Raw genomic sequence first — 259,104 nt, 5'->3', positions numbered from 1 at the left:
AAGTTTAAGATCATATTGAGATTTGATGAGGAGAGAGAAATTTTTTCAGTGAGTCCAGTGAAATTGATTTCTGTGTTAAAAAACTATGCAGGTACCAATGTGGAAAAATAATAAACGTGATGAGATGTCTAACAGGGTCAGAATGGGGAGAGAGCAGGTCGTCAATGAAAAAATATTTATGTAGGGCTCTTTATATCTGTGCTATGGTTGTATTGCTGATGGTTCAGCAGCTAAAACATTGTTAAAAGGTTGGAGATTGCGGAAGCTCAAGCTTTGAGACCCAATTGGGACTGCTTTCCCTCCAAACACTGAACATTGGGTCTGGTTTGAGTAGATTTGACCTTTGTTCAAAGTAGAATAAGACTAATCAGTAGGTGTGTTTGTGTCTGTCTAGATCAAGCTCAGCTGAAAGAGAAGAAAAAGCAGAAAAAAAGAGACGGAAAGGCAGCATAAAAAAAGACAGTCCCTCAGCCGGCAAGACTCCCACTGTCAGGAAGATACCTGTACGAGAACGACTCTTTGGGAAACCGGTGGTAAGGTTTCACGTTGAATAGATTTTAGAAGCTAATAAGATATGTATTCTTTTATAATCGTGGACAATCAAAATGTATGACTTTTCTCTTTACTCTACAGGAAACAAAATCTGTTTCAAAAACAGATAAAAGAGGAAACAGCTCCATCTCAAAGGAGAGGTAAGTGAAAGCCTCTCCCTGCCATCACTAACCTGAAAAAAAGAATGTCAGATATTTCTGTGCACGCTGTGTCTTACATTAACATTTACGGGTTTACGTCAGTAAAATGTTTTGTAAATGGTTAGCACAATGGAGTAAGTTCTTCATAACATTTTTCAGCAGGGTTGTATGGGCTGGTGGGGTTTACAGTTTCCAATTTTACATAGTCAGGCTTTGCGCTCAGTGTGTCACAAATGTATAAAATTGTTGATTTGTCCTTTTAAAAAGAGATTTTATCAACACCCACACCTTTGTTCACAGTAGAATAAAAAAAATAAGCAGGTGTGTTTGTTTCTGTCAGCAGTGATGACTCGACACGTATTCAAGCAACTGCATCAACAGCAACTGAAGAAAACACAAAACTATTTGAGAAGACACAGGAGGACCACATCCTAAAAGACAGTCCCTCAGTTGTCAAGACTGCTGCTGAAGAGCCAATCAGGAGGATCCCTTCAGATGAATATCCCTTTGAGAAACCGGTGGTAAGGTTTCACGTTGAATAGATTTTAGAAGTTAATAAGATATGTATTCTTTTATAATCGTGGACAAACAAAATGTATGACTTTTCTTTTGACTCTACAGGAAACAAAAACTGTTTCGGAAACAGACAACATAGAACCAAGCTCCATCTCAAAGGAGAGGTAAGTGAAAGCCTCTCTCTGCCATCACTAGCCATAAAAAAAGAATGTCAGATATTTCTGTGCACCCTGTGTCTTACATTAACATTTACGGGTTTACGTCAGTAAAATGTTTTGTAAATGGTTAGCACGATGGAGTAAGTTCTTCATCACATTTTTCAGCAGGGTTGTATGGTCTGGTGGGGTTTACTGTTTCCAAATCGACATAGTCAGGCTTTGCGCTCAGTGTGTCACAAATTGTATAAAATTGTTGATTTGTCCTTTTAAAAAGAGATTTTATCAACAGCCAGAACTTTGTTCACAGTAGAAAAAAAAAATAAGCAGGTGTGTTTGTTTCTGTCAGCAGTGATGACTCGACACGTACTCAAGCAACTGCAACAACAGCAACTGAAGAAAACACAAAACTATTTGAGAAGACACAGGAGGACCACATCCTAAAAGACAGGCCCTCAGTTGTCAAGACTGCTGCTGAAGAGCCAATCAGGAGGATCCCTTCAGATGAATATCCCTTTGAGAAACCGGTGGTAAGGTTTCACGTTGAATAGATTTTAGAAGTTAATAAGATATGTATTCTTTTATAATCGTGGACAAACAAAATGTATGACTTTTCTTTTTACTCTACAGGAAACTAAAACTGTTTCGGAAACAGACAACAGAGAACCAAGCTCCATCTCAAAGGAGAGGTAAGTGAAAGCCTCTCCCTGCCATCACTACCCATAAAAAAAGAATGTCAGATATTTCTGTGCACGCTGTGTCTTACATTAACATTTAAGGGTTTACGTCAGTAAAATGTTTTGTAAATGGTTAGCACAATGGAATAAGTTCTTCATCACATTTTTCAGCAGGGTTGTATGGCCTGGTGGGGTTTACTGTTTCCAATTCGACATAGTCAGGCTTTGCGCTCAGTGTGTCACAAATTGTATCAAATTGTTGATTTATCCTTTTTAAAAGAGATTTTATCAACAGCCACAACTTTGTTCACAGTAGAATAAAAAATAAGCAGGTCTGTTTGTTTCTGTCAACAGTGATGACTCGACACATATTCCAGCAACTGCAACGACAGCAGCTGAAGAAAACGAAAAACTATTTGAGAAGACACAGGAGGACCACATCCTAAAAGACAGTCCCTCAGTTGCCAAGACTGCCGCTGAAGAGCCAATCCGGAAGATTGCTTCACAAGAACAAATCTTTGTGAAACCGGTGGTAAGGTTTCACATTGAATAGATTCGAGAAGTTAATAAGATATGTATTCTTTTATAATGTTGGACAATGAAAATTTATGGAAATTGTTTTTACTCTACAGGAAACAAAAACTGTTTCGGAAACGGACAACAGAGAACCAGGCTCCAGCTCAAAGGAGAGGTAAGTGAAAGCCTCTCCCTGCCATCACTACCCATAAAAAAAGAATGTCAGATATTTCTGTGCACGCTGTGTCTTACATTAACATTTACGGGTTTACGTCAGTAAAATGTTTTATAAATGGTTAGCACAATGGAATAAGTTCTTCATCACATTTTTCAGCAGGGTTGTATGGCCTGGTGGGGTTTACTGTTTCCAATTTGACATAGTCAGGCTTTGCGCTCAGTGTGTTATAAAATGTATGAATTAGTTGATTTATCCTTTTAAAAAGAGATTTTATCAACAGCCATAACTTTGTTCACAGTAGAATAAAAAAAATAAGCAGGTGTGTTTGTTTCTGTCAGCAGTGATGACTCGACACATATTCCAGCAACTGCAACAACAGCAACTGAAGAAAACGAAAAACTATTTGAGAAGACACAGGAGGACCACATCCTAAAAGACAGTCCCTCAGTTGCCAAGACTGCCGCTGAAGAGCCAATCCGGAAGATTGCTTCACAAGAACAAATCTTTGTGAAACCGGTGGTAAGGTTTCACATTGAATAGATTCGAGAAGTTAATAAGATATGTATTGTTTTATAATCGTGGACAAACAAAATGTATGACTTTTCTTTTTACTCTACAGGAAACAAAAACTTTTTCGGAAACGGATAACAGAGGAAACAGCTCCATCTCAAAGGAGAGGTAAGTGAAAGCCTCTCCCTGCCATCACTACCCTGAAAAAAGAATGTCAGATATTTCTGTGCACCCTGTGTCTTACATTAATATTTACGGGTTTACGTCAGTAAAATGTTTTGTAAATGGTTAGCACAATGGAATAAGTTCTTCATCACATTTTTCAGCAGGGTTGTATGGGCTGGTGGGATTTACTGTTTCCAATTCGACATAGTCAGGCTTTGCGCTCAGTGTGTCACAAATTGTATAAATTTGTTGATTTATCCTTTTAAAAAGAGATTTTATCAACAGCCACAACTTTGTTCACAGTAGAATAAGACTAATCAGTAGTTGTGTTTGTGTCTGTCAGCAGAGGTGACTCCATACATATTCCAGCAACTGCAACAAGTGCAGCTGGAAAAAATAGAAAGCGATACAAGAAGAGACGGGAAGCCAGGATCCCAAAAGACAGTCCCTCAAGCACGAAGACTACCACTGAAGACCCAATCAGGAAGATAGCTTCAGATGAAAATCTCTTTAAGAAACCGGTGGTAAGGTTTCACATTAAATAGATTCGAGAAGTTAATAAGATATGTATTCTTTTATAATGTTGGACAATGAAAATGTATGGAATTTGTTTTTAATCTACAGGAAACAAAAACTGTTACGGAAATAGATAACAGAGAACCAGGCTCCATCTCAAAGGAGAGGTAAGTGAAAGCCTCTCCCTGCCATCACTACCCTGAAAAAAGAATGTCAGATATTTCTGTGCACGCTGTGTCTTACACTAAAATTACGGGTTTATGTCAGTAAAATAGTTTATAAAAGGTAAGAGTAACAAAGTCAACACTTGTATACTTGAACTGAGTGAGATTATTTAAGATCAATACAAAAAAACTTCAATTCTTTTTAAATATATATGTTTCTAGTTTTTAAGTCAATTTACATTTTAATTTGAGGTACATTTTATTCTTGTGATGTGAAGGAGTAAGTGCCTCATCACATTTTTCAGCAGGGTTGTATGGGCTGGTGGGGTTTTCGGTTTCCAATTCGACATAGTCAGGCTTTGCGCTCAGTGTGTTATAAAATGTATACATTTTTACAACTTTTACAATTCTTTTAAAAAGAGATTTTATCAGCCATAACTTTGTTCACAGTAGAATAAAAAAAATAAGCAGGTGTGTTTGTGTCTGTCACCAGAGGTGACTCCATAGATATTCCAGCAGCTGTAGCAACAGCAGCCGGAAAAAAAAAAAAGCGATGTAAGAAGAGACGGAGAGACCGGATCCCAATAGACAGTTCCTCAAGCACGAAGACTACCATTGAACAGCCAATCCGAAAAATAGCTTCACTAGAACAACTCTTTAGGAAACCGGTGGTAAGGTTTCACATTGAATAGATTCGAGAAGTTAATAAGATATGTATTTGTTTATAATGTTGGACAATTAAAATGCATGAAATTTGTTTTTACTCTACAGGAAACAAAAACTGTTAAATTTCTGAAAGAAGTCAACATAGGAAAAAGCTCTTTCTCAAACGAGAGGTAAGTGAAAACCTCTCCCTACCACCACTACCAAAAAAAACGAATGTCACGTTGTGTCTTACATTAACACAGGTTTATATCTCAGTGAAATACTTTATAAAAGGTTAGCATAACAAAGACAACACATGTACATTTCCACTGACTGAGACTTTCCTTTAATTTTTAAATCAATAAGAAAAAAGATACAATTCTTTCATCAAAAATAATCACCAGGTTTGTTTGTGTCTGTCAGGAGAAATGACTCCATGAATATTCCAGCAACTGCTAAATTCTTAGCTGGAAATACAAATGAGAGAAATATGGGGGAAACGGAGTGCAGACCTTACAGCATTATGAAGGTAAGTCTCACACAGAGTTCTACAGCTTCACATAAACCACACATTCAGTGGTCTGTACATGTACATCATAAAACAAGTGTGTAACTGTAATACTGAACCATGAGACTTTCTATTTCCTCCGACAGAATGACTTTGGAAATTACCAAAATAAGCCAGAGCCGAGTACCTCTCAGAAACCTAACGAGTAAGAGACTCATTACACTTCACTGTCAGCATGTGTCAGGACAAGGCCAATATATTTCACAGTTTTCAAGTTCATATTGAGAGGCAGTGGTCTAGTGGCAGAAATTTGGACCATGGGCAGAGAAGGTCTCTGGTTTGTCTCTGGTTCGACTCCACGGAGAGACAACAAAAGACGAACCTGGATTGATCTGTCCAAAAATCCAAGAGTCTCCCTACCATGTCTAGTGCCCCTGAGCAAGGCACCTTACTCCCCCAACATCTGCTCCCCACAGCTGCCCCATATATCTTCCTCAACTTGCGTCACCCATTCCAACAGCAGATCCATGAATGGCTGGAATTGCTGTCACTCTCTATTTTAAGTGCAGGTTTTGGCATCCTATTGGATAGTTAAGCCTAAATTAGGCATAACTAAATCACATTGTGTCCTTGAGTCTTGCCACTGGTGAAATGCGCAAAAGAGTTGAAGTTGGTGTGTCTCTGTCTGGCACATCTGAGATTAGATATGAAAGACCCTCAACATAGATGCTACATTGCATTGTTGGTTGGCCCTTTATCTTTAACCTAACCTATACTGCTTAAAGAGAGAAGGGGGGATCTGTTGAATTAAGGCACTATTCTCCTGTACAGATATGATGTGTAATATACAATATAAATTAATATATAGTGGCAAATACAGTAATGTGTGAGGATATTCAAAAGTTCCTCAAAAGGGGTCACTTGAAAATAAATGCTACACTCATGTCGTGTTGACTGTCATGTCTGTGTCGCCTTCTAACTAGCCTTTACTTCTTGAGTGGGTCTCCTTCCTCTGAGAGATCTGATCTTGGGTGAGTTAATCTGCATAAACATACACATACAAGGAACTAAAACAGCTGCTTCAATTGTAGAAATACTTAGCACTAGCTGTTTTCACTGTTTAAGGGATTTTCGTAAATTCAAGTTATTTTGCCAAACATCTTCGTCCTTGACAGGTTTCCAAACCCCGCTCAGATCTGTTATATGAACTCCAGCCTCCAGAGTCTACTCACACTGACAGAGTTCATCAGAGACATCAGCCATCAGGAAGATGCGTGGAAGATGGTCCCCGAGGCCGCAGTTCTCATGTACTGCAACAGCACACAATCACACTGATGCTAACACAAACACAGAGGTCTTACATGTCAGAGGTAACAGCAGAGGTTTCCTGTTTTTTTTCAACCTCTGCAGGGCATTCATGAGCATCGTGAGGTGTCATCACTCCCCTGATCGACAACAGAAACTCAACGCTCTCTATACCTTCAAAAGGGAACTGGCTAGGAGGTTTCCAGAATTTTCAGACATGGAGCAGAAGGTTTGTTTGCTAATTTGATGGTGTGTCTGGTGTCTTCTTCGTCCTGATTTTATACTCTGTGCATTGAACCCTCTGCATTTCTCCGTCTGCAGGATGCTCATGAATTTCTGATGTCCTTTCTGGAAAATATCGAAGGGTTGAAACCGGTGATGATAGAATTGTCCAACCAGACGGAAACACTCTACAAATGCCCTGTCGATGTACACCTGTCCTTCAAGATGCAAAACACCAGGACCTGCATGAGGTAAATCCACACGGAGAAAAAACACATGTATTTTATTCTTGTTTATGTGTGACTATAAATGTATCTGGTCATGACCTTTGCGTCTGTAATTTTATGAACGTTGTTCCTTTATATTGCAGATGTGGACACAGTTCTAGGACAGAGGAGAATTTCAACAACCTGTCTCTAAACCTGGTGCCTCAAGAATCAGTTCAGGACATGCTGGACAATTACCTGCTAGTGAGTCACGTCTCTCTCTCTCTCTCTCTCTCTCTCTCTCTCTCTCTCTCTCTCTCTCTCTCTCTCTCTCACAGTATCACTGATAACATATCATCTCTGTATTCTTTTTCAGGAGACAGATACTGAGTACAAGTGTGTCTGTGGTGGCACAAATTCCACCCAGCAGTACAGCTTCAAAACCTTGCCCAGGTAACTGGCATCACATCCACCACAGTCAGACCACAAAAGAGACTTTCCTTAATCAAACATCAAGGTTGCTTGATATTTTTCACAGAACATTTCCTCACCACGAAAAAATCAATTTTCAGACTCTCACTTATTTTGTTGTCCATCACAATAAAAATCAAGTGATGATTACTTTTAGTTTCCTTGTAAGGTAGTGTACAACCGATTTAACTTTTTCATGAAGAATGAGGTTTAATGTAAAATCTATCTATTAAAAGTATTTTGATAATCAAATTAAGAGTAATTCAGTGATACAAATTATTAAATTAACTTTCTTCTATTTCTTGGCTGCAGAGTTTTGATCCTGCACGTCATGCGTTTTTGCTACACTTCGTCCTGGTCCCTGAAGAAACTACACAACACTGTCAATATTAGTAGGGAGCTGTTAGTCTCATCCCATCAGGTAAGAAAGACCTCACCTCACTTCAAGTACAGTGTCAACATTTGGTAAGTGAGTTCTGTTGTTTTATGTGAGTGACTGTAACTTCCAGTTGTTAAATTTGTTCCTTCTCAGGGTACTGGCTGGTACAGTGTGGTGAGTCTCATCAGCCACATTGGATGCAGTGCAACATCAGGTTAGTTATCACACAGTGAGTGTCACACTGTCCCATTCTGTAGTCCTCTATCAGGTACCCGGGTATATTATAGATACATGCGGTCAAACAGTGGTAGAAACATATATTTTGTCCTTTTTTTGTTGTAAATTACGATATTTTAATGAAGTTGCTGCGTTTTTTTACATCTGTAATTTTCCTGGAGCTTACCAGTTGATTTTTACGATAATTATTTCAAATTTTTACTTCACCAATGTGGGTTTTCCAACAATTTTTCTGATAGAATATCAGAAAAATGTATACAAAATTCATACAAAATGAAAACTCTTTATTATTAGAGGTGTAACAATTCTCCTCTCTCAGTACGAGAATGTGAATGTTTGTTTTGCTGTATGGTCCTGGTCTCAAAATTGTTACAGCCTTATCCCAATACATCAGTTACCTTTCATAACCTCAACACATCAAAGCACCTTTTGTAACAATGATTTGTCTCTTTTAAGGACACTATGTTAGTGCGGGAGTCCAGCGAGGAGCAGTTGAAGATGATGCCACTGACTCCTGGCTCACATATGATGACAGTTATGTCACAAATGTATCAGGGGAATCGGTTTGTAGCATTTATAAAAAAAATGCTTACGTCCTCTTCTACAAGAGACGGGTAAGTTGAAGTATTTTTTTATTTTTCTTAATAATAATGGTGATAATAGAAAGTGATACACAAACTAGACAAGAAACACAGAACTATGTACACACAGACATAACATAATGCAGGTAAAGTGATGTGTATGATAACCTTGCAAAATAAGGGTTTCTTGAGTAGGGATGAAATAGGGTGTGTGGGTGCAACATCAACAATAAATAAAATAATAATGATAAAAACAAAATAACATATAATAGTAAAGACATGCATATACCCTATAATATAGTTTAATATATAACATGAAGTATAATCAAAAACATCCTGATAATTAATATGTATCTCTTCAGGACTGACGCCAGGTACCTGACCTGGCAAATGGCTCTCCCCCACCTGCTCCACCAGCACCACTGTCACGGAGAACAAGAAAGGTCCGGCAGAGTTCTGCGGCTCGGAAGGGCGGTCAGGAGCCAAGCACGGGAGCTCCTCAGGCGGGTGGCCCGAAGACCGGACAGGGGCAGAGGGCAAGAGCTCCGACCTCATTCCCGGACGTGGGGCAAGAACTGGAGCTGGCACCGCAAGGATATCCGACGCGGGAACCAGAGTGGCGTCTGCCAGGACCCTCCGGTGTGGGACAGGGACTGGAGCAGGGACTGGAGCAGGGAGCGGAGCTGGCACCGCGAAGACCTCCGACGCGGGAACCAGAGTGGCGTCTGCCGGGACCCTCCGGCACTGGACAGGGACTGGAGCAGACGCCGCTGTGAGGACCACTGACGTCGGAGAACGAGAGACATCAGCTGGCAGCCTCTGGAGCGGAGCAGGGACTGGAGCTGGCACCGCGAGGACCTCCGACGCCGGAACACAGGGGACGTCAGCCAGGAGCTTCCGGCCAGAGATGGGCAGTATTTTCTATTACTTGTATTTGAAATACGTATTTCATTACTTTTAAGTATTTTGTAATTTGTATTTGATAGGGCCGATAAAAAAATATAACGTAATTTGTAACAAAATACTTTAGAGTGGAGTAATTTTGTAATTAAAATACTCAAAATACTTTCTCCACGAATCAAAAATCAGTTCACGAGTTCACCCGTTCTTCAAAATGCGCTGGCTACCACCACGATTGTCAGGAGAAAGGAGACGAATCCACCAGCTTATTGTCCACTCAGCTGAAGATCTTGGCCTGGTGGCAGAGAGTGAAACGGCTTCCTCCATTAAGGTGAGTCATTTAAGATACATTTATTGTCCCACACACATGCACACACACACGACATGCAAGGGGGGACATTTTTTTCTGCTATGACCACCTGGTGTACACAGGAGGACACACAGTGCAGTGGGCAGCCATGCATGGCGCCCCGGGGAGCAGGTGTTAGGGGAGTAAGATGCCAATGATGAGGAAGATGACTTCTTTGCTTTCTCAGCTGAAGAAACTTAAGTCCAGGAAAGACAGGAGATCACACGCCACAGCAAAGCGGAGTTAGAGACCTTTCGTTTTCTGGAGGACACCTGAAAAGACCTTCTTTCTCTTCAGCAGTAACCACTCATCAAGCTCCTTTTTTTTCTATTTAACACAACCCTCACCTCTTCAGCTCCGGTAGAGAGGCTGTTCTCATTTGCAGGAATAATATTCCATCCGCACAGGAGGCAGTTAACACCAGAAATATTTGAGAAGTTAGTTGTTTTTGAAGGCAACTAAATTGGCTACTCAGTGGTTGGGTCTCAAGAACCAAAATGGAAGGATTATTATGTCATAAAGATGTCAGTGTGAACCTGTATGAGACACTTAACACTGTAATACATGGGCGGCTGTGGCTGAGGGGTAGAGTGGTCATCCTACAACCTGAAGGTCGGCAGTTCGATCCCCAGTCTGACCCATCTGCACGTCGAAGTGTCCTTGGGCAAGATGCTGAACCTCGAATGCCCCCCCATAGAATAAATAAGTGCTGCAAATAGATGCACTGTATGAATGTGTGTGTGAATGGGTGAATGTAGAACTGTACTGTAAAGCGCTTTGAGTGGTCATCAAGACTAGAAAAGCGCTATATAAATACAAAGCCATTTAACTTTTACCATTTAATATAGAACTATGGCCTGCCATGCCAATGTAAGAGAGAAATAGGCTACCATGCCCCTGGCCAATGTTCAGTAAAAGTATGTAGGCTACTGACTTGTTAAGTTACTTGTTCACTTTTGATTTACCATTTATTATTATTTATTTTTCAGTGCAGAACTTGATGTACAGTTATTTAGGCTCTTTACCTGTGTACAACTGGTTTTAAGTTTATATTTTGCTTTTATAGTATACAGAGGCCTAATGTGTTTTGCTATTCATGTGTGATGAATATTTTCTTGTTGATACAAAGCCAGAGTTTATGGGCTGTTCCATTAAAAAAGAATGTCCATACATAATCAGTCAAGTTGTTGTCTTTATATAGCTTTGCATAGTTACACTGACATTCTGTGTGTGGGGTTCACCAGAACTTTGTATACATTATATAGCCCAAACCTGAATGCTCTGCTATACCAAATTGTGAGAAAACTGAAAATCCAGAAAAAGTATTTCCTATATTTGAAAATACATGCATTGTATTTTGTTACATTTTCTGGCACTAGTATTTTATGTTAATACATTTATTTGAGGCGTAATTTGTATCAAAATACATTTTTATGTATTTTTGCCCATCTCTGCTTCCGGCGCAGGGCAGGGACTGGAGCAGACGCCGCTCTGAGGACCACTGACGTCGGAGAACGAGAGACATCAGTTGGGGGCCTCCGGTGCTGAGCAGGGACTGGAGCCGACGCCACTGTGAGGATCTCTGACGTCGGAGAATGAGAGACGTCAGCTGGGGGCCTCCGGCGCAGAGCAGGGACTGAAGCAGGCACCTCGAGGATCTCCGACGCTCTCTGGAGGTGGACAAGAACTGGCTTCCACTCAGTCGGGGGTGGCTGTGAGTTGGCTTCTGAAGAGTGAGGCTTCGGGGTCCTCCCAGAGCCAGGCGGGTTCCCTCGAAAGGGTTTGAGCGTCCCCACTCCAGCTCCGACATCAAATAATAAACTCTTAAAAAACGAACCTCTGCTGGGTCCATAGTTTTGGTCGGTTCGTTCTGTCACGGTTTGAGGAAGGAGATGGACCCAGGATGCAGAGGTTACAAACAAAAAAGGTATTTCATATAAAAAGGAGTCTTAAAACAAGACAAACACAAAACAGGAACACTAACAAGTAACACTGGCGACAAGGCGCACGGAGAACAAGGAAGCTCCGGACGGGAAAGCTGGTCGAGACAGCAGGACAAGACACACCATATCTCACGACGTGTAGAAACGAGTAAGAGAACAACAAACGAACCGACAAAGGGCTTGGGGAACACAGAGGCTTAAATAGAAACAGAGAAGGCTGGGGTAACTAGCCACAGGTGCAACACATGAGGACTGGGAAAGACAATCACCTAGACAGGAAGTGACACACCTGAGAAGCTGGAAACAACACACAAGGAAGGCGAGACTACAAAATAAAACAGGAAACAGAACACACAAGGAGACAGAAATTACCAAACTAAAATGACAGGATGTCACAACCACAGCGATGAGCCCAACTAGAGGATAAGCGGTGTGGGTCAGCGAGTCCCCCCTTCGCCTTTGCTACTTGTTCATTTGTATTATACACTTTTGGGGGGATCTTGCGGTGAGCCATGTCCAGGAGACGTCAGTCTATGCAGATCTTTATGCAGCTCCGTGCTTTTGACTACTCCCAGACCGCTTAGGAGAGGTCATTCTGTCACAAATTAAGCTTTTTGTGAGTGTTCTGATGATAAATACAATTTTGAATAAAATATATTTAGTTCTTTATGTATTTCTCTATTATTTGTGTATTCCTCCTTTGCCAATCCCAACCCTTGCCACGCCGTCTCCAGAATCCTACGGCTCTCCACCAGGGGGAACAGGCAGAGAGCCGCTGCCCAGCCAGCGCAGCTTGGTTATACACCCCCTCGCTACTATCGACTATTATTAAATATTCTATACATAGCAACAAATCTCTATATTGATTAAATAATATCAATAAAGAAAATGGAGAGGAGCAGCAAAAGATATCAAAACAAAAAGATATCAAAGATAAATATATATAAAATATATACTTTTACATATCTAAACACCCATAAATATACAATTAGGCAACTGCTTTCATTCATGCGTTCGTATCCCAACACATGGACACACATACCTAAGTTATAGAATGAAAGAAAAGAAGAAAAGGTTTATATTTATGGGTGTGTTTGAGTGTTTGTGCATTTCTATCTATAGTTGTGAGGGTAAATTTTGGTACAATACCATCATTGTGAGGACATTTTGAGGGCATTTTGGATGGTCCTCATAAATTCAAGAGCGCTGTTTGGATGTTAAGACTTGGCATAACATTTTGTTATGGGGGTATGAGGATGCATTATGTCTTCTAGTGTCCTCACAACTATAGAGAGATGTGTGTGAGTGATGGGATGTGTCATCGGTGTGTGTATCCAGGTTGATTTGTGTGCTTTTTCATGTGATATGTGTTTGGGTATGTGAGTGGCACTAGCTCACCCCCATCAAGGCCAAAAATAGGGACCATCTTTACATAAAGTCATATTGTTGATATTGTGGGAGGTGATTTTTTCCATAGATATGTATTCTGAGGTTGGTGTCGTGGGTGATAATTATTGAGTTTTTTGATTTCCAGATTTTTTAAGAATTGTTTTCGTTTCTGTATTAACTGAGCTCTTATACTGGATTTTGCAGGTTTCTAACACCTTGTAGTTAACTCAGATTCAGTACAATCAGGTCACACTGTCTTTGCTGCGTCATTACATCGATTAGAGGGAAAAACAATCCACTATTCCCATGTCGAGCTGCAGGATCGATGTGATGCTGATGACGGACACACAGCCCCTGCACACACTTGTACTTCTGCTGTCATTGGCATAAAGAGTTTAAGTGCTGGAGCAATTGTTTAGTTAATTGGCAAAATTCCCGAACTATTCTCTGGTTTCAGTTTCTGAAACATGAAACATTGAGTTGACATTATTAAAGACCTTATGCCAAGGAAAGGCTGGACCAAAGTTCATATCTTTTTTACATTGTTTACATTTGATCAGGTTAGTTTTGGTTTCACATTAGAATTCATCCTGTCGTCCTCCCCATTTTTCTGAGATGGCCGCCCACACTGAGTCCGGTTCTAGAGGATTCTTTCAGTTAATGAGGGAGTTTTTCTCTCCCTTTAGCCACCAAAATGCTGCTCATTGTGAAAACTGTTGAGTTAAGGTCTTGACCTTCTATGTAAAGTGCCTTGAGATAATGTTTATTAAGATTTGGTGCTATACAATACAAATTCAATTGAATTGAATCATCACCTATATTGGCTGCATCTACTATAATAATATAATAATAATAATAACTGGTCACAGATGTGGGTCTGGCGTCATAGTGTCGTCTTTTATTCATCTTTAAATGGAAAAAAAATGAATGACACAGTTCATTTTGGTAATTATGTTATAATATCGTCATGGTAATACTCCCAGTAGCAGTACTCAAAGTAACTTCTGCTTCATTTTCTTCTTCTGTTGTTTAATGCTCTCTGAACTTCTTACATTTGGACTAAAAGTCTGAATCACACTGCAAATGTTTGATCCGGACGCAGACTACCTTTCATGGTCGGACACGATTTTGGTCCATTGTTCCTGACTGTGGTCTGAGGCTCCTCTCACACATTGGTTCAGAATAAACTCAAAAGTCCAACGTGTGTGTGAAAGCAACCTGAGAAAAGAGGAAAGTTATCAGCAGAACATGATCCTTTGTTGGCTCCCCAAAATATTCCTTAAATCTTATTCGAACCAAATAATAAAAAACCCTCTGAGGAAGTGAGGACGGGCAGAAATGTCCTCAATTTTCAAAAAATTTCCTGTGCTCGGTGTTAAAGTAGAGTTTGGTCCTTAGGAGAATAGATTAACAAGAGAGAACATATATCAGAGAGTGTGCACCCGTCCGAATTCATTTCATACGTTGAGCTTTTCATTTTCAGACCCTGTGCAGTGACTTCACGCCACTGCTCAGTCCGTCCCTGTGATCCTGTCTACTAACAGCCGACGAGAGTGGAGCATAAACAGGACTGTTGTGTTTGGAGTAAACACACTGGTTTGTCTCTGCAGCCAGTGCCAAAGTGGGAGAGCTTTTACCTGCGGTGGAAGTTGGGGAGCAGAGATGAGAGTCGCTGCCAAAATCGTTCTGTGATGCTCCAAACCTCAAAAAGCTTGCTCCTATTTTACGGATTGACTGATTTCACAACTGGGATGCAGGAAAAACTGTGCACAGCAAGACTGTAATCCTACGTATTCAGAGCTTCAGTGCCCACATGCAGCTCTGATCTCACAGTCCTCATGAACATGACGAAAAAAAGAAGAAGAAAGAAAGAATCAGGTTTTAGGCAGCAGGTACACAGAGGCATAATGGCTCATTTAAAAGATACAAAACAACTGAGTTTGGAAAGGAGGTGTGAAGAGTGAAGTTTAATTAGTAATGGAAATGATAAAGGGGGGGGGGGGGGGGTATGATTTGGCTTCACTATGGGGAGCTGTCAAGTCGTACATCTTAATATACAGTCTATGGCATAGATATAGTATACTGGTTGATAGCATAGAGTCTATGCTATCAACCAGTACAAAGAACAAGCCAGGTTTTTTAGATTTTCTCTCATGTCTACTCAGATATCGTACAGTCTCTCAGACAAGGGAAGTAGAGAAGTACATGTTTCCTGTTTGGAGATCAGCTGTAGTTTGTTTTCCTGAAGCAATCACTCCTGTAAAATTAGATCATTATGAAAACTTAGAAGTATTCTAGTGGCCAATTGCATAACTATATCTTCTGGCATCAAATAATTAAATAAAACCAAAAGTTATCTCAAACATTAAATCAAGAACCTACATCAGTGTGATAGGAACTAAAATGACAGAGAGAACATTGCTTGGTGTAAACTTTGACTTTTCAGTTTGGCTGATGTAGCATTTGCTAACACGGAGGAGGACAGACCTATATTACAGCCCGCCACCAGGGGGCAATCGAGAAGATTTTGGCTTTTCTTTTGGAAGCAGTTTATCTTTACTGTTGATGGAGTCAACAAACTGCTATGAATAATCCTTCTGTCCTTGAAGAATGATTGTGATTAAAATGAGCTCGTAATCTGTTGTTGTCTGTGGTGTCATGGTTTGAGTTTCGAGGGCACAGACGAGAGGAAACTTCTCCAGCCTCTCACAGCTGCTGAGAGCAATTGTCAGTTAATGGAACACAATGGCTTTGATGCCGGTAGTGTTTCACTGACATTGCACGAAAAGGCATCAAACAGGCACAAGGACGGGGAAATTACTTAAAAGCCTCCCTGAGCATGTTGCGAATGCTTGGCCTGCACCCCATTTCCAATTACTTTGTCACTTTCTCATTTTTTTTCTGAATCTTTAATACCCATGTTCATCCTTTTTTGTTGTTTAAGCACTTTTAAGCTCCCATGCTTCAGACGCAGGCATAAACTCAAACTGTGTTGTAAAAATCGCAGCCCCGGGCTGCATAAATGATTCATGTCGGACAACTTGTTACCATCTTAGATCTGCAAAGCAAATGGGAGTGTAAATGGCCTCTTCTGTGTGCACTAGATGCATTAACCCTGCCACAAGGAGAGTGGCGGCAGGGGTCCATATCACAGCTCAAGCCTGCCATGGCAGTGGGTTGAACTTAAATCAAAGGAGTATTTCCAGAGTAAACGGATACAGTGTGTTTGTAGAGCTAAGTGGCAGATGGTATAAAGTCAGCATTAAGCCTTTTATTCATACAACATCAAGCACAGTGTAAACCTAAAGGGACACAATGCCAGATCCCTTCTCCATTACCTTATCAACAAATGCATGTGTGTACAGCTGTGTGCACGGGGAGGCTCAGACCGCAACAGTTAATTACGCATCACTCCTGTAGGGGGAGCCTACACTCGGGCTCCCCCCTGGTTTATTTCTCTTTACCGTACAAGTTTATTAGTCTTTTCCTTTTTTTTTTTTTCTTCCGGTTGGTCTGCACTGGTGTCAGTTGGTGAGCTAGTTGTCTCTTACAACTAGCTGCTCGTTCCGGCCCTGGTTGTTAGTCTGTGAGAGCAGGTCGTAATAATCCAGCACACTACTACAAAATGATGTAGTGCCGTTCCAGGTCTCCAGGGAGCACTGTTGCGATTTTCTTCCTAAATTTGTGCCTATCAAAATTATTTTGAAGACAACCTAGTATTGCTTCAATGTATTAGTATGAGAGTGTAATGGAAGCTCCTTCACACGATAACATCCGTGAGCTGCAGGAGGAGCAGCAAGGTTACGTTACCTCGCCTCACACTCAGCGGTACCCATCCCGTGTCCCCATCAATATCCTCCTGTCGTCAGCACTTCTATTTATGACATTGTCATCAATATCCCCTCCACTCAGCGAGGTTTCCAGCTTTTACAACCGTCGTCGGCTAAGTAGATTGAGTAAAATGGAAATGGCTCTCTCATGCTCTGTGCTGCACAAATACCATGAACTTCGATGTTCCTCAAATGAGCCTCTTGGAAACAGACCCACAATTTGCAGCAGTGAATTTAATGGCTGAACGTTGGTGCTCGGTTCTGTCTGAGAAGAAGGCAATTCAACATTCTTTGGTCTCACCTCGCTGTTTTATTAGCAGGAGACCAGGGGAGGGGGGGGGGGGGGGACTGAACAATGGGAGCACTGGGACTTTTCCTGGTGGCCTGATGGTCTTATTGGCCTTAACCTAAAAACTTGACCAGAAATAATATAGAAAGTCGGGAATGAGGTGAAGGACCTTTTAGGTGACACAGAAATTCCCCTCACTCTTGTTCATGGTGACCCCCACTGTCTGTATGTCGAGTCTTAGAAGGTTTTACTTTAAAACCTTTGAGAAATCAAGGTACAATTTACCACTTTTTCACAATGGCACCCAAAACATGCCCATTTTAAGTATAATTTTCAAAGACTCCATGGGAGATTAAAATTGGTACTTTTTCATCATGGCACCCATAAGTGGTAGCCGTTACATCAAGTAATTTTTGGTTTGTCGCAAAATTAGAGGATATTGTGCTTTGGGGGAAAAGGGTCTCTTGGAAAGGAGTCTGATTCGCGGCCTGAATTATTGTCCCAGTCCGCCCCCAGACGAGACCCTCCATCACTGCCGATTCTGTCTCTCCCACTCATACGTCTCTGTCAGTGGAATTTAACCTGTGACACCATTAACCCGTCCTTTCCTCCTACAAGTGCATGTAAGGAGAGCAGCCCAGCATCTCCTTCAGCAACATTACATTGACATTTCTAGGTTGTTGCCATTCGTGTCATGTAAAACTGAAGTAATCTCATCATCCTTGTAACAGGTTAAAAGTTGAAATTGTACATTTCTTATTAAAATATAAAAATCTCTAATTTGTCATAAAACATGATCCTGAATTGTGGAAATCTATGAAAATGTTGAATAAGTGCAGAGACACATTCCTGGATCTACTTCTTATCTGCATCCTCGCCTAAATTTAAAAGGGTTTTCTTGAGTCAAAGCCTCGTCCTTCCAGTTTCAGTTCAATGGTTTTTCCTTAATCTTGCAAACAAATAAACCAACAAATAAACCAGAAGCCAGACGAGTGAAAACAAGGCCCCCCTGGTGCAGGTAACTCAGGTGTAGTGTCTTTGTGTCTGGTTGTTTTGTTGGTCTGTGAATAAAACATCATCAGTATCAGATCAGCCTGATTTTGTTCGACATTGCTCTGCACTCTGGTTGCTTTTCAACTCCTTTCATTTAGCTTCCAATTCGCAGGCTGTGCCCAGAACTCGCTAACAAACAGACAGAAGCACCGGCCAGTGGATTGATGCTATAAGCTGATGGGTCACATCAAACCATTGCTCTGTTCTCTCATGGCGCAGCAGGATGGAGAGCTGTGATGACGGAGGACACAGTCTCGACTCCTGCAGACGACGACAGGCTGTCCTGGCTGCGGCTTCAGACAGCGTGTGATCTGCCCATCCTGCGTCTTTGTGCGAGAACACCAACCCAGTCTCATCAGAAAATGTTCAATGGCAACGTTGGTCCACTTGGACCGACGTTACCATCTCACAATCTGGCCTCTCAGATTGTGAGATGGTAACATTTAGTCCTCCCATTGTTTTGCATTGGCGTGTTCTCACGTCACGTGACTCTCAAGCTCCCGTCTGCGGAGAGGAAAACATGGCGGAGATTCCTTGTTTTTTCAGATAAAAATATAATTTTGTAACTTAGTTTGGGCATAAAAATACATTCTGACACCATTTCTAGCGAGAAATGTGGTCTTTGCTTCCACAGTCTTCAGCCAGTTCATGCTTATGATAAATATTTTAATAGTTATCACGCATGTTTTTATCGTTGCTATGATGGTTGCCATGGCACCACGGGCGCAGCTTGGTGTTTAAATCACAGTCCCTGCGTGGTGTCCTTCAGTGATCGTGAATGTTATTCATGTTATATAATAGTAATATTTGAGGCTAGATTACATCTCTAATGAGAAGGATCATGCGAGTCTGTTTATACCGAGGCCGGCCCGAGTGCGCGACCGGCCCGAGTCCGCGAGCCGAGCGGCCCGAGCGGCCCGAGCGCGCGAGCGGCCCGAGCGCGCGAGCGGACATGACGTGTGGCTGTCGTAAAAACCCTATTTGTAAACAACCAGCCCTTTAACTCGGGGCTGCGTCATAAACACGGCGCGCTTGGAAGACCACGATGTCATCTTCCTTCTGTCAGGTAAGTAGTTTATTGTTTTTAAAGATCGTTACGATCTAGGTTTACAGTCCGAGTGCGGAGAGAGTCCGTCAATCCACACTATGGACGCTGTTCATCAGCTAATACGCCATTGTTAGCCACATGCTTCAGCCCACGGTAGCCTGTGCTACCTGGGAGGTGAATACATGGTTGTTGAAAGCAGTTCAAGACGCTTAGCTCATCATTGAGGGACGCTACAATATAAATATAAACATGAATTTGATTTATGAATGCTTTAGATTAATAAGGAGTGTATTTGTCTACCATTACTCCACAATATCAGGTCAATTTGGTTTAATGTATAGTATGCACTATGACAATAATGTTTCCATGTTATGGAGTTGCGATTCATTTTATAAAACAATTGCTATGTTCTGTTTTTTAATCAAGGAGGATCCAAGTGAAGCTACAGGAGTTTCATTAACGTCAACAACTTGGACCGAACGGTTTGTTTTGCTTGATGAAGAGCAGGAAGGGCAGCCTGGAGAGAAAGAGAAGCCGGGTTGAGCCCACTACCATCATCCACGTACCACGAGGAAGATGAGGGAGAGAAATGATCCTACCATTAAAGAGGTACTTTTAAGTTACATACCAGAAAAAACATTTTATATAATTTGCCAAATATACATTTTTATTAAATCCCCAAAGTACACTTGCTGAAATACAAGTTAATATCACACTGAAAGAATTTTGATCAATCATGCTTCCCTGCTGTGATTGTTTAACTAGGAAAACAACTTTTTCCACAGGAAGGCAAGTAAATTTAAGGAATACATGTGCAAAGTTTTCCTCTGTTATGTATAATGATGACCCCCATCAAACATAATGTTAGCAATATTTACACCTTTTAATTTATACTGTTTATTTCTGTCTACATGTGTGAATTTGCCTTCATTAGTTTCAGAAAAGAGCGATGATGTATCGGTCAGTGGGCGGCAGCACGAGACTCCGCAAACTAGTCTGTAAGCAAAGCAGACGAAGGCATCGAGGTTGCGGCCTGCCATCATTGTTATTTTGCTTAAGGGACTGAATATGTTTCATGTAGAAATATTAGCATTTCCCTTATATCTACCAAAACTGCTTGTTTCACAGACTGCAGTTTTGTTTTGATCCGATGTGGTGTGCAAATACAACCGTATCTGCAATGGGTTGTGGGGCATTAACATTTGTAACTCTAATTTTGTTTTGACAGACTGTGAAAAGAACGTTGAGAACATCACCACTCTACAGGAAGACACAGTCCAGTAATGGGTGTCAGAAGTTCAGTAGTGAACGACAGGTACTGTGGAAAAATATGTGTCATTGTTGTACAATGTCCTTTGACTCTGTTTAAACAAGGTTAACACAAAAAGGTTTGATTGTAAACTGATATCGGTATGAATTCATGTTATTCTCCTCGTCAAAAGAAACAAACAATCCAAATTACCTGCAGAAAGCCCTTGATGGACGCTTCAGCTGCATCGTCAGACTGGTGAGACAGCAAGATGCCAACTTTAATGCCAATTTATTTGTGTAACATTCTGTGACCAAATGTATAGATAACTTTTTGTAGATTGTAAAAATAGATAACCCATTTATTACAAAAAAACTACACTAGAATTACCGCACTGCGTTGTATGACTCCGCTAACCAGAGCAGTGTCCGTCTACATATTTCTACATATTTTCTCTCATATAAATGACACTGTATCTCTTGAAAACTGAAACCATAAGATGAGGTCAGTGTGGCCTTGACCTTTTTACTTTAAGACAAATACAAAGGTAGACAATCCGAAAACATGCAGTTATGCCTCCGGCGACTCGCTATTGCAGAGGCATTAAAACCGTAGTGTAGTAGATTGGATTTTATTGGTGTTACATTGGACATCTTGTATGGGTACACCAAAAAATATATTTGGTTTCACATTCTAGATGGCAATAAGCAGAGTCATCAACTCAGGAAAAATATTTCTGTAGAAAAGAAAGCCTTGTATGTGTGTATGTATACATACACACAAACGCACAATTGAGACGTTTTTGTCTTTTATCATATATTCTCAGGAAGGACTGATGCATTTACTGAGACGGGTCGTGAGGGCCTACTCTGCGTGCTCAGAGTTCAAGCCCAGCAGGCTGCAGCGGGCCTGACATATTCTGGAACAGCAGCACAGTCTTTGGATGACTCCTCTGAAGATGAAAACATGGCGAGGTACTTCTCCACTGATGAAGAACTGTGAGGGCTGTGATTAGCTACACTCTCTTGCTACAATGCTACTCATGCTACTCCCTGGCAGCCTTAGGAAGGCATTAGCTTGCTGTGTGGTAGCTGTTAGCTTCAGCATTTTTAGTTTTTAGTGGCCTGTCTGACGTTTATGTTAAAAAAAAATCAGAGGGAACCATCTTCATAATTTAACACTATGGTTTGTTTGTGTCCTTCAGTTCTTCTCAAGAGAAGCAGTACAGGTGTGCCTCAGCTCCACGGTCCCTCCTGCAGCCTCCGCTCCTGATGCTAACCTCATGTCTCCATCACACCAAGCAGCAGACCTGGATTGACAGACCTTTCTCCAGAGCTGCCCCCTCCCTCTGAAACCCCCCTCTCCAAAACACTATTTGTGTAGTTTTTAAAGTATTTTTTGCATGAGAATTGTTGATCATAACATTTCCAGCAGATGCCTTAATATAATGTTTGTGCACAATAAATGACATTGATCATAACATAATGGTATTTCCTTGCACTTCTACACCATGATATTGTCAGATAAGATGCTGATTACATTAAAGCAGTGAATGCTCTGCTTTAAGCAACATAAACACACAATGATTCAATGGATCTGAAGTAGAATGGGCACATTACATTCTGTAGAGAATGCCTCAGTTATGGAAGTCAGAAAATAACTTTCTTTATCTGAGGTTCCAGCCATTTATAGTCACAGCAAAGCACACAGGTCTGGTTGTCTAAGTGGCGCCCATATCATATTGTTTAAGATGTGTAACATCAAGTTTGTGTTTCAGTGCAAAATTAGTCATTAGTCAAGAGTTCACCATCTTGTTTACACTAAAATTAGGTGACCCAGATGTTTCACAATGCAATCTGATAAGGTCTTATGAGAAACATTCTTAACATTAAAGAAATCAACACAGAGGATAGCAATATCTGTTTGACTTTAATCAGTAGCTGGTAATCGGCAGCCTGACTTATTCAAACACATTAATACTACAATGAATGAGGCAGGGCCTTCTATCAGAAATCAACTATATCGTCACGTTATGTTTCTCTTGAGCACATGGAAATTACCTTCAGCTTCCACTTACTGTCACCTGAACCATACTGTTATTTCTGTATCTACAGTGACTTTTAGGAAAACATATACTAGAGGGCAATGTATAAACATTAATACATCTTATTTATATAGAGCTTTTCAAGAAGTGCAAGTACTAAACTGAGGGAAAGCTAATACAAACAATATATATATATCTTATTTCCATGTGCCAGGACAGCCTCACACTTGGATATAAACCAATTTTAGAATACATTTGCTTATACTGGAGATCTTTTAAATTAATGTCCCAGAAATGATTTCTGATGGAAAACCCCTGCCTTATTCATTGTAGTATTAATGTGTTTGAATAAGTCAGGCCGCTGATTATCAGCTACGGATTAAAGTCAAACAGATATTGCTATCCTCTGTGTTGATTTCTTTAATGTTAAGAATGTTTCTCATAAGACCTTATCAGATTGCATTGTGAAACATCTGGGTCACCTAATTTTAGTGTAAAGAAGAAGGTGAACTCTTGACTAATGACTAATTTTGCACTGAAACACAAACTTGATGTTACACATCTTAAACAATATGATATGGGCGCCACTTAGACAACCAGACCTGTGTGCTTTGCTGTGACTATAAATGACTGGAACCTCAGATAAAGAAAGTTATTTTCTGACTTCCATAACTGAGGCATTCTCTACAGAATGTAATGTGCCCATTCTACTTCAGATCCATTGAATCATTGTGTGTTTATGTTGCTTAAAGCAGAGCATTCACTGCTTTAATGTAATCAGCATCTTATCTGACAATATCATGGTGTAGAAGTGCAAGGAAATACCATTATGTTATGATCAATGTCATTTATTGTGCACAAACATTATATTAAGGCATCTGCTGGAAATGTTATGATCAACAATTCTCATGCAAAAAATACTTTAAAAACTACACAAATAGTGTTTTGGAGAGGGGGGTTTCAGAGGGAGGGGGCAGCTCTGGAGAAAGGTCTGTCAATCCAGGTCTGCTGCTTGGTGTGATGGAGACATGAGGTTAGCATCAGGAGCGGAGGCTGCAGGAGGGACCGTGGAGCTGAGGCACACCTGTACTGCTTCTCTTGAGAAGAACTGAAGGACACAAACAAACCATAGTGTTAAATTATGAAGATGGTTCCCTCTGATTTTTTTTTAACATAAACGTCAGACAGGCCACTAAAAACTAAAAATGCTGAAGCTAACAGCTACCACACAGCAAGCTAATGCCTTCCTAAGGCTGCCAGGGAGTAGCATGAGTAGCATTGTAGCAAGAGAGTGTAGCTAATCACAGCCCTCACAGTTCTTCATCAGTGGAGAAGTACCTCGCCATGTTTTCATCTTCAGAGGAGTCATCCAAAGACTGTGCTGCTGTTCCAGAATATGTCAGGCCCGCTGCAGCCTGCTGGGCTTGAACTCTGAGCACGCAGAGTAGGCCCTCACGACCCGTCTCAGTAAATGCATCAGTCCTTCCTGAGAATATATGATAAAAGACAAAAACGTCTCAATTGTGCGTTTGTGTGTATGTATACATACACACATACAAGGCTTTCTTTTCTACAGAAATATTTTTCCTGAGTTGATGACTCTGCTTATTGCCATCTAGAATGTGAAACCAAATATATTTTTTGGTGTACCCATACAAGATGTCCAATGTAACACCAATAAAATCCAATCTACTACACTACGGTTTTAATGCCTCTGCAATAGCGAGTCGCCGGAGGCATAACTGCATGTTTTCGGATTGTCTACCTTTGTATTTGTCTTAAAGTAAAAAGGTCAAGGCCACACTGACCTCATCTTATGGTTTCAGTTTTCAAGAGATACAGTGTCATTTATATGAGAGAAAATATGTAGAAATATGTAGACGGACACTGCTCTGGTTAGCGGAGTCATACAACGCAGTGCGGTAATTCTAGTGTAGTTTTTTTGTAATAAATGGGTTATCTATTTTTACAATCTACAAAAAGTTATCTATACATTTGGTCACAGAATGTTACACAAATAAATTGGCATTAAAGTTGGCATCTTGCTGTCTCACCAGTCTGACGATGCAGCTGAAGCGTCCATCAAGGGCTTTCTGCAGGTAATTTGGATTGTTTGTTTCTTTTGACGAGGAGAATAACATGAATTCATACCGATATCAGTTTACAATCAAACCTTTTTGTGTTAACCTTGTTTAAACAGAGTCAAAGGACATTGTACAACAATGACACATATTTTTCCACAGTACCTGTCGTTCACTACTGAACTTCTGACACCCATTACTGGACTGTGTCTTCCTGTAGAGTGGTGATGTTCTCAACGTTCTTTTCACAGTCTGTCAAAACAAAATTAGAGTTACAAATGTTAATGCCCCACAACCCATTGCAGATACGGTTGTATTTGCACACCACATCGGATCAAAACAAAACTGCAGTCTGTGAAACAAGCAGTTTTGGTAGATATAAGGGAAATGCTAATATTTCTACATGAAACATATTCAGTCCCTTAAGCAAAATAACAATGATGGCAGGCCGCAACCTCGATGCCTTCGTCTGCTTTGCTTACAGACTAGTTTGCGGAGTCTCGTGCTGCCGCCCACTGACCGATACATCATCGCTCTTTTCTGAAACTAATGAAGGCAAATTCACACATGTAGACAGAAATAAACAGTATAAATTAAAAGGTGTAAATATTGCTAACATTATGTTTGATGGGGGTCATCATTATACATAACAGAGGAAAACTTTGCACATGTATTCCTTAAATTTACTTGCCTTCCTGTGGAAAAAGTTGTTTTCCTAGTTAAACAATCACAGCAGGGAAGCATGATTGATCAAAATTCTTTCAGTGTGATATTAACTTGTATTTCAGCAAGTGTACTTTGGGGATTTAATAAAAATGTATATTTGGCAAATTATATAAAATGTTTTTTCTGGTATGTAACTTAAAAGTACCTCTTTAATGGTAGGATCATTTCTCTCCCTCATCTTCCTCGTGGTACGTGGATGATGGTAGTGGGCTCAACCCGGCTTCTCTTTCTCTCCAGGCTGCCCTTCCTGCTCTTCATCAAGCAAAACAAACCGTTCGGTCCAAGTTGTTGACGTTAATGAAACTCCTGTAGCTTCACTTGGATCCTCCTTGATTAAAAAACAGAACATAGCAATTGTTTTATAAAATGAATCGCAACTCCATAACATGGAAACATTATTGTCATAGTGCATACTATACATTAAACCAAATTGACCTGATATTGTGGAGTAATGGTAGACAAATACACTCCTTATTAATCTAAAGCATTCATAAATCAAATTCATGTTTATATTTATATTGTAGCGTCCCTCAATGATGAGCTAAGCGTCTTGAACTGCTTTCAACAACCATGTATTCACCTCCCAGGTAGCACAGGCTACCGTGGGCTGAAGCATGTGGCTAACAATGGCGTATTAGCTGATGAACAGCGTCCATAGTGTGGATTGACGGACTCTCTCCGCACTCGGACTGTAAACCTAGATCGTAACGATCTTTAAAAACAATAAACTACTTACCTGACAGAAGGAAGATGACATCGTGGTCTTCCAAGCGCGCCGTGTTTATGACGCAGCCCCGAGTTAAAGGGCTGGTTGTTTACAAATAGGGTTTTTACGACAGCCACACGTCATGTCCGCTCGCGCGCTCGGGCCGCTCGCGCGCTCGGGCCGCTCGGGCCGCTCGGCTCGCGGACTCGGGCCGGTCGCGCACTCGGGCCGGCCTCGGTATAAACAGACTCGCATGATCCTTCTCATTAGAGATGTAATCTAGCCTCAAATATTACTATTATATAACATGAATAACATTCACGATCACTGAAGGACACCACGCAGGGACTGTGATTTAAACACCAAGCTGCGCCCGTGGTGCCATGGCAACCATCATAGCAACGATAAAAACATGCGTGATAACTATTAAAATATTTATCATAAGCATGAACTGGCTGAAGACTGTGGAAGCAAAGATCACATTTCTCGCTAGAAATGGTGTCAGAATGTATTTTTATGCCCAAACTAAGTTACAAAATTATATTTTTATCTGAAAAAACAAGGAATCTCCGCCATGTTTTCCTCTCCGCAGACGGGAGCTTGAGAGTCACGTGACGTGAGAACACGCCAATGCAAAACAATGGGAGGACTAAATGTTACCATCTCACAATCTGAGAGGCCAGATTGTGAGATGGTAACGTCGGTCCAAGTGGACCAACGTTGCCATTGAACATTTTCTGATGAGACTGGGTTGAGAACACAGACACGTCTGTCTGCCGGCCGCCTCCTGGGACGCCGCACACCACACATCAAACACCCATGCGGCTGCTCACTCTGTAAACATGACAACACCAGATAAACATCAGATGGCCACATTATGAAGCTGTGATCTGTGCTGGGTGATCTGTGGTTCTGATTCCTCGGACCAGTGCGGCGGCGGCTGTCACACACATGGATTCTTTCTGGAGACGAATCACTGAGGTGATAATGTCTTTGTCGTTGGTTAATACATCATCACTCAATGCTTTGGATTAGAAACAACCCATTAATGAGAGCACACCTACAGGTTGTCAGGAACTTTGTGCCTGTCAAACAACAACAGTCACATCATATGTCTCTAGTGTTTCTTAGGTCGGAACAATATGGCAAAAATTATATAATATCAATAATTATAATTTTCAGCTTCATGTGCTTTACATTTTTCACTATACAGTTTTACCATTGATTCCTGTGTTTTTCTATAACTATTCTGTTGTTGTCTAGTGACTGTGTGTGTGTGTGTGTGTGTGTGTGTGTGTGTTTGTGTGTGTTTGTGTGTTGTTGCATGGCCGTACTGATGACAATCATATAGCGATCATCATTGGAATTGATTTCTATGCTACTGTATCTCATTATACCTTTAGTTGTAATTGTTATTTGTTTACAGCGCTATGTCTATTTTTTTATTTTGCATCGTTAACATTGACTCAAACGTCCACAGGAAATGAAAAAATATGTTTGTAACCTGTTTACAATTTATTTATTTCCATGGCAGAAAATCAGTTTTCCACAGTGTTCCTCTGTCTGGCAGTCTCTATTGAATCAGCTGACTATTTGATAGGATGAATAACACACAATGGCAATCATCAAATTCGAATTTGCTTCTTAAATGTGCTTTTCAGACAAAAACCTATTAAAGTAAATAGCTTATTACTAATCAAATTAGCATAGAAATCCTTTAATAGTTCAAAAAGCCTGTTTTAATTAATTAACGATGCCTTGGTAAAACTTTGCACCGTACTTTCTTTTAAAATGGCTAAATTATATATAATAAATAAAATTCTAGTCTTTCATCCTCTTAAATGTGAACACATTTGCAAACACTGTTTTTCAGCTGTCTGAAAGATAATTCATGATGATGTGATTGTGACTGTCACTGCTGCTCAGTTAGTGGAGGATGTTTTTTTCCACACAGATCTTCTCATTCATTTCACTGATCATTGTAAACACAAAGCTGCTGTTTTTCTTTGACTTCTCCGGGTTGTTCTCTTTCCTCTCTGTCACAAAGAGGGTGAATCATTCCATCCAGGCAGGGTCCTTCCCACTCCCCCCGATGCCGTGTCTCTCCTGGACTTCGACCATTTTCATCCGAGCAGGCTTCCGCTCCCGTCCTCCTCCTGGAGACCTCCTCCTGGCCACCAGCCAGAGAGCCGATCACCGCAGCTGTCCGTCAGCAGAATACCAACTGATTAATGCTTTCACTGCGACCATTAATAAAACTGCCAGGAGGCGGCTCTTTCTAATTGAGAGGTACAGCTCGGCCTGCACTGGACCAATGAGAAGGACATATACAGTATGGATAAGTGTGTGTTTTAGAGGATGAAGAGTAAGCTGCTCTTGCCTCTGACACTCGATGATATAGTTGCCCCAGTAGAATACAAACAGTACACTCTTATTTATGTGAGGGGCTGAAGACTGAGTGTACACAGAATGTTTTATGATTTCATTGAGTGGCTTTTTCCTGTCCTGCGTGAGAGCGGCTGTTCTCCAGCTTCGATCCTGATTTTCTGCACCGCAGCAGAATCCTCGTGGTGTTGTGACAAAGTGCCAGTGTCTGGGCCACTGGCACCGGCAGTGATCCACGGGCACTCTGCTGGACACACCCTGACTACTTGGCTCTTTCCTCTAATCCATCTCCCCTCTTCTCAAACGGAAAAGTATTCCAGCGCTGCAATCATTCGTTTTGGGGATGAAGAGAGGGGAGGCCCTTTAGTGACATGCTAGAAATACACAATTGTAGCTAAGGTCGCTTCTTTTTCTTAGTTTTTGCCTCTCTTAGAATATATAGTGCCCTCGGCACCAGGTTCCACGTCAGTGCTAACTTTTTCCGTGTCTTGTCAACTTCGATCCAGAGGGTGCAGCCGCCTCCACAGGCTTCCTGCCCAGACACACAACATACAACAGGGCGGGAAGAACCAGATCTGTTGAGGACTATCATAATTTTGCATGCTCTATCACCACAAAGAGACTTTTCAGCAAGATCAAATGTAAGTTTAGTCTCTTCACGGTTTGTGTTGATACGCTGTTGGAACACAAACTTAACCAATTCTCGAGTGCTCTATCTGCATATGACTGCCAATAAACTGTTAGAGCCCTGGGTTTTTTGACTTCAAGTTGTCACAAGCAAGGGAAATTGGTGACAACTAGGTGGTGTATGGGTGGTTATGATGAAGCAATGACTAAAGCAGAGAAGTTGTGTTTCCCTCTGTACTTTCTATATCGTCATGGGATCATTTGATTGAATGACAACAGCGTAGGTTTGATTAAGAAGACTGAAGGATAAATCACTGAAATCTAAGTTCACCACACACGTCAAGTTAACAGCACATTTTCATCCAACGTCTTCAGGTTTGAGCTTAAAGCTGTAACTGGATGATAAACATCTCTTTTTTTTCTCAAAGAAAAGTGTTAATAGTTATGTTTAATTCCTTAAGACGAGGTATAGCTGCTTTCAGACATGAACTGATAAATGTTCCAGTGGGCCGGGATGGGAACGTGCCAGCCCTTTGGTCAAATGTAAAGAGGAGCGGTATACCTAGAAGACGACCACCTGGAATGAATAGATTCGAGAGTTTGTCAATGTGCTGTAAACAAAAGCATGGGTCTTCCGCAGTACAATTTACGTCCTGCTTCCTGATGCCACCCCTCGCCTGAATGTAATTTTCCAGTGTTGTGAACGCGTCTGACGCTCACACTCTGGAAAATGCCTGGTCCTGATTTGGCAGCCCATTTTCCTGAGTTCCTTTCTGAAAACTTCTGTCTGTATCTGTAGAGATAAAATGCCGCGAATGTCCTCCTCCAAACTGTAAATCTGATTAATCCCACTGTCCATATGCTGTGTGTGTTGGCATCAAGGTTTATTATCCTTTATAATGTACAATATACAAAAATATAGGGTACCAAAAAATTCACAGTGTCTAAAAGGCAGTGATTACAGTCTACATGACAGGTCTAACAGTACACCTGGTAAGTTGCATAGAAGGGCACAGAGCCTCACATCGCAGGGGGCAGAGTTCAATACTGACCAATCAGATGACTGGCTTTCGCACCGGGCCAATAGAGCCAAAGTCTGGATCAAAAACACTTCCTCAGGATATCCGCACTGTGTGTCCACATTTCATGATCGGTGCTGCGCCGACTTATTCTCAGCCCGGAGCACGTGGTCATTTGATGTTTGAGCAGCTGGGAAAGGTCAAAAAGCCGAAGGCAGGCGGTCACATCTCCGAACTCTGTCCCCAAACAAACCTCATGGTTGGTGTGTACTTAGCTGCTGCACTTTTTTTTTTAAACAACTATAAGGCTTTCTTAAACAAACAGTGTTAGCTATACAATATACAGATACATTTACATGGTCCTCTTCATGGTCATTAAATGGGCTGCAGAAGGCTGTCGCTCATATATACAGATAGAGCTCTCATTTCGTGCATGTACAGTAGCAGAAGTGAGAAGCATTTTCTGGGTTAGCATTCATCGATCAGGCAATAATAATAAAATATAGCTGTGAAAATGCCCCTTTATAAACCAAGCATTAACTATAAATAGAGTCCATTTAACCTCCAGCAGGAACCAGAGGAGGGATGCTTTAACTTACAACGATTAACATCTGGTAGGTGAAGTATAGAAAAACCAGGAGAACGCCCGGAGTGTCAGTGACAGGATGTGGAAAAACAAATGCCGTTGCCAGACCTCCTCATATATCATCATGTGTATGAAAGCATTTACATTGTACAAAATACAGTAACTTTCCTCATTCGGGCAAACGGACACGCAGAGAGTACATGTGTTTGCATGTACGCACATCTACACACACATGCACTCGTTTTGATCTTCACACAGGCAAACTTCTACACAAGCATCTTTTTTTTCTCTGAGAGTACTTGGGCCATGTTAGAGAAACATGTTGGAGATTTCTAGAATAAAGTAATATTGTGAGAAAAAAGCCGTAATTTAACAAGAATGATGATGTCATTTTATGTGAATGAAGTTGTAGTGAGAGACGAGAATCGAGGCATAATCTTACGGCAACAGTAAAAAAATGTTTTATTATATTCTTTGTGAAACTTATACTAAAATATAACTCAACAAAATGCCCCACATTCCATATTTCAACGCAGAAAAAAGACAGATCTTGCCCCTGTAATATGAGACAGCCTAAAATTCTTACTTTAGCCTCTTTACTAATATAAGAAGCTTAATTTTTGAAATCTCAGAAATTGTATTTATCTCTAACATGGCCATTATAACTCACCATTCAAATAGACGTTTAGTTACAATCATTCATTTTCTTGTAAAAATCGTTAATGTTTATTTTCTTTGTGTTTCAGGAACTGAAGATGCAATGGTTACAGAGCTGCGGAAAAACCAAGTAAAGAAGAAGGATGTGTTCATTCAGTGAAGTGAAATTAGAGAAACAACAATTAATCAGCTATATCTTAATTAACAAAATATTTCCTCCTATGCTACGGCTCATCTGAGCATAAAACAATTATCTTAAAAAACAAACATTAAAAAAAAGAAGTGCCAGACTACTAGCTTATTCTACCATCATAAAAAACCCCAGTCCAGTTGTTCAGCGCACTGGTCATATTTGATATGACCACTGAGCTATTTAGCACTCAGTAGAATCGACGCATCCGATGGAGAATCGATTGGATAATCAATCATTTCTCTTTCAGAAGTCTGTATTGTTCTTGGGAGAAAAACAGAAGCGGTGGAAAGAAAAACTGATTTCGCCCCTGCCGTCTGTTGCATACGTGGCGTTTCCCGAAGATTTATGTACAGTACAACCCCCCCCCCCCCCCCCCCCGCTTCAATGCTGCAAATAAATGTCCTTGCTCCTCAAAAGGCTTTGATCATGAGCAGATTTAAACGATTATTTCCAACCGGTAACTCCTCCAAGCCGCCATCCAAAAACTTCACTCAGAAGTTCTTATCTTTTCTTTCGAATAGAATAGCAACAATGGAGGGCGTGCATATCCCCCTCCGCACAACCGGGCTGATATTGATCTCTAATTTATTTCATCATCGACTTCATTGTTGTTCTCCCGCTCCTCGCTGTGTGGCAAGGACATTACGATATGCGCTGTTTATTCTCAGTAACTGCTTTTGTTGTCGAGGGACTCAAAGTTCATTACAGGCTTAAAATGGCTGCAACGGAGAGGAGAGAAACGGTGACCCAGATCCAGGGAAATGGATTTTTTTTTTTTCTTCTTTTTTTTATGCTCTTTTCAATTCTGTAATTGTGAATGCTCGACTCAGCACCTGTGCTGATGTGCCCTTTGTCCATAATAATCTCAATAAAGCCGCAACTCGCCCTGCTGGTCTTTTCCACTGGATCCTCTCATGAAGACGATGCTCTGGGTTGACACTGCTATGTAGAGTCAGGCCTTTGAGATAACACACACCATGCTGGCTGCATTGTTGTCCAAACCCACATCTCCTGATGGAAAGTTCCAGAAACGCCCTTGAAAACACAAACCCTGCCATGCAGAAGACACGGCGAGGAGCAGGGGCGATGGTGAACAGAGGAACCCGGCTCTGAGAAACATTTCAGTTCATGTCAGTTCAGCTATTTCACCATGGCGTTTTGGCGGTGTCCGTTTTGAGTCTGCGGCAGAGGGGGGGCTGGAGAGGTGGTTCTGGGGCGTGTCTCAGCTGTTGTTACTGTTGTTGTAGGTTCTGCACGGCGAAGGGGAAGAGTTGGGCTGGTAGTCGAACTTGCCGAGCGCCGTCGGGTAGTAGGTGGTGGTGTAGACGTTCGTCTGCTGGAGGGGCGTCGGGTAGAAGTTGGATCGTTCATCTGGCAGAAGGTTGTTTTTATTCAGTGTCTGGAAAGAGAGAAGTGAAAAATAAGGAGTTTCAACGTTCCACTCGTACAGAATCACACGTTCTACGAAGAAAGTAATGATAATTTTTCTGACAGGATGCACATGTGTACTTAATTTTGTCACGTCTTATTAGCACACAGGAAAATATAGTGCAACCATTCTTCTTTGGACACCTGAGTTGTTTCCCCTTTATGCTAAGCTAAGCTATCTGTCTGCTGACTGTAGCTTCATATTAAATTACAGACCATGAAAATAACAGGGATCTTCTCATGTGACTTTCGGCATGAAAGCAAATGAAAATATTCCCAAAAATGTAAAGATTTTTTCTTCTTTAAGATAAGTGAAGAAAACTGTTGAAGAAATAAAACACTGTTTTTATGCAAATCAACTTAATGTCAGGTGTTTTCTAGTACCTGCTTTTTTTCATTTTATGAATAGAGACTAAAACTTCTAGTAAAACTTGTAACAGCTGGATTATATAGTTCAAGTTTAAATAAGAAATGATTTCTATGGTTATGCTGCGAGTGTATTTATAACCCAAGCAAACCATTTGAACAAATTTAATTTAGTTCACGTCAAGTATACTCAATGCACTAATAGATGAGTTGAAAGGAATTCACTGGTCTACAATCCATCGCAATTCCTGAGTCTTAGTAAAGCTGAACACAGTGAGACAGTTTCCAGGTGCAGCATTAGTCTAATGTAATCCGAGTGAACTGCTCTGGGGACCGAGGCAGTGAGATAATCAGGTTCGAGTCGGTGAAATACAGAATGCTGGGCATCATAAATTGGCCTGGAGGAGGGGAACCTGCTGGAATATCAGCGCTGCGGCCGTGCACGGTGACATCGGCTGAACGTCCAGCACCGTCTGGCTGCCCTCGCTGGTCATTAAAGCTAATGAGTTCAGGCTCTCAACGTCACGGCAGCTGTCAGCACTGTGTCCGCGCAGCGACAACAATAGCGGCGAGGACAATAAATGTCGGGAAGCCGACAATCACAAACAGCGATGGGTCATTGTGATTAGGTACCGTGTTCCTGTTCTTAGACACGGCCACAGTGGTGGGAGGAGCTGAGATGAATTCCTGCGGACACTCGTTGGCTGATGTCCTGTTGATCGGCACTTTCTGGCGTGTGACCCAACTTCCAAACATAAACACAGTTAAGTCTGAGCTGTAATGGATTCGTTTTTAATGTGTCTGAAAGAGCTGTCAAAATGTCTGTTTGTAAAACCAAATATTGGGGATCAATAGAGTTTCCTATCTTAATCATTTCAAACTGCTCTGTGATCACTCAGCGGCACCGCGGAGGACGACGTGTGTTTTCAAGGCAAGATAGATGCAGCTGCTGATTCTGGATCACGTAAAGGAATATAAACAAATAAAATGATGAGAAAAACAGCAATGAGACAGCAAATGGATGGTGTCGGATCAACTAGATTGTAATTAAAAACTTGGAGGGAAAAACTATTTGATGGTGACAAAGATCAAACTGAACCATTCAAAGTTTTAAGTTTAGTTACCAACAGCTGTTTATCACAGGCAGACTTCGGAGCACTTAGCAGAAACAGTAACTTGACGCAGCAGATGGTTTGTTTCACAGATGATTTTGCACAGATCCATCTGGGAAGGCTTCATCGGAACATCTTTAGAAAAGGGCAGGCACTTTTAAAGAATAATTGGCAGACAATTGGAGGAACCATCTGTCTATCACGGCCTATTATGGATGAGGAAGCCAATCAGAGGACGAGCAAAACTTCTCAAGATTAAAGAACTTTGTTGTCATTGTGCAAACACGATGAAAAACTAGGTTAAATGTAACCTTCAAATAAAATTGTGCCTTTTAATAAAGACTTACAAAGTAAAATATACACATTTTGTAAACCAACTATATAATAAAAAGACAAAAATAAGAAATAGAAGTGCAGAATGTAAAATGAATTTCAATAGTATATAAGTAAGCACAAGTCAAGGTAACCAGAATGCAAAGAGCAGTAGCAGTGATTGGTATAGAAAATAAATATAATTCATATAAATAGTTTAAAGGTGACATGATGAGAAGGAAAGCCATCGAGAAAAGCCAACAGTGCAGGGGCGGAGCCAGGGGCAGGGCCAGAGGGGGTGGTTGGAATATGCAATTGTGGCCCCTGATTTACCCAAAATCCTGAAAATACTTCTTCTGATAAAATATTCTCCAGCTCTAATTTAGCTGGTGCAACAGCAATGCCCATGCTAACTTGTACCCTTGCTGTTAAGGAACAGTCTCTTCTCGCTGTAGCTGCCAGTGGATCCTGCCTCGCGCTGTTTTGACTACAGGCGAATGACTTGAAATCTGGCAAGATGGATTCTATGGGTTCTCACTTGCAAGGTTACATGGACGGGGAAATCAATCATGTCCCTGAGTTAATCAACAATCAGTTAGAGAGCAAACAATGCAAAGTGCAGAGAAAAGGACACAAAGCTGCAGTAAAAGTCTACGAGCCTCTGGTGAAAGTACTTTTCTTGACTGGTTGTAAATGTGAGTGCACAGCAGAGCGATAGCAGTGGGAGGTGGAAGGACGGCTAATGCTTAAGAAAGTTAATGGGGCCCATTAATAAGGACTTGGTTTGTGGGCTGCAGGTAGAAAAAGGCTTAAAGCCGATAGGTTCTGAATATGAGCAAGGAGGAATAGAAATGAACAGTAATTCATCTTCTGCGGTTTGCGCTCAATTGAGATAAATGCATGCATAAATGCTCTAAATAAAACATGAACCACATTCAGTGCCCTTGAATTTCAAAAATGTTACATCGGGTGTGTGAGAGTAACACCAGGTATACGACATACTACCTCTATCCGTGTGAAATATTAAAAAAACTCGTACCTTGAACTCCATGGGCGTGTACTTCTCATTCTTTGGCGTGGTGTTGCCCTTGTAGTTGAGGTGGTTGGGGGTGGTAGGGTGGATGACCGCAGACTCCTGCGAGGGCTTATGGAAACGCTGACAGTAGACGTAGATCAAGAAGGACAGCAGCCCCGCCCCCAGGAAACAGGACACGCCGGTCGCGATGAGGTGGATGGAGGTGAACGCTGGGAAATTAAGGATATAAATAAAAAGATCAGCATACATTATTTCCTCTTTGGAACTATGGTCTCCAGTGGTTCCGACACAACTGGTCTACCAGAACTTGTCGAACCTGAGCAGAAGTCTTTATAGGATTATTCATAGTTAATATCAGTACAGTAGCATATTCAATATAAAGATGGACGATATGACGACTCCCATAAGGGAAGCCAAACCATCTTGATCGCCCCCTGGTGGCTACCTCCTCCATACGAAAACTTAAAAGGTCAAGGCACACGTTGAGAAAAGGTTTCTCAGAGGTGGTTTCTGTCTTTTTAGTTATCACACTGATGATTGTTCAAATGTTTTTGATTAGTTTGGATTTAATTAGATATTTAATGATATAAATGGGCAGAGAGGTCATGATTGACAGCAGAGGCCGACTCACGATTTGTCGAGCATGTGTAGGGGCTGGACCACGATGCAGCGACTCCACTCTATCAGGGATATTTTAGCTTCATTTCTATATAAATGGTAGGAAGTGGCAATGCATCCTCCATCTTTATTCAGTGTCTATGGTTTTCTCCAACAAAACCTAATTTTACATTTGGTTGTTAAAAGTAAACGTGCTCATGTGCAGTGTGTGTTCGAGGGGGATAAGCTCTGTCAGAAAAGACCTTGTTGACTCTTGGATTCTGTCATAGCTCCCCCTAGAGGAGAGGCTCTTGTGCTTATTTAACTGTATAACACTGCTGTAGAGACGGTCAGCTCTTTGTGTCTCACACTGAACTGAGCTTATGAACAGGTTGTGTGGCTGCGTGAGGAGAAGACGCTCTAAGAGACCCTGCTGAGCTCCATTTTTCTTTCTTCTATTGATGGAATTCAAAACTGACTTCTGCATACTTACCTCTAAAAAAAGGAGGTTATGTTTTCACCCTTTTCCATGTATTTTCTGGTTTGTTTGTTTGTAAGCAAAGTAATACAAAAACAACAAAACGGATTTCCATTCAACTTGAATCAGGAAAGAACCCATTTCATTTTGGTGTGGATCCAGGGGAAGAATTAAGATGTTATTTTGTAGCATTTTTTTTCATTTTCTTAGGTGATACTTATTGGCTCTCGATGAGAAAAAAACAAAACCTTTTGGGTAAATTTTATGAGTGCCATATTTAAGTCTCACATTTTGCCCACAATCCAATTTGTTTAGTCCCTCTTTTGTGTTGATATCTGCCTTTTCAGGGACAGATATGTGAACTGAAAAGAAGGTTTTATGCGAGTCAGACACACGGAGCCAGAATGCTGTCTTGTGAATGTCCTCATTTGCTGTTATACAATAGTTTCGACAACTCAAGAATGTTCCAGGTACAACACGGGGCGGCATCCTTCCGAGACTGCATTTGAAGACTAATTGCATCACAGCGGCGCGACTAGACTGTCCCATTTTGAAGGCTCCTTTAAATGCGTCCTTTCATCTCTGAGAAACAAAGGCTCCATTCCAAGCCCGACCAATCCCAGGATTCATTGAGCTTCAGTGACAAACTGTCGGTTGCCAGGCAACAGCAATAATGGCCGGACGAGCCGGTGACGCCGATCACCCAGAGCCTCCGTAGGCCAGAGCGTCTCATTTTGGTTCGGCCTTGGTGTTTTACCAGGTCCATGAAGACTCGCTTAATTTTTTAATCATCCTCCTGATCAGCTGTTAGAATTTAGCACAGCCTGAACACACGCATGAAGATGCACATATAATGTATGGAAACTCACATCATGGGCAGACATCTGTGGAAACAGATACAGGGACAGGAACAGAAACAAAGCGAAGGCAGCTGAGAATCCACTTACCTCCACACTGTTGGTCCTTATCAAAACCAGATGCAGGGAGAATGACTGCAGAGAGGAGAGGAACACAGGGTCAGACACACACCTGCATGCACAGACACACATGCACACACACACACACACACATGCACTCTCCATGGAAAAACAGCCTTCAGAACACAGCAACCACCAACTGTAACACCAGGGGAGTTAACAAATGGAAAAACAAAAACAGGGAATGAGAAATTGAGATGTTGCTTTTAATGTTCCGCAGAGATTTTTTTTTTTGCTACGCTGAATTTAAAACGTTCTCCGGTGAGAGCGAGAGAACAGCTCTGCCCCGTCGCAGCGACCCTCTCTAGATGCCGTAAGAGACACTTGACGGCAAGACAATTATTTACAGCGCAACACATCCTGTCCACTGCCGAGGAGGAAACAAGGAGGGGAGCGGGGAGGGATGACGTGTGTGTGTGTGTGAACACTTTTAATTACGGGGCCACATCCCTTGATACATTTTTTGGCCTTATTTCCCAGCTTCCTCGCACCCGCCTCCCCTCCGCCAGTGACCTTAACATAATCCATCCATCGCCTCATTGAAATTTGCACTGAAATTTGATGTGATTTGGTGTTGTGACAAGCCATTAATATTAATCGCCTTCGTCTGGACTCATTAGGGATTCCGTGTGGGGACGGGCTGACTGCGGCAGGCCATGAAAGATCATTCCAGGAGAAACTTTTTCGGAGATCGTCATCTGCCACACGGTGAGCTGAGGCCGACGGGGTCACCTGCCGACTTGTTGGATTCGCATGGACTTCATGGTTAATTACCAGAGGCGGATGAGTTTAGTGCACGGGGAGGATGTCGGCCCCGTACACACAGATGAGGCATATGGATGGATGTGAATGCAGAAGGTGAGGCTGATGACAGTGATGACATTGAACGACTGTGATACTGTGACAATGACGGATGGGCAAAGTTAAACTTAGGATTGATTTGAGGATATTTCTTAGTAACTTTTAAACCTCAGCATTCCAGCCTGGCGTTTGCCATCTGGGCCCGGAGGCTCTGGAGTTTAAACCTGCCGGCATTTTACCTGTTTTTAAATCATTGCCTCAGACACTTTTTTACAAAAAAGCCTTTTGAAGTGTTGTAGAAATAGAGTTTAACTGTTATTTTTATTATAATAAAAAGGTACCGCCAACAAAGTTTGGACTGGTGGAGGATTCCAGGACTGAGGACTTAATCTAAAAGTCACCCCCAATTTGTTTACTACTTGTACTAATTTCTTTGCATGGTTAAGAAATTGCAGTTAAAAAAATAAAAATAGTTATTACACAATAAATTGACAAGTTGATCTTAGACGTGGATGACAAATCTGTAGCATTTATTTCAGTGTAGTTAAATTATGTTTGTTTTTTTGTCCTAATCATAACATCGTTCTTGTCTTATGTGATGACAACGGATATTAAAAACTAACAATTGATTGGTTAAGTTTGTGTTTGGTCACGAGTGCATACATTTTGAGTCTCTTGGTCAGACAAACGTAAAGATGTCGTTTTGGGCTTTGGGAACTTGGGACTGATAATTTAACTGGCTTGAAAACAGGTATATTATGAATTCAATTATTAATTTAAGGTTTTCAAACTGACAACTCTGATTAATGTTTGTGTGTGTTTTTTTCAACTACTTCATTTATTTGTCAACCATTCCTTGTCCCGGTGACACTGAATAAAACATGACATGTAGATTAATTAGAGATATAATTGAGCACTTTCATGTTTGTTGACAAGATAGTAAGTGTGAAATAGGGAGAGAGAGTGAGAGATTCACAAGTCACAACCAAACCGACCCGAAAGCTCAACTCAAGCCTCCATACACAAGGTACCAAGAAAATGTAAGAGGTCAAGCACAGTGTGTTCAATCTCTTTCCAAATTAAAAATCTAATTTATTTGAATGTGTCATAGAGGGGAAGTGATGACCTGAAAGTTACGGAAGCAAATGTGGGACCAGAGGAGTGAGACAGCAATGCTCATCCCTCAAACAACTTCCCTGCTCCAGTGGAGCCGCGCAGTAGGTGCAGGTGCAGGCACCATCCAGGTGTGAATGTGTGAACCTGTGCGTGATCAGGGTGTTCTAGTAAAACACAGGCTGTCTCTCAGGGAAAATATCCAGAATAAATTTCGAAAAAAAGTCAAACCAGAAGCATGACTTAGAAAGGGAAAAACTTGTATCTATCCACAGTTGCAAAAGTTTCACACAGGTCGACTCCTCGAAACTTTAGGTGCCAACCTGCTGTGATGGAGGCTGCTCGGGCACAGCGTGTATCTGAGAACTGACTGACTCACCAGGTATTTCATTGCAGTCTCTGCGCTGCGTGCTGTTCCCCACACACGGGGTGTTGCCCTGAGCGCCACACACCCGATTCCTCATCTGCAAGCCTGAATCATCACACGCCGACCACAGCGACCAGGCCATCCAGCCACCTAAACACAGAAAGAGACAACAATCAACACAACCCCAGACAACTAACACAGGCCACGTAGAACTCATGAGGCCTGGAAAGCAGCGCGGCCACCCAGGTCGTCGCCAGCCGCGGCCAGCGACCTTCCCGGCCAGCCGAAGAGCCCAGACACACCGAAGAGTGTTTGTGATGTAAACAGATTGGAAGAGTGAACCCGTGGAGAGTTTGTTTAGTGCATAGCGGAGATGTTTGTCCTCTGAGCCAAGCTTTAGACTTGTTTCCCCCGCAGCAGGCAACCGAGCAGTAAACAAAGGCGGCGACCCAAGAGGAAAGAGAAAACTCCCAACGCTCGGCTCCTCCCTTTGAACCAGGCACTTGGAGCCTTCTGTCACCCTGTGTCTCAGAGCACCGGAGTGAAGGGAGCGATGAAAGGCTGATGAGAAAGCTGGTTTGTTATTCAGGGTGCTCTCGAGTGTACAGTTTTGGCAGCCAGGGCCCGAGTCGAGGCCTCTTTTACCTTTCCTGTCAGTCTGGTGCTCAGCCACCGGCTGCTCAGTCGCCACCATCTGCTCCCTTCTTGCACCATCTAGACGCACAAAACACACGGACCACCTGAAACATTTTTAATGACCCTTGGTCGTTACAGCCCTCGTGAATTGCTTCATTTATTCCCGTTTATTTTTGTCACCCGGACGACCTGAGTATTCTCTCTGTTGAGTCAGAGGCAACGCCATCGGGCCTAAGGCTCCTCATTAGTATTCTGGCCCGACAGCGCTTCCTGCTGTCCTACATTAATGGTGGACACTTCAATCAAATGACCTACGACAGGGGCATCAAATATACCTGTGACTGACAGCAACGCTTGCTGCTAATTACTCATGCAGAGGGGGAAGCGGCACCAGCAGGACCCCGGTAGATGACTGATGCCGTTCCTGTCAATAACGCACGCACAAGGAGACAGATCCGGGCTGGAGGGGTTGTTAGCGGACAGTCGATAGGCGCAGGCCAAAAGAGATGTGTTGGTCAAACTGGAAAACATTATCCTGATGAAGGAGGATGATTAGCATCTCGACAAAGGCAGGAGAAAAAAGACAGAAAGCCATTTACCTTTCTTTGTCTGTAATTACCAGGGAGGCCGACTATAAGAGTTACTCTCCCCGTGAATGGCAGGAGGGGGGATTCAAAATGAAAAGCAGCCGAGGAAAACGATGGTTAAGGGGAAACTACTATTTAATCCAGGCAGAAATCACACACACACGGACGCACGCACACGCACGCACGCAGACACACAGGACCATTTTTGTTTTACCGCTAAGTGACTAAAGACAGAGGCTGAAAATCACATTGTGGGGACAGAACACCGAAGCTTTGATATTAAACCTGAGAAACAGAATGAGGCTGAACTGTCATTATGAGTTCTGATACTCAGATCTCTCATGAATATTTCAGTGTCCTTGTGAGAGCAGAATAAGATGAGAGGGGGAACATGGAGGAGGCTGTTATACATCTAATATCTCATCTTCACATGATGAGACTTCCAAATAACCAAACCTCTAAATCAGTTGAAAAAAACCTGAGCATCAGATTTATTTCAACCCAACTGGGGTCTCTTACGGTATTTGGTTTTGTGTGCATTGTTTACCTGTGTAATGACAATTTAATCAAGTTATTAAGCTGTTCATACAAACGGCTAAAATAAACTTTCTTGCTCAGTTTTTCCATCCAGGTTTTACAAGATCAACCTCTGAGATTTCGGTCTCTGCTCCAATCAAAGTAGATTAAATGTTAATTGAAAAAACTAATTTAAGAAAACATTTCTGTCACACTGTATACTCCTCATGTCAATCACTAATCAACCTTTTTATTCAACTCTGCTCTCTACTGTAATTATAAAACTGCCCTCATGAAGCTACAGCAGACAATTTACAAACACTACCACATAAATACATTAACTGTGCTACATTCGTACATGTACACTGGATTCATGTTTATTATTATTGTCTGTACTGTACGTGTTATTGTTGTTATTGTGTTATTATGTCTTTCCGTCAAGCTTTTTCCTTCTGTCTACATTGTGCTGGTTGCAGCTTTCCGAGAGAGAATCGAGGATCAGTTGTATTAATCAGTTGATGTTATTGACAACGTTTGGGTTGCTTACCTGCACTTTCAGATGCTCTTTTTGATAGATTCATGTTTGTTTAACACAACAACCCAATTTGAACCTTTTACACAGAGGTTGCCAGGTGCCTAGAGCTCCAGGTGCACAGTGGGAAAGACACGGCGGGAGGACATTTGTTCAGGCAGCATGACTCTGTTGATCTTTTCATATATCTAAAAGCTGTTCTATTCATTAGGAGAAGATGAAAGAAGCAATTTAGTGAAGGAGGACAACACACGAGATGACGCAGTGTGGGAGATGATTGGCTGCCTGGAGGCGTGATGAAAGGACCTTGAACAATGGTGGCACGGCGGAGTGAGACACTGCGAGTGTGTGACCTTACCATCACAGGTGTGTGTGTTGCAGAGGGCCTCTTCGGTGTGTAGTCCGATGCAGATGTCCCCTCCGTTGGTGGCCGCAGGGCTGTTGCAGGAGCGTGTTCGCTGGTAGTGACCGCCGCCGCAACCCACTGAGCACAGGGACCAGGACGACCAGCAGGACCATGCACCTTTCACTGTAACACACACACACACATTCTCGATAAGATGCAGAATAATCCCAACTATCCCAGTTGTTGAGGCTGATGTTCTTCTCAGTGGCGTACTCCCCCCGGAAAATCCCTGTCTTCAGTAAGCCTGGATTAATCCGGGCTCAGTTTGAATGTCAATGACTCTACACTCGACTGCTGTGACGCTTGTCTTCCTGCAGACTTGACGAGACTCCAAAGAATGAAAGAAACATGCAACTCTGTTTGATCTATATAATCCACGAGCGGTGAAAATAAATAGATGCAGCAACTGGGAGCTCTAATATCTTTAATATGTGAATATTTGGGCGATTGAAGAGACCTGTAACACTGAAGTTTAATGGCCAGTATTAACAGAGGGCAATGACTCTGTAATACTTGAACCTGCTCCATAACCAGTTCTGCTAGCTTCCTTTTGTTTGTGTTTATTTGCACCGGCTAAATGTTTCCCAAGGCTGTGAGTTAAAATGTGTTATGACCATGTTGCACCACCATGGCACCTTTTGTGTGTTTAGACCTTGTTAGGTCCTACAGCCTCTTCATTCACAGCTTTTTACCTGCACCAAGGAGGTTATGTCTTTGGCCCTGTTTGCTCACTTGTCAGCAGGATTACAGCAAGACTACTGAAAGGATTTCTATGAAACTAAGGGGAGGGAGTGAGACTTTGAGCAAGAAACAACTCAAATTTTGGTGTAGAACCGGTCAAAAGAAGGATCCAGGAATTGATATTATTATTATTTTTTACAAATTAGGCACATTTAGGGCACTGGTATGTTTGAGTGTTAGAAATGTTGAGCAGTTTGATTGAGTTTAAGGGGACTGTTGGGCCTTGGTGAAGGTATGCGCTCTATTCTGTTTTATTCTATGTTGTTTGTGTTTATTTATGTGCTCCAGGGGCCATTTGCACAACCTGAACATTCCGCAGGGCGGTGATTGAAGACCCTTATGCAGATTGTATACCCGTTGCACCACCCGGGCACCGTTAATGAATTTTAATTACTGATTTACATCTTTCAGAGGTCCCACAGCCTGTTCACACACAGAGGTCTTTCTCATTTATTAATGTGAAAATTGATACACATTAATTAGACAAAATAAATATCACTATAATGAATGTTCTGTTCTAGTATGTTCTCTGCTTTTGTATTAAAAAATCCACTTTCATCTTTTGCTCTGTTGCTGATTATGTTCTTCTTTGTCTCCTGCCTGACTGCGGCATTTATCCTGTCCCTCCATGGGGACCGTTGATGTGTCATGTGACTTAATCAGAGGAGCCGACTAATTGACTGGCTGGTTGACTGGCTGGTGTCCGTCTGACTGACGGAGAGAGGCGGTGTTGCCAGGTAACGTCACAGTGCTGCAGAAAACTCCATTAGCTGAGTGGATTAGTGGGACCCAGAGTGAAGTCTGTGACCAGCACTCTGCCTGACTGACTCTAACCGCCTGTTTACCTGGCTGACTAGCTGAGTGTCGGATTCATTGAGTTACCGACCGGCTCACTGGTTACCTGACTGACAAACTGCTTCTATTAGTCTCTCACTATGTTCCTGGGGCTGTTTTCATGAAGTGAATAAGTCTGAAGTTGAAAGTAGGAAAGAAGTCATTTCTTACCTTAATGTGTTTATTCAGCTGATCACAAGCAGACATTTTAATTTTGATTTGAGTCAGAAGAAGTTTGAGGTTTAAAAATTACTGAAAAATTTTAATTAAAAACAATTGGCTTATAAAACAAATTAGACTCAACTTGGACTGAAAAGATTCATTATCTCAATTTATCTTGAATGGTTTGAGAGTTTATCTAGACTGACGTTAGACTTTACCTTGATTTGTCAGCACTTTCTAAATGACTTGACCTTGACTTGGACTGACATAAGACTTGAATTGTTAGTTCAACACCTTGATCACTGAGTGGCCACCACCAAATCAACTCTGGGTACCCGGTCATCTCTTTTCAAACCATCCAACAACGAGCCTTCATTGCACGCCCCAACTTCCTGCTCCATTCCACATCATCAACACCACAAGGGTTTAGAGAGGGAGCCTCCTCTTTCACATCCAAATTCATAGGACTGCTTCCATATTATTCTACTTCCTGTTGAGGTCTAAGAACCAAAGTTTATACCTCCTATTCCCCATAAATTTGACTTGTGTTCTTTCGAGAGGCTTTTTAATTGTCATCTCTGACTTTAAGTTTGCTGACGGGTAAGTAAACTTGCAAAGGCTTTGAAAACACTTAATACTTGGATTTCTCTCAAATGACGTAAGACAGGACTTTAATCTACGCGGAAAACACACATTGTTAAAAACTGAATTAATAATATCTGCTGTTGTCTGCAGGGGACACTCCTGTTCATTTGACATCACACCACAAACTCAGCTTTCAGAAAACAGACTTAACTTTAAAGGCTGTTTTTTTAGGTCACTTGTAATGAAACTCATTATTGAATTCTGGTAACTTGTGACTGACTCAATGACATCACGCCCCTCTCTCTCTCTTCCCCCACACACACTCCAACGGTTATACTTCATTCTCCTCAGCTCCTCAGTATTCCCTCCATCATTCTGTGTAATCTCATTGTCAATTACTATTTCACACTCATTCTCTCTTTTGTCTCTGGCCTTGTCCTTCTCTCCGTCTACCAGGACAGAGACGGTGAGAGCGGCTGACACTCGAGGCAGCAGGATTCGTAATTGGCTACCTCACAGCCGAGTAACCGAGGCCGTCTCGTCTGGGCTCCTAGAGGCTACATGTGTCGGCTGCTGAGCGAACCACTAACAACAACTGACATTTAGAGACACATCAGGAATTTGATCAGATTTGCATCATCAATCATGAATTTATTCGATATCGTACATGACTATTCAAAGTGAGAGGTTAAAAGGAGTTCCACCCTTTTTCGAGTGTGTGTGTGGTCAGTCTGATTCAATATGTGTGTTCCATCAATGCAGCAACCTGTGGTCAGCAGAGTTCAAGGTCAGCTGATCATGGTCTGATGAGTGGTTTGAAATAGATAATTTAATTTGTCGGAGGACTCTCGCTGGACTGCTGCAGCTTCTGGTAACCATTAGCTAATGAAGCTAATGATCCACTCCCTCCCCCTCCCACTGGCTCTATTTCTGCCTCAGTGTGCACGTCCTCCCTTCATGAACCAATAAAATACTCACTCACCAGGACACGCCTGGACATTACAGTCCTGATACTCCACAGGTGAGCCACGACACGCAACTGGGGCACTTTTCCCTTCTGGTCCAGCACAGGATCGCCGACGGGTGCGGTAGCCTTTGGCGCAGCTCTGAGAGCAGCTCGACCAGGACTCCCAGGATGACCAGCCGGCACCTGCCACCCTCACCACTGGTATTTTCAGGAGCTCCTCGACGAGGGCTGGTGGGAAGAGAACGGATGAAAAGCAAAACAAAAGGATCCAGATTAGATCACAGAAAAATATACAGTGCTTGTAGAGTAAAGGCCCAAAATCATACAGCTGGCACCAAACACAAGTGTCTTTGTTTCTCAGACACAACAATCTGTCTTTAAACTTAAAATAAATGATAGTTACTGATATGAAAATGCATATATTGCTATAATTCTTGCCATATTGCCCAGCCCTATTTTCTCTTGAAAAGTCACCTCTACAATGTCAGTCTGCCAAGGTGCAATCACAACTGGCTTATAAAGGCAATGGGAGATTGCAGTCTGATTGGTTTAGTGCATGTTCTCCCCAAACACAGCCACGATTCATTCAGTCTTAAGTACAAACTTCTTGAACCATGTGCCTGTTGCAGTGACCTTTCCCTTCCAATGTTAAACCAGTAGAAGCAGATCTAGGATAAAAGCCCAGAGAGTTTAAAGATTTTAAAAGGAAACATATGAAGCATGCAGATTCTTTTGAGTGTCAGTCACACACTGAATACGACTTTGCCAGAAGGCAAATTTCTCTTTCTGTCCGTCCCACAAACCCGGTCTGAGTCTCTCATGTGGGTTGTTTCATCTGATTATCAGTCAATGCGGCGCCCCCAGGAGTCTGACAGGGGGCGACAGGTAATCGGTTCAGGAGAGGGGGACATGGAAAAGCCTCCAGTGGAGAGCAGTGGACTATGACCCCATGTAGCTCTCACAATGTTCGTGCACCGGGCTCCTTCTCTTACAACATTTAGGGAAGATAACAGGCGGCCTCTAGATCCTGCTGGGAGGACTCTTTGCACGCCACTGCCTTCACTGCACATATTCTTTTGTATCAACTCCCCAAATAGTTTAAGCAAACGTCACACAGAATTCATATTATTGTTATTCATTCTCAACTAAATTAATTCGGGCAGCTGCGTCTAGGGGGGATGTTGAAGGTTTGAAGTTGAACTGACTGTGTCATCAAGTGACTTTTTCACTTTAATGGTAAGTTTATTTATAGTGCAGCGCCCCCCCCCCAAGGAGTCTGTGCGCAGGTTACAGAATACATAAAAACATCAGACACACACAGTTGCAACTTGAACACACAATCATGACTAATACAATAATACATTTGATAACTGAGACAGGTAAAGTAGAGTTCATTGAAGGTAAATTAGTGAGGTTTACGAGTCATCAGGTAGTTTTGAAGGCCAATGAAACTGGGGGGGGGGGCATCAAAACGGAGCCGCTGAACTTACTGTCCGTCTCGCAGGCCGCTGTCCCGTCGTTGGGACAGAACCGCGTCTCCACCTTCCTGCGTCCGATCTGCAGCTCGTGAGGATCGGACAGGTGAGCTCGGCACATGTAGCGCATCCTCTGCTCCTGACGCGCTCCGCCCTGTGTTACGTTGACAGGCATCCAGGGCGTCCAGGGTGTGTTCCTCTTGACCTCCGGACATGCCTCTAGATTACAGGCCTTGTATTCCTGGATTGAGACGAGATAACAATTTCTACAACCGAGCTACAGCAGCAGCATGTTCATGTCAAAATATGTCAGGGGGCACGTATACAGATTCTTAGTTTGTAAGCTGGTTGTGTATCTGTGTGTGTTTGTCCTACCAGTGCACATCCTGGGCAGCTGTTGCCATTCTCACACGTGCGGACCCTGGAGTGGACACCTCCCCCGCACTCGGTGCTGCACTTGGTCCAGGATCCCCACGGTGACCAGAAGATGGGCTGAGGACAGGGCACCCCTTCATTACAGAACCTGCGGAGATGGCAGCAGTGGGGGAGTTTAAGAGGATTGGTTGGGACAAAATGACAGTATCAGTGAGAGCTGCAGACCTGAGACTAAACCCAGCACAACCATCATAGTGGATCATAGTAATAAGGGGCAGATCAATAAGTGGTTTTGGAAGGCACTGACGTCCTGCAGATGATGGCAGCAGATGAGAAAAGACATATTAAGGTTCAATGTTGTTACTATTTAAGCTGTTGGATGTGAAAATTGACTGTAAAAGGTTTAATTTTTAATTAAAACACAGAATTAGTTTGATCTTTACTGCATCAACCCATCATCTTGATAATGTGACTGCTGGATGATAATTTTGACCATGTTTGCATAAAAGTCAAAGATGATTATATCATTATAAGTGAGCCGGTTTAAGTAAAACAGGGTATTGTTTTCGCCCCTGTGTGTGTATGTCCAAAATAACTCAAGGACATTACTTTTGAGGGCTTCTTCAGATTATTAACTTTTGGAGATGATTGGTCAAAGTCAACAATTTGTAAAAAAACATATTATTGCAAGATATCTTTGCAAACAATAGGGCTAGAGAGACGATCAGAAATGATCTGACATCATATGATAAGTGACATCATGAAGGAGTCAGGAAACGACCTCATGCATCATTCAAACAGGTCTTTTTGTTAAGTAGCTCTGCATCCTAATCTTAAAACAGGACCTAAAAGTTTACATAGATCCCCCAAAATGTATGAGCAATTATGTCATCATAACATCACAGTGAAGTCAATCAATGTAATAATGTATTAACTTTTGCAACTCATAACATTAGAGACATGATCTACAGTTTTATTCAGAATATCCCATAATTTGTCATCATATAGAATAAATGATGAGGCAGGTATCCTCACCGCTCGTCCCTGCTCGGCCCCACACACACCCGGCCGCCATGTCGGGGTGAAGGGTTGTTACATGAACGCTGCCGCAGCTCGAAGCCTGTGCCACAGGTCGTGCTGCACTGTCCCCATGACGACCAGGGCGTCCAGCCTCCGTTTCTGTGGAAACAGGCATGTATATAAAGACAGGTAGTGACCCTACTGACCACCTGTGTCCCAGGGGTTCACTGACCTGTATAATTTTCACTTGTGGCTGGAGAATTACTCTCTCACAGAGTGTTCTCTTATGCTCATAGGACATAATGATAAAACTATTTTCGGGTTTCGTCTGTGATTCTGGAAACAGAAATGCAAACACACAGGGAGCCCGATCTGAATAGGAAACATTCATTCAATTTGCTTAAGTGCTTTGTTCCTGGGTAGTAGTACTCATGATTTAATTGCCACTTTCTGCTAAAGCACAATTCAATTTCGACACCAAGGATTAAATCTGGCGCAGCCATCCGCTGGGCAGAAAGTGTCTAATCTCTCTGTCTGGGCTGCCCTCACTGTAACACTCACTGGTCACTTCCCCCTGCAGACAGAGGTGCTGAGGTGTCACCTACATATTCTAATAAGATTCACAGTCATTATATTTCTCATGTTCGGGCAGGATGGAGATAGTGGCCTGAGGTGGCTGCTTCAAAATCAGTTTGGAAATTGCTGCTACAATGGCAGAGTTTAAGAAAAGATGTTGGAGTCAATCTGGTTCTGGACTAAACTCTTATACAAATGCTCAATACGCTGAATCACAGCCGCACTGTCCAGTTCACTCGACGCAAGAAGAATGCGCCCCATTTTTTATGCATTATACAAGATTGTATTATTAAACAGTATCTTTGCTATTTACTAGCAAGTACTGTTAATCCAAAGCACAGTTTTAGAAAAAGCGTATTTTTTCAGGTAAATAAATGCAATAAAAACACAATGAAGTTAAAAAATATAACAAATATAATGAAATGAACAACAAATAATTACACACGTTAAAACAGGTTAAGTACATTTACATTGCAGTAATCAATTCAATGATGAAAAAAAGCAGCAAAACTAGTTAATCTGCACATTAACCAAAAACAGCTTCACTGTGTTTTATACCACAGTTTCCGAAAGAATTAAAGGATTTATCGGGTTCATATTCTTCAAGCATATCAAGAATTAATTTTGTCCAGAGGCTGCTGAGTAATTTATAGACTAGTGACAGCACTTACAGGCAATTCTGTATCAATAAGGGAGACATTGTAAAGTGTTAAGAGAGGGACTGAATGAATTACACATCTTATATCGTGTTTTTAGGTTTGTCATTTTAGGGTGACAGGACAAGAGGCTGTTGTAATACATCGTGATAAAAGTCAGATTCAGATGTCACCTTGATGTGAGATGTGGGATGATTAAAATATCAAGATTTCTATCTTTAATTCTAATGTGTCTGCAAGCAAGATGGGAAGTCAGGTCTTTTCACCTCAATTATTCAAAGGGAGCAAATACAAAAATAGAGAGATATCTTTGATTTTTTTCCTATTGATTAAAAACGTCACCTAACCTGCATTATGATGGATAATACATTAGTATCTGTTAAATTGCAGTGATTATAGTTGTATGTGGTCCATGATAGGACAGGTGATCCACAGTCATTTAAACCTTTACTATAACTTATTATGAAAATTATTATTTTAGTGCTGATGATAGTTGTTATTGTTAGAATATGATCGTTCTCTATACCTCGAACAGTTGGCGACTTCGATGGTGGGGCCCTCACAGTTTTTGCCTCCACATCGAGGGGCGGGGCTGTCACAGGATCTGGAACGACACAAACAGGAACTGACTCCATCCACGCCATCGTCGTTGTTGCAGGGTTGCCACGGCGCCCAGGGTCCGAAGCCCCCATTGGTGGTTTGATTCCGCAGCTGGAAAAAACAACAATAAGTCATGAGGAGCAAACATCAGTTAGACTTATTTAACCAATGTTCATTGGATGTAGATACATTTATTGAGATTCATCCATCCATCCTGATGAAAACAGCTGTGACGCTGTGTTTCCACCGTTCTTAAGTAAAATGCTGCAGCGACGTGATTCTTACCGGACAGACAGTGATGTTCTGCTTCCACTGGCTCATGTTGGAGCTGTCCTCCAGCGTGGTGCATCTCCGCTGCCTGAAGTCCCAGCCACAGTAGGGATCCCTCGCATCCAAGCACAGCCTGCGGGGGACAGGAGAGGAGGAAGAGGGAGGAGGAGTGTGGTGTCAGCAAACTGAGAAGTTGTTCAAAAAGACAATCGTACACAACGCTGTGAATGTACCGGACCTGAAAAAGGAGAGACATGTATACCCTAAAATAGCAGAAAGATTAAACTAAAAACATATCTCAGCCCTGTTGTCGTATTAAGCTCACACATATTTTGGCACCGTGACCTTGGATCACCCCTCTTTCAGATTTTGAGCATTATTCAGTGCAGTAGAGGATGGAGCTGTAGTGGCGAGTTCCGGCCGGTACACGTATGCAACCAATCGTGAGTCATGGCTGCCAAACATGACGTTGGACCATGTTTTTATTTCATAACTAAAGAAAACCGAACTCATCCGAAAAACACTTGATCAAACATCAGTGTGACAAGAATCTTTGAAAACGTGTACTTTGACTGTTTTGTTTGGTTCATGTCCCGCTCACTGACATGGAGGAGACAGCCTAAACTGCATCCAACCCCTGGGCATTGATCCAGACATTTTGGATTCACTTTTTGCGGAGCTGGCACGTCGTCCATCTTGACTGTGACTATGTTGACTTTGCATTCAGGGTGAGGATGAGACTCAGGTTCATCTGTCTCATGAACAACAGCACACACGCTGCGTCACACAAACTGGGATTGAATGTTTGCAAGCTCCTCCAGTAAAACTGAGGCTTATTAACGGCTAATTAAATCTAAAGCTGTTAATGAGGACACTAAGTTGCCAGAGCTGATGTGGACACCTCAGGAACGCAGGATGAGAGGCGTTTGAATAACTCCTCTCTTTGTCTCCCTCTTTCTTACTCTCTCCTCTCCTTCATCATAGCGTCGCAACTTCCCTTCCTCCATTCTCTCCATTCAGCTTGTTGTTTTTATTTTTCTCCTCTGCTGGCACCGACGTTCGTGGTATATTTGAAGAGCCCTGCAGTGTTTAGCCTGGAGGATGAGGAATCTCAGAGTGTTGTTACAGCTCTCCGTGCCACGTCTGAGGCTCCACAGCGAACCATGAGGTCGGCTTGGATCCAACGGACATTACTGCTTAGCCAGCACATCAGAGGTGACCCCACAGACTGAGGGCGAGCAGGCGCAGGCGAGGCACAGAGAGGAAGAGAGGGAGATTGAAAGATCTGTGGCACAGCTGGAGGACGCCCACTTCCTTCAAGAGCGAGATGTATTCCCTGCTAACCTTCCTCCGTGTCATTTTAATAAAGTGACACCATTACAGCGACGCCGGATGCAATCTCCGATACAGATGAAACAATAATCATAATGAGGTCGGCCACAAATTCACAGTTCAGTGATCCTAATAGTCCATTTAAAAAGGGCGCAGGGAAGAGCGTGTTGCCATTTTGGCTCAAGGTCGAGCATATTGTGTCTGTGAAGGCTTTGATGCGTGGCTATGCATCGTCATCGTGGCCGTAGAGTTCTCATTTGGTTTTCTGATTACTAACACACCCTCTTACACACACACAAGCACAAACTCTATTACAGGGATCAGCTAAGCAGAACAATTTATAAGTGCGTCGTTCAAGGATGGAATAAATAATGTTGTATAAAAGGGGAAGATTTGAAGCCTAATTAGTTTTGGGTAAAGAGCGCTGCGAGGCAGGCCGGGGGGCGTCTGACCTCAGGGAACTCACATTTAGTCCTGGATTCACCCTGTGACTCACAGACGCAGAGGAAAATACGAGTCAAAACATTAAAAAGCTCAATCAACAACAACTCAATTGCCGTGTATCCTGTAAGAAGAGATAAACTGCATTAGCTGGATGGAAATTCTGAAAATTGGTTACAGGGATGTATAATTAAGGGGTAACATCTTAAATGCCGGATAAAAGGAAAACTCATTTATTACCACGTGTATGAGCTGATCATAGCAGATTTATATACAAGGTAAAACCTGAATTTTTTGTGTAAGCCTCCTTAGTTTCCACTTGAGGCAAATGTTGTAGCTAACTTTATACACTTTATATTTTGGAAAGCGATGTGCTTTTACCTTAGAGGCAACAGTCTGTCAAGGTCCTACTTGTTTACATTGTTCCACAAGGACAACCCAGGTCTGTTAGAAAAACGTTTGGAAAAACTTGACTACCCTGCAAAGAGTCCTGACCTCAGAACTACAAAACCTTAGACAAACCTCACAAATTCTGCTGTTGTCGGATGGGAGCAAATCTCCACAACCAGGATCAAGAATCAGTCGTCAAGCCTTGAACCAGAAGCACAGAGGCTGTTTAGCACTTCCAAAGTTTACATCTTTTTCTAGTATATTCATGGACACACAGGTGCAAGAGAAGAGTGGGCGTCCCGCCTCAGAGGCTGCGTCCTTTGGAGCTTAAAATGAGACGGTCTGATGTAAAGAAGAGTCATTCTTTGTGACACCAGCTTGTTGTGCATAATTACAGTCATTCACGTTTTTCACGTCTTCTTCATACAAAAGAGGTCGTATGCACACTGTTAAGCTCCCCATAAATATTAGTCTCTAGTAAAGACGGCACACCAGGGGAGAGACGCACCAGAGAATCATAAATCTTTTTCAAATTGAACAGGTGATGATTTGACTTGATTGCCGTCTCTCCTGTAAAATACAGTTCTCTGCGGCAGCTCCTGCAGATCGAAACGCTGCCTTGTTAAATGACAGAATAAAATTATTATTGGGAGCTTTACAGCGTGTGGACCTGCTCGTCTGTAAATCTTGTATTAAACTGGATGTTGTGACATATATAGGATGCATAGTAAATTCGAGGTTACATGGATTTGGAACAGCGCACACTCCTGTCTGATCTCATCCTTCACCCTAGTTTGTTTAATTAATGAGAATTTACTTTCGGAGAAGGGGGCGTTTTAGATCTTACCCTGACCTTTCTGCAGCTGCATAAAACATCAGCCAAATCCTCCTGATGCCTTTTTCTGTTAAAACATAGCTCCTTAAAAGTCAATTAGAAGCACTGTGGGTGGACAGAGGGCCGTGAGATGGGAATAGAAAAGCTCATTTCTAAAACAGGCGGTGCAGATGGCTGTCAGCCGAATCTGCAGATACACTGGAATTTAAGAGTGTGTGTAAATGGTTAATGGTTTTCTATTGATATAGCGCTTTTCTAGTCTTGATGACCACTTAAAGCGCTTTACAATAAAGTTTTACACTCACCAATTCACACTCACATTCATACAGTGCATCTATCATTGTTCTATGGGGGGGCCATTCGGGGTTCAGCCTCTTGCCCAAGGACACTTCTGCATGCAGACGGGGAAGACTGGGGATCGAACGGCCGACCTTCAGGTTGGAGGACGGCCGCTCTACCCCTCAGCCACAGCCGTGTGTGTGAGCAAGTGTGTGTGTGTGTGTGTGTGTGTGTGTGTGCTTGTGTGTGTGTGTGTGTGTGTGCATGTGTTCTGAATACCTGCTCATTGCAGTACACTGTAAACGCTTTTCTTTCTGCTGTGCGTGTGCCACAGTTTGTGAGAGCATCGCTTGGACAAGTCTACAGGGCACCGGCGGATATTTAATTCAGCAGCGTGCGTGCCCGGCAGCACACTATATCAAAACAGAGAGGCCACGGAACATGGCCTGTTAAATTTTAAACAGACTGAGCAGCAAAACCCAGCAGCCCATATAACAATATGTCTGGACGATTGGCACCGGAACATAAATCTGCTCCTTTCTCTCTGTGGGTGTGTAATTGACATTTTAAATCATTTGTGAATGCTGTTAAAACCAGTGTCTCCTTTTATTATAGGGCTTTTAACAACTAGACATAAAAACAACAGTTCCCCTTGCCTTTAATGACAGGCCGTCAGTGTGTAATTGCAAATATGATCACCAAAACTGATAAATTATGGATTGGAATCCGCCGTTATTAAGTGTAGCGCTGAAACTCTGGGAGTGTGTCAGTAAAGGCTGTCTGGAGGGTCTGTCTTATTTAAACATATGTGCACGCTCCTGCCTCTCCACACAAGCGACGTCTTTTTTCTCCCCACTCTCAGGAGACGACCACTGACAGCCTCCCACTCCCCAGCCTCTCTCTGTGGGAGAGAGAGTCTGTCCCTGGAATTTTTTTCTTTTTTTCACCTCTCCACGAATGTGCTGGGCTGAGCCGGCCATTTAGGAAGTCCGCTCATGATGAATTGGAAGCACAGCGAACTCCTGCTAGCACTCAGCCCTAATACATCCAATTAGACCCAGTTGGAGCCAGGCTGAAGACTGATGGTACCCGGTCAAAAAAACAAAAGTGAGACGGCTGGCTGCCAGAAAGTCCCTGCTGTCCCCGATGCACGATTTTAGTCCCTGGTGAATAAAAAGAAGCTGCAACATCACGGAGAAACAAGCTGATGCTGAGACAAGCTATAAGACAGAGGAAGAGAGAGTAAAAGGAAATGCTTCATAAGTACATAAGAAGGTGATGTGATAGAGGACAGAATGACATGGATGAAAAGATCAACCATTTCCATTTATCTGACTTCTTTTCATTTCATCCTAGTGATGTTTTCACTGGTGTGTTTCATCTACATTTTATGAATTGTTTTCCCAATTCTAGAATGGAACCTTTCTAGTTAAATACTTTATATGTGCATCAGAGCAAGTTGTTCAGGTAAGAACCAATTAAAATAATAGAGCGGATCCTTTTTTTACATTGCGAGATAAGACTTTTTTTTATGGGATTAATTTCTGGATCTTTACAAAACAAGTCATACAGGGCACTATATCTACTGGTGTGTACAAACACCATTGCCTAGATATTTTAAATACATATTGGCCAATATATCCAAATCAGAACTGTTGTACTTCCGTATCAGTATTTGCCCCAAAAATCCCTGTCAGTCGGGCTCGAGTATAATATATTGATATGATAATGCATGAAAATGTTACTTTGGTCAAGTTGAATTTATCTTAGCACATGATAAAAAGGTCAGATCTTTTGGGAGCCCTTGAGAGAAGTGGTACTTCTGTCTTATACAAATAATCGTTCCTGAAACGCTGACACCAATTTGCACATAAGAGTACAACGGCCGACTGTTTGATATAGGTCTGTCATAAACTTACATCATCATCAGCTTACAACATCACAGTTTCAAAGATCATTAGCTAAAACTCTAGAAACTGCTGCCACTCTTGTTGAGGGTTAAGGGCAGAGAATGTCGCACCTTGCTAAGCCCTGTGAGACAAATTGTGATTTGAAAGTATGGGCTATACATATAACATTTAAATGATTGATTGATTGAGGGACTGATCGTAATTTCATCCAACGACAGCAACAATCAATGACAGCTACAATTACAACCTCATCCTGGGGCCATTTCTACATTTCTCTTCAATATGAGGCTTATTCTCCAAGTTTAGCAAATCAAGGTATTTTGCTGGATCCAAAGTGTAACTGGCTTTTAAAGCCACTTGCTTGTTTTAGATTTACATCGTTCTCCCTGAAAAGGACAGAGAGTATTTTGACTTTGTCAGTATCAGGGAATTTGAAAGGTGGCGAGCTGGTGGCTTACATAACGCCAGTCGAAATCAAGGCTCAAAGAAAGGGTAGACAGAAACTGTGTATGAGAGAGAGCAGGAGAAATGATTATCCTGAACTGCAGCCAGAACAAAGCCTTTAATAAAAGCAACAGTGTTGTGGAGCAGTAATAAATACGTCCACTGTGTGAACACCATTGCTCTGCCTCCCTCAGCCCTTGGCTGGTGAAGTGATCCTCTGATTGGTCATAGAGGCTTAGCTGCTGTGAACTCCAGAGGCCTGCTGGCAGGCTGGCAGCCTCCGCCAACAGTAAATTGGGTTTGCAGGAGACTGACCTGTAAGTTCCCCTCATACAGGGAAGTTCACACCTCTGTACAGGGTCCTATAGGAGGTGATGCTGAGGAATGAGGAAGTCTCACATATGCTGGTTTTAACAAGCAGCCATGAGCCCACACACTCACAGACTGTAGCAGAGATGCTAATGGTCAGTGGTTTTCCTCTATGGCCACTTGGTTTCCTAATGTTTTAAACTCCTGCTGCAGGCGGGCTGAGCTGCCTCGCCCTCACAGCTGCTGCCAGGTCAATGTTGGCCACAAACAACCATACACATGCAATCACACACAAACACAGCCAAAGCCCCTCAGGCAGAAATGTAACCAACACCAAATTCCACCTCTTAATTATAAAATGTAATGTTTATGGAAGCGTAAGTGTGAGCAGTGATTCGGCTGCAGCAACAGAGTCACTACAAAAACTACCTGATTTGTACAATTTCCTTCACCTCAACATTATCCTCATTATTTCTTCAGCGTTTCCTCCTTTGCTGCATTTTTGGTCTTTTCTGTTTCCAGATTCTCTCTCATCGAGCTCCCTCTCACGCTATTTGCGCTCTCTCCTCATGTCCACATGCATGAAAAAAATATTCGGGAATCATTACGTTGAACACTTTCCTTGTCCGACACCTTCGGTTTCGACAGATGTGTTAACAAATTCATCAAGAGTCAAGAGAGTCCGTGAATAAAGGTGCAGACACTCAATGCACCTCAAAGCTAGTTTTGAAAACCACCATCTAATATTAAATAAAGAGGAGCGTGATGAGAAACCCAAATCAGCAGTAAGACTGTGAGAGTTGTTTTTATATCTCAAGACATCTACTTAACTTTGACGACTCAAAACCAAAATGTTGCCATAATGTTACAGTTTGCTATGGTCTAACGCTACATGCATTTCACTATGCTTTTATTTTTAAACTGAAACGATCTCTGTCCTCACCAGCATTTTGGCTCTGTATCTATTTTAATCCTCGTTCATATCAACATGCCTAAAAACACATATTGACTACACAGGTATATATGCAATGCACTGGTAGCCAAGGTTGACGCTGTCTGTTTTCTTTTTGAAAGGGTCATGTGAATAGAGGCTTACAAATCAGTAATGGGTACGTTGTGACTGAAGTGACCCCCATCAGCAAGTGATAGTGAGGGTCTACGTTTACATTTTCCAAACATTTACGTTTCAGCCAGATCAGACTAAAACGTGGCCCTGCAATATTGAAACTAAAATGGGACCAGTATTGTTTTAGTCGCGGTGTGGACACGGGGCACGCTCACGAGTTAAAGTGTGTAAAAACAAAAACGTAGCAGTCTGGATGTAGCCCAAGTCTATAGCGCCAAGACGCCATCCACACTCAGGTTGCTGCTTTTCAGTCATAAGTCATAACGCCATGTCGGTCTACCTGGTCTGCATGAAATCAAACGGGTTTCTCTCCTAAGCAGCAAAGAACGAGCAAAACCAGAAATCGACTCTGCTTTCAAAGTTGGCTTTGTGGAGCACTGAACAGTTTCATCCATCGTCTACTTGGCAGCGTGGACAACAATCCTTCCTTCAGCGTAAGGGGGTAAGAATAGCCCTGATGGATGCAACATTGCGACAAAGCTAGCACGCTGCTGCAGCCCAGATAAATCACTGCACTAACAGAGCAAGATAGAGAGATAAGGGCTGGATGGAGGACGGAGTGGTGCTGTTAGCCAGAGGTGCCAATTGGCCAGGTCAAATATAATTACCACAAATAGAGGACAAACACACACAGGCTAGGGTTGTGCGCACACACACACATGTACACAAGCTACAGCATTTCTCTGCGAGTTATCGCTAAAAGGCTACAAATCACAGGCCGTTGAAAGGGTTTCCCAGCGTAATAGAAAAAGCACTTCAGTTAAAGATGTCGACGTAAATGCTGCTCTACTCTCAGGGTTGCGGGGCTCGCCATAGTCGCTAATAAGGATCAATAACAAAGGAAAAAGTAAACATTAAACGCACTTACACATAATTGACTTGTGAGTCTGCAACAACGGTACAAGCATCCAAAGCCACATGTGTTTTCGTGGCCAAAGCTGAAAAGTAAGATTCAGCATTTTGACTCTGATTCTGAGTGTTTTCAAACTGCAAACATGTCAATTTACATACACAAAGCAAGTATTACAACCACAGATCATCCATTATTCTGTTACTAGAGGAGATAAGTTCTTTATCCATACATCATGTCCCGCCTTCGCTGCAACGCCCACCACATTACTGCATGTGACGGTGAAAAGCAGCATGTGTGGCTGCAGATGAGAGGCTGTCGGCCACGAAATCACTGGAGTGTATTCAGCTGTTATCAGTGCGCGCGGGGATGTCAATGTGACGACCACACAAGACGCAGGGGAGACGAAACAAAAAAAAAGGCTCATTCAGACAGCAGCACAATGACGGGGAGTGTGTTCAGGCAGAGTGGAACGGCAGGTGGGTCTTTTTCACGGCGTCTGAATGGTGAACACCCAGAGAGATGGATGGATGGAGAGAGTGATAAAGACAGAAGTTTGTTAGAAAGTAGAAGCAGAGTTTTGTGGGAATGATGATGCAGACAAAGTAAAGTTACTGTAAACGTGTCTTTACACCACAACACAGTCATGTGCCGCATTACCCAATTCCTAGAGGATATACTGTGCCAATTGTTTTGGATGAAAGAAAATGTATTTTGAGCAACTTAGCTTTGTGACGATGTTTAAATATAAGATAAATTATTAATCTTGCAGTTGAATATTCTTTTATATCATCCATAGGCAGGAACAGATACTTTCCAGCACCCTCAGTTCCAGTTCCACTCTTGTCCCTGATCAGATTCGATGGAGTGATTAACCTTAATCTCTGGAATCACTGTCTGTTGTAGGAATATGTGCATGTGGCAGCCGGTCAGGATAGTACACCAGAGTTAAATGATCAGCCTCCACCTTGCAAGATTTGTGGTTGGACAAAACAAGCAACTTTTAACACATCGCCTTTACTTACATAGACATATCTCCATTGCTAAGCAATGCATCAACTATAGGGCAACATAGAGCAATCTCGCATGGTCCGCCACTTTATCCAGTCATCTCATCCCAGAGGTTCTGCAGTAGCTGTAACATCATATAGAAACTTACAGCAGCCAACTTGGAACAAGTCTCTGCTCAAAAAGTTCTGCCATTGCTGAAATGTCTTCTTCATGACTAATGATCCTGGCTACACTGCCACCTAAGATTTGCGGTAGTACTGCTCCTTTTCGTGTGTCTTATCTGTTTCATCCGAATTCGTAAGCTTTCAGAAGACGTGCACGAATATGGAAAAAATTTAAATAGAGTACAGACAGAGGGTTTCATCCAACCCTAAATGAGCCATTTGGATCTGGACGATTTGTAGATGTGACTCAGGGGGTAGAGAGGGTCGTACACTTCGATCCTTGGATCAACCAGTCGGCATGACAAAGTGTACTTTGAGACTGAACCCCAGATTGTCTATGGCTATATGTTAATGGATATCCATGCAGTTTGTGATAAAGGAAGCACAGTATTGAATTGCGTTGTAAGAAATGTGTGTGTGAATGTGAAAATGCTTTGTGTGGTCGTTAAGACAAGAAAAGCTCAATATAAATAGAGTCAATTTACTATATTCGACTAATGAACACGCTAACTGTTAAAGAAAATAGCTCCAGTCACATTCACAAGCATCATTTAACTTCCATTTTCTCTCTTGATTCCATCAGTCGACCTCATCCCATCTGCCCTTTCCGACTCGCTCCCAGACATGTCCCTCCGCCAAAACCTTGGGTGTCTTGCTGACAGACAGGTTGACATCTGTCGTGTCCCCTTGCTCACTTTGCGTTTGGTCGCTGTGCATTTCAAAGATTGTAAGAGAGAGCGAGACGCAGAGGTGAGCAGAACATTGCAAACTGGATTAAGGACGAGCGCATTCTACCTCACACCCCCCCCTGCCCCTTCTCTGTTGTGCCCTTGCAGCGCACTCTTATCATTTCGCCACACTGGCTCTTAAATAGGACTCTGGCTGTTCACTCTCTGCATCTGTATTTCTCTTGGCTTTTCTCTCTCTTCCTGTACTTGTCTGTGTCTCTCTCATCTCACATATTTCACCCACATCTTATTAAATGCACTTGATGTCTGTAAATGTGTACGTGTGTGTGTGTGTGTGTGTGTGTGTGTGTGTGTGTGTGTGTCTGGTTTTAGTAGAAATAGCAAGCTGACTCATCAGGCAGCGCGCATATGAGAACTCGTCCAAGCACCAACCCACGCATAGATCACACCGATTGGACTGCCCGCCATACACACACACACACATGCATGCACTCAACGGAAAAAAGCAGGGAGCCATTTGTATGCTAAAATGAAGTCAACTTTGAAGAAGTGAGGTGGCCGGCGGAGGATCCTGATTGAAAGCGCTGATGAGATACAGAAGGTTGGACAAACAGCCAGTTAGCTTTTCTCCCCTCACTCACCCTTGAGACGGGAGATTTTCACATGAATATCACTGAAGCTGCAGATTGCAGAGTAACCCCCCTCCCCAGCCGCCCGCCTCGCTTTCTCTCTCTGTGTCTTTGTCCCTCTCTTTCTCACAAACATACCTTCAGAGAAACTTTCCTGGAAGTTTAATTCACACACACACACACACAAACGCACACCTCTTGTTCTTCCTCTGAAACAAAAGCCAGGGCAGTACTTTCTCTGTATTATGCAGAACTTAATTAGTCTGGGGAAAAGAAAACAGCACAACAAATTAATTTCCTCTGGTGAGCAGATGCCGCCACAGTCATTCGTCTGCTTCCATAAGGACTTTAATGATTATAGGCGAGGTCTTCCAGACATTAATTCAAGTTGAGGACAGATAAATTACCTGCAATAGAGGACCAACCATGTTGAAATGAACAAGACACAGAAACGAACAATTGGAAATACTCAGCATATACTGTGTATATCCCCTGTTGTATATTCTATGTTACTGCAGAAAGCACGACAACTATACTGTGCTTTCCGTATTCAGAAATTGAAGACTGCTGTCCCTCTTGCGGCTCTGCACTATTTGACTTCAGAAAGGTAACAAAACATCGGATCCCAAACGAGCTGAGGAAGCTGCTTAACTAGAGGAAGGTCTACGGGTACAGGAGCAGAGGCTGCCTGAAGATCCTGACGTGGGAAACTGAAGGGAGTTAGTTGCTGGACAAAGAAGGAAAACAATCTCCTGCAGATCACAGGTCTCAAGGCTTAGAAGAATCGGGCTTGGTGAAACCTGGATTCAGTCGGGGAGAGGAAGATGCTGACACTGTTCTATGGCCCTGAGTTGTGACCAAAAGAATAAGATAACGGATACAAGGGGACGAAAAAAGTTTCCTGCGTAGGGTGTGAAGACTCAAACTAAGAGAGAGCTCAGACATCACGATGGAGCTCACAGGAGAGATGCTGCTCCGTCACATTGAATGGAGCTAGTTGTTGTGGTCTTGGTGTCTGATTAGGATTCCTGCTACATGCACCGTCCTTAGGAGGTTTCTTGATTCTTTTCAACTATGGACGAGAGTCTGGAGTGGACCCGAAAACTCACTAGAGGGCTTAAATATCCGACCTGGACTGGGAATATCTCGGAAATCCCCAGGGGGAGCTGGAAAACATATCTGGGAACCGGAGTGTGTGGACCATCTTGCATAAACTGCTGCCATGGTGACCAACCCAGGATAATAGTCAAAATTGACAGATGGATTTTCACAATTGATAAAGTGTTTGTATGGATTATCTATTATTTAATCCAATATGGAGGAAGGATTTTATGCTGTACTTACATCTCAGTTTTGTAGGTGGAGCACCTCTCCAGTGGAATCTTCAGGACTCGGTTGTTTAATCCGACAAAGAGCGACCTGTCACTGTGCAGGATCTGCAGGCTAAAGATTGGTTCTCGTACCCCTGGTGGGAGGAGCTCCATCTCCTCCAGGTAACAGCCTTGCAGGTTCTTGTTGGGCGTAGCCAGCGCCTTCAGGATGGTGCCATATTCTGATTCGACAAGAAGCATGATAAGATATCAGAGAGATTTCGAAATATACACATTTAGTCAGAGGCGTGGTCCTCTTTGCTCGTCTACACACCCGTGCTGATGTATATAACATGGTAGAGCGTGTCCATGCCCTGGACGATGTCCACCACCAGGTTGGAGAAGCGAACGTCATCCTGCATCACCAGCGGATCAACAGACTCCGGCTGGACCACGTCGTTCATCAGGTAGAGCCTCTGGGCGTCCTGCAGGCTGCGTTCGGTCAAACCCTCGTTGGGACCCTCATCATTTATGGTACCACACTGGGGAGAAGATTGGGAGAGGAGGGTGGGATGTCAGAGAAGAATGTGAAAATGTTGGATGGATACAGGAGAGAAGTAAAAGAATAATGGAGAAGCCCCTCACACACCTGTCTTTGCACTTTGAATACTACATCAAGGCTTGTTCTTTGTTACTATTCTCAGTAAGTGCGACTCTTTCTAAACTCCTCTCTGATTGTGATTTGAACACAACCACACAGCAGCATAATCAGACGCTGCAGACAAAACAAATATGAAACAGAACCCCTCTGAAAATCTCTGTATTTTACACTGTATTTTAAATTTTTTTTAATTTATTTTCAATTTTGTATTATGTTATATGTCAAAAACGCCCACTTGTTTGCATTCTGCAGACATTTTGCTGCTGTATTCTCACATGGTATAATTCGACCATTCTGCAGAGTTTTCATTAGGGGCTGGCAGGAAAGATCAGTTTGTACTGATCTTGAACTGTGCAAAGACAAACCGTGAATGATAAACTCACCTGGAAGTTGTGGATGGGGTTGGGCGTGGGGAGCCAGGTGGAGCGAGGGTTTTCCTGGGAGCGGAAGGGTCCGTTGAATGCCTGCGTTATGGCGCTCAGGTTGAAGGCGCACACTGCGGATGCTGCAATACTGTTGCTATATAGTGAGAGATAGATAACGGGGCAGAGTGGGGAGGAAGGACGGGTAGAGATGAGAGGAGAAGACAAGAAGGCAAAACATAAAGATGTTATTTCAACAGTAATGTCGGATGTGAATGAGAAGCCGTATCAGAGTAACAGAGCTTTTTTGTAATGTGTTGTGTTCCATCCTCTTAATGGAAGTGCTGTAGCTTCAACCTGCACCGAACAGGAGCTACTTGGCAGACTGGCTTTGGCTGCAGGGTAAACTATGCTATCAGCGCTGCACAGTTAATGGGGACAATATAGGAGGCTGTTGCAAAGATTATGACACCACATACCACACACACACACACACACACACACACACACACACACACACACACACACACACACACACACACACACACACACACACACACACACACACACACACACACACACACACACACACACACACACACACACACACACACACACACACACACACAGAGACAGAGAAGTGTTACATACAAGAGCTTAACTGCCAGTGTGTGCAAAGTTATTATCGCGACGCTCTCTCGCCCTAATGTGCAGCGATGTAATGAGTGTCTTAACTTCCTGCTATACTGCTAACTGCTTTTTTCTCTCTCTTCCATATACACCCAACGCTTCACTCAAACAGCTCAGTGCCTTGACACGGGCTGGGAGATAAAAAAAATAAAGCTGATAAAACACGGGTTGCAGATAGTGAGCGATACCATTTTGTGCAGAGAGCGAAGACGAGGCAGAAAAAAAAAAAAACTCACGTTGCTTTACCATGAACTGTTTTGGTAGTTGGGGTAATGTATTAATCAGTGAAAGCTAACAGCGGACAAAGCTGAGAAAGAAAAGGCTGACTAAAATGATCCCAAAGGTTTGGTCAAATGTTTTTAATGAGGACTAAATACTTGGTTGTCAAACCTAAAGCTGATTTAAAACGATTTTTATGACAAAGACACTAATCTCTGAGCTTGGCAGACCACACCGTTAATTCACAATGACGACAGAGACAGCTACTTACTTTGAATCAAATTAAAGATAAAGCTAGAATTTCAGTCAAGCTGCACAAAATTTCACACACTTCATATATCAAAGAAATCAGTGCCCTAAATATGCTGTAGTTGATCATCAAGATCCAATAATTATTCCCTGTGAAAATATGGTGAAAATGTTGAAAATGCTATAATAAAGAAAGTGAAAACAAATTCCTGGATTTGCACCAATATTTAATGGGCTCCTCCATCACACGTAACACATCCTTCCACCGAGATTTGTGGCATATATTTTAGTGTATTTGTGCAATCTTGCTGACAACCAAACTGACCAATGGAAAGGACAAAAAAAATGGTTGGAGGTAAAAGTTTTAATTTGAAAGATCTCCACTTTATATGATTTTAAATGACGGCTGATTTGTGGACCGTTCACTCTTGACATTTGGGTGAAACATACAGTGAGAAAGTCTAATTAATCTGATCTTTAACACACATCCACGTTAAGGTTGTTCTGATTCCAGCATCATGTGTATGACCTCTGTTCTGCTATGACAGAACAAAGTGTCCCATCCCTAACATTAACTGGATTTCTAACATTTCATTTCAGCTTAACAGAAATAAATTAAGAATTGTGGCATTCAAAAATCTTCATTTTCACCAGGAAGATAATTCTCTAACCTGAGAAATGTGCGGCGGTCCTCATTTGGTTTTGAATACCGGTTTCCCCAAGAGATCCAGTTCAGGATTGTGAGGAAACAAACGTGCTGTCGTTACCTCAGAGTGGCAAAGGGCTGATCAGCACCAAATGAGCTCTGGCTAAACAATGAGGGAAACCAGAACAGGTCGGTCCGCTGAGGGACTCGCAGGCTGTTGAGCCGAACAGCCTCCAGCAAAAGAGTGTGTGAAGCAGAGTGAGCACTCTGGTAAAAAAAAAAAAAAAAAATGAAGGAAGGAAACCACAAATAAGCTGCAATAACTGAGCAGCAGCCGCAACAGCTTCATACACTCACAGTCGGACATAATAGGAAGTTAAACTGCTGGTTTGTGGTCGAACTGCAGCTTCAGCTCTGCCACAGAAACCCTGAGGTGTCCGCTTCATTTGAGATTTCTACTCGCTGCACACGATGACAAGAGAACCGAGTGTAAGCGAGCACTAAGACGAATACAGTCACTAATGGATGCAACACATATGTTTCGAGTCTGTTTTAACGTGAGTGAAAGCTGTTTGACATCTGCTGTGCTGTTTGCTGGTGGAGCTGAGTGAGCCCGGCGCACCACGATAATCACTTTCCTTTTAAGGGGAAGGATCACTGCTTGTCCTCTCAGACACTTCTTGATATCCTCTCGTTTAACAGAATTCATCCCAATCCGCCTCTCAGTCATTCCCTCCTTGTGTTGGTTTCTAATTTGTTCAATTTGTTTTTAGCAAATCTTGATATCCCGCGTTGCCTGGGATTTCTGAGATGCAAGCTCTGGCTGTGCATGTCGCTGTGAGAGAGAGAGAGAATCAGCAGGATACTCCGTCTCTGTTCTGTGATGCACTCAACAGAAACACCTGCTCCCACTTTCCCTGCTTCTTCCCTCTTCACTGGAGGAATCAGTGTGTACAGAGGTATCCCTCCAGGTTCTCCAAACAGCATACACTGAGATGTAAGTATACATAGGGATAAAGTTAAGGTTTTTAAAGGTACTTGTAACTGTACTTGTATTACATTTAAATGAAAATGTACCTTTTCTTGAACCACACTTATTACATAGCTCTAGATATTGTTAATGATCCAAGTATTTCCTGTCATAAATTTATTGAGTATAATAATTCCAACAGGCCTGCAGATCGTTATTCCCAGATCACGACTGGTAACAGGAAACATCCTGGATGTCTTTTATATCACTTCTTGGTTTTGTTTTGTTTTAAATCAGAAATCTTCTACAAATGTTTGAGATATTTTGTGTACCTTATTATTCTGCTGTTTAATAAAATGTTCATCTTTTGTGCTTTCAATTCTGTTACTTTTATTTCTCTACATTTTTTGTTTTTGCTAAGCACTTTATAACTTTGTTAACAAATGTGCCATGAGTTTGCTATTATGTAAAAACCAAATTGGACATAGGAAATACAAATTGCTAGTGCTTTAAGTGCACAAGTATTGTTATTCTGTATTTTTCTTTTCATTGTATTAGGTATTTCTATAGGTACATGTTACTGCTCCATTGTTGTACAAATACTCTTAATAATATGAATAGATAACATGGGCCTTATGAAAACACTTGACACTGAGTCATACCGATATACTACACAGTCACACACTGCTCTTTCTTCAAGACTTATGGAAAATACGAAATAGACATTAATACCAATCTTATTATGCATATCATGTAATGAAAACATGTTTCCCCTTCATCAGATACTTCACTGCAGATGCCAAGATTGTTTTCCACATAAATGAGTTGGATGGATATTTAGTTTAGCACCAAAATACACATTTATGTCTCATTCAGCTTGGATGTTAGGCTCTCTGCCAACCACATTCCTTGCAGATCAGCCAATCGCTGAGTCTGGTCTGATAACCTGACATGTTTTTAACCAGACAAGACAGATATGATTTATATATTATTGAGCAATTTATGTACAAAATATGTTCTTTTGTTACATTTTATCTAAAGTTATTTCTAAGATGTTATGCATCCAACTGTATTGTTAACCTCCCTTCCAAACCACTTTGGTCAACATTTATTTTTAATGTGCTACATAAATAAACCACTTTGACTAGAACAAAATGTGCATAATAAGCAGTTCATTGGAGAACAGTGGGTCCAGCTGAAACCTCAGGTTTAAGGCTAATGCACCTAACCTCATTTAATGTGGGGGAGAACAAGGGAACGGCTAAAACTACAATAGGCAAATGTTTCAACTTCAGTGAATACCTGCATCGCAGCAGAAAAGGAAAATGGCCCACTCAGCAGAGCTGCACGGCTGCAGAGATTGAAACGCGGCAGCCGGGATTATCCATACATATTTTTATACAGCACAACAATACGCCAGCAAAAGCATTAGCTTTGGCCCAAAACAGTCACATTTAGAGTCAGCCTGAGTCAGCAACACCTCCACTGAACAAGAAAAAGCACAGGTACAACAACTTCCACAAACTCCGGGTGTTAGATTTCAGCTATCACAAGCACAGTATAATGATATGAAGGCTTTGTTTATGATTTGAGACAATTTTAATGAGCTGTATTTTTTTTACCTTAGTCTGACATGACCTGTTTTCACAATATTTTCAATTAAATGGAAATCAGGCCTGAAGATATTGAAACTAAAGAAAACTAAAGAACTAAAGAAAATCTGCAGGAGGAATGATATATAAAAAAAAAACAGGTCCAATAACAGCAGATTCTGTAAAACAGTATTAAGATCAGGCCGTGTCTACCACTGCGGACCTGCAGTTCATTTCAAGGTAGATTTGATGCCAGTGAGTTGATATGATAGGTTGTGTATCTGAAATATTGTACAGTTGCTACCCAGTTTATAATTCATCACCTCCGTCAAATCTGATTTGAACTTGGAGTCAGTCACATATTTTCCATGGAGAGGAAGGATTTCAGGATCCTGTGTTCTGTGCATTTCCGGCTGCACATGTCTCACATCCCAGTGGATTTCTATTGCAAAACCTTTGACTATAAAGAATAATTAAGGTCCTTAATCTGGCTGCACCGGATGAAGTATGACAAAGTCTGATGGCTTAGGCAACCCTTTTTGTTCATAAAACAACAAATGTCTGCCAGGAGAGACTGTTCAAGAATATGCTGCATTCTCCCACATATGAACAACATCTCTAGCAGAGTGTTGCAGTTTGTTTGCAAACTACAAACCAAGTCTTTTCCACATCCATAATCCTGCTGCTGAAGCTCTGATTAGTCTGTTGTTTCTGCAGCCGGAGAAAACATCAGAGACGTATAGACAGTGCAGACATCTGGAGCATGTGTAAAGATTACCTTTTTATCGTGCTTTTGCAAGTTTGTAAATTGAAAATAGGTTTTACATGTTTCAGCAGTTAAACTGGATGTCTTCACAATAAAATGCATCCATCCATCATCTATATGTTGCGCATAGTTTGAGGGTTACAGGGGGAGCTGGAGCCAATCCCTGACATAGGGGGAGAGGCGGGGTAAACCCTGGACAGGTCACCAGTCCATCGCAAGGCGCACAGAGTCAAACAATCACATTAACACGTTTGGTCGATATAGAGTCTCAAATGGATCTAACCAAAGTCTGCATGTCTTTTGACAAATCCATCCACGATCCGGAGAAACAAACTCCACACAGAGAGACCCTGTGTAGCCGTCACATTTAAACCTATGCAGCTCTAATCTCATACAGTAAACCAGCAAATTCTCACATTTCAGATGGAACCAGCAAATGTATTCGTCTCATAAATGACTGAAATGAAACTAATCATACTTGTGTATTGTCAAATACTTTTTCCTCGATCTTCTAATGATTAAATGCACCATTTCTTTCAGCCTCCTCATCCCTGCTCAGACTCTCAGATGTGAGACCCTCTAATTAAGTGGAGGGGGTGTCACTGATGTCACCTAGGAATAGATAAGGTGGTTCATAATTAGTTAGCGATGGCAAGTTACAGCTCAGCAGGAGAATGTCTCGGCTGCTCTGAGCAAATGTTAGACGGACTCTGCCAAGAAGGGCTCAGAGTTAATTAAAAGACATGGCCGTGCATTGAGCTCTAAAATGTCCACATTCTGACAGAATACTAAAAGCCTCCACTTTATACCCGCTCCACTCGACAGGCTCGGGTGAAAGTCTCAGCAGAGTCATTCCCTTCACTTCTATCAACTCCTCATCTGATGTTGGCCTTCAGTTACAGAATGAGCCATTAATATTATTGCAGCCTCACGCATGACAATCAGCTCACCAACTATGAGATAAACTCTGCAAGTGAAAATAGTTGAGCTTTATAAAACCTGAGGTTTCATGAGGTTTCTAAAGCTTCCACTATAAAGTGTATCTACACCATTGGCTGTCTCTGAAATGTCATGAGAGCGCAATGCTGAGAGGTGGGGGTAAGACACACATGTATTAAGTAGAGAACTTCTCGACTCTGGAGGCCAAGACCTCCATTGTTCTGACCATTGTTCTGACCTGTTCAACCGGTCATGGTCTTGGAATCTCCAGAGGCAATATTCCTGTTGAAAAGTGTGTGTGAGAGACAGCTAGGGTCAGGAGGAGATGGGGGACGTCTCTGAATGGCAGATGATGTGATGGGTATACTTTCCAGACATAGGTGACCTACACTCAATACTGTGCCTGAACGCACCATGTGCAGACAAACGCTGAGAGGAACAAAGCTGCGGATTTCGATCCACAGCTTTGGTTGCAGTATGGGCCTTTTTTTTTTTTTTTTAAATGCGCCCATTGACAGGTTCCTAGGTACATTTTTATGAAGTGCAATACTAAACCAAGGGAGAACTTCTTAAATCATTTGGAAAGCAAAACTTCTCACCTTTCTTTCTCATCCAACCCAAAAATATCAAATGTACTATTAAGTAAAGTAGAAAGCAGTGAAAACATAGTTACAGATACTCGTAAAAGGTTTTTAACAACTTACAAGATACTCAATAGTCATTTGCGGAACAAGATGGGAAACATCAAGACAGTCGGAGGGGAGACCTGGAACAGATCGACAGCAAACTGAGCAGGTACTTCGTTCCAACTCTTCCTGTTGTGTTTTACGGCCCAAAATTCCTTGGAGCAGCTGTTCAATTTAGCCCAGGCAGATAGCGACAGTGTTTGTGGTGATTGCATTAACATATCCAACCCCGATGAGGGAGGAGGTTTTAGAGGCAGGTTCAATGAGTTGCTTCAGAAAAGGAAAGCCAAGGAAGGAGGAGACAAAGGACAATGAACAAAAGCTCGGGGCTTGCTGATTCATCTCATCACCTCCTCTCATTTCCTTCTTCTGTCTATCTCCATCTCGCTCTCCTTTCTTATTCCTCTGGCCTTTTCTTTTGTCTCTCTCCGCCATATACCCATTCTCTCTATCTATCAAAAAAGACGAGTGCAGGCTGAGAAGAAAGCAGCCGCGTGGTAGCGAATCCCAGCAGCTTAACAGGTGAGAGAGCAGAGGGCGAGAGGCAAGATTCAGCTTCTGTCTCCTGACACAACACAGAAGTGCACTCTGTAGAGCAAATTAGACTGAGGCACAACCCACGATTTTCTATGCAAACATACTATCCTCTTTACAGGGGTTTTTGTTGGGGCTTATTTTAAAAACTCTAGCTGCTTGTTATAAAAATCTAAGTTAATTTTATTTAGATCTCTGTTCACTTTGTTCCCCCATGCATTGACTAACAACTAATATCAGTGTAGCGGAGTGCTTGGACCTGCTATAAATCACCACGTGGGCCTATCCCACCCATTTATCGTCCCCATAGGTGACAACGTTGCCGGCAACAAAGTGGTCTAGGTATGGAGAAACAATACAACAAGAATTGGGAAAAAGGAAATCACTTAGAGACTGGACATGACAAGTTGTAAGGAATGAAAGTAAATAGTTATAGTAGTATTTTAATTCTTATACATTAATGATTTAACACTGGGCTAGTTTTGGAATCTGCAGCTGCTCATTTGTCTCGTGAGACTTGGCAACAGTGAACACCACACAACCCCAACAGGAACTAAGAATTTTATGTCTAAACCGCACTCGAGCCTGATCTTTTCCCCAAACACTGTAAATACCTAGTACATCGCCCAGGCAACATGATCAAAACACAGCCAGACAGGCTCGGGTCAGGTTTCCACATTCTATATGTTTTTTAACATTAGTCTTTTTTTGGGTTGTGAATTTAGATAAAAAGAATCATGAACCATCCTCTGGGGATCAATAACATTTAAATGTATGAGGCCGTTTAGCCACTAGTTATTATACTTTCTTCATTTAAAGCAAACCAAACTTGGCGACAGCTTCCTCTCGTCAAAAAAGTGATGCAGTTACACTTTTACCGAACATAAAAAGCCTAACGTGAGCTTCAACCGACACAGTTTGGCTCCTCTCTGTAATGAAGTCTGTGACACCCCCACTTGGAGCTATCAAACAGCAGAGGGAGTGTGAGTCAGACTGTGTATTCAGCTCGGCTGAGAGCTGTATGCATCCACACTGATCATTAGCAGCAGCAGGGAGGCTCTAGACTCCAAAGGGAAAAAAATAGGTCTCTATGGGCGGGAGAAAATGTCACAGTAACAAACCACGTGAAGTGATGAAATGTGAGGGCCAAAATGAAAAACAGCTCGAGCCAAAATGAAAAGCAGCTCGAGCTCAAGTGTTTTGGTCTGCATGTCACTATTCCCCCATTAATATTCTTGTTGGTGTTAAAAGGCTTCTTCAGCACAGCTGCTGCTTGTTTCGTCTTTTCTGTTCGACAGCGAGGACAATGCTGAGGAGCTGTGCACAGACTTAAGTATTAAATTACTGTCATTTCACTTTTTATATTGTCTATATACAGTATATGTTTACTGTGACACTGTGCGACTGGAGGTTGCATTGCTGAAAGCTTCCATCTGCAATAACTTTATTTGTTCAATCACTCTAAATACAAACCAGAGACGACTGCAGACGAAAGTGATGAAATGTATACATGTCGTTCATAAAGTTGTTATCCTCCACGCAAACAGTCACACCTAATTTTTTCAGCAGCTGTGCACATACTCTGACACGAGAACTTGTCTTTCACAATTTGGTCTGTGTACCCGTCGCCCTCGGAATCTGTTCAGCATAATAGTGAAATTAATGTGTGTGCACATACACCCCGCTGCCACCAGGGATTAACAAATTCAGGTGGAAACGTTGCAGAAAAAGTAAAACTAAATTCCTGGATCCACACACTTATTTGGATCTGCCAAAAATTGTATCAGGTGTTTTTTGTGAAATCCTGCTAACCGACAGTTAAAACATGACCCCTGTGGCAGACTATAATCATATCATAGCAATAGTAGACCTGGTGTCCTGTTACCACTTTAATACATTTTATTCAGATTAATAATCTGAGTAGACCCCTGTGAAGAAGTGTACAGCTGCAATGTATTTCTCGTCTCCCAAAGGTGTAATTACCAAGGCAACAGTAAAGCTTTGAAATGAGTAATGAAAGATACAGTATATAGAGATGAAGAAGGTGCTGACAAATCATCTGCTCCTTTACCGATGGAATAATAAAACTGTGGCAGGATTTGTACCTGTGGGAAATGAGATCCTGTTATTACAAGGAATTCTCATCAAACTCTTTCCCCTTTTTCCCAGAAAAAACATTTGCTGACACCCGGGAGTTTAAGCTTGTCTACATGTGTGGTCACAGATCAGTTCAGATAATATGCACCGAGTCAAAGACACACACTCGAAACCTCATTAATACAAACACCAAAACTAAATCCGACCTTGAAATGCTGTTATTATGACAAGATAACTGGATCAACTCTTCGGCTGCTGCTGTTTCTTCCAATTACTTTTCCTGATAAAAAGTCAGCTCATGGTTAAGCTGTGAGGTGAAAATAATACTCAGAATAAAGGTGAATAATAAAGGATGAAAAATCAGCAAATAAAAGTACAGTGACAGACAAGTGCCTGAATCCGACATGAAGGGGAAGCAGGGCAGAGCTGATGATAACACCAGTGCTCCCGGACAAGACAAAACAACATGAGAAAATCTCCAAATGTTGTGCGCGTGTTTGTGTGTGTATGTGTGTGTGTGTGCGTGTGTGTGCGTGTGTGTGAGTTTGTGTGTGTGTGTGTGTGCGTTTACAAGGTAACTCAATAATGCTTCGACTGATTTTCACCAAACTTGGTGTGAACATTACTTGAGAGAGTAGCTCCAGATCATTAACATTTGGAGCTGATCAGTTAAAAGGTGAAAGGTCAAGGTGAACAAAACTGTGGTCCAAAAAACACATTTCCCCCGATACCTTCACAGATAATAGATAAATAATATAAAGCTGAAATAGAGCTGAATCATTCACCATCATATCATGAAGAAGTCAGAAAATTACGTCTTTTATAGTTAATGCATTTGTTTGAATCTCAGTATCAGTACTATATACACGAAATTAAAACTCCTATAGATACAAACAAAAATTCTGATTATATGGTAGGAATGCCAGAGATGAAAAATATGTTCATATTAAGTTTCAGCTTCATGTTTACGATTTTAAAGAACTATTTTGATAAAATAACAATTAGCGATAGTATGTAATTTCATTATGCAAAGATACCCAATGCTTAACCATAATGTGTTTCCCTACATTATAAGCCTTGTGGATTCAAATGTGAGAACAGGGCTGGAAATCGTGTTCTTTTACTCACACATTGGTGGTGAAGATGCCGTAGATGAGGTCTTGCTCTGGCAGGTAGAAGGTGCTCTGCAGCTCGTTGTAGTAGAAGGGGATCTCGCCGGAGCGGGAGCAGTTGAGCCTCGCCTTCATGAACGTGGTCCACGTGTCCTCCAGGAGGAATCGCCCGCCTATGTCGTTCTTGCAGACTCGCGCCACACGGGAATAGACCGTCTTGCCACAGTCGTGCTCCACTGCGTTCTCCCTCAGGAAGAAGAAAGTGAAGAGGCCGATGTCATACGCCGAGATAAAGTGTGGCTCTGTGGGGGGGGGGGGGGGGGGGGGGAAGAGAGGGAGATCATTACGTGATGACTCCAGGGAAAAAAGAAATATTTGCAACATTTATCTTCTAGATGCTGTTAGGTTGACCCCTGTACTCCTTATTATTGATTGCAATAAAAACTTCAAAATTATACTCTGTTGCTCTCCTGTTTATGATGGTCTGAAAAAGAGTGTCAATGTCAAATGTGTAAATGAGAGACAGTGCAGAGGGAGGCGGCGAAGAGAAGATAAAAAATGGTTGCTAATAAATCTGCCTGATGTTTTGATGGTAACTCCATAGAGCTACGTCTCTTTAACTGGAGGCCCGTGCGGATTTTATGGCCCTGGATGACACGAGGAATGATTCACTGCCCTCCCTACTGGGTGGATTATCAGGTAAAGCAGACTAAATAATGCTTTGAATGGGGAATTACTGTCATCCGTCATAAACACACGACCCATGAGGATGGAGGGATCTTGGACTTTCATTTTAGTCCTAAATCCACAATATTGACTCTAACAACTACATAAAAGTCTTTATAACATCCTAAAGGATATGTTTGTACAAATCCCCCCATTTCCCCCCTTACCTGATACAGTAATCATGCACCTTGTTCTGGTTTTATGTGCAGACATTTAAAGATATTTGTGTCTGACACACTTCAACACTGTGTATTCCAGGGGATTTTGTTTTGGTGCTCAGAAAAACAACATCTTAAAAAATAAACAGATCTTTTTTGGGGAGTTTTGCCTATGACAGGTGATCAAGGTCTGTGAAAGGAGCGGCTGGTTCAGAAGATTTCACAGACTGATAATTGTTTGGTTATTTTGCAATATTTACATTTAAGAGCCTCTATCTTGGCCGATGTGCCATCCTGGACCAAGTTTGGTAAAAATGTGTTCAGTAGTTCTTGCAAAATCCCACTGACAAACAAATATACCAAGCAAACGAGTACAAGAACATACCTCCACCAATGCCCAGCAGTCTTCTTATATCAACATTTTTTTAATCCTGCAGCTGCCGCCTGATCTAGATACACAGCAAAATCTAATGGGTACTTCCCAGGCAAAGTTTTGTCGTGATCCTGCTTAAAGAAAAAAATACCAACAAACTAATGTGCAGGGGTGATACCATAACCTCCTTGGTTGATGTAATAAAGTGGAGACTGTTATTAGTTCCTCATTAATCATGCATTTAAAATCCAAAGTTAAATTAAAAAATGTCCATTTAGGAAAATAGAGCAAACCCAGCAGTGTCATTATCTTCATTATCACCATTATTCATGACACCCAAAGGTATGGTTTAAAGCACTCGTCAGACTGATCACGGTAACGCACTGCACATCCCCGTTCAGTTAATTGGTGCTAACAAGCAGGCGGATGAACAAGTGAGAGGTGTCATGTTTGTTGGATCACTGACAATTACTGCAACTGAGGCTGAAGAGACAACCATCACAGTGCCTGAGTGCGACTTTACCTGCGGCTAGAGGCTGATGCGCTAACCAAAACGCTTATTGTGTTTTTGCATGTTTGAGCTATGATATGGAAGGTATATGTGAGTGTGTGTATGCAGCTATGTATATGCACACCAGGGTATTTGTATGTTTACACACTTGTGCTTATGCATATTGTACCTGTGTCAGCCAAAGGGCAGATGGAGCTGACAGATTCTGCATCATATTACTGACGCTGCGTGGGTGCAAATGTGATGAACGGACTATTTCCAGCACCCTGCCGAGCGGTAAACAGATTGTTCAATCTGGCGCGCTGGTTGGGTGCTGGAGGTGCGGAGGCTCCATCGCTGACATCACATGACATTTCAGATCAAACACAGCAGCGGTACAAAGAGCAACGCTGTTTAATATTCATATCAGCGGATGCAAAACTGGCCCATTAGTGATATGGGATGAGGATTGGTCTGAACGGTCTTCTATACCCTGCTGTAAACCAGCTGTGTTGTCATATACAGAACTTTATCTTTTTAATTATTATTCAGATGTAATTTGTACAATTTTTTCCCTCAGCACGAATATTGACCAAAGTGAAAACATCTGCTGTAAGGAAATAAAAGCTGGTGTTCTATAGCAGCTGTATACGGGCCACTGTGCAGGCTTTAGGAGAATATATTGCCAGAAATGGAACCTGATATTCATGATAAACCCCTAGAAACTTCATTTTCACAAACTTTTCATTATTTAAACACATTATCTGCCATGGTTACATTATAGACAGAATATAAGGAAGAGCATAACAGGTCCCCTGCATTTTTTTGCAGCATTACATTTTCGTAGATGTAAATCAGGTCTATAAAAATATTAATTAGAATTTTGAGGTTGAAACGTAACATGTGCTCTTTATAAACAAGGGGTTGGAAAATCTCTTGCTTTAGCTTTGGGCCCACATGTGTCAAGAACCTACACTTTCTTCACAAAAGCTGAGAGCGGATAACATCAACATGAATTGAGATTCATGTCATTCAGGTGCATGATAGGAAACAGTTGGTCAGCACCTGGTGGGCAACCGATCCAATAAGGGAACAGATTAATTAGATCCAGGACCCCCTCCCTGTCTGGAGTTCTCCTGAACTGGAGAGGCTTAGAGCTGGAAATTAGATTTTCATTCACACCCCAAATCCACCGGGAACACAACTCCACATCCCTCCGTGAATCAGCCATGAAGGAAACCGGCTTTTCTGTGATGGCGTGTGTGTGTGTGTGTGTGTGTGTGTGTGTGTGTGTAGTGCAACCTGTGTGTGTATGACTGTGTGTGCACCAGGTTATGATTATGCTGATGAGGACACATCGAGTATGCTACACCCCCCCTGCCCCATGCTCCGTAAGTGTGTGTGTGTGTGTGTGTAATGCTCTATAACACGCACTCCCACACATAGTTAGGACATGCATGGACACACATGCAGGGTGCATACAGTTTAAGAACATATCGTGTAATGACACACACACTCACATGCAGGCAGTGTGTGGTCCTGGTAGGGAAGCACGCTGTGTGTTGTAATTTCACCCTCTCCCTGCCGAGAGGAATAATTACATTGCTCACTGATTCTTCAGTCTATCTCCTCTGCTTCCCTCCTCATCCTCGTCCCTGAACCACAACTCGCATCACTCCTCTCACACCACACGCACACAGACGCACACACACACGCACACACACACGCACGCAGACACCTTTACATTGTCACACTCTCCAATTTTACCCTCCGTTCACTCCGTCTCTCCTCTATTCCGGCCAACTCTCTAAAATTCAGAACTTACACAACGCAGTTCTTCTTGTACTTCACCTAAACCTGAAATATGTGAATATATGTTTGATAAATTGAATTCTGATGATACGCTATTTAATGCAATAGTCCCGAGAAAGAACACCAATCAACATATAGTCAGACAATGTTGAGTTTACTTTGGTTCCTGCTTCTCAGATGTGAGGATTGTCTTATTTTCACATCATGTTATTTCAGTATCTTTGGGTTTTTGAAAAATCACACTGTGCTACTTCATGCGTATCAAGGTTGCATTGGCCAGCTCAGCAATGGACGGATGAAAGAAAAAAACTCAAAACCTGAAAGTGGCCAAATGCTTTATAAGGTTTCTACTGACTATTACCATTAGCTTCAGCTCATTGTTGGCAGGGCATATACCACATAGGACTTTGTAATTGGTTGTCATTAATCAAAATGAAACTGACAAAATCAAAGCTCTAGTACAAAGGCAGTTGATGGAAACCTCCTCCAGTGGACGGGCCGTCTACATTCCTGCCGGAGCCGGAATGTGTGGGAGAGGATTTCGCCTGCAGCACGGTCAGGGGAAAGTCACGGTGTCAGCAGCAGGGAGATTACTGACACGGACACCAGGAGGATTGACAGCATTTCATGTTCTACGCTATTCCATAATCTCACCAATTCCTATGCCTAACCTGCACTGTGTGTTCCGCATACAACTTCAAATCCAAACAGTCTTTCTGATCCTTTGAAAAAACACCCCTGTCCAATTGATCCATCTTGGCTGTAACAAAAGAGACGATTATATTGGACGCTGAATGTGCAGACTTGGCCCTTGTGCTGCAGAAAGCCAGCCCAGGAAAACGTGTTAGATAACAGGAGGAATTTTCACAGATTGTTTGACACAATTCTTCACCCTGCTATTTCCTCTCATGAGGAGTTCAGACCTGATCAGATTACTAAGCCTGTTGGTTTAGATTTCTCACGTCTGATATGAAACTGAGAAAACACTGAACCTGAGAAAGTTGGAACTGGAACCTGTATTTCATTATTCATGGTCATTTCACAGAATGTTGAGCCTCAAATGATCTGAAATGAGTTAAATCAACGCATTAGAATTAATTAGTAATTTATCAACATTTAGCCTGTTAATTTGATGATTCAAGCGTCTTCGATGTGACCAATAGTTTCCCTGTACACATCATTGGTTTTTGGACCAAATAATCAGTTTGATAGATTCTCATTTAGCACTATGAGATTATGATGCTATTTATGGAAAATGTTGTGGAATCATTGCCAAGGAGGTTATGTTTTGCCCCAGTCCATTTGGTTGTTGATTTGTTTGTTTGTAAGCAATGATTATGCAATAACTACTAAATGGAAACTTGGTAGAAGGACGGAACGTGGGCCAAAAGAACCCCTTTTGAATTTTATTTTTTTTGTGGTGTTACCTTAGGTTTTTGTTATTCTCGACATTTTGAATTTTGAATTTCCCAGAGAATAATTAATGGATCTCTTGCACGTTGCTCGATATGTCACCTGTCTCACCCGACACAGCCCTTTGCTGAATGTCTTCCCTGCTCTCTGCCACCCTTTCATGCAAAAATTGTGTCCTATCAATAAAGGCTGCAATGCCCCAAAAATATCCTAAAAATATCAGGCATATTTACGTTTGTGGAATTTGTTGTGGTTTGATGGTGACTCCCTTTGTGGAGCTACGCAATCAACTGTTTGCCATTCTGGTTGTAAATGAAAACACAGACAATATGTACCATTGAGCCATTTTGAGTTATACTGGGCGGTCCGGAGAGGTGGCATCCCACCCAGGCTGCGGTATATGACAGGGTCCCGGCCGGAGAAGTCAATGACGGTGGCGGCAAACAGCTCTCCGCTCTCCGTCACCACCGCAGTAGAGTTGTGACGGGGATCGTACGGACACCGCGCCACACCGTTGACCCGCTCCAGCACGCTGCTCATGTTGCCCACCTGTGGGTGGAGAAAAGAGAAAGACACAGGGATAAAACGACCTGCAGTGGTTTCACCGTGTTCCTATAAAATCCAACACACACTTATCTGTACCTCTCTGGTTATACACAGAGGCTGGAAAGCATTGGTTCCACAGGTCATGACCTCGGTCTTGTTCACCAGCAGGACTCGGATGTAGTTCTGACATTCAATCTGCAGGGAAACCAGAGGAAAGCTTTGAAAGACGAACAGCAGTTACACGCTGAGGTGGTTGGCTAAATACCCTGCGACATTTCCTGAGAAGAACAATGGAGCGAGTCTTTGTCAAACCAGTCTGGCACAAAACTAAACGCACAGCAATTCAGCATTGGCAGTTTTCACTCTCATTGTTCAGAAATATGAATGGAAGCCTATTTGTGACATCGACGGGGGCTTCACATTAAGTTCAGTATGCATGTCAGAGGAGAGTCCAATCTGCTCCAACAAAGGTGCGGCATGGATTTATTTGCAATGGCATTTTATGTGAGTATAAATTTATTGTGAAAGCTGCTGCCTTTGTTTGTGGAGAATAGCGGAGGTAATTGCAGTGACATATCTCAAAGAGGATAGATTTTCTGTTTTGTGTATTTGGGATACTTTCACACTATAGGCACAGTAGGGGGTAACAATCACAATCAGTCCCCCCAGAAATAATTGTCATAGAAGAATGGATCAAAGCATTAGTTATCAGACACATTTGAAAGGAGGTTTTTGTGCGTCTCACTGTTTTGCCCCGAGCTCTCCTGTGCACATTTCCCTTCCCTTCATTATGCCCTCTCTTCACTGAAAGAGAAAACAGCCCCTTGATTGAAGGGTCGAAAATACTTGTTCTGTACAGAGCCGTCCCCTGAGGCCCATAAGGACCCCACCACAAAAGCCAGAAGATATCAAGATGGCCCGGCAGCGTTGACATGTAGTGTTGTAATTGAGGTTACCTCTGTTTTGCCTTTGCTCTGACAGGATCTCCTGGTTTCCTCGTCCGGTGCCCATTCTGTTGCCTGGGAGAGAGAAACAAGAAAAAAGGGCGGGGATGACAAAAGAGGCCGAAAAAGCAGTCAGCTGAGTCCTTCAGACGCTTCAGAACAGTTACGCAACAGCCGGCTGTTGCTAATACTGTAGGCATTCACAAACAGATGCATGAAAGGACTTTAACCTCATTGCTGTTTGTTTATTGTGTAAACATGGCGACCGGTTTGCCCGCCAAGAGCCTATTCGAGGGTGGCGGGCAAGGTACCCAAACGAAGCAGTTGAAGGGCTGAGGATGGCATTAGCATGTTAATGGATTTCTCTCCACCTTCTTCTCCTGCTTTCATCCCCCGCTCCATCTCTCGGAAAGTTTGCAGCACTCGTCTCCCCCACCACCCTCGCTGCTACCGGCCAATTCCTGTTGATGGTTGTGTCTCGGGCTTAATTATGGATGCAGGCAGCAGCAGCGCACAACTGCAAACACACTAAAGCTTGTGCATACACATGCTGCTTCGCCAACTGAACCGCACAGGCCCTGGTTAAGAGGATTGATGTCCCTGTTTTTTGGCATAAACTGTATATGTGCAAGGTGCCAGGGGACCCCTGTTGTGTGTCACTGGCCTCATTTTACTATCCTCCCCCCTGTCCTCCTCTTCTGTGATCTCACTGCCCAAGTAGGAAGGTTGCCTGAATATCTTAAAAGTTAAAAAGTCTTCCCTTATATAACATAATCTTACTCCCCATCTCTCTGCTGCCTGGCTCTATTTCTTTCTCTCTTCTCCCAAAAGGGATTATTGTCATGCACAAGACATCACGCAGCGGATAATTATCTAGATCTCACAAATTGCCTTCCCCCAGACAATCTGCCAGTGTGACAGAGTTGTGACCCAACATTCAGCGAAGCCTGCCAACTGAGGGCAACCAAGAGTCAACGCTGAACTGGGTCAGTATTCCAGGAGCCGGATGAAAGACTCAAACAAACCCAAAACTCCAGAGTAAAAATCACACTGACACCACGAAGAGCTCCTCTTAAATTACCTATTTATGTATAAATAGATTGCATTTTTTAGGTGGGAATTTTTCCCTGGGTAATATCACTCCTGCTTTTTGGATCCTCATTTTGCCTTAATTAAAACTTCAAAACTCTATAGACCTGAGACTCAGTGAGGGAAAATGAGATCTTATGAACACATTTAATGGCAACTTTAAACTACTGCCAGAGTCTTTATGTGGACAATATAGTGAGTTCAAACTATGTGGTGTAAGAAGAAATCTCTTTATTTCACAGATCATGGAGCATTGCATTTCAAATGTGATTGCAGGACTGGAAGTTTTTCGATTTTGGACGATTAGACTCTGCATAAAGTCTTCCTAATGAGTGAAAACAACAGACAGTAGAGTAGTACAATCCACAGCTTAATGAGCTATAGTCAAATAACTGCAATGTCCTGGGACGTCTTTTATTGCTTTTATCCTAAGCTCATATTCATAGAAGATTCATGACTGTGTGATTGCTTTTTGATTGCTCACACTGCCAGAACTGTTTGCGCTGCCAAAACACTGAAAAAGACGTAATTCTTCCTCCTCTCTGATGCCATGTTTGATTATTTGAGATGCAGCTCAAAGCTCTAACAAATACACCCACTGGAAACTGCACAGAATAAATTGAAAGTTAGCGACAAGCTGGTAAAGAAGGGGAAACATAGAGCAGCTTAAGATCCAGATATTGTTCGCTGGAGATGGTGGAGACCAAATCAGAGCAAAAACAACAAACATTTGTATCCAGTGGACAGAAACCTGTTTTCAAGGCAAATCTACGTTAAGCAAATTAACTACATGTCTGTCAGTCTGTTTTTGTGCCCCCTCGTGGCCAAATAAATTATTTGTTGCATATTTTTATTTGCAATTTTGTGTTAACGTTTTCCACAATGTCTTGCAAACACTGTGAGACATTAGCATTCACCTAAGAGTTAATTTGCGAGTGTGTGTAGCCTTATTTTTAACTTGATATGCTGTTATGAGTGGTTGCTGCTAGTCGGCGCTGTTGCACCTCAGGTAGGTCATGTGGGAAGAAAATGAAAGAGGAGAAGAAGAGATCAAAGCTGGCCACAAATCAGCATGAAGGAAAATACTTAATAAGCAAGCAGTGGAGAGTGTCTACGCATTTGTTAGAACATCTCTGTTTCTACCCGTCCAGACTAAAGGCATGGTCACACATTGGCGTATGCAAAGTGAGGCGGTGGACTAGTGGCAGAAAGTTGGACTGTGGGCAGAAAATCAGACGGTGGTCTCTGGTTCGAATCCACTGAGTGACAACAAAAACAACATACCTGGACGGACAACAACTGGACAACACCTGGATCTGTTCCACACTGTCAAAGTGCCTACCCCACCCCACTGTCTAAGTGCCCCTGAGCAAGGCACCTTACTCCCCTAACACCTGTCCTCCTGTGTACACCAGATGGGTCATAGCAGAAAACAAATTCCCCCCCTGGCATGTCGTGTGTGTGTGCGGGACAATAAATGTATCTTAATCTCTTAATCTATCATGTGTTGAGTTTTATTCGCCTCCTCGCTTGCACAGATTGTAAGTGAACGGGAGGAAGTTTTGCCACTGCTACATTGACATGTGTGTGGCCGTGCCCCTAGTGTCCACCAACTCCATGGAAGAGATCTGATTCTGTAGCTGCTGCTTATTATCACCACCTTGTTGCTAATTATGTTGGTCCAGCTAGAAATGAGTTTAACGAGGATGTTGAGACTGATGCAGGACAGTAAAACTCTGCACTTTAACCGTAAAAGGGCTGAAAGGTATTAAACCATCCACAGAGCTGAAATGAGCCCCTGGTGATTATGTGAGTTTGTCACGACGAGCAACAAATTACACTGGGGCATTAGATCTATTATTAATGTGAAAATATAGATTAGAGCCGCTTTAACGAGGCTAAACTCCTAATAAAAAACAGCTGAAACCTCTGTGCTTTAAACAAGCACAGGTTAGAGGTGGAGATTGATCATTCCATTAGAGTTGTAAAGCTATGTTTAGCTCCTGGAGCTGGTAAGTGGGCTCTGGCCCATATTGATAGTTACAGCTCATCTCCCCGTCTCCCACAGCAGCTCCCTTCAATTAACCTGCTTCAGACTGCACAGGAGAGAGAGCGACAGAAGCAGGGGACGGCTACATAAAGCAAAGTGTGATTAAAATGGAACCTGAACTCCAGACACTGAGCACAAAGTAGATGGAGAAATAAATATACAGAAAGTCACTCATGCGCTCTGCAGGAGCTCGGCTGGCTGGTCGCTTAACATTACTGCGTACCTCGAATCCACTTCCCATGAGCACAGAGAACAGCGTGGCACCTGCCATTCAGAGAGCAGCCCCGCCCCCACTTTGGCAGTCTATCACTTTGCCTGTTGAAATGAAAACACTGCTTCTCCACAGCCCCTGCCTGTCAGTCCCTGTCAGCCCGCGGACTGATGGGATGACGTCATTGTAAACACACACACACACACGTAGATGGATGCCTTTGCGATGAATCATGGCTTGGGGCATTTCCATCTTTTCGGCAGGACCCCGTCTCCAAGGATTCCCATCGGCTTAACCCGCTGACCTTCACCAGAAAGTGGCCCCCTCCCCTCCCTGTCCATCTCCTCTTCACACCACTTTGGAACAAAGCCACACACACACACAAAGCTTATGAGAATACCAATTCTGCCCCAACATCCTCTCCCTCAAATATCTTCCCCCTGTACCGAACCCTGATTGCCATCGACAGGATGAATAAAAGCTGCAGAATGTGTTGGAAGGATGCAGCGTTTATTTTTCACTTAAAATGTTCACAACCTGTCTCACATAAAGAAGAGTCATACGGAGAGTGGGAAAATTATCTTTCACAAATTCCATGTTTATATTGAAGCTCTGAATAATCCACTGCTGGTTCACTCACTGTCACAGTCAGATGTCTATTGTTCTTTGCTTTAAAAATAATAGCAAAGTGTTACACATTTCAATATGTGATAAAAAATTTAATTTACAGTTTAAAGGGTCATGGTCATGATTGAAATAAACCAGTTCAACACTGTTGAGATGATCCATAGGCAATTCAGCCTCTCATGCAGGTCAACTGTAGCTCTTTTCTCACAGTGTCTTCAGGATATCATCTTAATAGGATGACAAAGATGACTCCCATATTTAGCTATTTTGCTCCATGATGTATTTTTTCTTGTTCTTTTGTCACTTCTTTAATGCGCAAGAGAGGAAAAACGTCTCTAAAAGAAAAGACAACATTTGAACTGTACTGAATTCTGGACATTTTTGTAAAATGTTCCTTTTATTCGAGACACCAAATTGCCAAGTCAGTCGCTCCGCACATTGGCGGGAAACCTTTCCTGCCAGCTCCTCGGTAAAATTTCTGAGAATACAGCAGGCAAATGCCTGGATGTACACAGACAAGAAGACTTGAGATTTTGTGATAAAGGCCAACGACGGGGATGTGCTGTAATCAAAAGCACCGGATTTCCACAGCACAATTTCTACATCATGTCCTGACTCCTGCCTCCTCTACCCACATGTCGCTCCTCGCCAGACAATAACAGACATTTTCTTAGAGTTGTGAACACGTCTGACCTAGAGAAGTCTCCGGCTGCATTCATCATACGTCTCTAGGACTGTGTCTGAACAACTGACTGCTGCTCTGCCTTCTGTCCAGTGAACATTTGAAAATTGTCCATTGTATTTACACAATTGACATTTGACAGTGATTTGATGGAGCAGTGGTGATGAGGGGTAGGAGGTGTTCTGTCATTATAGCAGAGAATCTGAACAAACAATCACTGGCATTTTTTTTTTTATAAATGTCAGTATCGTATTTGTAGATTTAATAAACACAAATTAAGTCTAAATATTGGAGAGAGAAGGGAGTTTAAATCACTGTCCCTGACACAACAAATAACACACAATTAAAGAGCTGTCTACCTCTCGGAGAGGAGTCATTTTTCATGCTTGAATATTGCCCAAGGTCACAGAACCGGTTTATTGTTTATGCCTGTAGCCACAGACGCATGTTAGAGTTAATTTCCATCTATTAGGAAGGCCAACAACTATGTATGCTTCCTGCTATCACTTCCTTCCCAACCTGAGCTAGACATCCCATCTCTCCCAATTTCACCACCACCGTATATACAAAAGCATATCTTGCCTGAGGCATCTTTCTTTAAGGCGGAAAGAGAGAGAGAGAGAGAAGGAGGACTTGCTATTCTTTTTTTTACAGGCACATAAAATTCAAGAAAACACAATTAGTGGCAGGAAAGAAGATTCATCGCTTTAACTGAAGAAGGATGGCGGCCGGGCTGGAAAAGAAATTCTTTCTGCACAAGAAAGACAGAGGAAGATGGGGAAAAGAAAGAGGGGGGGGGGAGAGATGGAGAGTGGGAAAAGCTAATGAAGTAAAGAGAGACGTGAACGCTGCAAATGTGGCTCCTGAAATGTGTCGCTGTGCTGATAAGGCCGTCTCTCACTGACATGCTGCTAACATCATGTGTGACAACTAATTATAACTCATGAATATTGTAAATAAGTGTGTCGGGGGAGTAATGGCTGTTTGAATAGGAGCTGTCTGACACCCGGAGCAGTCAAGATAGATTTGTATAAAAGTGCAGCGAGACTGGACCTGAGCAGATTCTAGAAAAGACAACATTAGAATAATCCGTTATGCAAGGAGTCTAATAATGTCGGCACCAAAACAATAGGCTATAATATGCAAGAGCTGAATTATTACTTCATATTCGAAGCTTACATAATAGCTTTAACAGTAATAGCCCATTCTGCTAACAAGGCCTGAGGGCTAAAGCTCTGTGAGCATTGATAGTGAAAATTAAGGGAATTAAAAAGAGTATTTTCCTGTGAATATCGACTCTGTGACAGCCCCTGCTTGTTGCTCGTGCTGTGTTCCTGTGCATATCTGTTATATGTCTTTGTTGTTAGAGAAGCGGATTACCCGGACTCCAGATTGCGAGAAACTGTGCTTCTAGGAATTAAACACCTCGGCTTCTTGTGAGGCTTTTTCACGATCATTTTAGTATAATATCAAATTTCTATTAATTTGCATTTGAGTTGTTATCCTGTTTTTAGTCATGGCCTGTTAAGACATCTGTGGATCTGTTACATTTGCTTTGTAGTTCTCTGGAGTCTGGTAACTGGCATGCACTTATTTTATTATTTTGTGTGTATTAAAAATGTTATCTTGAGATATCTGTAGGGAAGGTATGAAAGGTTTTATGTCGTTACTGTCTCAAACTGAAACCTCATGGAATCGTGTTTTTCCTCCTCGCTCATCCTGCTTCACTTCACTGCAGGCTCCTCTGTGGTATGTTACTTAACCACTGAGACAAGGGAGTACAAAATAAAAATCGGTACTTTCACCCACCACTTCACTGAGAAACAAAGAGATCATCAGTTTCTTTCCTCACTACTCCAAGTGATGCCCGTTTTTTATTGACTCTGTGCTCTTCTCTTCATTCTACGTGATCTGCTATTTTAGGTAATAACCCACACCCAACATATACATTCACAACTTGACAATATGACCAATTTTGGCACAAACCGGTGCCCAGGTGGTGCAGAGAAGAAACAGACAGCAGCAACACAGGAGGGACCACAGGAGTGAACACAGGAGAAGGCACCACTGGCTGTGTTTTTAAACAGGAAACCAGTGATGCACCATGTGCTTGTCTAACCCACTTGTCAAACAGACAGATGATATTTTGATACTGTGAAACCCACATGACAATTACCATGATAATTTATTCCCAACATTATCTAAATCATTGCTGTATATGTGTCAGTGTCGACTACAGGAAAGCAATGGGAATTGAAATGACGTCAATGGAAACAACTAGAATCAACACCCTGCAGTTGTATGGCTCCACCAACCAGTGCAGTTTCAGCCTAAATAAATTCTTTATACGAGATCACTTGACCTTTGACCACTCATCTTTCAGTGCAAGTGACAACTGGTCAAAATTTGAAGAAATCCCTAAGAGATATGTTCAAAGGGCCATGTTTTGGTTTTGGGAGGCCACAGTGACCCTGACCTAGGGCAACCTAACACCAATCACTTATCCCTCGAGTCCAACCAAAAATGTCTGCCAAATTTAAAAAACGATTATCTCAAGACGTTCTTGAGATAATGAGTTCACAGGACCAAAAATAGGGTTTGACCTTTGACCAACAAAATCGAATCAGTTAACCCTTGAGTCAAACTTGAACGTTCAAAACACTAAATCTGAAGAAGTTCTGCCGAGATGTCTGGACAACTCCTGTCTGTCACAGGCGCCAAGGCATAAAAAAAACATTCTTCACATTTCTTCCACACATTTACTCTCTGCAGCTCTACCTTCTGCCTTCTGCTGCTCAGGAAGCTCCAAATAACCAATTCGTAGCTCAACAGTTGTGCATTATGTTGTCTTGCCATCGGCTCTGTGCCAGCGGCCACGGCTGCTGCCGGGCCAGAGGCACACGGATGATTTGTGTGACCTGCATACACAGCAAACTATACTTCACAGTGATGTGCAGGTGGAGAAGCAGGATCTGTGCAGGAATGATGGGGAAGATAGAAACAGTTGAGCTTTATCACCTATACACATACTTCACATTATATTGGTACCGCCGTTAGGTTGAACGTGTAACATTAAGCAGCTTGTCTGCATCGTTAACCAGTCCCTCAGTGCACTGGTCCACTGGTGCATGACTGCAATGCAAAGATTGTTTTTTTTTATTTTGAGATGTTTATCTTTGTATTGACATATGGGTAATTGATAATCTGTCTGTGCTCATTACAAATATTTACTTTCTTGTTTGGAACTTGCTGAAGCTGATCTGTAGTTTTCTAATTTATAGTTGATGCAGGTTTATTTCAAGAATACAGTTTTGGGCTGTGGGATCCTTCTGTATTTACACTGTGTGCTTTGTTGTTTGCGTGTAGACCTGGTGTCTGGATTTAAAAAAATAAAATAAAATGATCCATGTAATACATTTTCAATTTTATTTATTATCACTGATCTGTTTTATCCTTTTCGTTTGGAATAAAAATTGTATTTAAGAGGAATATCTGGATTTAAAATCAATGACAAAATTTCGAAAAGTCTGTTCCTGTTGGAGATGATTGTGTAACTTGTTTACATTTTGCAAAGCTTGCAATGTTCTATATAAATACAATTTATAATTACCAATATATGGTGTCATTTATGTCTAGGGGGAGGAAAGGTTTGGATAGCATTTCATTCACCCTAGCACCAGCACCAACAAGATATATAAAATGACATTTAGCTTGAAACAGCTTTAAAGAGAAGTTCAGAGCAGAGGCACAGGAGCCAAACGCTGCTGAACTGTAAGTGAACCATGTCATCACATCTCACATCCTGACTGAGATTTCATTCTTTCAAACTGCTGACTGCTGTGTATTTAATTTGTGAACTGCGTGATCATTTGCATTTCACACACTGACAATACAGGCAATTGGACTCAAAGGACAGGAAACGGATATCGAGTGTCGAGTTCCCAGAGTTGACACTGGTACAAATATTTTTTTAAAAGCCCACATTGGCTGAGATCCCAGGTGGACTGACGTGACTCATTTCTGCACGCACGCACTCACACGACAAAGTCAGGCGGTGTCACTAAATGTTCGCACAGCAGGAACACAGCTCAGTGCAGACACCAGCACAGACTGACAGCAGCAGGATACACACTCATTCAGCCATGAATACAAACCTTTAGATGCCAACTTGTGCAGTTTAAGTCTGACTTCTAGAAAAGCAGAGTTTAGAAGGAGAGTTCATCCTAAAGCTCATGGACACATCGAAGTTTGAAACACAGCGCTCACTTCAACAACGACGCCTGACTGACCTCTTGAAAGTGATTACATTTCCTGTCTGATGCAGAACTAACAAAGCTGAGTATTGAACTTAATTACACTTTCTGTTCAATATCCAGCTACAGACACTGAAATGTGTCTAAAGCACAAACAGACTGAGAACATTAGGTTTATGAGATACTTGAGGCAGATTTCTTCTTTGTTTACATATTTAATCTGATATTAATGCATCTAAATTGCTGCTGATTTTGGATAAAGGTCTTGTTTAAGTGCTTATGTTGAGAAAACACTGAACATTGATGCAAGGAGCTGATATTTCATTAAATGATTATAAAGGGAAGTAAATAACATTTATACTTCTCAAACAAAAGTATTTCAGTACGGAAACGCATCTAAGAGGCAACAGTATTTGTTTCTAACAGTACACATATTGAAATGTAAAGTATGGGTATGCTAGGAAGTTGTTCCCTCATTGAAAAAACACTGAAGTTCACTTTCATCTTCATAATTGCTTGCGGAAGAACTCTCCTGTCGTTGAAATCCACTCCATCATCATCTTCTTTTGATGTCCTTTTTTAAACTGAAAACCAATTTTTCTATTTCCATTGGCAACCATTAATCTGTTATTTTGATCGACTGTCTACCAGTGAAATGTGACAGTAGAGGTTTGGGCCTGTCAATTCTGTGAGTGGGTGCTCTGCTGCCTGTTCACCACCCAGACCCTCACTAAAGGATATGTGTATATGTGTACCTGCCATAATTATTGGTCCCAGACTTTTGCATTGGAGCATGATTTCCTTCATGTTCTGGAATAAAATGTATATACTTGTTTACTATCCATCTACCTATATATATATATATATATCTCTCTTTTCATCCATTCATCTTCCTACCACTCTGTATATTACTTGTGTACTTACATACAAAATATTGCACTTTTTTCTTTTCATTAAGTATAATTTTAAAAAGTACATTGGTCGCAATACAAACTCACTTACAACATGCTACTACTAAATACACTACATAAGGAGAAGCCTTTGTAATAAAGTGTATTTCAGTCCCTAAATGAAGAGGCGCTAGTAGACCAAACATCTCCAACGAGACTTTTAAATAATGTGAAAACAAAATTATTCCTGAATCAGATTGTTAATCCGGATCTGTAATTGACTGAGGTCTTCTTCATGCCCCAGCTATCCACAAACTTTTATGGAAATCAGTGTATTTTTAAGTGATCCTGGTGACGGACAGTCGGACAAACACCAATAAAACCAACCTCCTTCACAGAGAAAACTACAAAAAAACGTATTCCCAAATGACAATATAATGCAATTATACCGTCACGAAGGACTGCAGAGAAATGTTCTCTAAATCCTAGACACGTAGAACAAATGTAGAAATGTTCTTTTATATATTTTTTAAAGAGCGTTTTGCGATTCAAGAAATCAGACGGAGAACTGGAAGCTGTTTTCCCCTCAGATGTGAATACGGTAAGTCGAACACAATGTGTGGTTCAGTGTGTGTTTACCCACTCACTCTGCTGCTGCTGCTTCCCACTCACTGTAATTCCACTTTAGGGACGATGGCAGGTGAAAGCAGACAGTCTCTCCATCAGCAACCAACCAGCTCAGTGGATTACTGCTTCTGTTCCACAGACACTTACTGTACTGTACACACCCACACAGGTACAGACGCAGGTAGCACAGAGGAACGTGCACACCGTCACTGTGTTAAAGAACATCACGTACACACAGGGCCCAGTATTCAGTTTCCATTAAATAGAACATTAATCAATTATTATTTTGAGCATTAATAATTGTGTGAAACTTTAAAAACTGATCAAGAAGAGGAACTATTGTTTTCTGCTCATTGTCCCAGTTGTGTCAGTGAAAGGAAAAAGATAAATGCTGAGACAGGAAGTCAAAACGATGAGACGCTCAGCCATTATTTTTAGATACTGAGTCACTGTTTAGAGCTGATAAGTTACTACATTGTATTTTAGGAAAGTTTTCATTATAGAAAAAGTATGGTTTTTGTTCTTTTATTGTGATGGTGTGTTCAGGTGCATCTTTCAACAGGAGAAATTATGCATTTAGGTTGGGGTTATGCTGTGATCTTCGTGTTTTGCCATGTTTCATGTCACCATTTACAAAACAGCTTTCGTCTTTACTTGTACATAAAAATGAGGCTGATATTTACAATTTGAAAAAATTTATATGAATACCGTTTCTCAACAGATACTAACTTTTAACAAGCATGACATAAAAAAAATTAGATTCCTTTTGAGCAAAGCATTCTGCTACTCCTTTTCATTCATTAGTCGATATAAATGCCAAATGTGTGATAAGCTGCTATCGGCTTTTATGTTGGGTTTAACTGATTCAAATGCTCATACATAATCCCACTCTGTCAAATCTGTATTATAATATATTGTATAAACATTTTTCTTTATGACATAATAAAACCAGCTACTAACCCAGATATGTTCCAGTGTGGGAAAAAGGATTGAGGCGAAAATGAATCTGTGACAAACAAACAGTGATGACTCTGTACATGTATGTAAACATGCAGGTGCCAGGTTGGAAACATAAACATTAGAGGCGGTTATTCCTCCTCAGACGTCTGGCAGAGCTGCGGCACATCACAGGGTGACAAGGAGCCGCCGTCTCGCTCTCAGCTCTGCGGCTCAGAGAAGATCCCTCCATTCTCACAAAGGCTGCATCAATAATTAAATCTCTGGCCAAATTGCAGCATAGAGATTAATGAAGAGTTTGAATGAAATCAGCCATGACTCATCAAACTCGGGGGCAAGAGAGTGGAGCTTGATACTGTGGGCGAATGAAGGATATGAATATATCTGAGATGGTCGCTTTAATGTCCGTCCTTTGGCCTTTCATTCATTTTGATCCCCGGCTTTTTCTATGAATCCACTCTGCCCTTTGGCGATGTGAGGACTGCAGCTGGATGTAGCATTTTTAATGCAGATATGAAATTATTCATATTTATACTGTATAAATATATATATATTCACACTGACACTACCGGCGTGAGAAAAGGTTGCCGTGTCTTCAGCTTAACTAATCGCTGCACGATTCCTCCGCTCCCGAAGGAATCTGGACCATCCAACAAAAACACCTAGAATAACAGCGACATGTATTTCTGTGCGGGTGCATTGGGATGAGGGAGTTTACATAAGGCACTTCCTGTTTAAATGAACAAACAGGGACAGTCGACCTATTGACCCCTCAGGTCAGATCTGCTCTCCTGGTCGTGACACGCCACAAGGGAGCGACGCGCACTGGGACCGAGCGACAGACCAACACACAAACCAGCTGCTCCCTCCTGGTTTACTCTCATCTCAGGTTTGCAAAGCGATATTATGTTAAACTAATCATAATAAAATTTAAAGTACACTCAGGTTTCACTACAAAGTATTTCAACAGACATTTTTGGCTTCACATCTTAATCGTAATGTAAATTGATAGCAGCATTTTATTTTAGGTTTTGGGGAGTTTCGGGGAAACATGACAATGATCCACATGAAATCTAGAATATTTTCATTCGAGGCAATTATACCCTTTATATCTAAATAATCCAAATAACATTTGTATAAACCATTTCAGTTTTTAATAATTAGTAATTTCAATAAATAGATTGTGTTTGAAAATGCAGAATCTGGAGGCTGTTTTCCATTTTCAGTCTATAAAGGTTTCACTCTTGCGAATCATGAAACGGGTCAAAATGTAAATACAGAACAGTGAATGGAAGACTTGGCCCAGATATCGATGTCAAATCCAGAAGCCCTAAATATTGGCCATTGCCCCCAGAGGTTATTTTGTCAATTGGATCATTTTTATTTTGGACAACAGATTTTAGTAGCAAGATAAAATCACCACCATCACAATATGGTTCTAATACAGTGAAATGATTGGTCCGTCAGACAATAGATTAATCCTTTCAGTTGTCAATGAGAAACTCTTATTATTCTCTAGTTCTAGTTTCTCCAAGGTGATGATTTGTTGCTTTTCAATGTGAATACGGCACCTGGAAGTAAAGTTTTCCTATGTTTTTATATAAAAATAAAATAAGTGATGGAAATTAATTTGCGAACCATTAATGAGGATAAATTCCAGAGATGACAAATGTTGATACAATAATACTGAGCCCAACTGGACCATATTATAAGTAGTTTCAGAAAATAATATTCACATAGATGAAGTGGTTTCAAGTGCGTAGCCATGTAATTACATATGTCAGGTAAAAAGCGTCACCAGTATAAATACCTAAGAATAACTACATGAACCATTATGACAGATATAAAAAGATTGAACTGCAAAGAGAAAAACACAAGTGAAACAGCACTGTGCACTGTGCACTGTGCACATCTAGCATCTGATACAGACCATCATGTTGCACAGCAGGACGGCAACCTGGGGCTGCTCATCATCAGCTGGCTGTGGGAGCCAGAGACCGCAGCTCGACTCCAACAACCCTAAACACAAAGTCCACGTCAAGGACAAATCCCAGGCCCCCGACACACAGGGGGATCCCTCCTGTCTCAGAACTTCTGGTACTTTCTCAGGAACCAAACTAACAACAAACACAAGGTCCCTGCTTCAGCAAAATCGAGACGCAATCCAACAGAAGTGACCCAGAGTGAGTCTCGCTCTGGTAAATGTCAAGACCCCCACTTTGAGTCGAGTCCCTCCATATCTGGGGGATAATGACAGATGAAATTGGGTAGCTCTGGAGGGGAATAACCAAGAACTGTATATCTGGAAAAAAGCGTAAACAAAAAAGAATGCCCCTATTGTCCTTTTCCACAACCCCTGATGCCCCCCATGGATTTACAAAAAGGGCAAATCAATCAGAGGGAAACGCTTGACTGTGCCCGGCCACATGGAAGAGTGCAGTTCAACAGCAGCATACCTGCGGTATGCAGCAGCGAGGCCTTGTGTGTTTTGGAGCTTAAAAAGGCTAAACTCAGGCCCGGTGGTTTTCACTGGACGGAGCCCCTGCACGTGTTTTCCAGTCGTCTCGCTCTGCGTCTTGTGTTTACAGTGACATAAGACGACGGTTTGGATTAATCAGCAGCTTTGCCACGTGACCTCGAGATGGTACGATACCAGTTAACCCTTCCTCACACCGATTCTTATCACCAGAACTTACCGCCGTCTCCCAGAGCTGAGCCCATACCAATGCATTAAAAAAAACTTATATAACAGGTTTTAACAGCTGTGTCCTGCTAACACTGTATGAGGGGCCATCACTCTTCTATAGCCCGGCTCAGGTTAAACCCTTTGAAAAACAAACAAGTACAGATAATGAATAGCTTAGAACTTCTTTTATTGTCTTGTTTTACTTGTGGGACTTTCCTGCATGAAATATTGACAATTACCAGAAATCGCAAATATAATCTCATCCTCAGAACAAAATGTCACAGACAGAGGCCTCGTGATCTCTCCAGCAGATTTAGATAATGACGCGCGTACAGCGGCTGAGGAGAAAACGAGTTGAGAGGGTGAAACGTTAAGATGCCTGGATGGATGGAGGCAGATATGTGGAGATCCAGACAGTAATGTGGTGTTTACATTCCACCTCCACGTTGCTCCTGTTTTATCTATGTTTGGGTTATCTGATGAACTGACAAAGACCTCTCCTCCTCCTCTTCGTCATCCTCCTCTTCATCCTCCTCCTCCTCTTCCTCCTTCCACCTGCTGGCTTCACTCTTTAAAAAGTGAGATGTTTATTTCAAGTGTTTTCACAATTTCTCATTTTTACAGCCTTTTCCTTGTGTGTGTCTTTCACATATGTGCCATTGGTTCAGTGTGAGTTTTCCTTCTTTGTTTCAGTGCTTTGTTTATCACACACACTTTGATTTCAAGGCCTGTTGCAATATAGCACCTCATTCAGTTTTATCTTTCCACTGCAGGAAACAAAGTCATTTTTACTCTGTATTTTGTATTACATTTCAAATGTCATCCATTCAGGTTTCTTTTGTAATCCAGCCAACAAACAAACAATCCAGTAGACAGCAGTGAAAACCTATTCTCCTTGATGGATGGAATAAAACCCAAAGTTTGCATTACCACAGAGTAACCGTTCTGGATGAAGATATTCGATATATTGTTTTTTTTGTGTTATGAAATCCTTACCTGTGTGCACTGGATAAAAACAAACATAATCTTTAGGTTTAAGTTTAGTTTAAGATACGAAACTAATGTCTGGAAAACTAGCTTATTACCTTGTGCTTTACGTGCTAATCATTTGAATATCTGGTCAAATACAATTTCTAATGAATTTAATCACAGATCATCAAGACTACTGAAAACAAACGTTTGTGTATCAAACACTGCCTTTTGTAAATCAGGCAGCCGCAACTTGAATAAAACACTATCAACACAAAAAACTGCAAATTTATCTCCATTATGGGAGTTTGGAGCGTAATAAGAATATGAATAGACTATTGAGAACAAGATAAAGATGCATGAGTGGTTTAAGAGTTACTTAAATTTTAATATCCTTTCTTGCCCCCATGAAGCTTTGTGACTGGTGGAATCTATTCAATTAGCCGGTTTCCACACAGACTACTGCTGCTGCCCCTTTTCCAGCAACCTTCAAACCCAAAGGGGGCAAAGCGCCTGATGCTGAAAGCCTAAGTAGCTGGAAGGATATTCCTTTAAACCAGTGATAGAACAATCACTTCACTTCCTATTTTGTTTTCCAATCTACAAACCATGTTGTTCTTTTAGTTGCCTGCACAAGGAGCGAGATGCATGAATCCTACTTCCACTTTCTGTTCCTCGCTGGTTATGTTTGTCTTTCCACTTCCCTGCCATTCGTATTCGTTCTCCTCTTATTTTCCATCCCACATGTCGTCCTCTCTGTCCATGCTGGTACTTAAGCTCAGCAGAAAAGGTGGGGTCAGTACATCTGTGCCCCTAAGTGCTTGATACAGGAGTTACATTCTCCACCCTCTCCTCACAGAAGACGAACGCTGAGGCCTTTTAAGCCCCGACGCTGTCAGATGACTGCACAGCTGTGAGTGTATATGATAGAAAAGGGAAAATGGAGCGAACTTAAGAGCACACTCATCGTACTTTCTGTAATTATGTGACAAATGGCTTTCGAGCAGCAGTGTGTAAAGACATTTCTCGGTGTAAAAAACCTCCAGAGTATCTGCCACAGTCTGACAAGGCCGACGACTACAGCGACTCACAAAAAAAACATTAAAAAAAACCATTCAGCTAAAGACAAAGAAATTCGGCACAATCCCGCAGCTCGGTTGCCTTGTACAAATTTGTTAGCGGGACACAAATCAATATTCTATCTCTTGTCAGTGCCTCGCTACATGTGGAAGAAAGAAAGAGCCATCCAAACAGGGATCTGCTCCTGTTACTTCTCCATTACTTTCAAAGTGCAGAAGCAAGGAAGGAGTAAGCGTTAAGCGTTCACTCCCGCCGCAGACATGAAAAGTTTTCAGATCAAAAGTTTTTCTTGTCCCCCCCCCCCCCGTGACAGCAGTTGAAATGCTCTTGTAGCACATCTGGCAGATCTACATCCAAATACAAATAAACAGTGAGAGGGCAGATGACAAAAACAGAGCGTTTGCCTCAGCTCCCCCCTTTCGCCTCCCACCCATCTAACACTTGAGCTTTTCTCTACTTTAACCACTCTCCCACTCCTCTGTTTTATCTCTCACACACACACACACACACACTTCCCCCTGCTGTTGTGATTGCGGCAGCGCTCAGGCCGACCAGCACATCAGTGAGAGAGAGGGAGAGAGAGCGAGATCTGTCAGTGGGTACTTCTAGGACAGAGCATGTGGGTGGATTGCAATCAGAACCACTACCGGAACTACATCTCACAAAAAAATGTAAAAAGACAGGTAGTGCGAGTGAAGGGTTTGAAAATGAAACGAGAAGGAGGGCAGAGGACAGGGACGGAAAACTCTCAGACTCTGCAGCAGCATCTGAAGTTGAGACTCTATCAGCTGCGCCCGAGCCGGGTGCCTGAGCGGCCCCTGTGTGAGGTGGCCCTGTGGGTGATGATGCATTTGTTGTGTGTCGAGTGCAGAGGTGAGAACATATACACACCTCTAAAGCACTCACACCTGTGGTATTCATGCGTGTTTTGGTGTTTGATTGAGCTCAATATTCCAGGTCCATTATTCTGGTTTATTTGACACCAAACTTACCGATGATTAACTGAAAACTGGGATGGGCAGCATTGGAAAGTAAATTCGAAAATCACAAGTGGTAAAAATTGTCAGACAAGAATTTAGCCATATTGTATGAAACTGTTCCTTTAGAGAAAAGACAGGGCAAAAAATGATTGAGCTCAATATAAAAAAAACAGTCTGATTGTTATCAGAGATGCTACTTGAGTCAGAGATGTATGAAATGTATGAATATGAACCCTTTTTCAGATCCACAATACTAACAAAATTGCAAGACATTGGCATGAAACGTTGAAACCCCCCAGAAACTTTGCAAATCTGCTTTTCCTCCACAAAAAAACTAAACACGGCGTGGGGGGCTAAATGAAGATGTGACTCTGAAGACATTGGTTCCTCTCCACAGACACGTCTTCTGCGGGTACTGCACCCCAGAAAAAAAGATATATTTCTATGACTTAACAGAGAGGCAGATGTTTACTGTAGAAAAAAATCCCAGTGAGAAAGCTTGGAGCTGGAGAGGAATGAAAGCTTTTCTCCTCCCCTCCACACACTCTCTCCCGTATTCACTCCTCTCCTCTTTCTCATTCGTCTTCATCTCAGCTCCGTAGGTGCCATTTCCAGTGTTGTTCTCTTGGTCTCGGCTTGTGTTTCTAGTTCCATTTCTTCCTGTTATCTTTCCTGTCGTTCATTCTTCAGCCCCCAGCTACCTCTCTATCCTTTTCTGAGACTTCTCCCTCCCCCTCACTCTCCTCCTCCACTGATTGCCTACACAGTTATTCCTCTGCGCTCGCCTGCTCACTAATGGCGGTGGCAGGTGTTCTCCCAGGTGCCTGAACACAACGGCCCGGGCTGAGCTTTTAAAAGTCCTGGCATCAGCACCCCGGCCCCTCCCCCGGCATGGTCTGCCTTCACAAACTTCTGCCACCGAAAAACTGCAAAGCTGGCATCTGCCTCCAAACACACAGACACACATTCAGTGTATACAAAAGAAAGAAAATACATCCAGCCCTTCATCTCCGACGCTTCCACCCAGACAAGTGGTTGTTCTGGCTTCAGCTGTGTGATGAATCAGTCTGGAACGGCCCATTTTGGCTGTCATTGATAACCCAAATGGCCGACACACAAACAATCCAACACACACAATTTCTAATAGCTTCATGCAGGAGAGAAAAGCTGACACTAAAAGGGGGGGAAGGACGGATGGTGACAGCGGTGGATGGTTACAGGCCATGATAATGGCCCTGTTGGAAAGCCCAGGACAACCAGTCCCCACAGAGGAGTGGGAGAGAGCGGAGAATGCAGCATTGTGTGTAATCCACCCTCTTTGGTTTGGCTTTTCAATCAATCAGCAGGTCCTTGTATAAATGGCCTCACTGTGACTCTCACCTGTTCTCAGTGGACAACCTTTATTTTAAGGTAAAGCCATTCATGCTTTGTGTCCCACGGGGCTGCAGCTCCATTTCTTTACGGGTCGACTTGGTTTCTGCAGTAAACTTTCGGACTGGCAGTAGATGCCGTCTTAAAATAAGGTCACATCCTTGACTTCAGAAGTACGCAGTGTACTTAGCATTTAAATAGCTGAAGTTGGGAGTGCAGTGTTGTAAGGCGACTGACAATAAAGAAAATCTTCACCTTGTTGCCTTTTCAAATGCACAACAACTGGAGAACTCGGAGATTTGCTGTGCCCATTCTAAACCTGTCTGTTGGGAACGGCCTGTTTTTCTTGGTCTGTGATGATGCTGGTTTCAGATTTCTCTCCGGAACTGCCACAGTGACCCGCAGCAATTGAGTTGCAGCGACTAGAGACCTGCTATTAAACATATCGCTTGACCAAATAGCACCAAATTCAACACTGCAATTCCTTTGGCCCTTAACGATACACAGGAGGAGTGTGAAGCCGGCGAGATGGATGGTTCTCAAGACACGCGAGCCACAGAGAGACATAGATTTCTGGAATTGGAAGCCAATGCTGTCGAGATGTCTTTTCTGATCCAGTGCAGACCAGAAAAACCATAACCCCCGAAAGCACCTGAGAGAGGTGGTCTATGACTGGCTCCAGTGGAAGTGCAGTGCTGTCTCAGAACCCAATCAGTACCCCCCCTAGGAAAATTAATTGCACAGCACAGCAGTACAGTTAATCTTTAGCGTTTCTGGCTCCGAACTCATCCACCCCTGCAGCATAGTCCCCCTGCAGAGCCTGCACACACAGATTGGGAGGAGATATCTTCTGCTCAGAAACTAAAGAATCGAAGCAGGATGCCTGGGTGGTGATGGGCTCGATTAAAGCAAAATCCAATAAACACTCATGGTTTTGGAGAAGAAATGAGGAAGCTGCACTGCTATATTGGTGTTTTGGGTCGGTGTTGAAGAGAGGTCACATTTGAAAGTAGAAGTGCAATCATTTCCTCCGAAAAAAGGAAGCCTCATTCACATACTGTAAATGTGCTACCATACTTTTTTTTTTCACTAAAAGCATTGTGGCATCGAGGTATTCAGTACAGGAGCAAACACGTCTCTATCACCTGAGCGTACTGATCCATTAGGGACCAAATCAGCAGCTTCTTAAATGTGAGGCTCTATTCAGCGGCGGCTGAAATCTGCGACATTCATCTGTCGGCTCAGTCGTGATCTGTATCCTGGCTTAAAGGTTTGATGTGATATCCACAGAACCATGGCTATGACGCAGATCTAGCTCCTGAAAAAGAATCAGATCAAGTATACAAAGATTCAAGGCTAAAATGAGGACCTGCAGCTCTGTGCATTTACATCACAGCATCATGAACTGGAAAGTCTAATAACTACTATAGTTTGCCATGTTTGCTTCTATATTTAAAGAGTCAAAAATCAAGCCTAATGTCAGCTGTGATTGGCTTCATGAAGGATGGGAGGTAAAGATGGATGATGGATCTTTGCATTGAACTGAACAAGACCAATTACTCAAAGGATTTCTAAAATCTACCTCCTCGAACACAGAAGAAACTGGATTTTTACTTTCCCCTAACATTAAAGATCATCACACTCCTTCTAGTTCACCTGTCCCCACAACACAAATTATTTTCTCCTTTCTACAGTGAAATGGATACCGATCATTTTCAATAAAAGAGCTGCGCTGGGATAAAGAAAACCGAGCTGAGCGCCGTGAGGGAGCGTCGAAAACTCAACTCGGGTTTGGATTCAAACAAACAAATCCAGTTTGAAAACAGCCCCTCGTGTCTGACAGGTGGTTTGGAGTTTTAAGGCAACAATCACTGGTTCAGGAATCTAAACGACTCTGGGAATTGAGCCTTTGATGTCGAAAGCAGGAGCTCGGATGGGCAAGTGGGAGATTTGGGTTTGTTTTTCCATTTGGTCATACAACAAAAGAAAGGGAGTATTTTAAGATGCCGCCCTCCTCCGTCTCTTTGGACAGCTCTCGTTTACTGGCAAATGAGCAGGGGGGTGCGGCCCCTCCTCCCTGCTTCGTTTCGTCGGGCAGTTTGTATAATGTTCACATCGATCTCAGCCTTGGCATCATGGATGACACCTCCGCATCGGGCCAGAGAGAAGAAGGATCAACCTCATTTATCCCAAAAGCTCACAATAAGCTGAGGATGTGTGTGGGCGTGTGTCTGAGGGAGAAAGACACATTTAGAGAATCCAGGCAGCATGGTGGAGCACATATTTCTGCACAAATACTGAATATGCATGTACAGCATGGATGCGTCCTACGTGGCGGAGTGACGTCGAGATAGCAGATGTGTCGTGGGGCTGCAGAGAACAACACAACCGGGGTGAAAACAAATGAAAAACCCTCATAAGTCAACTTCTCTCCTGCGAAACGAGACAACTGGGACACGCAAACAAAGGGCGCGTTGATATCGGCGGTGACACACGGGCGGCAGCTGTACACATCATGTCATTCACTTGTGGCTGCAGTGAAAAGGGACTTTGTTAGACAGAGTAGCATCTGCTGAGCTTTCATCCATGTGCGGAAATGTTGGGTAAAATAATGCAGGCGGTTGTCCTTGAAAATATATTGTAACCAGTGCTTCTTTTGTTTAGTTTAAATGGTTTCAGAAAATAGAAAAAGAATGGTTCCACAAGCTGCTCAATAAAAGGTGAATGATGGAGCCTCAATCAGCAAAGAACAAGTAAATGGATTTTTTCTACATTAAGCAAACAGTAGAAGTTATCGAACAGAAATGTTATTCATGTAAGAATCTGACAAATTCCTAAAACCCATACTGTTTGCCCTGCAGCCTTAGAGCCCAGCATATCGCTATCGGTGTTTGTAATTGCAGATTTGAAGACATCAATTTTACAACGTAAACTCAGATTTAGATTTACATCTTATGTAATATAAATAATTCAAGTTCTATATATTTGCTTGTATTTGTGTTATCTCTACTTTAGTTAGTTTATTAGGAACTATATCAAAACTTGATTACATTTCTTTGTCATTAGGGTTTCATTACGACATCTTGGGAATCATTGACTCTACAAAAACAACGACATATTAGCCAATATATTGGTATTTACAAAAATGTAACCCCCTAATATCAGTATTTGCATCGGCATGTAAAAATCCATATCAGTCAGACTGTAGTTCTCACTATCTAACAACACTCCTTGCATTTTTTTTTCAGCAGCCAAAACAAGAATCTCAGATGTTCCTTTAATGCAGCACCAAGGAATTAGTTTTCAAAAGATCGTGAAGACAAAAAGTGAAACACACCAGTTCTCAGTGAAATTCATTTTCTTACCATGAGTTAAGCTTTGGAAACATTCATTTGACAACATCTATAGCTAAAGGGCTAAAACATGCAAAACCACCACTATGTATCGCGTTTTTCGATTATAAGAAATGAGAAATGACATTAGTGATAACAGGATCAGAATATATAATGAACTTTGCAAAAATCACCAGTGTCAAACTAAAAAAGAGATCTTTAGACACCTGTGCTCTATGAAGATTCCTCGTCTTTCCTCAGTGACAGTGAGGTCCCAGTTTAGGTTACACGGTCCTGAAGAGAAACGGGGGGGGGCTTGTCTTGGGAGGTGTCTGATGCAACCGTAACGCAACCTGTGCCCTGGAGCTCACACTCCCGGCTACACCAACACTGCTTTCCTGCTCAGCGCTCACAATATCATAAAACACACGCACACATAACACCCACAGGCAATGGGCACTCAGAGATACATGTGTTTACGCTCTGCAACATGGAGGACGGCAACTATTCTTAGTTCAGCATATAGACTCATCTCCTGCAGCTAATTTCAACCGTCATGTAAATAGATATCATTCACTTTTATAACTCAACAGTGGTTCGGTCATATGTGCCAAACTGTATATTTGTAGTTAACCGCAGTTATAATTAGAGCAAGTGGCTCAGCAGACAGAGCATCACCGACAGAGACTTGATTATTACGGCCAACCATGAGTTATTGACATGTGACGTCCTGTTAATCTGAGTAACAAAGCAGGAAGGATTTGCTGCAAAAAACATTAATGCAATCAGTCGCCAAGGGCCTGAAATATTTTCCATGGACGAAAGGACTACCAGGGCAAACTAGGATTTCAGCAAATTTCATATCAAATAATTGTTTCCTTTTGCCATTTAAAAAAAGCTTGATCAGCAAATACCACTGTTCAATTTTGGATGCCATTTCCCCCCAAATCATGCTGTGCAACCTCAAGTAGATGAGCATCCCGAACATGGTTAGAATCTTAAGAGCATATTCAGCAAAAATTCTTCTGGAAAATACTTCAAGTAGGGAATTTTATGTGTCACATGTTACCACAGGATGCAGTGACAGTAACAAAATTTGATGAGAACAAAATAAACTGAGGCAAAGACTGGTTGTTGTTTTTTGTCGGGTTCTAAAAGTTTGTTTCTTTATAGAAATAAAATACTTTTCTATTTTGAAGGTTTAGGGGTAAATCAGAGCACTAACAACCAGCCATCCTAGTTCTGTTAGAGTTTTGTGATGAACTGCACGCACACGCACACACACACACACACACACACCTCCTAACTACATTCAAACCTCGTCCAGAACCTGAACTTCCATCATCACCCTGACCTGCCTCTACATTGAAATACACATGCATATATTATTCGGCTGCCTTCCCTATTGCATCTATATTACAGGAGCTGCTAAATTTATTGGAGTAATAAAGTTTTATTATTGTCAGCTTTTCCGCCTCCAGGTGTCTCCTCTAATAATAAAAAGGGCATATGCCTTTAAAACCAAAATATATGTATATCAAACAGTGTGTAATATCTAATAACCACAGATAAACCTTTAAAGGCAGAGCAACAATAGGTTTAATGACACACACATTTCTCAATCCTTTAAAATTACTGAACAATTTTCTCGAACAATGTTTCTATATCTCGATAAACATAATTAATCACCACAGCTCAGCATGACAAAAACCACCAGACAACATGTCAGGCTCTGTATTTTCAAGAAGAGCTATTATCTATTATCTTTGTTAGTAATGATTTAATTAGTGTTGTACTTGAAAATCTTGACATAATCTAACGTTCACTTTCCTGATCATTGCTGCAGCTCCTCTTTTCAGCCTCTGTCTTAAACTCTGTCGTTAAATTCAGTCTGCTCTGATTGGCCAGCTGGTCCACTCTGCTGTGATTGGTCAATCGCTTTGAGTGCTTGGGTTTTCATGTTTTCCAAAAATCAAGTTCGAATAAATTTGACAGGACACAAAATTAATTCAAATATATATACGCACACCCTCCTTTTCTGATAGTGAGCGCCCTCTGCTGGATCATGAGTTAATTGTCATTACAGTCTTAATATCAATTATTCCAGCCGCATCCTTTATGTATGTTCCAATTTTCAAATATAAAGTTAATTCCATGCCGTATAGACTCTAGCTGTGGATTATGGATATGAACAGAAACGTGGTGGTGGGGCGGCTGTGGCTGAGGGGTCAAGTGGTTATCCTCCAACCAAAGGGTCGGCTGTTCGATCCTTAGTCTTCCCCATCTGCGTGTCGAAGTGTCCTTGGGCAAGATACTGAACCCTTAAATGGCCCCTCATAGATGTTGAAAGCACTAATTGTATGTCGCTTTGGATAAAAGCATCTGCTGAATGACATGATATAAATATGGAAGTTACATCTGATGAGATGTTTCAGGAGCAGGTTCACTGTGAGGAGACTTTGAGGCATCATTTTAACTTTGCAGAACCCAGAGGACAGACACACAAATTGCATAATATGTGTCCTTCAAAGGACAAATAGCATATACTCTCTAAATTTGTGACACAATAACAATGCAAGTTTGAAACTGAACTTGAGCAAGTGAAGCTCAGCAGATAGAAAAGAGAGAAAGGAGTCGTCCTTCTGCCTACCTGTATCAGCGACATGTTGCTGAGGTCCAGTCTGAACAGGTAGTTCCTGGATTGAGGAGAGACGACAGACGACAGTGAGTGTGTGCACAGTTTGACCTTTATCCTGTAGAAATGTGTTTAATGATGCAAATGAAGTATCAGAGCAGGGACAATTTTAGCTGCTGTCAAATCAAAGCAAAGCCGATTGGAGGATGTATTTTATTATCCTTCAGTCATCTTAGTTTCCTTTAAGTCTGAGTGTGTGTTTTTGTGATGCATATTGAATATATTTTGCATTTGTGTGTGTGTGTTTTTAAGAAGGTCAAACCAGCTCATGAAAATAAGTGCAAGCACATATGCACTATTGTGACATGACTTATTTCTTCCAAATTCATCCGTCCTGCCAAATCCAAAGCCTGACTTGGTCCAACGAGGCCTCGGCAGAGCACTTAAGAAGCGTCATTATCCGAAATGTGTGTGTGAGTCAGAAAGGGTATCATGTTCTGAGTAATGTGCTCGGTGCGGTGAGAAGCCGAGTGGATTTACACTCTCTTACCTGGCACCCACAATAAGCTCATTCCTGGTCAGGTCAAGGGTGAGCTGCGAATAGTCTTGCACACCCGGTCGGGAGAAAGTAGATATCCACGGACTGAGTGCTGAAAGAGAGGAAAGAAAGAGAGAAGTTAGCAAAAGCTTAATAGGATCATAGGTCATGTGATAAAAGCAGTGACATTTACAGGTAATACTCGTATATGCACAATAGAGCCAAACAATTAAATGTTTATGTTGACAATAAAGCAGGAATAGATCTGATAACCTAATGAATCATTTGTCATAAAATATTGTTAAAGAATGTGAATTTTTTTCTTGGATCTGCTCTTTAATCCACATTCTCATCAAAACTCCATCTGTTCTCTCCATGCTCAGGCCTCCACCGAGTTCAGTGGAACTCAGTTTAGTCGTTTTTGCATTATCCTCAGTGGAGAGCATACCTCCACTGCCAAGCACCAACAGTCTCTTCAAATGCAATCAAGCTGCACCTGATTTCACAAAATCATAAACATCACTTCCCTAAATTGCGCTGATTTGAAAATGTCCAAAAAACGCAATGTTAGAGACTAAATTTTATTCCTGGATCCACAGCAACATATAATGGATTTTTCCCTGACACACACTGTATCGTCTCCACAAGCTGAGCCATGATAATCCGTCGTTTTTGTGTATTGCTGCTAACTAACAGACAGACACACAACACTTCTCGGCAAAGGTATAAAACAAACAACTTAGACCGGCACTCGGTGAGTGCATGCATCTTGTAATGTTAAAAAAAGTGTAAATAAATTTCCTAGATCCACCCACTTAATGGAATCCCCTCCAACAGTGAATGTGTTCTTCCTTGGCCAATAACCAACCCTTCCCCAATTATTTAACAAAACCCTGTAGTTTGAGTGTAATACTGCTGAAAGACAGACAAAGCAATGAAATCAAAACCTCCTTGGCTGAGATCTCAAGCAGACGAGAGAAAAAAGAAAAAAGAACCTTCTTGGCGGGAGGTAATCATGTGGTGAGGAAAACTCCAAATGTTTGCTGCATCCTCCGAAATTGGAGGATTTTGTTATTTTTAGTTTGTTTTGGGACTAAAGACAATTAGAAATTTAAAAATGGTTTGACATTTTTCTTAAAACCACTTAACCAATTATTTAAACTAAGGACTGCTGTATTGATGATGAGAGAAATGATTACAGCTGTAGTGGTTGAAAAAAAAGACTGAAGCAGTGAATAGAGCAGGGAAACCTCTCAATGGGATGGTGTCTCCTGCAGAGAGGGACAAAACTGTCCAGGCCACATCAGGCACAACGATCCTGATACGACCTGACACTCGGACAAACACGGCTCTGTGTGGCGTACGCGGCTGAATCCTGCGCGCAGTTTGAAACTGGCTTCCGCGAATCTGACAAGGTCGAAAACTCACAGGGGAAAAGAGCATTTTCTGTGTGACCCGGAGAGCAGACTTTCCAAAACAGATTTCACCTCATGGGAGGCTTGTGCGGCATAAAAGGATTTACCCTACTCCCCATGTAAAACACAGGATCACAGCAGTCACTGGGAATTCAGATGCACTTAACCAATTTGAAAAGCGGTGTTTTATGGCTTTTAGCTCCTGCAACAAAACCAAAAAAGGTGGAAAATAAATGGCTTTAAATTATTAAAGCCATTTGCCTCGGTTGTCAAAACAACAGTGAAACTATTTGACTTTATAGTTGTGGTTTAAATTCTAAAGTAGTAAACACACACTCAAATTAAGTCAGAAAAAGTGAAGGAAAAAAAAGGAACAGGATGAGATTAAAAAAGAGGCCACGCTGCTTATAACGTATTCATTAAAGAGCTCATCAAACATTTAAAACTTTAAATTATCATTTTTTAAACATTAAAGAAGCTCTTATGAAGCTTGAGGCTACGAGATCAAAGTGCTGGAAAAGGCGAGCACTGAGCAACCCTTCATCGTGACGAGGGAAGGAGTTGAGGATTGATGGGGCCCATATGGCTCAGTCACCTGGAAACATAAGTGGGGATGGGAGTGATGGGAGGCTGAAGCTGCAGAACAGTGTGGTGCTCTTCATTTTAACTATAACACACACACACACACACACACACACACACACACACACACACACACACACACACACACACACACACACACACACACACACACACACACACACACACACACACACACACACACACACACACACACACACACACACACACACACACACACACACACACACACACACACACACACACACACACACAAAGTGAGGGTGCCAGCGGACATCAGTGAGATGACAACTATCTGCCACAATCTGGTTTCTCCAGATGTGGATCAGGAGGAAGTGGTTTTCACTGAGCTGCTGTCAGCACAGTCCAGTGTTTGTAGATGTGCCAAGGAGACTGATGACTCAGCATTTTATAATATCATTAATATAATAAACTCCATACAAAGAAGGTTGAATGTTTCAGATTTCAATGAAATTGCAATTATCTCTATTAAAGTGAATTATTAGAGTGTGTCCAATTTGAGATTAGCAAAGCATATTTTAAGTAAATATATATATATAAATACGAGTCAATCTACCATTGATCAGTTTAGCATTTCTGCAGCAGCTGAGTTTATGTGTTTGCGGTAATAATGTCAATACACAAGTCTCATCAGGGCAGTTTTGAGTTCTGATATAATATGTTGTCTGCCCTATCGTTCATTTAAAATCTTTACAGACCATAACAAATGACACAAGAAACAAAACTCCATTAAGATATCACATGACACACGGATCTTCTTTTTCCAGCTTCTCCTTCCTCTTCTCCTTCCCTATCCCCCTTCCCCGGAATCCCTTTGCTTTATCACCCGCAGATCCAGGGCCTCTGTGGCCGCACCATGGATTGCGGTTTGTTGATCGTGCACCGGGGGTCGTGGTTGTGGACCCAGTGTGGCGGATTCTGTGTCGTGTGGGCTGATCGTGGTGGTGGTGGCGGACCCTGTGTCGCGTTGGCATCGGGTACGGGCATTGGACCAGGACCGCGGCGGCGGCTCGTGGTGGGTGGCGGTGGACGGTGACTGAGGACTGGACTGGCGTTCTGGTCTGGATGGTGGATCGTGGTCCTGCTGGTTGCTGACCATGGACTGTGATTGCAGTGGAACTGCTTGGCATGTCATGTTGGGGTTGTCCTTCGGGATGTTTACTCTCATCAAATGCTGCTAGAGACTTTAATCTTTAATCTTGAAGACTTTAATCTTGATGATGTTCTCCTGCACGTGGCATCTATTGCACTTCTGTCCGTCCTGGGAGAGGGATCCCTCACATGTGGCTCTCTCTGAGGTTTCTACGTATTTTTACCCTGTTAAAAGGGTTTTTAGTAGTTTTTCCTTACTCTTGCTGAGGGTTAAGGACAGAGGATGTCCCACCCTGTTAAAGCCCTATGAGACGAATTGTAATTTGTGAATATGGGCTATACAAATCAAATTTGATTGATTGATTGATATTATTAGAAAAAATAAGAAAAACAAAATCTCAAACTAACAGCATTTTTGGTGGTTTACAGATAATGATTGCATTTGATTGAGTGTTTAAAGACCAACAGGTATTGGATGCAGTTGCGTCGTAGTGGGGGGGAAGTGGAACTGACTTCCCAGGCCCCAAAAGGGGAGGGGGCCCTTTAAATCCTGAATGATTAAACTTTTTTAAATATATATATATATTATTAATCTGTTTCTAAGAACTTAATGTAAATGGTCAAAGCTTTGGACATATTAGAATATATCATTGTTTTTAGTTAATCTCTTGAATTTGCTCTTTATCCAAACCGCTAGGGCTCAAGAGGCTGAAGTATGTGTCAATATGGGTTACACTTTATCTTAACTGTGTCATTGTTAATCAGAAAGTAGCACATGGTAGGCTTGATCAGTGTAAATATACACATTTAATGTTGTGAAGTATACTTTTAATATACTATTTCATTAATAATGAGCCACAATTAGGTACATAATATGTGGCCTTGAATGGTACTGTAACATGTCTTGCATGTAGTGCCCAGAAGCTCAGAGAAGACAAAGTTGTGCCAGCACATAAATTCCCTGAAGCTACAGAATGATGAATGGTTAATTATATCCACAACAGCTCTGGTTTCATTCACAACAATAATAAGAGAAACATGACCGGGAGCAACGATGACTTTTAATCAACCAGCCAGCGCAGAGACCTAATGTAACCTATATAAAATGAATAATAGACTAACGCACATACACACACAGACACACACACACACACTCACACAGGATTAAATCACTGATAACCTTAACACACATAATAAATTACTGGATTCTATAATGCTATTCTGATACTAAACATATTCTATGAGAGGCGATCTCTTATATTGTCTCTATAAATATTTACATTACATATATGCACATATAGGTCATTTCAATTTTTCATATTTGAGCCTAGGCACATGTTTGATATGTGTGTGTGTGTGGGGGGGGGGTGTAGAAACTGTACAGAGCTGGTGTACATCACCCTCTGATTAATGGCTGCAGAGGCCAGAGCTGGACGGGCAGAGGGGAGTGGCAGCGAGCGCACACCAACCTCAGCCACTCAATATTATGTAAATAGAGCAGAGGAGTTGACTTAAGGAATACAACACGCTCACAGGCAGCTGTGTGAGCAGAGCGTGTGTGTGTGTGTGTATGTCTGTATGTCTGTGTGGGTGTGTGTGGGTGTGTGTGTGTCTCTGTGTGTGTATATGTGTGTGTGTGTGTGTGTGTGTGTGTGTGTGTCTCTGTGTGTGTGTGTGTGTCTGTTTTGTGTGAGTATGTGTCTCTGTGTGTGTGTGTGTGTGTGTGTGTGTGTGTGTGTGTGTGTGTGTGTGTGCGCTGTGGGCAGTGTCCATGTACATGTGAGAACAGAACATGTGATCACAAATGAGATCATTAAAGTTCACTTTGAGCACCGACCATATTAACATGCGCAGCAACACCTCATTAGCTTTCCAGAGATCATCATTTTTATACAAAAATACAAAAGCAACACTTGAATGTGCAAATATTACCAATGTGGTGGTTTAGATTGAACATTTGAAAAACATTTGAAAATGAGTGCAGCTTTCCACATTCCCACTCAATGGGGGTGAGGGCCGCCCACCTTTTCAAATATATACCTATGTCATGAAGTTAAGATAGTTGACTCTACGTAAGCATTGGTCCAGAAAGGTCGAAGATGGTTTTAAACACTAGGTGGCGATATGAGCCACATTCAATCAATAAATGTAGTTTTTTTTTACTATCAATTTTAATAAATAAATCTTAAAATCTTAATAAATCTTAATAAATGTGATTTTAAAAGCAGCATTAATTCATATCCTTAAAGAACAGATATACGATTTAGTTTACAGCTAAAAAAACACACTGAAGTCACGGTGGATTAAATCAAAGGCCCTCATCATTAACACTGTGTGTGTTTTGGGTGCAATTCAGATGAAAGCTGGGTTAGGGTTAGGGTAGTTTTTGGGAAAGTGGAGAAATGTGGAGAGATTAACAACAGCAGAAAACGTTGTGACCAATAGATAAGACTCTGAGACAAGGAAACCACCTCCCTCACATTAAAAGCCTTTGAAACCTCTGACGTTCAGGTAACAGCCCTGTTCTATGCATTTTACCTGTATTCTTTGTCCATCAAGTAAGAGTTTGGTGTGTTTTAATTTCACGGCTTGGCTTTAGTTCCTCTCTGTTGTTTCTAAAGTTGCCCATTATAGCATTATAGTATTTTTTTAAAAACCACTAGAGTAGTAATCATGAAGAAACCTGATGCTGGTCTCAGTTCAGTCTGCCTCTAAGTAAAATACAGCAGCCATCAAACCCAAACTGAAGACCCGCCCCCTTCGTTACACACAATATGACCTGGACAACATCCAGGAAAAAATTAAAATTACGTCATTTATGAGATGTGCCAGACTGTTAGGAGGTGACTTATTGTCCACATAAAAATGAGACCGTGAAAACGTAGCATATGACATGATTCATTAACTTAGAATGTGCGGTGGCAAAACAGATAACGAGAACATTATTCCCAGAGAAACGTTATGGACCCAACAGCAAAAACAAGAGCTGTTAGTGCGGCTCAGAGAGTTTCATGCGGAGCGTAAATCACTTGAAATTTGAACTTAGAAGAATAAACACATTTCACACAACAGGGACGTCTCTTCAAAGCTTGTTAAAAAAAAAAGAAGAAGCCTGAGTTTGATTCATGCAGGACGACTCATGAAGCGGGAGCGTGTTTACTCTCTAAAAGAGGCCTCCCTGACAGCGAGGGGTCTTTCACTGACTGACATTTATCCTTCTGTCTACAAGTGGTTTTATATGTGCTGCTCACTCCTCGCCCTTATAACTGTCTGGATGTCTGGTGGGGTGAGCAAAAAGACCCAATAAAGCCAGGATGAATATGAAAGCCCCCTCTCTCAAGGTCGACTCGTGGGCCCCAAGCTGGACTTGATGAACGATTATTGCGTCCCTTCCCCCCCCACCCTTTTGCGAACGGCGGGGAGACGGATTAATGCATCAGCCTGTGGCTGCCACGGGGACGAGTAGAGGGATGAGGAGGACGGCGGAGGCATTCGTCTCACACAGATATAAATCATAACTTTTCTATCTCCTTCCATCTAACAGTTTTTAAATCCTTAGCTCCTTTCCTCCATGTGGACAGAGTGAAGTGGCACCCTGACTGATTGGAGCCGCTGAGAGTCGGACTCAGGCGAAGAGCAGTCGAAGCTGGAAAATGCAAACGCATTACGGAGCTGAGGGAATGAAATGACAACAAATTGCAGCTTAAAATTAAAACCCTGTTGCTGCAGAAACACGCCCACAGAGAACCAAACAGCTCAGGCCCAGATTATTCTTTTATGGCTTAAAAACTTGATGGAATGTGAGATTCCCTCAAGTTGCAGCCTGGAGAAAGAAACAAGATGTAATCGCAACTTTATCTGATCACCGTGAAAGGTGAAAGTTGAATTGGGCAACGCCAACCTGTCAGGGGCATCCAGGTGGCAGAGGAGAGACGTACTCTGGGCAGTGGGCAGTGGGATGTCGGGGCACGGGTTCCTGGGGTCGGCCAGACGACCAGTCCAGACGAAAATATTTGAGCAACTAATCATGAGCAGTTGCATTCCTAAATCCCAACAACTCTGCACCTCTTCTGACTTTCTGTAGCTCTATCTTGAGGTTCGTGGTTATTCCAGCAGCCTCAGCTCTACGTTGTATCCAGTGTGTGGAAATATTAGCATGTTAACCCGCTAAACATGAGGTAAACAGTGTAAACATTAAACCTGTTAAGCAGCAGCATGTCAGCACTTTGCAGAGACCTCTGTCTCACAGAAACGATGCATGGCCATAAACTCTCTGGTCTTGTTTCCCAGCAGGAGCTCCGGCTCAGTCTCTGTTGAGCCTCTGAATGAATTAGGATGTGAAGGTGGTGATGGATGAGGCGATTGTGGTGTGTCTGTTTCTTTCAGTCCAGAATACGAGTGTGTCCCACTGTGGTGCAACATTTATTCCAGTAAAAGCTGCCCCCTTGACACATATGCCATAAAAGTTTTCAAAGCTTCCTGTATCTGTGTTTTTTGGGCCCAAACTTTCTCCTCTGGTTGAGCCAGCTGATGCCACACACACATGAATGGAATACAAATTTGTAGTGTTAAGTTTTGTTTCACCAAAAGCCTCAAAACCGTGAACATACAGGAGTGAGTGTGTGGCTCAGTAACATTCAAGTTGTTTTCAGATGTGGAGTTTGCCACAAGTATAACGCAGAAGGAGACTGTTCATGAGAAATAAATCCAGTGTGTGGCTTTATTTACAGCACATCAACACCAGTGTCATGTCATCTGCATTTCAGCTTTCTGCATGTATGGCTCCACTTTTTCAGATATATGTATTCTCCCAGTTTTGCATCTGTCCTGTGAGGACACTTGGTCAATATGCTCACTGCCAGGTTTCAAGAGGTTTACCGACTGTATTCTCATTTCACAAAAAGGCTGGCGTGAAGAATTTATGAGAATGTCTTGTGACACATACAGCCCCAGAATGAAAACAGCTTTGTAAGAGGTTTGTGTTTAGAGGCAATGTCTTTGGGAAAAGGGACCTGCAGCTCGGACTGTGTCAAAGTCAAAGTTAACTTTATTGTCAATTGTGCCATATGTACAGGACAGAGGATTGATATACCCTTTCTCTCTGATCCCTGGTTTAAACATATAGGTAGATATAATATATGTATACTATAGTATTTCAAAACTATCTCACAGAGATAGTTTCTGCAGTTGGTGATTAACAGTCGCACCAAACACTGGGTGACAAAACAGAGAGAAAGGGACACGTTAATGACGAAACCTCTAATTATAGCAAACATTTTTGGCACTCAGGGCACAAATGGTCTTTCGAGGGCACTATTAGCAGAGTGTGGGTAAAAAAATGACTTTTTAGCTATTGCTTTGACTGCATGTTTAAATAATAGGGAGAGGTGTCAGGCAGTGGCCCAGGCTCCCACTTATCTCAGTCCTCCAACAGGAAGATTCATGTTTGCACGGTGCAAAAAAATAATAAGAAAAGCTTTCAGAGCAGCAAAGTCAAGTAGGGACAAAAATAAATTGAATGAGGGGGATGTAGTTATGGAAAACGAGAAGACTGGTGAGTAGGACTAAAATGAGTTTGACTGGGTGATTAAAGGTTATGGCTTTAAGATCCATTTAAAAGTCCTGGAAGAACAAATGTAGCTGTTGACTGGGCAAAATCCTTTAAGTGCCCGACAAACCCCCGGCGGACGATGGAGCATGGATGACCTTTTATAATTTCAGTAAACTTTCTTTTTCTTCACAAAGCATTTTCATTCTCAGTCTCACAGCGAATGTTCACCTATAACGACATCCGGCGCTATATCATATTTTTGTTACCATTAGCAGTATGATCAGGCATCAGAGCTGATTCCTCCCCTCCAGCGCTGCACTTGTTTAATGAGCTATGAAAGAGACATATTCTATTAAATATGTCTGTCTGTCATCGTCCGCCTGCAGGGGGATACACAGCCAAACAATGTCTGGCTAATAGGAATAAGACTTCCATATTAAAAAATGGTTATCTTCGGGGAAACATCGTCGATCCAATATTGTTAACAGAACAGGTCATAAAGAGAGTTGATGCTATCTGGCAGTTCTGTGAATGAAAGATTACCACTAGAGTTGGCATGTGTATAATTGCATTAGGAATAAATTTGAGCCAACGCAACATGCTGAGAAAAATGTGAAAATGACAACTTCGGCCAAATGACAGGACGGAGTGCATCCTTCCTGCAAGGTACACATTTACATACAATATTCATTAACTGTGAGCAGATATTTTGCGTACGCTGGATGAGGATCATAAACACCACATTTTTCAGCACTACTCAGTATTGAAGGAGGAGAACTTCCCCCTGCGACTTCACAGCTCGGGCTTATCTGGTCAAAATCCCTTGAAATATGCTTCGTTCGCTCTTCCTCATATCGCTCTTCGCCCTAACTCCCACCCACCCTGTCTCGCCTGTCCTGTTCTGCAGTATCTCTACTATTCTAACTTTGAATTTACACTTTCGGAGGGTGATAGTTTGAGAGAGGCTGCCGTGCCTCAGTGGAGCACAACTTTCCCTCTCTCTCCTTGTCGTTCCTCCGCCGCTCCGTCCTCCTCCTCCTCCTCCTCCTCTCACGCGAGTGAATTCAGATGCCAGGGTCCGCGGGCTACGGGCGGTTTTGTGTAGAGGGCCTGGAGGGGCCAGAGGAATGAGCAGCCACGGGCGGTACGGTGCCGGGGCCAGGAGGCTAATAGCCTCTCAGTCAGCAAACTGGTGGAGATGTCCGCCCGCCTCTCACAAAACCAGTGGTGAGGCAACATCCAAAACTGCTGACAATTTGTCAAGAGTGGCCTTATAAAACTGACAAAAATGTAAGCACTGTTGTCAAAGGCAGTGGTAGAATCAGGGGAAACATTCTGCCATGGTATCTGTGAAAGTACTGCAGGGTGGTGTTCGAATAGAAATAATCTGTTGGAGCGTGTTGGGGAAAGGAGATGTAACCATAAATGTATTTGAGATATAAATCATGATAAATGTCAAATTAGTACTAAGTTTAGATTGAAATTGCAGGTTGGGATTTTAAACTCTTGTTCATTAGCAGAGAATGTTTTTTTTTTTACAAATACACCACAAAAGAGGTAGAAGATTAAAACACAATGCATAAGCAATATCTAAATATATAATGAAATATTGTTATATTGCTATGAGATACTTAGAGGAACTCATTCTACCTTCGGAACTAAAAACTGCTCTTGAATGGTTTTCATTTCGCTGCTCAGAAGAGCCATCAGCTAGATATGAGAAGGTATTTATGCAAAGCCAAGTGGCTAAGTCCAAAGAAACTGAGAATTAAATGGATTTTAAGATCTACATTTAGAAGAAGTGACTTCTCAAATGAAGTTTGTGCAGAGTGATTTTTCACTTGACGACGAGTCGGTCGTACCGATGCAAAGAGAAAATCAGTTTATTAGTAATTGTACCGTCTGTTAACATGATGGAATTAAATTCAGACTTAACTGTTTTTGGAGCTACACGTGATACCAGGTGTGAAGTAGTGGATGTACAGCCTTGAAGTATTTATAAAGGAGGAGAGGCGGTGGACTAGTGGAGGTGGACTATGGGCAGAAAAGGTCTCTGGTTCGTCTCTGGTTCGACTCCACGGAGAAACAACAAAAAGACGAACCTGGATTGATCTGTCCAAAAATCCAAGAGAATTCTCCCTACCCTGTCTAGTGCCCCTGAGCAAGGCACCTTACTCCCCCAACATCTGCTCCCCGGGCGCCGTACATGGTCGCTCACTGCTCTGTGTGTCCTGCACCAGATAGGTCAAAAGCAGAGGTTAAATTTCCCTACCTGCATGAGTATGCCTGTGCATGTCTGTGCATGTGTTTGGGATAAATAAATGTATCTTAATTTTAATCTTAAAGGACATCACAACATCGTTTTAGAGATGCATTAACACAACCAGGCATTTTTTAGGTTTTATTATCTGGGGGGACAGGAGACGGCAAAAACACAGAAAAACAACCATTTCCCACGGCCTCGCCACTTGTCAGTGAACGAGGCAATAAAGCCCTTAAATGCTTTCTATTCTTTGATCCTCCGTTATCTCGCGGGCCAGTTATCCTGACATGCCATCAGTGGGTGAGCGACTGGGCCCAGCAGCATGCTAAACTCAGCTCCACGCAGCTGCCTGACTGATGGCTGCAAACGCAGCACAGCTCTGATAGCACAGCTCCAATTAGGCCCAGCGCTGAAATCGTGAGTGAGATGGAAAACAGTGTCTGGTGGCAAAGTAAGAGGAGAATTTAAACCAAAGAAGAGTAAGAGGAGCAGAACTTTGTGCTGGAAAACGTTTTCTCTTTTAAGTGAAAGTCATGTCTTGAAGGTAGCATCGCTCGCGTGATGTTCGAGAGCCCGTCGGGCAGCGAGACAGCAGCCAAATGACAGCGCCATTACCCAGACGATGAAAGAGATTGAGGGACTCCTACTAAGCGCACAATACATTTCTCCCCCTATTGTCGAGCAAATGATGGAGGGAGAGATGAGGAGAAAGTGAAGGTGAAAAGTGAAAAGGGGGATCTGAGAGGAGGAGCACGGGGAGGAGAAGGAGAATTAATGAGAGAGGAAGGAAGATGAGATGGGTCGAGGGAAGAATATGGACAGGCTTGGCAGAAGAGAGGGCAAACAAAATGGAAAAGACTGGAGATTTGCAAGGAAGGTAATGTCCCTCTTTGGAGTTGGAACACTGCACTGATTTGAGCAGAACAGATGATCCATAGTGTGGAGCCGTCACACAGCTCCTCCTCTGGATGGATATTGCTGCGCCGGGTGGAAAAAAGGTTCAGAGTTCATCTATTTCTCTGACTAACTAGACTAACCCTTCACACACCCTCCAAAACCAGTTCTCTGGGCCTCACAGAGAAATTCACAGCCGACTCTATAAATCGCAAAACAGACTTCATATCTAGATATCCAGGGCGTTCCAGTTGCTGCCCTCATGCCGCGCTCTTATCAGACCCGGAGTCTTATGCAGCGAGCCAATATCATCCATCTAAATCAGGAGCTGGCGGGTTGTACATTGTGGAGGTTGCGCAATTCCTTTCGTGATCTGTTTGACATAGTGTGTAACAGCGGCACGTCCTCTGGCACAGCGGACCTTCCAGCTCACAGTGGACGGGGTTTATGGTGCGTTTAAGCAGACTGTAAAAACACAGTGATATCGAGGCTGATGGAGAGCATTGATTCTCAGCGTGCTAGATGTTTGTCTAGATCGTCTGTGCGCGTGTTCCTCCGGTGATGTGTTTTCAACTCATCACAACTTCAGGTGCTGTTTCTATGATGCTTTCCAGCTGCGTGTGGGTGAAAAGTCATGTGACTACAGAGGGATTTTCCAAATCAATAATTTGCAATTGGTAATTTACAGCAGGGCAGTTTTCACTAGCTGCACAGCACCAAATAGACAAAGCTAGCAACTAGCTTGTGACAATAGTGAAGCATCTGCCAGCTAACGAGGCAGAATTGAATACCTTTTACTTTACTATTATTTTGATTCAATAATCTTTGGCTTAGATTCTGTAAAAGCACTTTTTAACCTTGTTTTGATATACAAATAAATTATAAACATTTATTATCATAAATTGCATTATCATTATTTGTATTATTATTTCCCTCAGGAGGTCGGGACACAAGGATGAATTTTGGACTAAGTACACTTTTGTCATGTGGACAAAAAGCAACCTCAAATAAGTGACAGTGTTTCTCTGTATCTGGTGAAAGTCTTGATAAAAAGCTATTTATAACAACTTTGATATTTGCGATGGGAATCAAAATATGGTTCCAACTGTCAAAATCAAAGGAATGGTACGGTTCTGAGCTTCTCAATAAGCCATTGCTTTTACTGATGCTTACATGTTTTTCTAATAGTTGCTTATTTAAAAGAATGTGTGCAACAAGAGTCCTGCCACAGAGGAAGCAATGCACAAAGAAATCATGGCTTCACTTCTCAACGGTTGTAAAGACTGTGCTTATGCCAACTAAGGGTGTTAACAACAGCAATCTGTGGAATAATCTTTTATCTTGGGAGAGCAAGGTGGTGCAGAGGTTAGCAATGTTCTAAGAAAGTTGCAAGGGTTTGAACCTGCCGGCCAAACCGTGGAGTTTTACATGTTCTCTCTGTTTCTCAAGATATTTCAGCTTCCTCCCACAGTCCAATGACCTGCAATTGAGGATTACTGGAGGTGGGAATGTGAGTGGGAATGGTTGTTCGTCCCTGTGATAGACTGGCGAGCCGACCAGAGTGCGTACCCCACCTCTCGCACAATATCTGCTGGGACAGACTGGCAGCCAATTACATCCGATAGAACCAGGTGGGAAAAAATCATTTTCTGTTGATACTGTGCAAGTTTTATCAAAGTAAAAGATTCAGGGCTAACAGATGGATCAGAAAATTTGCCCTAACATTTGACAAGTTCAGGTTGTTTTTCCTTGAGACTCTAAGAGAACAGGCCTGGGCTTCATGCAGAAAGCACGCTCCACTGGACAAACCAGCTCAGAGACTGGAGGACGGCTGATCCCTTCACCCTGCTCAGACACACACACTACAAGGATTAAATCTCACTGCATCACACACAGACACTAAGTGCTGCAGAAAAACCCTACTTAGGCAGTCAGACATAACAACACAAACAATTACTTGTCATTTAAGGCACAAACATGTAAAGCGCGTATCGATGAGGTAAAGCTCCTTCAAACCCAAAGTAAGCCAGCTCTCCGGGTCTCCTCCAGGTGACTGAGGTTGCGCTTCAACAAGCTCCTATAAAACGCTCATCAATCACAGAGGCTAATCTCAGGTTCTCGCTGACACTTTCATTGTGCAGGCCTTTTCTATACGGCTGCCTTCCCATAATGCCCTGCTCTGCCCGCTTTGACAGGCCAGCTGCCTCGCAGCTCCCTGCCATGAGAGCTATTCTCAAGTGGCACGCCTTTGAATCGAAGCACCGGTGAGCTCCGGCTAATCTGGACATCTGGAGGCCTGGAGGGTGAAGCGGGACAGAGGCAAAGACTCAGCAGAGAATAGATGACCTCAGCAAAGCTTTGTGGAAAGGAAAATGGCCGTTTCACAAGTTCTGGGGTTTGAAACTACAATAGTAAAAATGTGGAATTTTTCAACCTCATAACTGCTATTACACCGGAGGTCGGGCAAATGGCACCAAATGGCACTGAAGTCTTTATGTCCTTCTTCAGTTCCACTGGTCAGAGATCAGACCAGCAACACAGGGGAGATGGCCCCGGAGTACTGAAGGAGACATGGAAAGAAACAATCCTGTACTCCCCAAAAAAAAAAGGGACTCTTGAGAAAATGTCTGAAATATGGGTGATGGATTTTTTTTCTAATCACAACAAAGCCCTCTGGCCACCTCTTTCTCTTGTGCGTTTCCGTCCTCGATGCTCACCAGCAAGTTTTTTTTCTGCTTCTTCAATCTTTGTCACCGCTCGGCAGGGGGAACACAAACAGCCCTATTCAAAAATAAACACAGCAATTTGGAGCGTGTTTACCTTTCCTTGTGTCATATCTAACTGTGATTCTGTGTTCCAAATGGTTCTGTTCCTTTCATTCCGGGAGGAAGACCTTGTTCCTCGGACAACTGTACAGATGAAGGGCAAGATTGCGAGCACCATTAAACTACACAATCTTTTCTATCTTGTCCCCTCTTGCTTTTCTGTTGTTCTTTTTTCCCGGCCTGTCTGAAAGCCAAAGTGTGAGGTAATATTGCAAGTGGCGCCAGGAAAAAGTATGTTTACGAACATACTTTTTTTTTGGTGGCTGTGAAAAGTGGCTTGTGTATGGTTAGAATACTTCTGACTTTGGCTTTTATTCAGAGTAACAACTGTTGATACACATGCTATTAAAGTCAGTTGTAGTTTTTGTTTGAGGAAAAGTCAGATGGGCAGCTTACCATGAAAACATTATTCATTTTACAACCCAGGCCTTATTTTTTAGGTTTTGACCATTATTCCTATCACTTATTATAACGCTTACTATATAATTATGACTCTTTATAGAAAAGTTGTCAAGGGCAGAGTAGAAAATAGTCAGTTTTTTTTTTAAAGATGCCCAGAATTATCATTATGGTGCCAATCAGTGCATTTGCGATTTGCAGAGTAGATAGAAGTTTCTATAACTGGGTATAGGTATTATAGAAACCTGGATACATTGTCATTATCTGCAAGTACACAAAGGTCAGCATGATATATATATATATATATATATATATGTACCTCATTGTGCACAAGGCTCAGATATCCGTGCACCGAGGTTTTGAGGTTTTGTTTTCAACACTGTTTGACTCTCAGTATGAATGCGCGAAAACCACAGAATGGATTTCCACAGAATTAACCCTTTGATACACAAGCTATGCAAACCCCTTCTAAGGCACAACATGGTTAAAAAATGACCCGTATTGACCTACAATGTTATTTCATGCACAGCTGAGTGTGTCTTTGCTATATTTTTGGAAATCAATTTATTTCATCATTTAATATTCAAAGTATTCATTAAATAGCTTGTTTTTGATTACCATAAATCATTATTTTAATTTGATCTTTCTCAATTTATGAACAAAAATATTTTTTGTATTTTTAGATCAAGTTTAGACACATGGGTCAAAAATGACCCAGGTATGCAAGTGTGAATTTGATAGGAACCTTTGATTTGTAAATGTTTGTAGTTAGGAACATGTTTACTGTGGACAACTTTTCATATGCCAGACTACGTGCAGTTATCTTTTCACAGGATATCAAATACTTCCTTAGGTATAACAATTGTAAAATAAGACTTACAAGATCAGATGTGCAAAAGCAGCCCGTTACGTTCTGACAAGTAGTTCTGACAAGTGTGGCATATGAAAAGTTGTCAATGATGAAATAAAGATCCTGGAATTATTTTAAAACACTTTCTTGCAAGATTTACAGGGAAATAATTGTGATGTAGATGAAAAAAAGAATCCTTAGTCAATGAGTGAGGGCAGCTTGATTGAATCCTAGGGTACTACTGGGCCTTGGCAGACGTTTGCGCTCTACTGAGTGCAATTCTTGTTGTGTGTGTGTGTGTGTGTGTGTGGCCACTACACTACAAGAGCACCATCTGTGCATGCATCCTCTAAGTGGACTCCAAACGGACTTGAAAGTAGTTGAATAAGAACAACTACAACAGATGTCCAAGTGTGTGCACAACGGAGAATAATTTAGGCCTAGCCAGACATTTCACTTGGTTTTTGCAAGAATGCATGAATGTGCAGCTTTGGTAATGACCGGATGAAAGTCAACCTAGTGAAGAGTGTCCCATTATTCAAATAATTCAAGCAAAAGCTAGACTAGAACTGAAACTGGCATTACAACTTCAAAATAATTCGTTATCAACAAGTGAAGAATATGAAGTTCCTTCATCTCAGTCCAAATGAGGGCAAATCTCAAAACAAGACATCCATGGGTCAAAAGTACAGTAAGAGATATCTGATTCTTATCAGGCTACTATGTACATAACGCACTTTCAGTTTCCTTGTGTCCATGTAAACATTGTAAACAGGTTTATCAGATGTTTAACAAGTGGTTAAAGATGATGTCTGACCTTGGATGGAAACCTTTGGATGTTCTTTCTTTGTGCACTCTGGTTTGGTGAGCGGGTCAAACAATGACGGGGTTGTCGGGACTGAGTCCTGAGTGAAAACAGTCGGGAAGAGGAGGAGGAGGAGGAGGAGGCCAGCCATAGACGAGGGCGTGGAGTCCTGCGAGGACGCTGTCATGGTGATGACCTCTCCTCTAACTGCCAAGGTGGGCCTCTGGGATACGGCTGGAGGAGAGAAGAGACCATGTCAGCACCTGAATACATTTAATACATCAGGCTTAGAGGAAAAGAAGCTCACTATTCTCGACAAAATCATTTCTTCTCTCGAAGCTTTCAAATCCTGAGGGCGCCCATCTCTCCGAATCCAGGGGAACAGAGAGAGAAGAATAATGCAAAGATATAACAATTTGGTTAAAATGGACATAAGCGTGGGATGAAAGCAAGAATGTTAGGTAACTAGTGGGTGGCTGGAAAGATGAGATCTAAAAGAGATACAGAAAACCTGCACAAAAACTCTTTTACCTCAGCGATGAGCCAACTGAAAGAAGTGCCTAACCTCTAACCTTAAGACGATCATTTGAAATGTGCAGTTAAACTTTGGAGGTTCATTTAATGGCTGATTAAATTGGAGAATTGAAAGCAACAGTGGACTGTTCAATGAGGCAGACGTTTCCTCAAGTCAGTGGAGCAGGAGTTAGTTAACTTAAAAATGTGTGGCACTGAGGGACGTGCTGGAGAAGTGCTAGAAAGTATTAACTCCAACTCCCCTATCCTGAAAATACTGTTTTTTACCCCACATGTGATTCATATTAACACCTGAATAATATCCTGTCTGGCTGCCATATCCATGTATTACGTAAGTAGTTCCAGCCGGCAGAAGGAACCCTCATGCCTTCCTCAGTTAATGTAATCACCTCCAGTCATAACATACGAGTCCACAGTGCAGAGCTGAAACCGGCAGTTCATCATCTCCCGCCCTGCGCTCCTTACGACGTTAGCTTAGCGAGGTGTAATGTCATTAAAGTAGATTAAAAACTGAGCGCATCAACTTTCTACACAACTTTGGCTGGGTTACATCTCTGTATGGTGTTTTCCTTGCTAATGTTCCGATCAATAACAAATTATTAGCTTGGTTGAGTTGCAAATCAACCATATTGCCTCTGCAATCAATTACGCCTTTGACTACAGCCGCTAACTAATTAGGCAAATGCCCACAGAGCCTATGTTTGTCATTATACTGCAGAGTCAACAGGCTCCCGCAGCCATTGGCAGCAAACACAGGGTTGATGAAACCGGTGGAAGTTTTTAATGAACTCTGCACCGGACACCAGCTCCCTGTTTCATAAACTGAGACTGAGAACGTAGATGGCTCTGTTACTGTTGGTGTGTTGCAACAGATACAAGTCAGAAGATAATGTGCAATCCAGGCATTCAGGTTTTAGTGATGCATCAGTTAGTTTCAGGTGTCATGTCCTTATCACACATTCACTTCTGGCTTTATCCTCAGATTGATGAATAAGACCTGGTACTCTTCTCTTATCTAGCCAAATACAGACACATTTTTAGAAAACAATTTTTTATATTTAAATTAACCCTTTTAATCAGGCCATTTTGTAAGACATACAGATATAGTGTATTTGAAAATTATGTATATGTGTCACCAAAGATTCAATTGTGCACATAGTAATTGTCCATAGTCACTGGACTGCATTTATTTAGCGCTTGTCTTGTTCTTATTGACCAGCGTCACATTCACACACATCTTCATACAGCGCTTCTATACACAGTTTGATTTCTATATCACAGATCATTCAAACTCTACTGGCACAGGTGTTAAGGGGGAATTTAGGGTTCAGCGTCTTGCCCAAGGACACATCAACATACGGACTGGAAGAGCAAGGGATGACAACCTTGTGGATAGCTTACGACCCAGTGTACGTCAATAGGTGCCGCCTCTGTTACTTTGCCATCCAGACTCAAACGTCACGTCAAAAATAAGAAAGATCAAATCTCTTCAGGCCACAGGCAGGTCTATTGAGCTTGATGCCACTCCAACTCAGCAAGCATGATTATTGTAGAGTGTCAAGAAGTTGAGACCCTCAGAAATGGATCACGTCAAGGTGACATCCATATCGGCTTCCTCCTCTACCTTTGCTTCTCATCAATGTTTTCTAGACTGAGTGGCTATAAAGGCTTCACCTTTCCTCATTCCAGCAAGACGATTTCTTTGTATTTCCTTCTGCTCGACAAATATTTAAAAGACTAAATTGCAAAAATCAAGGATATCTTTATTATCCATTTTGCAGTATCCACACAAACCTCAGCCGTAGATAGAACAATTTACATAAAATAAAAAGACAAAAACACAGAAATCCAACCCTCTCAATATATAAACTCACAATAAATTATTCAAAAGGCCAGTGGCTGCTGGGATAAATTAATGATTGTACCGGTTTGTCCTGCATAGAGGCAAACTGAATCTGAAGCCAGAGGGAAACAGCCAAAGCAAAAAGAATACTGCATGAGATGAAGCATCACCTGCACTGTCGGTGATCGAGCTTCGGCACATCACCTACACCTTCCATGTGACCTCCCACTTGCCTGCACAGCTGTTCCTTCATTAGGTTCTTTGAGATGTATGGGTATTCTCTGATTCTCCACCGTGACTTGAACATCTCTGGAAATTGAGTCACTGTCACCTAGGAGTTGTCGTCCGTTTGCACTCTTATAATCCTGCCCAACAACCAGGTAAACTACCTTTAACTCTGCTTGTCATTAGCTTCTTGTCTGCTTCTGGGTTTTGTTACCTGTTACAAAACCCTGGCAAGTTCCCCTAACAGTGCAAACACTGAGATCACATGACACACAAAGGTCCCTGTCTACAAAATACAGGGAGTCTAGAGGGCATCATAATTATTTTGAAGACAAACATTACTACGTATGGACGTCAAAAATTAAAAAAGTTGACATGACATTCTGGTTTCCATCAGAACTGAAACCAAACTTCTATGCAGATGACAGCAGACTGTGTGAGCACTGCCTGACATCCAGCTGTTGAAACTGTAGATCATAGAGCACCCATTAGGCAATAGAGAGATTCACATTTGACTTCCACTCTGTATATTAGAATTTGGGAAATAGAAAATACACTTTATTTATATGGGGCTATTCTAGCATTAATGACCACTCCAAGCACTTTTTTAGTACAAATCACGTTCATCCATTCTGTTGGGGATTCAAGGGGGAACTCAAAGCCTCAAAACATGGGGCTCCACTCAAAGAGGTGTTTTGTAGCATTTTCAAATTAGAAAAATACCTTTAAAAATTGTATTTTGAATTTTGACATCAAACGTCTTCTTTTCATTAAAGCAAATAAGAAAAACTGATTGAATGTGCACAACTAATTTGCTGATGTTAATGGATTCTTCATCAAGACGTGCAAACAGAATTTTCAGTTTGCATGTTCTTTATGATAATCCAATGTCCCTTCAGTTACAATTTTTATTCCCCACTTGTCTTAGTTTTGAGTAACATGCCAAAATGCCCCTCTGTCATATTTATTCCTAATTACACAGCACTGATACCTGCTTCAAACAAATGAAGCAGAGCATCTTCTGTTGTTTACTGTGCTGTACAAAGGGTTTTAATTAAACCTGAAAGATGGACCATATGTTCCCAATTTTGCACATTGTGATGGGTTGGAAGCATGAGCTGCCACTGTATTCATGGTATGTCATATAATACCTTCAGCAGACTCTGCATTCTGTTTTCTGCCATTTTCACTTTTAGTATATACCTGACAGCAGAAAGTGACATGAAACACGAGGAGAGACAATAAGAATGTAGGATGAGATCAAATTTAGGTTCCAGGCTGAAACCAATCTGAGCACATTATGCTTACAAGGCACACGTTTTACCAAGTAGAACCAACCCTATTCCTTTATTTCTATTATCTGCGGGAGCAGTGTTGGCAGATGCTTAATTCACATTAAATCTCAGAGACCTGAAAGTCAACGGCTGACTCTACAAATTTTCTCATTAGTTTAAAAGCTGGAGTGAGAGCAGGAAGGGCAGGAGATCGTGACAGAGGACCAGGACTCTGCTGCAAGTTCCGACTGTGGTGGATGAGTGTGGACACACACTGAGGGAAAGTGAGGTCTGGTCAAAATGTCCTCACTCTGTAGGGTCTATGCTTAACATGGTCCTCGCAAAGATGTAGGTACAGGAACACACACAACCACATAACTTGCGTATATTCACATACATGCAACAGAGAGAGAGAGAGATAGGGAGAGATTACACAATTTACTTGTATATACACCCACAGACACACCCAATTTAATTATTTTCACCTTCATGCACCACACACACAAACACACTTTACTTATTCACAAGCAAGCCCACCTTACCTATACATATAAACACATAGACAAGTGTGCACGAACGCACACAAAGCTTTGAAAACTGGCAAATCCAGCCATGGACAGCTGGTCACACTCCATACTGGGTCACAGCGCGTGGGCAGAACTGTCGCATGCTGTGTGCCAACATCCTTTCCTGAGAGGGAGTGTGTTTGTGTGCCTTTGGTTGTCTGTGTTGTGTATGAGAGTGTGTCTTTAAACCATGACTCTTTACAGCCACTCCAAAGATGCTGTCCATCCAATATTCTCTCCTGCTGTGTTTGGGATTATCAACTGTTTGTCAGCAAGGAACCAGGATGATCTATACCTTGGAGGAAGCCATCTCCTCAAACACCAACGCCAACACCCACACCCAAACACACACAAACACAGGTGAAGCCTTTAAAAAGACTCACTGAGCCGCTGCATGCCCATCAGACATCCTGCTGGATACAATGAGTCAATTAAAGGTAAGCCACATGCACAGGACTTACAGGGTACTTGTGTAGATTGGAATAATAGATGTCCGGGCACGTTTCCTTGTCAATAACTTGGTGACCCATGAGGAGAGGGATTTACTGCCTTAAGGCTGTTAAAACTGAAGAGGAAGAACACTTTCAATCCTTTAGAAAGCCACACCATCACAATGCATAATACTCCAAGGAACAGCCCTGCAGCCAGCAGCAGCTTTAAACTATACTCAACTATTTAAACTATTCATCGTGAAAAAAAGAAAAAAGCAGTCTGGTGGCTCCTACAGACATAGAGGGATGTGTGGTGAGGGGGTCACAGCTTGCTGCGAAACACAAGAGCCACAGACTTTGAACAACCCTCATTACTCTTCTAACAGTCGGAATGAACAGTAGAAACTCTGCTCCCTATGCAGGTAGCCAGTTTGCTACTATCTTCACTTTCATCTGGACATTTAATTGGAACATGCAACTTGGGGGACATATTTATTATTGGCGGCAGAGGGGTGTGTTCTGATGGGGCTTTCACACCCACTATATTGAGGCTGGACCGTCTGACTTTTCAGTTTGGTCTGAATCAAAACATAAAAAGAGCTGGAGTCAGTCTGGATCCAATGAGCCATGGTTCGTACAACAACAGAGGAAGGCTCAGAGGATTTCCTGCAGTAAATGACAAAGAGGTTCATTTTGCTGGTAATAGCGGGCTACAGTAATGGTAATACACTTGCAAGAAAACTAACGAAGTGAACTGGGTCATTCCTTTGCGCCATTCAAATGGAGAGACTTCTTCATTCAAAAAGACACTTGCCAGTCGACAAACCAATCAAGGTCAAGAAAAGGTACATGCAGGCCATGTAGGCTGTGACGACAGGGCATTCGTATGTCACACTAAAGTCTTAAGTCTGCTCCCTAAACTGCAATGTGAAGTGAAAATTAATCGGATCACAGACAACAAAGACATAAAAATTGGTTCTGACCAAGGTCCTGACTGTCATACGTGAAAACGCCCAGAAAATACCTCACCTAAAAACTCCAGTGAAATACAACATTGAGTTAAAATGCACTCTCCCCCTTTGTCTGTGTTTGACAATTTACAGCAGGCAAACAATATCTCATCGGGATGCTTCAGAATGGTGCCGCTTGGTAAACAACCCGACACAGTGCAACACCTCATTTTTTTCTCCTAGAGGCTTAAAGTAAAAATACGACAATGCCTTGGCTCCGAGATAATTTGGGAAAGTTCTTAGATAAACAAGGTAAGCTCTCCTCTTTAAGAAAAAAAAGTCTTCTCTTTATCCAGATGGCAGTCAGTAAATCTCAACCTTTCCTTAGCACAGGCTCTCATAAGCCCCTGCCGATGCCAGCATGTATCTATGGCAACAGAGCAGCAAATTGGTAGTCAGGCAGCGGGAACCAGGTTGAGTGTGTTTCGGCACAGACCTCTCCAGTCGACCGGCGGGAGCTGGATGCAGCACAGTGTGAGGAAGTGGAGTGTTCAGAACAATGAAAAGCTTTAAGTAGGCAAATGTGAGCAAAAATGTGTTGAGAGGGTGATGAAAGTAGATGCATGTACTTTCTAAATACAGAAATAACAAGTGAACCAACTTGCCATGTCATTTCAAAAGGTACCTTTGCTCCAGATGTTACTTTTCCCCGTTAACTAAAGGAAAGACTCTGGGGCCACAATTGCAGTTTTCATAAGCAGATCTTTGGATATCAGATAACGACTGTGTTTATCCTTCTCACACCAGATGCAAAAACCTGAACCTTATTTCGATCTCATTCCCCACCCTCTCTTCTACCAATTACTCCTTATTTACTTTACTTATCACTTTGCATTCTGCAGCCTCACTTCTTTCTTCCATTGCTCTCAAGACAGTTGGGGACCTTTTTATGGCCGTGGGAGCTGGATGCAACCCATTGTGAGTCGAGTGCTTCGGACAATGAAAAGCTTGAAGTAGGCAAATGTGAGCAAAAGGTGTTGGAGGGAGGTAATAATAGGAAATGGATGGAGGCTACTTCACAGATATCGACCTACTTACTTGGCATTACTATGGTGCTTTGCCTCCAGATGTTTCTGCCGGGCAGGGGAACTGACAGCTTTTCAATATCTTTACCTTCGATTGTCAGACAATTGTGTTGATCCCTTTCGTGACAGATGTAAAAACGTCTACCCATCTCATATACCGCCCTCTCCTCTGCTTATCAGCCCTTATTCTCTTTCAACTCTGCCCCCTCATTTCTTTCTTCCATCGTTCTCGAGACAGTTACGGACTTAGAGGTTCCAGAGAGCACTCCACCTTTTGTGGCCGTTTGCTACCTCATCTGAACCTCGCCTGCGAGGGGAGTGCCTCTAATTACAAGTCAATGCCAACTCCCCCGGCACAGTCTCGTCCGAATCCATTACGACACTGATTAAATTGCTTCTGGTCCATTGGGAAGCAGTTGCCACCTGTACAAGAGGACTATTTTATGCCATGTTGCAGCAACACAATAAAAATAGTCTGTGTGGCCAAGGCTGGCAAAACAAAATCAATGTTTGTTACATTTAGAAAATTTGTCATCACAGAAAACAGATAAGGAGTGTAATTGGTCGTTTATGAGGAGAGGCTCCCGGAGGATGATTAGATATCATTGTTAAGCATCTTTTAGCAGGATTTCAAGTTTAGCCCCTTCAGAGCTTTCATCGCATAAAAAAAAAGAGTGTTGTTCCTACAGAGCCTGCTGAGAACCACTGCTCGTCAGTAGCTCTATGGCAAAGGAATACCAATATCTCCTCATCCAAAAGCTCACAGGAATTCTGTGGCTCACATACAAACGAGATATGAATTGCAACAGAAGGAAATAACACCTGTTTCCTCTAGGATCTAAACACATGATCACTTCCTCCAATTCTGAATTTAAGTTTTTTAACAGGATAAAAAGCAGTAGAACTCAATTATTTTTTGATATCTATGCTGCTACCGCTCACTTGGAGAAGCGGTGAAGAAAAAAAGCCTGTACAGTAAGTGTCTGTTTTCATAAATCTCTTTTTAATCAAACTAACAAATCAAAGCGACTTTACCACACGGTGATGAACGCCGACAACCACACCACGGTTGCATATTGCCACCATATTCCCATCCTATTCAAACCCTCCACTCTTTCCCTCAGGGGGGTCTGGTACAGCAAAGGCTACATTGACCATGTCTAATTCAACTCAATAGCTCAACCCCACCAATCTCTTTAATGCCCGTATTGCTATGGGGGGGTGGGCCGGGGGGCGGCGGTGGCCTCGTGAGAGTCTCGAGGGAACGGGACTGAACATGTAGACAACATACTTGGGGGAAGGACGCAGGAATGTGCGATGAAGATGGTTTCAGGGTGATATAGAAGACGTTTTTCTCTTTCTCGACCGCGAAAGAAAGGGTGACGGCAGGGTCACGGCACGCATCCCTTGTTATTGAGTCACTTCGCTCATGCTTGACAAGCCAGGGAACAACCAGAGAAAGGATCTGGTCTAGGAATGAGGGAGGGTTGACCTCGGACTGGATAAAACTGTGTGTGTGTGTGTGTGTGTGTGTGTGTGTGTGTGTCTGTGTGTGGGGGGGGGGGGGGGGGGGCAACAGTGACTGACAGGGCTGATGAAGTGGCGAGGATGGGAGCCACTGTCTGGATTACGTCTGATATCAAATCAGAGGCTGTGGTGGAATCAAGGCATTACGGAGCCTGAGGGAAGGTGCCACCTGATACACTCATACGGCTTTGGGACTGCTAACTGAGATGGGATGTGATGAGACAGAAACACAAGGACAGAGATAAAAAGAAAAAGAAAAGACAATGGAGATGTGCAGCCATTCTGTGCCTGAAGTGGGGTCCAAAAGTATGACAAAACTTTTGAAATTTGTCTCAGACTTTTAGGCGCCACTGAATGTGTTAATGTACACGTTTAGTGCTTGTGTGTCTGTGAGGGACATACAGTATCTGTGTAATACTTGACTGTCTGTACGCCTCTCGAGTCTATCTTTTTTCTTCTTTCTAGCAGAATATTTGTCTTTTCACCATTAAAAAAGTTGAAATGTCAAGATTTTGAAAAAAAACAACACTCTTCAGTTTGTTCTAAATTTGTAAACAGCAGCTGACAAAAGAATCTCTGCTGAAGATCCCAAACATTCAGAGTTATACTCCTTTACAAGAAATGTGAATGTTTTGACTGACTTGGTTTTAATAGGGTGGTCAGCATTATTGACTCAAAGCAAGAAGGGGTTCTTGGTTTGAATCCCAGTGTGGCCAGGGTCTTTCTGTGTGGAGATAAAGACTCTAAGACGATGATGAAACCTCCACAACAACAGAGTTAGTAGATTTTGAGTTGAGAATGTTTTGTCGACACATTATGTATAGGGGTGGCTGTCCTACAACTAGAAGGTTGGTGGTTCAGTCCTCAGTCTCCATCTGCATACTGAAGTGTCCTTGGGCAAGATACTGAACCCTTAAATGGCCCTTCATAGATGTTGAATGCACTAAATATAAGTCGCTTTGGATAGAAGCGTCAGACGAATGACATGTAATGTAATGTTTCCCCAAATCCTGTAAGGTTCACTGGTTGCTTTTAAAAAACGTTCGTGACTCATCTGTATCCTCACATTTATAAACTGTGAGCACCAAAAAGCAATTTGTTCCATTAAATAAAAAACTAGTGCGCTTCACTTACTATTTCACATCCTGATATTGCAATACTGCATTACTATTTGCAAATTATGCAAATAGTCACTGCAGCAGCTAGACCTGAGGTCAGAGGTCACTGGTCTGTAATAGAGAAGCTCAAGCAGCAGCATCACATTATACTGAAGTGGGGAAATGTATCAATCAACCATTAATCATTTCATATCAATAAAAAATTTGATGTAGCACCAAATTTACAGTTTTCAGATTAGTGATATTTCACAATGTGTGCGATTTTTTTCTGTGACAGAGACGTGTTTTTGAAGTAGGAAACAAGATCCTGAAAGAACCTGAGTACATCACCTTAATTTTTTCTTTATAGAAAATTTGAAATGTAATAGCCCTACAGCAAACTTTACATATGCCAACAAGGTTATATTTTTACCCCTGCTCCTTTTTCCATGAAACTTAGTGGCCGGAAGCTGTGGGGGTCAGGGAACATTGTGTGAAATTTAGTATAGCTTGATTATCTGTAAGGCCTTGATGGAGGTATACGTTCTAATGAGTTCTAGTTCGGCTACACAAGAAGTTAAAACTGTATAATCGGGGAAACTTGTTAAATTCCAACAAAGTGCATGAATAAGAGTCGGACTGTTCAGATAAAACTCTCTGTGCTTCTACTTTAGGAGGATACAGCAGCGATGTCTTGTCTCAGAAACTTGTTTTTCACTTTTAAAATTCAAACCACCTTGTTTTTTCTATAATTTCAGTGGAACCGCTCAGAGGAGACGATCAGACACATGCTGGCCTGGATCTCAGCTACAGAATATACCACTTTAGGAACAGTAACAATCAGGAAACAATCAGGCGGAGTATGATTCCAGGACAGTGGCCTGAGAGACAGATATTTATGGTGATTAAATGGCAAATCAGATTGTGTAATATGGTTTGATTTAGCTAAAATCCTGAATCTGTCTTTCTGATCTTGTCTTAAACTCACACATTCATTCTGTCAAGTAAATGGTCTATGTATTTATATAGCACATTCGTACAGTGCTTCTATGTGCGGCCCTTTCTCTATCAATCTTACACTACAGGGACAGGTTCAGTATCTTGCCCAAGGACACTTCAGCACGCAGAAAAGGGGAGAAGGGGATCGAACCGCCGACCTATCACACCATCATGTGTACAATAACATGTACAGTATGATTCGTGAGATACATGTGGACAATCCTGAGACACACACACATGTAACAGCCAGCCATTTTATAGCTTTTCCACATCCTGCTCTGTAATAACTCTGTCTGCTCCTCAGAAACTCTATTATGATTTCACTTTGCACTGTCAACCACAGTCTCACACCTTCATTCACACACACACACACACAACCATAATTTGATATCTTCGACTGCAGTTCTCTCTTCTCTCCCTGATACTGTTTCTCTGTGTGAACAGCTCCTCCCCCCCCCCCCTCACACACACACATACCCTCAAGGCCTGTATTGATTTGAACCCACCAAATTCGTTCAGAGAAGCTCCGGGAGTAAGAGACTGTTCAATTTTGGCCAATAACGCTTTCACATTAAAAAGTTACCTCACGGACTGAGGTGCATTATCAAGAAACGAGTCTCACAAAGCAGTAGTTTGAAAACACCGTGGAAATGCCAAAGGTAAAATATCAAATACCGTTGTACTGACGGTTGTCAGCTGTTAGTGTGGAATATGGACATTATCAAGTACCACTGAAAATAACAGGAAGCAATCAACAGGCTCTTATGTATGATTTATTATTTTTACTAATGGAAGCAACACAATTTAAAAGAAATGTTCAAATTTTGAGATGATGAACCTTTGCTATTTATCATCAAGATTTGTATTAACTCATGCTTAAAGGTCAGATTTCAATAGATATTATATTAACTGCCCTTTAAAATCTTAATTTTGTCAAACTTTCACCACAGTTTGTTGATGAAATAAGTAAAAAAACAAAAATAGCCATAAAATCTTCCAAAAATCTCAATTAGGAATCTTCATGTTTACTATTTGTATCCCTTCATCAGTCCAAAACCCAGAGACAGGAATCCAAGGATTATCAATGATAGAGAAAAGGTGGAACTAGGGTCAGGAGGAGATTTACGGAACAGGAGGGAATACATAACGTGTCTAATACATAAATGTATGTTTATAAAACATTACCTCTGTTCTATAAAGTTTTAAATCTTCCAGCTTCCAAAAAGTTTTCCATTTGAAACATGTCAAGATGAAATGTGAGATGACGGGTCACAAAAAGTGCTCCTTTATTTTGAATTATAAGGAAAAAGGTAGAAAATCCCTGGAGTAATTGAATAATTGACATAAACAAATCTGCATAATCGCTACTTTTATGTTCGTCACATAAATTAAACAGAATCTATATGAATGTATTCAGTACATTTATTTTCAGAACATACTTTGTACCATTTGTGGTGGATTTCGAGTTTTCCTGGTGGTGGCCTAGTCCTTGTCTTTGAACAGAGCAGCGTGGCAGAGTGGTGAGGTCAAAGGGGGCAGGGCCCAGATAACTTGTTATTAGAGAACAAAAAGCCAGAGACATGATTAACCGCTCAAACAAAAGCTCTGTCCAACACATCTCTGCCATGACACAGCCACAAAGACGGGCGTCCAACGCCCTGAGTGGAGGTCGTTAATTGTAGAGCCAAAAGTCACAAAGGGTTTTGCTTTTTTTTTTTTTTTGCAGAGCTTCTGTTCTTGCTCCAAAAAAAATAACTGATTAGATGGATATAGGGCAGACTGAAAAAGTAAAATAGTCTTTTAGTGTTCAGGACAAAAGGTCTGCCGGTGAGTTTCAGAGGGAGTAGTTAAGATTTCCAGGACATAAGTTGTTGCAGCCCTTTGCCACAGACGATCACCACCCCCATATAGGGTGTATGTGTGGGTTCAAGAGGAACCAGGAATTGAACCAGATGACCAATATCCAATCATGTAATTATTGGTAATATGTAACTGGAATTCACACTGGGAGTATAATCAGTGTGTCTCCTGCATATGCATTGAGGCATTATAAAGAGAACATTTTATTCCCCCTTAATAAGTCATTATTTTTGCATTTGCAAGTATAATGTTATCATGTAGATATAAACCAGAAGACAAGAAATGTCCTCACACCAGTTAAGGCTCCCACGATCGCTTAATTTACCTCCCACCAGGTTTGTGGGAGCTTCAGCTGATGTGAGGACATGTCTTGTCTTCTGGGTTTCGACGCTTCTGTCCAGCACAGGGTGCTCATCAAGTTTGGATATGTGTGCTTTCATATACTCTCTATATCACGTAGCTATGAATCAGTGGGTGTTACTGGTGGGAAAGGTTGAAACTGGAGATTGATGAGAAATAAGAACAAGGCTGATTCTGGGCATTTAGAAGACACTGGTGGTCTCCTGCCTCTTCTCCAGGTCCCTGCAGCCTTTGATGTCTTTCACCGTGTGTCGTTCCAGCTGCTAAATGCTTTACGTCTCTGCGATGAGTCACAGACACAGCAGGGCAATGGCGGCAGCGCTGATAAGGGCTGATAATATAAAGATAGCAACATCAGACTATCTCTTCACTTTAAACTTCAAGGCGTTTAAATGTCAGCAACTATCTGAAGAATCCGAGACAGGACTCACATGTAGACACAACGTCAACATGAATGTGTTCATGTGAGGCCTGAGAAAAACTCTGGATTGAATCATCTGTGCCACCTCGGACGTCTCCGTGAAGAGTCCTCTCCATGCACAGGTTTCCACAGGAAGCTGCCGGTGCATCATTTGCAACACAAACTGAATTACGCTTCCATCCCGCATGCTGCTCCTCTCTGCTGCGAGAGCACTGCAGGCTTATGAGGCAGCGATTCAGACAGCTCGCATTTATTAGCCGCTATCTCAAGGATGACATGACACGCTCTGTTCTAATTAACTGGAGCGGACACCAAACAAAACACACACAGAAGGCTGAGCCCGGCGATGTAATTGATGAGCAAATTTATTACATCTGACTTCAAAGAGGCCGCAGATCAAAACGCAGCACATGATATGATGAGCCAAACTACAGATACATGATATGTCTGCAGTGTGCTACACAAACACTCGTATGAAAAACCCCAAAAACTGATCTAATGAAGGTGCAGCTGCTGGTGTGTGTCTGTGTGTTCATACTCTGTGTATGAGTGAATAATAATATATGTATTTATATATATATATATATATATATAAAACTCTCATTATACATAAGTGATGATAATTAATTGAGTATTTAAAATGCTTGGATAAACTAAATTAGATCATTAGATGCAAGAATCCTCGGCCTGGTAGTCACACATAAACCAGGCTTCTCACTCTCAACTTGAACAAATTTCAAGATGCAACTGATGATAATCACAGAAAATCCTCACATCTGAGAAGAAAGAACCAGATAGTATTTGGCATTTGGCTTTAAAAAAAAAAAAATGAATGGTTAATTGACTGAAGGTTTCAGCATGAAAATAAAGCAAAAATCCTTCAAAAGATGGGGAAGAGGATGAAAAAGCAACAGTTGGCCTCTGTATCATCACAGTTGATTGGAATCCGCCTGTGCCGACATGGCAATTAAGTGCTGTGTTTGTGAGCGTGAAGCAGGCGATGCCCCTCAGACAGGGGGAGGGGGGGGTGGAGTGTTATTAGCAGAAGTGATCCACAGCCATGATCCCATCAGCAGGAGTCAGAATCAGGGACAGAGGGGGGGGCAATGAAACAGACCCCTCTATCTGGTGCAGAGGTTTGGGCGGCCCTGGCTAGATTCAATTCCACAGGCTGCCCTGATGGCTCACCCTGGTTGGTGGGCGGGAGCATAGTGCATAAAACACTGATAATTTTACACACCTACATGCTGAAATGGAAACACACACAACCTGCTCACCGCTCCAGCCATTTATAACGTCAGTAAAATCTCTCTATCTGTGAAATATTTTACCTTAAACTAGCAGGGTACCTCTCTGCCAAGGCCAACACCTTATCTCGCCATGTTAAAGAAAGTCCACTTATCTTACCTTGGGTCATGCACCAACCCTCCACAACATTTAATGGAAACCAGTACAGTAGTTTTCAAACATGGATGGATTGTAATCGTAACTTGCACATTGTTTTGAATTTAACAAAGTTTTGAAAACAACTTTGTTTTCAAAAGCGCAGGGCAGCTGGGTGACAACCCGGAGGGGGCATAGTGCTAGACTTAAAAAGCCCACGATTAAAGAGCCACCAGCTCACGTCTCAAATAGATTCGCTCCACTCAGCGAGGCACCCGCTGATAAACAGACTCTGATTATTGGCGACTCGGTTCTGAGAAACGTCAGGTTAGCGACACCAGCGACTGTAGTTAATTGTATCCCAGGGGCCAGAGCCGGCGACATCGAATCTAAACTTAAGTTAATGGCTAAAACTAAAAAAGGTAAATACAATAAAATCGTAATTCACGTCGGCAGCAACGACTCCCGGCTTCGCATGTCGGAGATCACTAAAGTTAATGTTGAGTCCGTGTGTGCTTTTGCTAAAACGATGTCGGACAAAGTAGTTTTCTCTGGCCCGCTCCCTAATACAACAGGTGATGACATGTTTAGCCGCATGTTGTCTTTTAACCGCTGGCTGTCGAAGTGGTGTCCTGTAAACGGCGTGGGCTTTATAGATAATTGGCTAACTTTTTCGACAAAACCTGGTCTTGTTAGGAGAGACGGCGTTCATCCCACTTGGGATGGAGCAGCTCTCTTATCTAGGAATATTACTCAGTCTATTACATGACAACCCATAGTTGGGACCAGGAAGCAGAGCTGCAGTGCTAAACACTTCTCTGCGCTCCCTCTGGATCAATCACAAAACCCCATAGAGATTGTGTCTGTTCACCGTCCGATTAAATTATTGAAATTAAACAATAACAGAGCGAGAACTCCACACAAAAATTTAATACAAATAAAAACAACCTCTGAAACAATACAGGAAACCCAGACTTTTAAATGTGGTCTTTTAAACATTAGATCACTGGAAAAAAAAGCTCTTTTAGTTAATGAAATAGTCTCCGATTACAACATAGATTTACTGTCCCTCACTGAGACGTGGCTACATCCTGATGAATATGTCAGTCTAAATGAATCTACTCCCCCCAGTCATATCAATTCACAGGTTCCTAGAGAAATTGGGCGAGGAGGTGGAGTTGCTGCTATTTTTAACTCCAGTCTATCAATTAATCCTAAACCTAAACTCAGCTACAAATCATTTGAATGTCTGGTTCTTAGTCTTCCACGCCAATCCAGGAACCACCAACAGCCAATCATATTTGCCGTAGTTTACCGTGCTCCCAGGGCTTATACTGAATTTTTAAAGGAATTCCCTGAGTTTTTATCAAACTTAGTCCTAAAGACCGATAAAATTATTATTGTTGGTGACTTTAATATTCATGTTGATAATAATAAAGATTGCCTTAGCGTAGCATTTATTTCAATACTAGACTCTATTGGTTTCAGTCAGTGTGTGCACAAACCTACTCATTGTGGTAACCACACACTTGACCTTGTATTATCGTACGGTGTCGGAATTGAAAATTTAACAGTACTTCCGCGCAATCCAGTTCTATCAGACCATAATTTAATAACCTTTGATTTTTCAATAACTGAATATATGCCACTAATAAAAAATTCATTTTCTAGATGTCTACCTGATAGTGCTGTAGCTAAATTTAAGGAAATAATCCCAATTACATTTAAACCCGTATTAGCAGTAGATATAAACAACAAATTCTTTAAAACCCTGAGCTCCATTGAGATCGACCACCTCGTCGATAGCTCTGCAGACTCATTACGATTAACATTAGACTCAATAGCGCCTCTAAAAAAGAAAAATGTCAAACATAGTAAATTAGCTCCGTGGTATAATTCCCAGACAAATGAGTTAAAACAATTATCAAGAAAACTAGAAAGGAAGTGGCGCTCCAGCAACCATGTTGAAAATCTAATAGACTGGAAGAATAGTGTTAAAGAATATAAAAAGGCTCTCCACAAAGCAAGAGCCGCCTACTATTCAAAACTAATAGAAGAGAATAAAAACAACCCCAGGTTTCTCTTCAGCACTGTAGCCAGGCTGACAGAGAGTCACACCTCCACCGAACCCAGTATTCCTCGATCCCTAAATAGCAATATCTTTATGACCTTTTTTAATGATAAAATTCAAACTATTAGAAATAAAATCAACCATCTCCTGCCCTCAATTGGCACTAATACCCTCCCAACAACAGAGATCTCAGAAACGGCTGAGAATCCTACCCATTACTTAGACAGCTTCTCTCTGATCACCCGTGATCAGTTTACCAAATTAATCTCAGGTTCTAAACCAACAACCTGTATCTTAGATCCCATTCCTACCAAATTACTTAAAGAAATTCTGCCCCTAATTGATAGTTCGTTACTTAACATCATCAATCTGTCATTATCATCAGGTTATGTACCACAGTCTTTTAAAATAGCTGTCATCAAACCCCTACTCAAAAAACCCACCCTAGACCCAGAGGTTTTAGCCAATTACAGACCAATATCTAATCTCCCCTTCGTCTCTAAAATCTTAGAAAAAGTTGTTGCCAATCAGCTGTGTGAGTTTCTCCGGGAAAATAATATATATGAAGACTTTCAATCGGGGTTTAGAGCCAATCACAGTACAGAGACAGCCTTGGCAAAAGTCACTAATGACCTTTTAATAGCCTCAGATCAGGGACTTGTGTCTGTCCTCGTTCTGTTAGATCTCAGTGCAGCATTCGACACAATTGACCATCAAATTTTATTACAAAGACTCAAACAGTTAATTAACATTAATGGAACCGCCCTTAACTGGTTTAAATCGTATTTTTCTGATCGCTCCCAATTTGTGCAAATTAATGATGAGTCATCTGTGCGCACCAAAGTTAACCATGGTGTTCCACAGGGCTCTGTGCTCGGCCCAATTTTATTCTCATTATATATGCTTCCACTAGGAAACATTATCAGGACACACTCGGTAAATTTCCACTGCTATGCGGATGACACCCAGTTATATTTGTCAATAAAACCTGAACAAAGTAATCAATTAACTAAACTTCGAACATGTCTCAAGGACATAAAAACCTGGATGACCCGCAATTTTCTCTTATTAAACTCAGACAAAACAGAGGTTATAATACTTGGCCCCAAACACCTTAGAGATGCATTATCTAATGATATAGCTGCGCTAGACGACATTGCCCTTGCTTCCAATGAAACCGTCAGGAACTTGGGAGTGATCTTTGATCCTGATTTATCCTTTAATTCTCACTTAAAACAAATTTCTAGGACCGCTTTTTTCCACTTACGTAATATTTCCAAAATTAGACATGTCCTTTCCCAAAAAGATGCAGAAAAACTAGTCCACGCCTTTGTTACATCGAGACTGGACTATTGTAATTCATTATTATCTGGCTCCAGCAGTAAGTCGTTAAAGACTCTACAGCTTGTCCAAAATGCCGCAGCACGTGTCCTGACGAGAACAAAGAGAAGAGAGCACATTTCTCCAGTATTAGCGTCGCTACACTGGCTTCCAGTTAAATCTAGAATAGAATTTAAAATTCTCCTCCTCACCTTCAAGGCCCTTAATAATATGGCGCCTTTTTACCTTAAAGAGCTGTTAGTACCTTATAAACCCGCTAGAGCAATCCGCTCCCAGAATTCAAGCCTACTTGTCGTCCCTAAATTCTCTAAAAAAAGAGTAGGAGCCAGAGCTTTTAGCCATCAAGCCCCTCGGCTGTGGAATAATCTACCACTTTCAGTTCGGGAGGCAGATACCATCTTTTCATTTAAGAGTAGACTCAAAACCTTCCTTTTTGATAAAGCTTATAGTTAGAGCTAATTAGTGCGCCAGAACATTACTTGTTCTATTTTATGACACATGACACACGGAGCTTCTCTTTCCAGCTTCTCCTTCCTCTTCTCCATCCCTATCCCCCTTCCCCGGAATCCCTTTGCTTTATCACCCGCAGATCCAGGGCCTCTGTGGCCGCACCATGGATTGCGGTTTGTGGATCGTACACCGGGGGTCGCGGTGGTGGATCCATTGTGGCGGATTCTGGGCTGATCGTGGTGCTGGTGGCGGACCCTGTGCCGCGTTGGCATTGGGCACGGGCGGTGGACCAGGACCGTGGTGGTGGCTTGTGATGGGTCCTGGTGGGCGGCGGTGGACGGTGACTGAGGACTGGAGTGGCGTCTGGTCTGGATGGTGGATCGTGGTCTGGATGGTTGCTGACCATGGACTGTGCTTGCAGCGGGACTGCTTGGCATGTCATGTTGGGGTTGTCCTTCGGGATGTCTACCCTCATCAAATGCTGCTAGAGACTTTAATCTTTAATCTTGAAGACTTTAATCTTGATGATGTTTTCCTGCACGTGGCATCTATTGCACTTCTGTCCGTCCTGGGAGAGGGATCCCTCTCATGTGGCTCTCTCTGAGGTTTCTACATATTTTTACCCTGTTAAAAGGGTTTTTAGTAGTTTTTCCTTACTCTTGCTGAGGGTTAAGGACAGAGGATGCCACACCCTGTTAAAGCCCTATGAGATGAATTGTAATTTGTGAATATGGGCTATACAAATAAAATTTGATTGATTGATTGATTGATTGTTGTCATCCGTCCAGTCGTTTTTGCATTATCCTGCTATCTAATAAACAAACAAACAAAGGTGAAAACAAACCTGGTTGGTGGAGGTACATAAATAGGGCTTCCATGTTGGAGGAAGGTTATACATTATATAACTGTAAAATGTCTACAAATGATTTTGGGCATTATTTTTGACTCACTTAAAAAACTACAATGTACGGTCTTAAGACAAATTAAGCAAATGAATACATTTTTTCTCTGATGAACGGAGATTGGTTGGGGACATTAAGCTAACAAGGCAATTTAGATTCTTATTTCAGCTAAAGCACCTTCACAAAGTGAAAGAAACACATTCAGTTTTCCGGGTCCAGGTGAATGTGATGCTGCTCTTTAGGGGTTTGGAGTTTGTGGCAACATCGCATCTTTTTCACCAATTGTTTTTGCTCTGCAGCACAGAAACAGAATTTGTCTTTGTTTCTCCAGTTCCAGGAAACAGCTTGAACTGGGACCTGAATCACTTCTCTCTTGAGTTCAGTCCCATAATAAAACTACAATAGCTTGTTTTTCTTGAAGTTACCGCCATTGCACAAAGTAATAACTCAAACCTCGGTGACACGTGGATGGATTTTTAGGGCTTTGGAATTACAGTGTTGCAAGACCTATTTTGTAACTTTGACTGAGACTTAGCTGGGATTCATTCGGAAATCAGTCCCGTGTTCCACAGTGCGAGCGGCTGCTGTAGGGGTACATAGCTCCAGGCGCTGCTGGGACATGAAATAATATAAAAAGTCCCAGTTGAAGAGATTTGGGAATGTGAAAGCTTCTCAGAGGCCAAAAGGCTGCACAATGATTCCAAATACCCTGACACAGGATCGGATACAAATGATCACAGTGGTATATGGTCTTAAAAAGCACCTCTCATAACACTAAGTTATGCAAAGGGAATGTGTGCTTGCAGATATTGGCCGACGCAGTGTCTTGCCAGATGGAGTTGGGTTGTGCTGCAGGAGAAGTTGAGCCGGGATCAACTTTTTGTGCTGTGCAACCCTGTGATTTGCTGCCAGAGCTCGATGTGTTCACAACCCTTGTGGCCTGAACTTGGCTCAACTGATTCTCAGACATTTTCATTTAGCTTATAACTTTCCACCACCGGACGCAGTGTTTTTAATGTAAGGTTTCTTCACTTTGAGTTGTTTGGTGCCAAGTTCTCATGATGTACTTGTATCCTGCTCGTCTCTGAGGTCAATCAGTCCAACACTGGCTGTTGATACGTTTAGAAATTGAAAGTTAAGTGAAGGAGAACAACCTGCAACCTGCTTTAAAAAAAGGTTGAGGGTCTACAGCCACAGCTCATACAGTATAAAATTCGATTTTCTTTTTGTTTAAGTTTCTTTCTTGTTAAACTTGTGTGTGTTGTTTTTCTCTCTTTATTTGCTGTTTAAGGTATTTGGGTTTCTGTCTGTAACACTCAGCCAGTGACAGCTGCTGTTTATCACAAGGACAATGACCCGGTAGGTCCGTTTATTCCAACCAAAGTTTCTACCTTTGAAAATTACATTACATTTGCTCGTTTAGCTCGCAGTGAGGGAGCAACAAGCTGATTGGCCGAAGCAGAGCGGAGTGAACGGACTGGGGTGTAAGGTTTGACCATGTCCTGGATGTAGACTGGACCTGATCCGTTTACAGCACGATACGCAAGTACTAATGTTTTGAAACGGATACGGGCAGCCACTGGTAGCCAGTGAAGGGAGCGGAGGAGCGGACTAGTGTGAGTGAATTTAGGCTGGTTAAAAACCAGTCGAGCTGCTGCATTTTGAATGAGCTGCAAATATAAATGCATAATTTAATCTGCTCCTTCCCAATACATCCAACCACATGAACAACTTGAGGAGCACCACATTCCTCCGCTAGGACACCTTGTCCACTCTCACAATCTAGAAAGTGGAGGAAAAAAAATTGGAATCACCCGTTTTTCCGGACCTGCTCCAAAATGTTACGGTTTTCGTCCTTGGGTCATGCTCTAACTCTCCACATAGATTTATAGAAATCGGTCATCTATCCAGATTTTTGGGTAAACACAGTATAAAAATGTGTATCAAACTCAACCACAATCTTTCCTTTCACCTTGACCAAGAGCTGTTAGTGCCTTTAACCTTCCAGAACAATGCTGTAGTCACTTCAAGTGGATGGCGAACAACAAGATCTAATCTAAAAATCTAATCATGGTGGAAAATGAATATGTATCAACACATTTGTGACTTGCTAAATGCATATATTAACAACATATCCTCATTAGTATAGCAGCACACTTATTAAAATCATGATGATGTTTCATAGAAAAGCGTATGTGGTGTCACAGTGCAGTCAACAGGGTTGGAAACAGGCCAGCTACAGCTGCAGGTGAACCAGACCTGCCCGTCCTGTCTCTGTCGACCCGTCCATCCACCACGGCCTCCTGCTAATGCCTAAATACCACTTCTATTTAAAATGTCCCCTAACTTCTTTCTTTGCTCCGCTCATAATTACTATGGCTGTCATTTTTAATAAAAGTTGTCATTTATTAAGGGAGGACAGTGTCCCTTCACCTGCCACCGGGTGTTTAGAACAGCTACAACGTCAGCCGCGCTTTCATTTATTTCCATTTTTCATCAGTTTTGTGAAAATGTCTCCTATTTTCTGATTCTATTTTTGCATCTTGTCTCAAGTTGCTGGAGAGAGTTTGGCGCTCTCTTCACCCAGCAGCTATCGCTCCTCTTCTCTCTGTTCTATTTCTGTGGCAGCGAGTAGAAAGAAAGCTCTCTGCTCCCTGTCGGCTCCCTTCCTCTCGGAGCTGATAGATCTGAACTGTAGCTCCGCAGAAGCCCACTTCCCCTTCACTGCCGGAACAGACCTGAGCAACTTGAATCAAACGCTCACAGGGTGGACTGCAACTCGTTGGAATTTAATGCAGCATGAAGTGCCTTTTACGGCCGGGCTCGAGTTTTGTCCAGTTTTCCTTTCCAATGTTGTATTTCCGAAAGCGAGTAATAAGTCGTAGCAAATGAGGTGACGATGATAACGAAGCTCTTTTCACGAGTGCGTCTCTTTATTAATTCTATTATGGATAGTCTCTTTGCATCGGGCCCCATTAGAGAGAGTCGGCCCAGTAGAGCACGCCATAGCTCCGGTTTAATTGACAACGCGGCACACATGGGAACATGGAAGAAGGCATGATCTGAGTGCATGACTGATCAACGCAAATTCCAGCCTTCTCTCGCATGAGCAGGAATTTCAAGCTGAAATTATGCAAATGTTTGAATTAGTATTCCGACAGGAAATGTATCAAATTGAAAAGAAGAAAAACTGAAACAAAGTTGCTAAGTACCCCACAATGCAGTAAACAGTGGTATTTTACAACCTGTCCTGCTAAGGACTCAAGTGACTCTCTTTCTGATCTATTGGATCCCTTTGTTTGGATTTCGATGAGCCAAACAACACTGAACAGATTCCCACAAAAAAAACCTGGTGGACAGATTTGGAACGTGGGAGAATAAAGAGCTCATCAAGTTTGAATGTTGACTGGTTCAAAGGTACGGATGATTTTTTTTTTTTTTTTTTTTTTTTTTTTTTAAAATTCTAATTTAAATTGCGAAATGTTTGGACATTTTCACCGATGTTCCAGAGGATAATTCATGGGTCACGATGGAAAAAAAACTTGGCGCAGATCCAAATGAAAATCCAGATCAAGTAGTTTTAAACGCACAATATGTAACTGCAGCCACTAGGGGTCTCTGAACGAAAACAATTAAAAAAAGACCTAGTCTGATGAAGTCGTGAAGCAACGTGAGATTATGGGAAAATCTGTGTGTTAAAGATTTATTCATGTTGCGCAGCTAACTGTGCTGAATCCTGATCCATTACGAGTGACCAAACAAGCCCACTGGCTAACACGCTAACTGGCTAGGACTGTGTTTGTCTTTTGTAATACAACGTTTGGTCTGGTCGTTTCAACAGAGACGGACGAAACCACAGATAATGAAGATAGGCGACCAAAATGGATTTCTCTGGGCAAGTAAAGAACTCAACAACATATATATCCTAGGATTAGGTGTTTTTAGACCTTTGAATGAGGAAGTGTTACACATTATATCTTAGCATTTGGTTTCAATGAAGGTGATTCTAGTTTGATTCGTGGAGTGAGGACTTTTGAAAATATTATTCCCTGTTTTACTTTGTGGTTCTTTCCTTGTGTTTCTACTAACTTCCTGTATTTGTCATGTTTAGGGCTTTTGTAATGGTCTGCCCCGCCCTGATTCACCTGTGTTCATCATCCCTCCCCCCTTTGTGCATTACATCTGTTCAATTTGGCTCAGTTTACTTCGGTTTCCGGGTGTTTTCCTCGTGCCTCGTTTCATCTGAACTTCCACCTCTATAACCACCGTTATTAGAGCGCTTCCCTGTCACCTTCCTGTTTTTTTGTATCTGTCTGCCTATTCCTCCTAAAAATAAAAACAACATTACACTGACACAATACTGAGCTGTGTCAAAGTGATCTTCGTCAGGCGGCCTCATGACAAGACTGCTGGTGGAGTTTAAACAGCTCTGTGTGTCTGGGCTGTGTCTGTAACACGAGTGACACGGTTGAACAGTGGCTCAGAGCTTTGGACATATCACAGACCACTTGTCTGCTCTTTATTCCATGTTTCCATGTGAGCTCATTCTCCGTCCGAGGAAATTGCAGTGGTGGCTGACAGGAAAATTTAAAAGATCATAAGTAAATGGCAAGAAAATGTCACATACTGGGAAAGATATGGATTTTGTCTATGATAAAAATCTATCTGTATATAGTGCTCTGGTGTTTGGAATTCATGATGGATCATTTCTTTGGTAGTTCTCCCTCAACAAAAAATATGACATATGTGTAGTTGTTGTTAGATGTTGTAAAGCAGAAAAGTTATCATTAATATAAAACCTCAACTTTCGTCGGCAGATCCTGGAAAAGTTTCTCCTGTCAGTGACACACTAATCCACCCAAAATGTGTGAGGGAGAGGTAGCGCAGGTCGTTCCTTCCTGCTGCAGAAAGACTGCACAACCAGTTCTGCTCCCAGCGGAACTACATGCACCCATTATAGACTTTAACTCTGGTTTAACTCTCTTAACTGTGCAATATTTATTCTGTCTCTGCAATTTTTCTTACATTACAGAAAGCTGCGGTAAGAGAGCCGACATGTTGAGTTGGGACCTGGTGTTTAGATGGATTGCTCAACACTCTACAAATGGCAGGAAATCTCACATTACCTTTGGGAGAGAGGAGCAGCTGCTCCATCAAATGCTACGACAAACTTTGAGACCCGTCGCCGATATCCCTGAGGAATGCAAACGGGGAGTGGAGCAATTCAGGATGTGTACAAGCAACCAGGAGGCATGAATCCCCACGAGGAATCTGGATTGGCAGAGCAACAGGGGAAACACCCCCCACCCCCATGATCCTGATTAGAATTCATGGACGATTCTGTTTTCACAACAACACTGATGAAATGCCAGCCTCGTCCACCCTGGGCTGTGTATAATCTGAATATTTTTGAGTAGTGTCAATAAAATACCTGAGCTTCTGTACCAATATCAAAAATTTAAGTATTTTTAAAAACTATATATAAACATTAATGTGTGGTCAAGGTTTTTGATGCCTTAAAAACGTTGGGAAAAGTCATGATTGACGGCTGAGACTGGCTCACGATTGGTCGAGAGCCTGTATCGGTGGGACCTCAATACCGCCTCTCCACTTTCACTCAGAAGCCTTTTGGTCTGTAACCTTTGACAGCAGACCTAGGAAAGTCCTAGTTCTTTCTGTCACAAATCTTTGACAGGTACTGAGAGCAGCGTGCAGAGAAAACACCAACCATCAAAGTTTAATTTACAACTGTCATCAAGTTGGTAAGTGTCAGATGATACCAGCCCCTGACCTACTCCATCGTCCATCACAAGATTTGCCAGCTGAGTTGCATCACCCAACAGACTGTATTTTATCCAGCTCGACATATTACAGAGATTGTTTTTAAGTGTTGAAACCGAACAGGCTCATCCGACTGTACCTGCTGTAGCAGAGTGACGGGCAGAGCAATTTATTTATGAACTTGCTCCTTCGATCAAAACAAATCTATCAGAACTCCTGTCGTCTGAAGATGACGTTTTTGCCTGCAGGGCGGAGATGCATCATGTCCGTGAAGACAACAAAAACAGGCCTCGCACCGTTTGTGTCCTGCAGCCTCCAGGTACTTAACAATCTGTGACTCGACTCTGCAGCAGAACTTTCTTTATTACGTCTGTGTTTTATAGATACATTAGTACGTTATTGTTTTTCTTAGTTTGCAGATCTGTTGCTGGTGTCCTTAATATTTATATATATAGATGCTGCAAAGGCCTGCGGTGTAAAGCAAATTCCCTTAAGAGCAACCAAGGTTTCATTCATTCATCCACGCTTTCACGATTGTTCGAGCTTAAATTAAAACACAATAAAGTTTGATATAAATTAATAAACGTCTGCATGGTTTATCGCCAGGAGCAGCACTGGGTTAAATCAATACAAATCTTGTGTGGATGTAATTATATGCAGGCTTCTCAGCATCCGCCGCTCAGTGCTCGGTGCAGCAGGCTGCGATCGCCAGGCACAGAATTGTTATGCACAACGGATACAGCCGCAGACGGCTGATGTGCCCGACGCTGTTCATCACTGACCACGCCGGTGACTCCACTTCAGACGGGCCACCCAGGTAGGAGCCATTCCATTAAAGACCTCCCCCGATGATTACAGAGCAGCGATATGCCACCAACGCGCAGCTGATTTGGAACCCTGCTGGTGGTGGTCGAGCGCCATGGTGTGTGTGATAGAGTGAGGGAGAGAGAGAGAGAGAGAGAGAGAGAGAGAGAGAGAGAGAGAGAGAGAGAAGAAAGTGTGTGAGTGAGTGAGCAGGAGCTGCTGTTCCCACCAAATCCATCTTATTGGATTCTAGCTGTAGGCATTCATCACTCTCCACCTTTGTGCCACTTGGGGATCGGCTGCAAAACTTTAATAAAAGCTGCCGACGACACACACACACAGCTACATCTGTCGAGACTACCTCTGTGATTTCAGAATAAGAAGCATTCATTTAGCTGCTGATGGTTATATAACAATCAGACCAACACTCTCTTACACAGACTCTATGTGACGATGAGTAGGCCGACACCAGCAAGCTGAATATGTGGACGTCTGTGAGGAAGAGCCCTGCGCTGTGTGGAAGGGAATCAGCTGACGGTTAATGCAGCAGCCTGAGCGGAGCCGCTTCTTAAGAGGTCTCGTCAGACTCTCAGTGGCCTCCGCACACAGGATGTAACAGGCCAGCCGCGGCGGCAGCACCGCCTCGGGGAAATTGAAACATTCACCTTATTAATTGGACCGATCTGTGATATAAGAGCCGTCAGACCCATTTTCAGCGAGTCACCTACACCCACAGCTCCAATTCAATGGCGACCGGGTCGCTGTGCAAACTCACAGAGCTCGTTTTTTTCAGATGAAGAAAAATTCAGGCTGAGAAATCTGTGAAATTGATTCTTAAAATAGATTTTAAAACTTAGACAAAGAATTTGAGCCATTTCTTAATTCATTCTTTTTTTAGGCTCTCGCAAGTCTTCTTGTGTATTAACAGCAGCTCATTTGTATTTTTTCCTCTCTGATTGTTTTTCAGATTTGAAGTCCAGGAGATTTTTTTAGTAGAAGAGTAGAAGATCACAGCAGGAGATGGTCCGACCCGGTCAGACAACGTTTAAATGTCTGTGACATTCAGATGAGGAGTGACGTCCGGCAGGACATGACAAATCAATTCCTCTGCGGAAATTAAATTTGTTTCTGTTTACAGCACATTGACACCTGCTTCAGCCCTTATCGCCAAAAGGTCAGTCCACTCTGTGTCTTCATCCTCTTTGGATTCTTCCAGCCTTTTGTGTTAGAAACATCAACACGACTACTTATTAGCTGTGAACTCTTCTGCTGTATTCTCACACGGGCTCACTGGGACATTTTACTAGAGGGTTGAATGGAACTAGGACCTTTGTGTTCTCACATTCAGCCCCTCAGGAAATTTGCAGGAAAAAGTCCGGACTTCTCTTCATGTCTGAAAGCGGCTTACGTTTCTCTTTTTTCATTTAGCAGAAGCATTTACTCTGTCACAGAGGAGAATTAAACACCATAAGCTGCTATTTTCAGCAGATCTTATACAATTATTTGCTGTATGAATAAAAAAACATAAAAATCACTTTAAACTGAATTTTCTGCCAGTGTTGATAAACCAGAAAAGAAACAAAGATATGTCGATCAATTTGAAGAAAGGAAATGATAGGTCTGCAAACAGTGGTTCAGCAAATCATTGCTTAGACTTGAAGTGGAGTTTTAAATGACTTTGAAATGACTTTTCAGGAACAATCACTGAGGGAGAGAATATTTATAACATCTTTTTGGATGCTCCATTCCTGTCAGGTTGACACTTTCTGCTGAATTTGACAAGTCCTGTGACACAGACACACACCCCGATCCTGCATCAAAATACATCTCATGTGTCAGATCGACAGCAAAAAATACAACTGTTAACGCAGTTAACGCAGTCTGACAATGTGATCAGCAAAACTGTGCCAGGGGATGGTGGCTTGGGTTTTTATGGAAGCAACACTTACTGACTGATATTCTTAACCGCACTTGACTCTGTCCTTTCTTATCTTCGGAATGTTAAATACCAACAGTGCTTTGGAATGGCTGTAAATAGATTCGGCTTTGCCTCTGCTGGAAGGACAGTGACTTGATTAAAGTGGTTCGACAAAGTAAAAGCCCGGAGATCAAAAAGTGAAGTGTAGGAGCATAATGCACATGTGCTTTTCTCTCATGACACGTTCCAAAAAATCTGGATCTCACTCAATATGGTTCCACACACCACCTGCATCCATTATCCTCTATGCACCGTGCTTACGTTTTGTTTTTTGTGACGATGCAGATCAAGTTTAAAATTCGATTTTATTGAAAAATGATCTTGAGAATTTGGTGCATTTTTCGATTTGCCTGCACTTTCCCTCACAAACATAAATTCTACAGTGATTCTGCAGCACCTCCAGTTTTTTGTACCTTGTTTGATTTTGTCTGCATCTGTTGCTGCCATATGAGGAGGTCAGAAGTTTCTTTTTTTACGACTTTTACTGCTACATTCAATAATGTATACTTCAAACTATAGTTTAAAGCAATAAAGATGCAACTTTGAGTTCTGTGGTAAACAAATAATTCCTCCACATCTGAATTTCCAGCCTTTTCGGTTTGTTTTTGTGGTGTTGATTTTGGTCCTGTGACGTGGATGCTTTTATTTTGTGTTACCATGAGGAGCTGGAGTTCTGCGGGTGCCGCTGAATGAAATAGTATTGAATAGAAAGCCTTTATTGTTTTGGCACAAGACAAAGCAGTACAAAGAAACAAGATAAGTAAAAACATCTGACAAGAGACAGAACCAATGAATATAAGACTAATAAATGATACGAGAATAATTTATACCACTCTAATAAACCACAATAATTTATAGTTTCAGGGATTTGATTAAATGTGACACAGAAGACCGGGACACGCTGAGATAGAATCTGATGCTAATTGATTAAGAGGCTACCTGAGTCTTGTGACTATAGGAACTGCAGCAGCAGCACTAGTATATAACAGCATGAGCACATTACAGCTAAATCACACCTGGAGCAAAGTGCCATCATAATCGACCTCCTGCTGCTCCGAGTCATTAAGGTATATCTTTTTTTTTTCTTAACTAAGGGAGGCAAATGTGAGTCATCATTTCGTTCTGAATGGCCTCAACAGAGTGATTATAATGTGATTCACTTCAGTGCATGACACCAGTCCACCCACACATGACAGCTTAAAGAAAACGAAAAATGTAAATGTCCTCGTGACAGTTTTAATCCTCCTTAAAACAAGTCTCTGAACTGCACTGGAGAGAACCATATTCCTTGTTTTTCAGGAAGATGGAAAGAACTTTCTATAACACATCAGTCAAGAACTCCCACAATGTTTGGTTCACATCTCAAATAGTTTGACATCTGGTAACTGGGTCATACGATTGACGATTACTTACGATTGCCAGGCCTGAATGGAAATACCTACATCTGTTCATTTATGCAGGTTTTTGTGTATTTATTAGAATTTTCTGGACACAGGACATTGTGCACTCTGAGGAAAACAAGGCCACATTTGTTGGCGGTGACAATGTACTTATGCCCCGCTTCGTCCTCGGAGGTGAATTCTGCCACTTCTGCAGAAACACTGTGCAAGTGATGTTTTGGGGCTATTTGCATACAGAGAGAGAAAGCACAACCTGGGTGCCTGTTGTCAGAGGAAAATCGATTTGCAGACAAATGCAGTCCATCTCCAAATCCGGGAGGACACATGTAGTAACATCTAAACAATTTCTGTCTCACACACCACACACACACACACACACACACACACACACACACACACACAGACACAGACACAGACACAGACACAGACACACACACACACACACACACACACACACACACACACACACACACACACACACACACACACACGAGGAGGTAAAGTGGTCAGATGTTTAGAAGAAACCACAAAAGCCATTTCCAGTTCACAAACTTCACAGCGTTCAGTTGGGCTGGCTGCTGTCACACCCTACTTTTCTCACAAAGACTAACAGCAGAGGAGGAAGACGAAGTGTCGAGGAGAGGGATTTGAGATAGCAGGAGCCCTTTAAGCTTTTGGAAGAGCACAACGCGTTTGAACTGTCAGAGGTTTAAACTTTGCAGAAAACGCTTCCTCTGTGCACGTTTATTTGAAGAAACTAAACTTTCCTGGAGGAGGGGGAGCGCCTCTGAATGAGCCATCACACAGATCATGATTTTTAAAACTGGACCAAATGGCTGAATTCTCAATGAATCATACCAAATGGAGACGGTGAGTCAGACTCAGGAGTCTTTTCTGAACGCAGCTTAATGTCCAGGAAGCGAAGGGAACATCCGGTCTCTAATAAGACAAATGATCAAACCTGACGCCACAGTTGCTTTACACAACATGCAGCTGTAATTAAATCCATTGTGATGTAATTAGAAGGAAAAAACATCCTGCATCCTGTTTTAATTGCTATGTGGTCTCACAACACCATTTCTCGTTACAGTCGTCTCGATGCGTGACCCAGGCGTTATGCCAGGAAATTTGGTGATGAAAATGAAACGGGTCTGATCACTGGTGACATTGTTTACCGCCCCACACACACACGCGCTACGTTTATAATTCCGAACGAGAGCCGTCACCCTCGCCGAGCGCTCGAAGGAGGGGCGGTGTTGTGATTGTGATATAATCACCTACAGCAGGAACAAGGATTGCAGTTTCTCTTCCTGATGAAATACAACAAACAAACGATTCCTTCATTTTGTTGTTCTTTTTCTCATTAGTCCTGTAAATGAGCAGTTTGATTAGGCTGAGCAGGGAGTTAGAGGCTGCAGCGTGGATATCTTCATCAAAGCGTGTGTGTGTGGATCCAAAAATCTGAAACTACCTTTTCAAAATGGGAGACTTCCAAAGATCGAATTAAAAAGAATCATCGTTAACTGATTGACACAGTTTGTTTGGTTTGATGTTTTACCACTTCTCCATTAAGTTTTGTGTTCATGTGTCTATTTTCCTTTCTACAGTTTAATATGCACTGAGAACATAACTAATAAGACCTTCTCTCTCGCTCCCTAATTTTGGCTGAGACACAAAGGACCCACAGTCTGAAAACACACACGCACACACCTCCTCAGTCCCAAACCTCAGAGTAATTAATTCTGTAAAGAAACCTAATTCTACCAAAAAGAGGTCATCCTGTACAAGAACGAGGATTACATGTAATCCCATTTTGATGTTGAAGCGAATGTACCTCTTAAATAATGAGCATAACAAAGTGAGAGGCTGCAATAAAACCCAGATTCCCTGAAGGTTAGTGGGAGAGTGCATACAGAGTAGGGCTGGAGCCACACACCCACACACTTACTCCTAAATGTTTTGTACTTTCGAACCTGGATAACTCTCCCCCCAGTTAACCAAGTTATAAATACTCAAAACAAATAGCAAAACCTACTAAATTAGCAGTCTGGTGATTTGTGTGACGATGTGAAGTGTTGAATTCCAGGACTGAATTATCGTCTCTGTTCGACCCTACTGGTTGTTTATGGTGAATATACCCCTTGGTGGTTGATTGGAGCCTTTATGTTTATGTCTGTGGGATTCCGCTGGCTGTAACGCTACTTCCATGCTATGCTACGTGATACCTGAGTGACCGTTCATGCAAGTTGATCGGGGAATCTAATCTTTGCTGAGGAACATGACACGTCACCTGAGACTTCCTTCTTATTCAAACAAAATTTATGCCGAGTGATATCTGTTATTACATTATTTTAATCCGATGTGATTGTTGACAAAGCAGCAGAACACAACTCTTTAATGTGGCCATTGATATCGAGTCAACAGCAGGTATAAGTGTATCAAATATCATTATCCAGATAATGTATTTGTAAAACAGAGATCACAGACATCACATGTTTACAAGTGTGAATAAAGCATCTGTCTTTGAAGATAGATGAAACTTCAGATAACCAGGATGTGTTTGTACTGGAGACAGACAGATGAAAGTGAAATCAGCTCTGCCATCAAAACTACAATTTCCATGCGTCCACAATTTGCCACCTGTCTACGTCTGCAAGGGTTTCAATGAAATGTATGTCCCAAATGTCAGTGTAATTAATTAGACGTGTGCATCATCGCACACATTTACTGATGGAAATAAATTATTCTTTGGGTTTTTCTAAGGACATTCATCTTTGCAATATGGTCCCAAGTCACAGACTCAACAAACAAGTAATGGGAAAAGAGACGCAGAAACCTGATCTGCTCTCCTGACTAATAAGGTGCTTCGATTAAAAATGGATGGAACCTTTTCCTCTGTTACGCTTTGAAGAAATCACTTTGACTAAACAAAGGAAACCCAGCTGGACGACTGCAACGGGAGCTGCATGAAAATTAAACTCTAAATATTCTGTATGTCTGAAACTTCACTGTTCCAGCTGACTTCACCTGCGACGTGGAGGGAGGAGAGGGTGTAGTAAAACATTTTCATGTCAGTGGGCAGCAGAGGAAACAAGGGAAGAGGAAAACATACTAAATCTCAAGCTGCTGAATCAGGTCTGATTATCAAAAACACATCAATGACATAATCAATGCAGAGAACACCAACCTGTTGTTAAACCCAAAGCATGGGATGAAACTGGCAGATATTATTTTATTATTACCGTCTTCGGGCATCAAGATATTTCTCTGATGTATTGTCTATTTTAGCTTTTCAAATCAAAGTGTCTTTGTAATGGAAACAGATAATGAGCTCTCCCAGAGGAGTTAATCAAAGCTATCGTTCTCCAAGAATGAAAAAATGTGAAAAGACGTGAAAGAGAACCGATGGATTGTATAGAGAGAGAAAAGAAAGAGGTGGTGTCCTTTTCGCTCATGCTTTTCCTTGTTTCCACCTAGATACAGGAAGTGATTTATTTTGACAGCTCCCTCAATGAGTTTTATTTTATTCAGATGAAAAGTCTTTGTTGTGCGCTCAACAAGAGGGGTAAAAAAGAAATGAATCACAAACCGAGAGAAGAGAGGGAACTGAGCGATAAAAATAAGAACAAATAAAGAAAGACAATAAAACGATGGCAAGTTAACGACACCAAAATAAAAACTTGATCGTGGCTGTGAGTAATCCGCTGGCCGAGGGCCTGGTGGGTTAGATGCGACCCCACAGGAGCAGGAGAGAGCACAGTCCAGGTCTATAATTAGAAAACACACAGTGCCACTAATCCTTACTGAATGATTAAGCAGCAAACAGCAGGTTTACGGCCAGGAGCCCACAAACCCACAGCTGATCGCCTGTGAACAGTCAAAGTCGGGTTCCCACAGAGCGAAGCAACCCACAGAGGAGACAGTGGAGCTCGGCTTTGTGGTACGACTCAGGTGAAGCTGCCGCAGCCCGAAATAAATCGAGGGTTTCAAAACGGATTTGAGAGATGTTAACACATTAAAGCTGGATTTATAGGTGTGCCTGAGGGGCTTACAGGCCCCGTATATAACCACGAGTTGAGGCTACAGCAGCTACAGGACACATGTGGACTGTTTCCTTGTGGATATTTCCGAAGAGGGTAGTTTGGACTAAGAGCGAAAAAATGGGATCAATAGAAAGTTTAAATACAAAGTTGAGGCATCTGTAGGAGCCCAACACTTTCCTCTTTATTTGTTCTGAACCTAAAGACTTCACAGTTTATTCCTTACCAAAATAACAGACGCAATGAATCATGGGATATGTTGGGCCAGGAACAATTCACCCAGTGGAGCCTCCGTTGCTCAGTGCTGGGAGGACACTGTATGTCAGCTGCATTTGGGAGGTTTAGTCGCCCCTCTTGGATGGAATTGTTCTACGAATGCATCTTCTGAAGGATTTGGCCGCTTAACTAAAACACAGCTCTAGACTTTATTAAAGATGCACAACATCACATCTCCACAAAATGGAGCCAAATCTTCTTGACCAGTTTCGGCCCCTATCACCAAAAGCTCCCGGATCTTGTCTTTCCAAGTTTACCTTTTTTGTCTGCCTCTTTTACATGTATGAAACCTCCTTTTCATCCTGAGATATTTGTTACCTTCCAGTATGTTGCATGGTAGAGATGTCACACACCCACTCGCTCGCTGCAAATGTTCACATATGGGATTTACTAGCAGTGGATGTCCAAAGAAACGGATTGCGTTCTCACAAACTTCCTCTTCGGGTAATTTCAGGTAAATACTCAGACATCAGTGCACGTCGAAAAGCAGCTTTAGAGTTGTGTTCTCAATAAAGTGCTTGGAATAGTTAAAATCACTTTAAACACTCATAAACCGTTTATATTCCACACTAAGCTGGGTGAAAACTCTTTTAGAAGACAGTAAGTCAGAGGGATAAAGGGAAAACATTTTTGGCCAGATTTATATGTTTTCATTGCCTCCTCCATTCAGACAAGCAGCAGTCAGCTCTGGAGTGGCTGGAGAAGACAGCTAATCATTAGCCAGTTAGCCTCCATTACGGCCTGGGATCCAGGCCTGGCGATAAAGAACCAAAGGACTCAGGGCTCAAGGCTTAATGATCCGAAGATCAGCGCAGGATTTACGGGCTCAGGGTTTCCACCACAGCCCCTGGACAAAAGCCGTCTCCCTTCCTTCGCCTACTCGAGCGGAGGGATTGAGTTCATAAAACCAGGAAACAATGTTGGAACGTAATGAAATCTCCCACCTATCGTGGAGAGAAAATAAAATGGAGACATCAATCACCGTTGTAAAGCTTCCATTTGATTAGATGATAAATAAAAGCCACGAACAGAACATCTCACAGCAGCCTCCTTATTAGGTTTTCTTTGAAGAGTTTGCATTTCAGGCCCGGGGGATCCGGTCTGGTCGCTTGATATCGAGTCTAAGCTACCGGCTGGTGTTTGAAACAGAAGAACGAACTCCCATCAAAGCAGGCAGCGGACACAGTGTACAACAGAAGGGCGTTTATATCTGCGAGTGTTTCCCTCTCAGATCAGAGCAGGGTTCATCAGGTCGCCTCAAATAACCTCAGAAACATCGAAGCACTGACCAGATCAAACCGTGTCGCCCAATCTCTTTGACCTTGGAATGTGCACCTGCTTATTTACTTTACATAAAACCGTTGTTCTTAAAGGGGCTCAGAACAACCCGATAATTGTTTGACTGGCGTCTTCTAATCTCGATAAGCAGATTCAGAATGCTCTGAATCTGCAGGCAAGGGAAAAGATTTGGGGGTTTGAGGTCTCCTGGTTTCCGTTTCCAGTTCCGCTTTGGTAATATTTTTATTTATCTGAATTTATATGCAGATAGATATTAATAGAGATCAATAGCTAAAACACCTACAAAACATATCACTTTGTGTGGAGAAAGCCTAGGAGCCTCAAAATATTGTCCGTTGACCCCAGAGGCCAATTTGTCTCTTTAACAGCATTGCTTGACATCAAAAACTCATAGTTTATTTAGTGGAAAATAATTAGCTGGTATTTTTTTTGTCTGTAAGTTTTCAAGGACAACAAGTGACACAAAACAGTATTTAATTCCATTATAATACAATAAATACATATATAAATAAATATGTAGATTAAATTATATAGTAATTCATCCAATCCATTCATCCACTAGCCTTTAAGGGTATCCTTCTCCTTTAATAGTAGAATAAAGAGGACGTTTATAAGTAAAATATTAATTATTTTTAGTAAATCATTTGCATTACAAATTACATAAAACAGTACTTTGTTTAAAAATACACTAAAGAATTCATTAAGAAAATAGCATTAAAAATATGTATTTGAAGATCCTGTTTAAAAAGAGAAATAAATGATTGGATTCACAAATTTTACGATTTCAATCAGGTATTTAAAAGAGCAATTTCCTTTCACGTTTGCTTTTTCACTTCCTCTTCCCTGCTGCTCTTCCTTTTTACTATTAGCCGTTTGATTTGCTTCCTCATTTAGCTCCAACATTTAACCTTTCTGTGAAAACAATAAAATCAGCAATGGGGTGTAACAAGCTCCCTGATTGCAAATCACCTGACGCGTCACGATTCTTCATCTACCAACTCCTCGCATCCACCGACATCTGTCACCTGCTAACGTTTCCCTGATGGTGAAACTTGAAATTTATGAATTTGAAGTGAAAAAGGTTGATTGATGATTATTTGTTCCTTTTCAGCTTATTTGCAAATACAGAGAACATTCAAATCCTGGTGTGGGTTTATGGATCGATGTGAAGACGTCTGACAGAGCTCCTCATCGGACCCAGGATTTCCAGCGCTGATCAAAGCCAAGCGATGAGATCATCATCTGGCGGGTGTTTTAAGGTTATGTCACATCAGCCTCGGCCGCCGTGATTTTTACTCATCTCAGGGGACCCTCTCCATCACCGTCACCATCCCCCGATGTGGGGTGAATGACTCCTCTGTGAAACAGGCCAAGGATCTGCCAGCAGCCCCTCTCTTTGTGAGCTGAATGGGCAACGGCTCTGCCACGTTTTAAAGCACCCTAATGTACCATGGCTGTACCACAAAGGCAGCGTGGTAATTTGCCAAGGATAATGACGCTCCCTTAATTCGGCCCTCGGGGCCACAAACAGAAACCTTTAAAGAGAATCCCCATCCAGGGATGAGTCCCCTGTCCCCCCTCTCTTCTTTGCTAGGTCTCTTTCTCCCTCTCAGTCCACCCCTTCTCTCGTTCTGACCTGAAAGGAACTTGTTTTCTTCCGGCTTATTGTCATCCCAAACTAAACAGCGGCAAACAGCAGCAGGGCTGGAGGTGACAACATGCCAACCACGACAGGAGCCGCCGAGCTCGTCCCAGAGCAGAGAACCAAGACAAACACAGGGGTGCTTCCTCAAAGCAGCCGGAGACGGAGCGCCACCGCCACCGCTCTGCTCCAATGACACATATTAGGGAAAGACATTTAGGCCACAAATTGAATTGAGCAGACTAAGTGGAAGCAGACAACTGCTGAGCAACAACAGAACATGAGCAAATGCCAGGGCCGGCCTTCAGGGATATTTAATACAGAGGGTGAGAAGTAGGTGAGATTGGAGAAAGTGGTTTGTGCCATTCATGATAAATTGCTCTCTCTCTCTTCCACGAGGTGTTTTGTTTTTCGAGAGCGAAGGTTTATGTGATGAGTTAAATGTTCAGTCTCCGTTTGAGGATCGTTTCAAACCCACGACGTACAAGATGCCGGTTTATTCAGAGCCATAACCAGGTGATAAATCCTGAAGAGATTTCTTTTACACCTGCGATAAAGTTGATCTTCGTGCTCTTTTGACAGATTGTACCTGGTGCTCTGCAGCAGATAAATGAGGGATTATAACATTTAATGATCTTGTTGTGGGAGTTTGGGGGATTTGTGTGTTTTCTTTAACAGCTTCGGGCAATATGTTCGCTCCCTATCCTCACATCTGTGTTTATTCACATAATCTCTACTCATGCCTGAAGGAAGATACAGAATTAAGATGTTTCATCTAACAATTAAACCCAAGAACCATATTTTTCATAATTGAAACTTTCATGTTTGATAGTCGAGTTAGTCCTCGAGGACGCTTGGTTCATATTCAATTATTCTTTTGTTGACTTGGGTTTGTGATGTCATCAAAAAGGAAACTAACTTCAAAAAACTATAACCAGTATCCGCAAGGTCCTCTAACTAATAAAATCAATCCATTTCATTATATAAGGTTAACCTATATAAGGTAAAACTCATCCATTAACAGCCCGTCCCTCCACCCATCAACCCACCTCTCTCCCTGCTTATCCTCCTCTCCTCTGCCTCCATTGCCGTCCTCTAACTGCTGCTTTTCAAATCACTTCACTCAGAATAAAGGGCTTTCAACCAAAAAAAGAAAAAAAGACTGCCTTGCTTTTTACTACTGAGGCTGCAGAGATGTGGGGGGACTGGGGGGCTGGGGTATGGACACTTATAGAGCTGAATAAAGAGAGATAAAGAATAATAGCCAATACTTTCATGGAGATATCCAGAGGAGCGGAGATTTGCATTTGCCGGCAAAATTGAGGAGATACGGGGAAAAAATAGAAAAGACATCGAATTGTATAAAAAAGCTGAAGTTCAGGTAAAAGATGCAAAAACTCATAGAGGAAATGTCTGGAGGTGACAAGGAAGCGAAAGAAAGTGAAAGTACTCACCAGCTAAGCATCACTGGGGTGTGGGGCAGGGCGGAACGGGCCGTCTGTCCTTTTCAAACTGATTCTGGAGGAAGAGAAAGAGGAAGGGGGATGGGTGAGTGTTTCGGTAGCTGCTCGCCGCCTTCTGCTGGAGCTCTCATAAACAAACCGCCAACTTTTTCAATGGGCTGGAGAGGGCGGAGCAGGAATGGCATTTAATCCGAGACTTCATGGGGTTTGGGGCGGGGGGGGGGGGGGTGAGGGAATGCAGGAACAGAGGGGCCTACGAGATGTAGTAAGTGGACGATAACAAAACCACAAAGTTCTGCACAGCTCAAAACACAATGAACTCTGAACGTCGTTGAACCCTAGCGGACTGGTGCTGCACAGAAAACAGAGGCCCACCACACTCCACTGTAAATTACCAGTACAGATGAAATGAGGTGAGCCGACTCCTAATTAAATGCTTTGAATCAAACACAGATGCTAATATGCAGAGACCACTTTGGCTTCCAGGGCTTTTTGATCTTGATGCCATAAAGCAAATTGGTACAAATGGCCCCAGCCGGTTTCTACGGTAACCAGCAAGGGCTCCTCAGACTCGCCATGTCCCTCACGTGGCGTCAACCGCCGCGATGTGGCCGCCGCTTCCTTCACTTTCACACAATACGGCAATGACAGATGAAAGAGGGATTGATTATTGTCGCCCGATCGCTCCGGTGAGACCGATGACTTCCTCTGTGATGAGCAGGATAATCAATCGTGTATTTAAATTTGCTGCTGCTCACTAGCATAAATGCAGATCTTAACAAAAATACACTCAGTTGAAACTTCTGATGGCTGCAATTCACTCCGTTATCGATTCATGCTGATTAGTTTTACAACAAACTTATTTCCCACATTGTCAAGAGTCTAAAACGTGTATGAAATCAATTTATAACAACAGAAAACAAGGATATGGGGCCAATTGTCACACTTGAGGACCTGGAACCAGATGATTTTGGGTATGTTTGTTTCATAAATGTCCATTAATCACTTATCAAGGTGATTTACAACTATTTAAACATCTAGTTAAAATTCCTCCGAGCAGATTCTCCAGACGGACACGGAGGCCGGTAGGTAAATGCACTTAAGGGGATTTTCTGTGGAGCTAAGCTGAGAATTTAGGGCCGAGCAGCGGGAAGAGTCCACTCAAACAAAAGGAAAACCTTCCCATAATCTCCAATGTCATTGCAGGATCAGGCTTTGTTCACTGCAACAAGTGAGGGGGAAGAATTCTCATAAACTACCTAGTGTGGAACCTTTAGTCTTAACTCACACACACACACACACACACACACACACACACACACACACACACACACACACACACACACACACACACACACACACACACACACACACACACACACACACACACACACACACACACACACACACACACACACACACACACACACACACACACACACACACACACACACACACACACACACACACACACACACACACACACACCAGTCTCCCACAGTGATGCCCCTGCACCAAAGAAATCTGGGACGAGTTAAATCTGCTCAGTAAAACTTTGTTGAGACGACTGACAGGAAGGTGACCTTCATCCTGATGCAAAACACTCTGCAGAGTTGAGGTTTGATCAAAAAACAACTCGGCAGTGTTAGATAAGATAACATTAGATCCATTGTCCGGTTCACGATTTCGTAATAGCGGCGCACAAAGAAGATTGTTTCTGCTCAAATCAAATAAATGTTGTGCTGTTTTCCCTGATTGCTGTTTCCCAATATGAAAAAGAGATCCAGCCAGTCCGAGGAGTGTCAGGACCAGACAAATTGCAACAAGTGTGAATAAGATTGACTTAGCTGTCACTATATTTCTTCTTCTGCAAATTTACTGCACAGTAACACCCACTCCAAGAAAATGGAAAAACAAACTACAACATGATGTCAAGCTGAACGATAAAGGGAAAACAGAATAACAATTCAGCCAAATTATTAACATCAACACAATCTCAAAGCAACAAGAGGAAGGATCGAAAGCGAAACTCAAGTGCGTCAAGCGCCCACGTCCTTTATATGGCAAAGGCACTTTCATACATCCACGTGCCGATTGGCGTGTTTGTGTTAAAATGAGGTGTGGTTCGTCACACTGCTGGTGCCTTGCTAAGTACCCTGATAGGTACTTAGCAAGGTACATGTACATTCTGCTTGGGACACACATGTTGTCTGTTCTTTGCATTTTAGGTTTCGTACTAGCAGATTGTTTTCGTCTGCAGAGACGAGTTGTTGCTTTTTACCTGGAAATTCCACTTTAAAATAACAATCTGCTTTTTTAAAGGGAATAACACGTTTGACTCTTATTGGTTTACTGCATGTCATGCTCATAACACACCAATGATTAAATAAGAGACTAAGGACAACCTTTTCAAACCATTCACCCAGTGCTTCTACCTACTTATTCATTATTCTGCAGATACACTGGCAGCTACGTGAGACTGAGACTAGAGGATCTTGAAAGTCATTAGAATTCATCAACTGGGAACCATAAAGGTCCGCACTAATTTCCATAGCAACCCATTCAGTAATTATGTAGATAATTTGGAATAGAGCCTGCAACCAATGGATTATGTGACATGGTCATTCTCAGAGTTAAGTGACCAGTGTAGCTCATAGACCTTTCTTACCAAAGATAGAAGGCAGCAGCATATATATAGCAGCCACTCACATCTTCTGATAACTGTACGAGTGCGTGTGTGTATGTGTGTTCATGGTGTGTGTTGAACTTGAGATGCTCTCTAACCAGCAGCAGTCCTGATATCAGGCAGACTAAGCAGTTCTCTAAAGGTCTTTGTGCTCTGATGTGAAACTTTGTTATCGCTCCGTCAAAAACTTTCGCAGCTCGCCACATGCGGAGCATTTTCCAGATTTGTGTCCGCAAGGGGTCGTAATCAACGGTCGCCATCGGATCCAGCAGTGAAATCAAATTCACCTAATTAAGCCGCAGTTACTGGTAACTGAATCAGACAGTTTAATGCAGACGTAGCGGGAAGCAGGTGAAGAGGCGAGTTAGAAAACAGCAGGAGCTTCTAACAATCGACAGCTCGCGGAGTTTATATCTCTCACAAACACACAAAGGGCCACAGTTCAAACAGTAGTATGTTCGTCAGAGCAGTGAAGCAAATAAGCCAATTACAAGGAAATTATTGCCTGCAGCTTTCCTGTTACCAGACCGGAGCAGCATGATGGTGCTTAACAAACTTTTTGTGTGAGGGCAAGACGCACTACATGATGTAAACAATGGTACAAGACAGTGGCACTCCAGAAAATCTCTCAACTTAAAAAGAAGACAGTCTTTTAATCTGTTAATCAAACATAAAAACTGTATCCGACCTTCACTCATCCTTCAAAATGTTTACCCTCATCACTGCTGCTAAAACCTTTATCTTGATGTTTTCCTGCACGTGGCATCTATTGCACTTCTGTCCGTCCTGGGAGAGGGATCCCTCACATGTGGCTCTCTCTGAGGTTTCTACTTAGTAGTTTTTAGTAGTTTTTACTCTTGCTGAGGGTTAAGGACAGAGACTGTAACACCATGTTAAAACCCAATGAGACAAATAGTGATTTGTGAATATGGGCTATACAAATAAAATTTGATTGATTGATTGATTTAATGAACTAAAGTGTGAACTCTCACCTTCACATTTTTATTTTGTTATAAATCTTAGTTTACACATTATCTAAGATGACATCAAGTGTTATAAATTCTGCCGAAATATTTTTTTTTTTTATTAAAAACTAAATTAGTTTGTGTTTTGTGAAACCACTTGTGACGACTTTTGCTTTGTGCCACTGTGAGAATTTTACACAACCAGTAGCCTGGACTGATGACACAGGGCAGTTTGGAACCTGAGCTTCACAGTGCTGAAGCCAAACTCTGACCCCAACATCTTCAGCCTCAGCAGAAAAATCTGCTTCTAACATTATCTCAAGTTGCTAACCTGTTCCTGCAGGAGTTTATGTCGTGCACCGCTGACACATGAGGGCTGATTAGTTCCGTGAATAAGCAGATGTACAGACGTTCCGTAATAAAGTCGTTGTACTTGTAAAGTCGTTGTAATTTGCGGTTGAAAATTCCGGATTAAATCAAATACACTCGGAAGTTCAAATGAGTAATTATAATTTTTTTAATTTGGCAAGATGACTGAGCTCCACCACGCAGGGAGCACCCTCTGTGCTCAGCCTCCCTGACCCCTCACATTCAGAGATCGATGAGATTTGGCCAATTTGGTTTTACTCGCCGTGTTCAAGAAAAACTAGCAAAACCTGAGGCCAAGCACACGGCAAACTTGTAAAAACATTGCTTTTAGTTGTGTGACAGGATGCGTCTGATGAACTGGGAAGGGAAAGAGAGAGAGAGAGTGGGAGACGGAGCCCGAATGCATTCAAGAGGCCAATGGCTGTTGTAGTGTGGTCACATGGGAGCACACACACACACACACACACACACACACACACACACACACACACACACACACACACACACACACACACACACACACACACACACACACACACACACACACACACACACACACACACACACACACACACACACACACACACACACACACACACACACACACACAGCTTCCCAAAGGGTTGAGTCCTACAGACGAGGCGGTTTAACTTGCACAACGTGAAACCATGGTATCACGTTGACGGGCAAAGTCATCCATTACCCTTGTTACGCTGCTCCGGCCCCAGCGTCTCTACAGTGGGGATAGTGGTCCGGTTTCCAGCCCGGGCTCATGTGTCCTTGGCTTTCCATCATAGCTCTTGACACCTGTGTATAAACGGGGTGAACTCTGACCCAGCACTCCCCGTTCTCGGAGACAATCTCTCCGGGTTGGTGGAGAGGTCACATTTTGTTATTATGAGAGTGGTGACAAACGACAAAAAGGTCACCGCTGAGATGTAAACAAGGACTGAGATTCAACAGCAGAGAGTCGCTAATGTAAATGTGGGCCGGTTGCTGATTGTGTCCACAGCTCCATGTATATACTGTAAGTGTTAGATAAAGCTACTTCCCGCACTCAGCTTCACGAAAAGTGCTCGGGCCATGCGTATGTGTTCCCATACACTTGAGCTCACTAAGCTCCAGTGGGTCTTTGTGGTAATTAAGTGGCACCTCCATTAAAGAAGCCTGCGGCGAACATTCGCTTTAACACCACCAACTGCACAGATGACCAAGTGGCTGAGAGAAATGGTGGGGAGCTAACAACGCTATTTAAATGCATCGATTTACAGGAACGAAGAATCACCTCGTGCAGGCCACGCTCCCTGAAACACGGTGAAATACTAAATATAAATTATATTTCTGTACAGGTGCAAATGAAGGCAACATCGTTACCAGTACTATAATCAGAATTTTGTTGATATAAGCTACTTAATTGATCTCAGGACTGAGGAAGTTTAGTCAGGGACAGGCTGAGCAGCATCTGCATCAGAAATGATGGCGGTGTGGCCAAGGGGGTAGAGCGGGTGTTCTCCAACATGAAGGTTGCCGGTTCAAACCCCACTCTTCCCCATCTGCATGCCGAAGTGTCCTTGGCAAGATACTGAACCCCTAAGTGGCCCCTCATAAATGTTGAGTGTACTAAAAATGTAAGTCGCTTTGGACAAAAGCGTCAGCTAAATGACATGTAATGTAATGGTTGCTTAAAGAAGAGATGTGATGCTTTTTCAGTTTCATTTATTTTTTTGTGTGTGTATAGAAGTTCTGAAAAGTTGGAGAAACTTGTAGTAAAGGGAGGGGTCGTATATTTAGTATATTACACATACAGGAAATTGCCTTGGTGTGGTTGATGCATTGGACATAAAACAATATATACAGTAAGAACAATACGTTATCAGCAGTGACATGTGCATAAACACGGCGGAATTAAAAAGCCAGAGCACACAACGAATTCTAAAGTGCACTATAAATGCACCGCTGCTGCTCAGTGTCGACAGTTGAAGACAAGTTTGTTGTTTAAAATGATAAGCTCATCTTAATTAACTTGATGGAATCAATGGTATTAAACAAAACAGTGAGTGGAGACGGACATTTCCTGCACACGCTGGAGATGGTTGCCCAATCACAACAGAGTGGTTCCAGTTTGCCAAACAGAGCAGACTGGGTGGGTAGGCTCTAGAAGGGAGCTAAAACCAAGAGTGTAAGACAGGGTCTGAAAAGAGGATCTGCAGCAATAATGAAGGAAATTGTGTTTTTTAGAGAATTTAAACCTTTACATAGCGTAACACTATTTAAAATGATGATCCCAAATATGAGCAGAATAAGTCTAATTTAATGAGGCTGTAGATTATTAATGCAAACAGGTAAACAGGTATTTGTAAGAATACCTTTGCTAGGAAAGAGCCCTGTTCTGAGGTGTAAGGAGAGATATTTCTCCCACTCAGGTATGTATTGTTGTAATTGACATCTATTTTAGCGCCGCTGCTCAGGCCCTCCATCACTGGTCCCTGCTTCACAGTAGTCCTTGTGCTGTGGATTAGTTTGCTGCAGGAGTTAAAAGGGTTACACAACCAGTTGTTTTCTGCCGTGGGAACATTTTACATTATCGAGCGATACAGCCGCGCACCTACATGAGGTGTGTTTTCTGCGTCCTTGAGTGGTCGCCTGTGGAAAGGCGGCTCACATTCATGTCAGTGAATCTGGTCGTTCCAATTACAGTTTGCTGTGCTGGTGCAGAGTGAAGTGTACAGCCGGGGGATTGAGTTGTCTGCAGGCGGCGACCGGCAACAACCTCCGCTTCAGACTGGCTTTACACTTACGAATGGCTGTGCCGGTCTCGCCAAGCCAGCAGAATGAGACATGACTCCTTTTAAGCATTTGACACAAACATATGATGCACATTTTTGCACTAAAATCATTTATACCTTTTCAGTCTATTGTAATAACTGTTTGAACTTATTCTGCCTCTTTCTGCTTTAGCCCCAATTAGCTAAAAGAGCCGACATGATGCAACCCTTGAGGGGGCTTTAAATGAGAGATTGCATTTACATCTACAATGTGCTTTAAATTCAAACCACATATCCTTTAAAGCACATTTACATAATGGGGCAGTCAGGCTCGGTCGTGAACCTAAGGAGAGTGAATAACAAACTAGAAGTGAACATCAGTGAGACAGGAGCCTCCATAATGTTTGAAAAGGGTCTAATCCTCACACTGGCTGCTGGAAAATTAATCCTTCCTTTTCTTTTCTCTTCTTTTTCAAACCTGAACAATGCCGACACCACAACAGACACACCGGATCACTGGAGCCGGAACAGATAGCCACTTCCATTTTGGATTAATTTCAAAGTCCTGAGTGTGAGCCAATCTCTTATTAAATCTTTTTCATCTTCACTCTTTTTTTAGTGGCAAAATGTCACTTCAAGACATTAAATATGCAAGTTCTGTGAGAATAAATGTTTGAGTTTTACAGGAAAATAAGATATTATCTCTTAGTATGAATAGTTAAAAGCTAAATGTAGGTTTGTGTTGCAACATCCACTTTCATTTTGGATCCGGTTCCTTGCTGGCAGAAAACCTAAAACTGTGAAATCTCTTCTCAGAACTCTTTTTTTTTTTTCATCTTGGCACCGTCACTTTCACTAGTGAGAAGTTCTGAATCAGCATCTGAAGTATTTGGATGAAGTAATGTCTGAAAACAGATGTACAGTATATTATGTTGTAAAACATCTGTTATTTGAATGTGTCCTGATGTTTCTCTCACTTTCACGTAATGTGACTGGTGATCTCAGCTGAATCTATGAGTTTAAATTATTATTTAGCTCTATACTTATTTAGCTCTAATTTGATTCAATATTAGAATAGAAATAGTTGGTACGATAAAAAGTGTTTTTGACTTTTGACAGAATAAACAATGAAGATGTTTACCTATGTTTAGATTTTATATAAAAAGGTTTCTTCTGTTAATCCAAGTTATATATAGTTTTGAGTTGCCTATTGTTCCTGCCAAGAAGGTTAAGTTTTCAACTGAATTTGTTTGTGAGAAGGATTTCACTACGGAGCTGTGACATTCGTGACCTTCTCCTGCCAACCAAGACGGAGTGACAGGTAAACAGAGTAATGAGTGAAAGAAGTTCTTGGGAACTGCATTGCTCAACTGTAGCTAAAACTTTGAGTTGTGACTGTCTGCGTGGATGCTTCAAACTTTATGCACGAAGGTGTGGGCGGTACACAGCTATACAAACAACGGAGAAAAACATCAAGTTACAGATCTCTTATGTTATTATGAGAAGTGTCAAGAGTTTCTTGGTTTATTATGAAAGTGTTGAGGGACAAATTCAACGTTTTTTCAATGTATTGACCAAAATATAATAATAATATAGCAAAATCAGACATGTTTGTTCCCTTATATCTGCATCTGACCCCAACAACTGGTACTGGATGGGCTCTCATTATAGAACCGAACTGCTAATCTTTATGACATAGGGGGGTTTGAAAGAAGTTTCAATAACAGATTTAATAAAATACTATCTAACCACAGCCTTTAGGTCACATGTGTGCACCAGGTCAATACATATGGATCTTTGGAGCGTACAAGAGTCGGAGCCGATTGTGCCCATGCGCATGAGCTCCACATTTCTAATCCTGAACAAAGCTTTGTGAGATTATACCAACAACGCACACTCCAACCCTCCGTCCCTCATTATCCAGAAACACTTGATCTCAGTTTCCCTCTCACTTTTCATCCAGTTCACATCTCAGCAAAGAAAAAACACAGACAGTAGCTGCATCATTAAAACATGCACAGTGACCGGATTCAGTAAAATTCCCCGACTTCGTGGGCGGAGAGCAGCTTCACTCAGGAACACAGAGAGATAGAAATTACTCTTTCATGCAGTCGTGAAGTGGTGACTTCTCTCTTAGGAGGGCAGCCCGTATGTGGCAGGAGAAGGCGAAGAAAACCGCTGGCACCTGCCGCTCAAATGCATATTTACTCCGGTGGACTCTGAGGTGTCCTGAGGATAACGAAAGGAAGGACTGGGGCGAGGAATTATTTACTGCGCACTGGCTTCCAGAGGAAAGGAAGGATAAAGCACCGCGTTTTCCCTGTTGGTCAGATGCCATCAAGGGAAGATGTGAGCTGAGCAGGAGCCGCAGTAACTATCGCCCAGACTGAGGAAGAAAAAAAGAGAGTGGGCGATGAGGAGGAGGAAACAAGAGGGACGAGAGGGGAAGGGGACATTGCTGCACCACGCAAATCCAGAAAAAAAACACATCTTTGGGGAGAACATGCCTGCAGAAGTCTTATACAGAAGAACAGAACTAAAACTAAAGTCTGTTTCCTTGACTGGATGCAGTGGCATCAAAGCAAATTCGAAAAAGAGACTCAGCCGTATAAAGGCAATCAGGAGCCTGTTCAGCTGCAGAAGCTGCACAGCCAATAGGCTTTTTTCCCTCAACTATGTAAATTCTGAGTAGAAAATTGAGTGAAGGTTCCAATAAGCCTGATGTGTAACGTGCATTAAGGTAACTTGGCTTTCAGTGTGCAGCGCAAAAACAACTCATGATGTGAGAATCAATCTGCACATAGGGAACCGGGAGGAGAAGAATAAACTTTACAAACGAACATGACGTGGTCTGACCTTATAACTGCTGACAACTTAGCATTTAAAAAATCTACGAAAACTACATTACGCTCAGCAGAGCACAAATCTACGCAAAGGTCCAACGGTCCCCTTAAATTCCAGACACCAAATTGCACTCATCCCCTCAAAGATCCATGAATTATTCCCTGTGAAAGGTGTGAAAATGTCAAAAAAGCACCCTATCTTGCAATGTTGAAGGAAGTGATACAGGAACTACTGGATCAATGACAAAAGTTGAAGGATTCTTTCTTCGCCCATGTCTCATCCTTCCACCCAGTTTTGTAGGTTTCTGTCGAGTAGCTTTTTCAGAAAATTCTGCTGACAGTCAAACCAACAAACAGGGGTGAAAATAAATACAATATATAGCCATGAGCATGAACTCCAGAAACTGTCCCAAATACCGGGTCAGGACTTTCTCTGGAGTTTGCCATTTACATGTGAAGAACACAGCAGGAGATTGTCCAACAGTTCAAATCTGGGGGAGGGGGAGTGCAGTACACAGGAGGCAAGGGAGGAACGTGTAAATTACGCTGGGGTAATCATGCGTTTTTGTTCACAGCAACTCAACACTAGTGTCTGCCCTTTTCACCATATGCATTTTTTTACTCGGGGGCTGGCAGGAAAAACTTTGTGGGCTGTCAAGAGCAACTAACGTGGACATTTGCGTTTCTGTTTAAAGCGATTATTTCCAGAGAATATTTGGAGTTCAGTGCTGGTACAGGTGGAGGGGCTCTGCCAAGTGCATGTCGGAAAGTGGCTTCATGTGTCTATGTGAGCATTACACCCCTATGTGATAGTTAACATGTCATTCCCTACACATTTCTAGTTTGAGTCTTTCCACCAGCTTTTGGAGCCTGGCTGCAGGGATTTGCTCCTTCTCAGCCACAAGGGCGGGACTGGGGACCAGCACTGACTGGATGGATGTTAATGCCTCGCTCATGTTCATCGTGAAGGTGTTGGATCAGTTTGGGTTCTCTGCAGCCGGAATGTGTGTGTGTTGGAGCTTTGAAATAGTGAAACAGGAAAACAACCTCCTTAAGCTGCAAGCACAAAGTTGGAAGCACACTATTATGTGTGATGTTTTTTAGTATTATCGTTTCCTTTTATAGGAACGAAAAAAAGGTTCGGCCAAACCATGAAAAACAGCCCCGGAACAAAAGTGCATTTCTGTGTGACTTCTTTTTTATTTATTTTTTACCTTTTGAACATCAAACACTTCCTGCCTGTGGGCTTGAAAGGTGGCGCTGACACATTTGTAGCTTGCTTCTTTTCGGAGGATTGCAACTGTGGATTCACCGCAGTTAGAATAACAGTGACTCAGAGAGTGAGGGCAACAAAGACTCACAGCGAGAAGATAGTCAGAACGCGTTGAGGTGTCCGTAGAACCTCCTCCAACCACTGCTGCAACATGTTTAACATCGTTTCACTATTAAAGCAGTAAATACTATCGAGAGGAGCTATACTAACACAATGGAGCAACATGGAAGTGTATGGGGTTATGCTGTGGTGAATTTACACTTTCTCCACAGCACAGTATCCCAATATCATACTGTATCTTAGAAAGTAGCATATAGTGAGTGCATGTATTGGCCAGACTAAGATTTTCTACTAGGAAGCTTTTACTGATAATCTGTTATAAATAAAGCCAGAGCCAATTATGCTAATTTCCTGATTCAAGTTCTGTAATTTGTATGGTCAGACTTTTGAATATCAAGCCTCAATAACATTTCATTGTCAGACAGTTTTGATAATGACTTTTAAGATCCTCCATTCAAACAGACACGCTGTGAATTTTTTATATTTGATATATTAATTGACAGAATTCCTTCAATTCTTTTTTATTTTTGGAAGAAAAGAAAACGCACACTCATCCAATCTGGAAGAACCACCTGCTCCACGTTAACTTCAATGAACCCTGACAACAAACCCACTAAACCAGACAAGAGGAGAAAGCTGACCACCTTATTGTCGAGTAAACCGAAACCCGATCATTCTGGGGCTCATTTTGAAGTTGACAGGAGCCAGAGAAGTGAGGGATTCACGTGGAGCGGCAGTGGACTGATAGAGAGCGGCTGTAGGTGATCCATCTTCCTGAGCTGGGCTTGATTAGGAGGACACAGAAGTGCAGGACACGTCTGGTTTTAATCAATGGAAATTCCACCTGGAGCAGAGGCTGAAAGAGCCAAAAAATAGAAAAGCAGAAAATTAGAGAGAGAGAAAGACATCAAGCGAAGAATGAAAGGAGCGCCACAAGAGAGCCTCGAAATGAGAGCCTTCAGGATTTAGAAAGCAGCCTCTGGTGATGAGGATGATGAAGAGTAAATTCGGGAGTCTAAAAGAATAAAAGACAAGCGATGAATGGTGAAGGCACGACAAGAAGAGGGGCAGAACTTAGCGAGAAGCGGACAATTTGCATCGAGCTCCCCAATCCATCTTTTAAAGTGCAAGATTGAAATCGCCCATTCATCACTGCGCTGGTGACGACACATGACAAAGACGAGAAAGTGGCAGGTGACCAGCGCCCCCACCTTTTATCAAACTCTTCTCCAGCTAAGAGCTCCTGACTTTCTGAAAGGCAGCAGGGGGATGGAGAGGACTCGATTAAGATATTCAGTGTTTACAGCTGAAGTCTAAACCGGCATACGCGCACCGCTTATTTATTAACAACTCTTGAAATGGAAGTACTTAGCAATTAAGATCGGATTGCAGAACAGGGAGTCAGGTTCAAATGGTATGTTACTCAGTAAAAGAGGCTATTAATTCAGGTCCAAAGAGAACATGGCCTGCGGGGGAATAAAGAGGAGGCAAGTTCCACTGTCTGTCTGTTTACGACTATCAGCGAGCGTTCATGATGGAGGAGTCGGAAGAAATGTTTGAGCAGACACAACATAATTATCTCATCCTCTGACAACATCCTTAAATAAAGTTAAGGCGTCCCTCTGCAGAACCTGCACCAGTCAACAGGAGGCAGTTTGCAAGTGATGCATAATTAATTCAGGTTTCATCAGGCGAGTGAAGACAGACTTTTTCTCTGCACAACACTACACGAGCCAAACACAGCCGTGATTCCAGTGTCCCTCCCCTGTCAGATGCTCCCAGAGCGGCAGATCAAAGCTTATACCGGCTGAGACGAGGGCGTCCCAATGTTTCCCCCTTAAGGACCTTAAAGACCTTCATTCAATATATGATTCACCTCAGAAATACACTGAAATAACAAGGCTGAGGACAGAGGGGCGTAAACTCGGCCAAACAAGTTGGAGCCTCTGAAAACGTCCATAAATCAACAAATCAATAACCCAAAAAGCTCAACAACTTTAAGCAGAATCAGAGTTAGGTCATTATGTTGTAATGTTGTTTTTAATTTTATTTTGGGGCATTTCACCGTTATGGTCAAGACAATCTGTATTTCTTGTTCATAAAATATAAATTGTGTAGGATATAAAAATGTAGATTCAATTAAAGATCTATATCTGCTCAGTGAGCAAGAAGATAAGATTACCGACCAGATTTTCTTTTCCATTCTTGGCACCCTGACACAATCAGTAGGAAACCAAAACAGGAGTAATTTCCTCCTCCGAGCTGAGGAGTCCTGCGATGGGGAGGGTGCCGCATGTTGTACAGGTCATAAAGCCCACTGAAGCAAATCTGTGATTTTTAGGCAATATCAATAAAACTGACTTATGCTCACTTGATGTCGAGCCATAAGTAAGAAGCTGATAAGGGAGTTTTAATAGAAGCCATTGAGTAGAGTGCCGGTGTGGAAAGCCACAAAAAGCGAATTGCGGAGGCAGGATGATGTGCTCCGATAACTGCACCACAATTAATGCACTGTTATGAATCATTTATAGGAAAAACAGTAACTCAGGGATGAGGTTGACTCAGTCAGCAAGAGAGCCCATTAAAAAAAGCAGCAACTTTCTGTACAAACGTAAAACATTGGAACAAGGTACAGTAAAGCATGACAGTGAAAGCATCCATCACAGAAGATGAGCCCTGCTGCTTCGCTCCGCTCACTGATCCCTCTGATGTAATGAAAATTCATTCTTTTATCACGAGCCAACACTTTCACCTTTTCAGTCAAGGAAATTGTGCACGGCTTAGATTTTTTTCTTTTCTTCCCCTCGTAGCCTTGGGATTACAGTGCAGGCTTTGAAACCGTCCACCTGTGCTGCATCCGACTCTGGCACCGACCGATAGAGGAGACAAAACAGAGAAGTGGCGTTGGAGGAGGACGAGTCTTTCAGTCTTCATCAGATTCCCGTGCCAGCCAGCTGTCTGTGGGTGTCCCTGGAGGCCAGAGCTACCACATTAGATCACAGGGAGTGTCAGAAACACACACACACGTATACAGTGGGAGAGCGGACTCGCCCTGTCCTCCAGTATCAAACGGCTGTTGTCAGCAGAGGCAGGGCCACGGAGCTGGATGAAGGCCAGGTCGTTCATTTCAGAGTATTTCATAGCAGCGGGGTCATTCTGCTGCATCGCGGAGCTCAGTAGCTCCACTCATCACAGAGTCGCCAAAATGCTTTTCAACACTGATCTAAAACTACAGTGCTTACAAGTTATGGAGGCACACCTGCTCAATGCTTTTGCTTTATTTTTCATTCGCTGCTATTGTGCTCGACAATAAAATGCATCTGTACTTCCATTGGCTAGACGTCTTATTTTTGAGGGGCGCAGGGAGAACAGAATCCGTGGCCACACAGAAAAGCCCCGGCCAGTCACCAGGTTCAAACCCAGAACCCTCTCACTCGGAGGCGACAGTGCTAACCACTTCTCCACCGCGCCGACAACCAAATTCAAACTGTGTCATTCTGTCAACAACTGGCCCTCATGAGGCTCCGATGTGTTCGCTTTAGTTTATATGTAGGATAGCATATATTCTCTTAGTCTTTATTACATTACATGGTAAATGGTTTGTATTTATATAGCGCTTTTTTCTAGTCTTGATGACCACTCAAAGCTCATCTATTTGCAGCAGTATTTTTGTTACACAAGGGATAAATCAGGGTTCAGCACCTTGCCCAAGGACACTTTGGCATGCAGATGGGGAAGACTGGGGATCAAACTACCGACCTTCGGGAGGTTGGAGCACGAACGCTCTACTACTCAGCCACAGCCGACCAATGTACTATGTATGATTACATCAGTGGTAATGGTGGCAACAATCCCACAGCACAACATGGACCTCCTGCATGTTTCCCACTTTCCTTATATCAAACTACCTCGTTGTGTGTTACTGTTGACATGATTGGCTCCAAGAAGTTACATGTATGAATATATGAAAACTCTGTATAAGTATAAATTGAGTATTACATGAAGTGGTAATGGAGCATCTAAAACCAATTTAACAACCATCTAAGTTTAAAATTTAAACCTTAGATGGTTTAAACACAAACCGCTTGTGCTAGCCATGATAGCACAAGCGGTTTAAATAAACCAGACGAAGAAATGGACACACACCCACACCCACACATCTCAGAGATTAAGTTTTGCCTCTTTAGAACCAGTTTTGTTTCTCATAAAGTCTACTGGTCCTGACAAGATCAGTGTTTATGCTGAACAAGGTCCTAAAGAGACACTAAAAAGAACATTTACACACCTCGATGGCTAAAGAACTGTAGGACAAAGTAGAGGACAAGAGGACGCCGACAGTCCTGTGTTCCTGACGTCTTCCTTAGAGGATTTTCTGAATAATGGTGCCACCGACTTTCATGGTCCATTTAAGATAATTAAGAAAATCACAATGGGGTCATTCATATTCATAGAATATGACTTTGCAATTATGAAATAACGCAAAATAAAAGAAAACGACCACCTCATGCGTCTACTTTACAGAGACGTTTACTGTGTTTACTGAATCTCCTCAAACCACTGGCACCACATGAGCTCATCGAAGAAACGAGTTGCAGTGCAAACAAAACCCCTGTTGGCAACACCTGCAGAGCAAGCTGATGTAAATTACCAGACAAACAAAAGGTTTAAACACTCTCCGTGTGTTTCAGATCGTAGCGAGTGAGGATTGTAAAAAATCTTTTGAGCGTTTGATGAAACTAATCCAAGGTGTACAGCTCACGAGAGAACAAAGAAGCGAAGGCAAAGAGCTCCCTGCTCACATAAATACGCCGCCGCCGCCAGTAAACACTCATCCAGATCATCTGCAGGTTTCCTTTCCGATAGAAAAACAAATACAGAGAAGAAAGAGACGATCTGATGGACAAAGAGAGGACACCTGAAGGTAAAGACAGTCTAACAACCACAATCTGATGCTCCGACAAACAGCCCCCATGTTTTATGTCTTGTTTTTCCCTCTCGCCGCAGAACACAAGTGGCCCTCTGTCATTTGTGCTGCCTTAATGAATGGGAGCACGTCTTCAGCAAAGTCAAAGACGCGTGGGCACGGCCGCCATCACCGCTGGTTTGTAAATCGCCAGGGTGTCTGGGCGTCACGCCAGCAGGGACACACTGTGGAAGCAGCAGGGGGCATGGAGGGTGGTACAGATCAGTGTGGAGGGTTTGTGAGCAGAGAAGTGAGAGAGGCGGACAGAAGAGGAGCTACTCTCACTTTCCACCGCTGTAAAATACACAATTTACTAAGTGACAAAAAGGATGTGGACGCCCTGTGCACATGGCCGAACCTTAGCATTTTTGTTGTTCTTTTTCACGGTTTGGGACAGGTTCATTTAATGCCTTTAATGCTAGTGTCCACATACATTTGGCCATGCAATGTGTGTTTATGCCTCGGCACCAGGCATCACATCCCACTCTGTGAATGCAAGATTTCAGTGACACAGAGAAGGAATTTAAATTTGGTACTTTAACTCAAAGTTAAACAGATTAGATTTGGGTGGTCAAAGGGTCAATGTCGCTGCGATCTCACACAATCTGTTTTGGGGGTTCTTGAACGTGACATCTCAGGATTGCTTTGAACAAATGCTTTAAAATTCGGCACAAACGCTCACTTGGACTCAGAGATGAACTGATTAGACATGAACTCATTCGACTGCTGTGGTCGACGGTCAAGGTCCGGAGGGGATTTGATTACATCTCACAGAAACATTCAGTTTCTCTTGTACAATAGATTCTGATCTTAGAAAAATGTCCCCCTGGTTAAATAAAGCCTTTATATAGGCAGACTGAGGGACGACCTTATAGGAATTTGGTGATCAGAGGTCAAAACTCAGATACAGTAACTGCGACAATTTAACAGAAATGTCTTATGGGACAAAATATTGAAGTGTTGATGGTCAAAGGTCACTTCACTGTAAGCATAATCTTAAATTGCATAAAGCCAATATCCAGCACCATAACTGAAGAAGAGACTGTGACCGTATTTCGTGCAACTTTAAAACTCGGATGTTTTCCCCAGGTATTTAACTATGAGAAGGTAAACTAGAATTGTCGACACTAAACACTATAATACCAATGATAAATATGTGCAAATAACAACAATAGGACAACTTTTGATATGTAATTTCAGCGTTGCTTCCCTTTGGTTAATAAAGGACACTGATAGGGTAAATACAGTAGGTGTTTAAAATGTCTCTGTGAAGCCCTGGCTAAACATTCGGGTTAACTTTTATCTTCCAAAAACAAAGTCTTTTTTTTAATATACTGTCAGATTTGAGCCGAATGTGCTTCAACCTCAACCTGCTGTGTTAGAGCCAGGGGCTTAAAGTCAGCATCTCCACACACACACTGCATGTACGCTTAGGGCCAAATCAACTTATTCTCTCAAGGTGAGCGGAAGACAGACGTCTTCATCTACGTACGGAGGGCCGACACTAAAAATGAGACATCTGAGCACGAAGCTGCGTGAAGGGTGGTTCTCTCTTGTTGTCGTCTCACTGCTCCCCGAGGGCGTCATAATTCACTGGAGCCGAAATGAGAAGCGAAAGCAAAAGCACTGCAGAAAGCCAGAGAGCAGCATGTGTCTAAATAACACAAACACAGGGGTAATTGCTAGCGCTGCAATGCCATGATGTAAGTATTAATCCATCTGCCTTCATCATATACAGCATGTTTGTCCAGCCAGCTGATGATAAGATGATTAAAGTGAATTTGTTATGAATGGAGTTAATAGAGTCTGTATTTGGAGGTAAAGAAATGGATTTAGTGCAGAGAGACAGAAACAAGGACAGATGTTTGGACACAGATTCATTTACAGAGACTACAAGGCCACGACAGAATGAAAATGCATATGTGCACACAGGACCTCACTAGAACATCTTCTTAATTCTTGATTATCTTCAGATACCCATGTAGGTCTCAAAATAAGACAACCATCCCTGTGTTACGCTTTCCGAAAGAGCATTTCTCTTTTGGAGGATACAAAATATGATAAAGCAGCAATAATGCAAAATATTGATAATACAGAAATTGTTGTTTTCTGGTGACCTGAATGTTTTTTTTACCGTTCAGCCTCCCAATACAGGGGCAGCATCCCATCACAGCTCCGCGACTAGGCTGTCCCAGTTCGAAGGGATCCAACGGGCGGATCCGTCCTGTGCCAACTCATTCCAGGATGAGCAGCCAAGTGCTACTTCATATGCTTTTGAATCAACTGTGAAGCCTTTGATGAGTTCCTTCCTCTCACGTATATTTCCTTCTCTAAGTGGTGATATTTCACACATTAAACGCATCTTCACTTATCTCCTGACTCCAGATTCTTACCAAGGACACGTGATGACACTTGAGCCTTCTTCACTAATTGCAAAGATGTCAAATGTGTTGGTAAGTGAATCTTAAAATACTCGGCTAGTTATGAAGCCTCCATTCCTGTGCAGTCACAGATGAAGACAACAGACTTCCAGAACCGCACTAAAACTAAGACGGTTGCTCCCCAGCCAAGTTTCCTGGTAATCGATTTTTGTTTTTGTAATATTGCTTACAAACATACAAACCAACCAACAAACAGAGGTGAAAAAATTGATAGTTATATTACCATTTTGACACATGCAGCAGGGCTCACACACCAGACGGACCGGATGGATTTTTTATATATTCTTGTCATTTGGAGACATACTGTGGGTTCATGACCACTAGTGGGACATCAGCCATAGTTTAAAAAGCGGTTGACTAAAGCCGATATCCTGGTGGGTGATGAATGGAGCTGCTGGCCAACACTAGCAGGAGCAATCTGCTGTGAGCGGGTCAGACATTTACTCCAAGATCAAACATCCAGCGGCTGATTTGTACACATTGCTTGAAATCGCTCCACTTCCCCGAAACGACCTGTGGTGTTTTACAAACTGAAATATGAAAACAACAGGCCCACACACCAATTCCATCGAGGTCACGGTAAAGAGGCCAGACAGGTGTGGAAAAATGACAAGGTAACGTTACCTCCTTTAGGGTTTGATGACTACACAAAGGAATGTGTGTATGTCTGGAGCTCATTCATCACGCCCTCTCCAGTTCTTACACCAGCATCACATAGCTGGCGTGCTCTGAGCTCCTTTACACGGCCACCGATACAAGATGAGAGCCGGAGGCTCAAGTCACAGAGAGGGACGAGTGTTTGATTGTGGAGGGCTGGGGTGTCAGGTGGAGAAGAAGAGGAGGAGGGGGAGGAGAAGATGATGAGGGAGAAGAGAAAGAGGAGTAGAAAGACGAACAAGGAAGAAAAAGAAGTAGACGACAATGACAATGATTACGACGACAACGACCAAAACGAAGACGAAGAGGATGATGAAGAAGATGAGAAGGAGAAAGAAGAAGACCACGGAAGACAAAGACAAGGAAGACTACGAGGAGGATGATGAAGAGGACAGAGAAGACAACAAAGACGGTGAAGACGAGAAATAGGAAAGAAAAGACGAAGAAGCGAAATACGGAAGAAGAAACATAATAAAGCAAAAGAGGAAGGACCATAAAGATGAAGACGAAGATGAAAGCCATGAAGAAGACGAAGATGAAGACGAGAAATAAGATGACGAAGGCGATGAAAACAACAAAATAAAGATGACAATGATTAAGTTAGAGACATAGAAAAGATGAAGAAATATGAAGATTACAAATAGGAAGAAGAATATGAAGAGGGAAAATAACAACAAAGAAGAGAGAGAAGAAGGGGAGGAAGAAAAAGAGTAGGAGAAAGAGGAAAAAGTCTTTTTCCGCTCCGAGGACAGACTTTAATTGCTGTACATGGTGCTCGCACACACATTATGCACTATAGCAACTTCACAGAGGCTCCTTTCACCTGCAGAGTTATGGAGCGGTGGAGTAAAGGGGCAGTCAAGTGAGAAAACTCCGGCTGGGACCAGCCTCCTCAAAAGGAGCTCTAATGGGGTTTCAGATCCAGGTGGGGGACATGAAAGAGGAATAAGAACCACGGAAAGCTTTGAGGTGGTTTCTTTGTAAAAAAGTGTGTAAGGCATGAGGAGAGAACGAGTTGTGCACGTGTGGTTGCATGTGCGAGCAGAGGCCAACTATCCAAATACTGCAGTAGGTGAAGTCCAGAAGGCACAAACTCAAATCGAGACCGGTCAAATATCCCGCCGCAGCGTTTGTGGAGCTTTCATCTTGAGGAGGGGGACGCCGGGATGAAGAGGCACAGTTGGCTGCTTATCTCCATCGTGCAGACATTTAGCCTCGAGTCTTCCATCACTTCACTCCCTTGTTAACAGGCTGCAGAGTAGCTGCAGCGTCTCGTGACTCAGTCGACTAGACGCCCCTCTAACCACGCCACCCGGGAGAAGAGGCCATCTCAACTTGTCAGACGCACAGACAGATGTTTCTCTATTAATCAGCCGGATATCCAGGCCTGATTCTACGAGACTCGCAGGTGGATCTCATTTCCTTCTCGATTTAATCCAAGACTGAATTTTTACTCCGACTTTCATCCGCCAAGTGTAAAACTAATAGATTTTTGTACGATAAATAATTCACAGGATTGTGATTAAACTTCTCTCCGATATTGTGGTGGGGGGGGGGGGGCACTGTGATGTCGACGACGGGCCCCGAGAGTCGACTGTCTCTGTTTCTGCCAGGACATTAATCACTGTCACACTCTCCTCTTTCTCAGCCTCAAAACAGACCCTCCTCCCCCCCCCGCCGTGAGCCACTTCCATCGTCATAGTAACCAAAGCCAAGCACGAACCAAACTCGGCGGTGCTGCAGAGGTGGTGGGACGCACAAGGGAAATGTTTACAGTGGACCACTTGATGCTCGACCGCTGTGTCGACTTGAACACAAACACTTTCCTTCACTCCCGTCTGTCAGACGTGTCGCTGGTGAAAGACAGAGGAACCTTTGTGTGGTGCGCTGCAATCACACGTCGAGTCAGGGTCCTAATCTTTAAGGGTGGACACTCGTGTTTGCTGTTACACTCATAAGAGGCCTGTGGTCGGAAATATTCCTTTTCTAAGCACTGTTTAACTAACGTGTCCGTTCTAAACCACGCCTGTTTGGAATGTCCTGTTCTCTTGTGCCGTGTTAAAGCTCCAGAGCCATTTCCATATGTGCGAGTCCTCCTCAAACAGTTTGGTTGTCTGATGCTGTGTGCAGAGCTTTTCATTCACAGTCTACGGTGCAGAGTTAAGTTAGAAGACTTTATGTTCATCCTACCTGGTTTATCTGCAGTGAAGATCTTATAGTCTTCATAAAATAAACTGAATTTCCTTTATTGTTTTATAGCTTTTGCACAGCACAAGTTTGAATGATTGATATAAAGTCTTATTTTTTTCCAAACAATGCAAGTTGGCTGTTTCAGAGATCTGTTAAGCAAAAGAAAATCTTCAGACCAAAACTTTTCAAAATAAAATGTTTTTTCTGCATGATATTATGAGCCGTGACAACTCCACTGACTGCTACAGGTCGCTAGTTGCCTGTTTATTAATTTATCATTAAATATAAAAGTGTTCAAATTGGCCCTGCTCTTCTTTTGGCCCTTAACAATACACATGCAAATTGTAAAGCTGATAAGATGAACGGTTCTTGAGATATGAATTCCACAGACAGACCGATTTCTTGATAGATGAGCTGCTGATTCAGGATCCTCGTGAGCCTCAGCTTCAGAAATGATCGTCTTAGCTCACAGGCAACATGAATTCCCCCCCCCGCCAAAAATAATCTGCCACTGTAGGAGAAAAACTCAGCTCTCTCTGTTGGCTTAAGACCGGGACATTTCTGGCAAGGCCCAAACAAAAAGGTCAAAAGACCCACTGGAATAATTTCTCCTGAATGTCTGGCAGGTTACGCCAGGTGCTCATTGCTGCCCTGGTCGAATAGGAAAAGCTTTCAACCTCAGACACTGAATAACAGCACGGTCTGATGGTCGCTGTGAAATGTCGAGGTACTTTGGCATCTGTGATGTAAAAAAGGCTTTTTGCTGCCACACAAAATGGTATTTGGTCTCCGTTATTACTTCTCTTTGTTACTCATTCCTCGGTTCAGGGCCACTCTCTCAGTCTCGGTCACGTGCCATCTCCAGAATTTAACCTGGAATGCCCATTCAAGGCACTGGTGAATATTTGGGAATGAGTTCAAAAGAAGGACAGAGTGAAAGATGACAAGTCAGAGTGAGGGTACATGATATATTAAAGGCGGCTAACAAATGATTTACAGATTCCTCGTGCTGTCACTGAGGAGACATGTAATTATCTCACATGTAGGCTTGTGTGTCTGCAGGTCGAGGTCACTAATAACACATGCAGCATGAAATATTTAGAGGCTCCGGATTCCAACAGGGGAAAGATGAACTTGTCACAGAAAAGGAAAGACAGAAATGTCCCCCCCCCCCCCTCGGTTCAAATAGTGGGCTCTTTGTGATGCATCCTCTGCTCTGCTGTTTGCTGACAGCTTAATGGGATGGCAGCCACACTCTGTCAGTAGGGGGATGAGATGGGAAAAAATAAAGAGGGGTTTGAAATTTGCAATGTGTTGTTTTTTCTAAAGAATTATTCACTTTATTTTCAGATAAGATCAGGACAGACAAGGCCGGCCAGGGGCATAGGCAGTATGTGCCAGACGTGCCATTCATCCAAACAGGCATGAGAAATAAGAGGAGAAACAGATATCTAAACTTGAACTTGTTTTTACTGATGAAACGTGATATGATGAAGGTAAATATCTATGACTGAAGGGGAAACTGCAAAAATCTTGCCTCGGGCACCAAAATCATCAGAGCCGGCTCATGAAATGACCATCGCTGTATCTGTGAGTGACCATCCTTTATTCATATCCCAAAAAATAAATCACTGAACAGATTTCTGCAAAACTTGGTGGATGGATGAGACATTGGCCAAGAAAGAAAACACAACCAGACACGTTCTTTAACAAGATGAGGCCCATTTTTTTGGGGGACATTTGCACCGACTTCCCATGCACAAAATAACTCATCATCTCAGTAAGAGATAAATCTGGCAATATTGTGTTTCCAATTTGGCGAAGATCTTAGCAAAAATGGGATGTAGCAGGTTCAAATGTGGTTTCATGAGGGGACTGTTGGGCTTTGGTGGAGGTATATCTGCTCTGCTGTGTGCAGTTCTATAGCCGTTTCAGTTTTAATCCACCAGTTCACCCTCTGCTCTCCAGTGGATTTAGACCCCCACATCACATTTCCAGCCAACATCGGACAAAGAGACAACTGCTCTCATCATATTTATTGCTGCAAAATCATTAGGCTCATACTGCAAGGCACAGCCTGACATGTGGTTGTCCAATTACACGTGCTACAGGGACGTGGATGACGGTGGAAGCGGAGAGCAGCTGCCTGCTTTTGTTAACAGCTCATTTCCCGGCCATTATACTGCAAACCCAGAGCAGAAACGAAGCGGACACACAAACAGTTGCTGACCAGCAGATATATGCATGTGCTGTGCTTGCTAATGAGTCAGTTATATGACCTATCAGAGCTAATCAGAGTCCAATACTGAAAACACACTAATAAAATGTAAACACATCAGGAACTCTGATCTGTTTTAGCCATTCGCTTCCAAATCAGCTGCTATTGTTGAGATGACACTCGGAATCAGGACAGCCTGTTAAACGTCCGACACGCAAAAAAAAGCGAATCTGGTAAAACATATTTCGGAGTCGCTCTTTTTCCTGTGGGTGTGTAAATACACAGCCAGATAAATATTCCAGGAGTTGCCAATGTGTCCTAATCCAATCCTTATTCGGAGGGCTTACTGCAAACCTATTACTTCACCAAGCACAGAGGCGAGGAGGGAGTTTAGCTCTATGCCCGTGACTCCATTTGGAAGAAATAACCATTTTTTGAAGGTACACCAGGGTAAAAATGAGCCTTATTCCATTTGGAGGGTTTCTTAAAGACACGTACAATGGGGCTGTTCAAAGTAAAATACCCGAAACTCTGAAATCCTCGGGAGGAGTGCAGAGGATTCAGAGGAAAAGATCCGGTTTGATGAAGTCACTTAAAAACACTTGTCGCTTTGGATTTTATTGTTTATAGGGATTTAAAGAGGTATTCCATAATATTTAAGTAAAATGTTTGTAATACCCAGATTTATTTGTGTCACACTCACACTTTTCCAGTACCTTCCAAAAGAAAGTTAAACATGCATGTGTGTGGTTTTAATAATTTCTGTTTAAAAGCCATGGATTGTCTCAAAATGTGTGTTACTACAATATAATGCAGCCTCAAAGACGATACTACAAATTCAAAATTAGTTATATGAACAGTAAAGTGATATGTTACTGGTAAAGTTCGCTGAACTCTTAATTAACTTTATAAATGAAATCATGAATCACAATAGGAAAATGTTTCTCAGATGTTTTGATCTCAATGAGTAAATTGGAGAGACCTCTCACATGAGACAGCTCCAGTATCTTGTAAAGCACAACCCGACGACCTGAGACAGACTATCCAGCTCACAGAACCTCTGGTTCAGAGTGGTATTAAAGCAGCGGAGCGGGGACAATGTTCCCACCGTCCCCACAATGGGCTCAACACCCATCTTCCAACCCGGTCCTCAGGGTCACAACATGCTTTGAATAAGCTTCCTTCCTAAAGGATCTGTGGGTTTCAGCCATGCGTCCACAGCATCAATGGGAATAGTGTTCCTCCCCCCACAATGGCCAAATCAACGGTGGGAGCACTTTCTCCTCCTCCTGCGCTCCTTTCATTCCCACCCTGCTCAGACCTTGCCGGGGCTGAACAGAGGAGGGTGGGGAGAGAAAAGGCACATGCCTTCACGTCCGCTCCGCATGCATACAAAGAGAAAAATCAAATTGCTCAGACATGCACGCATGCGCACACGCAGGAATGAGCGCATGACGGCATTCAACACACCCTCTCACACACCTCATAGGGGCAACAAAAAGAATATGTGACAAAAGAAAAGAGTAGTTTGACACTAAGGACAAAGCCGTCGGTTTCCAAACTATCCTTTAGAAATACCGATAGTAAAAACTACTGCTTGGTATTGATTAATACGTTTAATATCTTTTTATATATAAAATCACTTCATAAAATAATAAAAATAAAAAGATCATCATCATAACTTCCTAAAGCTGAAGGTGGAACCTAAAGAAATTATATTTATGCAATTTATATTAAACAGGGAGAAGGTCCAATGATAATTAACAGTGATTCACCTAATTTATTAGTTAAATAACCGGCACAGTAATTACAAGTCAAGAAAACCAGGTCAAAACAATGATGATAAAGTTCCAGGGACAAATTGAGTCGGATGAGTTGCATCAAGCTTTAATTAGCAGGGTTTCAGAGCTGCAGCCGAATCAGATTTCAACGAAGGCCAGGTTGTGTGTCAAGGCAGAGAAAGAGCGAGAGAGACCAGGTTACGAACAGGCAGACACTGCGGGCGAAGGCCACGCCGAGTGCACTCTGCATTTGGAAACAATGAGATCCTGGGAGGCTGAAGGGACCAAGACAGACACGGTGGAATTATTCATTTCGACCCAGCGGCTGAGACTGCACCACACAGACCGCTGGCCTCTCTCTGCTGAAGGCGGATCTCATCGGGGTGCTGCTCAAGTGAAGCACAGTGTATCTGTCAAGCTGCAGTTTGTTGCTGCTGACAGTAGATTTGGCAACAGAACGTTCACATTAGCCTATTAAAGAGGAAGAGCCGCAGCCAAAATGTGCACGTTTCTGCACGAGTCTTCAAATAGAAAGATGTAATGTCAACAGGACCTCAATCAGGCGCCAGAGAGCGTTCAACTGGAAAGTGGCAGCATTTATGTCACATTCAGGTGACAAGGCAGCGGAGCTTTGTATTCAGTATATAGACCACAGTGAATATTGAGGTGAAGGCTGGGCCGCCACAAGTCACAGTGCCTGAAGCTGTGATTTCAAATCTGGCATCGTATTCAAATAACAGTGAGTAACAGTCTCTGTTTTCAGAATATAAAGAGAAGCATCTCTGCCAGTCTCTTCTCCGCCTCGAAACGTCTTGAGGAAAACGCAGTATGTTTGCTGCTCTCGTTGCATGCACACAGCTTTGTTTTCCCTCAGTGTCCCCTGACCTAATTACCATGTGAATCCTGCTCAAGAAGGCCACTTTAAAAGTCTGAAATGTCTCTGCTTCACTCTCACATACCAACCTCAGGCTTTGTGGGGAAAAAAGGAGCAAAATCAAGACCAACAGTAAGCAGAGCACGTCTCAGCTGGCCACTCGCTGCCTCGCAGCGTGGGCTTAGAGCATCCTTCCCGGGTTTTAAAGTGTGGAAATGCATCTTTGTGGTGGTTGCACTCATGTTGGGGAGTTTAAAAAAAGAAAGCTGAGATTTTACTCTGCGAGTGAGGTTGAGATGAGCTCCGTCAGATGTCCTGAAATTCTTATTTGACATGCATTAAAAACCAAACAAAGCTGTAACAGTTCCCACCTCCGTTTCAGTGAAGTTCTCCCTTGAGATGACAAAACAGTCTGTCGATGGATTACTTTTCCTTCAAACTTATTTTCTATTTTTATATACCAGCAGATATGTGAAGGGTGTGACCGCAGACCGGACTGAGTCTTCTTGTTATCTGTATCCCTCGGTTATCTCTTTAGACAGACACACGGTCACGGAGGTCAGACTATCCTCCCTTTCTTTCTTAGAGAGGTAATCTTGGTCAGAGGAGAGAGGACGGATCAAGTTCTGCAGACATTAAACTTTTATATGCGTTTGTCCCCTCTCAAATGATGAAGACGACAGAAGTAATCCACATGGTTCAGTTTAAAATATGCAGCATTAATAATTTGATGAAGAGGCTGTCAGCTCATCTACTCCGCACCTATCATATTCGTTAATGAAAATGAATTATTCATGTCGACATCAGATGCCACGACGATACAGACCCTTATTACAGTATAATCAAAAACAAAACACTTTCACACGCTGTAACTACAAAGACATCAAGCGGAGAAAGAGAAACAGAGCGGAGGAGAAAGTGAACATAGAGGCGAGGCGGTGTGAGAGGAGTTGGGGGTGGGGGAGTGAATCTCTTGTGCTGGATCTCTTTTACTCTACTGGACTGGACTGGTTCCCCCTGCTAGGACCTGTCAAGAGCCCTCATAAGTTCATCAAAGATGAAAACCCGTTTTCCATTTGAAAGGAGTGACCCACGAAACTAAAAACTGCTCTTCAAACAACAAAAGCGTTAATCATCCATAAGACAAGCATGCGGGGCCTGACAAAACCTGTGAGAATATATGAATATCTATCAAAAGATAGGGGGGGGGGAGATATGGGACTTTCACATGTGCTGATTAATGAACAAAGTGCCAACTTCTATTTTTAATTCCTGATGAAGAGAATAAAGTTGTTGAGATATGGATTAAGAATCTGTGCCATGTTGTCCACTGAGAGGGAAATACTGTAGCAAACTAATAAGCTCATGAGTCTTTGTTTATTAGATCATTAATTAGAGTTACACAAATTGTTTCATAGTCCGCGCAAAGCAGTTGAAAAAAAAGCTACACAAACGTCGTATTTCACCTGACACATTTCCCAAAACCTCAAAGCAGCCATCCTCGGTTATATGGGAGAGCCATTTGTGTGTTGATGAATAACAGTGTACTTCATTGATGCCGCTAAAACGATATTGAACAACTGAGGCTCAACGAAAAAACAAAAGTTTGAGATGAAAAACAGCACTGCTCTTTAAAAAAGGCTCAAAAAGTCCCATGTTGATTGTTGGTGATGGTGGAAAATAGCTTTTCAAGTGAATAATTTTGATGAATTTAACCGAACGATTGTGATATTTTAAGCCTTGGAAAATGCACAAAACATCTCTGAAAGCTGTAAACCGGCTGCAAATGCGTTGTTCAAAGTGCTTGACATTTAATCAGCCGAAGCAAAAGGAGAAAAAAAAATCATACGAGCAATAATCCATTAAAGCAGTGTCCCTAGATGTTGTAATTTGTCCGGGCTTGGATGAGTGCTGCACCTTTTATTCCAGTGCACAAACAATCTGTTCTACAAATAAGTGTGTGTGCGTGCGTGCGTGTGCGTGTCCACCTGTGGAGATAGTCCAAGCTTCACCTTGCAAGGTGTTTACCACAGCTGTAACGTGCTGCTCAACACTGCCCTCTGGTGCTCTGCAGCATCACAGCCCACCAGCACCACCTGCTCCAACAAAGCTCCTCGGAACAATCAACCTAAATGCACGCAGGAGATAAATGTCCCACTTTATTTCATAATACTGAATTTCTTTGTGCCACATCCCTCAGCTTCGGCTGGACACGTATCCCTCTCTTGAATTAAAAATGAAACAGCGTCTGCACAAGGCGGTGGGGGAGAGAAATGGAGAAGCAATTCATCCAAGTGACAAGCTCATGAATAATGACTTTCTGAGCCGAATTTGCTGTGTTTTCACTCAGATTTAGTCGCACCAGTGTTTGCTGGGAGCTGCACAGAATACGAGGCTGTTTGAATATGTGAATGCTGCGCGTAAAAAGCTGCTCATTGCGCGCGTAAAAAGCCTGTTAATTTGGATTTAGTAAGGGATGAGGTCATTGTTGGAAGTCTGGAGCCAGCGAACGAAGTTCACCAGCAAAAGTTGCAAAGGGGTCAACATGGTGACCAGTTTGAGATCACATGTTCTGGGTCTAAATTAGATTACCGCGTTTAAAAATAGTCGATTTGAGAGAGAAAATGCATTTGGAACGCACGATTGAAACAGTTAATCCTCGTCTCCCGAGAGAGGTCAATCTCGAAAGTTTACATGTGAAAATCATGAGGACTATAGAGGTCCGCGAGCAGCACAAAGTAAGTTTGTGACGGTACTAATGTGGCAGGCACAGGCAGCTCCAGCAGCCCCACAAATGCTCCTCTGATCCTGGGATGAAACGTGAGTGGAAAGTAAAACTGGCCGTGGCATAAAGAGCCCAACTGCTCAGAAAAACACACGCTGCATGAACGGACACAGCAGCTCGCCAGAAACACTGGAAAAGACAAAGTGGAGGAAAAGACAGGAAAGTATTTGATATTAAGATTCAAAACGGGCCCATTACTCGAACACAGCACAGAGAACACTGGTCCAGAGAAAAACGGACCCCACAGCACGGCTGAATAAAGCTCCCGGGTATAGCCAATCCATTAGTGATGGAGGGTGTTGTTTTAATCTAAGGAGGTTACTCAACATGATAAACAAGGATATTGTGTTGATTGTATCTCCACTGTAAAAAGCCGTCACCTCCATCCAAACTCAAACATCATCGATTTCGAATTAGAAGCGATATTCAGGCTGAATACTGGTGCGCAAACCACCTGAAAAAGTGCTTTGTATCAGTCACTCCAGATATTTTGCCTGAGAAAAGAATGAAAAAAGTGACATTTCCCTTTACCTTGGATGATGATAGTATTCCCCAAGTTGGTGACAAAGCAAGGTGGAGACGAGGAGAGAACCAGACTAGTAAGAGACACGGGTCTAGTGTTGTGTTCCTCAGCCGCTGTGCGCGTCCCTCTCCGGGCGACCTGCAGCCAAACACTGCGCTCGCTCTCTCTGTCTGCCTCTGTGCTGGATGGTCGGGCGATACCACACGGCTGAGGAGGGGACGGCAGGGGAGAGAGGGGTAGGAGGGGTGGGAGAGAGGAGGAGGAGGAAGACGGGGTCCGATTTGTTTGCAGGCGCAATGTGGAGGAAGTGCTCATGGACACCCCCGGAGAGGTGGAGGAGTGTTGCGTCCTCGACGAGAGGCAGGATGTGTCTGGGGCTGAAGCGCAGCTTGGACCTGAGGGACAGAGACACCGGGGCTTCTGGGAAAGATTTGCTGTTGTGTTGTCTGGGCCACAACAGTGCCTGCTGTGTGCCAGTGTGACGGGTAACCTGGCAATGTAACTCCAGTGGGTACATGCGAATTTCATTTCCCTTTTGCTTTCCTGGTTTGTCCAAAGAAAACAATGCAACTCAGACAGTTCACATATGAAGTTCATCTGATGCTTACTCTGGGTCATAGGCATGCAGTGTTTTCTGCACGTTTTTTTTTTCCGTGTGTAATTTGTTCCTGCTTGCATTTATATTTCCAACTTGTTTACTTCATTACTGCCAATCTCGACCAGGACTCACAGACAGAAGAGATAGTGTATCGTAATGGGATATTCATGGTTAAATAAAGAGTGCATTCAAATTTATTCTATTCTGTCAGCCAGGTTTAGACTGAGCAAACATTTTGATTTCATTAAACCTGACTTTCATATAGTGTTAAACTCGATTGGGAATCTGAACCATCCACTATTATTCTAATATACTGACCACACTAACACATGATTTAAAGAGGTGTGTAAATGTTATGCAAAACTACCAAACAACACTAAAAAGCAGCTGCAGGCTTTTAAATGGCACAACACATCTCTTCTATTCCTATCAGTGATTAGAGGTTATTCAAAGGGGGTATCAGATCCTGATGTTTATCTTTTGTATATCCATTACTGGTTTTAACCACAGCCAATACATACCTATAGATTTGATTCAGGTATTTATGTTGCGTGCAATAAAATAAACTAGATATAACATAAGATAACCTTGATCCTACGATGGGAAATTCCCATTTTACAGTACATGCAGTAGACAAGAGAAAACGTGAAAGTATCGAATAGGATAAATATGAAAAATACAATAAAATACGGAAAATATTTACATAATGTACACATTTCACAGCTGGATTATTGCGGTTTGAGAAAAGTAATTGGGTAGTGCTTCTCCTTACCCATAGGTGTATATTATTAAAAACAATATAAACTAAACAATATAACCAATTCAAACCTGTGTTGAGTCGGAAAACCATTAATTTATGCAGTTTTATTTATTTTTAACTTGGCTGGGCAGGCTGCTACTAAACATGGTTGCAAACAGTAAATAAAATAGAAGTCATTACTGTAAATAGTCCATACACTCTATTATATTAAATCTCCTTTCAAATACAAACCTTTTAATGTGGAGTTTATTTACGTCTATAAACGGGGGAATATGTTAGCCCATAAAAACATTTTTGATGGTTTTTATTTTTTTGTTTTCATACTGTAAATTTATTTAAATATATATTCATTTGTTTAGACCTAACCCTTTTGGCCTATTGGCCCAAGCAGTGCATGCATCAGCCGCTGTGGAGCACATTTTACTGCCATAATCAAACCAAGTATTCCAAAGGAACCTAAAAGTAATTGATGAAGAGCTAATTAAGAGCCATTCAATCACAAGCCAATTTACTAATTATCCTGTAGTGTAATTAATTGTGTGCATTATGCTGATAGAACAGAATCATGTAGACCTCAGTGCTGACACTTTCCCGCCCTGATAGCATTAAGGAGGGGGGGGGGGGGGGGGGGGGGGATGGAGGCGCCAGGTGCAGAAGCCGACCCCTCCCGGTAACTGCCTATTCCCTGGACTACATTTCCCAGAGTGCCCTGCGCCGTGAGAGGGAATCCGAGTGCGCCTGCGTATCCAGACGTGGCAACGGCATCATGGCCTCTTGGACCCTCTTCGGGAGACGGATGAAGGAGGCGAGAATGTTCACGCTGGTGCTGCTGGTGAGTGACATGGACGTTTCCCCCCGTGTGTCGTGTGAAACCGCAGCGGGCTCTCGGTGACAGTCCCTCCCGGAACGGAGGGTGTTTGTGTCCGGTAGAGAGCTCAAGGAGTGCGGGAAGCTGGGAGTGGAGCCACCGCGGCTGCTTCCATAGTCTTCCCCCCCCCCACCGCGCTGGAGGTGAAGTTGACAGCACTGATTTGAACTTAGGGTCTCGGGTACAACCAGTTGCTCGTACCGTGTGTGGGCAGCGGGTACATCGGAAGGGGTTTACCCGTGTGAGGGCTCACTCGGAGCGGAGGGTTCTCACGTTAATGGTCGCCTGTGCACGGGGGCTCCCTCCCCTGTGTCTGAGCCGTAACTAACCGGAGAGTGCAGACGGTCAACACGGGAGAACCAGAGCCGATGAACCGACTCACCTTTACCCTGAAAGACCCATTCACTCCCTCCCTGTTTTCTATAAGATTGTTAAGTTTCTAGTCCTGTAGTTGTTGTTATTATCTCAGCAGCACCCAGACACTCATGTGTTCAGTCAAGTGTTTGTAAAAGAAAATGAAAGGTGAAAAGTTTGTGGTTGGAGTGGAAACTGTCATGACCTCAGGAAGAACTTCTGATATATATATATATATATATATATATATATATATATACACACAACAATAGATACGATAGAACCAACCACAAATAGCATAGATAGATAGAGACAATGATTGATAGATAGATAGATAGATAGATGGAGACAACGGTAGACAGAGACAACGATGGATAGATACAAGGATTTGGATGTGGATACATAGATACTTTTTTAGGCATCCATTAGCACACATAACCGTTAAACTACTCATAGTGTTACCTCAAAAGGTGTGTAGAAATTTCTCCTTCTTAATTCATGAATAACAATTATGTTTAAAAAAGACGTTTATTTACTTAATTCCCTATATATTCGTTGTATTTGTTTTATTTTTAGTTATGACCCTGAACACTCATTCATCCTCTGCTGTGTTAAATACTGATGCAGGCTTGTTCCTGCTCTACTTCCTGATGCCTGTAGTCTTAGCAAACAAGGGTGGTGCTCTGGTGTTTACCTACGGTGGATCCATTAGCATTCGGACGGTGCTACTGTTTGATTTTGGCACTGCTCCACAGCTCATTGCATCTGAAATACAATTCTGACTACGTGGTAAAGTGTGCGACCCTCTGAACTTTAATGTTAATGGTGTTTACATGCACAGCAGACAGTGCATGGTGTGGGATATGTAATCCCCTTTATTTGATTGTTAATCCTTCACAGTTAATGGCTGTGTCCCCAACCCACGCTTGGTTGCCTTGTTTATATGTTCAGGTTCATTGCTTGGCTGCGTTATCATAAAATTAGAAGAGATTATGTATAAAGGGTCCTACACTGTTCACCGATTATGTTCACTTTAATTAAAATTTCCAGATGGTATTTGTCCGACTCAAAACTAATGTGTATGACTACAAAGACATCACTGTCATAATGAATGATGACTGCACAGTATATGTGTTATGAAAATGTCATTGGTTATTGGTATATTGTGTTTGGAACTTTTATAGACCAAATATTACTAGTATATATATAATATAACTAGTTGAAAAAAAAAAAACATCCCACAGATTAACCAATGAAGGAAAAAGATTATTAGCTGCTGCTCAAATCATTACATATTGATATTGCTATTATGCTGTGACAGAATTTTGTCCTTATCATCCACCACTGGTGACCTGATTTGTCTGTGGCCCTGTTCATACATGGCACAAACATGGGTGAACTGATTTGGTGGGTAGAGGCCTGACTGTCAAAACTGTCAAAGCAATATAACCCAAACTCCCCTCATAGACACAGACATACAATACTATTAAGTTCACTTGCACATGACTGGAATAGTATCTCAAAGTCAATTATGTCCAGATTAATCAATATGTGTAACCCTATCTGCTTTCAGTGACATTTAGTGTTCGGGTGACCTTTGAACTACTGAGCTCCAAGAAATGCAGTATCTGAACTAAAGTAGGCCAATCTTAAGACTCAGGATTAGCATCAAACGGCACAGAAAGTCATTCATCCTAACATGTTTGAAATAATTCATTCAATTATCAGCAGAATTATTGCTTTTAAGGAGTATATCTCTGATTTAATGAGGTAACGTAACTGGCTTAACATTCAATGTCAACTCTGTTGACATGACACTTTTCTGACACTCATTTTCTGTGGTCGCATTTTGGTCAAATTTGCGTTTCAACGTCGGCATCATCCCACAACAGCAGCAGCTTGACAGTGTGTTTGTATAGACTCTGCCTCTACCCGGACTTCCATGCCTGACAGCTGAAACGTGATAGTTGCTAAAGCTGCTAATTGATTGCTCCTCTGCTCATTTGAGAGCTAAGTAGCCTCTAAATCAGCGCCCTGTGTGTGTTATCGGATGCCGCGTCGCTTCCTTTACAACCAGCCAGTCCGCACACGCCAACACACACCTGACTGGCTCATTAGTCAGAGGAAACTCAAGGCAAGTGCTTGACAAACACTGCGATTTGTGCTGATTCAGTACTGCCCCTGGAACTGGATGCCATTTATTAAGCAGATTTGTCACAGCAGATGGAGGGTATGGGCTCGCGGGTAGGGGCTGGGCACCTGCTGCTTAGTAACCGCCACATTTTTTATTAGTTACGTGACAGGACATAGTTTTATGGCTGATAAAAGGATGTCCTGTCGATGTTTAAAGCACCAGTGGTATTTACTCAGAGCATTGTGTCTTGGTATTTCATGCACTGAGTAATCACAAAATGCCAGTTTAACATAGATATCAAGTGCAAAGGTTTTGGTTTGATTAATGATGAAAGAGATTCAGGTTCATTACCATTATGAGAGTGGATTTTGTTGAGCGGTCACATTTTTATGTCAGTTGACATTTTAGCCGTAGACTGATTGTGATCTCTTTTGGCATTTGAGCAAAGCACAGGTTTTGGGCATTGTTGCAACACTGTGTACCTTTCAGTGTCACTTTACTCTGGCCTTTATTGTAGGGCAAATATTTCCCCCATCTGCTTGTTTGTATTGGCTCATCATAGAAAGTTTAGGCTAATTTCATGCTAATGCTATTTGGTTTGTGTTGAAATAATAAACACATTCTATCCTGTTTTTTGACAGTGATATTTTCAAAGAATGTTGGTATTTATTCTTAACCTTGTTGAACAATAAGGACATCTTCTCAGAGTATATTCAATTGATGTACAATTTGTAAATTTTGCCACTAAATCGAATTGATAAAGAATAAAAATATTTCTCTTGGATCAAATCACCATGTTGAATGATAGAATTGCTAGTGAGACAGCGATACAGTTCCTTCGTTCTGCTTTATTCACCTTTCTCATTTAATATTCCTGATGGAACCCACTACTTGTGTAACTGTGTGGAAAATGTGTTTGCGCGTTTTTCACTGAATCATGCTGCCTTCATCGGGTCTTAACTCCATTGATCTGCTTTACTCCGATGAGGCTGTCCCCCTGCAGTGTGTGTTGAGCAAGCAGTGATACCGGGGAAAGAAGGTACAAATGCAGCACCATTATAATGCCTCTCACATTGATGATAGAGTGAAGAAAGCTTTCAGAGCTGTTGGGCTACATGCCTCAGTGATTGTTTGGTGCTAGCAGGGTTTCTCTTTATCAGTCACCTGCCAGCTGAGACAGGACGTATATTTCAATGACTTAGATATGTTGTCCTCAAGTAAACTGGTTTAGCGACAAATAAACTAAAGCATTCTCTCTCTGTAATCTGCATCCCATCTAACTGAACCATATTCAGTTCAGGACATCACTTTGGGCTCTGTAAAAATTCTTAGGGCATTTTGTCATTGTTTTTGACTTTGTGAGCTGAACAATGAGTTGATAAATATCAGCAGTCAGTGCAATGATAATTGGTTGCAACACCAACAAATCACTCTTGTGAACTAATGACACCAGATCATGTGGGACATACAGGTTATTGATCATCTTATGTTCCTTTTGAAGCAGTTTACTTGTTTAACAATCGGGTATTAATGTATCACAGTAGACTGGAGATGACATGATGAAATCTCAATATTGATCAAACTTAAATCCTTCTAAGTTAAGATAATAAGGATCAGTTGTTAAATATTCAAATTCCCCGATTGTTGTGCATGTATGTATTTCAGCAATCATCCAAGATTGTACTGTGAAAGACTTCAGGCATATTCTGGTGAGGTCTTTAAATCCAAGGGGCTTCATGTGTGTTTTGGGCGATAACTACCAAATTAGCATATAGCCACAGTGAAAAGTGATGGACGGTTCCTAGTGTTTCTGGTAGCTTGTGAAAGGAGAATTGAAACCCAGATTTTAATGTAGGCTTTAGGCATCCAGGAGACCAGAAGGTGGAACAATATACAAACGCAAACAGAGTAAGTTGATAAATGACACTTTCCAGACAGGTATTTGTCTAGTAATAAGTAATAACCAATTACCCGATCATCAGACTTTTTCTGCTTTGCTGGATTGTCCATTTAAGTTCTTAGGGCTTGATATCCATGTAAGACAGTGGCATCATGTTTTACTTGCTCTTTTGTAGAATGAAATCCTTGGGATTGTGGAATCACAATGCTGATCTCGGCTTCATGATGACTGCCAGAGGACAGAAAACTATTTTTCCCTGAATCCAGAGAAACATTATCATCTACCACTTGGCTTTAAAATACATCTCATCTCCAGATTGTATCTAGATCTTTGACTCGATTATACTATTCGAATCATACACGTATTACTATACACGAACAGTATGGTTCTGATCTGAAGAAGATCCAATCGCTCTGACCAGCTCATATCACATCCTCATTACTTAAAAAAATATTTGTCACGTCATCATGCAATCCAGGATTGTCTTGAATGAAGTCCATAGTTGAGGAATGGTTCTTATTTTCATGGCTGTTAGCTGCCCATCTGCTCACCATGATGGTTTGGACCAATCGTGCATGATTAAGCTTTTCATCTTTCGTAGTTGCTGTCTGTGAATTTCATTTCCATGTTTGACTTAATCAATGGGCTGTATTTATAAAGCACTTCAAATCCTAAAGTGCCCCCTGATCACCTCTAGAGGTGCTTTGGCCAATCGGGTCTCAATCCATCCTCAACGTGTCATGTGCATGTGGTCAAGCTGATTGCTGTCCAGTCACCCTAAACACATTGTAATGCCAGGTGTATATGGGGTTGAAAAGACATGAGACTTTTTCATCAGCTTACTTTTACTGAATCCACCCTGCACCCACCATTCCCATTTGATCTATCGTGCAGGTTTTTGTGCAGCTGAGCTGCAACCTATTAACAGCACTAAATGTGAGGTTCTGACCAAATATTTATGAGTTGCCACCAACATTCCTTAAAGGGGTGCCATATTCGTTAAAAGATAGAAGGCTACTTTTTTTTACAAACTTTCCTACGAGAAGATAGTTCCAAAACACCAATGTGATGAAACTGCATGTGAACTGAACTATTGAGAGATAAAGAAACATGAGCCTTTCTACATCCCTCGTCAGTTTTATTTACCATCCGGGATATATTTTCCACTTTAGCTTGTCATAATTTGTAACATAAAGACAATACGTGTTTCACTACTGGGTGAGAAAGTGATTAAGAAAGGATGCAGTTGAGTTTTCATCACCTTAATGAGTGTAGTAGGCCATCAAGTAGCCTATCACAGTACGACAGCCTGCCATCTACTTTCAGATCTGCTTTGTTTTGCCTCCAGCTCCTCGCTCCCATAATCACTGAATGCTCACCTATGCAGACAACTGTCATCTTGCCAACTTCTAATTAGCCCACCCTTCGCATTGCAGCTCCCATGAGTCCTAAACAGATCCTGACACAGCTTGTGTCCTTGTAACATGAACCTAATCATAATCATGTACTAAATTCAAGTGACAATGTAAACAAAGATCAACACCCCCAGTCAATACGAATAAAACTTAGAATTACCTTTAGATTCACCTTCAATACATGGAGGACATTACTGAGTACTTCAGTTGTCTGTTCTCTCTTTTCTAAACTCTCCAGCTTTTCTTGTAAAATCTTGAAATTTACTGATGTGCAACATGCAGTGTCTTAAGATTCCAATCAGATTCGCCTCAGAAGAGAAGGCACTTGGGAATTAAAATGAGAAAACGAGCCCGACAGGTGTTTGTTTTCATTCCATGTGATATCACTCATCAAGCAGGATCTGCTGAGCGAGCAGACAATGTTTGGTGTCTAATTTAGTTCTCTGTAGGCAGAAAGGAAAGGCTTTTCTAATCAATGGTGATGGCACAGAGACGATTAGAATCCATGGAATTAACTTCATGTTGCTGGAGTGTAATCTGCCTTTTTTTCTCTTTTTTTTCTCAGTCGTCTTTGATTAAAGTGCAAGCCTCTCGATATAGGCTTTGTTCCCCATATTGGGTGTTTCGCACAATTTGTACACCTACCAGTGTTTGGAAAGTCAACTGAGCCAGGGTGATATTGGAAACAATAAGCTATCTTGTTTGTTTCGCAGTAGGTAAAAAGAAATCAGTGTATATATAAATGTAGTGTTCAAGCTCCTAATAGCTTTTCAGTTCAGTGTAAATGTCAAGACAGAACTGTTGATTTAGTTTATGGCAATTAGAAACAGCAGTAATGGACGACTGTAGTGGTATGAAATGAGATCAAACCCACTTTATGAACTTCATGAGATGTGTTAATTTGCTCATTGGCTAATAGCAGATAATCATTCATCTAATAGCAGCAGAGCCTGAGATCGAGCAGAGCACTGAAGATGCACTCGCATTACCTGATTGAATCAGATGCTTCTCTGTCAGTTCTGAGCCTCATTCATCTATTGCTTGGCCAACAGCTGAGTAGTAACATCCAATCAGGTTTTTTAGATGCGTACAGCATGTCCATTATAATCGGACTCCTCTCAATATTACTCTGTGATTTGGGTACTATGAAGACACATACCAGTTCTCTTGTTCTAGTTTGCAAGTTAGCTTTTCTATATTATATTTAAAAAATTTGTTGTGTACATAATTAATACTTGAGGCTTAGAGAGGTTCATTTTTCTATGTCAGTCCTGTAAGATTGTTTTCATCATTTATATGGCCCATGACAAAAATAATAGAAAACAAAAAATCTGTCAGCTTTTCATAGACTGGTGTTTGTTTGCGGATGTGTGTCAGCATGAAAGGTTTTATTTTACAGAATAGAAATCCAGGAAATTACATAAAACATGTATTTTTTCTTAATTCAAGTTGTATATATTTAATTGCATTCGTTTTATTTTACATAGTAAAGTTTATGGTTTTACTGGAGAATATTGATCCTCAGTTCTTGTTTAACTCCCTAATAATCACATCTGCATCGCAAGTAAATAGAAGCAGTCCGGCCTCTGAATAGCTTGAATGAAGAGTAAATTTCATGGCGGCCTGTGTTTATTTTCCCAGGTGTGGCTGCTGGCCGTGCTTGAGGCGGTGAAGGTGTCTCCTCTCATAGAGAAGGTCAGCGACCACAAAGACTTCAAGAAGCTCCTCAGGACGAGAACCAACGTTCTGGTGCTCTACACAAAGACGGGTAGGTTTTGGGGAAATTATTCTATCTGTGCATTCATCACAAAATACTCCTGGTTAATAAAATACATAAGGGAGGAAACAGGGACCGCAGTCCTGTCAGGCAATTATACTAATGCATCATGAAAAATGCTTACTTATCGCAAAAACTCTGAGGTCATTGTGAAATGCTGGAAAGCTCAGCAGTACGTGGTGTTTTATCGAATGACACAAGTGTTTCAGAGACGATATGCTTGTCAGACTGTTGTAATTAGGAAAAGGATTAAAAAAGTACCCCAATCATCTATATTTGAATGAGTAATTTTATCGTCAAATCATAATTTACAATAGAACAAGTTGCTGACATCATGTACAAGTGCTTAACTAGGGGCAAATATAATCAGAAAAAGGACAAGTGGAAAGCAGATTGACTCATAGCAGCATTCACCACTACAGCGACTAGTTGTTTGAAAATAAACACACAGTTGCATCCCACCGTCTTAGAAAATAAATCATTTATGACAAGAGGAGTTGATAAACATTATAAAGACGACTGAAACCTTTCGACATAATGTGTTGCTCCACCATCCTCATTTAGAGAAACTATCGATTTACAGATGTATGATGCCATTTAAAGGTCATTTCCTTCAAATGTTGAGTTATTTTGATTGCTCAGAAATAAGAACATTAGCTCTTTGCCTAAATCTGATATAATTAATAAAAAACTTTGAACCACATTAGCTTTAAAATACATTCTGCAATAATTATTTGTAGCCTGTGGGCTGCTTTATAGTGATGATCACAGTGGTCTGTCTCACTAATGAACTGAGAAATATTTATAATGAAATGTAAAATTACATATTAGCTGCTAAATAGAAAGTAAAACACTTTATGCTTCAAACAGAGTTATAAAAATTGTGTTTTCTTCCAGCCATTAGGGAACCCGCTAATGTACCCCAGTAGATTTTATTCCATTTGCATCTTCTCCAAATGTACTCAGCATGCTTGTTGAAGGATCCGCTTGATATTACAAAATTGTATTTTCCCATTTAAAATTATCCTGCTAACCTTTAATATGCAGCAATTGACTCCCAGAACCCCACAGCAATGTATTTATTTGTTTCATAATTCATGGTCCATATCAGTCAGCCTCTGGTCACTGGAGAAGGCTTCTATGTACTGAGCAGTAACTCTGATTGATCACTGGCTGCAGCCATTCCTTCTTTGAAGACACCAAAGATGCAGACATATTGCCCAGCCCCACTTTGCCCTGTTCCTCACCCATCAACCGCCTCTGACCCTTTCAGTCACGTCCTCGTCGAGTTTCCTCGTGATATTTCCCATCAAACCTTGAAAAAGTCCCATTAGAAAATCTACCAGCTGGTACCTGCTAACCTCCCGCTCGATGCATGGTGATAAAGTGACACTTAATTGTCAAATGTTTTTTTTCTGACCCGGTGCACGGCAGGACCCTTTGGAGACATGGTACTGCCCCCAATCTAAATATAGCCAAAGCCTGGAGCATCGAGAGGTCTCTTCATGCAGTTCATAAAACACATTTGGTTTCATAGGGGGAGAATAAAAATGATTCATTGTATTACACAAGGACTATAATATTACACTGTGTTTACTTTACTCGAAGGAATCTACTTTGCCTGCTCTATCTGATCAAAGCCGGTAATATTACTGTGAGTTGTTGTTGTAGCAGATATAGTTTATCACACCACTTTCTCTTCTTTCCTATAACGCAGAACGCAAACTGCATAGCTCAGCCAAATTTTCTCTCCGACAAGGTAAATAGTGCAAATCCCCAGTGGTCTCGAACTCTCCACGTCATCCTTGACTGAGCTCGATGTACCTCATGCTTCACAATATGGTACCAAGCAGCAGGCAGGAGATCGAGCTATAGTTCGCCATAATGTACCGTCTGTGCTTCACCCTTTAGCTGGAAAGTTGGTGTGCTTCAGCAGTGGCAGGGAATTTAATCCTCCCATCTCCTGCTTAGTCACACTATTGTGAGATGTTGAAAGCTGATGTAACTTAACCCCCCTCTCTGAACCCATCAAGTGAAAGGTATTAGAAAACTCTCTTCCATCACCCCCTCTAACCCACACGCAGTGATCTCTTTCTTCATCACTCTGCGCTTTAGTAAGACACTGAGCTCCACTGAAACTCAAATCCACATCTCTGTGTTTGACATGACAGTGTCCTCTGTGTCTCCAGGCTGTGGGCTGTCCTGAGCTATTGAAGAGTTATGGTAACAAGTCTGATCAAGGTTTATTCTCTGTGTCTGCAGCTACATCAGGAGACTCCCAGCTGAAACTGCTGTCAGATGTTGCCCAGACTGTAAAAGGCCAAGGGACCATTGCCTGGGTCAACTGTGGGTAAGTAAAGAGATCATTTTTAATAAAAGAAATAAAACTCTTCTCGTTCCATCATACCCTTTGACTCCCGGACTTTTTCAAGATTACGGACTCTTTTGTCCAAGGAATTTTCTGACAGTCGTTATAATGACAGAGCAATTTGCTCCTCCCGAGAATGTCTCTGCTGCCATCCATCTCCAAAACTGATGTCTTTTCGAGCAGGCTGTGAAAATGGCCTTGTTCCACTTTTTCTATTGTACAGGGGCAATTTGACAGGAGGACACTCATTATTGAACCATTGACGCTTTGGGACTAATGTGTTACACATTTAAATACATTTCTGTTCTCCCAGGGTTAGTTTGTTTTATTCTTAAATGGTTAATAAATGATAACTTAGGCGCATGCTCATTGCAGAGTTTTTCTGATAGTGTACATAAATTATGTTTCACTTTTTTTTTCTATAGGTATATTTGTTTTAAATTTGGTTGTTTTCCTTCCATAAGTAAGTATCATTGGGTTATAAGCTCAAATAACTAGTGAATTAATCTAGCACTCAGTGCCAGTTCATTTACAGTTTTGGCACCAGTCATGCTTTTCTTTTCTTTGGACACTTTGCTTTGAGAAATATAAATGGGTTTTTTAACCAAAAACTTTTTTCATTTAACATCAGAAAACCAATTCCACTTCAGATTTTTCGTCACAAGAATTCATAAAGTGTTTCAAAAAGATCTCACCAGCCACTGATGCTATCATTAATTGACATGATGAAAGAAAGAGTTGTAACTTTTTCAAGCCGAAATGTCAATCTCGAGTTACAGCGTCTAAACTAGGACATTTGTTTGGTTTTGTTGTTTAATGTGAAAATTGATAAAACAAGACACTCGAAGATGTCACCTTGCATTTGAACTATTGCTCAGTGTTTTAGGGTTTCAAGTTGTTGCTCAGACGAAACGAGCAGTTTGAATATTTAATGTCTTCAAAATCATGTACTCCATGTCCTCTTTTCCATATAATACATCTGTCATGTGTCTCTGTGGAGCAGATCTATCTTCAGCCCACACTGAAAATGTGCTTACATTAAGCAAACATTAGATGCTTCCAAGATACCGCCAAGCACTGTTTTCTCTAAGCTCAGCTTCATTTGCTCCCTGTGATTGGATTTTGACTTGTCGTTATTCCTGCCCTTCCTGGTGTTTTGTTTCACTTACTTTATTTCATTTTTTTCTCACACCTGTCAACCCTTCAACTGCATGGACTGTAGTCCCTACCAGAGAGGAAAGAATATATCTTAAAACAGGAAACTGTGAGGAAGGCAGTAACTCCCCTCTGACACCAAGAGCTCGTTGCAGCATTCACAATCTTTCTCAAGCTTATCCGGGAGAGACGACTGTCAGGGACATAAAGAAAAGGAACTACACTCAGAACTTGTCAGAATTGTTAGTGTCCACATTTGTCTTCAAAGATATGTGTCCTTTTCTACTCTTCATTATTTGACTCTTTGGCGGTTTTTTGTCTGGGAGAATATGCTATAACTTCCATCTTCCTTCCTCAACAACCTCAGTATGCTGTAGAGCATGTGTTACTGTTAAGCAGAGATTTATAACAGGCCATATTCCTACCAGGGGAGCTAGAGCGAGACGGGTTCATCACCGCAGGACACATGGGTCCAGTGCCAGGCTCTATAGCGCAGCGTTGTGCTGGTTGGCATATTTCTCCACCATCGCAAATAGGAAGACCCAGCTGAGAGCTCATGGTGGACAGGGGGAGAGAAAGTGGAGCGCACATCACAGCGTGAGAATAGTTTGCCCTGCCAAGGAAGAGGGACACCGAGGCCAGAATGACACACTTTGAACAGATGACAGAGACCTCAGTGTTGGCCAACTGGGATCCACCAGAGGGATGGATGATCTCATACAGGAAAGGGCTGTGCTGCCTTGCTTACATTCCCCTGACAATTTAAAACAGACATAGACCTTGCTAAGTAACATAGTCTGGTCTGGTTTAGTGGGAATTGGAGAGCGCAAACAATCACAGCACATATGAAGATTTGTGTTTTGAAGTGAAATATTTTAATGGGATGCAGGAGTTCGTCCTCTTTGCATTTTTGTTGCGCACCAAATGTACGTCAGTTTGTTATGATTTTACTGTTTACTGATAATTTCTTCTCCAAAGAACTTTCACTAGCATAGAGATCTGTATCAAGCCTGATCGTCTGCCTGCGTTTCTTTTCAAGTCAGACTTATTTTACACTGTTTTCAGTTCTGATCTCTACAATGACTAAAGCCATATGAAACTAAGACCAGAGAGCTGATTAAATAATAATTTAACTCAACCAGATCATGATCAACAAGTCATGATGAATAGAACAAGAGACAGTTCATTCAGTAAATCGAGCAGCATCTGACTTTAATTGCTGAAAATGCTGTATAAACCCAAGGCATACAAGATTATACTGTAAATGAGCAACCTTTACTACAACATTACTAACTGAAGTTGTAAAGTCCTGTGACCTCAAAGAGAAATTCTGCAAGTTTCTCATTCTGACAAACAAGTCTTTTCTCATAACAACTTGTAATCACAAAAGGTTTCCTTGCCATCTACTCTACTGTTGTTTTTCTTCTCCTCACCTCATCTGTTCTCAGCACCTTGTAGTTTCTTATCAGCGTCCTCGTCCTGCTCCTCCACCACTCATACGGTACCTTCATACTACACCAGCCATGTTTACTCAAACATTGGCGTTTGCGCTTCATGACTGACTCATCAACTGACGTTGCCCCACAGACGAGTTCTCAGCAGTTGTGTTCATCCGGTAGACAGGCCTTTTATGGCTTTTGTTCTTTCTGGACTGAACGTTAGTGAGGGACTCAACCTAACTTCCATTTGTTATGTGACTGAAAATGGCTGCTTTGTCATTGGTCTCTTCACAATCTCAGAACTTTAGAAACATAATGGGTTGCAGTCTTTTCATGATCAAATGACTAAGAGGGTGAACTATTTGCCCGTACCCTAGCATGTGGCCCATTTATTCATTCAAAACATTTCATTTAACATTACCTGCTGATATTTGATCTCAGAACTGCACATCTCAGGTCAGTTATTAACATTATACTAGAACATCGTGTCCACTGATAATTCATTGTAGTTCAATATATCTTGTCAGAGACATTTGAACATGAACATGTCTTTGTTTCACAAGAACAGTGCCAAAACATTGGCAGCTGTCTGTGAAGTAGTTTCATATAAATTAAATAAAGTGTTGGAAAAAGAACCAACTGGAGAGCACATTCTTCCACCGAGACTATCACATAAAAGCTCTGATCCAGTTTAGTCAAGTATCAACTTCTTGTTATTTTAACTTTTGATGAATCAATCTTGTCTGAAGAATCATATCCCGACAGATTTTCCCAATCATAGATGTTGTCTTTGAGATTGGTTTGTTTTAAAATACCAGCAGATCTTTCATTTACTATCACAAACACAGAAAGGCAGCAAAAACTCACATTTGAGAAACTGGAACCAGAAAATGTTTTGTACATTTCATGGTTAATTACTTTAAAGAGAAGTGAAAAGTGTAAGCTATTTTTTATCAAGTGACCCATGAATCTCAAGTAGGTGGTTAATATTTGAAGGAAAATGTGCAAAAGAAGGAAGGATGGGAGTTTCTCACGATATCGTTTGCTCCATATTGTGTATTTGGTTTTTGATTTTCTTCAGGCTTGGTGTTTTCAGTCAAAGTATAGAACACATGTAAAGTTGCCTTGACATCTAACGACTAAAATCATTTGGATAGAATAACAAGGATCCTTTATCGAATGTTTACTAAGTTTCCCTTGACATGATAGTTTTGAGATCCTCTGTATGTGTGTGCACTGTGTTACTTGTGGCCGTGTTTCAGGGATTGGGAGCAGCAGCCTGGTTTTGAATTGGATGACTGCACATCATGTCCCAATAAATGTCGAGGTCACATCTGCTCCTGGTGTGCCCTGACCGGTGCCATCTGCCTTCATGAGTCAGCAGTTTATGGCATTAAGCACACAGCCATCGCTTAAAATATTGTCCGTCTATACGTGTGCTCAAAGATTTACCTGCCCTCACATAATGCAAAATACACTGGACTGGACATATATTCTGTTCTCTGTTGGGCCATAATTGAATTCCACCTCTTTGAATTTGCTAGTGTAAGGCTCTCTCTCCATATTATTACTCAAATAAATACATATTTACTGTGCCTCTGTACAACATAAGAGGAACAGTGCTTCATGCTGCTGATAGTGCCTCATTGTATCGAGTGTGAAATATGTGTAGGTGGCTGGATGCATATTTATTTCCTTTCCAACTACAGCCCTCTTTCAATTACAGAAATGAGCCCCTATCCAACAGAGGGCTTTGTGTACTGACACCCTGTCGGTTTAGGTTGTAATCAACATTGTATTCCCATTGCATATGTTTGTGTTTGTGTATGCATACCGGAGCAACTAATAAATGGAGCCGGGAGCCCTGTTTATATTTATACAACACGGTACACGTGATTAGACTGATCTGAGGGGATGGTAATGCACTTTGTCTTCATGCAGCATACATTTCCTTTCTAAATTCATTGTGACCAAGATAAACCCTGTTGGCAAAGCATGTTTTTAAACATGATTAAGTACATAATACAAGCACTGAATATATGAATAGAGGCTGCAAAACAAGGAATTTAATAATTAGTTATTGAACAGAGGAAATTATGTAATTATGTTTATTATGTAACGATGCCAACAACATTTTTCCCAGACAGAACATTTGCTTTAGGCAGATATCTACACCATCAACGAGGAGCGTAAATGTAGATAAGGCAGGACTTTGGGAAAAGGACAAAATAAACTAAATGTTTCATTTACTAAAAATGTCAATAATTCATTAAGTAATAATGGATAATTAAGTATGTATTGTAAGATTTGTACCATATTTTAACAGTTCCTTTTGTAAACTTTTTTGTATCCCTCTTTTTAATCTTTTTTAGAGATACAGAGGGTCGTAAGCTCTGTAAGAAAGTGAAGGTGGACCCAAGCTCCAAACGTGCCGGAGCGGACCTGCTACATTACAAGTGAGTAGCCAGAAACTCATCTGGCTGTCAGACACATTTCAACACACTTCACTGCTTTTTGGAAAGTAATACAATGTTCGCAGCTTAAGAGCCATGCTTCTCACTGTTATTTACTCCTGCTGTTGTGAGCACTGTCTGTTTTGTCTTGCAGAGACGGGACGTTTCACATTGAGTACAACAGGCCTGCTACCTTCAAGGTCAGTGCTCAACTTAACCCTGCAATCTCTCTGCATGCATCTTCAGCTCACGTGCACCACAGTGGCTCTTTCTGTTTTGGGATTTTCTTCACAGAGTCTGATACAGCGTTCTGGCTGCTTGATCTTTAGGTTCAACTCCTTTTCCACCAACATGGGGCAGATTTTGTGCGGGTTTGTGTACCTAGTTTTTAACTGTTCAGGAAAATTTGACCAAAAGTAAATGGGTTACAAATCTGAAAAGTTGATTCGCAGCTGTAAACCAAAGACGTAGACCAAAGACTATGATGTAGTATAAAAAGGACAGATACAGACTTGTATGCTGAGATAAATCACTCAACATACATGTTATTATAAAGTTATTCTTACTTAAAATAGCTACAGAATTGTAGTCTTGTGATTTAAAAAAAATCCTAAATCAATTTGTGACTTAAATTGAAAACAGATTGATAACATGTGTAGTATGACTTTTTTTCTGTTTGAATTTACTTGTTTTAGAGAAATCAATAAGGACTATTGACAGCTGTTGCTCTTTTTATTTTTTCTACTTTGTTCAACCCTATTTATTTTCTGACAGTTAGAAAGGCCTCTAAAATAATAACACACCCAAAGTCTCAGTTCAACCCATTTCAGAGTAATCTCAACAATAACGTCCTAATCATTCAATAATTCTCCGCATTGTTTTAGTGCTGCCATAATGAATTATCTCCAGCCTCTGCAGACATATGGTTCAATATATTTACAAGGCGTGTTACCGAGCCCATTAACAGACACTTGCAGGTCCTGAAATAGCTCTCACACATCATGGGTGAGCAAACACGTTGGTAAAGATGAGCTTCCATCCGGCACTGAGTGACTTCTTCAACAAACGTGTAACTCATCATCTGCCATCATAATTTTTCGCGGAATAATTAACGTTAGAGTTGCCTTTGATAAGAATCTCTGTTTTTTTTCTTTCACTTTTTCAGTCCATGGTTTCGTTCCTGAAGGACCCATCAGGGCCCCCACTGTGGGAGGAGAACCCTGAGGCAAAAGATATCGTCCACATAGAGACGGAGAAAGTAAGTACAGACCAAAGACCTTTTGGGCTTTGGAAAAAATGTAAAAAATCGTCCCCTGCACGATTAATTTAGAGACATCATGCACAATATTGAAAAATTTGCAATTTTAACTTGTCTTACACTTGACGGACGTTTGGATGATCGGATGAATTTCTTACGAGTCTATTCCGCAAACTCTGCCTCTTTTTTTTCTCAATTTTCTGCGGGAAATGGCAAAACACAATGAAAATGAAAAACTAAAATTGGGAGAGAAAGGGGTTCTTGCAGTACAGTAATCAGAGTGTAGCTAGCGATCAGTGTGCAAGCTAGTCCATGTATGCTCCTTTTTTGTGTGTCATTGACGTTTTCCTACACAGAATGGCACATACAGAGCAGCGTGTTTCTCCCTTGTTATCACTGTTAGCAAACAATCTTCTTCTTCGGCTTCTTCTTTAACAATAAAGACAGGTCCAGAGGAGCTAACAGCGACATACAGTGTGTAGCAGTCCAATCGTGGCCAGATGATTAGTCCTATGTGCCTAGGTATCGCAACAAACAACATTTCTAAAGTCGTACAGTTCACGCCCAGCTTTACTATCTCTGTAATTAGAAGATGACACAGCGAGATAACAGTTAATGCGATGCAGGATCCACCTCTCTTCATCTGTCCTGTTGAGGGTTAAATCAGCGAGGCTGACACAGCAACCTGTCCACACCGGCAACACAAAACCCTGCAAAAAAAAGCAACGTATCTGGGCTTCATCATCAAAGGGCCGCACAGAGTATAGTTAATGAAGTCTGTCCTTACACCCAAAGTACATCTTAAGACAGCTCTCATGCAGCAGGGTCAAATCATGGCGCTCGTTTCAAACCTCCCCAACACATTCTCCTATAGCCTGACAAGCTAAGGCACTCATAAATGATAGATGTACTGCATTTTGAAGGCCCTTTAGTTTAATGAGCAGCACTCCTCACTGTTTTTACCTGCCCATGCACTCGTGCCTGGAGGCTTGTTGAACGTGTCAACAAACGATTCTGCTGAATGTGGGTTTTTTAGGAAGTAGATGAGCTCATAAAGGGGATGATAAGGAGTAGAATCTGGTATGGGGGCTGGTCTACCAGCTGTCATGATAATTTTTTCCCGTCTACTAAAGTCTACTTAACAGTTGAGAAACTATTGAAGCAAAGAGGGAGGGTTGCTGCTGACCCTGATGTATTATTTCTCCCATTACAGCAATTTGTAGTTACTTCCGTATGATCTGTGTGTGTGCAGCAGTGTTCCGATTCTGAAAGACGGTGGCCTCTAACCTCTCAAAAGTGTTTGAAATCAAGCCCATTACACTTTACTCTTCAAATGAGGGCCTCATTTTAATTAATTATCTGTTGCCACGTGTCGTAAGCCTCCCAACTCCCTCTCTTCTCTTGCTGTGGTTCTGATGTATCCGGACATGGCTCGAGTCCATGTAGCGATGGAATCAGTGGTAGGGGTTTGGTATCCACTCTCAATAAACCTCAAAAACCTTTCACGAAAATATTCAATTCAAATTAGGGGCCTGGATCCAGGTGATGGGCTACATGGGTTGTGTCTGTGGTCTGTTTTTATCATCTGTTTATGCATTTGTTTGTATTTTTCATTTTTCTTTTCATTATAAAAAAAATTAAATATGGTGCCCTGAGTTATTTTAAAGCTCTGTATAAAACTAAGACACTACCCTGCAGCGAGCTGTCTGAGGAATCAAGCTCTTTGTGGTCATCTTTGTCACTGGGCTTTAATCAAGAGTAGCGATGTTTCTTTCCTTCATTTAATGAAGTGCAAATATATTTTGTTCATAAATAATAAAATATCTTTCATGTTCTTCCTCATTCTCTCTTTCTCTTTTTAAGGACTTCAGGAAGCTGCTGAAGAAGGAGGAGAGGCCGATCCTCATGATGTTCTACGCTCCCTGTGAGTCTCTTTATTATCACAGCAGCTGATAGACTGATTTGAGTGTTATGATGAGTAGACAGTTCATCTGGGGAAATTGACAGCAGATATTATTGTTGAAAAAATATGCAATAAGATGCCTCCTTTGAAGAGAGTGTACAGCATGTGAATAAGATCTATAAACTGGGTTATATCTGGTAATTCTACACAATATTGTGATGAGGTTACATTCATCTTACCTGGCAACACACTCTTTGAATATAGTGCACAGATTTATCATCGGGGATAGGACTTCAGACAATGACTATTTTGATTACTGACTTATCATTCTCTTTTCCAAGAAATTGTTGCAATAATTCAATCATCTTTCACCAAAGCTCAAAGTTCAACATGTTTGAATCGCTTGTTTTGTTCAATCAACATTCCATTCACAATTATTTAAAGCAGAATAATAAACAGCTAATCCTCACATCTGTAAAACTGGAAACATCCAGTGACATTTTTCAACGGCTTAAACAATTAACTAATCAATAACTGCTGAGTGCCAGCCGACTGATTATCTCAACAACACTTAAAGAACGAGGGCTAATTGTCTTGTCTCTTATTCTTGCTCAGTAGTAAAAACATTACATGAGCTCTTCTGTGTGTTGTTCTCGGTACAGATGATTGACCAAAAACATTTTCTATAGCGGAAGATGGGAAATCCTTTAAAAGTCGTATTGACGCAAGTTTTTGTTACCACTTGGCTCTTTTGTGATAACATCTGTTAGCACTGTCTTGTATTTTTTTATTGCAGGGTGTGGCGTATGTAAGAGAATGCAGCCCATCTTCCAGCAAGCAGCCACAGAAACAAAAGGAAAATATGTAAGTCTAATGAATCTTCCTCTTTGACCCATGGTCATTGTTCACATCGCAATAACTTCTTTATCTTAGGTAGACGTGAAGCAGATTAGATGAGATGGTCAGCATTTAATGCCTGGATGGTTATTTGTCAACCTGCAATAGTCTAATAGCCTGATCCTAAATGAAAGATATCCTTGCTTGTATTTCCTCCAAATGTCTCACAAGTCAAACACCTCAGCAACTCGTGCGCCATATTTTTTGGTGCAGCCGGATAATAATAACTCGGGTGGACTTTTGAGGCAATGCAGAAGCCCTAATCCTCTTTCTGCTGGACCAGATATTTATACTTAATCTGTGTTTTGGTTTGCATCGACTTACCAGAGCTACTGCAGTAGTTCTTTCAAAAGTCCACCAATCTTCCCCACCAATCTGGCTTTAATGAATTTGGTGCTTTATAGAATTGAAGAGATCTATAATCAGTGTCCATATTAAATGAGTTTGGTTTTTCACCGGGCACCTGCAGCCACATTTAAGGGCTTCCAGCTGCAGTTTACAACCCACATATAGATTAAATGTCAGTTTAGTCTGCCCGGACTTTGTGTCTACTCCCGAACTTTTCTTGTTTTCGTCACATTTTGCTGCCTGGTCTCATGGGTTCGTAACGGCCTGTGTTGTTAGTTTGCAAACACAGTTTAACAATAGCAAGCAAACCTGATTGGGCTGGTGTGTGAGGTCATGCTCAGTTCCCAGCTGTTGAAATAGATTTTAACAGCACTACACAAAAGCATCCAAAGGCCTCTGATCATCTCGTGAAACAAATCTTTTGTGCTCATAAACACTTCTCCTCAATCACCAGAAGACGTCTGCATGTTTGTTTTGACCATAAGACAATGGTTATGATTTAAGGTGTGTGTGTGTGTATGTGTAATACGTTTTTGGGCGTATGACTCTTACTTCAGAGATTAACAGTGCAGCTGAGCCGTGAAAGGTTGGAATACTGAGTCAGCCAAGCTGTAAACCTGTGAGCACATTTCTCGCCTCACTTTTATGGATTGAGGAAGGTGTAGAGATTTTTTGTGTCTTGCCAGGATGAAACCGTTCTCACAACTTAATATTAGGGGTGGCTTTGATTCTTTCATTTGTGTTTGAATTTGTTGTTGTTTATTCTGTATTATCTTTATCTTGGACACATATTACATAACAGAGATATTGTTGAAGTACCCTGTCAATTTTAAGTAGGTAGAGAAGGCACAGAGAGCTTGTTATGAATCATTGAGATGCCATGAGATATTTTTGTCATGAACAGGGAGATGTACAATATTATTTTAGAGGAAACCTGCAAAGTTGTAGTTGTTAGATTTATATCACAGCATTGTCAACGTAGAAGAATATCTCCATGTAGTCATCATTTACTCCCCCACAAGCTGTGGTGCAGGTATTGGATTTTTCATTGTTAAGTCTGTCAGCGCCTCTAGCTGTAACTGTATCTGAGGCTGACTCTTACTCAGGATGTATTTTAGGACTGAATCATCGCATCTCAATAAAACTTCCCATCATTTTCTCACATCACTGGACAGTGAATGCCCTAATGCAAAAGAGTTTCTTCTCTTTAAAGAAAATCTAGTTTCGACAGGCAAAACACTTGATGTTTCTTGCTGCCTATCTCTCTATGTTCAGTCAGAGTGAAATACAACTCAACTACCTATGATTATAAGTTCCAGTTGCCCATTAACATGTACAATACATGACAAAATACATCCAGATCTAATGGCTGGATTGTTGTCATGTTAAACTTAACTTAATCTTAACCAGAAAAACGCCTCACTAAGTCAACGTAAAGGCACCATTAGCAAGTTAGCATGCTTATATTCTGAGGTGGCGTGCAAGTTTACACACTGATGTTATCTACGCACATTTTTTCAAAGTTACATCATAATGTGAACCTTAATTGATTGGCTCGCCAGCAAGTTAACATACTAAAATTAATTGCCATTCAAAGTAAGGGTGAGAGTAAGATGCTAGCAATAGCAGTATCTCAGTAAATGGCAGCCATGTATCTTTTAATCCATCCAAAAGTGTCACGACGACTAGTGTAGCTATAGACATGAAATCCTGAGGCTAATCACAGGCATTTGGTGATAAAATAACCAAAATACATTCAAATGCAAAGTTTACACTATTTATGTTGTGTCATGTCTGAAATCAGGTGTCCGCTTATTTCAATATGGCTGAAGTGAATTTGTCGTTTTCTGTGTATAACTTGTATGACATGTTGATCACAAGGTATTTTAATAGATAACACTCACCAACATTCATTTACTCTATCTCTTTTCAAACTTTGAATAATCAATCTTTTTATACTAGAGCCCATCGATCAAGACAAATCTGTTTGATGTTGAATGTCCTTTCCCTTTGTTGTCTGTCCTCCATTTTTTCTTTACCTCCCTGACAACCCATTCTCCTTTTTCCCCTTTGTTTTGTTTTTGAAGATACTGGCGGGGATGAATGTGCACCCGGCTGAGTTTGATGGCCTCAAGCAAGAGTACAACGTCAAAGGCTACCCGACCTTCTGCTACTTTGAGTGAGTCGAGTCCTCTCATCCGTCTCACTTTAGGCTCATTCCTCTCTTCCAAGGCTCGAACATGAGAGTGGCTAACTTCAAACAGGAACTGCAGTCCAGGCCTCTTGAATACCAGCTGACATGATGGCAGCTGTCTTGAAGCTTGTAAAGATGACCGTCAAGGTTCAGAACTCGCTTCTAACAGGTGGAAAGAAGAAAGATCTGATGAGCTTTGAGATCCTCTGGCACTCCCTTTGAAAAAGTAAACTAACAGGAGAGAGGCAAGGATTCTTGTAGCAGCTCAGTGCCATCATCAGAGGAGATAAACACACAGCTGGTGCTGTATAGTTGGCTTTAAGTAGAGCTGAGACAATTTGTTGACATAAGCACCTACAGATAATTGATTGTTCAAGGAATTCACTTTTTGAAAAAGGCTGGTTCCATCCTCTTAGTTTTAGTTAATTGCATTTTTCTTTATCTTTAATTTAAAATAAAATAATAATACTGAATATCTTACGCCTTTGTGGTGTTATTTAGACATAATGAGCATTTTGGACTGGCTATTGCAATGCTTTGTCTGAGACAACACTTTAAATTGTTAGCAAAGTTTAACTTCATACTTAGGGAGCCTGTTATTTTCCCCAGAGCCCTCTACCTTAGGAACCAGCTGTGCCTGTACAGCTGCCCCATTGAAACAATTGGAGAGGATGCATTTTGTGCACACAGAGCTCTTGTCTGCTTAACAACTCAAAACGAGTCAGCAGTTTTACTTATTAATGCTTCCGACTAAGTAAAAGCCTTAATGTACAGCACCAAAGTTTTCTCCATCCTCAAGAACCCCTTATGGTCACATGCGACATTGATTTAGTACTTGGCAGCTGCATTTGTATTTGAGCATTTGGAGGACATTTCTGCAGTTGGTAATCTGATCGCTTCAGTTTGCTGTTAAGTTTAAATATGCATACAGACTCCATGCACACTTAGCTTGTAGCTATATAAACAGTAGAGGCTGGGAGTGTGACTGATGGTGTTTGTTAAAGCAGACCCCCCTCAGCAACAGCGTCCCTGCACTGTGCTCATATTCACAGTGTTGTTAAGTGTGCGCTGTGTAGCTGGTTATCTCTGTTGTCTGCTTCTTATTCCTCCTGAACCGGCTTTATCAACCCCATTTTCACATTAAACACTCTCTCATTCCAGTCTGGCCTTTTAATTAGACCGGGACTGATTAAGTGCCTCTGTGGTTAGTTGGTGTGTGTGCAGTTCATCTTGTGTGTGCGCGCCTATGTGTGTGTGTGTGTGTATTGTGTGAATGTGAGCACACATTCCGTGCACTGCGGTCGTGTGTAGCTGAGCCAGAGCCAGTCTGTTAGCTGGGAGCACATTAATGTCAGTGCAGGGCAAGCTAACGACTATCCGAGCCCATTGGCTTCAGTAATGAGCCCCTCACTGATAAACGGCAGCTAATCACTGAAGGGTAAATCAGCATCAACGCCGCCGGAGTTATCTCACCGCTGCACCCGCTGTAAGACCTGGTATTCAAGGTCTTTTGCCTTTACTGTCCCGCAGATTAAGAACCCTCCTGCCCAACGTAGCTGCACTGCACGTCCACTTTCTACCAATTAAATAAACAATTTAAAATGAAACAGCTTCTTTGTTCTTGCTGTGTCCTTTAAGAGCAAAATGTTCAAGACTGTCAAGCGTGGGACATTTATTTAAAATTTCCTCCACTTGATTTTACAAGGTTTTCGTGTACTTCGCAGTGGCAGAGATAAAGCAAGTAAATATAGAGTTGGTCATAAATCACACTGATTGAATTCAAAGCAGCAGCTCTTCGCCACAGCAGTTGGTTCACTTAAAATGCAAGTTTGCAGCTCTGAATCCAGCGTGTGTATTCACGCATCACCTTTAATAGTGTCCACAGTGTATCTCTGGAGCTGGAGCGGCGGTCGTCTTCAGCACAATCGCGCTGCCCGCAGCCAGGGACTACCGACACTGATCCTTCGGCGCTGGGCTGAGCCAACACATTTGCTTTCCAGCTTTCATTTAGTCACAGCGAATAGAGGCGATAGTCATTTCTATGAAGAAAATCTCCTTCTTATGTTTTGAATCTTTTCAGCTTTTTAGGCAGAGCAGATGCTTCCAGATCATTTCAAATGCATTAAATCGGGTTACTGGCTTTTCTTATACGAATGTTTAAGCTTAAGACATAAAAATACAAGACAGCGGAGGGAGTATCAATCCTTGCTGACGTTTAAGCCTGCCTTTTCCCCCCCTTCATGAAACGTCTCTTTTTGGTTTAGAGCTGTTTTTTAGGATTTGAAAGATGGTTGATGTTTTGAATGTCAGCTTTGAACAGCACCAACTATGGATTCATAGTGCAACTCTGATTTAATGGTGAAAAAAAAAACATAATAGAAACCACAAACCACCATAGCAGCATTATCTGCTCCACCTGCTTATGTTGACTGGGTTATTTATCACTTTATTCTTGTGTTGCAATTAGCCTCGTAGCTCCAGATCTGAGCTGCTACACAAACATACATTATCTGGGTCAATGTGTAATTTAAAGTGTATTATGCTTAAAAAGTGGGAAATGTACTCTATTTATTCTATTTAAGCTGACTATAGCAGCTGTTAACCACAAACGAACAAGCTTCTCAGACCCACCTTTAAATCCTACATGTAGCGACCTTATAATAAGGAAAAGTAGGATTAAAAAAAAATATTCCTTCAATTAAAAATGTACGATTATAATCATTTAAGTATCAAATTGGGGTTTTCTTTTAAAAGACAGTTACCATATTAGCAGTGTTTTTGACTTTTTAATCATTACTAAAGCATAGTTGTGTCAATTGCTGACAGATGGTTAGAGAGCACCTTGTTCTCTGTTGTTTTTCAGGAAGGGGAAATTCCTTCACCTCTATGAAAACTACGGAGCTACAGCCAAGGATATCGCTGACTGGATGAAGAAGTGAGTATGGTCCTAATCACTTTGACCCTCTCAAGATGCCTTTAGCATGCACTGAATTCAATATGTTTGTGTCCAAAGTAAAAAAGCAGAGCTTTCAGACTACACTCTCTCTACTCGGATAAATAAACCGCTTGTACATCTCACTTTCAATGTCTGACATCACTGAGGACCGGTGATAAAAGCTGGATTAAATGAACCATCAGCCTGCTGATTGTTTTGGATGCGTTCATAGTAATATGAAATCATTAGTCATTTAAAGTGTCATTCAGGAATTCAATATTACATCATGCCAGAACAGGAGTGGATTCAGCAGCAGAAAATTTCTATTTTATTTAGTTCATAAATCACATTTTAATCTACAAATCTGTGAAAAAGAATGAACTGTAATTAATATGAAGTACACGTGACAAAATATAATTTGATTAAGTTTCAATTTGTAGTTTTTTAAATAAGAAAAAGGGCCACTACAGTTAACAGGTCAACAATACTCATGCCTAGATATCACCTTATCTTTCTGTATTCATCATCATGCCTTTCCCTGCCTCTATTCACCCTCACTCACCTTGGCATGGTCTCATCAATCTACACCTGCTCTGCTCATGTCTTGTTTTTCTTTCTCATCTTGGCTCACGGTCTCTCCTCCCGCGACTCCCTCGCTCCCTCTCTCTCCCCTCAGCTGGGCTCTCCCTGCGTCCCGTTCCCCTCCGCCTCTCTTTTCCACTTGTGCTAAGGGCCTGGCAGGAAAGCCACGGCTGTCCACAGGGTTGAAGCCAGAGGGCACAGAGCAGGGCTCTCACAGCTATCACAGGAAGCGGAGCGAGACAGGCAGAGGATGTGTTCAAGCAGTTTCCCCGGCCCAGAGGCAGAACAACTCCCTCCCCAGTCCTAAGCTTTTACTGCTCAGCTTATTCAGGGGCCAGCAGTATAATTTAGAAGTGGTTAGCAGGCTGACAATTAAGCAATCAGGCTGACAGAATTGTTGCGTGTGACTCAATGCTGTGTATAATTACTCCTCAAATTTCATTTTTAAGACGAAAACTGCGGTAAAATTGAAACACACATTTCGGTTTAACTTCATATATCTTTCCTCCTGCCCAAAAAATTAATTGAATTATGACGGCACTGACCTCAGAGATGTAAATGAATAAGTCCCTTATGGTACAAAGATTAAAGGCTGTCCTCCTGGAACCCTCATCACATCTGCAAAATGTCGAGTCAGAGGATTTTTTCATCTGGAGATTCCGCAGATGGAGAAAAGCTTAAAAGGTTTTTTGAAGTAGACGGTGTTGAAAGGTTTTTCCAGAACAGTCTGATTGGCTGCATTCTTATTTTGAGATGTCTTGAACATGGGGCTATCTCTGTAGTGCATGCTGCCTCTGACTTTTTTTTTTATCTCCCCCAAATTTCTCTTTCTCTCAGATTGAGCTGTCTTGGCTTTTATGGTTACCCCCTCAATTTCACTTTCCATTTGTTTTCAGTGGCCTAAAATCATAACATTTTTATAAAACAGGAACAATAGAATCTGTTATTCTCAAACCATGTTATTCAAATGTTTTAGTCATTGGTTTTTAATTAACCATTTTGCATCTTATCATCTACGTCAAACTGATTCTTACAGTCTTACCCTAGAGTCTAGTTTCAAGGCAGTTAATGGACACTGCTGTCCACCAGTGTCTCAGACATAATGGAGAACAGCACAAGTGGTGTAGTTGCTTGATTTCTGGATGGAGCTGCACAACCTGTTGCAGTAGAGCCACCAAAGATCAAGGCCTGAGTGCAGCTTCAGTCCCTGATGTACCCTGGTGCTGAGCTCTTCTGTATTAGAGAGAGATATATTCGATATATGACATATGGATTAGAGATGTGTATCTTGAGGAGATGCAACATTTCTTAACAGTGTTTTTATAAGAGATTACAGTCTCATGAGGCTTCAGCGTCTTGGCTCAGACCAGAGAGATGATTGCATAAGTGGTTTGTGTGTGTATTACTTGTTTTTCTTTCACCTCTCTAGGACCTTTTCAAGGATAAACACTGATCTTGTCAGAACCAGTAGACCTTATGGGGACCAAAGCCCGGTCCTAACGGGGAAAAAAGTCATTACTGATTTCCGTTTTTTTTTGTCAATGATAAGTGTCAAGGGTTAAGTTTGGAGGAAATAAATATGTATTGTCCCTAAAAGTGACCAAAGTAAATATGCCTGTCTTTTTAAATGACTTGTGTGTATGTGCGCAGCACTGCAGGGACTATGTATTTGTTTACCTCAGTGTCCACTCGTTCTTGGTGTTGCACCATTGTGTGCTGTCAATAAGGCGGTGCTGTTTCGCGTGCATGGTTTTGTTTGGGTGGAGTCTGTGTTACAGCTGTGTCGGATTTATACTGGAATTTGTCTGTTTGGAATTTGTCTGTTGTGTTTTGTTTGTTTTTTAAATGTCCTTAAAAAAAAAGGGTTTTCTGGTCTCCCCTTCCTGTTTCAGCCCTCAGCCCCCGCAGCCAAAGACCCCTGAGGTGCCATGGTCGGAGACGGACTCCGCAGTCTTCCACCTGACCGATGAGACCTTTGACATCTTCCTGGAGGAACATCCCGCCGCCCTGATCATGTTCTATGCCCCTTGTGAGTAATATAGAGAGCTTAAAGTCTAAAAATATGAATATCAAAACTAGTCACTCACAGCCCAAATCATGTAGTTAAATGACTGGTTTGGTTCAAACTGCAGCCCAAAACCAAGAAGATATTCACATTACAAATACGTAAAACAAGACAAAAGCAGCCATTTAAAAAAACTGAAACAGGCCATACTTTGTCAAATTAATTTCTAAAAGTGTTTTTGAATATATTTTTAGTTAATCAACAATCCTCCCAGTACACAAATAATTGAATAGTCATTAACAGCATTAGTTTGGGTCGTCTTCCAGACATTAACCACTAAGGCTGTGCTACTTGCTCAATATGTTTGCTGTCAACAAATCCCTTGAAAAAAAACAGTGATTGCATTTGTCTGCATCAGCACTTCAGAGTCCTCTGCACTGTTGATGGAACTCAGCCTTGAACTCATCGGATCCCACTGAAGAAGTAGATCTTCTCTTTAAAAAGAAACATAACTTCTTAGTAGGATCAATTCATTGATCATTACTATTGGTATTTCCATGGAAGGTATTGACAGTTGAGAAATATTTTTGAATATTGACAGCCTTGTGCTTTAACAACCCACTTTTCGCTAATCAAATTGATAGTCCTCAGAAAGAGAAAATGGTTTTAGTTGTGAAATATGTGCACCAGCGTGTCAGAAGAGCTTCACACTCCTTCCTGGTGTGTAATACATTCACTCGCACAGTCGCAGTAATTTAGACACGGAAATGACATCTCTGTTTTGCTCATGCTCACTATAACTCTCAGTTAGAGTAGCAACTTAAGAAAGAGTTGTCGACGAGATAATGTTGTGGATATTGTGACAAGAAATGTGAGGGAAATGTCGGCCGTGGTAAAGGCCTTTTGGATAGCTGGGACTTTTGGACCAATTGCAGGAAGTTGAGCCAGCATTAAACTATAGAAGGAGGTTTTAGTCTTTGCCTCTGACAATGTAATATATTGCTGGACTGTGGAAAACCCTAAGGACAAGCTGTGTGCAGTAACTTTAGATTATTGTATCTCTCACTCACTCTTGAGTCCATTGTCACAAATAATACTGATCCATCACCATATGGTTCACATCAGCATGGCTGTCGTTCATTGTGTTCTCTCGCCCAGTACCACTGTTGTTACGAATAACTTGTAAACATTCCAGATTCTGTCAGTGGGTTTGATTGTTTATTCCTGTTCCAGATTGTTTTGCTCTGGTCCAGCTCTCCTGCGTGTGAGGGAACTTTCCTGAGGAGAGTTTGCAAATGCGACCTAACTGTAACTGTGAAATCATGATAGTAGATTTACTCGTTTTAGAAATGCCCTCTGAGTGCAACAGCTACACAACACAATCTGAATTGAATGCAACCAATGTCTGGAGCTTATACTTTTTTATTTTTCTCCGTCTAACTCTTAACCCCTGACCTCACCTCCCCCTCGCCTGCCTTTTAAGCTCATCTCAGTCTCCACAATATACAAATAAATGAATAGGTTAACAGAAGGCTCCTTCACCGAGCTTTCACCCCAATGATTCATTGTTTTAAAAATATCATTAGATACTTTGCTGCAGAGCTTTCATACCTGCAGGTTGCCTGGAGCATTACACTCCACCCTGAAGGGAAAGACTCCAGTGGCTGAATTGATGTAAACACATCCTTAACACTCACTCACTGCAGAGGCACATGCTGCCTCCACTTATAATAATGCACCACCTAAAACTCTAAAATATTTATTTCAAACTTGACTTCTGCCAGTTGGCTGGAAAAGAAACTGTCACAATGTGGAATTTCTGTAAATACGATCCATTGAACTGGGAAAGCCAAGTGACATAATTGTGTTTATGAGATCAGCCTGTTTGGAATGTAATAACAACCGTTGCATAAGACGTACAAACCAGGATCGAGAGAAATGTTGCATGCAAGCCCTTGGATCAGCTTTTGGTCGATAAGTAGCTCCAGTGCCTAACTGTGTGTATCACTCGCTCTCACTTACAGCTCCTCGGGGTAAAAAAGTTCAGAGTTGCAGAGCATGTTTTGAAAGCTGGTTCAGGAAAACATTTTCCGAATGTCTTAACGCCACTTAGCCTATTGATCACAAGTATAATTGGCACAAAATGACCTGCTCAAAGCCATTTAGTTACATCAGATGTGTGTTCATGTTTTACCACAGTGCATAACTGAGCTCTGATGCTTTAGCATAGAGTGTATGAAATGCATTAAATGTAGGTTAATTAGCATTTCCAATTAAATCTTTAGGCGAACGAAAGAACAGATATATTAAACGAATAAACTTAGAAGAAAAGTTCTTTAAAAATAGTTGTTTCATAGTTTTTTTTTCCAGGATTAGGTTTATATTAAACCATCCATCCTGCTTTAAAACTGACATGAATTATCATGCTCTCACTTTTATATCACTATTAGGTATTAGCCGACACCTCATCTTATTGAGTAAACTGGCAGAGATGATTTACCGTCATTAGTTGATGTGTAGTTATTAGCTACCTATGTCAGAAATGTCGTGTAGAGAAATTTCCTGTAGTTCAATGTGGTGTCACAGCTTCAGAGGCGCTCGTCCTGCATGTTGACTCACCCTGCTGACAGCAGCCACTCACCCACGCTCCTCAGATCAAGGGCAGTCAGCTGAAACAGGCTGGATCAAGTCTTTTACGCTTGTACACACACACACACACATCTGTACACTCCTGACGCATATCAAACTTATCTTTATCATAATGACACAAACATTTATTGCACACAATTACACTGCATATCCCTGTCTGTCTCTCCCTCACACACAGACACACAAACACAAAAGCCCAGCCTTGCTGCTTCAATGCAGTTTCTTAATGGCCCTGCTGTCAGAGTGAGATTAATGTTCTCCCAACCACCACCATCAGCTTGCATTTCTGTCCACCTCTCAGCATGGCCATTCTAAACGTCCTCCGACCAGCACTCAGTGTGGGTATTTACGCACAAACCTACGGTGGCACAACCAGCAACTGAACGCTGTCACCAGACTCCCACAGCTAAACGAAACAATCTTTCCTGAAGATGTGGCTGAAAAGGTTTGACCCCTAAATGTTTAGGTTTTTAGGGATTTTGACATCCCTCCTGACTCGCCACTCAGCGAGTAGCCACTGACTCAGTTTACAGCTGCAGTGGCCACAGAGAAAATGACCTCACAACAACCTAAAGACTCAAGGCGTGGTAGCTTTTAGCCAACGTCGTTTTTTATAGCAGCTACAGCGTTTTATGGCCAGTTTGGTCGTTCTCCTCTCTGATCTTTTCTCCCCTACAATTGGGCTGAATCAGCAAAATTTGAGTGTGTTTTAACACACAGAGACACACATACTGACCATGCCCCTCGTGCACCACTTGCTCTGAATGCGTAACCAGGCTGATGCAGAGCACAGGACACACATTTGATTTTCTCTCTTACTCATCACTTTGAAGGGTCAGACAAAGTCCTTTTAGTCACTCGGCATCTCTGTTCAGCCTCAACACAATCTACATGATCACACACCACAATGGTTCAGTTGAAAGAGAGGCAGCTTCTATTTTTTTCCAAGAGCCATATCACACTTGATTTATAGCCTGCGCCAGCGCTGCATTATGTATTGAAGAAAGGAATTCCTGAACTGTTATGACAAGGGCAATTTACCATGTTTGGAAATGTACCAAGTTTGTTTCATGCGTCTGTGCACAGCGGCACTATGAGAGTACACACGCACGCACACACACACACATACACACACTGCTCATCCCTGATCAAACCACCTATTCATTACATCTTAAGACAAAAAATTGTGCACATACGTGTTAGACCAATACTGGCTATGTGTTTCAAAGTCATTTTAGATTAAAAAATAAAATGTTTGCTTATGCTATATTAAACACACATCAACACCAAACATGGCCTTTATCCGTGATGCTCGGAGCAAACACGTGCACACACTTACATTATGTCCTCTAGATAATAGAGATATACAGAAGAACAACATCAGTAAACTTGTCCCTTTCCCCTAGTTAAAGGAACAGAGAAGTAAATAGTTTGGCTGATGTTGAGGTTTTGAGACACTGACATTTCTTTGAATATTGATCTATTCATTGCCAAATCATGATATAGGAAACAAAAAAACATTTCAATGAATTTGAAATGATTCATTCAATTGACACGGTATTTTATGTAGGACTAATTAACAGGATTTATTCATAAACTGTACAATGGAAGCATGTGTCTGTGGTAAAGGTGTCTTAGTTTTCAAAAGAACATGTTGCAATTTTTGGAAAGAAAATTGGGTTTTGTAAATTTACGTTTACAGTCTGACGATTTTAAATCTTTTTACTGTTTGGATTGCCATCATATCTGTATCTAAACAGAACTTGATCACAAATTGTTTCTGTCAAATAGAACAAGTTGATAAGGATTTAGTTTTGCAGTCAAGTTCCAATGTAATGTTGAGACTTCACCTCAACTTTTTCATTGAACTCCTGCTCTCCTTTTACATGAGATGATGAAATATGACTTGTGTAAAACTGTTACAGTCCTCTACATTGCTTAAATGTTGTTGTGGTTTCATGTAAATCTTACTTTTTTATGGTTTTGTTTAATATATTGTTTGAAACCAGACAATTTTCAAACGACCAAAGTGACTACATTCCATTTCGGACTAACTCCTCCATCAGCAGCATGACTTTCGATCTCCTCTACACTTGTTATTGCCGTGCTTGCCTCTGATGTTAATCCATGAAACCCAATAAATTGTTTATGTCTTGCTGTGAGATGGTACAAATTACATTGGTTTTACCATGAACAATATGATAAAGCACACCACTAGTCATGATATTGATTTCAGTCATATTGCCAAGCTCTGTTTCCCCTCTAACTGCCTTTATCCTCTAGCTCTCGTTCTTTCTCCGCTGCAGTCATCACTCACTTTACTCCCAGGCCTATCCAACAGGCTTTCACACAAATACACGCACACAAACACACACACACACACACACACACACACACACCATGCCTGAGAGTTTAAAATGTAGTAAGCAATCAGACATGAATTAACTCTCCTGGGGAACATGAGAGACTCTTGTCATCTCATTTACAGTTCCAGTCTCAGCGTGGTGGCAGTAAACCCCCCCCACCCCCGCTCAACGAGGGAGAAGCAGCAAGACACCAGAGAACTGCAGCCGCTGATGAATTAATTCAGAACGACAACTGCATGGATGTTTTACAAAGATGGCAAAGATTTAAAGATGATTCTTAGAGTTGGTTTTCTGCAAATCATTGCTTCATATATACGTACAGTTGCTATTTCTCTGAGAGGTGATTCACTAATCTACATTATTTACTCTCACTAATGACTGTTTTAGAAAGCAGACTGATATCATTGGTTATGATTTTTAGTATTATTATATTTTTTGAATAAAAACTGCAGTATATAAATATTGTAGACCGTAAACCCTATCTTTTGTCTACTGTGAAAAAGGAAAATTGTTGGAGTTGACATGGGCGATAAAACAATGTTAACAATCCTTGCAGGTTTTTTAAGTTGGGAAAAAAATGTCCTTTTTGATTTCTAATTTTTATGTATAATTAATTCACTCTACCATTTTAAAATGTGTATATAAAGGCTACAAAAATACTTTTTATATTTGTTTCTCCTCAGATAACCCGGCAGATACACTATTTTGAATTTTTTCAACTCTTAAATAGCCGTATTGATATCATTCTGAGGAATCTGTCATCAGTCGCCTTCTCATGTGTGTTTTGACTCTCCAGGGTGTGGCCACTGCAAGAAGATGAAGCCAGAATATGATGAAGCTGCTGAAATACTCAACAAGGGAGCAGATGTAAGTTTGATAACTTGTCCTTGAGGGTTTATACCAGTGTGTTTGTGCAGCATTCACGTCTATAGGCCTGTTTGTTTTGTCCATTTCTAACATCTCACACTCTGATGAACACATAGATCTATGTGGGTGTAGCGGTGCCTCATTAACAGATCATAATAATCCCTCCTCTAGGCCGGAAGGCGCCTGGCCAGTGCATGTAACCCCACAGTCAGCCTGAACGACAGCCTGACTCTCAATGTGTTTCTGATTAGGCGGGTGTGTTCCTCATCTCCCCTCTCCACCATTATGTCCTCTGCGGTAATCTAACTCTCCCAAGCCAGGGGCAGGGCCTGTAAAACTCCAGCCTGGTGACTGTTGCAATTATCTCATCCATAAGAGTCCCCCCGGCCAGACGCTTGGATCTTCTCCTTGTGGCGCTCTGCCCAGCACTGGAGGTCAATGGCAAAGCCTGGCCGTTATCTAATATAGATGGACCGGAGCCTCTCTCACCCTGAGCTCTTAAGATCCAACGCATCATTAATTTTTCTCCTTCTTGCTCCTCTGCTAGTGTTTTTGAATGCAGCACTTTTACATACAGAAAATGCTTTGCTTGCTCATTTTCAAAGGTTGAACCTTCTAAAACGAGAGTTGGTAATTGGTGTTGTGCAAAGATTTCGTCTTAGGGACCTTGATGGGTCTAATTGGACATTTTAACTTCCACTTGACCGTCTGTTTGCTATTGTTTTTTCTTCTTAGAGCCCGGGTGCGTTAGCAGCCGTAGACACCACTGTGAGCAAGGCTGTGGGGGATCGCTTCAAGATCTCCGGTTTCCCAACTGTTAAGTACTTCCAGAAAGGTGAGGAGAAATACACGCTGCCGCATCTCCGAAGCAAAGACAAGATCATCGAGTTCATGCACAAGTGAGTCACACACTTATCAGGCGACACACACGCATCGTTACTTCTATCTGTAAACTGCAAAGTTATCACATTCAGAAACAAATCAAACTCAATTACAGTGCAGATATTAAGGCCGTAGTTTTATATTTTAGCTTCACTTTAGTTTGTCTTTGATTAGCTTCCACATGTAATAGATTTGTCTTTGGAAAAGGTCATTGTGAAAAGAAATGGAGTCAGGATGACATCATTACAGCTGTAGAAATTACAGACTCCATAAAGACAAAGTCTGCGGCCAGAGGTCAACAGACATTATTTTATATAACGCTGACGTCTCACTCACTGAGTATTATATCACATCTACTACTCGGAACAGGTCTGTTGTGTGCCTACTCAGTATCTATATTTATGCTACTGTTACCACCTACAGTAAATATAAAGCAGGGTTTGTCATACTTAATAAATATTGCTTTTGCTGTGTTTCATGTCTCTAGTCCCCAAGCTCCACCTCCACCTGAGCAGTCTTGGGAGGATAAGCCCTCCAGCGTTAGTCATCTCGGATCAGAGGATTTCCGGGAGGCGCTGAAGAAGAAGAAACATGCTCTGGTCATGTTCTACGCCCCCTGTAAGAGCTTAATTCATTACATATACTTAACACAACTGTTAATTAACCCTCTTCAAAAGTCAGATATCACTCCTGTACGGCTCATCCGTAAGTGGCACTAGGTGGATTCATTTCATTTCTTGTCTATTCTGATAAAAATATCTTGAGTGTGTTAAGTTGTCACAGCCAATTGTTATCACAGCATTTCTCTTGGTGTGATCATATCCTGGTTTTAAACCAGTGTGCATACGTAACTCTGCGCATCCTGCCAAGCTCCTCAACACACGGTTTATAAACTCCACCTAAACCATGGGGAGAAGGAGGAATGATTCACATCACTGAGAATAGATCTGTAAGAAAAACAAAGAGGGCAAAACACAGTTCCACCTCATATGTCAGGGAAAACATAAAACTCTGGAAAACCGTGAAAAAAACAAATATTACATTTATGCACTTAACCATGCCTTCCTAGGCGGCCTGCCAGCTAGTTTATTAAAGGGAGAAAATGCAAGTTTAGAATTTATACTTTTACTAGTTAGGGCCTAAATTCAATTTCAAGTCATATTAAAAAGGTCTTAAAAAGGCTTGGTTACAGTTGTGGACACCATGAGGAACAATATTGTCATTTGAAGCTCCGTTGAACATTTAATAGTTATAAATAATCATGACTATAAGTAAATAGATTGTGAGTTTAGCCTTTGTAGCTTGTTGTTTTGATTTTACTTTGTGCTTTAGTCTCCTCAACTTGCAGTAGCAGCAGGCAGCGTTTCCATTGTACTATGAGTAGCAGCAGAGATTCCAGATATTTTTTTCTAAGAAAGCTAAATATACTCACTTTCACCAGATGGACATAAGGTGAATCCAAATGAATTACAAACAAACTGAAAAGAGTCCTCATACGTCAGTTGTGTTTATTTCCAGCTCGGGTTGAAGTTTTTGTGCTTTTCAGGATCCAAAAATCCACGAGCAAAAGATTCAGTCATCTGCTCTCTGAGGACATTTGACATCACCTCAAACTTTGGATTTAGAAAAGTCTTTGGCACCAACTAACTGAGCTGTTTTTCTTTTAAATGAGATTTCCATAAAGACAGAGGTGAGTCTCTGTCATTGAACTCATCTTTGAAAAGATTATTTCTTTAAATGTAGGCCCCTGGTGTTATGACAGTCCTCATCTGAGTTCTCAAACAAAACACAGATGCAGAAGGAATACAGAGTAGCCGACCTGCATATATATCAACACACACACACACACACACACACACACATACGCACGCACACACACACACACACACACACACACACACACACACACACCTTTGTCCCAGTTTTTTTGCCCTTGTGTCTGATGAGGGCTTCAAAGCCAGACAGGGCACAGTGGCCAGGCCGCTGCCTCCATCCGGCCCTTTTGGATCGCCCTTCTACAAAGAAACGCTCCAGATGCACATCAGGCAGCGGCAAACTGTGGTCCCTTCACTCCGCCTACTCCATCTGCCCCCTGCTCACTGCTGTCTCCCTGTTTCAGAGAGGGATCTATGCGTCTAATAGAGCATTTGATAAGTTACAGCTGCTTGCTAAGATATCAAGGCTGGAGATTCTTCAGACAGAACTGAGGTCGGGATTATTAACTTTTAGCCTCAAATCAGCATTATTGAAATTAAACTGAAACTAAATGCTTTCATATCTTCTCCTTCCTGAAAGGACTCATACAATTATATTTTGTCTGTCCCTTTGTATAAATTTGGGTTTAAATTGATTTACTAAATAATGAATTTGCTGTCATCTGTATACTTAGCTGTAACCCTCTGTTCTCAGTGTGTAGCATGCTCCAGCTTTTCTGGGCAGTGGGAAATAACGGTCTACAACTTCTCCTTATGCCCAGCTCTATATTCTTTTTTTGTCTTTATTTAATCCACACCAACTCGGCAAACCTTACATAGTTCCCAACTCACTCTATCGGGGGCTCACAGTCACCTTTCTTTCCCACCGTAGCGGGAGGCTCAATTCACCTTCATACCTGTCCCCCTCTAAACAATGGCAGGTAGGACCTGATATGAAGCTGCACTTTAATAATTATTTCAATTGTATTTTTTCACGTTTATTTATTTAGTGCTATAAATGATCATGAAAGAATGATGTATTTAAAGTTAACTTAATTCTGCCAGTGCACAATTATGCTGTGGAATTATTCCTATTGAAATATATAATTTCTGATTACACATCTCAATAAGGACATGAGTTTGGCATTGTGGCATATAAAACGTGAAACCAGAAGAATTGAGGCTGTTACAACTTACAACAGTAGATTAAAGCACACGGATATGAATGACAGGATCAACCTTCATATATGATCATAATATTTGGGTGTCCACAAATTGTTGGATATGTATTGTAGGTTAGAGGAGATGGGTGTTAAATTAGCCCACATCTTTTGTATGTATGACCATTGGAAAACTTTAATGATGGCTTGCAAGAAATGAAGATGCTTCAAGCAGTAATGCGCACATCAATTTAAAAATACAGTTTGTGTCTGAATTGTTATTATCTGCTGATTGACCAGTCATTTCACCCCAGTCCTGCACATGGAAGCATATTTCCAATCACCCACTGACTCTCTGCTTATTTCCTTTTGGAGAATCTGTTTCCCAGCACAAGCGGTGATTTTCGTTTTTTTAACCTTTCCAGCAGAAGAGTTCAATTGCTGACAGCGTTCAGTTTGATTGTAATAAACCGAAGCGCCGGGCACTTGGCAGAAGAGCAAGACAAGCGAACGGCCTCAAATACCAACAGAGAATCAAAGGAAAACATTGGTGCAACCACAATCAGTCTGCTTGATTGCAAGTTCAACAACACATATTCCTGTCCTCAGTAAGCTGTAGCTAGGATCTGAAAATCTTCCCCCACAGATTAATAGTTACCTGCTACAACCTGCTGCCTGTAAACATGATTTAGCTGCGGTACCTAGAGGTGTTTTTGTGTAAGTATTGACATAGTGTAAACTGATGGATGCTGGAGCAGAGGGAGCTCCTGGGAGGTTGTGTTTATGGCAGCAATAAAGAGAGTTACAGTCTCTCATAATATATGAGCGAACCATCTCTAATGTGGCATAAACCTCTCAATAACTTCAAGATTGTGACAGCAGCACGTGCTTTATGAACATGTTTGAGACTAAATAAATTATGGATTAAGTTATTTTCATTTGCATCTGTAAATGTGTGCCTTTTAGTAGCATCGTGTTTGTCATTATTACGGTGCCGTGGTGCTGTTGAGGATGTGAAGCCGGATGTCGTGGTGTTAAAGTGTCATTGTGAACTGTAATAATGTCCCATCTGTGTGTTCTCCTCTCGCAGGGTGTCCACATTGTAAAAGCGCTGTCCCCCACTTCACCACAGCGGCGGAGCTCTTCAAAGAGGACCGGAAGGTTAGTGCTGCTTTTGCACATTCAGCTGATTACATTCATTTACACCAATGACGACACCCTGAAAATGAAGCCAATCTTCATCGCCTCCTAGTGGCTGGCTGCAGTATACATCATAAACTTTGCCTCCTCCATGTTAGTGATGGGACATGAATCAAACAAAAAGGTCTATTTTTTCTCATAGATCGTCTCTGTCATTTATCTAGTTCCTATGACACTGATGCATGTTCATGTGTCCATGTTTCTAATAAGTTTGGATTTAATTTGTCAACTTATGGTATAGAAACGGGTTCAGATGTCATGATTGACAGCTGACGCCAACTAGGGCTAGCATGTGTGTCAGCACACATGCTCCCCCGATCAGTACTATTGCCTTTAGCTCAAATGAACTGAATCTGATCAAACGCTGCATAACACTTGATTCAAAGGGGAAAAATATATATAAATCTTCTCACGGAACGTGATGAGAGAAAGTAAACAAGCATATTTCCACACTTTAGACCTCAGAGTGACCAGATGGCACTCTTTTTATTCTTTATGTAGTGCAGTTAATAATTCATTCACTTCTGTACTCTGCGGTCAGTCCTTTTTGACAGCTCAATAGGTGTCAGAGGAGAAATTCATAAAATAAACTGGTAGTCTGAAATTAGCATGAAGGCCCTGCGGCCTCATTGCACTCACTGACTTAGATCTTAGGATAACTGTGGTGTTCTGAAAACTCAAAGAAAAGTAGTTTTCTCTCCATCTGACTGATTCATTAAAACTTGGCAAGGAAAGAAACCTGGCACACTCTGGGCTTTGGGGTTATTGGAGGTTCACGCAGTCACAACAGGACACACTCATCCTTACCCTCCATCATCCCTACTCCCTCTTATTCCTTTTCCCTCATGACTCATGTCCCAACACCCTCCCACTCCTGCTCTCCACTTTTAATGCCCTCTGACTGCAGGGCTCAATTTTTCTCTGTGACTCACATAGTCTTGTACACACACGCACTTAATGTTAACCGCACATAGTTCTAATAGTGCTCAGGCCATCTTGCTCTTTCATTTGTTTGGAATTTTTCAAAATCAATGTCAGATGGTATAAAACAGTGACGTCTCCTCAACAACTTAGTCATCCGTCTTCTGAGGCAATCCGCTGCAACATTTCTCAATTGCAATAAACCTCCAGAGATGAATTGAAAAAAAAAAATTATACAAATATGAGTATTGCACTTCAGCTACAACTCTTGAAAACTGTACAACATCGATTCCTTGATTCTTAGAGTAAACAATGAAATATGTACACTCCACATCTGCTTTCAAATTACACAGTATCCTTCACAATATAAAACATGTGGGTTATTGATTTATCCAGTTGGAAAACTAGACTGTAATAAACAAATATAAGCTTTTACATATCGTCAATGGAGCTATGATTGAAGCTACCGTTAAAGAGATACTTTACACTTAGATGTAGTTTTAGCCCCAAATTAAATATGGACTGTTCTGTGATAATACATTAATGCTGGTCTTAATATCACATGTATTAACTTATTCATAAAACATTTCTTCTTTTTTTTAATTTAATGTCATTTATTTATATATAATAATGTATGTTTATGTATATATATGTATGTGTATATATATGTATGTATGAAAAAGAAAAGTCAGTTTTTTTATAGATAGCCGTGTCTAAGCCCTGCCTCCAAGCAGCTGTAACATAATGGAGAAAAAAATATTTTTTACGAAAATGTCTAGATCAGTCAGAAATGTAATATGTTGTTGTATGGGTGGCACTGTAACCACTGCCTCTAAAATAGAAGGTTCCCGGTTCGAATCCCGTCTGGGGATAAGGTACATTTTTTCTGTATGTGTGAATGTGGTGGTTTTGTGACTGTACGGCCCTGCAATGCACTATCCAGGGTGTACCCCGCCTCTCACCCTTTCAGCTGGCATTGGCTCCAGCTTACCACAAATTAACCAGTATCTAGCGGCCTAGGTCAAATCCAAAGAGGCTCCCAAACAGATGAACCCTCATCTGTGAGGTTTGTGTAACTGCAGAAGATTCAGGTGTCTTACCTCTCGTCCTCCCCTCCTGTGGCCAGTGAAGGTTAGAAGTTGTGTTTGAACAGGAGTAGATCTGAAGGCTCGGCATGTGTTTACTTGGCAATCCTCTCTATTTATAAAGCCAAGCCCCAGTGTATTGTACCAGGCTGGTGTTAATCACAGTCTATTAGCCGCCCCTGCCTCATTTACCAAAGACAAACACAAGCTTAGCTGCGGCTTTGAAGACACAAACAATTAAAACTCCACATTCTGTGCTGTGTCAGATGGGGACTTGTGCACAGGGTTTGTTCTGAGCTGTTTGTCTGTTTCCCAGATTCTAATCAATAGCAGCAATAAAGGTACACATTGGTTGGAACTGCTCGTTTCTTCAAGCTGTCAGCTGCCTCAGCAATGAGCCATTTAATACTCAGCATGGAGTCTCTACCCTTTAACCCTTGTAGTTTGTACAGGATGCAGGCACCCAGTGCACATTTAGATACTCAATTAAATGGAAGTTTATTCGGACAATATTACTGGCTATTCTACAGCCACTCTTTTTCCATTGATTGTGTATTAGGAAAAAATGCTTTTTGGGCTGGTGTGCACCATGATAAAATCAGAAGTTCTTGTGACCTGGTTTGGCTGATGTGGGACAATACTTTCTCAGCCCAAAACCGTTTCCTGGCCAAACCTGATCAACAGGGGGGAATACAATGCCAAGCTATGCTGCAGAGCAACAACAGACACAGGGAAGATGGAATATACAAGCTAGACGTCACTTTTTACCATTAGTGTCTGCATAAACAAAAGCTTTATTAAATATTAATTCAGGTTAATCACAACTAGTGATATAACAATATACTCACCACTTTCTTTGATTTGATAGCAAACAATTCAGTCAGCCCAAGACCCTGAGCAAGAATAAATGCAAGCTGGTTTTACATAGACTTCAGGTCAACTTAATTTAAAGAGAAAATAAAAGTGAAGAGTAAAATTATTACCAAAACCTATCAAACAATTTCTGTCTTTCGAAAGTCTGATTTCCCTGCTATGTCAATACCTCATATGTTTATTAAGTTAAAAGAGCTCGTATAGCAGCTTCATCTGTATTATAATACAGGAATAAAAACGGAGCATGTTGTCAGTATGTTTGATTAACTCGCTTCAGTTTGACACTGAGGTCTTGAGACTCAACTGCTAATATGCTGCTCATCAGAAATGTTGCCATTGGAACAATGTCAGGATGTGAGGTCCCTGTCACATGACAATGGATCGATAATGGAACTGGCTGCGGACTTTGAAGAGCAGCGTCTCTATGACTTCATTTTGTTCTGTCAATTCCCAGCTACTCTGATTGATCACCCAGGGCTGAGCAGTCGGATGGAGTCCGTACTTAAATTATGTCCCTTGTTGGTGCTGCTGCTGCTTAAACTACTGTCTGTATATCTCAGTGTCGTAACTCAGGGGTCGTCAAATGCAAAAAGACATTTGTTCCCATTGTAAACATCTTGGTGAACTGCCCAGCTCCGGGAAGAGTAGAGTGATTTGACACTGTGTTGTCAGCTACATTTTTGTCGACTATTTTGCTTTTTTAAACATCAAACATCTGAAACCTGCTGAATAAACGCAGCTTGCAGTGAAATCGTTTTGTTGGGGAGCACTCAGACACCTAGTGTAAGGCACTTGATTCACGGACTGTCCCTTTATTGTCTCTGTATTGCCCCCTTAAATGTAGTAGATTTTCCTTGTCCCCCCCTTTGTGTTCAAAGATGTCTTTGCTGCTGAAGACTCAACAGCAGTGCACTCATCTAACAGTTGGTGCTAATGCAGATTCTCTATTTGATTATTTATATTTGCATGGGAAACAAAACAAGAGCACTTGTGTTTTGAAAGGCCCTTCATTGTAGGAGGTGCAGAGAATTGTCTAATATGTTTACCTTCCGCAGAAGATCTGTCATTTCCTCATTCATCATGAGCAAGCAGATGTACCGGGAATGATTATTCGATTTTGACAGGTTCAATGCTCCAGTGTTCAGAACCCTGAGAGAGGGCGACATATCAGCTGTCCAAAGGGACTAGCAGAGTGAGCCATGTATCAGTAAGGCGGCATTCATGCCTTATTGGGCGTCTTGTCACTAATCGATGCAACAGCCTCATAACATAAATCTCCTTTGTTGTTGTTATGCAGGAGTGACTGTTGTAGAAAACACCTTTATCCAACTCCTTCTCTGGAGGGTTTGACTAAAGAGGAATGCTCCACTTATTTCAATGCCTCCACCCCAGTTTTAGCCATAGCTGGAATTATTTATTTATTGTTTTTTTTTGAAGGTGGTACTTGGCTGATTTTGAAATTGTCTTCATATAGCTGTTGAAATTGAAGTGGCTAAGAGGGTTATGTTCGAACTTTAAATGTGGTTCAATAAAGGGCTTTTGGGCTTTGACCGAGGGATATGCTCTCATAGTTCATAGATTTTAGTGTCATGGATTCAAGGTGAGCACTGACTTTATTATTCTTCTTTGGGGCCAAAAACAATCATTTCAAATTTCCCACTTGTTCAATACTATTACTCAGCAAAGGTAAAATGACTATACAACTTTATTTGAGTTGTGTGTCATCTGCCTATTTATGGTGAGAGATGTTAGAATTTCCATATTTTGAACAAGGGGGGAACATGTGCTGTAGATGTGAGATGGACAAACCTGGAGAAGGCTCACCTGAGGAACCTCACGTGTGTTTTCTCACATTCTTTATTACCAAGTTATACTCATAAACTAGTAGGCTATCTTACACTGAGATACTGTGACACCTAAACTGCGATTTTTATGCGTCACTACTCAGACGTCTTTACAAACTTTTAACAAGAGCCATCTCAGTGCTGTGGTGTGGGTGATATCCAGACTAAAAAGCAAGAGATTGCTTTGCATCAAGAGACTTTTTCGTAGTTTTTCCTAAAAAGGGTAGCTTTGATATGGGCCTTTAGTTATTTATTACTGAAGCATCCAGGCTATATTTTTTACAAAAGAGGTTTAATAACATGTAGTCGTCTGTGGCCCCTGTAAAAAACCCTGACTTAAAAAAAAATACATGTGTATTATCTGATGCTATGTGCTTAAAGCATCCTTTAAAAGAACCCTGAGAGGTCCAGACAGGTCTCATTGGGAGGCACCGGAGACAGCCATTGGCCGAGATGAGGTTACAGACTTTATCTTTTCCTTAAAATGGTATTCTTAAAAAAGATGGTCATTGTACGATTTAGTCGAGAACAGTTCAGCGAGGTCTAATGCTGCAGGGTGAATTAAGAGATCCTCTGATGTTTTATAACATCAGAGAAAGAAAGTCAGCCTAAACCGTTTAAGCTCCATGTTATATCCAATGTCTCACTTTATAAATCTCATAATGAACCCGGAGTTGGGTTTGTCTACATCTTTTACCTGCATTTCTCAAACGGGCTTTTTCGTACCAGAGAGATCTTTGCTCTTCGTGATGGGTCATAGCATCAATAACAATTCTAACTCTATAACTGAGAGTGTCCACAGGATTGATGACTGGAACTGAGCGCAGAGCTGGTGTTGGTGAATAATGAACTGGATGAACTGATTGGAGTTTGTTGGTCACTGTGACCTCACGTCTGTCCATTTCTCCTGAAGGCAATAATATATCAGCAACAGCCCGGAGAGCATTTCATCACATCTATGTCCACTTGAACTCCAGAATGAAATGATAAAAAATTGGTGCTCAGCGGTCAAACGTCAAGGTCACAGCCACATCACACAACACATACTTCAAGAAGTCATGAATAAGTTATGAGAAGAATTTATGCAAAATGTCTGATTGGATAAAAATATCACATATCATATTGAAAAGGTTAAAGGTCAACTTCACTGACACAATATTTTTCTGAAAAAACACTGGTCCTAATTCAAAGTGATGCGTTCGGAACAGAAGGGGAAAGTGTGACCATGTTACCTGATTGGTGGAAGAACACCACTGCAAGACTTGTTTTGTAGAGATTTGTAAGAGTGAGTGTGTGCAAGTCCTTGTTGTAAATGCCCATTTCAAGTGGATAAATATTGACTTTTCTATTGCACCCTCTTTTAAAATCCTCTTTGTACTTTTTATAGTATTGATCTGCAATTATAATAAAGTTTATTTGCTTTAAAAAATAAAGCGAGGGCTAACTAAATACAAAAACAATCACTAAGTTGAACACAAACAATAAAAATACCGGGTGGGAATTAAAATCATTTTATAGAATAATAAAACAGGGACATTTAATGACAGAATGTGAGCCAAAGCATAAATAGACTTGACTCATGAACTTACATTTGTTTTTATTCAGAGACAATAACTGCAACTCTCCTTAAAACACAAAAATAAACAGGTTTGCATTGGGTAACTTCTTATCTTCTGCTGGTTAGTATGTTGACATGCTGAACATAGAACATAGAATACATATAGTTTTACTGATAAATCTTACAAATGTCCAGCACTTTCTTATATTATCCTTCATTCATTCTTCTTCTTCACTTTTATCTCTTCCTCAGATTGTATACGCTGCTGTGGACTGTACAAAAGGACAGAGCCACGAGCTCTGTAAGCAGGAAGGCGTGGAGGGTTACCCAACATTCAGTCACTACAACTACGGCAAGTTCGTGGACAAGTACAATGGAGATCGTGGGGTAAGTTGTACTAAACATCTCTCCTGCTCTCATGTTTACTTTCATTCTCTGTACCGATGTTACTCTCTGTGTAAGCCCACACAATTTAGCTAGAATTTCAATTTCTTGTCCTTGTTTTGGATGAAATTCATTGATCATTAAAAAGAGGGTGGATGTCTTCAGTGGACGGAATTTGTATGTTAACGGAGATATTTATAGCAACAGCTGATCTCTCCATTAGCACTGGTTTCCAGCCAAACAGCCGACTACTCACTTATGTCCAGTCAGTTTTTTTATTATATATGGTTTTGCCAAAAATTGTCAAATTAACAAAGACGTCAATGTAGAACTGATGACATGTCCAATGTTTTGTATTGTCTGCTTTTTGCTGATGATAATGATGATTATTGATTTTAAATGTCTGACCTATCAGTAATTCCCTTTTAAATGTAAATAAAGCTCTTCACAGACTTTGTAAGAAGAATTCTTCTTAACGAGAATTCACAACAGACAATAATTAGAAATCACGTAACCCTTTCAAAACATACAACAAGAAATATCAGTATATATGATATTAGAACATTCCTGAGTCACCAAACAAAAACGTTCACAGCCAAATTAGGTCTTTTTTTACGTCCCTGTTCATCTTTCACACTCACAGCTCATCCTGAACTTTGGCAGCAGAGAATAATACAGGTGGAAGGTTTTGGAGCTAAGATGATTGACCTTCAACTTGGCAACAAGATTAAGATTCTATGTTTACATCTCTTATCTCAATACTGTCAGGACAAGTTCAGATAAAGTTTGACTCATTTGTACGAGATTAGAAGAAGCATCTCAAGACTTACAAATGACTTAAAGTTCTGTGATGATAAGTACAACTTTGTGCACTCAGCAACTGTTCCTCTGTCCACAGGAGGCAGGCTTCATAGGCTTCATGCGCAGCCTCAGAGGACGGGACCAGGTTGTCAAGAGGAAGGAGGAACTCTGAGGGAGGGGGGGGGGCTCACTGAGGGGGCGATGCACTGCACAGTTTGTCATTGCACTGGGACCATTGACCCCGGCGAGGGCCCTATCCACACTGACTCGGGAGACTTGATGACCTCAGTGAAAGGCTATTTTTTATACCAACAGAGTACCTTCAGTCAGACCAACCACTTTTTTTTTGTCCATGGATATTCTGATGGGCAGATAATACACGGACATAATTAAAAGTGATTTCATGTATTTGCCCAAAACACTGTGACTGCATATGTGAAAAGCTACACCCTATACAGAATCTATGCAATAGGGACCCCTGCTTAGCCCTTTGTGGGGGGTCTGAAACTGAATGACACCCTTGGTGGTTGGCACCATTACTTAAAGATGGAGGCGTCTCTCCACAGGGGTCCAAATCCAGTTCCATCGTCCCTGCTCTGTTGATAATCAGCATGTGTCTATTCTATAGAAAAACACCTGTTCCAATATTTTTCTACAGTTTCTTCATGTATCAAGCCCAAGATCATCCAGGGTATCGCTTTTTCATCAGTTAGAAGATAACTGCGTTCAACACTAACATCTAAAAGAAGTGCTGCAGATGGTCAGGGACTGTAGCAATGTGGGGAGGGGGGGGGGGGGTCAATATTCGGAACAGTTCCCAACTTTCATGATTAGTTTGACTTCAAGGTCATTTTTTATCTGCTCTAAACTGTGGCCTTATGGATCTAAAAAGATAAAAATTATAGCTGGGATTGCATAAATATGAAAAATGATAAGTGGAAGGGAACCAGATGCCTGGTGCCCTCGTTATTCAAGAACATGAAATGCCAAATATTACTGCACATTACCCTCCATAGTTTCATGCTTTATACATTTTCATTTCGAGTTTACAACATTCAGCACTAGAGTGACATTTAACATCTTGCAGCTCTTGTGTTGTTAATTCAAAATGGGTTTTCATCAAGGTTTTAAGAAAGGCAGAACCAAAGTTATGATAAAATGTCCAAAACTTTTTCATCCCCCTGTCTGTTTAAGTAAACACCCAGTATCTTACAATCCTCAATGCATTCACACATCGTTCAGGGAGAAGCTGGAATACTTTAAGCCTCTGGTTTACATTTTGGGCATTCAGGGTTTTGTTTAAGTTTAATGTTTCCATACATCGGTTAACTGAACGATACAGAGGAGCCAAGAGTCAAAAATGATCACTGTGGCCATTTGTTTTATCTCGATCTGCACCTGCCTGCCACACCTTGGCCTCGCTCGTCTTCAGTAAGCTTGGAAAGCGCTCTCCCATTCCTCCCCTCCCATTTCAATGGATGTCTTCACAGTACATCCAAGGAGTAATTAGGTATTAATCAACTGAAGTCTCCAGACCCCTCCAGCTTCTCCCAGCATCATCGATTCAGAGTCATCATTATTACCTCTGAAGTAATTTTTTTAATGCTCTGTGTTTTCAACTCCCATGCTTTGGCCACTATAAATATTTAAAGGCTTATCTGTAGCTGGACTTGTGTTTCATTATTCAAGACTTTGGTTTCTTTCATTTTGAATATGGTTCTCAGGGATCGCGAAACACAAGTGAAGGGAACTAGTTTGTTCGTAATTATGCATTCCAGCAGAACAATTGGGAGCCCTTAGGTCACCAAATGAAATATCGTTTGTATCCCAAGAAGAAGATAAAATCCTGAAATATCCTTTTCTGTGCTGTATCAGAATATCATGTTTTGAATAAGACTTGTCCGTAGACGTTACTGAACCATTCCTCGTCGGACACATCTCGTTGTGATTATTAATGGACTCATTCCAAGTGAAACTGTCTCAAATGTTCTGGCTGGCACCAAACACATGTTTGTGTTTAGTGTTCAATGTGACTTTAATCACTTTGTGGTGTATCGAGAGCTTTTCGGAAGAGTTCTTTACACAGATCTTTACACAGAGAAACTATTTCCTATGATAACGTTGTCCATCATTTGTTTTCTTTAGAAATCTTCACTGTGAAATCACTTGTTTGTTGAATAATAGAACAACCACCTCTGTCTTATCCCAAAGGAATCTGTGTTGTGTGGGAATCTGTCACACTTGCCAAGAAGTCATTGATGCCTTTTGTTGACTTTTCTGTGCCCAGCAATATGTACAGTTTTGCCCCTTGCAGTAAGGACCTTGCGAAATAAAATCAAAAAAGAACATTTCCAGAAAAGAAAATAACATGTTTTCATACATTTCACACATCACATGCGTTCAGGGTTTCAGGGATAACGCCGTTGGCTGTATACACAGACGGATGACACTACGGCTCCCAAATGGGATCTATGATAATAATCAAGGAACAATACTTGGGATTGAACCTCTGTATGATTAACTTTTTGAACCAGTCAGTCAAAGATCAAAGATAAGTCAACTTAAAGTAAGTTATGACAATAACTATGGATCTATGTGACCGAACGATGACCGTCACCACTGTATTTACCTTGAATGATGCCCTCATCTCCCTATCCACGAGACCATATATCAATGAAAGTCACGTGACTGACTTTAGGGGGCTGGGTTCGCTTGCCATAAAGTTCCCTGGTGAGCGCGCCGCCTCCTCCTTGTTTGAACACCTCAGCCCATTCTGAGTGACAAGAGAGGGTGACGGTCATCGTTTGGTCTCATAGATCTATAGTTATAGTCATAACAATCTTTATTGCCCCCTGGTGGCTGGCTGCAGTATAGGTCATAAACTCTGCCCCATCCATGTTAGCAAATGGGACCTAGAACAAATATAACAATTCTAAATATGCATTAAATAAATGTTTGTGTTTTGGTTATTAGATGTTGTTAAAGGGATGTATGGCTGACACTGATTTGATTATGAGTTTTGTCCGGGACTTTTATACCGTGGCTCCATACATGGATCACGACTGTGCAGACTCCAAATGATTTCAAAAGATGGCGGCACCGTGAAATGACTTGAAATGTTTTCCATCATTATTTACAGTCTGGGGTTGAACATGGTAAACATTACCCATTAAACATGTCATTGTGCTTATAAACAACACAAGTAAACATGTTTACTTCACCACTGCTTCTACAGAGCAGCTAACGGGACTTCATGTTTTCGGTTACTTTGTTAATAATGTGACATTGTATAAATTAATTAACACTAAAAATAACAAAGGTGAAAATGGTTGTAATTCTTTAATCTTAGTGATGAGCCTCGAGCATATCCATCAATATTTGTGCTATTTTGCATAATACGCTAAAAACATATATATCCAGCAGAAGAGGAGAAGTTACCCGATGCAAACCTTTTTATTTTTGTGTTTTAAACAGAGTGCAGTTATTTTCTCAGAATAAAAACATATATAATGTATTCACTAAGACACACTGATGAATGTGCAGAGTGTGAGAACATGTTTGAATTTATTTTTTAAAACACTGTTGCCACAATGGAATAGATTCAAATCGACCTTGTCAGGTGGCTGCATTGATGGATCGTCCTGGTGAAAGCAGGTTTTTTTGTGGCCGTTTATTTTGACATTTTTCTCAGTTCTGCATCTCAGAAGGGAAACAAATGGAGCATGAGCAGCACTCAGCAGATCTGACACTGATGGCTTTATTATGAGAAATGGCTGGAAAATGGCGCGGGGCCTAAAAGTGACCCCACTCATGATGTCAGTGGGAGCCCATGAGCTGAGCTTCAAACATGTCAGACACTATCAGGGAAAAATGCTTTTATGGTCAAGGTTCTCAGAAAGCTGCGTAGATTCTAAGTCTCTGGTGGAGCCACATCATCCACCTGAAAGGCTCGGTCTAAGTTCTGGAGTGACTTTGAGACTTTTTCTTAGTCTGTGTTCATTTGTTGAGGAGTCATGTGGGTGTGCTCAGATAGAGTGCGGTTGTTGGGATGCATGCCGTGTGGAGCCGGGCTGATTAATGCCTGTGAGCAGAGGCAGAAATACCCTCTCAATCCCAATTTCACTTCAGGGGATTTTCAAAGAGGCAGGAGATTTTTCATGCCTGCGAGTTTGCTTCCTCGCCCCCTTTGTGGGGTTTTTACTGAGGGGAGGGCGAAGCGTTTTTAACCTGTGGAAAATGAGCATAGGAAATGGAGGGCCGTTAACACAAAGTCAAGGTCTGCTCCCATTCAAGTATCCTTAACAGGAGCCATTTTCCCTTTATAGATGATTGTGTTTGGGGCTGATCACAGTTTTATCTCTGTAATGTTTCTGTGTCCACTGCCTCACTTCTGCTTCAGTTCATTTTTAATACGACTGCGAACATGACCCTTCTTTTTGGATGCACTGTTAAAAAGCAGCCACCTGCTGTTGACTTTTCTTTTATCTTCTCCGTTCAACCTTTAGTTCCTTCCTTTACTATAATTTTTTACACCATTCGATATGCTGACACTGGGACAAATTGCACCAAAGAGCAGAACAATAAAATAAAGCGGCCTCTGAGTGTCTGCTTGAGAGAGATAAAGATTTTCTTTAGCACATTTCTCACGAGGCTGTAATCAAAATGATTTGCATTCTCTGTTGTGAGATCACGGTTTTCACTTTCCATGGAAATCAATGGAGCCGTTAGTCAACACTGAGAAGAGAAGCGACATTTCCATGAAATATTTGGATCCGTCAATAATGATTTATTAAATCAATAAGTTTCCCATGAAAATGTCAAATCCTGATTGACCAGTGAAACAATAAAAACTGTAGTAAAGATTTTGCTTCCTCTGTATATGTGCAGCCAGCTGCACCATGCACACAACTTCAATTCACATGAGTATTAGCTGAGGGCTACACCTAATTAGATCAATACATTTACTGTCAATTATTTATGATCAATATCTGACCCTCGTGCTATAGATGCTGAATCAGATCCTAACTGTCATTTTGCTTCACCACTCTCCCACCACTGAATCCACCTTCCAAGAGACCAGTGAGTAAAATCAATCTTTAACTTTTTTTTTATTTTAAATTCATTATTTCTATGAAAGAAAGAACAACACAGTTTGATCTTCAATGTAATGAGGAAAGTACCTAGGATACTGCATAGTAAGTTGTATGTTTTGAATTAACTTTTTGTTCAGAGAAATATTTCATCATTGATTTAAAAGATTGTAAATGACCCACTTACTGCAGGACACATTAGCAAAAGTGATAATTTAAAACAGCACTTCAATAAATAAATCTGAATGGTAGAATGACCTCGGTGCTGAAATCTAAAAAGAAGAGCGGGATGATGTGTGGCTCAATTTATCCAGTTATCTTACCATTAATAAAGCAAAGGAACAATTTCAGATAAATCACCGACTGCGTGCAGTCTGATCCCAGGACAAACAAAGTTATGTGATAAGATTTAAGAAGGTACATATACTTCCACTGTTTATTATACACATTTACATATCCTTAAACAAATCTATGAAGTAATTTGTCGTGTGTGTGTGTGTGTGTGTGTGTGTGTGTGTGTGTGTGTGTGTGTGTGTGTGTGTGTGTGTGTGTGTGTGTGTGTGTGTGTGTGTGTGTGTGTGTGTGTGTGTACAACTAACTTTGTAAGGACCAGTTTACAACCAACATAGTGAGGACATTGTGGGAAAGTGAGGACCTTTTGGCCTGTCCTCACTTGGTGACCCATCTTTAATGGACTGTTTGGGGGTGAAGACTTGGTTTTAGGGTTAGGATTAGAATTAGGTTTAGGTTAGGTTAATGCTTAGGGTTAGGATAAGGCACTTAGTGTGGATAGTTAGGGTTAAGGTAATTGTCTAGGAAATGCATTATACCAATGAGTGTCCTCTCTAAGACAAACTAAGGCTGTACAAAATAACAAACTTGGTTGGAATAATACTTGGAAGTGAACTTAATCCAATACCTTTTTGATCCAATCATTCATCATCATGTAATGTGAATGACATCACGATGACCATAATGAAGTGACGTTGTTACAGTAAAACAAAGGTTTCTCAGCATCACCTGACTGCAGGGTAAAGTGTGTGTGCAGGGTATATGCATTACCCCTTCGAAACTTGCATTGCAACTTTCATTATACTGAATGAATTCTTACCCAAGAGAGTAGAACAATACATTTCATGAATTTCCAGGAAAATGTCAAACTCCTGCAGTTGAACCGGGAGAATGTTCTAAAGGTGTGTTTTTAGATATGTCAAGGTTCTAAAGAGTTTCTGGGCTCAAAGTTGAAACGTGTAATGATGACATCCTGGGAAAGAGGAAACCGGCGCTGATGCATTTGAATGCTGATGTGTTTGCACATCTGTTTAGACGGTGTCACTGTGAATGACGACACTGCCTTCCTCACACCTGACACACTCTGCATTGAACACTTGCCTGAGACTTGTGGCCATTCATCAACTTGTCAGCAGCAGCAGGCATCCATCATCCGCTCTCACTTTGTGTCTGTCTCCCTCTCTCACACCATGAGGGGACTGAGGAGGTCCCTCCAGGCTGACACATTGCCACAGCTCTGGGGAGATTGCACAGGTATGTGTGAGGGATGAGGCCAATAAGTGTGTCTGTATTGTTTTCATTTCCTCCGGCCACAGTTTGAGTATTTCGTCCATATCGTAACAGGAAATGTATGAAAATAGGAGAAAATGCTCATGATGTGAATGGCTCATTGCAGAGGACTAGCGCCCGGCAGGCTTTGGGAACACATTCATTTTTCATGTTATTTAAATTTCTCAATTTTTTCTCAGCATCAGATGGTTGGAGTAAAGCTAATTTGTTACTGGGTTTAGTGGGAAACTGGAATGAGAAATACAAATGGGGTAAATATTTGAATAATGAAACAGTATCTATCACAGTTAATGGCCTCATGAATATTTACAGACTTGGAGTTGGGGAGAAAATAGTGAATATTATAGTAACTTTTTTACTGTCAACCATCATCGACTGTACATGATAGTTCTTTGATAGCATTTTTGGTTCAATGTACAGTATTATCTCTATATAGTATCACCCGGTAACATTTATTAATTTTAAAAAAAAATATGTTGAACTTTATGTTTTAACCTCTCACTCTTTCCTCCTTTTACCCTAAGATATTGCATAACTTTGTTTAAGTTACCCAAGTGCTACAGGATTTCCTAATGGTAAAGTTCAAATAATGTCAATGTCAACTTTTATTTGTGTAGCATTTAAAACAAGTTGGTCGATCAAAGTGCTTTATAAAGTAAAAGGTATAACAAGAAAGCACGCAATATATCACATCACTAATGATAATACAATTAAATTTACTGGGATAACAACATTCTCATATCGAAAAGAAGAGGAGAGGTGTGTCTTTAACAGTGATTAAAGTGTGGGAGAGAACAGCACAAACTATGCAGATAACTAACATACTGTGTTTTTATTAAAATTAGAGAAAGATTGGAAACAAACACAATACATTAGTTGATCTGAAAAATCCCTGGAGATAAAAATAAGTTGATCAAATAAAACAAAGCATTCTGAAATAGAAAAAAAAGTATTTACAACACTATTGGATTAGATAGGTAAAGTAGATCCTTTAAATGAGTGAGCATACAAATGAATAAAGCAGAAACTGTCTCAATGACAGAATTTTTTTATTATAATAAATAATAAAAGTAATTGTATTTTAGATCAATTGGACATAAGTTTATTCATACAGTACTATAATTTTCTGTGACGTCAAACGCGGAACAGGGTGAAATGATCCAGATGTTTTATACTCATCCATTCAGAGGAGCGTCCTTACCCACAATGCAAAGCGAAGCAGCCACGTACGGATATACAGATCCACCCCTGCTGCTTGTCGTTAGCTTCCTGTGCTAACTGTTCACTCACAGAGCAGCACGTCACTGGTTTCTACACGATGCTACACTCGTTTACCAGGTATTAAACACTCAAACCAATCATCTCACACTGCTTAACACGCGTCTCTTCTTCAGTCGGACTCGTAGCGTTGCTCGGAGATACCGTTAGCCCCCTAGCCTGCTTACGTTAAGACGAATGAGCTAATTGGTTAGCTTCTAACGGTGGCTAGTTTTCTCTAATAGAGCTAGTTATCGGGTTGTTCCTGTAATTTAAACTGGGACGTAATGTCAAAGAGAAGCGTGAATATGATACGAAGCTCGTGGCTAATGCACCAAACATATGCTGTGTGGAAATACAGCTAAGTCTATTCGCTCGTTAGCTGCTAACCTAGCTAACAAGCTGTGGTCGTAACGTTTCATCACTAAACCAGCTGATAACAGTGAAGTTGTTTGTTTTGAAGCTATGACATGTTTTTTCCCACAAGTTCAGAGAAAACACGTCGCGACGTCATTTATCAACCCCCCCCCCCCCTTCAGTGTGGAGCTGTCCATGGTCCTAACTTAAAGGGATAGTTGACCAAAAAAATAATATACACTCGTATACTCCCCACTATGCCAGTGGGGAGGAGCAGGTGAAGTGTTTGAGTCCACAAAACAGTTCTGGAGTTTCAGGGTGAACAGTGTTTAAGCCAAGTCCAATACAATTGAAGTAAATGGGGACTCCTTCAAACGTAATAAAACAACAGACAAAAACACAACATGACTCCATAGTGGTTCTGTGGTCATTTATACCGGGTTTTATCCTACATGTCCTCTGTTATCCTCTGGAGCAGCGTTCGCACGTGGATCACAGCAGACATTTACACTAAAAACATGGTAGCATGAAGAATTGATCCCTAGTAATTCAATTGTATTGTATTTGGCTGCAACACGGTCTACCCCTGAGACCCAAAGTGTTTTGTGATCTCGAACACTTCACCCACCCCTCCACCGGCATAATGGGGAGTAGATAATGAGTGGTTTTTCTTTTTTTGGGTGAACTCTCCCTTTAAGCCACCACACAGTCACTCAGCGACTGTTCAATACTTCAATTATAGCTGCTCCTTCATTTAAACAAGAGCTGTAAAACCCGCACATGCATAAGTCCCTTAGTACTAGGACAGAATTGTATGAAAGATATTTTTCCTTAAATGCAATGTTATATATGTTGGGTTTAAAGATGATGTCTTAGTTTGGGGACACAAGTCATTGAAGCACATGAAGGAGCCAAAATGTTTTTCTAAAATTTTGGAATAATCGCAACTGTTGATATAGACACCTTAGACCAGGGGTGCCCAAACTTTATAGGCATGTGAACTTCTTTTGAAATGACCAGCTCAACATGATCTACCAACCAAATAAAACATATTGGCATTGCTGCCAACACAAACATGTACGGTGTTCCAAGACAGGTCGGACCCACCCGTTTTTGTTTTTTTTCATGTCGGTATCCACGTTATGGCTGCAGGCATACGGGACTGTAGACGGCCCTTGTAAGTGTGGTTTTAAGGCCGGGTACGTCAACGGGTGCGTTTGTAAATTAGCTATGAGAGCGCCGGAGCGTCCATGTGACTGCCTCTTGTCCAATCGTGCATGCGTGATGCGATCTACCCACACTACCTTGACGATCGACCGGTAGATCGCGATTGACGTATTGGGCACCCCTGCTTTAGACTTTAGACTTAGTTGTCCCCCAGAGGAAATTTGTTTTTACAGTCAGTTAACACCCACAGGTAGGCCAGTACAACACATGAAACATAAACCATAAATTCAAAGGGGTGATTAAGGGTCGGTGTAATTTGCTTCGAGTGTCAGGCTTGTGATAGGTCTCTCCTTCATGTCTGAGATATAGTTTTTTTATTGGATTTTGTGAGCATGTTGTAGAAACACATGTAGCAAATTGTGCAGGATGAGTTGAACAGTGCTTTTGTAAGAGTTTCCTAATTTGATGGCGGGACCCACCCATGTCGTGTGTGAGAACCATCAGGAATGAGAGTATAACAAACACAGAACTACGTATTGCACATTTGTTGCTCAGATGTTCAAACTGTTGAATACTCCAAATGTGTTGGTAAGAAAATTAACTGTATGCTGGCTCCAGTCTTTTCTAGTAATCAATGAAGGAAGGGTAAAAGTTATTTTAGCATAAAAAATAATTGACATCATCAAAACAGCAAGAGTATTAGCACCTGAGTGCGGTTTGTTCAAGTTGTAAAACTATACATTAGAATTGCATTATATCTGATAGTTTGGAAAGCAAAACAGGGATTTGCTTGACTGATGTAGGATGGTGACTTGTGTTAACAAGTAGAGATGTTCTGCATTTTCAAGCAGTTCTTTTACCAGATAAAACTACAAATGTATTTTCTGGAAAACCTCTACTACTCTGCCGCTCCAAATCAGCAGTTGCGATCAGTTTGAGAGGGGATCTCCTCCCAGACCTGGATCAGGGCATCAGTGAGCTCCAGTCCAGAGGTGCAGCATTGCGTCTTTTGGCCAGGAGAGAGTTACAAAGGGTCTGGGCTGCGACACAGAAGGGTCTTTCTCCAAAAGTTTGCAGTTTGGTGTTGGAGATGAAGGCTGAGATCGAGGACCGCAGCCTTCTGAGCGGAGTGTAGGGGTGGAGGTGGTCAGTTTCAATAATGCGGGGCTAGGGCGTGGAAGGGATTTATAGGTGAGAAGGAGGAGTTTGTATTTAATCCAGACCTTTATCTGGAGTCAGTGGAGGGGAATGAGGGTCAGGGTTATGTGCTACCAGGGCTTAGTGCCAGGGCTTTAACAAAGTTAAAGACAATTCTAGCAACTCTCAACATACAAGAAGAAACTTCAACTTAACAAGCTTTCCTCTCCATGGTATGTATGTTTGCAGGTCTTCAGGGAGATCACCAAAGCTGTAAGATGTCAACAGTAGTGTTTGCCTCTGTGGTTCGGGTTGGGGACGGCCTGCCACTCTCTGCATCCACCGACTATGAGCAGGATAAAGAGCTTCAGGAAACCAAGCGGCATCTCAAAGGTCTCTCTAAAAAGCTCAGCCAGTTTCCGGACCGCTGCACCCTTAAGACTGGAACGTACAATGTCAAGTAGGTATTACTGAATGTTGATTTAATGTCCTCATGGTGGGCCATTATTGAGACCCTTTACATTAGAACCATTATTTAAAACATGATATCCAGAATATGCAACATCTGTTTTTATTTGACTTTGAACTTTATTTGCTTTATGTATTTCAAATTCAAGTTATAAAATAGAGATTTAAATTATTTTTCTACATCTTCATCCTAGGTGCCCCATTGCATGATTAACATTCTACTTCTAACTGTCAACCTCCTCTCCCCCTCATGTGATATTTATGTAAAAATGCTTTTTAATTTCAGTGATTTGACAGGTTTTCATTAGAAGTGTCAGACTTTTTCTAAAAGGGCAGTGCTCATGGAAATGCTTTGAATCGCTCAGAATCACTGTTTGTAATGGGCTAATTAGTCTTATTAAAACCGAGGACATGACCTCAAAATAAACTTAACAAAATCCCCATCAGTGAGCCATAACGTATACCTTTCAAAAACCACAGCCTCTGATGATCAGAGTCTCTTTAATGAGTAAGGGCCTGGAGCATCTGAAGAAGAGGAGGTCAATAAACGTTGAAGGTCAGAATGAGGCAGGTTAATTTGTACTGTGATATCCGAGGCCCCTTTAAAGCCTGTTTTTGAGTGTGTTATGGTTCTTAGCATAATGGCAAACTGGGTAGAAGAAGTAATTAAACAGACATTAAACTGAGTCATTTTTAATTTGATTAACCTAAAACAAACAAAAATCATTGAATTGAAAATCACAGGATGTCAGAGGTGTTGTTGCTCTCCTTGAAGCTGAACATTGACTTCACATAGTTTCACAGGTCTTGTGACGGTGATCTTCAATTACTCTGGCTTTTTGTTAAATTTGGACCCCCATATATTTCCAAATTAATCCCAGTTGGACCCTTTGATCTTTTGTGTGTAGTTTTTCTCTGTCATCTGCAATGTATTTAGCTTGATGTCCAAATTAAGGTGTCCCATCATTTCTGTGAGGAAAACCGTGCAGTGTATGAAAAGTAATGATGTTCTTGTTTCAGCTTCATAAGCTCACTGGGTGTTGGATACCTGATGGTGTGCACGGCAAACTACCCCAACGTGCTGGCCTTCTGCTTCCTGGACGAGCTGCAGAAAGAGTTCATAGTAACGTATGACACCAAACGCACCAGCAGCGTTGTGCGGCCCTACTCCTTTATTGAATTTGGTGAGCTCTGTTTTCTATTATCTTTGCAATTTTTGGTTAGAATAGCCATTACTAAATCTCAACGGCCACATGTTTGTCCAATCAAAAATCTAAAATAATTAGGGTTAGGGTCAGTTCATCTTTCAGCAAATAACTAATAAAAATGAAAACTTGTCAAACACATGAATTCTTAAACATTGTTTTGATCCATCTTTATATACAGTCTATGTAAATTATTATTGTTTCAGATTTGACAACCATTTCAGTTTTCATCCAGAGTATCATAGGCTGAAATCGTTCTTTAACCTTGACAGAATATCCTCCTCTTTAATACAAACAACGTGTTTATCCCCCTTGTTGTTCACTCCCGCTGATACTAAACCACCTTGTTGTGCACTGTGATCCGTCAGACACCTTCATCCAGAAGACAAAGCAGCGCTACAACAGCCCTCGTTCTCTGTCCACCAAGATCAACCTGTCTGACATGCAGACAGAGATCAGGCTGCGACCGCCCTACCAGCTCTCCCCTGAGGACCTGCGAGCTATCAATGGATTCACTGTACACACACCTACCAAGTACAAGGGCATAGGTAGGACATGAGCTGCTTCTGCTGAAAACATACACATCCCCATGCAAGTACTCAATTATAAAAGAGGGTTTGCTGTTATATTAGATCACCTGCTTAGATTCCCTTCTGGAGATGAACAGAGGGTTATCTCGTGTAATCATGAAATCCTTATGTAGTACTCTTAATACTGGTACCACTGGTCTTGTAACACGCAAGCAGGTCACCAGTTATTTCCTCAGAATCCTGCATGCGTCTCTGCAGCAGTCAAATACTGGATGCATTGTCTTTACTCTCATTGTTCATTGTGAGAAAGGATTGTTCACTTTATAAACTGCAAACAGTGCTTCTTACAGCAGGAAACCTTTGGAAGCATCGTCACATAAAATCTCTGTTAATATCAGTTTGAAAAAAAGATTTTCAGTAAAAACCTGCATCTAAAAACCTGGAATATTCTATAAGTGTAGTAGTCAGATATCACGTGGTTCAGTCAAACTGTCCCACTGTTTCTCTGCTGCTCAGATCCACTTCCCCTCCTGTACCTGCCGTCACACCTCAGCTGCTCCGAGCTAAGTGAACCCACCTCAGGTCACTTAGAGCTGTTGTGTTTCGCCTGACATCCTCCTCACTGCAGCTCTCCACGCTGGGTTCGCTCTCCGATGGTTGCCCTTGCCAGTCACCATTTTCAGAGAACATAGGATACTTCATCCTCCAGGATTTTGTCCTGGAGGATGAAGTATGATAATTTGATGATAGTTATGGATCCAATGTTTGTTTAGGTTATTTCTATTCAAGGATTTATCTTTTTGTCCGGCACTTTTTTTTAAATATATTTATGTTTTTAGTTTTTTTAAATGTTGTCTCTGTCTTCCAGCTCCCACACAGATGTTGGAGCCGGTGACTCTCCAAGGCATCGTGTCCTGTGTACTAAGTGTCCTCTGTGGAGGCTTGAACCTGCTTCGAGGAGTCCATGCTATAGAGAGCATTTTACAGGTGAGGACATAAAGACGAATCTAGGTTTCATATGCACTAAGTCTATTTTCATAGTTGGGTCTGAAAGTCATAAGGGTAATAACCATTGACTGCATGTAAAGATGGACGACATGACAGTTCCCCAAACCGCACCTTTTAAGATGGTCTCACTAGTTCTTCTTAGGTAGTTCTTATCACACTAATGTAGAGAAGTTTCAGGTGCATAAGAGCACCAGTTCGCTGTATCCTGTCCATTCCATTTGAATCTGTATATTACATAGTCTTTTAAAATAAATGGAAAAAAAATCGGAAAGATATTGAACCGGCGATATTTCTTTATATTATTTTGAAGATGCCTTGTCCAGGCATTGAAAACTAAACTTTTCTCTGTTTCTTTTCATCCTGTCTGCAGAATAACGATGAAGACTTTAATTATGTGATTGCCTTCTTCCTCGGCACAGCAGCCTGTCTGTATCAGGTAAGTGATAGTCTGCCGTAAGAGCAGCTCATCATTGGCTGACTGGCTGACTAATGGCCCCGCACTTTACAGCTCAGCAGCTTGTCAGCTAGACTAACATTAGCAAAAGCTCTCTGCCTTTCACTGCCGTGCACTACCTTCTCTGAAACATTTTCATCAGCCCCTTTTGTGCAGCTCTCGATGCTTTATTCATTTTTTGAAATTTCTTATCTGGAGTCACGATCTACTGAAAATTGTTAAATTTATGTAGGAACAAGGTAATCAGGCTAGGTTTCTTATGGACTGAACAGACTTAAGCTCTCAAGCCAAACTCTGGAAATAGTCAGGAAAATTGGTTTAATGTCTGTCACATGTTCACAACGTCATCCATACACACACTCTCATTCTGGAGATTTACCTGCTGTAGGTCACTCATGTTCGTTTTCTGGACATTTTATTTGGGGACTGGCTGGAGGAGTTCCAGAAAATGTCCTGAGTAACTGACTTGGACATGAATTAAAGCAGCTTTGTTGTCCAATTAAGCATGATGACAACTTGCAACTGGTCAGTGTGTAACATTCACATTCTTCTCCTTTCCCCCTTCAGTGCTACCTGTTTGCCTACTTCTCTGTGTGGAGGAACAGTAAGTCCTTCCTGGCATTTGCACTCATCTGTCTGTCCAACATGTATCTGTATGAACTGAGGAACATGTGGCAGATCCTCTTCCATGTGGCCGTGGGCGCCTTCATGACCCTGCAGATAAAACTGAGACAACCGCTGGGCAAAGCTCCGGACTATAACGTCTGACAAAAACTTTAAACACAGAGGAAAAATGGACCAACTGTCTCACGAAAGCCCTGGAAATACAGCTGAGGCAGCACCGACCAGTTCGAGGCCAAAGTGGAGACCAAGTAAGAGGGAATCTGGCAGAACCGCAGTCGTCTTGTTCTCACTCAATCCCAGAACCAGTGGACAAATCTGAGTGAGACACACTGCTGCAGCCTTGAATCATCTGAGGAATTTATTCGATTGATTTGAGAAGTTGTCTGTTTACGACATTTACTGATACTTCCTTTCTTTGCAGCTATAGTTTATTCCTGTATTCAGGATGTTCAGTTTTGCCATCTGTGCTCTCACAGCAGCGACAAAATTAAGTATTGGAACGACCTGTCATGTTTAAAACCCTCTTCAATTCAAATAGCCGTAGACAAACCGTTGTAATATCTTACGTCATGTTAAACCTCCCATTACATTTAAGATATTAAGTTTCAGTATTCAAAATTCAAACGCTGTGGTAGGAGCTTGGAAGAATTTACAATTTATAAAATATCTGACCAAATTATATGTTACCTAGAATGAAAATTCATACAAAACTTATACAAGTTTGACACATGAAACAACATATTTCTGTATTTAATATTCTTTGATTTCAGAGTTAATTCAGTTTGTCCTGTTTTCTGTTTTTCCACAACATTCAGCTTGCATTTAATTTCCTGTTATATGCTTTTATTTGCACATGAATGCTTGATTACCTGGCCTCGTGCAGGGCTCTGGATTAAGTCTTGGCTTGAAACTATGCAACGCTGCCTCACATATATATCACTTCAATGTTTGTGCATTCTGTATTTAGAAGCCAAATATCTTACTTTGAAGAGCAAATATAAATGTTGTAGATGGTTCATTTAGCTATTTATTTCCTGATGGATTCATTGGCACATGCTCAGTGAAGATTTATACAGATATTTTATCAGTTTTAATTGTTGTCTCATGTTTCGCTTCTTTTAAAAATGTGCATCTTGTCACAAAGCTTTCCCGGCTCCAGTCGACACAAACAGCCTGTTAGCATTCATTCCCCACTTCCTCGCCCACACAGCCGCGAGCATGTGCCTGTGTCAAGTGACTTTGTTAATAAACAAGTCTGTGTTGGCAGCGGTAAAGGAACTTGCTGTGTGGTTGAGGCCAGAGGCAGCTCGGATCATCTGAGCAGCCCTTGGCGTGTACCCCCCCCGACGATCCCCTCGCTTCAGACACGGCTGCATCAGGCACTTAGGAAGACAAAAACTCAGCCTCTCACTCTGCCTGTGTAATGGATATGAGCACAAAATTCCCATTTAACGTCATTACAATCAGGAGACGCCACATTCATCGTGAATAAGCTGCGTGAGGTTTTCTTCTAAAACGACGGGAAGATTTCCCGGCTTCCTACAGCATCCCAACAAATAGTAAACCAATGGAAAAGGGTAGAGACATGAGTCATGCCTTTATTGTTCATTGTTCATGAGAAGCACAACTGTTGTGCCAATATTGTCATAATGTTCTTTTTGTTTTCTATACTGATCAAAGTTAAAAGGGAAAAGAAAAGAAGTAAACACACGCAACTAGCCTCAGTGTCCATCTGGCAGCTGCACTCCACATCTGTCTGGGGAGCGCTGCTTCACTTCAGCCTCGTATGATTCATCACTGTGTTCAGAGAATGTTCCCTCGCTTTCCAGCAGACGCACCACACCTACATGACCTAATAGTTCCTTACACAATATGGCTCGGATTTGATTGGATCTGGATTGTACTTCACTGGCTCCAGTTGTTTATGTTCTTTTTCCACAGCAGTGACAGAAGATGTGTGTTGTGTAAAATCTGAAAAAATGTACTTCAATGGTTTTATACTGTTTTACGATTTCTTTCCAGTTCCTAAGAACGTGGGAGTGAACTGCAAAACAATATTTGTATGCGATTTCCCCCCCACCACATTTTTATTCATTTTAAAGTTATTAGTTCACAGAATAATACAATACTTTATTGTATATGCAGGGTTCGATTCAGGAAACGCAGAAGTGGAAAAGAATGGCTCTAATTTGAAAATGTGTTTGAACACTGGATTAAAAGCATATCTGAGACTGAAAGCGCTTTCATGTTGTCTCTTCTTTCATGTCACAAATGAAGACGCATCGGTTGGAACCAGGAGTCTTTTCTGTGCAGTTACCTGATCGCCACATGTTTGTGTGGGTTTCCTACAGCTTCCCCCCACACCCTAAAGACATGCAGATTGGGTTTAAGTTAATTGGAGACTCTAAATCATCTGTAGATGTTAATGTGACAGTGAAAAGTTTCTCTCTGTTCTATGTCGCTGGGATGTACGGCGACCCTGCCTCTCACCTCATGTCAGCCCTGCAACATTAAAAAATACAAGACAAGCAGTATAAAGGAATGAACAGAAATGTATTGATTTATCAGGATGTGCCCTGGTCCGGTTAATTCCAGCTGAAATGCACCAACTCTTGTTTTAGAACTAATTTTCCTCAGTGCAGCTCTGGAACACTAAAATAACACGATTAACATAAAAAAAAATATTGAATGTGTTTAGTTTTTGCTGAAGCAACAGATTGTGTCATGAATCAGAGGCGTTTGAATCTCTTATTTTTTTGGTAGCAATTAGTTTCTAATTTTATTTAACCAGCAGTGGCACAAGAGTTATTATGATAATGATGAATGTAGTTGATGTTATTTGTCCAGTTTTCCTCCAGATGTAGATTAATGAAATTGCAATGTATTTTCTACTGGAGCAGGAAGTGTGTGGGCTTTAATGTCAGGCGGTGTAAATTGTAGACTACTCCGTGGACAATTTGAACTCAATTGAATGTCAGAGGCGATAATGTTTTTGTGGCACAGCTCGCAGTCAGGGACTCTCGCGGGTTGGCTGTTCAAAAAGGTCAGAATCATTAGGAGGCTCTGAGGAGGAGGTTTCCTCCAACATGTGTTTGAGTTGCTGTGAAAATCGCTGAAGCAAAGTGGTTAACGTCTGCTGCACAGCTCAAAACTGCACGTTTGCTTACATTCAAATGAAGAGAATTTGATTTCAATTACATGCAAGTGCTGCTTCTTATCTAGAGTTATTCAATTAACTTAAAGACCCTCATTCATTCTCACTCGATGTAATTTGACTGGTATATAAATACAGATATTGAGGCTGTAATGGATGAGACGCCACTCAGGGTGCTAATCTGCAGATGATCACGTTGCTTCCTTCCCTTCCATCATTTCTAAACAGAAGAAAACAAAGGAGCTTATGTAGAAACCAGATGCTGTAGTGCTGCTGCCATCTGTTGGTTGACTGAATGAACAATTGAGCACGTTGGTAATCCTGGAATTTAAAACTGGAGTTTAATGGATTTAAGTTGGAAGCAGATTGTCTAAAATATAATTCTATGTTGCAGCCTAAAAATATTTCTGGTCACAAACGGCATTTTACTAAATAAAAGTACAAATAAATACATGGAAATTCACTAAAGTATAAGCACCAAATTAAACTTCCTACTTGAGTAAATCCAAGTAAGTACTTGATTTTAAATAAAAATCGAGCTGAATCTCGGAGGTGGTGTCTTCTGAAATCCATGTCAGATGTTTTTTCTGCAGGAGGCGGAGTCCAATGTGTCATGCTTGCTCTGATTGGATAAGCGATCAAGTCCCCCCCCCTTATTTATTACTCCTAAAACTATTAAAAAAATTCGGACATGCAATGGATTGCTGTTAAAAATGCTATGGAGTAGAAAGTACAGCTACTTGCAGATATATGTTGTGGAGTAAAAGTAAAAAGTACCTGAAAATAAATGTGAAGAAATGTACTAAGGTACAGCTACAAAGTAAATGTGCTTTTTTCCACCCCACCACTGACTGAATGTTACTGTTTGAGTGTAGGTATACTTTTGGCCATGCTGTGTAATGGATTAGATAAAACCTGAGTTTCCTGCTGCAGCTTTGCACAGAGTCAACATCCAGTCATCTCAATCCGTTAAGTGACACCACAGAAAAGAGTCGACATGTACCTGTGAAGAATCTCAGCAGTTTATTTAAACTGTAAACAAAAAAAGAGCATAGTGTTTGGCATGACAACAAAAACAACCCACGCTCTCGTCTGTCCTGCTGTTCTCGGCACAGACGCTGCTTCACCGTGTCAAAGTCACCATGAGGCTCCTCGGCTGCACAGAAGATAAAGACGAGCTGCAGCCTCCACTTCACGTCTGGGCCTCCTCTATGAGCCCCTGTGTTTTCTAATGGCACGTTCCTGCACAATCGACAGTAGAAAAAAATAACAGAACAGGGCTCACAGAACAAGCACCGCATTCAATGAGTCTGACGGGATCACGCTGAAGGTTGAACGAGTGGTGTGAGATGATGGGCAGCAGCAGTGCTGTACAGTAACCAAACAGAAACCAGCGGTGCAGACGTTCTGTTGTTCAGGCTCAAAGCAAAGTGACGAGCTCCTCTCGTTATTTTCAAACAGGAAACTGGTGCTGATGCACCTTTTTTTTTAAACTGTCAACAAGCCCCAAGAAAAGACCAAAATCAAGAATGAATGGGTCCCTGTGTAAAACCTGGACTTATCTTAGTCCTCTGCTGCTAAGAACGTGTGTGGCACATTGAACAAGGAAGCTGTCGTTTCTTTAATTAAAATAAGTTGATACAGATCTATTGTCATGGTGATAATTTAAGCATGCATTTTTAAACTCATTGTGAACTAATAAAACTGACTGAAAAAGATCAATTAATTCAATTTTGGGATAAAATTACAGATTATTTTTGCCATTCCGTTGATTGACATGTCTGCTTAACATTTTCCCTCCAAACATACATATCAGCGCCACCTAAAATTCAAGTCCAACCCAGCGGAGGCTCTGATTGGCCAAACGTCCGCCAACATGTTGCATCTGGCCAACCAAAGTCCACCTGCTGTCTTACCATGGTTAATTATCATTTTTACTTGCTGATGAGTTTCTAGCAACACAAACAATCAAAGCCAATTCATTCACTGTTATTTGTTTCTAAAAACCTAAGTTTAATTAGGTTATTAATATATCCTATTTAAAAGAAATTTAAAAAACATTAATTGCTGTGGCAGTCAAGCCTCCATATATTGTATTTGATTGTAAGTCAATCCTACATGCAACATCCTGGAGGAAACTTTTACTAATGAAGAGCAACAAATGTGTTATTAACACAAAGAGTCCCAATAAATGTTCTATTAACTCCTGTTTGAATGATGCTCAACATAACTAGTGTGTTTAAGACTTCACAAATGAACTTGGTTAGAGAAAAGGTCGGGGAGTTAAAAAGTAACATTTGAAGGTGATTTAGTTTTTTTCGTGAGAAATGTTGACAATGAAAAAATACATATTGGAATAATGACGGCCTGATCCTTACGCTTCCACGTTAAATCTGCTCATTTCCTCGATCTGCAAACTCAGCCGAGACAAACAGAACCAGTGTTTTGTTGCAACATTGCTGACAATCGCTAAAAATCCATGACAGGCCCATGTTCAAGACAGCTTGTTTGATAACATGATGAGTGACGTAATACTGAAGAAAACTGCTCTGATAAGAAAAACAAAACAAAAACGACAGTAGATAAAAAGGGCACATTTCCAAACGGGCTCGTCGTTCCCTGTCCACAGGATGAGCATCGTAAGCGTCATTAGTATAGAGTTCATTTTAAAAGGCCTCATTGGAGATCATTGGACATTCATTGGGTCGTACCATCTGATTGAGCGAGCAAGAAGAGGGGCTGGGGGATGTGGAGCGGTGCGGGAAGGGGGTGGACGGCTGAACGCACCGGAGCACAAAATGGCTTTTTGAGCACCGAGGGCGATGCACTCCTCGTCCTCTCGTCATTCAAAGTGCGCCCTCGCTCGGTTTGACACTTCCTTCCTCGCTGTGAGATTTAAACGCACCGGTGAAGGGAAATCATCCGAAACGCCGTCTAATCAGCGAACGGTCGACTTCCTGCAGGTAAAAAAAGAAGAACACGCTCGATTCGGGTAAAAGAGCGAGAAAAGAAAACCTCTAAACGGGCGTCTATGTGCGTCGCTCTGCTGAAGTTAACGCTTCATCAGCTGTGGCTCCACGTTAAGACCAGGCAACACGAGCGAGGATTTCCTAAATCCCAACGCGGGTGTGGTTAGAGTATGTACATCTGAATACACGTTGGTGTTCTATAGATAGCTCTCTAATATATTAATGTACAAAATATAGAATCTTAAAATATCTGATAGGGGTTTGGTGTTCTGAAGTCAAAATACAAAATGTCGAAGATTAGTAAAAGCTCTTCATTGACATCCTCTTAGTGTGTTCTCTATGTACGCTGATGATACTGTGGTGTGAGTTGGTGATTTCATACGTCTGACGGGAAGCGTTCCACAAACACCGCTGAGTGTCGTCCAACTGTGTTTACAAAAAAA

General features: G+C 41.7%; 3 protein-coding genes and 1 long non-coding RNA gene across 6 annotated transcripts; 2 read left to right on the top strand and 2 right to left on the bottom strand.

The window, feature by feature from the left end:
• Positions 1 to 23,651: 23,651 nt before the first annotated feature.
• On the bottom strand, positions 23,652 to 26,410 carry LOC128455652 (uncharacterized). Its single transcript, XR_008341752.1, has 5 exons — positions 26,281 to 26,410; positions 25,690 to 25,872; positions 24,792 to 25,070; positions 24,076 to 24,223; positions 23,652 to 23,845 (listed from the first exon to the last, which is right to left on the bottom strand). It is a non-coding gene; the product is annotated as an uncharacterized LOC128455652 (long non-coding RNA).
• A 5,670-nt stretch (positions 26,411 to 32,080) lies between these two features.
• Positions 32,081 to 190,387, bottom strand: sema5ba (sema domain, seven thrombospondin repeats (type 1 and type 1-like), transmembrane domain (TM) and short cytoplasmic domain, (semaphorin) 5Ba). Of its 3 annotated transcripts, XM_053439395.1 has the most exons (24): positions 190,042 to 190,178; positions 160,632 to 160,695; positions 122,651 to 122,872; positions 105,936 to 106,035; positions 105,401 to 105,446; positions 80,959 to 81,021; positions 80,099 to 80,197; positions 79,792 to 80,005; positions 74,501 to 74,786; positions 64,006 to 64,141; positions 63,296 to 63,503; positions 62,996 to 63,203; positions 51,258 to 51,375; positions 50,899 to 51,083; positions 49,156 to 49,299; positions 48,121 to 48,268; positions 47,761 to 47,986; positions 46,286 to 46,498; positions 42,934 to 43,104; positions 40,950 to 41,018; positions 40,317 to 40,454; positions 37,994 to 38,038; positions 35,975 to 36,180; positions 32,081 to 33,116 (listed from the first exon to the last, which is right to left on the bottom strand). In XM_053439395.1, the coding sequence occupies exons 3-24, from the start codon at positions 122,823 to 122,825 to the stop codon at positions 32,940 to 32,942; spliced, it is 3,375 nt and encodes a 1,124-aa protein (XP_053295370.1). In that variant the 5' UTR covers positions 122,826 to 122,872; positions 160,632 to 160,695; positions 190,042 to 190,178; the 3' UTR covers positions 32,081 to 32,939. The 3 variants fall into 3 exon arrangements, with proteins under 3 accessions (XP_053295370.1, XP_053295368.1, XP_053295369.1); XM_053439393.1 differs by lacking the exon at positions 160,632 to 160,695 and having other exon boundaries at positions 190,042 to 190,387; XM_053439394.1 differs by lacking the exons at positions 40,950 to 41,018; positions 160,632 to 160,695 and having other exon boundaries at positions 190,042 to 190,387.
• Positions 190,388 to 192,119: 1,732 nt separating this feature from the next.
• On the top strand, positions 192,120 to 240,008 carry pdia5 (protein disulfide isomerase family A, member 5). The gene is made up of 17 exons (XM_053439651.1): positions 192,120 to 192,223; positions 199,704 to 199,830; positions 202,102 to 202,189; positions 207,174 to 207,257; positions 207,409 to 207,454; positions 208,420 to 208,512; positions 210,376 to 210,436; positions 211,212 to 211,279; positions 213,748 to 213,839; positions 216,718 to 216,789; positions 219,264 to 219,400; positions 225,188 to 225,258; positions 225,994 to 226,157; positions 226,628 to 226,758; positions 230,085 to 230,155; positions 236,728 to 236,862; positions 237,758 to 240,008. The coding sequence occupies exons 1-17, from the start codon at positions 192,158 to 192,160 to the stop codon at positions 237,830 to 237,832; spliced, it is 1,581 nt and encodes a 526-aa protein (XP_053295626.1). The 5' UTR covers positions 192,120 to 192,157; the 3' UTR covers positions 237,833 to 240,008.
• Positions 240,009 to 245,525: 5,517 nt separating this feature from the next.
• On the top strand, positions 245,526 to 254,775 carry sec22a (SEC22 homolog A, vesicle trafficking protein). The gene is made up of 7 exons (XM_053440166.1): positions 245,526 to 245,669; positions 248,499 to 248,709; positions 249,738 to 249,901; positions 250,291 to 250,470; positions 251,321 to 251,439; positions 251,831 to 251,896; positions 252,482 to 254,775. The coding sequence occupies exons 2-7, from the start codon at positions 248,528 to 248,530 to the stop codon at positions 252,680 to 252,682; spliced, it is 912 nt and encodes a 303-aa protein (XP_053296141.1). The 5' UTR covers positions 245,526 to 245,669; positions 248,499 to 248,527; the 3' UTR covers positions 252,683 to 254,775.
• The last annotated feature ends 4,329 nt before the right edge of the window (positions 254,776 to 259,104 follow it).

This window comes from Pleuronectes platessa, chromosome 14 (genome assembly GCF_947347685.1).
Source record: "Pleuronectes platessa chromosome 14, fPlePla1.1, whole genome shotgun sequence".
In the NCBI taxonomy this organism is placed as follows: Eukaryota; Metazoa; Chordata; class Actinopteri; order Pleuronectiformes; family Pleuronectidae; genus Pleuronectes; species Pleuronectes platessa.
This window is presented reverse-complemented; position numbering and strand designations above follow the sequence as displayed.

What these genes read in the sequence shown, in the direction of transcription:
- sema5ba (XM_053439393.1), bottom strand. Translation starts at nt 190,348, where the DNA reads ATGAGCACTTCCTCCACATTGCGCCTGCAAACAAATCGGACCCCGTCT. An exon ending in GAGCTTATTGTGGGTGCCAG is followed by an intron (nt 105,447 to 105,935) that starts GTAAGAGAGTGT and finishes TCCTCAATCCAG; the next exon opens with GAACTACCTGTTCAGACTGG. An exon ending in CAACACACACACCTGTGATG is followed by an intron (nt 41,019 to 42,933) that starts GTAAGGTCACAC and finishes TTGTGCGTCTAG; the next exon opens with ATGGTGCAAGAAGGGAGCAG.
- pdia5 (XM_053439651.1), top strand. Translation starts at nt 192,158, where the DNA reads ATGGCCTCTTGGACCCTCTTCGGGAGACGGATGAAGGAGGCGAGAATG. An exon ending in CAGAAACAAAAGGAAAATAT is followed by an intron (nt 211,280 to 213,747) that starts GTAAGTCTAATG and finishes TTGTTTTTGAAG; the next exon opens with ATACTGGCGGGGATGAATGT. An exon ending in AGTACAATGGAGATCGTGGG is followed by an intron (nt 236,863 to 237,757) that starts GTAAGTTGTACT and finishes CTCTGTCCACAG; the next exon opens with GAGGCAGGCTTCATAGGCTT.
- sec22a (XM_053440166.1), top strand. Translation starts at nt 248,528, where the DNA reads ATGTCAACAGTAGTGTTTGCCTCTGTGGTTCGGGTTGGGGACGGCCTG. An exon ending in TACCAAGTACAAGGGCATAG is followed by an intron (nt 250,471 to 251,320) that starts GTAGGACATGAG and finishes TCTGTCTTCCAG; the next exon opens with CTCCCACACAGATGTTGGAG. An exon ending in CTATAGAGAGCATTTTACAG is followed by an intron (nt 251,440 to 251,830) that starts GTGAGGACATAA and finishes TCCTGTCTGCAG; the next exon opens with AATAACGATGAAGACTTTAA.